Source organism: Lucilia cuprina, chromosome 4 (assembly GCF_022045245.1).
Source record: "Lucilia cuprina isolate Lc7/37 chromosome 4, ASM2204524v1, whole genome shotgun sequence".
Taxonomy (NCBI): Eukaryota; Metazoa; Arthropoda; class Insecta; order Diptera; family Calliphoridae; genus Lucilia; species Lucilia cuprina.
In genome coordinates this window covers 21,670,517-21,958,874 of record NC_060952.1, presented here as the reverse complement: position 1 = coordinate 21,958,874, position 288,358 = coordinate 21,670,517, and the positions used below count along the sequence as shown (strand labels likewise).

General features: G+C 26.5%; 2 protein-coding genes, 2 long non-coding RNA genes and 1 other non-coding gene across 5 annotated transcripts; 1 reads left to right on the top strand and 4 right to left on the bottom strand.

The window, feature by feature from the left end:
* Positions 1–21,590: 21,590 nt before the first annotated feature.
* Trnal-caa lies at positions 21,591–21,716 on the bottom strand. The gene is made up of 2 exons: positions 21,679–21,716; positions 21,591–21,635 (listed from the first exon to the last, which is right to left on the bottom strand). It is a non-coding gene; the product is annotated as a tRNA-Leu (tRNA).
* A 15,608-nt stretch (positions 21,717–37,324) lies between these two features.
* Positions 37,325–44,496, bottom strand: LOC111675786 (probable low-specificity L-threonine aldolase 2). Its single transcript, XM_023436627.2, has 6 exons — positions 44,395–44,496; positions 41,886–42,122; positions 40,663–40,737; positions 40,186–40,594; positions 38,875–39,011; positions 37,325–37,702 (listed from the first exon to the last, which is right to left on the bottom strand). Exons 2-6 carry the CDS (start codon positions 42,115–42,117, stop codon positions 37,383–37,385), a joined length of 1,173 nt encoding a protein of 390 aa, XP_023292395.2. The 5' UTR covers positions 42,118–42,122; positions 44,395–44,496; the 3' UTR covers positions 37,325–37,382.
* Positions 44,497–50,971: 6,475 nt separating this feature from the next.
* LOC111675808 (homeobox protein 2) lies at positions 50,972–213,356 on the bottom strand. Its single transcript, XM_046949238.1, has 15 exons — positions 213,305–213,356; positions 183,756–183,807; positions 157,079–157,120; positions 146,778–147,341; positions 140,101–142,205; positions 123,296–124,369; positions 114,372–114,683; positions 94,502–94,626; positions 89,087–89,165; positions 80,913–81,005; positions 76,017–76,260; positions 62,719–62,799; positions 61,859–61,971; positions 53,070–53,210; positions 50,972–52,383 (listed from the first exon to the last, which is right to left on the bottom strand). Exons 4-15 carry the CDS (start codon positions 146,820–146,822, stop codon positions 52,185–52,187), a joined length of 4,611 nt encoding a protein of 1,536 aa, XP_046805194.1. The 5' UTR covers positions 146,823–147,341; positions 157,079–157,120; positions 183,756–183,807; positions 213,305–213,356; the 3' UTR covers positions 50,972–52,184.
* On the top strand, positions 114,696–152,959 carry LOC124419494. The gene is made up of 3 exons (XR_006940647.1): positions 114,696–114,980; positions 152,092–152,322; positions 152,583–152,959. It is a non-coding gene; the product is annotated as an uncharacterized LOC124419494 (long non-coding RNA).
* Positions 213,357–247,976: 34,620 nt separating the features above from the next.
* Positions 247,977–280,054, bottom strand: LOC124419491. The gene is made up of 2 exons (XR_006940642.1): positions 279,993–280,054; positions 247,977–248,455 (listed from the first exon to the last, which is right to left on the bottom strand). It is a non-coding gene; the product is annotated as an uncharacterized LOC124419491 (long non-coding RNA).
* Between the last annotated feature and the right edge of the window lie 8,304 nt (positions 280,055–288,358).

Here is a 288,358-nt window from a genome sequence, read left to right as displayed (position 1 = left end):
TCTCTAGCAACCGCAATTTAAGTTACACGAAAATACAGTAAAAGCAAAGAAAACTTTAAATAAACAATCGAAAAGAAGAAACATACAAATAATAAAAATTCTTCTCCATTTTCTTCATTCCTCAATTTCGAACTACAAAATTAATCAATAAATAAAAATAAACAGTTTTTCATGGGAAATAAAAACTCTTTCTTTAAGTAATTTATTTATTAGTGTCAGGACATTATTTTTGGAAGCAATGAACAAAAGCAAGAAATTGATATACATATTTAGAATTTATGTAATAATTACACAGTGAGTAAACGAAAATATAAATACCTGCAAGTGATACTATTTTTCAGACACCATTATCGAGCACAATAATATTTTTTTTTTTTAAATCTTGAGAAACAATTGAAAAACCTTGAAGCCTTTTTAAATTCATAACCGATTTTATATTTATTTAGAAAAAACTGAAAACGAGTTTTAATTATCAAAATAATTGTATAAAGCAATTTTTGTACCTATAAGCAAAATGATGATATCAATTACCAAATTTGTAAAAAAATAAAAATATATATTTTTTCCAAGTAACGAATTAATCAGAACAGTTAATGTCAATAATTGAGACAAGATTTAAAATTGATTAATTCATTAATTGTATAAATTTAATATAATATTTATTAATTTATTAATCAAATAAATTAAACTGTTTGATAAAAAATTTTTTTAAAAATCAATTTAATTGTTTTAATCACCTTCTTAGATTAAAACAATAAAATTATTAACCGATTATACACAAAGTTAAAGGAATACAAGACCTTTAACAATGCGTTCAGCATTTAGAGAAATTATCACTTTATTGACACAATTTAACATATAAAGTGTTTCATAAATTGTAAAGAAACTTGAATATTAAGTATATGACTATTTATGAATTATAAATATTGCTTGTATAAAAATTCAAGATAAAATATTATAAATAAATCTAAAATAGAAAAGAAGGCCAGAAAATGTTTTTCAATCAATTAAAAAATTAATTGAATTTATTAAAATTTTAATCAAAATTTTACACTTTAGTTTCAAACAGTTTCAAAAAACGAAATAATTAAGACAATTAAAAATTTGTTTAAATAAAAAATAAAGAAAATTAAAACATGTTAATTAAAAATAAACTACCAATATTTTTTCTGTGAACAGATTTAAAAATAAAGAGCATTACAATGGCGTAAGTGATATTTACCCAGCGGTAGGAATCTAAAATTTACTTACACAGTAGCATTTGAAGTCATCATTTTAACATGATGGAGGTAAATAAAGGCAAGTAGTTACCACAATCGCTTGCAAAAAAAGTATACAGCTTCTATGTCTCCACCTTGACTAGAGAATAAGAAAGTATTTATATGAAACATTATTATTAAGACGCTATTAAAGTACTTCTTTGTAAACAGAACGATATGCAGTCATTGAAAAGATTTTTAATGTTAAGTGATTACAATTATAAGTCAATACTAAGTTTTTCCTGGATAAGTAGCCTGGAGAAATGTATGTGCATTACAAGTTTTTCAAGTTTGGAGATATTTTTATTTTATATAGAAACCGTAAATAGAGAAATAAACAGATTTTCTGAAAGATGCTTCAAAATATGTATAAGTAGAATACACTAAATTCATAAGAGAAATTATCGTCAAAACTGTAAATGGTGAACCAAAAAAACATATGTAAAGGGGGACACATTTTAAAAGTACTGAGAACTACTATATATACGTAACACCTTAGTTGTCCTCTTTAAAAGTCTTCGCAAGGACATGGTTTATGTTTATAACAATTAGGTGATAAACTCTAAGTTTTTGCATGCACTTTACAATATAACCCAAAATTACAATCCTATAGGAAAAAATAACTCAAATTAGATTTATATTCGTTAAGAACTGGTTAAGAAATCATATCCATCAGGCATTAAGGGGTTAACAACGGACTAAAATTTTGAATATTTGAAATTTTCCTTTATAAACTATTCTACAACAAATTAAAGGAATTTTTTTCCAAAACTTTTATATAATTATATCATAAATTATGTACATATGTTCATATATATATTTATAAATGAGCTTATTATTGTGCAACATATTAAAATTTACAAGGAACCCAGCAGTTTTACAAGTTCTTAATATATAGAAATAATTGTACCCAGATATCTAATTACTAGATATTCATGTTTTTAGGTTATTCATAAAGTAGTTGCATTAGAAGTAATATACAGCAGAAGAAATTGTCCGTTTGTAGTCGAAATGTGTATGGAGCATTTCACATACACATTTAACCAGTGACTATATTAAATAAAGACTAAAACAAGTTCAGAATCACTTCAAACAGCTGGGCTACTCATTAATATACAAATATACTAATAAACACAAAAAACATTAAAACAGCAGCAGTATATCGTCACTTAAACACAAAATATTATATCCAATACTTTTAAAATTTATTTTATATATAAAATTTAGTTTTAATCAATTTTTATTTTAATTTTTTTACATTATTTTGTATATAAATATTTTTTCTGAAATTATTCCGTTAATTTTTTTTCGTGGACATTTGTTCTAAATCAATTCACCAAAATCTATCAAAATGTTGATTTAATATTAAGTTAGGGCAGTTTGCACTTAAAGTAACGATGTATAATTAAAGCACACAAAGTAGGTATCAAACAGTTTTGACAAAACTGACAATTTTAATTACAGGTTAATTGGTTTGATATGAAACATTATATTATAAATAAATCTACATTCACTTAGATGGGGTAGATACATTAAAAAAAATTTATTATGGATTTTAAGAAATGGCTTTTAAAATAAAACTAGTTTGAGTACTGAATAAAGTAAAGTAGAGCATAAAAAATGTAATATATAATTGTTTACGCCTTCTTTATTTAATAAAATATTTCTATCGAATGCACGATATAAATGTACGTATATTATTGATCATACATTTATGAGTCTACAAATGTGTCGATCACTTTGTAATTTATTACCAACATTTACATTATACTCTAAATTAAATAATTATTTAAAAATTATTCTAGTTAATATTTACAAATTATTACATTTATATAAATAATGATTACAAATTAACAGTGTCAATTGTTTCAGTTAATCTTTATTCATACCAGGAATATGTAAATTACTATGGATTAAGTACCACAAACGACGAGTCAAATCATATGTAAGCTTCTTAAATATTCAAAATATTTTGTTAAAATGTTTGTAAACAACATGAGGTCGAAACAGAAGATAGGAAATAGGTATTTATTTAGTATAATGTTTTTTTTTCTATATACATATGTACAATTTCGTGTCAAATGACTCAACTCAAAAAATCGATTTTGACGAAATTTTCACTAAGATTAGTACTGCATAGTAGGCCAGACACAAATTTTAAGCTGTATCAATGCAAAATTCATCCAAATCAATTATTTGAATTGTGTCACTTGACGCGAAATTTTTTTTTATGTATGTGTATATTTTTTATTATTTTATATATTTATTATTTTATTCATAAAAACATATAAACATGTGTAAAAATGCATATACATATGTATTACTAAGGTGTAACGTTCGTAATATGCGAAAAATAACACATATTAAACGACTGTGTATTATAAATTGCAAATAAATTTCAAAAACCATAATTAATATAGTATTTATATCATACTTACCACGCCTAACAATTTCCTACTTAAGTGTTCATATGGATGTCAAAATTTCCTAAAAGATTCCCAGACAAACTTCTATATGTCATTCATTTGGGAGATACTACGCCCCTATTGCTATACAGAAATACAAACTATGGGATGTGCAATACCCCCACTAGTGCTAGGTATGTCATTATCCACCAAATTGTTCATATGGATTTTTGTGTTCCCCTTTCTCTAACTGCTATATTTTCCCAGATACACAAATTTTTTTTTCGCCCATTTTTATCTTAAACTATCTTAATTACAATTAAGTGCCTCCGTTAGGATAATAACTGTTATCTTTTCACACATATACTGATATAATATTTATTTTCTATAAGGAATACTGCACCCCCTTCAGGCAGTTCGACAACTTGAGGGCTTTAGCTATTGCAGTTTCTGAGACATGCTAGTTTTAATTCTGAGACATGCTAGTTTTAATATCTAATATCTATTTTGAATATTGACGTGGGACATCGTCTACTTGAAATATATTTATAGATTTTAACCTGTTTGGTGCAAACACTTTTTTACGACATCGAAAAGCTGATTTTTTTTGTAATGACCACTTGGCTAAGGCATGTAAAATTTATATAAAATATTTTCAAACAAAACAAAGCTACCTTAATGTTAATTTTTGGTGGAATCAATAGTACCATATTTTTTCACTATACTAACCTAAAGATCCTAATATACATACCACAAATATTTATATATAGTACATATAAATATAATAATTATATACACTTTATTTAGGAACACATACTGAGCCTATTAAATACTAATTGTATTTTACATATACACATTTTGTTACACCTACATTTAAAGAGTACATGTACTTGGAAAACATATACATATATGTAGACATATTAGGAGTATAACTTGTATATGTATATCTTTTAAATACCGTATCCTTCTTAAGACTGGCTGAAAAAATAAGAAAACAATTTTGGATAATTCCATATTACCTATAGAGCTTTTATTAAAGCTTTGCCTTAATTGTTTTAGTTTGTAAATCGTTTAGCCAGTTTTTTTTTTTTGGACTTAATCTCGGTTGTCCCCCTAATATTTATACAGCTTTGTGTGTGTGAATAGACATGTGAGATTTTTTTATAAAAATGATTATAGGAGGGTGATATGAAAAGTTATATTTAATAACTTACACTACTATAAGTAAAAGTGTTAGCATTTTTTATGTATTTTAAAGATATGTTCCTAAGTCAATAAAAATAATTTTTCATTGGGAAAATATCTTGAAGGAACGCATTCATTTATAATACTGACAAGCACTGTTTTAGACAACAATAGTAGAAGTTCGCAAATTTAATAATTATTTTGATTATTACTGTGTTTCTATATTTTTTGTTTATATTAAAATTTTTATGTGTAAAAATAAATCATCATTCAAAAAAGTTATATTACATATATTGTCACTAGATAACCCTCGCATTTTCCTCAAACAAATAATATACTTATGTACATACATTTATGTGTTATACAAATTTATTACATTATTCTTTTTATGTAAATGTCCCAAATTTATTCTCTTCCATTCATTTCTGATTTTTTTTTTTCAATTCCACTTGTTGTATGTTGTAGGTCATGAGAAACGACATTTTTTCCTAAATTTCTTTTTGTTTTACATTATTATTATTGTTATTCTTATAGTTGTTGCTGTTTGTGTTATTATTCTTACAAAATATATATTTTTTTTATTTTATTTAAATATCGCTTAATTGCTTGTATAATGTCTATGGATAACAACCACAACAACACAAGCAATAAGGATTTATATAATTAATTAATTGGTTGATTCTTTGGTTGGTTGGTTAGTTGTTTGGTTGGTTAACTGTAGTCTAACAATAGAGGTCATTTCTATATTGGCAACTAAAACTGATGGCAAGAAGGAGTTAAAAGGAACTTAACGTAATTTTTTCTTTTATTTTTGTGTTCAAATATGTTTCAAAGAAAACTAATTAAGGACAAAATTTCTACTAACAACATTAATTATATAAATACGATTATAATATGTTAAGCCTAAAATCATGTAATGAATGGAATTTACGCTTCTAGGAATTTATTATTATTAGGGAAATTTTAAAAGTATTTTATGAAATTCAAAATAAAACATAAAAGTTTATTTTGTAAATAGGTTGTAATATTAACAATTGCCATTATTAAAATGCGTAGGTATTAGTACCAGTATCAAAAGTAATTTTAATGTTTTTTTTTGTATTTTAATACAAAAATAACTAACATTTTAAATTCTATTTTTCATAGTTTGAAATTTTCTTACGATTTGTTTAAGTTTTTCGTTCTTGTACACAAAACAAGCAAGTTTTTTGATTTTTGAGTGGAAAATAGTAAAAACGAAATTTGTTTTATATTGATATGTTTAGAAAAAAAGACATACGGATTGTTTTTACATTTTCAAAATGACAAATTGTCCAGCTTAGTGGCTTAATCGTAATGTTAACTGTACTCCAATAGTAAATTTAAACATAAAGAAATTTAATGTACATAAGTCAATCGGGTGGCATAAGGTTCATTTTAACACACGATATTGTCCAGTTATCAAAAGAAGTCATAAAGTAGCAAAATCGGTATTCGGAATACCCCAGACTTTGAATACCACTTTTGAAATGTTTAGAGTTTTTTTTTGGATATGTCTTATTTTGTTCATAAGAACTTCAAGCATTTTTCAAAAATTGTAGCTCATCTAATAACACGAATACTTGCCGGAAATTAGTTTAAAGTTATTAAACAGTTCATGTATTTTCATTATCGGTTACGTAATTTAAATCAAAACTTTCTTCAAATAAATAATCATTTCGTTACATAAAAACATAAATTTAAAGGGTATATGATAACTAAAATTTATTTAGCCTGGCAACACTGACCATAATTTAAACCATATACCGGCGTATAGAGAGCAGATGAAAAAATCACCACTACACACCCACTATTAGATTTTTTCAATGAAATTGCACTGAAAAAATAATTGGCTATTTTAAATTTTGAACATTAAATTGCACTACTATAAATTGGGCATATTTATAAACAAAATATAATCAATGGACATAAGAGTGATAAATTCTTCACATAGAATGAACTTTTGAAATTAAAATGTACAAAAAAAGTTTAAAATAAAAATGATCTTATTTACTTTCATTATTATGCATTCTAGAAAATTATTTAGGGTGTATGTTGTTTTTGTAAATTATGCTCTTGTTTTTGAAGTTGTGTTTTTGTTTTTTCAAATTGCGTTTGCAATTTCTGAAACAAAGTGACATCAAACTACTTTGTTGAATGCTGCCAAGCAACTAAATAAAATATTTGTATTTTTGACGCTCTTCTTGAGAAGTTCGAATGCGATCGTGCTGTTTACATTTAAACTGCCGAAAATCTTCGTACTCAGAACAATACTAGCGCCGTCGTCTGATTTAAACTCGATAACTTTAGTTCAACTTTACGCATGATTGATAATTTTTAATTAAAAATTACTCATTCGTCACGTGGTAAAATTGCTGTTAATATGAACCCAGCAAAAAAATTGAAGTTGTTCAAGAAGAAGGGATATATTCATGATTTCTTTTGTACGTATTCTTGTTAATGCATGCTAAATACATGCCAAAATTCTTATAAATTGTCATAAGTGAAGTCATGAAAAATTACACACAATTCACTTATGTAAAATTCTGTTAATAGAATTGTTAAATTCATAATTTGGTATTCTCTTAGGATTCAAAAGAAACGTGCATTTCATATAATAAATATTAACAATACCATTAATTTTATTAGATTTTTGTATTTAATATTTGTTAAAATTGGTAATATTAAGTCCATTTTAAAATCTTAATTAATAAGAAAAGACAATGCCAAGTTGGCTGAATGCTTAACTGAGTTTAATGCATTTTAAAATAAATGTAGTGCACCAATGAAAATTTGCATGAGAATCATCGAATGTTCACTGGTTATAAGCACTCATTTTAGTGACGTGCTTTTATTCTAAATACAAGCCCGTGCTCGCCAATGACACGCTAATGTTAAAATCATGCATGTTTCCCCAAAATACCACTTTCTTTGCACGTCTTTTTTGCTGTGTAGATGCAAAATTTATTATACCCTACATCACTTTAGTAGGGTGGGTATATTGAGTTTATGCTGATGATTGTAACATACAAGAATATTCGTCCTATACCCACCTTAAAGTATACTAATCAGCTTAGAATCGTTTTCTGAGTCGAATTTTCAAGGTTAATTTCAATAGCATAATTGAGAAACTCGGTATAAAAAATACATTAATATAAAAAGGACTACCACTATTCTTGAAGTTTACTTTATATTTTCTATGAAATTAACCTTTCAACATCAAATTACCAACTCTTTCCCCCCCGGAGATCAGTGCCTGTACTAGTTTCATTTCTGCAGGTCATTATAAAGGTAAAATGTCAATTTAATTAAAAAATTCTTAAAAATTTCTTACTATATCCTAACGAGTAATTGCATGTGGTTCCAAGAATTTGTTCTGTTAATTGTAGAAAGATTTATAATAATCATTCAAAGTTAGTATTGCAGTAGTTAATGTGCCTTTTCAAATATGTACATATGTATGATTTAAAAATCAATGAACGTATAATATACTACATCAATGTAAAGTAAAATTTCAAAGTTATTATAATAATAAAATAATATTTTCATTTTTGTCAATTTATATATAAGGACTTATTCATAAACCAATTTTAATTTTTTAAACGGCTTATAAAGCAAATTTTGTATAGATGTTGTTTATAAATAAGAGGTATAATGTACATATATATCTACTTTTTTAAACTATGTATCAAAATTGAACTAATTCAAAAATGTGTATACATATTTATAATTAAGTTTTAAGTATGCTTTAAATATACAACTCAAATTAAGAGAAAAAAGAATTGGAAATCAATAACAATTTTGTACAAAAAAAATAAATAAATAAAAATAGAAATAATTAAGGCCATCAAAATAGAATATAATAAATATTTTGATGGCCTTAATTTTCTTGATGGTGGAAACGTATGATCAATTAAGAAATATGTTGAACTTTACAATTATGAAAATTTAAAATTTTAAATTAAAAGAATGGATCTATATGATATTAATTTCAGTAAATTTTAATGATCTTAAATAAATAAAATCTATTTTAAATTATCATACGCCAACGAATAACAGAGGTATATCAATTCAAATAATTGTTTTGCATATTATTAGTATACTCTACGTAATAATATGGCCCCATAACGGAAATATAATTACATATAAATAATATCATCCTATTTTGGAAGGATACTTCTAATACAATTTCTAAAAATTTTATTTTATACCAAAATCAATATACAATTAAGTTATGACAAATGTATATAAAAACTTTTCAAACTTCCCACCTTTAATACTTAACAGCCACAATTGCATATGTATTTATAAAATAACACAGATAGGTAACTATGTTTGTGGTAACTCGGTATGCATGTGCATATTTGACATTTATTTCTTTAATGATGTATTTACTTTGGCAAACTTCCTTACACAACATACAAAAACTAAATACAAGATTAAAAACAGAACGAAAGAATGAAAGAAATAGGAAGGAAAAAAGTAACAAAATAAAAAGACATAAAATATAAACTATACAAATATGAAGTGCTTTGAATAATGAATATGTGTTAGTACAAAGTATCCATATACCTATACATATGTACATATGTATTGTATGCATTATTCGTACAATGGAAACCTATATACACGGTTTCATATAAGTACATACATTATGGTTATAACTTTTATACAATTTTTGAAAATATAAAATCGGCAGTAGGTTTCCTTTTTAAACAGAGTATTAAAAAGTACTTTAAAATAGTAAATCACCTTTATCCGGGCGTTAAAAAATTTTCCACGGCAAGTGCTTTAAAGTTTTCGATATAAACTGTTAACAAAATTTTAAATTTATTAATAAAAATTTTTAATTTTTTGATATTATAAAGTGTCATTGTTTAACTGACAATATTTATACGGAAAAAAGCTAATAAAGATACAATGGTTTATTCGCTTTCTAAAATTAGTAGCCAAAATTCTAAAAATTACATGTAAATTTGTTTATGAAAAGTTTTAGAAAATCAATTTGCGGTAATATAACGTTATTAGGACATTACTTACTACCACGTAGGAATGGAGCCTAATTTTGGTTATAACCCTAATAAACATATTCATGTATATGAGTGCATTTAACTAGTAGACGGAGTACTTGTATATATTACATGTGTAAATGTATATTTTCATATTTGTATTTCCTGTTGCATTAATGCATATACGACTATTTGCTCTTTTCTGCATTTCTTTGCTCCTTTTTTGACATTAAGCAGTATATTTTCTCTTGAAAGTGGTAATTATAAATTTCATTGTGAAAAGTACTTAAAGAATTCATTCATTATTATAACTCATACGCCGTGGTGTACCAAACACACTCGTAAATTGTACTATGCATTTATCATACTGTGTTTATAATTCAGTGAAGTTTATGTAATGGTTTTTGCACGTTTTGTTTTTCTTGTAGGGCAACTGTACTTTACATGAATACTAGATTAAAAGGCATTTCAATAGTCAGCCATAAATAGGTTGAGAGAACGACAAACAAATGATTTTAGAAAAATGAAAGCTTACAAATTTAAATTCTAATTATGCATTAGTGGGAGTATTTCTTGTATTTATAATTTTATTATTTTTTTTATAAAAAAATGTTTTTCTTCAAAGCCTAATTTTCAATTGTTTTAGTATTTGTAATATATTTGTTTGTGTGTCAAATCATATACATATGTATAAAATTCCGCTTTTAAAGTATTTGCAGTTTTTCTTTATTTCCTCATTTACCCTGTTTTTTATGAAGTTTTTCATATGAAATTTATATATTACGAAATTCTGAAGCTACCCTTCAATCACCCTGATATTTATATTAATAATGAAATAAGAAAGAGGGCTGTGATCGGCTATGCCGAATCTTACCCACCACAAAACCAAATGCCGTAAATTGAATACTTCCTTATAAACGGTAGGTTAATGTAATATAACGTTATGGACCGTTTTTCATAAAATTTGGTAGTTATTTTTGCTCTTGAGAAACTTATTTCGAATTTTAGTGCTATAGTAGAATTTTGTAATTACAGTAGTTTTCCGATTTAACGACCATTCAATTCTACGAACATCGCATTTAACGAACAAGCTAATTTTTCTTATTGACTACCTTAAATAACGAACAAAGCTTGTTTTTTGTACTCTGTTTAACGAACTAATAAAAATATTATTATTTAAATTAAGATAAAATGACATTTATCAAAAATAACAAATAACCTAAGTTGTAGCAAGCGGTGCTTTTATACCCAAAACTGTAACTCATTCTGGGTTCTTATTAAATTTTAGTTCGATGTAGCTATGTCCGTCCGTCCTTCAGATAATGACTTTAACGCTCAATACTCGCTTAACAATACGAGTACGCCGAGTACTAACCGATATCTCTAACAAATTTTATGGGAATCGGTCCATAATTGACCTTACCCTCCATATCAGGCCCCCTTAAGAAAATTACATCAATGCTCATTACTCGCTTAAAAATACGAGTATAGCGATGAACTTCGAGAAATAACATTAAAGCTCATGACAGAATTAAAAATACAGCGATTAAATTCGACACAAATATGGTTTGAAGGTGGGTATATAAGATTCGGAATTTTGTGTTTTGTGCTATTTTTATAAAAAAAAAGAATTAATTTTTATAAAATACATTTAAAAAATAGTTTATGTACCTATTTTTAATTATTTTCCTACCAAAAAGCCACGTTTTACTTAGTACTGCATATAACGAACTTTTCAATTTTACGAACAGGCCTGACAACATATGGGTTCGTTAAATCGGAAAACTACTGTAGTAATAAGTGTTAAATTTATTTTCTGAGGGGGACTTTATGTGCGAAGGAGAGTTAATTATGAGCCGATTCTTTTAAAATTTTTTAAATTTTAGATTTTTGTAGAAATTTTGACCTTATATGGGGGCCAGGGTTAATTATGAACGAAATTTGTAATAAAACTTCTATATGTCAAGTTATGACTGTGAAAGCTGTTTATGGGGCCTATGGTCCTCTCTAGCACTTTCCGACTCTATCGTATATATATATATATATATATATATATATATATATATATATATATATATATATATATATATATATATATATAATATATATATATATATATATATATATATATATATATATATATATATTATATATATATATATATATATATATATATATATATATATATAATATATATATTATAATATATATATATATATATATATATATATATATATATATATATATATATATATAAATATATATATATATATATATATATATATATATATATACATTTGTGGGTCTATGACCAATATTATGTTACAAATGGAATAACAAAATTGTGATACTAGCTACATATATAAGCCAAACTTTTGTTTTTTATTTTTGTTTCTTTTTGTCAACAGTTCATTATAAACCATAAAATCTATTTTTTTTTATAAACATAATGACAAATATTTTATAATTAAAACATACATAGATATTTCAAATTGCAGTTTATGTTATAAATCCTTAACTCATATCAGTATGTTAAATACATAAAGTTTATTGGCTTATGTTCAAAAAAGTCATACCTACCGACACCCCTATTGCATTCAATAAGTATAAATTAAATTCTTTAAAAAGGGGTAAATAATACAATAATGTTTTTTATTTATACAATACACTTATGTGCTTTTAAGACCTGTAAAGTCTCAATTTACTTAATTCTTTTTACAGTTTTTGTACCAAATTGAAAATAACATACGAGTGCAAAATATTCCAACTCCTTGTAAAATATTTAATTATGTTATATACCTTATTGCTAAAGAGGGTGTGGTAGAAAATACATTTTAATTTTCCTCTTTTTCTTTTCGAACACATTAAAAACATACTTGATTGTAAATCTTTATATATTTATATACATATATGTGTGTATGTATGTACTTATATATGTATATTGTTTCGAAACTAGCATTACTTCTATAAAGTAAACTTAGAATACAAACAAAATGTATACAAAATAAATTTTAAGTGTATATTTATGTTCAAATGTATGTGCCGTTCAAATGCAATATCATATAAATTAGGGTATTTTTTAACGTAACAGAACTTGATAATATTGTTGCTGGTATTATAATTGTTGCATTAAAGGATATTTCATTTAGTTTTTTATCTGTAACTACACTATACTTTAAGACAAGTTAAAGACAAAATTGTATATTTTGCTTTTTTGCGCATATATATTTCCATTGAATTTTCTAATCATATTAACAAAATACAAAAAAAAACACCCTAATATAGATATGTGTATTTACATATGAAAGTATATTTAAATATTCACATACATACATAGTTAAATGAAACTACTTGGATAAAAGAAAACTTCTAAGAGGTATAAAGAAAACAAACAATTACTTTCATTTATTTATATTGTTAAATCTATTCCTTAAAGAAATCAGATTTCGATTATATATACTGTCTTTAAGTGGTCATAATTAGCTACACAAAAGAATGAACATTTTTTGAACTAATATTGAAAATATCTATTGGGTATTTTCTTAACAGTTGTATATTTGTACATACATAGGTGAACTGACTCATTTTGAACACATTTGTAACTATTTTGATTTAATTGTAAGATACGTTTACCGCCGCCTGTACTAAACAAAAACAACAACAGCAACAATAAAAGCATAACAAACAGCAGCAACTGAACTAACTAAACAAATGGCTACCATTTGCATATAAATATAAATTTTAGTTTTCACTGCCTTTGCTTTTATTTACTACAGATGATGTTATAGTTTTTATTTTGGGCATATAAGTATAATGAGTTTATCATTGTACGTGTAACATTTTAAAATATTCATCTGAGTTCTAACAAAATCTGGGTCCTTATAAAAATTGTCTCACTGTTCATTAGATGGATGTTCATCTGTAAGTGTAAACCTTTAAACAGAGTATTCTCTCTAATGTTCTGTACTATTTGGTATTGAATATGAGCGAAATCTCTACCAATTTAATTATTTTTTTACTCATTTTTATTCAGTCTATTCAAAATCTACTACTAAATCCATTTTTTATCCAGAAAAACTATATCATTTTTTTTTAAATCGGTTTATCTCATATAAAGTTGCATTCCAACATTCACATTTTCACAATTTTAAAAATCATACATTTTATTGAGAAACATTTCATAATGTTTCATAAATGTTTTTAAAAAAATCCACTTTAATTTATTTGGTAGAAGGTACATAGGAGTCGTCATTACCAAACATATAATTCTAAATAGTGTTTGTTTATTTGTTTTAGTAGTTTTGTGTAACTTTAAATGTTAAGCTACTGACTTTTTGACCTTTTGTCTATGCAGGAAGAGAATGTTTTGGTAGTTCGGTTGGTTGCTTGCTTCGTTGGTTGTTTAAATCCTTCAGAGTTTTCATTCTACTGCCTCCTCATTTTCAATGGAGTTTCGAACAATAAACAAGTGAACGAATGAATAATTTTTTTTTATTTCTTGAAAGACTTTAAGTTCTTTCTTTCAGTTTTATTATTGTTATAAGTTGGTGTTTTCATATTAAACTGAAAGAACCATAGAGTTTTTTGTATTTTTTTTTCTTTTGCATACAATAACAATTTAAATTTATTTTTAACATGCAAAGCCATGCAATGCCAGTAAACTTTAAGCCGTTAATATATACCTCTACATATATACTCATGTATTGTAGTTATAGTTTAAGTCCGTCAGTCATTTAGTCACTATGTAAATATTTGCATTAGTATTGTGTTTGTACTTGTACTTGCGTATATGTGTGTTAGTAGTACATGCTTTTGTATTTCTATATCTTTGCTGATTTTTTTGTTTTGCAAAAATATATAAAAATTCTAGACGTAGACTAATGTCTTTATTTTTAATAGGTTTCTATTTGTTTTTATTAGTATTTTCACGAGCTTTCTTCATTCATTCATTTACTTTTTTATTTTTGGGTCCTTCCGTATTTTGTTTTGTTTTCAGCTACAGCCATTTATTCGCTTTACTCTTTTAACCCTTTAAAAACTAAACTATTAACTAATTTACTAAAAGATTTTATATACAATAAGTAAAGTTAAAAGGTATTCCAGAAATATTTTTACCTATTTTTTTTGTCTTCGGTAAACATTAAAAAGATACGTTTATAATTAAATATTTTTAAAATATATCAATACAAAACTTTTGACGTTCATTAATACCATCAATGTCCCAATCATTACAATATTCGGCAATGTCATAAGACTTATATAAAATAAAATTTTGGCGATTTTTATTGACATACTGGAATATTTAACATAATTATGAGCTCACACGCCCTATTCAGGGGGAAAGCTTTTTTCAATAGCGTTCGTCCTTGGGTCGAAAGAAGAGTATGTGGCAAATTTCATGAAATTATATTAAAAACTGCGAAAGTGATTCTGAGCTACTTGATATACTTTAAGGTGGGTGTAGGAAAAAACGAAACTGAAATTTTAAATCATCCAAAGCATCTCTTTAGCACTTCCTATTTAATTTACACCAAATTTTATTTTTCAGATTACAGTCAATACAAATTCCATTTGATTTTAAAGAAAAACTTGCTCATATGTAATATTAAAACTAACACCCATAATAGGTTAACACATCATTGCAATATTGTATGAAACATTAGCTTAATTCATCCATCAGTCCATTCTTGTTTTTTTGCTTGAAATTACGATTATTTTTTAGAAATAAGAAAAATTACCTTTAAATATGCAACTGTGTTCTTAATGTGCCTCTTAATTATGTTGACTGTTAAAGTTGAAGTAAAGTTTTCTAAATAAAAATACTTTGTATGCACAATGTTAAATACAAGGATTAAAGGATTTTTCTTTATATAAAATATATGTATGTATATATACATATTTTATAAAATAATGTCTGGACAATAGAGAAACATATAAATAAATATGAATTAAATAAGAAACTATTAAAGTAGTTTGAAAATAAGACAATTAAGTATAGACCGGTATAGCCGACTAGATGATTATATGCACATTACAAAGTATATTTAAAATAAGATTATTTTGGTTTAATTATTTTTATATCTGATTTTTGTGGTACTGAGCTCGAAATCCTTTTAAGGAAATAATGATATACCAAATGACACAAAATCAGTAGTTCAAATTATCTACATAGTGTTGAAATGAACTTAGATTAGAAGGTAGAAATGGATATAGGTTAAGTCGAATTAGAAACTAATTAGGAACCTATGGTGTGTTGCTGGAATGATATTTATATGCGTTTCCAACATCACTACAAATCCTTCTTGCCTACTATAGAGGGGTATAAATAGTTTTACTTACATTTTGGAAAAAATCGTCTACTTAAAGTTTTAAATTAAATTTTTTTTAAATAATTTTAAAATGTTATAATAAAATGTAAATATATTAAATATATGAATGTAACTGTTATTGTATTGTATGTATGGTGTTTAAAAATATCAAGAATGTATTGCTTCTATAATTATGTTTATATCCCTCTGGAACCGACGTGGATTTTTTATAACTAATTTATGGACGTGGATACTGCCAGACACGATTTATTGAAAGCTTATATTTTATAAGATCTATTTTAAAAACTTTCTTACATTATTTCTATTTATAGTTCAAGGGTCTATGTTGTTATTTATTTACAATATTTTACAATTTTTTTTAAATTCGATACGACAATATAGTTGAACAGTGTTTATTGATAAGTTACAATTTTAAAAATCTATTCTTTATATCCGATATTTAGTGGAAATTAAATTTTGCATAAAAATAACAATAATAATTTTTTGACCTATAATTATTTTATACTTTAAAGGTCTAATTCATAAACTTTTATCAAAGGTTTCTAAATTAATTTTCATACAAAAGTTGTTCCACAAATCTTCGATCAATGTTTATGAATAAAGCTGTTCAACATACGTTTACATTCTAAAGTCAAATTGAGCTAATTTATTTTTAAGTTATTAAGTGAGAATATGTGTGGTATTTAGTTGACACAGATGAATTATTGCACAAACTAATAGTAGTAGTTATGTATAATAATGCAAAGTAATGTAAATCAAAACATATTACCTTAGTTGTTATTGAAAAGTAAGTAAATGAATACAATTATTATTGCCAAGATTTATGTGTTTATTGAAAAATGTATTTAAATTCGAAATAGCAAACTCTAACCCACTTATTATAATTAAATGTTTATTTAAATATGCAGTATTAATAAATTTTTTCATACATAAATAAGTATATTATTAAACAAAAGAGCTGACCATAATTCGAAAATATATAAACATAATTCTGTATTTAAATGTATTAATGTCTATATTAATAATAATAATAATAATAATAATAATAATATAAAATAATTAAGTGTTCATTGCATTTGGGCAATTTAAAACATTGATTTTATTATTTCGTTTTTAACACAATGGTATATTTGTCGTAGTTCCAAAAAAGTAAAAATTGTGGGTTCTTACTTAGTTCAAATACGATCTAGCCATGTCCGTCTGTATGTTGATACCAAAAGAGGGCTGAAATTTTGCTGTGGCTCCAGAACGCTCATAACGTAATCCAAAAAAGTACAACTTATGGGTTCATATTAAGCTCTAATACAATCTAGCCATGTCCGCCTATATTTTGATACCACAAGGGGGCTGAAATTTTGCCTAAATATATTTTTATTAAAAGGTTTCACGATTACACCCACCTCCGTACAATTTGCCCCAGATATATAGCATGGTCATAAAAAATTTAATAATACATTGTGATTGCAACTAGAAATTGAGTTCTAATGCATAACGGAGATCTTCTGTAGCGACAAAATTAGACAAAAAGGTACATACATAAACATACGTATAGGGATTAAATTTAACAGAAACTTTTTTGCAAATTTTTAATGCTTTTGTGAGATTTGCAAACCTCTTTATATGTATGTAAGTAAAACTTTGTAAAATATAAATGTGGACTTTTACACTTAATTAATTCAGGTTGTTAATTTATATGCGATCTATATTGATTTGTCATTACGTTTGTAACACATTCAAAATTTTTTTAATTTTTTACTATTTAAAATGATATCACAAATATTCATTATTTCACTCTAACTGATAACAAATACTTGATTTAACATACAGTGTAAATTGAGCTTAATTGTAATTTATCCTTCAATAACATGTCAAACAGTATTGTAAAATATAATACTTACAGAAACACTTCAAGTTTATGACAACAATAGAAGTAAAAAACAAAATTACACTATTGCATTATTTCCAGTATAATTATAGTTTTAAAAATTATGCCTCAAACCACTTTGAAAAATAAAATTATTTATATTGATTACAAAATACACGTAACATGAATCAATCCTCAAGCCTTTGACCTAATGTATGTGTATAAATTAGGCAGGTCCAGTATGTATATACCATAAATATATGGTCAGTTGGGTTAAAGGATAAAAAGTTTTTTCTCATGCTAAATCAATTCAGAAAAATATTCTGAGCTGATTGGTATATTATTGTGTGATACAACTATCATAATAAAGTACTAACTATATACAATTTAAAAATACTAACATTGGAAAATTATATGTATAAATTTTAAAACCAAAAAACTTTTCCGAAAAATTAAAAAAAAAATAAATTTTTATAATGATATGACATTGAAAGCATCTTTTGACGCTTTATCTTTGTAAGAAATATGGGAAAATAATATAGACTCTAGTTATTTCACGCGAAATTTTAAATAAAATTTTATTTACAGGTCTTTAGTTTTTTGAGTCCATGTGCCGTCTAATATACATTATAAATTACGCGATATCTCATAATTAGATGCAATTTTCATTCAAAAGAGTTGTTTACAAAAAAATTAAAATTTTAAAAATAATTCATCTTTTTAAATTATTTTCAATTTAAATTTGTCAAACAAAACATAAACATTTGGTTTTGTATACATATATAAGCGATAAAAAAACAACAAATTTTATTAAATCCCTAGGTTCATAACACTGATACATTTAAATTTTTTCAAATGAAATTTTTAAAGTTGATACACATTTTTCACGACTTCAAACAGAGTACAAGCTTTAAGAATAAACAGCATGTTTATTATCAGCGGGAATATGAACGGCATCCATTTTTGGGCTACCCTAATTTACAAACACATATTGATCTATGTTAATAATATTTATAAAGGTTATAACGAATAAGTATTTGTCACTGTAAGACGATTTTTGCTCTAGAAAACATTCTTAAAATTTTCACAAAGCGGCGCACAAAAAAGTCATGCTATTTAGTTGCGACAAGATAGTTTTCGGTCATGAAGAAAATTTAATGGGAGGTAAAAAGTTAACTGTTTCTTTTTCATTCTACAAGAAAACCAAACGACACGTCATGTGCTACAATTTTTCAGTATTTTTCTTTGGTGCGTGTTATTAATTAATTTAATTTTGTTTGACGTGCCTCTTCAATTTAGTAAACCAAAAATAAAAGCCAAATATTTATTTAATAATATTTTAAAAACATGCTACTTACAATTATTGGAAATCGTTAAATTTTATGTGAAAACATATATTTTTATGAGTACTAAATGTTTAATTTTGTTACACACTTTGGCTGTGAATTTGATTAGCTGTGGGTTGTCCAAAAGGTTGATTAATGACTGGGAGAATTGAAAGAAAAAGCCACTATAGATATTTATGTATCCGTAATTTACCATACCCCATATAAGGTCCGAATTGTGGACGATCCTCATAGAATTTGGTAGAGAGATTTTATAACTCTTTAAGACTTGCTTATGTCGAACGGGCATGGCTACATCATCTTAGAATTTCATAAGGACTCAGAATATTTATACTTATGTGGGTCAATGATCAATATTTGGATGTGTTACAAACGAAATGACAAACTCAAAATACCCCATAAAATACAGGAATGAATTTTTAACAGAAACTAGTTTTGAATAAACTATAATTTTCGGAATATAATTGAATGCTTTTAGATTAAAATAAAATCACAAAACTACTTTTTTTGAAGAATCATATTGATCAGTTACCAATTTTTTCATACGGAAATAATTGATTTTAGATGTTAAACAGCAGCAAATTATTTTAAAAACTACAGCTAGTATATAAAACCATTATTCTAAAATTTCCATTAAGTGATCTTTCAAACGCAACAAGCGATGCTACTATATTCCAATTAAAATAGCTGTCCAGAATTTTACATGCAGTAGGTTTCCTTGAATTAAATATATATGAAATTGTATTTTTCTTTTTTATAAATTTTTTAAAAGAATTAAAGGAATTCTTTTAAAAAATTTCACATCTTGAATTTTCAATGTTCAACTTTTGATACAACATATCAAGTTGTATGTATTTATAATGACTGCCATGTACATACATATATATGTATGTATTTTCAATATGTAACGAGTATATGAAAACCAAATTGTAATCAAATCAATCCATTCATTCATATGTTTGTACTACAAGACACATAAACTTTATCGAACTTAAATACATGTACATTTATATGTAGGTTGTACATTCAAATAAAGTGATCGTCAAAATTATAAGGTAACATAAATTATACTTAATTCTGAGTAAATGCATACTAAGGAAGTGCGAAATATTGTGTAAAAAAATTATTCTCTAAATTGTGTGAAAGCTCGTGAAAGCTTTGCTAAAATTATATCGTTTTCCCAAAAATGTTTTACTCAAAAACTTAAAAGGAAATGTCCACTCAGTAAATGACCTTATCGTTTTGACGAGCACTTTACTCCCGAACAACTATACCATCGATGTAACAACAAGCCAAAAACACGCACCCAACACAATACAGACACTCATCAAAATGTGCATAAATTTTTAACGAACATTGTCGATGTGGGTAAATTTTTCAAAGTTTTTTCCTATTTTTTTGGCACAAAAAAGAACATTCTTATATAAGTACTACAATACCATTTTAAAACTTGGCAAAAAAAACTTGATTCGGAATGTCCGTAGAAATATACATGTACGTAATATCAGTGTTTTCAATTGCCAAAGTTTTTGTTTTTGTGGAACTTTTTAAACAAGGAAGAGTTGTGTTGTATCATATATGCCCTCCACCGAAACTAAAATAACAACAGCATCAACTTACTAATATAATAATCCTTTACATAGATACATAAGCATTTTTGGACAGAGTTGTATCTGATTTATTGTATCTCCAATATAAGATACAATAAATCAGTGATTTCCAAAGATAATGAATCGAAATAGATTTAAAGAATACAAATTATCACAGAAATATATATTCTAAATATATTTTTAGCAGCTGAAACCGAATCTGTTATCTGTTTATTTTTATCACCCACTATTTCTCATAAAATTACAACAAATATTTTATTTATACATAAACTAACATTTATGTACAGAGAAATATATTTAATGTAATGACATGGTGTTATTATAATATTTTCCAAAATTAGTAAATTTTTTTTAAATATTTCTCATTTAAGAATTTTATGACATTAAATGATTGGCGAAATTTGGAATAACTGTTAAAATTTTTAACATACTTTTTTGGTTTATATAATATTAATTACATACTTGTTCCAATTATTTTCAGTTTAAACACTTTTGCAATAATCAATTTCATATATTTATTAAAAATAATAATAAACGTTTCTAAAATTAATTAAAAAAATATATTTGTCAGAAGTGGGATTCGAACCCACGCCCTCAGAGAGGACCAGAACGCTCCATTACAAACTCACTTTTACAGCAAGCAAGATTTAACTCTTGAGTCTGGCGCCTTAGACCGCTCGGCCATCCTGACAGTTAACAAAATAATCTTTTTAAAGCTTAAATATTGATCAGTGACAAGAAATCTAAAAATAGCAATTTGGAATTATACGCACATACATAATGAATTACTAGCAATTATAGACTTTTTAAGAGAGAAAGTTTAAATTATATTTAAGAGAATATTTTTATACTTTCTCTTTTTAATTATTAACATAAAATGTTCTTAATATTGGAAAAAGTAAATAATTTTTGGCATATTTTTAGGATGTAATATTTAATCTAAATATCGGCAATAAGTAATGTATAAAAAGTAAATATTTTAATAAAAACATACATTTAAAATCTTGCCTCTTTGGTGAGCATTACTGAAAAAGTTCCTGCTACAAACGGTCAATACTAAATGTATTTTACATGCATATGTATTTTAATGGTTTACTTTTAAATAGTACTTATTTAATATTTTCTCACTAAATAAATATATATAAATTCTTAATTTACTTATTTTACACTATTTACTGAATATGAACACTATTGTTATAAAATACATATACTATATAAAAAAATCTGTCAAAATGCTTTTATGTTCATTATTCAACCTGATTTTTCTAGCCTAATTCCTTATTTGATATGATGTATTTTCATTACAAATTATACTCAAAAAACTTGTGTTTGTATAATATTTTCCAACCCAAACTCTAAACTTCACAAATAATGAACATTTTAGCTTTTTTTTTAATTTTTTACCGTTTTTTGCATATTTGATGTATAATTTTGTAATACTGAATAATTGCTCTCTTAACGTTTACAAAGTTATAAAAAATATGTATATTTTTCTTTAATTTTGCTATTTTTTGATGTGCAAAAATATCTATGTAGGAAGTGTGTATGTACATGTGCTAAAAATGCAAATTCTTTAAGAAACTTTTTAGATTTTTCTTACATTTCGTTGGTGTTTGCATTTTAATAACACCTCAAATATTTAATACAAGTGTGGTTAGAAAATGTCCTAAAATAAAATTTAAAAAAAATTAAATCTGCATATCATTTTGTATGTTCTAAATTCCTTAGCTATATAATAATACAAAATTACATAAACATGTATACTACAAAATATTTCCAATATTTCCTACTCACAAATAATATTAAACACTAATTTTACCAGCATTTTTGCAATCCTTGTATCTTAGGTTTGCAGTTGCGTCAAATTCTAGACGCATTTAGCAAATTGAGTAGTGTATTTTTATCTTTTCACCCTCTCAGAAAAGATGCTTAAATCCAGTTTCAACATTATTTTACATTTCGTGTAGTATTTGGTAGTCATCTACAAATCATACATCCAAAATATTTTGTATTTTATCCTTTTTTGAATTTTATGTAAGTGTGCCAAAAAAAAAAAAAAAAACTAGAAAGGAAGAGAAAAAAATTATAAAACTTTAAATTTTTCCAACTTCGTCTTTCATCTGTTAGGTTGTTCTTGTTCATAGCCAGTTTTTGTTTCTTTTCTGGTTAAAAGTTGCAGCTTGATGACGGCTTGTTGGAGTTTTATGTAATTTTAAGTTTTCATGACTTTCACTTCATTTCTGTACAAAAGTTTCAGTTTAGAACAGAGTTTTAAAAGTGTAGGTTAGTTAAAATGTTTTTTAGGGTATTTGTATCATCGGACCTGCCATTTATTTAAAAAAAATATATATATAGTCTATTTTAAGTATATACTTTTTATCGGTAACCTTTAATATCTACATTTTAAAATCCTAAATTTATTTCAACGTTAATGTTTTATTGCAAATCAAAACTTATAAATATGCTTTTAAAAATTAATATAAAAATTCCTTAAATTGTCTACAATGTATGAATAACTAACAGATGTGTTCATTAGGGTCATAAATTATTTGAGGTAGCAAAATACCACCAAACTACCGTATAATAAAAATCTATTATAAATATATAATTTTTCGAGGTAATATAATACGTTTGTGCTGATGTTTGTAACACACAAAAATATTGATCCTACACTTTAAAGTATACCAATCGACTTAGAATCACTTTTTTAATCGATTAAGACAGAACCGTCCGTCTGTCCGGCCATGTGAACCTTATGCGCAAAGTGCAGGCCGCAATTTTTAAGATAATTTGATGAAATTTGGACCAAACCTGTTTTGCCACAGGGACGAAGCCCATTGAAAATGGTTGAAATCGGCCCATTATTTTACCTAGCCCTTATTCAACCCCACCTCCCTATTCGGGGTTTTATGCTATATTTACGTCAAATATATTCAAAAAGTGGCACAAATAAGTTTTATATAAGTATAAATAACACTTCAGAAACTTTACGTAACTAACTGTTATTTTGAAATATATCCTTTTCCCAAATTTATTGAGGATCGGCTCATGTTTGATCTATACTCCTATACAAAGCCTCATTTAGAAAATTTGTTTTTCAATTCAACATAAAAGTTTCTTTATTAAAAATAAATAAGTTTTAAAATATGGTTGTGGTCATGCCCGACTATTCTACTTGTTTTTAAGTCAGTTTGTTAAAGAAAAAACTGTATCGAATGCAATTTCTTATGTGGTAGAAAATTTTCTAAAATTATTTTAACTATTTTCATATAAATGTGTAATATTGTTTTAAATATGCAATATTTTTGAAAAATGTTGCCAAAGGATTTATTTTTATCATTTAAAAGTAATGTTTATACAAAGCTGGTGCGAGAACATTTTTCACCATAATCAAAAAATAATATCATATTCCTTAACATGTTTTCATATTATTAAAATTATTCTCTTAAATATCTGTCTGCTTTGATGTTTGAAAGTTAAGGTAGTTACTGGAACTCATGGAAATTTTCCTACAGAGGAAATATAAATCAGAAAGTATTGTTGTAGCTACTATGACTTATTTTTAATTGATTTAAAGACGAATGTATGTATATGGGGGATTTCAAATCAAATGACCCAATCAATATTTAGGTGCACACAACTCAAAAATTGGTAACCAAGAATTTGCTATTTAAAAGAGTTTTCCAATGGACGTTTTCATATTTTTTCAATTTTTTTTAATTTAATAATAGGTAATAATCTACATAAATTAGAGGAAATATACGTTAAAATTTTACAAACTAAGAGACTTTTGTGTCTCATTACTATCCAATAGGACTAACATTGCTTCAAATTTCATCTTGATCAGAAGACATCGTTTGAAATAAAATCCCCCATAATTCTAATTATTAAGATTTTTCAAAACTTTTTTAGAAATTGCTACTCTAGTGATACTAAATTTCAAAAATTTATTTTTATTTATAATTTAGCATTGTAATTATACTAATAATTCCGACATAAGTATAATATTACGTTTACTGATATGATATTGTTATGATTTCTCCAAATTTATAATAAAATATCCTGATACATATCTAAAAGTTACTTAAATTTCTTTGAAGTAGTATTAAAATCGCCATTTTTACATCCCTAATTTAAATAACTAACTAGATATAGTATATTTTACTGCAAAGGAATTTTTGTGTAATTAGCAAGGATTTTCATAAATTGAATTGGTTAAAGTTTAGAGTATATACATACATATATAATAAAACATTGCTAAGTTTTACAAACATGCAAATCTTCCTCTTTCACACTGTACTTGTGGTTTTTATGTTTCTTTAATAACTATTTTTATTGAGGTTTGAAAATATCTTATACTTTTTTTCCTTTTTTTCTAATTTTTACTTAAAGGATTACAAATGCTAAAAATCTTAAGTTTCTGTTTGTTTAAAAATGTATGAAAAGGGATGAATTAAAGCAAAGATTTTCTTTCAAAAAAAACCCAAAAAAAATAAGATTTTATTTTCTAGGAATATTTTAGACATGCAATAACCTATAGTGTTGTGAGATGTGGTGTTAAATAAGATTTATTGAATAGACATAAGCAAGACTTAGAAAGTTTGTATCTTTTATATATGTAGGTCTTAAAAGAATTTAAATTTATTACTTGAAATATTTATGCAATTGAGGCAATTATTTGCAAAACCTGCTTGACTTAACGATATTTTTTTAAATGATATACATATATAATTTTAAAGTAAAACATAATAAATACTTCTCGATTTATTAATAAGAATTTAATAGTGATTAGTAAAAATATGAAATAAAATCATGTTAAAACGATTTTTTTATTTTCGTTTTATTTATTTTTCATTAAATGTCCTTTTATTTAACAATAACACAAAAAAAAAAAAACTTATAAAGAATTGCACAACATTCGATTACAGTCCAATATTAAATGACTTTCATAATGGATTTAGAAATATAAAAGCAAATCGCATGAAACTCATTCATTTAATTAAACTTATCTAGGTTTTAATGCAATTAAATAAATTGATTTCAAATATCAACACGAAATAGATTTTTTGTTGTTTACTAAGCCTATTCTATAAAAGAATTTCTTTTGTTTGAAATGGAAAAATTGTCATTAGTACGACAATATTAATGTGAATATTGATATAGAATAAACATTTCTGAGAAGTGTGAAAAATTTAAATTTTTTATTAGTTTTGTTTTTTTTTTAATAAAGTTGGCAACATGTTTTTGGAGGACAATCACTGCAATATATGGGTAATTTCGTGTCGAGTGATCCAACTTAAAAAATACACTTTGATGAAATTTGTACCAATGTAAGTATTATTAGTAGTAGGCCAGACAAAATCACAGCGCTATAGGTCAAGAAGTATCGGAGCCGTTTCATACATGAGTATAAATTTTTATCAACTGGTCCTTGCAAAAATTAAACAATTTTTTTTAATTTAACTATTTTATTTCTTTAAAAATAGTTGAAATATTTTTTATAAATTTTTGCATATGACCATGCATCCCACTTCGGCAGTTCTTGAAAAATAGAGCTGAAAATTTGTGTCTGGCCTACTATACCTTTATGATTATATCATCCAAATCGATTTTTGAATTGGATAACATGCTCATATATGTATATTTACAGAGTCCACAGTAGATTTGGCTTAGATAAAGTTTTTGGCGTTCACTTGCCCATAAGAAAGATATCCAACAAAACTACAATAAGGCAAAAAAATAAAACTATTGGTTTTAAGCGAATGGAGCAACACGGCTAACATTTTCAATTACGGATAAGATTAATTTAACATTAAAAACTAGGTAATACAATTTAAAGATTTTACCTTGTAAAAATTTTCTTATTTTCTACATATTTACATTAGGGATATAATAGGCATAGCATAGTCGACTAGAGCAATACAAAACGTGAAAAATCATGGAATAATTTTGATAAAAAAGTCGACGCACTAAACGCAATAAGATTTTCATTACATATTTTCAAATGCATCTTATTCCATTGTTAAGTTGTTTTAATAATTAATATTAGCTGAGGCCATACTTAAAAATATAATTATTAATAAGGAAATATTCCTCACAATTGCAAACAAATTTGCAATTATTTATATAATGACATCGCCCAGACCAAGACGTTGAAGTTAAAATCATGCACTTCTGGTACAAAGTTTCTTTGGCATTGATTAGGTCCACTAGAAAAAAAATTTTGAAAATTCGAACGTTTAGGAAATAAAATAAGGCTAAAACAAATTGTATAATATCAATAAAAAACAAACAAAAAATTTAAAATATATTAAAAATGTGAAGGAAATGTGCATTAACAATTGAAAATTGCATAAAAAAATTGCACAAATAATATAATATTTTAGTGTAAACATTAAATGTATTTTTATACATACCATCAAAAAGATGAGGGTATATTGATTTTGTCATTCAGTTTGTAACACATCAAAATATTGTTTATAGTCCCACAATAGTGTACATTCTGGGTCCTTATTAAATTCTAAGGCATGTCTGTCAGTGTGTCTGTTGAAATCATGAAAGAGTCCGAGCTGAATGAGCTAGAGAGTTGAAACGAAGATCGGTCCATAATTGACCCTACCCCTTATCTATGGTGCCCTCCAAATAATGACTTTAACGCTCATTACTAACTTAAAAATACGAGTAAAGCGTTGAAATCCGACATACGTAATTTCTCTACCTAATTTTATTTGGTCCATAATTAACCCTTCCCCAACATAGGCCCCCCTTCAGAAAATGACTAAAACGCATATTACTGATTTACATAGAAGAAAGTTTCTTATAAGCCAAAGTCTCTCTAAAGAATCTTACAATTGACCATATCGCCCATATATGTATGTTCATAATTAAAAAGTTGGATAAAAATAATCATATTTGTTTGTCCACAATTGACTTAAGCCCTATTTAAAATATTAACCTAATGTTTTCCATTTACGCCATATGATTTGATGGTGGGTATATTAAATTCGTTATAGTCGAATATAACACTCTTACTTGTACGAATTGATTTTTTGAAAATTCGAATTATTTTCATAATATTTTTAAATAAAGTGTGTTAACAGTTGTAATTCAGGTCTAAGTTGGGGAACAACTCTCGTGTCATCGTTTTTATTTCTTAAGGACGGTTAGACTTGTGCTTGTTGCTGGGCTTTCGACAGAATTACTTCTCACCCCGCACTAATTTAATGCACTACTTCGTATAAATGTTCTAAGTTATGCGTTGTCTTCATTAAACGCGTGCTTTCGTTTTGCCTCAGAGTGAGGTTATATTTGAACTGGTGGAAACCATAAAATACTCACGATATAACCTGGAGACCATTCAAACTCAAATATATACCGGTGGAGACCATTAAAACTCAAAAACTTTTTCTGGTGGAGATTATTAATACTTTTGATGAAATTAAATCCGGATGCTCCAACTTCCTATATGAAGGTATAGGTCGTTTAGTGGGGTTTTCTCTGGACAAACGTGTGATAACCTGACAATATGAGTGCGTAATGCACCGCCATCCTAATTAAAACCCAAAAAAAGACAAGTGTGTTAATATTCAGTATTGAAGTCTGAAAATGCCTTTACTAATATCGAAAAATTTCATACACATCTTAAGACCGAAGGGTAGAAATCTTAAAATCTATCATTATTCTTTGAAAAAAGCGATTAGAAAAACATGTATACAAACATTTAACTTCTATTGTAGTTAATATCTGAACAAAAAATCTTCAAGCTTTGTAAAACATAGTAAATACAATCTATACTAAAAATGCCATTATATAAACGTAAAAAACACTATAAAAAGATGCGACGAATAGATAAAGATATTAAAAAAAACTTTACTGATAGAAGTACCTAGGCAACCTATAAATACAATACAGGACCATAAAGAAACACAACAAAAACTTGTAAAACATTGCAACATTGTAAATGTTTTATTTTCTCTTTAATTTTTAGTATTCCCCAATACTTTACAATACTTATGGGATGAAGAATATGAAGACAAATAATAAATACTATATCGTAATCATTTTAAGTGAAATACCATTAATTTAATAAAGAAAATCCTTAAAAAATAAAGAAATACATATCTATAATAATGGCTAAGAAAATAAAAAAAAACATCTTTCAATTTATCAGCAAAATTGAATTGAAATAAAAAAGGAGAAACAATGGCAAAAAATGTTATTACTGCAAAGAAATTAAATCAAAATTATTTCACTTTTTGTCATTAATAGTTGTCAAGTGAAGTAAAATGAAAAGAATGATTGCATATAGTTAAAAGAAGTATATTTTTTGTAACAATTTCCTTTCAAATTTTTCTTTATATATTTTGGCATCGTATGACAAAGAAAAACTGATAGAACAAAAAAATGCCAATAATTTTAAAATAATGATAATGTTATTACCAACATACTTTAAGAACTACTTTGTACTAGTGTTGTTAACTAACTACACTGTAGTAAGAGTGAGACATAGTATAAGAAAAAACAAAACAGTAGTTGGATGAAAATTAAGGTATGCTTTATTCTTTGTACACATCACCCAACAAAATATATCGTATACCGCATATGCGAAGTGTAAAAACAAATGCAGCAATCTCTATTTCTTTTATGATGTTACCTTAAAACATTGCATTTAATTTGCAAAAAAAAAACTTCTGAGTTAATTTCTTTTAAATATGCTTCTAATTCCATTTTATCTAGTGTGTAAAAGAACTGAAAAGTGATTCTTTAAATATCTGCGGAAATAAAAATGTTTCTTATCCAATTCGAAAAATACAGATATAAAGATCGCTGCTTTTATTTCTAAACCCCTCATATAATTTATTTATGTTTAAATATAATTTTCAAACTCTTTTACAGGTTGTAGAAGAGTATACTAAAATATATTGATCAGACTATAATTTTTACCATAATACTATAGTCCATTTAAAAAAGAATTCTATAGTCCACTTTATAGAGCAGACTATCGCGGGTAATTATTTTAAGAGAATTTAACTTAAAATGTAGATTGATAATTTATATCGCGGATTATAATCTAGAATTTATAAAAGATTTAAGACCAAACTATAGTCCAAATTATGGTTTGGTATATGAATGTCGTGCTCTTTGCTCAAGTACTTGAGATATACAATCTCTTGCCATAGTAGCCCAAAAAAACAGATGTCATGAGACAAGCTCGATTTAGACCCGACAAAGGTTAAAGCAGTAACTGGTAAGAGCCAATAGAAGGGGCGAACCAAACATCGGATAAAAACATCCTATTGATGCTATGAGGAATGCCACGTCCCTAAAAACATTCTGATCATCACGAAACGCATCACTCAAGTGCATTCCTGGAAATCTTAAACCCTCTACTAAGATGTCTTTTTTATTAATTTATATATTTGGTATGACAAATTCTCGGTTTTTTTGTGGGGGTGCGGGGAATTTTGCTTCCCCGTGGCTAGACTACATCATAATATAGTCAATATTGGTCTTAAAAATTCTGTAATGTTGAGCTGAATACGGCAAAAATAATTTTGAAATTTTTTGTAGAAAATTTTTGGTTCACAAAATGATTTTTAATGGGTTGGAGAGGAATATTATTGTAGTAATTTTTAGCTCACACATTAAAATATTTAAAAATATGTTTGGCATTTAGTTCAGTTCATTTAAAGATTTTTTTAGAATTTATGTGCTCTTTATAATACTTATAAAGTAGTTTTGCTGATCAGATAAACAATAACACAAATTTTAATTATTTTTTCGCGATAAGCTCGGAATTACGGGATTTTTGACACCCGATTCGAAAAAGATTGCAGAAAAATGCTTTTGAACATATTACACAGTGTTCAGGATTTTTAATCGCTGGTAGGGAACTAAGGATCTTTTCAAAAAAATAATAAAGTTTATAATTAATTTTACTTCTGTCAAAAAATTAAAGAATTTCATAATTATATAGGATTATCAAATTTTTTACATTTAATAGACAATAATTTCCATGTGTTCATATTATCTCTGCATCATACTGTTTTAACTTTATGTTCTAGTTAGTACTCAACCAAGAACATAATACTATTTGTAACTACATATTCTTACTAATAGCGTCTTGATTTGTATCCTTTTTCCTTATTCTTTGATTATTTTTTCTTTTCAATTCTACTTTGTTCTCATTCTTCTTTTCCTATTGAATGCATGCAACACTTTGTCATTATTTTACTCCAACAACTGACTGAATATTTTTCTTATTCGCCTCTTCAGAATACAGTCAAACTCCTTTATAACGAACGTGGTAAGAAAAGTATTATAAAGCTATTAATAAATTTAATTTCAACTATTTTTCATATCCTTCCTATTTTTTGGTAATTTTACTGAATTTTCCGTTTGGATAATTATTACTATTATCAAAATGTATGTGTCTCATGATTTTTTTTTTTTGTTCTAGATCGAACATTAACCAAAAACTTTTTTACGGATTAAAATGTCTGGTGATATATGAGCTTAGTAAAAACTATTTAACATAACCTGGTGAGCTTTAAAAATGTTTTAAAGAAATGCTTTAATCGTTGTTGCCTTTTTGTAAAGTTTACAATTTCTTGATATTCACTAACAGCGAAATTTACAATTTTTTTTACAAGCTTCGCTTATATTGAACCAATTTTACTGGTATAGTTCGTTATAACCAGGTGTGACTGAGGGCTTTTTTGTAGTAAATTTAATTTTGCTTGCATTCGTACATTTATTAAAAATGTTTCGAAGAATAACTCGGTTGGAATTTAAAAATTGACCAAGAAATAGAAGAATAGTAAAACGAAAAGAAATTTCGTTAGTAAAGCAATCAACTGTTAACATTTATAAAGTATTTTAATACACATAGTCAAGAACAATGTACACACATAAATAAGTTTATTAAATATTGATGACAATCATTGTGCATTTCCTTTTTGTCATGCCGTTGAGAGATAACTAATCAGTAAATGTTTATAAGATTGTTGCTTTTGAAATAAAAGACAATATAAGTAAAATCTATAAAAATTTTGAATAAATTACTGTAAAAGTAAAACTATTTTGATTTGATAAAGAATAAGTTATGGTTGTGGTTAATTCGTAAATAAAAGTTGCAAATTTTGTACATGAATAATGTTAAGGAATTGTGGACATTAGATGTTGGTTATAGCTTATGGAAAACAATTGAGAGACAGACCACTGTTTGTGTATTCCCTACATACCGATTGTAATTTTCCTTAAATCTTCAAAAATTGCATTAGACATGCTTTTGATAAGTTTTCTGGTAAAATAAGCAAAATTGTCCATAAATAACTGAGACGTGAGAAAATACCCGAAACAAGTGACCACTCTCTCGCTTACAAAGGGCACTAAAGTAAGGATTGTCTTCATTCTCCTTTACAAAGAGGTAGGTTAGTTCGGGACTAACCGACAGAGCTGCTGGGAAAAATTTGTATACATAAGTATGTGTCTGTTATTATACCCTTCACCTTCGTGAGAAGGGTATATATAAGTTTGTCATTCCGTTTGTAATTTCTATAATATAATTTTCCGACCCTATAAAGTATATATATTCTGGATCCTTATAGGTAGCGGAGATGATTAAGCCATGTCCGTCTGTCTGTCTGTCTGTATGTTTGTTGAAATCAGTTTTTAGAAGACCCCAGGTATCTGCGAGATCCGAATCTTCCATAATTCTATCAGACATACGACCGGCAAGAACGCTATTTAAAATCAGCAAAATCGGTCCATAAATAACGGAGATATGAGCAAAAAACCGAGACAACCTCTGAAAATTTCATATAAAATTTAGATTTTTTATTCATGCTCAGACAGAAACTGCAAAAAACAAAAACAAAATACATAACAATACGGTAAATATTGTTATTGTAATTTGTTTATAAAAGCAAAGCAGAGCAAGAGCAGCAGAGCAAGAGTAGCAGAGCGAGAGCAGCACTAATGTTTTGTTATTGGCTAGAAATATGAAATTAAGTATGTAGAGCCTGGATTAAGTGAGAACCTATAAAAGGGGACTTTCTGGTACTTTTTCGTTCTTCAAAAGGTATTTTTTGAAATTTCTATAATATTGAACCTAGAAACATGAAATTAAGTATGCATGGCCCGGATTAAGTGAGGACCCAAACAAGGGGAGTTTTTGGTACTTTTTCGTTTTTCAAAAGGTACTTTTTGCAATTTCTACAATATTAAACCTAGAAACATGTAATTAAGTATGTATGGCCCGGATTAAGTGAGGACCCATAAAAGGGGACTTTTTCGTTGTTCAAAAGGTACTTTTTGCAATTTCTACATTATTGAACCTAGAAACATTTAATTAAGTATGTATGGCCCGGATTAAGTGTGGACCCATAAAATTGGACTTTTTGGTACTTTTTCGTTCTTCAAAAGGTACTTTTTGCAATTTCTACAATATTGAACCTAGAAACATGTAATTAAGTATGTATGGCCCGGATAAAGTGAGGACCCATACAAGGGGACTTTTTGGTACTTTTTCGTTTTTCAAAAGGTACTTTTTGCAATTTCTACAATATTGAACCTAGAAACATGTAATTAAGTATGTATGGCCCGGATTAAGTGAGGACCCATAAAAGGGGACTTTTTGGTATTTTTTCGTTGTTCAAAAGGTACTTTTTGCAATTTCTACAATATTGAACCTAGAAACATGTAATTAAGTATGTATGGCCCGGATTAAGTGAGGACCCATAAAAGGGGACTTTTTGGTACTTTTTCGTTCTTCAAAAGGTACTTTTTGCAATTTCTACAATATTGAACCTAGGAACATGTAATTAAGTTTGTATGGCCCGGATTAACTGAGGACCCATAGATGGGGACTTTTTGTACTGTTTCGTTCTTCAAAAGGTACAAAAGGCTTTAAACACATCATGGTGAAGGGTATATAAGATTCGGCACAGCCGAATATAGAACTCTTACTTGTTTTTTTATATATTTGCAACATTTAGTAAGGGAAAAAATGAAAAAAAAAATAAGAAAATAATTAAAAAAAATTAAAAGAACACATTAACATACGATAACATTTGACTTAACCAAGTATAGCAGTCTTATTTGTTTATACTAATATTGTAATTTTTAATATATTCATTGGTAATTAACTGTCTTGGTGAAAGATCCAATTTTTTACCGCCCAAACATCATGAAATTTGGTAAATAAATTTTGTTTGTTGTAATCCTTCTTTTTACAGATTTTCACTGATATGCAATTATTTTAAATAGGACCTTATATAGAGGCTAAATTAAAATATGGAATGATGGTAATTTGACTTGGCAGTGTAATGTCAGAAAATTTCTGATTGGGTAAAATCGTGGACCGATTTTGCCCGATTTCATACCGAAAAACATAGTCTAACCTTCAGGCAGTGGACATCTGCCTGTCCACGTTTCTAATTTTTCAAAAAACAATCATTACAATATAAGAGTTAAAATGCAAAATTTTACTAATAATGGCATTTTAAGTCACTATTTTAACATGTCACTAGAAAAATCACTCAATATAAATGTTTTTAAAAAAACCTATATGGCTTCTATATTTTCATATACACAATCTTATATAGACAATCATTGAACCACTTCTATGTAAAGTTTTCACTGAAAAGATATAAAATAATTATATGCATACTATTTAATATGCGATTTTTTTAAATACTTATTTGTTCACAAAATTTTGTTTTATTACATTTATAAAATTCAAATATTCATATAATGACTAAAATATATTTTATTCATTTCTTTTTGTCTGACTGTCCAAATTCCATTTACCCGCCTCCACCTGTCCTTTTTAATATTTAACTAAAATGAAATAATTTCAAACACATTTTACTCTTCTGAAATTTAATAAATTTTCTCCTTTCATAACTCATGTCAGCATTTAAAATATAAAAGAAGACCTTTTTCTTGTTATTAAATTTGTAACATTCACAAATAATGTCTTGTTTTCTGCAAAAGAGAATTAAATAAAAAATAAAAAAACAAAAATATTTGTAAAATAATTTAATATGTTTGTGTTGCTGTCTTTTACTGTTGTAATTACAAACCATTAAGTGGTGGTAGTGTGAAACAAAGTCATTGTTAAAATTTACCATTAAAGCCTAAAGAGACAATGTCTGTTCACCTTTTAAATTATGAGCAGAATCTCCAACTCCTTGTCGCCAGCTTTTCAAATGTAAGTATTTTATTTATGTTAGTTACAAAAGATGTTGCGAGGTGTATGTATTTTCGTACCTCATACTAATCTGGTCTTATTTACACTGTAGTTTTTATACGCCATGACATTAAAATTTTGCATAAAATTGTACTTATAAATATTCCATTATATTGTCATGTCATTTTATATATTTTAAGTTTGTTTTATTTGTATTTTAAAAGTCATGTAAAATGTATGTTTTTATATTTGTATGTAAGAATGTTTATTTAGTATGCACACGTAGACATTTGGTATTAATGTGTGAATATGTTTTATGACTCTTTAAAAGGAATACAGTGTCTGATAACAATAATATGTTCAAAAGAAGTTTTAAAAACATCCTTTATAAACTTTTAATCAAATAATATATCAATCTTATAATTTATCAAATCAAAATTTACATTACATATTTTGTTCCTTTATTTTCTTATTGGTTTTTATTTTGCCCTTCATTGTTGTTTGCCTGTAATAGTTCGGGGTTTAGTTGGTTCATGGAGATTTTAATTTTTTATAGTTGAGATTTTGGAACACTTCTACTAGATAAACAAGTATGAATGTATAGTCGGGCGTAGCCGACCATATGATACCCTACACCAATCAGTATGTATGTTAAAAATTTGGATTAAAAAAATAAAGCATTTGGTTTATTTCGGAATATTTTTCTTTTCTTTTGGCAAAAAAAGAGATTTTTTTAAAAGGGCTTAAAGGGGAGTAGGGCAAAATATGGCCCTATCCTTAAAATGTTGGTAAGGGGAGTTAAGTCTTCTTCAATATTATTTATGTAGAATTTAAAAGTGTTATTAGTATTTTTAAGTGAATTTTGACCTTTAAGTCATTTTCTGAAGGGGAGTTTGTATGGAGGATAGGGTCAAATGAAGCCCGATCATTACAAAAATCGGTAGTGTCATTTAAAGTTCTATAAAACTAAGTTTTGTCGACTTTTGTTAACACAATGGATCATTTAAATTAATTATAAGCCAAAAGGCCATATTTGGGGGGTACGGTTGTATGGGGGCTAGTCGAAATAATGGACCGATTTTAACCATTTTCAATAGGCTTAGTCCTTGCCAAAAGAAGCGTGTGTGCCAAATTTCATCCAATTATCTTGAAAATTGCGGCCTGTACCTTGCGCACAAAGTTTACATGGACAGCCAGCCAGCCAACCAAACGGGCGGACGGCCGGACATAGCTTAATCGACTCAGAAAATGATTCTGAATCGATTGGTATTCTTTATGGTGGGTATAGGACGAATATGTTTGTATGTTACAAACATCAGCACATACCCAATATACCCTCCCCTCTAAAGTGGTGTAGGGTATAACAACGATAAATTTTGTTGACATTTAAATTGTACTGCCTTGGTTTGGGTTTTATTTCATATATTAGTAAAAAGTATCTCTTATTCAAATCTTAGTTAAAACCCTACAAATACTTTGATGATATTTTTTCATAAAATACTTTAATATAGAATAGAACTCCCATTTAGTTAACAATGTTTTTCACACAAGTATTTACTTGAAATTTTGCAACATATTTTTACTTTTAACTTTCTCCTTTGAAGTGTGATTAAAATATTTGTTTTGTATTAAATAAATTACTGCTTAGTTCTTAAACTGCCTTTTAACAAATTAATTATGGTCTTAAATCATAATAAGCCATCGTTTATAAATATTTAAATATGTTAATGTGCTTTTAGAAAATAAGAGTCAAACAAAGTACAAGTATAAATAAAACATTTTTTCTGAAATTTGAAACTTAAATTTACATCTTTTAATATTTATCACAAACTAACGAAGAGTTGCAAAAAATCGCTTAATTATAAAATTGTATTTTGGTGGGAATTATAAGAATTCGCTAGTGAGATATTTTTTTGGTGGAAATTAACAACTTAAATTTAGATATTTAAATATTTATCACAAATTAACAAAAAGTTGCGAAATCTTTTAAATAAAATTTTTTGAAGCAAAAACTAATCAATAATAAAAAAACCTATAACACCGATTGTGAATTGGGCAATTATTTTTGTTTTATAAATTTAAACATTTATTTCACAATTTATATATTAATATTTTGTATATTTATTATACAATACTACATACAAAAATATATACATATACAACTTATAACAAACCATCAAATTCTTTAACGACATACTCAAACTTTTTAATCACATAGTCAACATCCTTATCCGTTATCTGATGATACAATACAATGCGTGCATATGCCCAGTCACGGGCACTGACCTTCAATACAATACCCAGACTGCCATCGTCTGTTGTTGTCGTTAAACCATCTTGAAGTTCTTGAGATGTTACTTCACCCAAACGTTTAGCAAAGTCACTGGCAGTTATTTTTGGATTAACCATATGAATCAACAGTATATTAGAGTGAACATTTACTAGGTCAACACTAAAGTTGGGACTGCGTAGATTATGTAAAGCTTAACAAAAGAAGAAAATTAAAATGAACAGATGCATACAAGTATACTTCATAGATAGACATAAACTTAGACACACATATAGGTACACAGCATTATAAAGATGAAGTGAAAAGGAAATTGTTGGAAAAAAAACTGAAAACAAAACACACACAGCTCAATTGAAGTCAACATAACATATTGCAACTCAAGTGCAAAATGGCATCATTTACAATATCAAGACTTTATATTAGGTGGGTGCTGCATATTTATATTTTAAAAAGTATTCGATAAATAAAGTTTATTTTTTTAAAATTAGGAGGTTTGGCACCATTTTGTAAATACGATCGAAGTTGAGAGATATTGAAAAATTTTAGAACAGTTTTTTTTTTTTTTTAAAAAAAGTATAAATTTAAACCAATCTAGTAAAGTTTAATACACAACTAACCATAGTTTTAGTACAACTACAATTGGCTTTCCAGACGATCAGATAACTCGGTCAAATGTGATACAACTTCGAGCAAGATACGACGCTAAATTGAAATATTTATAATGTCGTTTCATAACTGAAGTTGAATATGCAGCAAAAGTTATACAACTTTATAAATGTTTTACGATTGGCTAACACAATATTTTTGATATTGAATCTTGTTGCTAAATTTGTTATAGATCAATAAAGATATGTGTTTTATACAGGTTTCATAACACCAATAATTATTTTTAAAATTTTGATTTGTTTCTATAAAAATTACTTAGAGTAGGTTAAAGGGATAGTCGGCAATACTCGACCATACTTTCTTGTTTAGACTTTTCCTTCCTTTATTTGTTCTTAAATACAGACGCTTATTACAAAGGAATTGAAGAGAACAGGAGAAGTGGATGTTGATTGTTTAGTGTAAAGTGTAATGGTAAAAGTGGTCCTTTAGGCCTGACTGTATGTGTAGCAGTATGGTATGTTTATGTTCATTTAAAACAAAATTACTGCATTGCCAAAAGGACATAAAGGACTATAGTAAGACAAAGTAAGCTGTATGTGTATACATACCGTCTGTAGACATTTGTCTATATGTTTCTCAAAATTTTAGTAAGTGAATGAATGAGTGAGTTTATGCATGAGTATTTTTCCATCCGAATGAATATACGTGTCTTTTTTGCTGTTGCTTGTGTTGTTTTTTTGTCTCCTTAATATAAATTACCTTTTGCGATACGTTTTGTTCTTTCATGATCCCCATTTAAGCGAGGTACTATTGTCTCAAGTGCCACTAAGCCGGCAGCAGCTAAAATACCACATTGACGCATACCACCACCTAAAACTTTACGTAAATGACGAGCTCTGAAAAAAACAAAAACATTTTATAGATAAAGAACGTAATAAACTGCTAGAATAGATGAATGTCGTCTGCCGACGTACACTCATATGTAAATAACTTAGGGAGACCCTAAAATGGAAGTTGCTGGATATAGAATACGAGATAGCATTTTTCGAATATATGTATAGCCAAGGGAAAATATGCCATAAATAAATGGACTTCGAAAGGCGCTTTCAAAATGTGTAAAAAATATTTATAATTTTCGAAAAAGTTTTGATTTTTAAATCAATTGTTATGCAAACATCAATCAGTAAGATACTGATATTTGCTTCATAAAAATGCGGCGTTCCTAATACATGTATATATGTTGAATAAAGAAACAAGTAAATAAATTTAATTACAGCGTCGAGAAAATTGTTAAGAGTGTCGGATTTTAAACTGTCAATTGTGTGTATACATACATATGTACATACATATTTTTAAAATTTCTTAAGAAAGTGTTGACGAATTCCCTCATATTATAAATATATATTGTATGCGCATGACATTTAGCTACATTTTGTGGCTTAAGCCTGAACATATATAGATATGGTAGATCAATACCATAACTGTCAAGGAGTTTAAATATATTACAATTGTTTAATACCGCTATAGAACTACGCAGCTTCAGTCACTACCCACTCCCGAACAATTATATTTTAAAAATTTGGTTGCCTATGTATTTCCTAGACATTAATTAGGATTAAGGGAGATTGCCGATAATTAGAAGTTTAATTTTGCTTGTAATCAAATGTTACTTAAACAATTTTGCTGAATTCCATTCAATATTTTAATGGAAGGATTTTACTTAATTGGCTCTGAAATCATATTTACGGTTATAAGCACCGAAAAAATTCATACCACAAATCGACTACGGAAATTAAGAATGAAAAGGAACGAAAAACTAGTATTTAAGATCGGAATGAACGCCAACACTGTAAATAATTGTATGGTATAAATAGTCTTACATAAACTCATAGTTTCACTATCATGTAATACTTAGCAAACCATTTCTGTTAAACCAATTTATTTTACCATTCATTACTTTATATGTATTATTTACAATATTCTTTTTTACAACAAAATTTATAGTTTGTTGTTATGTCAATGTGTACACAAATTTATGTGTAACTGAATGAATTTTAATGTTTTACTTACTCTCTAATAAAAGCTTTTGTTCCCACCAATACTGAACCGACTGGTGCCGATAGACCTTTACTCAAGCAAAAGCACACCGAATCGAAATCCTTTGTTATACGTGCCACAGGCACATTTAAATATGCCGCAGCATTAAATACCCGAGCACCATCCATGTGGAGGGCAATATTTTTGCCATTTGTCTTTGCGGGATTTTTACAAATGCCAGCCAGTTCATTCAACCATTCGAGGGGTAACACTTTGCCACCGCACATGTTGTGTGTATTTTCGACAATAACCAGCGCCGTAACGGGTTCATGGTTGTCATCGTAAAGTCTCATTTTATGTTGCATTTCGCGGAGACAAAATGTGCCGTCTGTTTTATTTTTAATTGTTGCTAATTGTACACCGGCAATTTGTGCTGCACCAGCTGTAAATATAAAGTTGTTCAAAGATTAAATGACTGGCAATGACTTGCTTGCTTATTCGCTTACTTACCCTGTTCATAGAGGAATGTATGGGATAGGTCACCAACAATAGCCTCGGTACCGCGTCTATGACAGTGAACCATTACTGTAGAAGACATAAAAAGAAAGGTTTGTGTACATTTAAATTTAAAAAGAATTTAATATGATGATAAAATTTTAAATTGAGGTGCAGATGTAGTCCTCTTATTAATTGAGGTACATATTAATAGGATGACTTAAGAAAAAAAATTTCTAAAATGTGGAAGTCTTTATGATTTAACAAATAAACAAAAATTTATTGAAAATGAATATTAAATGAATTTATTTCATGTAAGTAATGAGAAAAATCTGGCGAAGTAAGTGGTGATGAATGTTTTTTTTTTTTTTTTTTTTTTTGAAGTACATTCTTATTTAATTGTTGCTGGAAGTTAACACTAAACGATAGAAACTTTCTAGAATTAGGAAATAGTACATTTCATCTACAACACTAAAGTTTTGTAAAAAAATTATAAAACTTTTAAGGTTAAATTCAGCTTAAGAAAGTTTTCCATAAGGGGTAAAAACTTTTGTTGGAATGAAGATCTATCCAAACAAAGAATAAATAAGAAGTGAAACGCTGTCAAAAAGTACCTACGTCTACTTCAGTCGGTACCTAACTCTAAGAATGTATTAGTAGAATTCTCAAGACAACATAGTTGCAAAAAATCAGATTTAAAAATTTTGAAAAAAATTATTACATTTGAATTTATATTTAAAAGATTTCTTAAAATATTTTGCAACATAATTTATCTATAAATATTATATATGAACGTATCTTTGGTTTTTAATCTACAATTTTGAAATAATAATTAAGTTAGTTGAAATATTTTTTTTTTTCGTACCATACGAAATTTCAACCAAAAAAATTAAAGGTCAAAAAAATAAAAAATATTTTTTTCGTTTGTAAAAAATTAAATCTTTTCGGGCTATTAAATATATTTAAAGTGTGCAAAAAAATAATAAAATATAACGTTAAGTGATAAAAAATATTTTCAAGTTCTATAAGCCAAGAATTTTCGCGACTAAGTTTTGAAGTTTGGAGAGAGAGTAAGTTTCTTATTTATGTGTTGGAGTTACACAGAACTCGTCTGTGAGAAGAGCGTAACGTTGTTGTTGTAAAAAAATGACAGCGTTTCACTTCTTAGTGTTCAGTGTATCCAAATCTAGGCCATATATAAATTTTGCACAACTCTGGTAATTGGTGTTACTACTTACTTGCTAATAAATTTGCCATTGTCCCACTAGGTACTAACAGAGCAGCTTCCTTTTCAAATAACGAGGCACACTTTTTTTCCAATTCCAAAACTGTTGGATCTTCGCCATAAACATCATCGCCAACTTTTGCCTCGAACATAGCTTGACGCATTTCAATAGTGGGTAAACTTACCGTATCGGAACGTATGTCAACGGTATAATAAGAAGACGTTGATGATGGTGACGGTGACATGTTTACTTTAATTAAGAGAAGGACAAGATTAAAAAAAACTATAACGAAAGTCAATAAAACTTCTTATTTTAATTGGTTTCACTAATACGATGTATAAAAAATAGTTTGTAGGTCTTATTTTGTGTTTTTTTTATCGAATTTTGTATTTTAAATCAAATTAAACTATTATATCAAACTTCAAGTTAGCGTGCTATATAGTTTTTTTTTTTAATTTGAATATCGCTGTATATTTATCGCTGTATTATTAAATAAGTAAAACTGTAGAGACAGACCAAAATACGCTCTTATAAATGACATACAATTTTATTAACGGATGTCAAAAAATTCAAATACGGAGAAACAAAGAAATTTGTAAATGGGTTTAAGTTATAATTTTTTTATTTATTTTTAAATTCTAATAAAAAATTATTTTATTTTTTTTTTAATTTTTTAACTTGTTCTTTTATTTTTAATTTTCATTTAAAAATATATAAATTATCTGCTTAAGTGAAATCAAATGTTTAAAATTAATATTTTATTGATTCAATTAATTTCAATACCAAGTACACGCGAAGTGTTGTATTACTTTTGAATTACAATAACCAATTATCCCGTTTCCACGACACATTCGTAACTCGTAGTTTTTTCATTCATTATATTATTACTTTTTGTCATACATGTATGTATGATACATTATTTTAACAAATTAAGTTATATATTTTCTATTTTTTGTAATTTTATATCTTGTTTGTCTTTAATGAATGGAAACAAACAGCTGATTATGATAAAAATCCGATAAAAATTAGAGATAACACTCATTCATTTGTAATTCGTAGGTAATTGAATTACGTACAGCTTGTGTAATTCGAAGCTGAAATTTTGTATGACAAATCATGTAATTCACTTCGTAATTAGGAGTTAAATGTAGAATGAGAGAATGAATGACAAATAATTGCATTGTGTGTTTATTTGTTGTTTTTCTGAGGTATACGTGAAACCGGTGGCCCAAGATTTTTTGGAACGTTTTAAATTTCGAAAACAAAGTAAATTTCCCAGGAAAATTAGGAAACAAAGAGCAAACTTGTGAAGACTATTAAACAGGAACGAAGTTTAGAAGTTCCTGCTTTCTATACGAAGGTATAGATCGGATTGACAATTTCGGCTAAAAAATTCCTCATTAGTGGGGCCTACTTAAAATCAAAACTAAAGTTTTGTGGAAATATTACAATTACTATTTAAATTTAAGATATTGTATTATGTGCCATAGACAAATTTGTTATCGATTTTATATTAATCGAAAGCTCTGTTTCCAAAAAAATAAATTTTTTTAAACTCAAGAAAAAAATCGATAGTAGTATATCAGTTAAACACGCTTATGAAACCGTTTGAATTTAATTAATTAGATTCTAGAAGGAAAATCAAATAAGCAAATACAAAAGTAAACCATAAATGTGATAGCTTACTTTAAATAATATAATACAACACAAATATGGTTAAGTAAAAAAATTTATACAGCTGTTGTAATAAAATACCCTACACTGTAAAAAGGGGAATTACGTGTTTAATAAGTACGTTGTAATTTTGTATGCATAAAATGTCTTACAATCCTGTCAATTTGTTTTTTAACTACAGATTTTTATAAACCTTTAAATTAAGGTACATATATAGATTTGTATATTGAAACCTCGATAGGACACGAATACAAAAGAAGACTAAAATTTCCACAGATATTCTTTAACTTGGGTAGCATCTGATGGTATTTACCATATACAAGTTTTTTGTTTATAAAATGGTCATAAAACGTACTAAATATATTAATGTTAACAAGAGCTTATGATTTACACTATTTTCTCATTTCTAAATTTAATTGATGTTCAGTTCTCCACCATTCACTTTATACTTTTTATTATTAACAACCTGTAGTGTGTTACTAATTCGAATAATTTGTATACAATTGTTCTATTTGTCTTGGGTATATATACAATATTTATTTCAGCTCTTCGTTCAAAAGATTATTATGTAAGCTGATAAATGTGCATAAAAGTATGTATTATTTTATACTTGATAATTTTAATTAATTGATAACCACTTAATAATTTTCGCATCTTCGATTTTTTTGTCGCCAGTACTTAAACAAATTTAAAATTGATTGTTTGATAATATTTATGCAAATCACACTCTTATCACATACACAATTTTATTTAATTAAACTACTACAGATTGATTTGGTTTGGTTTGATGTTCTTTTTTTTCGTTTTTATTATTGTTGATGTTGTTTATAGTTAATATACAACAGACCTCTCGAAAAGATTACGACTGCTTAGCACGCTTATCCAGCAAATACTGTTTTCAGCTCTTTTCATGTTCATATATTTTATACTGCCGATATGAATGTGTTATTAATTTATTTAAAAACATATACATATTAATACATGTTCGATTAAATATACTAAACTTTACTAAGTAAAGTGAAAGAGTGAGAAAAAGAGAGAGGGAGTGCTTCATGATTCTCTTTAAAAACTACTTCTCTTAAAATATGATCATTAACCCACAAGTGGAAGTAGATAATTAAGAAGTACATATGTATGTCGTTCGATCTTATTTTGTGATTTTTATGTATTAAGATTATTTTATGAAAAATGTCGAAAACCAGCCAAACTTCTCTAAAGGGTTGAACTAAATCTTAATTCGTCATATGAATTTCAACATCACACAAGGTCTTTAAGAAAAACATACGCTTTTTTGCCAATTTAAAAACCTTATGACAGCGCGATGACATATGTATTTTTAAACAAGTATAATAGTACAATCAAGGATGGCCAACCATATGATACCCTATACCAATGAGATTTAAAAAAAAACTACATAGCTAAATATTTAAATCTTCTTTGTCTTTTAAATATTAAATTTAGAACTACTGCATATACATAACCGTATAAAAAATTATATTTAATCCAGAAAAATTATGATTTTGCTACGGAAATCCGATACATATTCCTTATCCATACTATTATTAATAAGATATGCAAAGTCACCAAAGTCATTTACGCTAAGTGAGACGGTCAAATGTCACAAAATGTTTTCTTACGAATATCACTCTTTTTACACATTTTGATGCTATTTTTATTTCTATAGAGAATTAAATTTCCTACATTTTACTTTAAGTCTCTTTTTGCACATTGTATGTAATCATAGCTAAAGATATATAATTAATTTATGTAATGTCTATCTGAAATTCTCGAATGCGTTCCAGGTCGTAATTATTAATATAATTTAAAAAATGTGAACATAATCTATAAAGTTATGGGAACATTTCCCTAAACTTCTACAATAATAAACTAGCTCTAACATTAGCAAACATGTTTCCAATTTAATCCAAAGTGTTTATACCCTACACCACTTAAGTGTGGAGGATATATTGGGTTTGTGCTGATGTTTGTTACGCACAATAATATTGGTCCTTTACCCACCTAAAAGTATACCAATCGGCTCAGAATAATTTTCTGAGCTCATAAACCTTGTAATCAAACTGCAGGTCGCTATTTTGGAGATAATTCAATGAAATTTGGCACGCGATCTTTTATGGTACTCTAGACGAAGGCTATTGAAAAAAGTTAATATCGGTCCATTATTTCACCTAGGCCTATAGAACTGAAATGGCAAGGTACAAATCTACTTAAATGCTATATTATGAAAACTAAATCACATTTTATTCGTATACAGGTGTAGGGTATTATATGGTCGGCCTCGCTCGATGGGTCATAAACACATTCTGAGGTAAATTATATATACAGGAACTATATATATCCTTTAGAACTATGTAGTATGGGCTTGTGTTACTGGTAACAATCAACAAAGGACAGAGGCAATAAAATATCCTCATGACTGAACAAACTTTGGCATTTTTTAAATATTATATTTCCTTAGGAATGCAAAAAGTATACATAAAGTTTGTACTATATTTTTTATATTTATTTGCATTTGCATTTTCATTTTTTTTTTTTTTTTTTTTTGGGTAAATATTTTTTTAACTAAAAGCATTTGTTCTTTCACTCCAAATTTAAGCATTCATAACAAATTTTTAAAAAAAATATTAAACTCTTTTTTTCAAGTTCAAAATGTGAAGGCGGTAAACCCTTTTTTATTTAAAGTTAATAAATCTTAAACACCTGCAAGTTGATGTCTACACCAGTACAAGCGGAAAACCTTTTGTGTAATTTAGTGAAAGAATTTTTTTCTATAGCTTTTTTACAAGTTTTTTGTTTGCAAATTGTTTGTGTTATGTCATATGCAGAAGAGTTTATTAGTAACTTTTTCTTTCGTTTATTGTTATATGAAGATACGTATGTATATGTGTGAAATTTTGAAGTGTTAAATTTCTGTTTCTGTTTTCTTATCATTAATATGACGTTGTGGAAAGAATTTTCTAGGGTCAGTAGTAAAGTTGATATTAAGCTGCTGTTAAAGTTTTGAAATGAAAACTAATCACAGATATTACTTTAAAAAGCATTTATTATGTTAATTTTTCTTAATTTCTTCATTACTTTACTTATAGCAAATTACTCATTTTACCAGTTAATTAACTAGTTTCGCTAAAAATATTTGTACAAAACAGAATAATCTTATGCTTTAAATTAATTTACTTAACTTGTACTTGCGACTTCATTACTAAAGAATGCATGAGTTTTTTGTTTTCTAGAATTATGTTATGCGGGTAAAAAGTTTTTAGTTTTTATCTGTTAAAAAAAAAACAACATCAAAAGTAATAAGTAAGAGTTTTGTATTCAGCAATGCCGAATCATATATACCCACCATCAAATCGTATTAATTCCTCCGAATTTAAAAAGAATATATATATATATGTATGTATATATATATATATATATATATATATATATATATATATATATATATATATATTATATATATTATATATATATATATATATATATATATATATATATATATATATTATATATATATATATATATATATATATATATATATATATATAATATATTATATATATATATATATATATATATATATATATATATATATATATTTTTTTTTTTTTTTTTCTTTTTTTTCGATGTGTTACAAACGAAATGACAACATCAATATACCCTCATCTCATTATAAGTACAAACAAATTTCACTGCAGACAGGTTATTAAAAACTTTTACCTTGATATTAAATAAAGTTATAATAAAATACAAAATTGAACAAATAATTGAGAAATATATATAAATATTTTTTGACCTAAAAGAATGAATTTAAACGACTTACAAACGATTTTTATACTTTTTAATATATGTACTTTTAATATATATGACTTTTATTTAAGGAAATATAATCGTACTTTTTCATAAAAATATATGCGTTTATGTAGATCACATATCACTTGAATCAGTTAAATAGCTTCTATGAAAGTTGGAGTCAAAATGGCTTAATTTTTACCTTATACAGAAATATATTGAACAAAACAATTTTGGTACATAAGTCGGCCAATATCCATGGTCCTAAAACGCACTAAATGTAGTTTTGTCCTCTGACGGACTTTTATGTTTTCACTCCTTTTTGTTTTAAGTTTTGCTATATTACTTATAATTTTCGAGAAAAACGGACTATAATTTCTATAATTTCATTCAAAATATCGGTTTTTGCTATGAACAAAACTGATCACAGATTTCGCTTGTTTTTGCTGTCTGTATCTCTTATAGTTTTCGAATGAAAGTGGATTTTTATGTTTTATACGTTTTTGGTACGAAATAAAAGTGATCGCAGATATTGCTTGTTTTTGCGGTATCTCTTATAGTTTAAAAAAATGATTTTAATGTTTTCACCTATACGTTAATACGAAATAAAAGTGATCTCATATTTCACTTGTTTCTTTCTGTAACTCTTATAGTTTTCGAGACAAACTTTTAGAAAAATATGTTTTTGCTATGAAAGAAAAGCGATCACAGATTGCGCTTGTTTTTGTTTTCAGTCAAAAATGTAATGTGAAAAAGATTCGAATTTTTAGAAACTACAAATTTAAAGACTAGATATAGAAGCATTTAAAATTGTTCTTGTATCACTAAGATTACGTTAAATATTTAAGAAAACCTGCTGAACCCGTTTATTCCCTTTTTACCCTTATATGTACAAATTTCTAAATATCCCTCCTTTGATTCCTTTACCGTAAAAAATTCATTATTCTAGGTTCACCTGTGCGATTTGTCATTAAAAGCATTAAATCATTTAGGAATTATTATAATCGCATATTTGTTTCAGCCTCAAGGTATGTGATATTTAATCTACGTTTTTTTATTGTTTTGTTAATTTGAATTGTAGTCACTAATAAATAAAACACTTAGCTGAAATTTCTGCGAGCCTGGTGTTAAGATTTCAAATTTCGATGAAATCGAAGTTGGCAAAATTTGCAATCATTTTTTTGATGACGTAGTAAGTAGAAAGAATAATGTCAAAAAGGTACACACATACATACTGATTACATTCGTCCATGTTCAAGAAATCTGAAACGTAAAATAAAAATTGGAAAACAATACTGGAATATTATTAATCTAGTCCAGATATATTTACAAGAACTAGCTGCTCTTATAATAGGTCAAATCTTACAAAACATGACCAGTTGAATTGAATTCTTTAAAGCAACATTTATTTTCTTTCTACTTTTATACTCATACCGAATAATCAATTGGTTCGTGTTTTTCATACAAAAACCCAAGGGAAACTTACGCAGGTTTCCGTTAACCATCCTTGAGAGATTATAATATTCTCTTCTTTTGAGATTATAGCGGGTTTAAGGAATTTTTACAAAAACAAAGCGATCGCAGTTTAAAATTTTTGTATGCCCTACACCACCATAGTGTGAAGTGTTTTATGCATTTGTGCTGATGTTTTTAACACAGAAATATATTTAATATTTAACTAAGTATGTTCGTCTGTGTGTCCATGTAAAGCTTGTGCGCATTTACAGATTGCAATTTTTAAGAATATATGATGAAATTTGGAATGTACTTTTTTCTTGGCCTAAGGAACGCTATTAAAAACGCTAGCCACCATACAATCGTACTCTCCAAATTAGGCTTTTGGAGTCATAATTATGATAAATGTTCTATTATGCCAACAAAAATCTAAAAAAATGTTATTATCGAAGTTTAAAGGACACTGCTGATTTTTGTAATATGACTCTACCCCCATACAAACTCCCCTTCATAAAACAATTTATTTATGTGTAAAAATTCACTTGTAAACACTAATAACACAACGTAAATTCCTCTACCTAAATTTATAGGTATAGGCCCGTATTTATTCTTATACTTGCTTCTCAATTGGAACATATTTAAGATTGATCTACAGATAATATTTTCAAGAAGATATCAATAGATCGTATTGAAAAGATATTTAGGATTGGAAACATTTTCTGACAAGACATCAAGAGATCGCAGTGGTTAATAAGCACTCAACAGGATCGATAGAGGCCCAGGTGTATTTCTTCAATGTATATCCATATTCAAATTAACTTACTAAGTGATCATATTGAACGATTTTAATTATATAATTATATATTTTATGAAAAAGCGAACATTAAAAAAAGATATTTGTTTAGAGACAAATAAATGTCCTTTTAGCTTAAAACTTATAACGTTGTCCCATTTTTTTAAATATGCTCTTTTTTATGTGTAGGTATAAAAAAATTTTTAATACTTTACCTAAAAATGATGATACGAATGTTTTCAATTTTCGCTAACATTTGCCACTTATTTACATAACTTGAATGAAAGAAAGTCCGTCTTCATAATTGTTTAACAGTCAAATATTTTTATTTATTCCAATATTTTACTTTTTTTCGTTGATATATTTTATATATATTTTTTTTGTTTGTTTTATTTTTAATTAATTAATTTATTTTTACAATAGTGCTAATTTGTCTAATTAAAAATATACATATAAATGATTGTATCAGATTAATAGTCATTACTAATTAATTACAATTAAATAACATCGACAATAAGTTTAAACCTTTTTAGTTTCTTCTAATGTTTTTTTTCATAATATTCAAATTTAAAAATATAACATATATAAAAAATAGAACAAATTAAACACAAACTTAATTAAACAAATTGTCTTTAATAGTCATTATTACACAAAATGTACATATGTATGTATGTTTATAATTGTTAATTATAAATATAGAATTTAAAAAAATAACATCTATTACTAAAGGTATTCAAGAGAGGTGGTAAAATAACACATATTGAATGCATTTGAATTTAAAGTAGTTAATGAAATATGTAAATAATATAAGATGGTATAAAATAAGCATAAAATATTTATTGAATACCCTTAATATTCGCATACATAAATTGTATTCATTAAATTGTGTTCTTTTAATCTTTAATATATCATTAATATATTTTTTTTTTCATTTCAAACAACAAACATACACATAAGGTACTTTCGTTATAAATAAACTTTATTTCTTTCTTATTCATATTTTTTTCTTCTAACTTTTTTCCCGATTTCGATTTTTAGTTCATTAGAAATGTGGAAAAAATTAACATTAGAAACATAAAAATGCACAAGATTTACTGATAATATATGTTTTTTTTTATGTATGTGTTTTTTTCTTTTTGATATCATTAGTGTATATGTATGTATTGGTATGAATGTATGTATGTGTTATTTCAACGTAATTTAAGTAAAAGATATTATTAAAAATGAAATTTCAAAAAAGATTGATATTTCTTTGGTATATTCTAATAATGCTAAGAGGAAAAATATAAGAAAAAAAGGAAAAGAGAAATATTAAATAAAGTTTTTTTTTGGATTAAACTTTATGACATATTTCTTATTTAGTATAAAAATTAAAGATATAACATTAAAAAAAGGATAATAAGTGCTGCCAAATGATTTGGTAGAAATATTTTCTATGCTAGTTATCTACAGCTGTAGCATGTAGCTTCTACAATGGTGTTGTTTGGTGATGAAAATTACAATTTTGGGAAAGGGACTAATTTTTACATAAAACTTGCCAGTGTCACAAAGAAAAGGAAGAGACATTTTCATAACTACTTATATGATTTTTAACTGATTAACTTAATTTATGTTCTTTTTATTCAGCTTTAAATTTCTATGATCGGTATATACATTTGGCAACACTTCAAGTGATAAATAATATTAAATATAATATATTTTGTTATAGTAGTAGTACTTAGTTAAATATTAGTTTTAATATGATATAGTCTTTTTTGTTTTTGTATTTTTCTTTTAAATAAAGTTAGTTGGTATTCTTTTGTTATACTTTAAAGCTTGTAACACCTTGTGTTATAAAGCATAAAAATAAATAATTTTTATATATTTCTGTGTTTTTTTTTACAGTTTTTGCCCTTAGTTTCTTAAAAACAACGTCTAAAAAATATATAGCTGCCAGTATATAAGATCTTGATGCTTGTTATGACTTTCTAGTGTCCTCATAAAATAGATATTAAAGTAACAAGACGTTGTTGATAAACAAAAAAGAACTGTAGATATTGAAATAAACAGATGCTTAAAAAATACTTTTTTAAGTTTTTGTTAAACAAATTAATATTGTTTTTTTTTTTAACTTTTCGTTCAAATAAATAACAACTTGTTTTTTAAATGGATGAATTTGTTTGTTTTTTTTTTTAGAAATTTATCACTTTTAAAGCTTAAATGTTTGTTATTATTGTTGGTATTATTTAATCTATATAAAACTAATTGTAACGAGAGCTTTTGAGAACTAATTAATGAAATTTGTTTTTTTTTTCGTTTTGTAATTAAATTTTTTTTTAATAGAGAGCATTAGCCAAGAGAGCTTTTTTAAAAAGCTCTTTTAGCGCTCATTTTTAGTTTGTAGGATTTAGTTTTTTTTAACTATTTTTCATGCTAGTTTTAATTAAATATTTTAACAAAAAATTATATTATATAAATGTTATATAAACAAAAACAATTAATTACTTATTTTCCTTTTTGTATAATTTTTGTTGTTTCCTTGGTTAATTTTAAGCTTAAACTAATTGTTTTAAGTTTGGTTTGAGTTTCTTTAAACTATAGCGCTATGATGATACATTATCTTCTGACACATCAAATTCTTCTGGTGGATTTTTCTTAACACAATCTCTTACACCTTGTAATATGATAACAATTCTGCGATCTAAAGCTTCCAAATGTGGTTCCCATAGTACCGGACTCACAGGATCAGCACTCATTGATTCACGCATTACTTGTGATAATGGCTTAGGTCCATTGTGATATCTATTGAGAAAAATAAGTTAAAATTAAAAAAATTACAATGTTATATATAGTGTAAAACCTTGTGCGCGCTGTACAAGTCGGAATTTTTGAAATAATTTGATGAAATCTACCACAACAATTTATCTTAGTCCAAGGATAAGGAACTATATTACAAATGGTTTAAATCGGTCAAATAATTCACCTAGCTCACATAAAACCGGACCCGTCTAATAAATTTTCTAGCGTTTCTACAAACAATTGTCAAAACTAAACTTTATATAAGCCTAAATAATACTGCCGAATTTTGTAATAATGCGGCTTAATTTGACCTTAAACAAAGTTACATTTAAAAAATGACATAAATCTCCAATTCCCTAATAAACACAAGTATTATGACACAAATAATTTTTATATAAAGATAAAGTTCCATCAATAAATTCAATACAACTGGACCTTTCGATTTGAACTTCTTTGCTCATAACTACGTGATTCGTTCAGTATCACATTCTGATTTGATTAAGCTATGTTCGTCTGTATGTCTGCTCGGTTCATGATAATATTCGTTATTGCTTTAGGGTATCATATAGTTGGTACAACTATAGTTTCTTATTTGATTATAAACATATTATTGGCTGGCTAAAAATAGCTCTTAATAGATTTCAGCTTTTGCATCATTAACTAAAAATAAAAGTCAAACATCAACTTACTCTAATAATTTTTTAACGGTGGATTTTCTTAACATACAACACTGCAACATGGGTGCCAAAATGGTTAAGTCATCATGAAAAGCCTTTCCAAAGCCCCGACCATGATCCAAGTGCAAAGTAAATGTATCATTGCCATAAATTCTGCAATAAAACAATTTTATAAGTAAATAAAAAGATTTATCAATAAAAGTAAATTTTTAAGATAACAGTTTCAACATATAATACGTATACATATTTTGCATATAAAAAATCTAAACAAGTTTGAAAGAAAAAATAAAATGATTTTATATTTAAAACTTTTTTATGAGACATATCATTTTAAGACTTTTTTACTTATTTATATTTAAATAACTTTTTACATTAAAAGCCTCTTATTGGATTTTAAACATTATGTAAAAATGTAAATATTTAACATTTTATGTAGAAGTTTTCTTTTTTTAAAACAAACATTTTAATTAATGTTTTTCCATAGTTTGAGTAGAAGGTCATTATTACAAAAAACCATATACTCTTTTATGCAATTGTTTTGTAAGATATTTTTTTCATTCCAGAGCCCTTTAAAAAATCTATTATAGATTACATTTTTTGATTAGACTTTTTTGATTTCGTTTCATGTAGTTATTGTTTATTTAAGGATTTATTTTTGTTGTTTGTCCTCGCTATTGTTGATACTTATTGTTAAGTGCTTAATGGAGTTGAATTTTGTTTTGTTCCTGTGGCTGTTATATGGAAAATATATTTGTTTTTATTTTATTTTTCTTTTTTTTTTGAGGGGGTCAAAAAGTTAAACCGTCCAATGTTAAATAAAGGCTAACAAGCAACATTTGAAAAAATATAATACTAAAAATTAATTTCATTGATAATAGACATCGTTATTAAATCGTATTGAAATTGAAAAAGTTTCAAGTTAATAGTCTAAAATGGTCATTAAGAGAAAAGTTTTTCTTTTTTTTAAACATTTACAATTAGAAAATTGAATTCAATACAGAGTAGATTAAATTTTTTGTAATGGGTGAATAGGTGGACATTTTTTCCAATGATTTTGTTATTGAGTCTGTAGTGGCTCATGCTAAATAAACACAATAAATTCAAAAACCTTTTAATTTTATTTTAAATATGTTAGAAGTTTGCTCGTAAATAAATGATACAAATATATTGAATAGATATACACATAATTGAATTCCAATTCCTAGATTATAGATTGCAAAAATTAATTGCAATAAATTTAACATTGAAATGAAGATAAGGCTACAGCCTAATTTTTTTTTTTTTAATTGCAAAAAGTTGTTTTTTGATTAAAAAAAATCACTAAAATTAAAAATTATTACATACTTAGAATATTGGAAGTAATATGTTAAAAATCGTATTTGTTAGTCCACTATTGTACTCAGTTAACCTAAAAAAAGTCAGTTAAAGTCAGTTAAAAAGCTAAGTATCTACAAATAGGAAATTAAAAAGTTGTTTCGTTTTACTTAACAATTGATCACATAGAATACGAACTTGGACCTTCTGTTCGTTAATTCACTGTCGTTCTCACAACATTTAGCATTTTAACTTATTACACAAACATAGTGATGATATTGGATCCAAGTACTTCCACGCTCGCTTACCTATTTGTATTTAAGTTAATTAAGTACTTGCAATTTCGGTGTGCTATAAAAATAATATAGCAAAAAATAATGTACCTACTAAGCAAAAACTTTCATTATTTTGAAAGGGCTTAAAATGCAAAAATTTTATTACAAACTTATAATGCAATTTTTTCCACAAACGCTTTCAAGTGACTAGAAAAAGTAGTCATAGATTAGACCTTAAGTGTCATATTATATGTAGGTTATTAAAAGAATACTAAGACAAGTGAAAAAGGCAATTTAGAAGTATGTACCGATTACACAATGAATTTCTCATATAAACAATATATTATTTTTGTTTGCTTATATATCGGTTTCTATGTAAGTTATTACTAGAAAACAAAGTACCACACGTTTGTTGATATTACCGATATTTCAACTTGGACATTGTCCTTATGAAGCTTTGTATTTCCGCCCAAACTCAGCCGGTTGCACCGAAATAAATTTAAAAGGGTAATAATGTAATACCACTTAAAACATATACATCGTTAATTTATTTATTGGTATGTGAATATCTAATTAACACATATATTAAAAATAATATAAACGAATTATAAAATATTTCATAATTGCTTACAGAACTTCAAAAAAATATATATTCTTACACAATCTTCATACAATAAGTGTAATTTTATCAAATTTGCTCTTCATTTTACAAATAAAACGTTTCAAATATGTTTGGAAAAAATAGTAGAAAAAAAGAAATCACCATATAAAATACCACAATTATAATAACAATAAAACCTTAAGTGTCCTTTAACACCCCCTAATGCATTTGTACATAATTGCCACTTAAAGACACTTTAAATGCAAACATTCACATTTATGTGCAGAATACATAACATACATACGTACTTACTTACATATATGCATAATGCATATGCATGTATAAATTTGTATGAATGTAACTTTATGCAAATATATTTATATGCATGTAAAATAAGTATGAAAGAATAGATAGGCTTAGACGACCATATGATATTCTATACCAGTTTTAAGTAATTCGTAAAGAAAAGCCAATATTCCAAAAATTTTATTGTATTAAAATTAATTTGAATATGTTAATAGCGCAATTATTTTTATTTTCAAGGTTTAAGTGGTTTTAGGGCTATGTTCAAAAAAAGTTCGATTATTAGGGCACAACGGAATATAAGGGGGACGATTGAATGGAGGCTCAACTAAATTGACTACAACCAAAATCGTATTTACATACATAATGTAATCGATTCAGAAAATTATTCTCAGCCGATGTGTGGGAGAAAATTTTTTATGCGTTACGAACATATACTCTAACGGATAATACTTGTATCCCTCATAGTAGTGACATATAGAAATATGCATTTATATGTATGAACATAGTAGCAGTAGTAGTATTACTAACGGTAATAGCAAACGACATCAGTTGAATATCTACATCTCTTTACATATGTAGATATAACCATACACAACCAAGAATAAGTAAGCACTTGTATTCATACAAACATTTTCATATGCCTCAATAAACATTCAAAATCAATTTAGCATAACAAAACCCATTTTCATAACAAAATAAAGTTTGAATTTAATGCACCGCGTTCGTTCGAATTGGTAAATGTTAGACAACAAAATGCCTTAAATATACATGGACACATGCAAATACAAAAACGCAGGCACATTTTCATATGTATGTCTATGTATACACATGCTAAAAGGATATTCGAGCACAGATGAAAGGCAAATACATACAAGCATACTAGACAGACATCTGTATGTATTAGTGTATGTACAGTATCTAGCGTTAAGCTGGATGCACACATTGATTTCTTATTTTTTCTAGTATAACACCTTAAAGGAGGAAAAATATTGAAATCTCATATTATGTCATCTTACACTGTGGGTCAGAATAAATATTTTTGAAAATAAATTTCCCATATATAAACTGCTACTTCGATTGGAATACTATTTAATATGGAAGATTTGAAGATCCTACCCGATTTGAAAAATCTTTATATATTTGGAATGTAATCGCAGAGTTTGATTAAATATATGTTCTTAAGGAAAGTTTTTTGTATAAGAAGTTACCAGAAGCTTCAAAAATAAATCAGACATTAGAAAAGGCCAGAAAATGCTGAAAAATAACGCTAAAAGTTTGTATCTTAAAAATCTGTATTAAAGCAGGTGACAAATAATAGTAGTATATTCCAGATTATAAACCAATGATTTTCGAAAGGGCTAGAATGGTACTATAACCAAAATGACCAAATCTCACTGAATTTTAAAGGATTTGTCATCGACATAGAATCACTTTCTAAGCCGATTAAGTCTTAATTTTCGGCTTATAGGCTGGATGGCCATAAAAAGCTTGACAAAACCTGTGGAATAGCTAAAAATCGTTCTATGATTACAAGCCGAACACATATAACTGAACCGGTATCTCATATAAAGCGCAACATAATTTTATAGTTTTTTACGTCCATACATACATCTGTCCGGCTAGCTGGGGACGAAGCCTATTGTGTAAGGTTTTCGTAATAATCGGCCATTATTTGACCCTAGCCCCATATAAACTCCCTACAAGAAATATCTTAAGCTTCCAAAATTCTAACATAACTGACTGTTAATTAAAAAATATATCATTTTCCCAAATTTAATGAGGGTCGACACATGTTTGACCTATACTCCTATATAAAGCCTCATTTACAAAATATGGTTTTCATCAATAAATTGCTTAAATACCTTCGAATTATAGTAAATTTCAATATTAAAGTTTGTTTATGAAAAATAAATAATTTTTAAAATATGCTCATGGCGTAGGGTACTATATGGTCGGCCATGTCAATATTGGAAAATTGTTATTTACGGATTAAACATTTTATCTACAGTTGTTTATCATACTCGTAATATAAATGACTAGAAAATATGTTCTGAAATAATTATTTACACTTCACAAAAGGACATATTCTACAAAAAATTAAACCCCTTTTAATTCTTAACAATTTTAACCGTACAAATATCTAAGACAAAATATAGATTTGTAAACCAAACATTGGACAACATTACTGCGATATTCTCATAAGCTTGTAACTACTTTACAACAGCCCCATATATAAAGGCGATGCGAAATATCGTTTAAATATGTTAGTGAACATAAAACCAATTGATATGACTTTGTGCAGTTATAGCTTTGAAAAATCCATTTGATATTAATGCATGGCAGCATAGCAAGTGTATATATATACATACGTAAATATAAAAACATACAGAATACACATTTGTATTATTTTAGATTACTGTTAAAATCGGAAAATAAAGGTTTGTAGGATAACTCTTTATATTCTATGTTACTGAGATTTTCGCATGTATTTATTACAGTGCTTATATATGCAACTATATCTGTGATCTTTTGACAAAATAAATTTCTCGAAAAAAGTAAATTTTGCTTTTGTAACATGACAAAAAAACTTAAAAATCTCGAATTACTTTGATTTGATCGGTGTCATATAGAAGGCATATACATTATTAGGCGAAAATTGTCGTTAATCGAGATAAGTGCTTTTGCCAAACGTTCACAGATATAAATGTACTAATACTTATGTGCAAAGTTTTAAAGATATTAAATTAAAACCCTATTCCATGTATAAAAACTATGGCATTCATTCTTCTTTATTTCTAGCAGGTGGTTTTTGAACTGAATGTAATTGAAAATAACTTTTAATTTTGTATATATAAATTTTATTATTTTCACAGAATCTATTTTTACTCTGTGATGTCAATTTGTTGTTGCAAATGTTAAAACAAGATTAAATATATTAAAATCTACTATCAAAAACAGTTTACAATTTTTTCAAGATGTAGTAAAATGTTAAAAAAACTGAATTTTTTGATGTTATGCCAGTTTTACAATAAATTAAATATACGCTAGAATGTTACTTTTAAGAATATACCTATTAGACATCTGCACGAGTGCGTTAAAAATGATTTACAAGTCACTCGATTATTTTATGAATACTGTCTGTAGTGCCGCCGAAGTTCAAAAAGCAGTTGATCATCTACACATAAAAATACATGTGTTAAAGCAAACATATACAAAAGAAACAGAGACAATAGAGTTAAGAGTGAAAAACAAATCGGAATAATATATGATCTGTTTCGAAATGTTTTGAGACAACTTATGAGTGATTTTATAGAATTTTTGTTAATTTAAACAAAACGCATTAAATGCTTTGAAGCAACTAAATAAATTTTTAGTATTTTTTACGCCCTTGTTAGGAGGATCGTTTACGATCGTGCTGTGTACATGAAAATTGCCGAAAATCTTCGCATTCAAAACAATACTAGAGCCGTACTATGGTTACATAGCATAAAGGCTGCTTGTACGTTACAGTTCAAACTGATCACTCTTAGATTTCGAGATGTTTTTTCTATCATTAAGACGTTTTTGCCTAATTATATCAAACACTACACAACTCTCAACGAGCGAGACGAGTAATATTCCGTTTCAAAAATTAAGCAAGTTGTGTGTGATTATAACTCATTTTTTCGAACCTACACATCCTGCACATACTTGTTTTATATTTTCACAATAGTGTACGTGTAGTTTCGTACTATGCAGTACTGTGAATTTAAGAACAATTATACCCATGCAGATGTTTACTACCTATTCAAACATAAAACTACTACAAAATCATGAACATTGGGAATCAGTGTTGTTATTACAGGCGTTTTATTAGTACGAAATACTTAGATGGATACAAATATAACCATAACTTGTATAAACTGCAACAACTGTAATACTTATGTATGTATAATTATATATGTACATATATACTAAACCCGGTATTCATAAATGCTTAATAAAGTTATTGATGGCCTAATGAAGGATTTCTGTATGGAAAACCTTTTAATAAACCAAAAATAAACGTCTAATATCTTTATTAATTCGAAGGTGATACTATAACAAGTTGTTTTATAGAACACACTTTTCATATAAGTAAAAAAGCATGCAATTCAATGAACAGACGACTGAACATAGCAAAACTTTTGAACGTTGATAAAATGCAAATGCATATAAACTGCTTTTAAATGAAAATAATCTAATCGTATTATAAGTTTGAATACTACTGACAACAAACCTATACATAGTATACTATTTTATAAAGTTCACAGACATATGCAACAACACTACATATTAAGACAAAACACAAAGCAGTGATGCTTTTATCTCAAGTGGTCAAACAAAATTTCGAAGAAATTGTTCTATGAGAGCAAAAAGTGAAATAAAAACTGGAGGACGAAAAATCAAAAGTGACGTAGAAATTTGATTTACAATAGCTATTATTGCCATAAAGTGCTTACATATGCCATTTGTGGGAAAATGTGAAAATTTATATGTATGTATAATGCTGCTTCAAACCTAGAGAAATTCAATATTCTAGACATCATACATTTATAACTAAATTTATGTATTGGTTTTTCCTAAAATTTAAAATAAAAAATTTTAAACTTTAAAATCAAAGCAAATATGTTATACATAAGTATAAGGTTAATGTTTGAAGCAATTCAAAGTTTTATAAAACCACCAGCGTTTATGCTACTGTTTGCTACAACCAAAAATTTTGCTGCTTCATTTCACCTCAAGTATACCAATTGGCTTAAATAACTTTCTGAGTCGATTTAGCTCTCAAGAAATTTAAGTTCCCAAATTAATTTTTTCGGAATTGGTCTCTTACGAATTTCCTAACTTTTGTTTTGAAATTTCTGAAAAAAGTGTGTTATAAAAAAAAAACTTTTGTGAATTATGTTCCGTATGAAAAAGATAGTTTATCAAAGTGTACCCTTTAATTAAGGAATTTTTATTTGACAATCTTTTGATTTAAATTTTTATTTCTGCACCATATAAATTACATTTTTACGATAGGACCAAAATAAAAGAAATTGAAAAAAAACTTAAACAGATTATTCATTTTCCATTTTTCCTTATTGGTAAATTTTGAAATTTTATAGAGATTTTTCTATTTTACTGAAAAAAGTTACTTTGTCAATCCTTTGAAATCTTAAAAGTTTTTGTTTGTATTAATAAATGTAAGTGCAAAATTCAAATAAAAGTAAAAATTAAAAAAAAAAAAAATAATACAACTGGAATGTGTGCGGAGAAATTTTTAATAGAATTTATACTCTATCCACAATTTAGAATTTAGTAAATTTCTCATTCCCAACTGACCATTCGATGACGTTTTAAAAACAGCATTTTATAAAATTATTTTTAGTCCACAGATAAAAACAACTTAAGGTGGTATAGAAGTATTTTAATATCTATCATTTGCAATTTTTTTTATACTATAAACTATTATTTCATTATTGTTCTTAAAAATGATTCTTTTCTAGGCTATAAGTAGAAAGCCTATTTTTAAGTTGTATATATGTATGTACTAGTATCCAGCAATTTATATAGAGCAACAAAATATTTTAAGTAATGCTTGTAGATGAAAAATGTTGGTTTTTAAATGTAAAATATTTTTTGTTCCTAATTACAATTCTTTGCTCTTGCAGGCAGACAAATTAAAAATAATTACATTTTATTCTGGTTACTCGTAAGTTGCAAGAAAAAATGTATTTCACTTGTAGTACAGACACATTTTTAGAGACGTTACCAATGAGTTTACTATTATATTGAATTAATAAATATGAATTTTTCCAGTTACATATTTGTATAAATATGATAATGCATTTATCATGTAAATCTACTGGAATCTAGAGGAATCACATACCCAGCAAAAAATCTTTGTAAGGGAAATTACAAGTACTTTTTTAACTCTCTATTTATAAGGGAGCTTAGAAGTATTTGCTCCAAATGTCATCACCGTGTTAAAATACTAATTAAGAAGTAATGAAAAGAGGTGTTATCAGCATTTTTACTCATTTCTTTCCAATGAATGTTTTTTGCTGGGTAGCTATCTGTTGCAAGCATAATAGGCCACAAATATTACATAAAATGAGCTTATGCTTATAATTGAAAAATTGTTTCTAGTTGCTTTTTAAAACTATAAGTTAGTTTAATAGGAGGATCAAATGCGAAGATCAGGCTGAAGATCGGGACTGTTGTGTGTTCCTTATTTAAATAATAAAATTTTAATATATTACAATTTTTTTTTTTTTTTTTTTTTGATGAAACTAACTTACTTAAATGTTTCATAATGATGACGATCCATGTTGCCGGTAAGAAAATCAAATACAGACATATCCATTAAATCCAATAAACGACGTCCTTCATCATAAGGTGGGATATCACGAACCTATATAAAAATAAAAACAAATCAAAAAAGTTAACAAACAATCAATTAGTTTTTCTTAATTAAACATTTTTAATTAAATTGTTTACTACTTTTACAACCTTTTTGTTTTTTTTTTTTTTTGCTGTCAGAGAATATAAAAAATAAAACTGTGTAAACATCTTATGTAGACTACATTTTAATTACGATATTTTAAAAAGCCATTAAGTTTGATTTAAATTTAATTTATCCCAAAGGTAGTGAAAGAAACCCATAATAATTTTGTGTACATTTTCTTTTATGGCGTTTTTATGAATGCAAATTATTTTTTACATTCTTCCTGCGTTTTCGCTGCAGTTTTTGTTTTGCTGTAAAAAGCAAAATTTCATTAAAGAATTTTTCTTTTAGTTTTTCTTGCATTTATGCAACATTATAAGTGGCATATTAAATTTTAATACTCGAAAGCAGTTTGCTTTTATGTTTATATAACACACATTCCCCAAACCCTGCTCGAACAGCTTTTTATTTGTTTTTAAATTAATGGAAATTAGCAAAAAAACGCAAAGAAAATGGCAATAAAGTGAAAACCTAAAGAAAATAGTCGGAAAATCTAAAATAATATTAAAAAGAAAAAAGCCGGTATGGTAGTAAAATAAAACTGACTGAAAATTTCCAAAGAATATGTAACAACCGGATTTCAAGAGAAAACAAACAGATGAAAGAAAATATAAAACTAAAATTAATATTTAAAAATAAAAAAAAAAAACTTACCATGGAACAATAGTTGGCATCAGTTTCCCATTGAGCCTTTCTGCGTTTGTGGTATGAACGACGCCAAGGATGACGCCAAACCTACAATGAAAATGGTGAGAAATGAAAAAAAGAAATAAAATTATTACCAAGTGTAATTAAAAAGAAGTTTCTTCAGAGGAGTTAAATACAAGTATTACTTGTCTATTATAATTTTATGTTGAAAAAATTATTTTAATTTTATTATAAATTCAAATTATAAACGTATGCTTTGACATTTCTATCTATTGGTTTTAGTGTTGAAAGTAGTTTTATTCAAGATGTTTAAAATGTTTTAATAAAATTTATTTAAATTATTATAAGATTTAGACTAAAGTTGTATAATTAAGCTTAATGTAAAGCCCAAAAACTACTTTCGGCCATATGACAGTGCTTTTCCTAGAAACTATTTTATATTGAGAATGTTTGAAGAAGATTCCGTACGGAAAATTTTATTTTGAAGAACAGTATTGTTAAATTGATAAAAAGACATAATAGTTAAAATTCAAAAGTTATCTAAATCGTTTACAATATTATAAATTTTTTTTTTTGTATTTTAATTACTTGTTTTTAACAAAATTTTAGTTTTTCCAACTAAATTTCAAAAGTAATAAAAATATCAATTGTAATATACAGCTTAACTAATTGCACCCAAAACTAAGACAAAAAATGTTTTTTTTTATTTATAAAATATTTACTACAAATTAACAAAAAAACCTTTATAAAGCAACCACAACTCTGTTTAATGTTTTAATAAAAATTCTCTCAATATTTTTTTTTTCAAAAGTTATTTTATTTATTTCTCTACAATAATTCTGAAAATTCTATTCCATTTTATTACATAAAGCTACTTGTGGGTCGTTTAGTTGCGAAATATGAATGGTTTAATATTTGTTAAGAAAAAAAGGTGTAGTTTTTTCTTTTTTATAAACATAAAATATTTTTTGTGTTTTGTCTGCAAAGTGATTTTTTTTCGTACATTTTAATGGTAAAAAAATTGCTATCAAAAACTAAACCTTTGTGTGTGCTACTATAAATAGTATTTTCGGAGCTTTCTTAGTCAAGTAAATAGCGAATGCAGCAGCACCTGCTTTTCATCTTCACTAGTTTTATATTTCGTTTTTTGCTTTCTTTTATTTTGTGATCCGAAAAATTTTTCGCAGCATTGAAGCACCGGATGTTGAATGTTGTAAAAATTGTAAACCACAAGATTTTTTTCTCCATTTTTTATGTGTGAAAGAAGAAGTGCTTCCGTTTTTTAGACTATTGCACTATTTTTTTTTTGTGTGTAATGACCGGGAGAATTATAGCATGCCTTACAGTATAAAAGTTAAAAAATAAAGAGTTTTTTTAGATTTTTTTTGGCAAGGGAAAATATTAAATTGCTTAAAAAATTAAGAAAAATAAATAGAAAACCAAAAAAAAAAAAAAGAATTAGTAAAAAGAAAAATATGAACCGGAATTGGCCAACATTGACAGGAACAATTTCGTTAAAGAAATTATTTAGTAGTCAAATAAACCAAACAACGAACTAACTAACAAGTTCAATAACTAACTAACTAACTAATTCATTAACTAACTATTTAAGTAACTAACCAAATAATGATGACATTGGAGGCAAGCAAATACTAAACTCGCTTACAAAAAAGATGTTCACACAGAATACGAAACCGCTCTTCTTGTTCATTAATTCGCTGTTCTAGTTACAACAACACTGCTTAGTTATTATACTCTACATCACTATATTAAGTAGGATATAATGACGTTTATGCTGATGTTCATATCGCACAAAAATAACAAGTTATTTTAAAGTACTTTTTAGAACAGATTTTGTATAAAAGTATAAATAGACGTTTTTTAACTGATACTACCTGTTTTATTGTGCGTTGAGTAATGACTTTCACATTCAAAAACTATTGACTTTCTGTGTGTGTGTAAAAACAGTTGCTAGCTCAAGTCATTATAAGAGTATTTAAAAGTAATAATGTAGACAGTATTTAGAAGCCATTGAAAAGTAAGAGATTTTGCTAGGTGCCACGGGTCACCTCTTCCTGAATTGCAACAAACCACACTAACCTCAAAAGCAAAGGAAAAAAGTATTTGAGAAATAAAATAATAATAATAAAAAAATAAGTTTACCTTAATTGAAAAATTGTTTGGCATAAAAACATTCATTGTCTGTATATGCATCGGACGGGCTATACAATACATGTGTAAAATGTGTATATGTTTGGGTGTATATAGATATTAAAATATATATATGCATTCATATAAGTTAAATGTATGAGCATGAGTTACTAGTAACTACTTAAATGTAGAGAAAAAGGACTTTTCGTGAACAGATCCTTTACCGCATAGGTTGTGGTTTTTTTTACCCCAACTGCAAATAAATCACTTATATATTTGTATGTATAGATAAATAACACATATATTTAGACTTTTTTATTTCATTCACTCTAACACCGTTCAATATTTACAAGCATATGTGTTTGTGTGTACGTATATACATATGTACATAGTTATCCTCAAATGTTTCTTTGTTGAATATTATACTAGTTCAATATTTATCTTTAGTAGTGTGTACATATGTGCAATCTGTAATTGTGTACATTAGAGTGCTACAAAGAGATACGTTTTAGCTTAAAGTGTATCGAATAGCTGAGGACTGTTACAGATTTTAAATTTATGAAGACCTAAACGTTTAGGTGGACATCATACATATAATAAAATACTGTTATTGATAGAATTTTTAGTGAACGAACAATATGTGGCGTACTAATACTCGGGATATTATTTTTTATCCACATAATATAGTAGCACTTTAATGTGTTAATATATTTGTTAGCAAATGTGGAAAAAATAACCTATCGAAATAGTGTTACATTCTAGAGCACAAGAAGAACTTATCAAATATTTATTTAAAACTTTGCAGATACATATTCATGCCCATATAGTTGCTAGTTTATGTGTTTATTGCAAAAAACTAGACATCTGGTTGGTTTGCAGAAAATAAAGGAAAGAAAATAAAACTTTAAAGGACTTCTTTTGTTTGACCACATTAAGGTTATTGATATTTTACATTTTCCTTTTTTGTTTATTTCATTTGCAGTTGCATGCAGAGACATTTCTATCATTTCGATAAAAATTTTTCCAGACAAATAAAGCACATTTATTTATTGAACATCTATGAATTATAAAGCTATCCACAATAAAGTTCTAACATCCTTGTATTATTAATGTTTCTAGAAATTCAATTATTAAAAACCAACAAATTTAATTTGATTTAAAAATTCTAAAGTAACTTCATAGATTAATATTTTATATGGAAATTAGTTAGCAGAAAATGAAACAAATAGTTGACTTTACAGAATTTAAAAATATTTAAAAAAGTACCAGAAATGTTTAGTATAATATTGTAAGGATTTGAAGAAAAGTATTGATTAAATAAGCTAAATAAAATTATTTCGATGGTACTAGTATACTTTTCGAAGTTTTTTTTATCAATATATATCAGAGTTCAAGTCATTTATTTTTATAGCATTTTTTCTTATGATACTGATAGTAAAATTTCTTAAGAAGCCAACATTCTACCAAAAAAAAAAAAAAATTGGGAAGTAAAATTGAGAAAATTCGCTTTTAAGTAAGTAACGGTATGATATGTTGTGGAATGGGGGCTAGGCAAATTTACTTCATGGAAGTACTGAAGAAGTTAATTAATTTAAGTCAATTAAAGGATGCAATTTTTATGTTCTTTTTTGGAAGATTTTAGGAAGTGAAATTTTAGTATTATACAATATAACCAAAGCTTGGAAAGAATGAATTCTATTTGGAATTAATTCCCTTATATTTTTAATTCGGCTTTAAATTTTTGAATGTATCTTTCTTTAAAATCATTCTTTGAATTTAAATTCTAAAACTGAATTCCTAGGTTTTATATTCTATTGAATTAATTTAGTAAGAGAATTCATTCTTTATAGGAATGAAAGAAAAAAATTTAATTCAATTTTTAATATACAGAATGCTTTTGAATTATAAAACAAAACTTTCATTCAATCTATTTCAATTTGAAATTTTCAAATTGAATGGTTGAAAAATTTTTAAATTCAATTTGTAACAGATTGAATTCAAACAAAATTTATATTTTCAGAAGGAATTTAAAAATCAATAGGAATTGTTGAAATTAATTTTAATTCAATTTGTTACAGATTGAATACAAACAAAATTAATTCATTTAGAAGGAATTTAAAATTTAACATTCTATAGGAATTAATTCATTAGAGAATTAATTCAACTACATCGAAAGCTTTAAGAATTAATTCTAGGAATTAAATCAAAGGGAATGAGTTTGAAGAATTGTTATTTCTTTAAAATATAACTCAATTTCAAATAAAGAATTAAGGAATGAATTCTTTCAGAGCTTTGAATATAACATATTAATAATATTAATCAATTAAATCCAAAATAAAATTATTTTAATTCAAAAAATTCCAGTTCAAAAAATATACCTTCAAAAATTTATTATTTTCGCTTCTTTGACTTAGTGGTACTTTTAAAGCGGTAATAAATGTTTTTTTTTTTTTTTTTGGAAGTACTTCGTTTTATTTGGGGTGAGTCAAATTATCTTGAAAATTGCGATATGTAGCGTGTGATCTAGGTTTACATAGATAGACACACAGACAAACGAACGGGCGGACGGATAGACGTATGTTGACACCTATAACATCTATTTACACTGAGTACAGAGTGGACCATCCTTAGTGTTAATACCTAATACATGCATTATTTTAAAATGTGAAAAAACTAACGAAAAGGTTTATGTCAATGTCTCATTTTTTATCATCATTTTTATTCATGTTCTTGTTTCATCTGTACATAAATCTGCAGACACTTGTGTTGATTTCTTTTGTTTATTTATATTATTTCTAAATTTATTATGTTCCAAAAGCAGTTCATACTTTCTTCATTTATAATTTATGCCAAAAATACTAATAAAATTTTTATTAAAGTTGTGTTAGTGAATGCGTGTATATTTAATAAAAAAATACTTTATAAGGATTACAAATGTAAGACTCGGTATGCGTAGAAGTGTTTTAGTATAATCCTTATTTATTTTAACCCTACAAATGTCAACAAAATATATTTAGAGAATTTCAGTGATTAATGGAAATTTAATAAGGTTAAAAAACGGATTGTGTTAGTCATGAATGTTAAACAAAATATGAGAGACATATTTATAATAAAGCGGTAGAAACAAAAATAATCTTAATACAAAACGGCAAAGGTAATGCAAATGTAGAATTTTAAAGAAATATTAATACCCAGCAAAAACTTCAATACCAAAAATTGAAACTCTCTTTGTAAAATAAAATTCAAAAGCAACAAAAATGAAATGTCAATAAATTAATAAAAAATTGTGTTTCCAGTTCATGAAAATTAAACAAAATTCTAAATTAAAAGTGATTTAAAACTATTTTAAAGAATTGCAGTTTTTTGTGGATAACTACAATTTCGCGTACGGTCCTTAAAAGTGACCAAAAAAAATCTACGGCACTAGTAGATGTGAAAGAGTAATTTCCTATATGTGAGAGTTGGACTACTTGTTATACTTTGCATAGGGATATAATATTATAACTCTCGTATGTGTTATAAACAAAGTTCGAAAACAACATGTTAAGGCCAAAAAGCAAGTACTATTATATTATATAAGTAATTACTAAACGCACTCTGAATAATCCAGACGGTAGAAGTCTTTAAAAAGTTGATGAATAAGTATAAATAATTACCGTTTTTGCTGGGTATTTTTGTAGTTACTTAGGTTTTGCCTGCATTTAAAAACATTAATATCCTATATTTATTTATTTCTACGAAGTTTTGTTCGCCCTTTAGAATAAAAACAATTTAATGTGAAAAAATATTTATAAACAAAAAATTTTTAATAATTTTACTCTTAATAATACACATTTTTACTAAAAGATTTTTAAGTATTGTTGAGTGATTTTTAGGAATAAGCGCAATCAAAATATTTACATCATTTTGGAAATTCATCAGGTTTCAGCACAATATCATATAAGTATTAGTGAAATCAAAAATGCTAATTTAATTTAAGATTGAAATTTTTGAAAAGATTTACCATTTATTCATATCATGAAACGTATGATTTATAAATAATTTTGTCATAATAAACATACGCCATAGGGCATTTAAGAATAAGAATCCAAAGTAAACTTTTTCTTATAATTTTTCTTTTGAAAAACATAGTTGAATTATACTCAGGTGGTAGAGAAATAAAATTATATATTTTATTTTTGACCAGCATGAGCGAAAACAGCAACAAAATAAACGTTCAAAGGTTAAAAGAAGACATTAAATGCACACATGTATATATTTATATACAAAAAGGTAAAAGATTTATACACACTCTAACATATATGTATAAATACATGTTGGTCATACTAAATTATGTAATATGTAAGTATCTCCCAAAAAACAACATAAGAATAAAAGGGATTTTTTTCGCATATATATTTTTCTGTATAGAAGAACTAGTGGTTGCTTAAGTTTAACCTTTTTTGTTATAATTTAGTTGTTTTGTTATTTTTTATTTTTAGTTTAGTTTGCTTTTTTGTTTTGATATGTTAAATAATGCTTCTAAGCTGCTTATGATAATGCAAACGGTGTTGTAAAACTTCTGAAAGGAAACCGGATAAACTAAAATAAAATACAGTGACAAAGTAAAGAGCAGCAGAGTATTAAAATAATAAAAAAGGAGGTAAAAAAATAAACAACAGTAAAATAAACACTAAAATAAAAATATACTTATATGGATGAAAAAAGTACTAAAAGCTACATTTAAAGGGTGTTTTTAAGTGGAAACTATAAACATTTTTGTGAGAAATATTTTTTGTACTTTTGTATACAAATAGAAAAAAGACAGTATTTTTCTTCATACAGTTCCCGTACCCGTTTCGCCTCAAATTTGACTTTAATTAAATTTAAATATATGTTATGTCCGTCCGTTCATGTAAATGTCGTTATTAAAGTACCTGTCGAAATTATTAATTAAAACTTGACACAAATATTTCCTGTATATGAATTATTAAATTGTATAACATTCTTCAGAGATATCTTTTACTCAAGGAACTTTTTAAATTAGTAAAAAATATAATCTATCTTTACAAGAGTAAGGAAGACAACCAATCCAAATCGGAAAAGTAGTTTAGAAATATGATTTTCAACTTTATGAACTTTTAGAAGAAACTTTTTACAAAAGTAACTTCTTAACCGAAGGCAATCGGAACATTTCGGAAAACTTTCTCGAATTTCATAGAAATCATAGAGGATTATGTTCAAAATTGCACTTTTTTATTCAAATACAATTGCCCCATATGAATTGAAATAAAACCTGATCAATGAAAAATGTAGCAAAAAAACTTTTTAAATGAACTCATAAATTATGTAGAGTATCATACTTCCAGACAAAATCGACCCCACTTTCATAACATTATCGAAGTGACTATAGAACTAATGACAAATTACAAAACTTGATGTGTATTTTCTAGATTTTAACACGCTTGATTATAAAAAAAAATATTAAAGGCATTTTGCTTAACAAATCACCCTGTTTGTAACAATTTAAACTAAATACATGAAAAGGATTTTTAAAGCAACGGCAGCTACCAACCAAACCAGCATACAATCTTATTGTGTTATTCGGGGTTTTTTATAAGTATATTTTGTTTTTATCACATCCCTACTTTATAAGACTGCCACCAAAAGTAAAGTAAAATTATAGTTTGTGTATGGTCAAATGCAAAGTAACTCATATTAATGGTATGATAATGATAGAGTTTTAAATACCCTTTTAAATAAATAGAATTATCACAAGAGATCAATTATCACAAGGTTTATAACAGGCTAAGGTTAAAAGGAAATAAAATTTCCTAACGATTTGTCATTTAGTGATCATACAGCTCTCTGAAATTCTTAGAAAACGAACGTTTAAAGATTTATATACAAAACAACTATTCAATTAACTTATTCTTGAGTGAATCAATATACTAGAAAATACTCCTGTCCATATTCTTATTAAGTATATATGTATTAATTATTATACCTTATAGATTTATAAACAGTGGACCTTTCTATGCTCAAGTCTATAGGTGCATAGAAAGATCCACAGATGAGTCAATAGACTAGACCGCAGACTAATCAAAATTTTAGTGTATAAACCAGTTCATATACAATTTAAATATAACTCCTAGACAAGTCCACAGGTTAGCTTATAGTCTAGCCCGTGGACTTGTTCATATACAAGACTATTAAATACCAGTTTAGTAAAATTTTGGTGGACGGATTTACGTCTACATTAATTGATAATAATTTCATTGTGATATTAGTGTTTATAAGTGAAATTTGATCTTCTGAAGGCGACTTCCAATGATCATTACACACATCTTTGAATGGGTTAAAAGGAGTCCTAAACAAAATAATGGACCAATTTGAATAATTTTCAATAGGCATTGGTTACAGACTGTCGATAGTTTAACGTGAGCACCTGCCGTGTCGGCCTATCTCACGGTGGTCTTTTTCATCCACTGGGTAGACTTGAGAACGGTCTACCATCGCCCCTTTGTCTTCAATGAAGACGCAGGTGGCAATTTTTGCACATTGGCTATGACCGGTACCATGCGCAAGTACTTTGCTGGAGTATTCGAGCTATCTAATCTCTTGCCAAAGTAGTCACGTTGTAAGACAACCACACTACTATGGCAACAGCACCTAGAGACGTAACCGGTGGACCGAAGCACGATCCATCAATAAGCCGTAGACATAGTTCTTACTCACAGTGACACGCTGTGGCAAGTCGAATATGAACAGAGTAAACTCTGAACATATCTGGACAAGGAAGGAAACTTAATCGGTATCTCTTGTATATGATATCTTTCATTCATAATCATTCAACCCAGCACACTTCTCATTCATACGACACATTCATAGAGAAAAACATACGACACATTCATTTAGGTATACGGGTGGATGAGTCCCGCATACCTCTACATTCATTCTTTATCATATACAATTGATACCAACTCATTTCCAACGCTTAGTCCCACAGTCACTCCTCTGTGGGGTATCTGTTGATTTTCGGCAACAGCACCGAACCTTATCCCGAAATATTGACTATTATCATGCATCAGTCTTTTAACCGCCACTTATTCTCTTCCCGCGAATTTGGGTTCAACCAACAGCCACTACGTGGATCCCGAAGGAACCTCAACCAACTGACCAGCCAGGACATAGTCCTGCGGGCAACTGGCCACCCGTAGTACCAGATTGTGCGGTGCTCTGGTCAGACCTCTGGCAATCTATGCAAGGACTAAGCCAAGCAGTAGACTGAAATCACCAATTTTTCAATCCCGGTCAGATTGGAGGTATTGGGCCCTCATTTATACCCCGGGAATGCAATAACACCAAGGCGGAGGTCTTCGCCAAGGTAACATGCCCCCGGGGGGAAGGCATTGGTTACAATTAAAGTATATGTCATCAAATTATCCTGAAAACAGCGACCTGCAATAGAGCAAAATGTTAACAAAGACAGATGGAAGGACATAGCTAAATTAATTAAGAAACTGATCAAGAACTGGTATACTTTCAGGTAGATTAAGGAACAATGTTACAAATATCAGCTTAAACGCACAATACTCTTCACACTATAGTGTAGGGTATAAAGACAAACTATTCGGAGTTCTCTCATTTGTCACTCGATACCGAAGCCTACTTCTAAATAAAATGACATATAAAAATTGTAAATTTATAAATATTTATATTAATTCCAATTTTTTAATAACATACTATGAAATTACTATTTGTTTTCGTTTTCGTGCTGTGTTTCTAAATTAAACTTTAAAATGCTACATCACAGGAGTCTTTTATATTTTTGTTTGTACATGGTAAGTACAAACAAAAAAATTATATTCTCTTTCTTTGGTTTTTACTTTTCTTTTTTAATTTCATAAAATAATAAAAATATTTTAAATGCCACAAAATAATCTCATGTAAAATACACACTTGGGTATAATTCTCCAAAAAAACTTTTGTTAGAGTTTTCCAAGTGTTTGTTTATTTTTGTTTATCCTTACTTAAGAATTTCTTTAAAATATTTTTGTTTTTCATAAGATGTGACTGAATGTTAAAGTAATGCTGAACTAAAGTCTTTAGTATAAAAAACATTTTTATCCAAATTAGAGATGTTTGTATTTATGTATGTATGAATAATAAGTTAGTGGGTTTATTAAAACCTCATCAAAGTCATAATTATGTTTTAATTTTTAATATTAAAATAGTATATAATAATTTTAAATTATATTTATGTCTATAAAAAATCTAACAGAAGTAATAAATACTTGTCTGTTCAATAACTAAAAGTTGTTACTAGTTTTGTAAATTTGTTATGTGGAACGTTTTGATCTAAAGAATATATATTTCCCTGAAATAAATGACATGATACATACTAGTACCCAGCAAAAATAAAACTAAGTACTTTTAAAAGAATAACATTTATCACCACTTCAAAAGAAGCACTAAGTGGATTTGTTTACCTTCTATGAATGTGTGTTTATTGACTTCCAAAGAAGCGAAAACAATTCAATTGTGTTTGAAATTGAAGGTACATTTTTTGTATTAAAATCATTATATTTTGGAGCTGTTTGTTAAATGAGTGTAACTTATTTATTTATATTGATATTATTTAAGTCAAATTAGTTGTATTTAAAAAAATACAAATTCAATACCTTATAACTTCTAAATGAAGAACATAATAATTACTTCCTGAGAATGACATCAAATGTATTGAATTTTGACTGTGTTGAAAGCTTCACTTCTTCAGATCATTTTCCATTTCCCTTCTTTGGAAGTTCTTTCTTTGCCGGGTAGTTAAATTAAGGAAAAAACAATTAAAAAATATAATTATTTTATATTTTTTTATATATTTTTAAATATATTAAGACCACATTTCCATTCAAAGAACTCTAGCTATCAAAATCATGTCTTAAATTGAAGGGAGCAAAAAGTGTTTCTGTAGACCAGTAAAATTATTGGTCCTACCCCCTCCTTAAAATCATTTTCCGAGAATTTCCAGGATATTATAATAAACAATGGCAAGGAAAAGTTCAAAAATTATGACTATCAAATCGAATGCATTTTTTTACTTAGCTCTCATACAACCGTACTTCTCGAATATAACTCTTGAACTCATAATTATGTAAAGCGTTCTAATATCTCTACAATCAGCACTCACTCAGTATTGTATAAGTCTAAATAATACTGCAAATTTTTTCATGATCGGGCGTTATTTGACCCAAGCCTCCATACAAAGTTCCTTGCAGAATGACTTTAAGACCATTATACCTACATAAGGATTCAGCTGAGCTTTAGAGTCTCACGGTTTTGTCTTTTGCATGTTTGGTCAACAAATTATAATTTTGTTATACTATTATAAAAATTTCTAACAAATGGCGATATAATTTAAAATTTTAAGTAAAAGCAGTTTTAAGTAAAAATTACAAACGGAATGATAAACTATGACACTAATTAGTGTCAAAGATAAATCGGTTAATTGAAATTTTTAATTTGAAGTTTTGTAATTCGCCATTTATTGACCGATTAACCGAAGGACAATTACCTGATTAATAGCAATATAAATAAATTATTGATAAAAAATATTTACATATTTCAGCTTTTTTATGTTTAATACGCCAGGGGGTTTTTACTACATATTAATTAATCGTTCTTTATTAACCGGTTAACCGAATGGCAATTAATCGATTAAAAGCAACATAAAATATTGATTTGAAACAATTACATATTTCGCCTTTCTTCTGTTGACAGCAACGTATGATTTTCATTTAATTAAAAGAACATTTTATAACTTATACGCCAGAGGGTTTTTACTACATACGACTAAAAACATGCACTTTGATTACATGTACTGACAGGATTATATTATATGTCATATATATTTAAAATATTATTTTAAATTTCAATATTTATGAGAAATTCACTAAAAACAATTTATTATCAATCAATATTAAAATACCTAAAATATTCTTGTTCTGATAACACTTTATTTTTCTTCAACACACACACTCCTACACAACACCTGTTTTAAATCATAACATTTTTATGACCTAATTTTATGACTTCCCAAATAAATATGCACAATGAATTGAAAACCTATAAAAATCTATTTAATAGCCTATATAAAAATAAGATTGAAAAGAAATGTTTTAAAACAAGCAGGTGTAAAATTTTACTTCTGCCCGAAAATTAAACTGATTATTTTACAGCTTTAAGGGGAAATTTTTCATACACATTTTAAAGAAACTCACTCAAGTGTTAAAAAAGAAAACTTATTAAATTATACACATTACTTTACAACAATAACACCGACAACCTCATTGATTGATGTACGGAAAATACTTAATATTTTGTTGGTTTCTTGGAAACATAAAGGTCAGTAAAATATCCTTGTATAATTTTTGTAAGTTTGCAAGTGCAAAACAAATTTAACAATATATTAAATCTTAAAGAAAAACTATTTCTTTACCATTTCATCGTGGTAAAATTTACATATATAAGAACAGGATTTATTTCTTCTTATTTTAGGTAATATTCAACGTTCGATTTATTATTGTACCAAGCCTCTGTAAAACACCTTCATATATTTATACTCACATTTCCAAAATATATTTTAGAATTTAAAGTATTGCAGGGCATTAAACTAAAAACGTTACTATAATCCCTGAAACATAATTTTTAAATAGCCAGGAGTTGAACATATAAAATTATAAATATACAAACTATTGTGGCTGTGTTTACAAACAGAAACAAGGAACACAATTTCTAACAGAAACCTAAAAAAACATTAATATTTTTTTTAAGAAAAAAAAATGAAATATTTTGTTTGTAAGGTCTTAAAATACAGAAAATATAAAAATTAGACCCAAATGTCATCATTAATCATAAAGAAAAAAATATATATTTATGTATATACAAATAATCTATATATATGACATAAATACAACACAATAGTATCAAAAGTGGGACGAGAAAAATTCTTTAAATGTTAAACAAAAATATTTTTTGCACAATTTTATTTCAACGAATGTTATTTCTTTAAGGGCCAAAGCATATTTGAAGAAAAAATTTTAGTTTTAAAAATTTTTATTTTTATATTAAAAATTAAATACATATTTATACATTCGTACTTTTGTTTAACTTACCTTTCTGCCAGCCTGTTCATAGGAGGGTAAAAATGCAGCAAAAGAACCTTCTAACATATCGGGATTACCGCAAATCGCATGCGATGTGTCACAGTAGTATGAACATTTACCATGAAAACATAAATTCGAAGAAGGTGAAACAAAGAAAGTTTTTAATAAATTATCATCGGCCACTTGATAAATTTCCGTGGTGATATTTAACAAACGACCAGTCACTGGCATGGCGCGACGAAAACCTAAAATTCTATAAGAGGAAAAGAAAAATAGAAATGATTTATTTAGTTTTTTTTTCATATACATATGATGTTTGTATTTTAATGTGTATGTATGTGTAAATGAACGAGACTACCTTTTGTATGGAAGTAAAATATAGTGTCAAATAATTGTGGTGGATTGAAGAAATATGTATGTATCTTAAACTATTAGTTGAAGACTATCTTGAAAATATATACAGACAAAAGATTTTCTAGGATTCTTATGATAATTTTTGCCATCAAATCGTTTTATATAAATATTAAAGAATATTGTTTATCTTAATTTTCAAAAATTTCAAAATGTTAGATAACATAAACGTTACAAATATAATCCCATCTAAGAAATATAAGTTTATATACCATTTTAGCCAACACTTTGGTCGACTACTAATAAGTATTTAATTTTTAGAATTTATAACGTTTTTATTGTCTCCTTTGAAATTTTCCAATTAGTTTATACTGAATTTTAAAATTGATAAAACAACATTTGGATCACAAAGCCTCAGATGTTTCCTTAAAATGAATAAGTCTGAGTTTGTATAAAATTAAACACAATTATTAAATATTTTTAATGTAATAGTATTTGTAAATTTCTTATTATTTACAATGACATCACCATAACATGCAATATTAACAAATTAAAGAATTATCTCTTATTCATATATCGGGCAGACCAAACAATTCTAACAATTATTGAATTAACAGGTTGTAGTATACATGTTTCAGTGCTGAGATGGCTGTCAGCATGTCATGCAAAATCTGTATGGTATATTTCTTTTTAATTTAACAAAAATTCTTTAGTTATCCCAATGAAAAGACACAAAATTCTAAAGAAATTGTAAACAAACTAAAAAAAGAACTAGAACAAAAAGAAGACAACAGCAATATTTCTGAAGTAGAAAATTACATTACGACCATCGAGAGTATTTACACATTTTGCAAGACAAAACATAAACAATAGATAAAAAATAAGACAAATATTTAACGAGAAGAATAATAAAAATAAAGAAAAAACACAAAATATTGTATAATAAAAATAAAAATATGTTTTTCATCTTAACAGGAACAAAAGACCAGAAGACATATTTTTGTTTAGGTTAGAGCAACAGAAAAAAAACTAAATAAAATATAAAAAAATCAAGACAAACAAATGAAAATAAAAAAGGACACTGCTCGGTGCGAGCGCACCAACACACATCAGACACCATTATTTATTTCATGGGTTTTTTTTAGGAAAACAAGCAAACCAACACCACAAAATAAAAAGAAAAAAATTGTGATTATAAGGGCGTTAGACAAAAGAAATATATTTCCTTGTACTATGACCACTCCAAAGACGCTAGTTTCAAGTGGGACTTAAATAATAACATAACATTCTCCTTACTACTGCAAATTATAGGGATAAAAAAGAGTACAGAGAGTAAAGCCATTTTCTTAAATTCAGAATCATTTTAGAATTACTAAATATAAGAAAAAAATAACTAAAGGAAAAAATATTGCTTATGACCCCAGAATTAAAATTTTAGTAAGTCATGTTTAAATAGTACCATATAGAGGTTTTCCCCATTTCTGAAACTGTGAACTACTACTATATAATATTCGTTACAGACTCCCTCTTTGTTTTATTTTGGATTTGGCGAGAGATGCTGGTGATGATAATGCAATAAACTAAATGTCTTAATACATAAATTTTTTGTTGTACATTGTATTTCATTATTTACCGGCATTGTATAAAAAGCCAATGTATACTCTTTAGCCAATGATTTCCCGAAAGAAAGTAGTTACATTCTTTACTACAACTAAAGTAGTCAAAAGTAGATTAAATTTATTCCATTTCGTTTTAAAAGCGATCTGTATTTTTAAAATTATTTATATATTTCTAAATGATAAGCAAATTATATAAGGCAGACACTTTGTATTGCAAGGTTGTGTCTATTTTAAGATGTGTGTTGTACATCCATATATATGTGTATGTAGAAGCAAATGTGGCTGTATTGTTTTACTTAATGTTTTTATATACAGACATAAATATTATCCTGTTGTTGTTTTTATTATTGTTTTATTATATTATTTTGTGGTTTTGTTATTGTTTTGGTAAACTTATGAACGTGTAATGTAGATTTTCTTACTACTTTGAACTTTTTGCTCGGATACAGTATGCGAAATAATAATTAAAACAGATTTGGGAATACTAAATTCGAATTTTAATTTTGTTAAAAAATGTATAAATTATTTTATTCAATTAAATATGTTTTTACTTTTGAGTTAATTTTTTTGTTGATTGTGTCTCTGACGATAGTGCAGGAATAGTTTAAATATTTTACCAATATAATTTAGTGGCGTGTCATAATGTCCATGTATTACTTTAAAAACGGTAATATATATTGTACAAATTGTTTAGAATTTAGGAAGGAGAAAAAATAATCCCATAAAGAATTTCTGTTAAAATTTCATTTTGGATTTTTTTAAAAAGCGTTTTTATGAGGATGCCTTTGGCTGGCCGCAGGGGTTTCAAATTAGAGATCAATTCTTATATAATTTAACTATATTTGGAAATTTCAGTAAGCACAAAAGTATGAGTTATAAACAATTGTTGGAATTAAATATAAATCATACGTCACCTAGATGACAAGAAATTTACTAAATATAGCCACTATGACATATAATAATAAACAATTTTAGAAATTTTAAACTGATTGAAACTCTATTTTCCATTATCTCAATAGATGTTTTCTACAGCCTTTTTTACCTTTCATTAAGTTGGGTTATTAATTTCTTAGTAAATTCGCGTTTGCTTTATTTATGAAAAACTTCGTGAATTATTCTTATTTTTATGAAGTTCGTTGATTGGTGATGATCAACGAATCAGATTTTGATGTTTTAACCTAATTTTTAGAATTTCAGTTTAATATTGTAGTAATTTACACATATTTTACTTGTATTATATTATCTACATAAATTTATTACTCATCACTCTGTAAATGTAAGTTTTATGTTTATGAGTATTTATTATGATTTTTTCTTGGTACATTTTCTACACAGTTTTGTGTGTTGGCATCTCAGCAATGAATGGTTTGGGTTATAACAAAGTTTAAGTTATAATTCGTATAAGTACCCACAAGTTATTATACAAATACAAACACTAAACATACATATATTATCCATACATACAAAAATAAAAATTAAAAGAACTATTTCTATATTCGGCTATGTCGAATTTTTTATACCCTATTGCAAAGTTTGTCTAAAAATTAAATACCTATTTATATTTTTTCAATGAGTTTCAATTCTGACCTCAGTACAATTTAAAAAATTATCTCCAATCTTTTAAAAATATGTCTTATTTATTTTGAATAGAATAAAACAAATTTTTAAACATATTGCAGTGAGATAAAAATTTTTAATCGCATGTGAGGAACTTAGGACTCTTTCAAAAAATATTTTGTTTTTTTATTTGTCTAGTGTTTATTATATTAAAAAGCATCAGTTGAGAAACTTAAAATTTTAGTTCCTCGGAACACTTTAATATACACTATAGAATATATATATATAGGTGTAATAATTTATTAACTTAAATTTGGGTCGTGGATTTGTTTATGCATTACAAACTACAGCAAAAACGCATAACACCTTCCCTTAAGTATTGTAGGGCTTAAAAACAGACTAGAACTGTAGTAAAAAACTTAAATAAGAATTCTCGTATGGTTATAAACTTTGTCTTGTAGTTTCCTGTATTTTATATTTTCTTTCAATCCTGCTGTTTTAGTCAACTTTTTTCCCTTCTCTGGTGTCAAGTATACAAAAATAAACTTTATTTTGAAGTTTTATCTTTCCAAAAAAATCTTTTCAATGTTTCATATTTCTTTTAATTTTTCTTTCCTTCGTTCCTTTTTTTCTCTACACATCTAAATGCTTTATTTCTATTTTTTATGCAATCTATTTTTTATGAAAAATAAAATGTTTAAATACTATGAATACAAAATTACAAAAAAATATATATACATATATATAATATATATTTTGGTTAAGAATTTGATTTTTTCTTTATCTTTTTCTTCCTTTGCCAATTGTGGTCAATAAAAGAAATGCAAATTATTTTTATTATAATTTTAAAGTTGTCCGTTGTGTATTAAATTTTGTGTTTTTATTTTATATAAGTCTTTCATTTCTCTCTTAAGCATAAGAATTTAGTACGTTTTGAATTTGTAGAAATAGTAAACGAAAAAAATAAGTTTTAGTTATAAAATTTTAGGAGTTAGTATTAAGTGGCTTTTATAAATTGCTATTTGTAATTCTAATGAGAATTCTGGATATTTTTCAAAATATTTAAATAAGTAGATTAAATGATTTTGACTACTTATTTTCTAGGCGATTTGAAAATTATTTTAAACTGGTAAGATGCTATGGATTCTGTTGTTGTATATAAATAAAACTTTTTAATTTTGTTTAAATTAAATTTAAAGCCATACTTCAAGCCAAACGGCAATATTTTTTTGTTTAATAAATCCATTTTGTTTGTTTAAGTTGTTTTTTAAAGGAAATGTTGTAACAACATATTATTTCAGATTTGTGCATTTGTGAGTTTTGGACCAACAAAGAAGAGTGCATGTAAGAAGATTTTTTATTATACAACTCGTCTTACCTGTCCAAATGAAATGCAGCGATCTCAGCATTATGTCTCTCATAGTCAGTAAAGTAAAAATGATTGGGCAAAGTTTGTTGGTCCCTTGGAAATCTGTAATTAAAAAGAACAAAAAATATATATTATAAATCTAAATATGTAAATTAAAAATATATATGAATGTATGATGACAACTGTATATCTGATTTATATAAATACTAAGAAAGTGTTGTGTAAGTAAATAAATTGAAAAGAAAAATTCTTAGTAGTAATACAATCAATTTATAAAAAGAATTCGCACTAAAAGTTATATTTGTTTCAGGAATATTTTAATTAAAACCATATTCATAAGAATAACATAATTTTTGTAAGTATTTGTAATAATAAAACTTATTGCTGCTGTTCCTTACTAACTTACAAACTTACTAACTTACTAACTTACTAACTTACTAACTTACTAACTTACTAACTTACTAACTTACTAACTTACTAACTTACTAACTTACTAACTTACTAACTTACTAACTTACTAACTTACTAACTTACTAACTTACTAACTTACTAACTTACTAACTTACTAACTTACTAACTTACTAACTTACTAACTTACTAACTTACTAACTTACTAACTTACTAACTTACTAACTTACTAACTTACGTTGGACGTTGTGGTCATGCAGGGTTTCATTAAAATAAATGTAACTAAAAGGTCACTTGATACGAAATTTCCCATATAAATAACAAGAAAATTATAACAGAAAATAAATAAGTTTGAATGATTATTTTCTGTAGAAAAAACTTTCATTAAACTTGGATACATATATTGCTTTCCACAGAACAAAGAATTGCATATTTTCATTTATTTATTATAGAAATTGTGAAATATGTAACAGCATACAAAATGTCATATTTTCTTCAGCAATTAAATTCATTTTTTTTTTTTTGACCATATACAACCACAATTAATTATAATAGAGAGAAAGGATTGTTTGTGAAAATATACATTAATTTATGTCCAAAAAGAAACCACAGGGATTAGTAAATGTTTTAATTCCTTCTCTTGAGCTTTATTTTTCTCATTATATTATTGCTACTTTTGTTGTAAATAAAACATGAACATTCCTTCATTAAAGGATACACATTTTCACACTACTCATACTACTTAAAAAAACAACTTCTTATAACGAAGTCAATCTTAAAAGTTAATATGAATACGAACACAGCTAAAATATTGAAAAAGTGATAGATTAACATGCTTTATAAAGTTTATAACACTGAACATCAAGAAGTGAAACGCTGTCAAAAAGTACCTAAGTCTACTGTCAGTCGGTACCTAACTCTATGAATGTATTAGTAAAATTCTCAAGTCATCATAGTAGCAAAAAGTCGAATTAAAAAATATTTAAAAAATGATTACATTTACATTTTTATTTTAAACGATTTCTGTAAATATTTTGCAACATAATTTATCTATAAAATTTTAGAAGAATGTATATTGGCAATATTGAAAAAATAAATAATTTATTTGAAATATTTTTTTTTCTTGTACCATACGAAAATTTACAACATTGTCTTTTTTCAGTTTTAATTTCAACAACAAAACTTTAATATCAAAAAAACATTTTTTTTTCGTTTGTAAATAATAGATTCTTTTCGGGGTATTAAATGTTTTTAAAAAATAATAAAATATAACTTTAAATGACAAAAAATACTTTAAAGTGCTATTAGCCACGAAATTTTCGCGACGAAGTTGTGAAGTTTTGAGAGAGAGAGTGACATATTTACATGGTTGTTGGAGTTACACAGAACTCGTCAGTGAGAAGAGCGTAACGTTATTGTTGTAAAAAAAACTTCACGGTATCATTTCTTGTTGTTCAGTGGTTTGTAAACTAAACTTTATAAAGCTACGCATTTAAATAAGTTATTTTAAAGTAATTTTCGAATCACATTCGTTTATATACAGTACATTCTTATGTATGTTCGTTTGTATGTCCTTCGTAATTACAAAATAACTCATTTTATTTCGTGTGTGTGTAATTTTTTATCTTATTTTATCTTATTTCATATCTACTTAAAAGAAGATAAATGACATTCAATTTATAGTTCAAAAGGAGCACAATGTTGTACGAAATAAATTTAATGTATTTTCATACAAACTTTCATAAATAAACACATTCTCATTCATGCGTTGGTTTATATAGGGATTTACGAATGAATTGTCGAAATTACAAAAAAGGATTGGTTTAAATAGAGACAAGTAAAAAAGCAACAACATAGTATAAACAACAATGACAAATTAATAATTAAATGATTTTAAATTTATACCAATTAACAGAAAATGAAATACTTTTAATCAGTTTTTAATGGAAAAAAGTGAGTTTTAAATGAAGACATTTGTAATATATTTTATGAGATTATAAACATAATCAAAAAATTATCTACCGCAATCGAGCGTTTCTTAAAATATCTTTATAACATTTAAATCCAAGCCGATGTCTATGATCTAAATAATAAGAAATTAAACACAAAGATCTATGCAACTGTTTATCATCATAACTGGTATTACAATCCGAGCATGAAAAGGACTTCCAATAAAACTTCCTATGAAGAAAAAAGAAGTAGAATTCACTACATTTTAATACAGGGATGTCATTTTTATTTGACATATTAAGTCATTCTCAGAAAGTTATCAGGAAGTGAAATTGTATTATTATAGAATACTACTAATTTGACTCAAATAATATTAATATAAACGAATAACTTCCACAGAATGTAATAAAATTCACTTAGTGCTACTTTTGAAGTGGTGATAAATGTTATTTTTTGTAACTACATTTTATTTTTGCTGGGAATATAACAAAAAAACTTTTATACATATTACTTATTAAAAAGCTATATTAACAAATATAAACCCAAGCATCTACACAGAATTTTTCAGGTAGCAAAGAATTTATTTTATTTACATATACCGCAATTTTTATAAATTCATAGATTAAATAATTTCAACATCAATTTAATTGTATTGAATTGGCTTATATCCGCACATCAGTATAAATTGCTTTTTGCTTATAACTTACAATACCATAAACTTGTAAATATTATATGTTTATGATAGAGTTTGTAACAATGAAAACTAACGTAAGTTGGTGAAATCATTTCTCTCTTAATTACTGATTACTGTGTAATTTTAGATAGCTAAATAAAAAACTCATAGCTGCTTCTTAACATTATTTTAAGTCGTGTGTGCTAATAAGCATGGTATCGGCTGTCAGAGAAATCCTCCAGATATAGGATGAAGTAGTTTCGAGCTATAATGAATTATTTTTTCATTGCAATATTTTTAAATCTTAATATTATTATATGTGATACAGATTAGCTAATGATACATCATTAATTTATGTTAAATCTCTACACAATATCACACTTTGGCCATGGTGTAATGTCCGTCTATCCGAAATTTTCGATCACAGTTCATAATTTATATAATTTGAAAAAAAGTGAACATAATCAAGAAAGTCAGTAAAATATTTCCATTAAATTTCGTTGAAATCTCACTACGACTTCAAATACCTCCAATATAGACCATCCGGCTCTATTAATATTGATGTGTTAATGGCTGTGTAAAATAGTTTAATAAAATTTTGCAAAAATATTACTTTTAATATCGTCAATCTAACATAATAATTATTAAAATTTACGGGAGAAACAATTAACTATTTAAATTAAAAAGTTTGTTCTATCAACGCAAATTATTTGTGGTAAATAAATATTTTGTTTAAAAGTGAAATATACCAGTTGTTATGATAGTTGAGAATGGAGTATATACGAATAGATAAATTTGAATTTTTGTCTTTAATATTTAAATGTTTTTGTAGATAGGCCCATATATTTTTTGTCAATAAAACCATTAATTTTGGTGTAGATACTTATTTTGATGCAATATAAACATAAAATCGAATTAGAATTTTTGATTAGTTAGGGCCGTTTGCGTTTAAGATATGTGGATTGTGACGAACAATTTTTTTTTTTAATTCTCATCTTATAAATTTAGGATAGACAGACATTGCACTATTGGTTATAGAGTGATTCTGAGACTACATGTACAACAGTGTATAAGCATATATTAACAGCTTATAAATAATGTAAATATATATAACAAATTTGTTATCGGTCCATAGTCTATATAAAGATCTGAAAATATTAGTGCAATGAAAAACTAATGAACTATAGCTCGAAGAGCAACGATGTGCAAAAATATTCTTCAACTAAAATGTAAGAAATTAAATTCTCTATAAAAATTACGTATGTGAAAACACGTACGATACAAAATAAGATAGGTATTCGCTAAAAACTGATTTTCAATGCCTTAATTCCTTACTATATATGTGGCTAAGAAAAAGCTATGTGCAATTTTCATTAAGCTACCAAAAAAATTCTCAGATTGCTAATTTTTTTCTAATTTTTCTAGGGTAACATATACAAATTTTACTGCGAACAAATTTACTGGCAAAATAAATTAATTCTATCAATTACTGCAGTATTGCCAAACATTTTACTTATACTATTAAGAAATACTTTTTGAATTATTTTAAATAGCCGAATATTTCATGTAGAATATTATTATTTGGTTGTCTTTCAATGATTGGCAACTTCTACAGTTTGTGTATTTTCCCTTTTGCTTTTAATATATTCCAAAAAATATTTTTATGTCGTTGTAAAGGAAGAGACATACGTTTATAGATGCTGACCATGCAACAAAGTTGGATTGGTTGCTTGAATATATAAAATACATTAATACATTTAGTACTGTATTCGGCAACACTGAATTTCATAACTCCTTCACGATATTAAGAAATAAAATACAATTTTCAAATTAAATTTAAATAAACATACGGTAGAGGGACTTAAATGAACTTGGCTCTACAAAAAATTCATAATTTATAGAAATTATATGTGAAGGAACAGGCTTTCCACAAGGGTAAGGAATATAAAAAATATAATGACATTTACTCTAAAGTTATTAATGGAAACGAAAACAAAAAATATCAATTGTTTTCAAGTGTTGATTTTCGCAAAGCATTTTGTATAAGTTTAAAGTTTTAAATGTGTTGGTATGGTTGGCTGAATTGATATAAAATATATTTGCGTAATCCCAGCAAACATTTTTATTTGAAAATTATAAGTATTTTTATTTGTTATATTGTTATGTATAAAAATGATGATTTAGCAGCAACACTGGTTGATTTTGAAACAAATACAACTTTTTATAAGCTTTAACTGAGAGGACAGTCTACAGGACAGGGCGTTTGTAACGCCCAAAAATATAGTTTAATAACTTAAAATATACCAATCGACTTAGAATCACTTTCTTGGCCATGTTCGACTAAACATTCATATTTGTTATAAATTGATTTCGATTGCTCTTCGGATGTAAATATCTGTTTAAATTTCAATGTTTGTTGGTGGTAAATTTGCAGGAAAATGGAGACAATATTATACCATTGATTACATTTCATCTGACAGTTAAATTATTTCTTTTTATTATTTTCCATATTAACAATCCTTATGACGGATTTCATGTCATTTCTATCTTTAAAATGTGGTCGTAAGTATTTTTTTAATACATATATTTATATGTATGTGTGTCATTAATACTATTTTCTTTCTGTTTTACTTTTAAATATTTGCAGTAATTAAAAAACATTAATGTGATCCATTTGCTAATAACACAGGAAAACAACATTAAATTTTTTTTGAAACCAATACCAATATTTTTAGGTGCTAAAATCGAATCTGATATTGGTTTTACTTTGTTATTTTTTTGAAATTGGGTATTGAATATTTATTTCATATATGTATTACGGACCTTTTTATTTTATTCCTATCTTAATTGTTCATAAGTCACATTGAATAACTTTACAATATTTGAACGATTTTTGCTGTTAAAATTCAAAACTATAAATAAACTGGTAAAAGTTAACAAAAATCATTTTCCCATTCGGAGCTGGAAATTTTTAGAATGCACTTTTATAAAATGAGATGGAAAATATTTGAATCTTTTGTAAAATTAAATAACTTAATATTTGAGACACAGAGATCAAATATTAAAATGTGTAAAATTGAAGGGGGTTCTTGTCATTTTCAGAAAATTATTTAAAAAGTTTTTTTCATCGTTAGTCTGAATAATTACAATAGTATGAATTTGTACACAGTACTAAATCTAAATAATTTTTTATGATCAAACTTGAAAGATATTTTGAAGAAAATATTTTTTTTTACAAAATCTTGATTTCTATAATTAATTTCCACATATTTGTTTGATATTTCCTGCAAAGTTTAAATGTATTTCATCATCCTTCGTCTCAAGATTTTCTTTTGTATTGTAGATGTATGTACATGAATATGTGTGAGTGTGTCTGAAGTATTTTATTAAGTACACATATAAAATGACGTTTTCAATAGTAAGTAAATATTCCCTCTTTTACATACCCTACAGTATGGGGTTTCCAGTTTCACCTATCACTTCAAGGAACTATTTTATATACTTAAATGATATTTTATTTTAAGATACATATGTGTATAATATAATTTGACAAATGGACGATTGGGTTTATTATATACTTCCATATACACAAAGAATATGAAAGAAGTTTATATAAGTATGAATATTTAATTATATATTTCCGTTTTTTAATATTTTGCTTTCGTTTTTTTTTTACTTTTTTGATAACAAGCCAATTTCACTAGTAAAACTTTTTGTATGTTAAGGGAATTTAATTAACAATATAAATTTTTATTTAATGCAATAAACTCGTATATTTTTGTAAAGAGAGGAAAATATGGAATTATGATTTGTAATATACTGCAGCTGCTGACTGCTGCAGTAATTGTATTGAATATTTAAATATCAATTCTTACGTTTACTAAATAATTTGACAATATTCATAAATTTTATGAGGACACTGAGAGTAAATATAAAGCAGTAGTAGTTAAAATTATTAAAAGCATAGTTGAGTTGAAAAAACCAAGAATAAATATTATATTACTCTTCCAATAATGTTTGATTATCACATGACTACATATAGCTCTTTTATATTTTTAATAATTAATTATTTATTTACTACTAATATTTGTTTTCTTTAATTGACCCAATAAATATGAAATAAAGACAAATGTATAATGGATTTTTTTAATAAAAGATAAAACCAGAGAAATAATCGCATAGTAATTTCATTGTAGAATAATTTCTTAAAATATTGATAAATTAGAATCGGATTGGAAAATTGAATTAAAGAAAAGTTTTTTTTTTAATTTTAAATAAAAGTTAAAAAATTTTATATAAAATCTGTGTACAATAATATTTATGTATTATATACGTTTAATCCATCAGTCAAAGGTCCTCCTTCATTAACAAACGATTATTTTTTAAAAAATTTTAAAATAAAATTTCGTATGGAAAATTTGTTTATAAATCTTTTCTAAAAGAAAATGTTGTTTATAAAAAAAATGGTAATCAAATACATGAATTGAAAAACTACATTTCAATACTTAAGTTTTGTAAGTATAATTTTAAAATTCCTTACTATTTTTATAATTGTAAGAAATTTTGAAAGAATGTATGTAAAAAAAAAAATTACTAAATTTTGTTTTAAGAGTTTCAGTTTCTTCTTACGATTTGTTTTATTTATTAATTTCATTAATTTCTTTAAAGAGCAATATTTTTTTGACCTAATTTTGGAATCGAATTTTATGGACAAAAATACACTCGGCACTAACTCTTTCCCACACTAATACATACAATGTATATAAGGGGAACTTTATGCCAGCGCTGAAAATGGCCTAATCTTGGTGGAAATTTCATTCAAATCGGAAGACATCATTTTTTAAGTTGGTCACTTGATACGAAATTCCCAATAAATATTATTAAATTTTATTTTTTGTCGGAATTTTAATAAAGATTAATTTATAATGAACAATGAATTTAAGGAAAAGGAAATAATAATTGGATTATACATACATATATGTATGTACATCATTATGTAAAGAAAGTTTAAAGTAAAAGAGTTATACAATAAGTATAATAGTATTGTAATTATGTTTTAATTATAAGAAAAAATAAGTTTATTTTAAAGCAAATATGTTTTATAGCAAGTCATATATTTAAATTAATAGAAATGTAAATTGAAAAAACTTACCGCATTGGTTTCATTAATGCTTTAACCTCATTTTGATATTCAATCATTAGTTTGAGTTGTGTGCCGCCTTCCTTTTGTACTAAAAATATATAAAAAATAAATAGTAAATTAATTAAATATAATGATTATTATAAACAAGTTTTTATTAGGAAAGTTATATAAGGGACATAATAACTAAAATCACTAAAGCACAATTTCATCACAATTTTTAGTGTGAACTAATACGGAGATAATCGATACTGAATATATTTTAAACTTAGATTTTTTTAATACTACAACAAGGTTTTAAGATCATTGCTCTGTTTCTTAGGTATTTCTAATAAGTTCTTCAGCAATAATTATATTAGATCATTGAATCGTATGAATTGTGAAACATTATTATTGTTTAGAAAAGGAACCACGAATAAGTAAAAATTCCTTTTTTGATAGAATTCACAAAATTCTTTATTTCCAAATTTATTGAAGTTTTATTTCCAAATTTATTGAAGTAGGAACAAAAATAAAATTAAAAATTGAATATATAAAATATTTCAAATTATATGGTGAAAATCTGCGCCTTTAGTTTATTTAGTGGTCCTTTTTAAAGGACTTCAAAAATTAAAATAAGTACATTTTTCAAAAAATATTTGAATATAATTTTACTGATCAAGCGACCATAAATTTAATGTCAAAAAACCAGAAGAGTTGGGAAAAATTGTTAAAAATGCGTATTAAGTTTTCTAAAGGACTTCTAAGTTTAAAAAAAAATATTTTATCAAAAAAAACAACTCTAAGCTAAATGTCATAAAAGCGTACAAACGTCTTCATATTTAATATTGTATTTATGAACAATTGACCTCGAGCTCGATAAATAGGTTTTATTGATTGTTAGAAATTCTGAATTTTTTTCATTCTATTTTTAATTTGTAAAGAGTAAATGCGCAGTATTTTAGTCTGAAAATATCTTAAATAAAACATAAATTTTATTAAACATTTAATAAAATATGAAATTTAATTATATCTAAATAAATACTAAAAAAGAAAGAATTAAAATTATGCACATGTTTTAATAAAGAGTACTTATTTATAATTTAAGGTTTTTGCTTAAATGTTGGCTTTCTAAGGAATATGCATATGTATGTATTCATTGAAATTATGTTTATTAAAATTCCTTTTTTTTCCTTTGAATGCTTATGAATTCATTTAAATGTTAAAAGAATTAACATTACTACAAAAAAGGAAAACGTATATGGCTTAAGTCTATTACCATGGTACTGTATATAATGAAAACCTTTGATTGAATAAATAATTTTATAATTAAAAAAAAAACAAATAAGTTTTCGTTATACGCGTACTTCAAATTGTGCATATAAATAAATAAAATGTAAATCGGACATCACCAAGCATATAAATTTATACTCTATTTTTCATTTATACTCTATGAAATACATATGCAAATTCTCCAGAGAAGTTCCATAGATATGTATATTTAGTAGCTTTTGTTTTAATAAAAACAAACCCATAATAGTTATAATAACAATTATTATAGTAATAAAAAATTTACCAAGAATTATAGTAAAAGTTTGTCATTTGAAAAGTTTTGCAAAATATTTACACTTGAATGTGATAGTGGAAGTGTGCATATCCTTGTCATAGTTGTATATTAAAAAATTTCTTACTATATGTATTTTATATTTTTATCTCACAAAATTAAAGTACACATTAAAATATCTCAATTTTTTTAATAAGTTAAAAAAAATTAAAATACTAATTTTTAGATTTTATATTAAAATTAAACACCTCGAAAAACAAGTAAAAGAATTACCTAAAATATTCCCTGTTAGGGACTCATGTTTCTATTTTTTTTTTTTTCAAAAACCTTGGATTAAAAGGAACGTGCATGCCAAATTTTATAAAATTTCCTTTACAAATTTCAAGGTTTACATAAACGGACAGACGAACATAGGTAAATCGTTTCAGAAAATGATCCAATTGGTATATTTATATTTTTTTAATAATATTTTACTAATACTTAAAAAAATGAAGCAACTTCCTAAAAATTTGTTTAGAATGCAAAAGCAACGAAATTTAGAGATTTAAAATGCTTTTTGGGGCATTTATAACATTTAAAATGGGTTGTTATTTCAATATGAAATAATTCGTCAAAATTCAAAAATGAAATAAATCTCTATTTTTGGAGGAGTTACTTATTTTTTTAATTTTATTTTTATAAATAAATATATATGTTTGTTGCAAAGCCTTCAAAAATGTTGGACATATCATATAGAGGCAAATCCGTTCTTATTTGGGAAATAATAATGGATTGATCTTAACAATTTTCAATAAGCTTCGTCCCTGTGACAATAGAAGGTCATATACCAAATTTCATTAAATTATCTTCAAAATTGCGACCTGTAGTTTGATTAAAAGTTTACATGGACGGACGGACGGACATAGCTAAATCGATTCAGAAAATGATTCAGAGCCCACTAAAGTGGTGAAGGGTATAATAAATAAAAATTTATCCAAATAGAGCAATTTGTATATGCAAAAAATAAATAATCTTAAAACAACACTTAAATTCAGAAAATCATACAATATTTATAAACGACATTAAAATTGCCAAAAAAAAAACAAAAATATTTATTTATTTAAACTAAAAAAATATAAAAACAAACCAAATTCATTAACTTAAAACAAATATTTATATATGAAATAGTTTTTTTTGTTTTGTTAAAAGTAAATATTATTCAACTTAGCAAAAATAAATTTCTATATGTGACTACCCAACAAAATTATTATCATTATATCATAAAATACTTCATATTGGAATTGAAGTCATTTTCATCCCACTGAAGGCAAATACATACTTTCTACATAATAAAAGCATTCTCAGCAACACAAACACTACTTATAAATTTAGTATAAGTATATTAAGTGAAAATAATTAGTTTGTTGAATGTCTTAAAAACTCTTGTTCGCTGGGTATATTGTATATTTAAAAACTGTGGTAAAGTTGTATTAGTTTCTAACAGCATATCAACTTTCAGGACGAAGTTATATCAAACTGGTTTAGTATGTTTTATAGCACAAAACTTTTTTTACATCCTACAGAAGTATAGTGGGGAAGCTATTATAAGCTTGTGGCAATGTTTAAAATGCATGAAAATTATAATCCTATCCACCTTGAAATACATTAATCGATTTAGAAAAATTATTTAAAAAAAATGGCAATATTTATTATTTTTTTGGAGAGATTTATTAAAAATGATTAAAATGGGTTAACTTTGTAACTATGTCCCATACCGAATAGGGGTTTTAATTGCTCATAATTATATTAAATATACAAAAATAATTTTAAAATAATATTTTGCAGCGAAATAATGTTGTAGTAATAAGAATAAAAAATTTGGAATTTTACTTAGAAAAAAATTGTTATCGCTTATAAGTTTCGTTCTCTGACTCCAGAAGGAAGAGATTTCTTTTAAGTAATACGAATTTGTTTCATATTCGTATCATATTCCTTGCTTGTAGGGATTAATAAATAAGGTTAAATTTACTACTTATACTTAGTTGCAACAATAAAATTTGTACAATCTAATTGTACAATACATATGTACATATCACATACACAAGTTACTGTATGAGTTGACAATAGGCCAGTCCTTCAAAAATATTAAAAATTACTAAATATAGATCTTATTTAAAATAAAATTGAAAAAAAAAAACAATTTTCTACCTATTTATTTAAACATTATCTAATTCATTTTTATACATATATATGAACATGTATATGTAACTGAATAACATTCTGAGACCCATCCGATACCAGTTTATTTTATAAGAACAAGTCTAGTTCACATTAATAAATGTGTTAGCAAAGAAAAACTATATTTATATATAAATACACTTCCAGAAATGTATACATGTATATATTCATGTTCATAACAAAAAAATTTTTTAACGCATACATACACATATATATGTGAATCCTACACAATTATGAAGAGAAAAGTGGCATTTGCAAAGTACAGTGTTTACCTTCTAATGCGCGACTGAATATTTAAAAATTTAAACCTTAATGCCTTTCTTTTATCCTTTCGGGACCCAACTCAAAATATATAGTAGGCCTGAGACAAATTAAAAGGCCAGATGAATGAGTGTAACTTTTCACCTATTGGTCCTAGCAAAAATTGTCCAAAGGAGTACAGAAAGATATTTCTATAAAAAATAAATTTTTTTAATATTTTAATCATATTAGGCTATCGACTATTGGTCATTAAAAATTATCTTGTTTGGTAAGCAATTATAGTTGAAAGCTAGTTTAAGCTCCTTTAAGAAGCTATTGCATTGTTCTTTTTGAATAATATTACCAATATATGGCTTCATATATTGGTAACATAAAAATCACTTAAGAATTCCTTATCATACGTTAGCTCTAAACTACTGGCATTAAATTCTATTAAAAAAATAATAATTAAAATAATGGCATTATATTCTATTAAAAAATAATAATAATAATTAATGTTATTGATATCGACCACTCATTATTAAGTAATGTATGAAATAACTACACTATCTACATTACATTTTATCAAAATTTTAAAATTCCACTTGTAAGATAACATTTAGTCGGACATGCTCTGTTACAACTTTTTAGTTATTACATTTTTGTTGTTATTAGTTTTTATATATAATTTTTCCTGTGTATGAAAAATTATGCATGTAAATCAAAACTTTACAAAACATAAACAAGTAAATAAACCAACAAAAAATATGAATACATAAATATAAATATGTATGTATGAATAAAAATAAAAGTTATAAGTATAAACATAAAAATATACTTAAAAAGATTTGTTTCGTTGTTGGTGGAATATGGAAAGTTTTTTTTATTTCAACATACATACATACTACTATACATCTACATTAAAATGTGTACTTTAAGTTTGGTTAAGTTATTATTTAAATGATAGTTTTTGTTTGTATTTGTGAGTGAATTTTACCTTCAGTTCTGGTTTTATTTGTGTATTCTTATAAGTAAACTACATATGTATATATGTATGTGAGCAAAGAAATTTAATTGAATATAAGTCTTTGCATCAAAGAAATTACAAACTAGTTAAGATATTTCAAAACTTTTAAATTCAAATGAAAATTTAAAAAAAAAGATGTATAATACATACATATGTGTCTCTTTTTTAAACTGCTGGGTTTTTGTATACAAATGTTTTTGCGTATATTTATTTGTTTTATATTTTGTTTATTTTAGCAAGGCTTTTGGTAGAAAAAACATATCTATCATTTTAGGATAATATTTTTATTACGATTTTTTAATATTTTTAATAACAATAATAATTTTGTGAAATCAAAAAAAAAAAATAATTTTTAAATAGAAAAAAGCCAATAAAAATATATTTTGAAATATTCACTTACCAACATGTTTGATGGGTAATTTATGCATATCTTCGAGTAAAGCATCGACCAATGTATCATTTTCACTATACAATTCGTGTTTTGAGATTCTTAATTGGAATTTTTCTAAGTTTGTTGCATTTTTGCTGTAACAAAAAATATATATATTTGTAATTTGTTTAGAAAATATATTATATGTGTGATAATTCAAACTTAATTTAATAAAATATTTTATACAATTTGCTTAATGTAATATTTATTAAATTTGTGTACAAATTCATTATTTGGCATAATAATAATCTTTATGGCGTATAATTAATATTTAATACTGTGTCTAGAGTTAATCTTAATAATACGTTCATAAAATACAAAACTTCACTTTTATACGTAGAACTGATATATTCTCATCAAAAAATAAAATTCAGTTTATTATAATGTAATATTTCTTTAATTTGTTTTCATGGAGTTAATATTTGTTGAGCTGCGTAAAGTGACGAAATTTTCTGTTTAAGGTTTAAATTAAATTTTTTTAAAAGTGAACAGAATTAATTAATTTTAATGTTTTTTTTTTATCCGATTTAACAGAAAAACTAATTCCAGTATTTCAAGACTTTACTGTTTTATATTAACGATATTTATATAAGTAACATATAGCTTTATTACACAAAAAAAACATCATAAAATGTACAAAATAATAAATAGTACACGTACGTTGTTTTCTATATAAACGTATGGGTAATATTTAATAAATGGTTCTCATACTCTATGCGTAAGGATATTTTTAAGTAATTTTCTTACAGTATATAAAAAACTTATTTTTATGAAAAATAAAGTTATATTATTAAAAATGGTTTATTTTTTCAAATTGAAATTAATTAAAAGTTTCTTTTGGTTATAAATTATTTATAGAATTACGCACAAAAAAAAGATAAATATAACTGTAACACAGTTTTACATGAAATTATATATAATAATAGAACAATCGGCATTGATGATTAGAACGACAAAGCTAGTTAATTTTTGAGTTAAAAAAATTTAATACAAAATATTTTAAATGTTTTTGTTTTCGTGTCTCTTCCGAAAACAAATTTATCAGTCGAGGAAAAATATAAAGTTTTAATTTATGAAATTAATTTGTATGTTGGACTTAAAATTCCTAAAGGTTTAAATTTTATATATTTTATTTTAAAATTACAATCTAAATAGACTGTTTAAAATTCGTTTTTCGCCAACAATTTAATTGAAGCCATTAAATTTTGTCTAGCCAAAAGTCAACATTTAAACACACTGCTAAATGGAAATAAAAATATATTTTTTTCTTTGCATCCTTCATAGAGCCTTGTTTTGTGTTTTTGCATGACATTTTTCATCACGATAATGCAGTAAAACAAAAAGAAAAACTTTATACTTTTTTTAATTTTTTCTATTTTTTGCTCCTAATGTTTTTAGCATTTCTTTTGACACTGACATAAAACAGTTTATTTTAAATTAAGAGAACATTTATATCAGCGCCCCAGTGTACGGTTATAGTTTCATAGAATCGTAGAGCTTTTGTTTAACTCATAAAGCTTGTATTCAATTCTGTTGATTTTTTTAAAGAATTTTTTATATATATTTATTTTTTTTTTTTTGCATTTAGTCGTTCATTTATTCACTGACTCTGGTTTATATTGTCAATGACTGGCAAACATTTGTAAGTTATAATATAGAAATGAAACAAATTTCAAATAAAATGATTTTATTTACTTGGTCTGAGCACAGACTTCCCTCTCACTCTTCTCATTCCTCATGTACATGTTTTTTTTAGGGTTTATCCCATTTTGAAAAGAAATATGAAACCATCACCAAGTATAAAGCGACATGAGTATTTATGATTACAATGGTCCTGGAATTTAAAATGAAGTTGAACACAAGAAACAAAAGAAAAGCGACAAAAAATAACAATGAAGAAAAACAGCAACGATGACAACTTCCTGCAGTAAAGTTGGCAGTGGAGTCAAAGAAATATATTAAAAAAGGTTGTTAGTAACATTTATACAAAAAAATTTTGCAGACTACATAAAATTACTTCTACTTTTTGATACCTTAAGAAGAATTTTAAATTTATCAATACATTTGCGTAAACCAAGTAAACACTTCAATCATATATATTTAATAAAAATTGTTCATGACTTTATACTATTAATTAGATTTTAAGACGTTAGACGTTAAAGAAAACTAACACGTAACCATTTCGACTGGGTTTTATAACCATGAAACTAGACAAAATCATGAGTTCACATCGAGCATCAATAAAACATTTTCCTTTATTTAAAAATCCTTGTTAATACATACAATTTTAGATTACCTTTAGGGCGCTTCAAATTCACCTACTAAGGAACCAAAATATTTAACTTTTTCAACATTTTGCCTCATGCGTGACAGTATATATTTTATGTTTAGGAAATGATGATTTTCATCATTTTTGTTCGTTTCTTTATTTTTATACTACACAGTCTTTACAACTAACTCCTTTTGCTCTTTTACTGTAAAAATAAACAAAATATAAAAGAAATATAAATAGACTATGTAAAAAGTGTCATACATATTACATTAGGGTGGCAACGTATTTTTTTGCTAAAAATAATATTAAAAATAACGTTAACTTTTTGTGGTAAAAGTAGTATTTTACTTGTTTTCTATAAATGTTGTCACCCTAATAAACATACATATAAAATACTAAATAATATGATGAAATATGTTAAACAATGCAGAAGAATAAAAAAATCTACAGAAAAAAAACGAAAACAAAAAATTAAGACAATGCGAATAAAAATAAGTTACAGGAATCCTGTAAAAAGGCAAAGGAAGTAAATAGTCTCCTGCATAGTAATAAGTCATGTCCTTATTATACTCTATTGTGTCTTAAGAAGAAAGAAGAAAAAAATCGGAAAAAATACTTACATACTTACATACAACAATTAAATATACGTTTTATGTTGTTGCGAGTAAAAGAGCATGTTGGCGACAACAAAATTTAGAGGAAATGTGGTACAACAAAGGAGCCGGAAGTAAAATCTGAGCCAAATTATTTTATAACTACAATAACTTTATGTTAATTTTATCTAAATACAAAGGGAATTTACGAAAAAAAAATTGAAGATTTTTACTTTTAGTAAAGTAACAAAATAGTGCTTAGAATAATAATCAGTATGTACATTTTATGAGAACATTTGCAATATAATAGAAACTTTTTAAAGCTTTGGTACAATTCACGAATTTGGTAAATATTCGCGATGGGAATCTGGAAACACCTGATAAGCTTTAAACTTGTGTGCCTGGCTATAAAATTATTCAATTTTAAAACTTCAAACATTTATTTTAATTTAAATAGCTGCCGCTTGAGTACACAAACTTTGTTCTTCAGTTCTTTGGTACACTCTCTCAACCCGGTGTCATTTTACCATGATGGGAGACATAATGTTAATGTAATTGCAATATCGGTGCTACCAGCACATCTAGTCTGCCAGGAATATAAAATGGTGATCATCAAATATTACCTCGGCGTCTTCATGGAATGATTTGACTTGGGGTCGAAGAAGAGAACCACATAATCTGGTACCACAGCAACCGGTAGCCTTTTGGGTTAGACGTTGTGACTATGGTTTAAGGCTAAACTTGCGGGAAGAGAATGTCGTTTAAAAGAAAGAGACACGGACAAATCTATAAATCGGGATAAGTTTTGTACTGTTGCTGAGCTGCATTGAATGGTGGTGGATGCAAGGTATCTTATACAAGTGATACAATTATATTTTCTTTTCTTGCCCAGCTATGTTTATGGAAACTCGTTATATCAGATTTGCACAGTATGTTCTCTGTGATTAAGATAAAAAGAGACTAAAAAAATAATATTTTCGCTAAAATATTTTGAAATTTAGTACAAATTAATTTAAATTAAACCGAATTCTCAAAGTCGATTTAAAAATTAGGTTCATCGTGGATCAGTACTGAATCAGGTATTTTGAAATTGCTTTCTTGTGAAACCACTCTAAATTGATTTGACTATTTTTTTTTTTTGCTAAAATGATAAATCAATCGCATTATGGGATTGAATAAATTATTTATATTATTTTACTAATTCAACATTATCTGAAACCAACAATACATTTTAGCTTAAATTAAACCGAATTTTTAAAATAAGTCGATTTAAAAATTAGGTTTATCGTTCTTAATGGATCCGTACTTGAATCAAGATTGATTAAATGAAACCCGTACCACCCCAGAAACAAATAATTTATGTCATACTTTAAAAACGACGTCTTAACCACATCTAAAAATGCGATTATATATTTTTCGCTTTTATTAATCAAATATTTCCTTAAAAATGAAAGAGATGTATAACAGTCACTAGAAATAACATATTCGTACTTCAAACTTTGGTGAAAAACCAATGAAATTAACATAAGGATGTCATTGAACATATTCGTTTTATTTTTGACATCCAAATATCGGATTTTTATTGCATTTATGAATAATATTAGATGTAGTTCATAGTTGTCAAAAATGAACAACATTCCTTAAATGACACGCTAATGTAAAATTCAAAGGTTTTTCACCAAAATTGAAAGTACCTCATTTATGTTATTTGTGACGAAAGTTCTACTTCATTTCGTCACTTAAGTCAATCTTAAATTGATTGACTTGGTTTTTCTAAGAAAACTTTAAAAAAATGGTTTCAAGAGGTATTTTTTTTCAAATACTTCTCAAGGAAAAGAAGAAATAAAACCAGAAAAACAATTTTTTTAATACATACCAAAAAAATATTTTTTATGAAACTTACTTCCTAAGAAGTTAGAAAATATATCACAGCACAATCTAAGATGGTTTTTTTCATATCGTATTCCTAAAGGGATGAATTGGAGACCATTAACGCATGATATGTTTTAAACTAAATTGGTATCTAATAATTAATAAAATTATTCATCAAAAAAATTGCCGAGAATTCAACATAATCTGTATAACCTAAAGGCTGCATTGCGAAATTACACATCCATCATTTTTGTTTTGTGTTCAACAAATCACAAATAAAACATTTCGAAAATGATCATATTATATATGAACATTTTGAGTGAGTGTTTTTGTAGCTATAGTAAAAAATTGTGGTATATGTTTAAAATTTAATACTTCCGCACTCAACATCAGTTTTGAAACTAGTAGCAACCATCATTATGGACACTTTTGCAAAATAACAACAATGATTACTAGAAAAGGATTGTATAACTAGCAAACTAATATTAACAGAAACTATAACAACATCATTATTATGATACTCATGTTGAATGTTACTAACACTATTAAACATTAGGCCAAGGATAACAAAACTATTAGGTTTATATTTACATACATAGCGGAAAAATTAAAGGGACGTTAAGGGGCTAAAATGAGAAGTAAAAGAGAAAAAACACTAAAATGTTATAAATTATAGTGTTTAGCATTTTAAACGTTTTGAACGACCTATTTTTCATGTTTTAAAATTGCCTCAAGGCCAAGTCTTAACATGCCACAAAAGTTTGTATTACAGCTGCTCCCTGACTGCTGCCATTGCTATTGCTGATGTTGCTTGGTTGTCTCTCACTCTCGCCCCTTTCTTTGCTTCTTAGCTGGTTTTATGTTTAAGCATCAATGTCTTCTTCTACTCGTTTTTTTTACCCTTCGTTTGGTTGTAAACGTTTAGTTTTTTCTTCAGTTTGCCTCTATTGCCCCTGAAGCTGAATATTTTTGTTTTCACCACCATTACTTTGGGGCATAGAATTACACACACACACACAAAGGAGTATACAAATGTTTGTTTCAGTTACAGTAAGACAGTGTCTTTAAAATGATCATGATGTATGTGTGTAGGCATTTAGTTTTATACCCTACACCACTACAGTGTAATGATGTCTGTAACACTCAAAAATATTCGTCGTTTAAAATATGTCCGTATGTGTGACTACGTATACCTTATGCGCACTCTACACGTTGTAATTTTTAAGATAATTTTGATGAATTTTAGCAGGACAAAGCCTACCATAAATGGTGGAAATCGGACCTACAACTTTTACATGTTGTATAAATCTATATATTACTAATCGAGCCTGATTTCACCCTAGACCCCATACAAAGTCTCCTTCAGAAAAGGACTTGAAAATATTAGTATTACGAAAAATAACTTTAATATAAATTTCTCCATGTCTCCGCCATGTCACATACATATGTATGGTGAATAGTAACCACATTGAATTAAAAAATCCAATAAATATCTTATAACTCCCATATAAAGTTTTTTTTTTTCAAATATTATTTTATATCTGAATAGAGTATCACATAGTCAAACTTGACCCAATATACTTTTTTAGCTGCTTTACGTTGGTAGTTGCGTTGTCGTGACAAGTTTTTTCTATTTATTTTTTGCAGCAAAAAGGCTTAAGCTAAGAGGCAACAAAAAGTGAAAAATTCTACATTCAAATGCTGCATTTGGTGGGATGTGGCTGTTTAAGTAGAGGGGAGGATTTGATTCTTCCTGCAGTTTTTTACTAACTCTGCTACTATAAAGAGAACTACCTAAAAGTTGTTAATAAAATTCAACAAGCCGATATCAAATATTGAGTGTAGAAAGTTGTTTCTAAGCTCATCCTCGTAGAACTTTTACTGTCACTGTCAATGTGGTTGTTATATTTATGTGTGTATATTTATTTAAATGTGTTTGTGTTTATGTGCATGAAGGACTATTTGTTTAAATTTGTACGTGTGTTTTTTTATGAAATAGTGCTACTTTTTAAGCAATTGCCTGTAAACAAACTCCCTGCTTTCCACTCTCCAAATCACGTCTTAGTATTCCATTTGTCAATTTTACTTGGCTGACTCTTATTTTCATGTTTCTTTTTATGGTTTTAGTGGTTTTAAAAACTAATTTTTTATGCATTCCTTCGAACAGTTTTTTGTGACTAGCATTCAGTTTCTGTCAGCTTTTGAGGTTTTCTCTAGCTATTCATCATAAAACCACAGTTAATACTTAATTATATGCGCAAACACAAAAAGACATAAAACAACAAATGAAATGTTTGAAAAATAACAACAGAAAACAAGTAAACGTTATGTTTCATTTCATTAGATCATTAGATTATAAGGTTATTTTCCATTTGTGAGTAAAAATACGGCTTGTCATAGGTGGAATGTTTTTTAAACTTCAAATTCACTACATCTAAAGTCATTCTCAGGAAGTAAATTTTATGTTCGTTTTTTTTGGAAGTTATTAGAAAGTGTAGTTTTATAGAGAGCAAATAATTTGACACAAATAATATAAACATAAATAAATAAATAAATAAATTACGCATATATATATATATATATATATATATATATATATATATATATATATATATATATATATAATATATATATATATAATATATATATATATATATATATATATATATATATATATATATATATATAATATATTATATATAATATATATATATATATATATATATATATAATATATATATATATATATATAATATATATATATATATATATCAATTTAAAATAAAATTGGTTTAATTAAAAAGACAATACAAAAAGTATACCTTCAGTTTAAACAAAAAATTGGATGATTTTCGCTCCTTTGGAAGTTTATAAATATCACTTCCATAGAAGGTAAAAAAGTTCACTTAGTGCTACTTTTGAAGTGGTAATAAATGTTATTTTTTGGAAGTACTTTGTTTCGTTTTTAATGGGTTTCTCTTTAGAAAATCATACGATTATAGCGATAAAATTTGGCTTAAATGCAAAACAATTCAAAACTTTTTTTCAAGAGTTATACGAATCGGACCATAATTGATCCTCGCTTCATATACTCATCTTGCAGAAAAACTGGATTTTTTTAGGTTTATACGGTTTGGCATAACCAAATATGTCACTATTATGTAATACTCATAAAATCTATTTGAATTTTAACATTGTAAAATTATAAAGGATTAAAATTAAAAAAAAATATTAAAAAATAGAGTTTTAAATTAAAACAAATACTATCAAACACATATAAAACATATTACAAAAACGCGAAAAACATTTACTAAACAAAGCTTTTCAATAGTGACAAAAATACTATAAAAATTATAATTTTTATGTATTTAGCCTGCTTTAATTCCATAGAAAAAACGCAGTTTTTTATTATCATTACAACGATGACATTTTTAAAATATTATACAACACGTCACCTTGTTTAAAACAATTCATTATTTAAAAATATGTATGTGTATAAATTATGATTGTAAAAAAGGATAATCTTCATGCTACTTAAAAATGATTTTACTAAAAAAAGACAAAGCTGAATAATCAGCAAATTTTAATAAGCCTGTCATAATTTTGTTAAGAGCGATGAAAAAATGAATAATAATCTTTACTAGTGTAAAATGTATTAAATTTTATAACGGGTGTGTGATAATCAACAGCATAAAGTTGAGCATAATCCTGTATGTACATGTTGCTTATTTACCTTAAGATTGTCATAACTCATAAAATTATGTTTTAGGATAAATTACTTTGTTTTTTTAGTAATTTTATACCTTTTTAGTGGCGTATTTTGTAATATTGCTAAAAAAAGTGCAAATTTTATGTTAGTAGATTCTCAGAGTAAACATGTTAAATTTATATAAATCGTATATGTACAGACATGCATACTTTTACCTACACTTTAATGTATGTAAATAAAATAAAAAGGACACAAAGTCTAACTGCTATGACTTTGATACTTACCCAACGCATTAAAAGAATAAAGATAAGATAACAAACATGAATTATATGATATAGGTAGTGTGTTAGTCCATCAGTCTGTTGGTTCTGGGTTCTATTCCTGATTGTTACATTTTCAAAGTAAAAAAAGTGGACCGATAGAACATAGTAATTTCACCTTGATAAAAATTCCAATTCGTAGTTGGGTCACTTGTAAAAATCCTTATCTAAATACGTAATAAAATTCTTTAATGTTCCCCTGTTTTGTTTATTCAAATTTATAAAATTTACTCTAACAATTGGCAGTTTCTAAACAGTTTTTTATTTGTAATATGTACAATTTTAGTCAACTTTTTTTCGTTACCATTTTGTTATTGATTTTAATTGATACAATTAAAGTTTTAATTGACCTTTCTCTTCGTTTTTAGTTTACGTTTCTTTCCCTTATTTATTTAAATGTGGCTATAAATTTATATTTTTTGTAAGTACTCAACGTATTGCCGAAAGTAATAGAGTAATCCTTTAAATTAAACTATTTTGCTTCATTGAATACTTGATTCTTGTACCTATATATCTTACAATTTACTTAATTTAATAAAAACGTGATATGGTCACATTATGATTTACAGAAAATCATTCCTTAATTTAAAAACTTAGAGTATAAATATAACCGCGTTGTCAGGGCTAGAAAAAAATATACCGAAATTGCAAAAAACTTGCAAATAAGAAATGCACACAAAAAATTTTAACTTACTGACACACACCCATAAAAAAGAAGATAAGAACCCCACTGCAGAAGTAAATTTTTTTGCATAATTTTTTATAGAGTATAGAAAAAAAATTATACAGAATGCAAAAAACGAAAAGAGAAAAGTAAAAGGACATACACTTTGCATTATTATTTTACCAAGAAATTCCATAATAAAAAGAATACAACAAAAATACATAGACATATACACGTATGTACGTTAGAGTGTCCCTAAAACAATTTTTTGTAGAAACACGTTTTGCTAACGTTTAAAGACAATTTATAAATTAAAATTTATAAACGTTAGGAGTTAACTTGTAAAATTAATTAATATTAACGTCGATAAAAGTGTTACCAGTTCAAATAATAAAAAATATATTAAAATTAAATTTAAATTGAAGAAAATTTCCAAACAAAAAAATTTTCGAGGAAATCTAATTAATTTCAAGATTTTGCAGATTTCTTCTTTGGTAATGTTCCTTTTTGTTGCTAATTTTGAGCGTTGACTCTCATTATAACATATAATCATAGTAACAAAAGAGTACTTTTGTAATATGAAAAAAATTAGATAAAGTTTCCAAATGTTCATAATATTAAATTTATTACGACCAAAATATTGACAAACTTGGTTGGCGTTTTGTTTGATCCTTTAAGAACTTTTTAAATCATATGAACAAGTACTTAAAAAATTTATGAATGTTTTTCCTGTATTTTGCACTAACACTTAAGAAACTTTTTTTTAACAGATAAGGATTTTTATAGCCTTTGGGGAACTGAGTATCGGTAAAAAATTTTTTATTAAATATGTATCATTAAAAATTATGTTTCTCGGGAAGCTCTAATATAAAACAGCCTCTAATACTAACGAAACCCATTATAAATATATATCTAGCGGAAAAATTGCTAGGACTTAGATTTTTAGGCCATTTTAGAGACATATTTTTACATTATAAAACAATTCTCATTCCCAATTGTCTTCTCATAGAAGATGTTTCTCAAGCACTTTTGAAGTATTCATGTATATTGAATTTCAAAAGAAAGACAAACAGACAATGATCCAAATGCAAACCAATCCCTTAATTTTAATGTATGAAAATTCTTTGCAGACATTCTACAATGCCTTCGACAGAAGGTCTTACGTTATAAACCTTCAGCGAAAGATCTTCCAATAGGACTTCAAGGGTAGACTTATCCACAAATCCAGCACTCTATCAGAAGAGAGAAGGCACACACTTGGCTGCCAATAACAAGCCATGTAAGATTTAAATTATTCTGCAATGTAGAAGAATTATGCCTTTATGAGGGCCTCTTTTTACCGCTGATTAGTATATAATGTGTATGTGTGTGTATGTCCTTAAAAGAAGATCAGAGTGTAAATAGAATAGAAGCCATGGCATTATAATGACGCCGGCTGATTATTATTAATAAAAGTGATAATAACGTTGTCATGTTTTCGGGGTTATGGGTGCTAAACTTTGCATATTTTAGGGGTTTTATATTTTATTAACATGTATGTCATACTTTAAGGAGCTGGATTAATTTCAAAGACATTTTTCTTTCATTTTACTGATGAAAAGAAAGAAAAAAAATACTGTGTAAAAAGGAAAACATGAAATTAATAATAATCTACAAATTGTTAAAAGAACGCAAGGAATTTTTTTTACATATTCAAAAATGATGAATGAGTTTGCTAATTTATATAAAAGAATGAAAGGAATTTAAAATAAAATAAATATTTATTTTTTTATTTACGAAAGAAAATTATTGTTAAGGAAATTGTTTAAGTAACATATTTGCCAAGCATGTTTAAACAGCCCAAAAAGTATGCTATAAATTAAACAAAATTAAAAAAAAGAAATCTGATGAAGTGTTCATAATAACCTCCATTTTTACAACCTCCAGTAATCGTTTAACTGTTAGTTATTCTTTAGGTTAGGACAATTTGTGAAAAGAATATAATTTAATATTTTAAGAACCCAGTTAAGATTACAATTATTCTTTTAGGAAATCAGCTGAAAGATGCAAACGTTTTATTATTCATTATATGTTGGAATTTTCAGAATCTACTTTTAGAAACTAAATAAAAGTTCTGCAAAAAAGTTCCTCTTGAACACATGACGACGGCTGCATAAAATTTCCTAAAGAGATTTTTTTCCACAAATCCTGAAATAAATTTATCGCCAACATTCAGAAACTTATTATGACATCATAAAATGATAAATGTTTAGAAAATAGAAACATAATTTTTAACACTCTAAAGCAACTAACAACAGCTACTCGAAAAGAAGTTTTTAATGTCTTTTTGTTGAAAAACTTGTTAACATATTACAGCTTGTTGTAGCAGTCAGCGACTACTACTACTACTACTGCTGCTGCGTCCTCCAACACAATTCATTTTAACAAACAATTTTAATGTTTTCTAACACTTGAACAGATGATGTCCCTGCGTATACATATTGTGGTTGCAACACGAACGAACAAAGACATAATTACAGTTTATGTTTTTATAATGATAAAACTAGTGCGAAGTACGTTACTTTGTAAAGAGGAAAAAGACTTTAATTTAATTTTAAGAGAAAAACACTAAAGAAATATAAACAATTGGTGTGGAGAAGAAAATTCTAATTATTTTATTTTAATTTAAAGATAACAATTATGGTTTTATTTAGTTTGCCTAAGTTTTTAATAATAGGTAAATTTGATGACAGCTACAAACAATTACAAATACATACACCGTTCTAAACATGCTGTACTTAAGTAAATATTAAAATTATGCTAGTTAATTCGATTTTATTACATTTAGAACATACACTTGTATTTCACGTTTCAAAAATCTGTGTAATTTTATAAACATAAATTATTCATCGATTTTAATGTAAAACGAACATTCAAGAAAAAAAATTATATTTTATACAATTAGATACTAAAAAATTAAACCATTAAAATTAATTCATTTTTTCTTCTTAATAAAAACGTGTTATAATGTAATTTGCTACAATTATACAGTAAAAAAGAAAAAAAAATATGTTGAAAAATAGCATAAAAATTAAAATCAACTCACCTACTTACACAAAAAAATGCCTGTCATTGAATTTTAAAAAGATGCGTTGTTATACTCTATATCTACTTTTTTATATTTATTCCATTTTTGTTAGACTAACATGTCTAAATCTACTGTATACACGCTGGATTAATGTTACTTACATCCCAACAGTTTTGCAATGAACCTGTGCATCCTTTTATGATAAAAATGCAAAATGCTTGTTTTACTACAGGTTTAAGGGAAAATATGTACATAATGTATATGATGATTAGATTCAATTTATTTCTAATTGTAATTGAAGTTTATCTCATTCCATTTACGTGTAAAGTGTAAAATTTTCAAAAAGAGTTATAAGTAATTGTAATTGTTAAACTTTACATAACAGTAATTGGATGTTCCTTAGTTGCACATTACTAGTAATTGGCAGTGAAACTTCAATTACAAAATAATTTTTGTTCATATCATTATGGGAATAATGATTACATTTTCTATACATTTTCATTTGAAGTAATTGTTATTGAATATTTACAAATTTCAATTATTTTTAATGTGCAATTGAGGTATAACCAATTCAATATCAAATAAGAATTACTTTTTCTTTAAATTTCATGCAAATGTAATTAGTAACTACTATTGATTAATTTCAATTACAAGTAATTTCAGTTGGAAAAACTTTAATAACCGTTACAAGTAATTATAGTTGGTAAAACTGCATTTACAAATATTTATAGCTGGTGAAATAATTATAATTAAATATGTAGTAAATTACATTATGTAATCATTACCGCCCAGGTAAAGTTTTAATTAGAATTACATCAAATGTAATCTTAATTGAAAATGTAATCATTACCAACAAGCCTGACTTAGTTAGTTGACACTTAAGTGTTCTCAAGTTATGTATTTAGACAAAATCCTTTTGTTATTTTTATATCTCTATACAGTAAGGGGAGAAGCCACTTCAAAATTTTCTTATCCATAATGTTAAAACAAATTATATAACATGAAAATTCTACTTCAGGACACATATCATGAGCTACAGGGGTATATGCACACACACACACTTTCTCATACAATTATTCAGCTATTTTTTTTTTTTTATCAAATTTCCATTGCAAAATATTGGAACTATGGGAGAGATGATGAGAAACAGAAGTACAGACTAAAAAGAATTAAAACGTAAAATACGAAATCCTTTTGTAATTGAGTCACGTAAATTAAGATGTGAACACCATAGATTTTATACCTATGTACATACATACAATGTATTAAATGCGAAATCTGATATTTTTTTTTTGTACACCATCATCAGCATCAACATTTGTTCTACAGCCTCTAACTTTTAAAAATTCAAATCTCGTTAAGATAAAAAGATAAAAAAACGCAAACTGAAGTAAACTGCAGGAGGTGTAGTAAATATTAAAGCAACGAAAACAATGTTGGAGAAGAGAAAGATAGAGAGAGAGTGTGACAGAAAAAATATACAACAGAGAATAAATTAATGCAAGTATCACTTTGTTGCTAATCCATGTTGTTTGTTCTTGTTATAGTAATTGTTTTCATCAGTCTTAAAACTAAAACAATAAAAACATCTCAACAAACATGCAAAAACACGATTACTTGGCAATGGAAAACCAATTGCACTGTATGTGGTAAAGGGGAAAATATTACAAAAAAATAAATGTAATAAAAGCAACAAGTAAGAGTGCTAAACTGGGCTATATTGAATTTTACAAATATTTTACCATAGTCATTCTAAAAATACTTATATATTTTTAGAAATAAATTTTTTATTTAAAATTTCCATCCCTGATTTTAGTTATTTACTTTTATATAATAAAATATTTTTGGTAATATATTTTCTCAAAGTTTTTAATAATTTTGTGAAGGAGAATTTGTGTAGAGTCTAAAGTCTAATATGATCCGAATTTAGTCCTAAGGCCAGAAAAGATGAGTATGACAAATTTTTTTTCTTGCGCACAATGTTATGAATAATCGAGAATATTTCTGCGCTGATTAATATCCCAGAAAAATATTTACTTACCCGGTAAGTAGGCGATTAATATTAGTGCAAAGTTTAAGTATTTACTTTTTGGGTGAATAGCTTCTTTGTTTTTGTTCGACGATGACCAAAAAATAATTGGTTGCAAATATGCTTCCCGAATTTTCCGGATTTAAAACCCACTTTACAGTAATTTTCTATGTTTATAAGTACATTCTTTTACTCCATTAACTTGTTATTTTAGCAAGCTTTCTGGGATGTTTTTTTATAGAAATAAATCAATATTTTTTTGAAAAACTTGTAATATCAACTACGATCTGAACCACTAACTAATTCTTAAAAAAAATTAACTAATGTTATTGATAACGACCACTCATTATCATGTAATGTATGAAATAATTACATTACCTGTAATACCTACTCATTACCAAAATTTTTAAATATTTTACTAGGATACTTTAAGTATGTTACAACATTACAAACATTAGCCCAAAAACATTAAAATTTATTATAAGAAATGATTTGTAAAAAACTTAAAAAATTTGCGTGAAATTAAATGAAAATATTAAATGTTCGTAAACATTAAATTTTAAAAGTATAATATAATCTATTAACGAAAGTAAACTAAAGAGCAATTTATAAAGAAAAATACTTAACAATATAAGGAATAGAAAAAGAATGTACATGACAAATTGAAAGTACTTATAGACAATTTCCACTTAATATCAAAAAATTTTAAAGGAAACAGCAAGAAAATTTAAAAACAAAGTAAACAAATGATGAAATCTTAAAGAAGAAAAATATTTAAGAGGAAATTATATTTCAGCCTTAAACAAATTATAAAAATTTACTAAGCTCTGTCATTAATACAGTTAAAAAGCCAGGAAATTAAATTGATTTTAATACTTGATTTTCGCTATATTTTGTTTCTATTCACATCTTTATATTCTGGCTAAAACACATTAATTTTTAAAATAACATCATCTTTGGCTGCTACAACATTTCGAAAATTTTCAAGCATTACTGACTTAGAAATCATAAAATACGTGATGCCATTTTTAAAAGGAAATTATTAGTTTCTTTATTTTCGCTTTTTTACTTATTTTTTTTTTTTTTTTTTTTTTTTTTTTTTTACACTAGATAATAGATAGTGTTAGCAGTAATGAAAATTCCACAAAAAATAATGAATTGATGATAATAGAATTTCTATGAGCAGATATTACTTAGGAATTTTCTGTCAGCTATAATAATGTAATGAATTAGAGCGAACATTAAACTAATTGGGCCATTTGACTTTTTAATGGAGAATAAATTAAATTAATACTACTACATACTTATTAGAAATACATAAGTATGTAAGCAAAAACAATATGTAACTGGAGACGTAATTTAGTCAAATAAATCATGTTTATTATTAAAATTAAAGCGTAAAGAAATGAAAAATTTGCTAATAATGAAATCTATTCAGAGATAAATTAATATAATTTATCTTTAAATTACATTATTTGATTTTTTTTTGTAATAACTATAAGTATGAATAATCGTTATATGAGAGCTTTACTAAAAAATTATTTTTATATATTTTATAGTATTTTTAGCTGCTAAATCTGAATCTGAAAGCAAAGTGGCATTAAATATTTAATTTTCGAAATTATAAAAAAATATTTATGTTTAACTCCACCTTCGGTTATCGTTTAACCTATAGATATTCTGTACAAAAATTTTCGATTTAACTTTAAGATAAAATTTAAACAGACATTGAGATATTGGAAAAATAAACACTTATTATCAAAAATATTAGCAAAAAAAAATAGTTTTACTCTGAAATCCTCAAAATTTAAATTACTAGTATGTACCGCTAATCTGTGGGAGATATCGGCCTAGTTTCTTTACTATATTATTCCCCTCTTTGGTGTCCATAAGATACGCGCAATATTTCTCAAAAATTTTAAATTTCCTTGACTAAGTTGTCAAATGCTAGAAATTGGAATTTTCTTTTTATGATTATATTATTTCGGGATCAGTGCACCAAATAATTTAAAATGCTGTTCATTCTTGGCCTGTTATTAATTTAAATTATTTAATAAGCTATATTTGTTTTTTTTTATTTTTTTATTTATTTATTAGTAGTACAACAAAGCGTATACATCATACTAATTTATTCACTTGCAAGAAATATTACGTATACGCATAGTATCATATAAAGTGACCAACTGTTTTAACGAAATTTACACCAAGGTTAGTACTATTAGATTTTATATTTTTAGTGCTATCGGCCTAGAACCTATATATTTTGGTCATACAGGGTTCTATTGAACTAGCCTCATAATGTAATGGGAGTGGGATTTATATAAAAAATATATTTTTTTACTTATTTTTTCGCCTATTTTTTTCAAAATGGACGTTTTTGTTGTATGTTAAAAATCATTATGATTTTAGTCATATACTAAATACATTATTTCGGAGAAAATTACACAATGCACAAAAAAACATATAACCATGTAGGGATATCGCTTGTAATAAAAGTCAATAGAAAAATCTATGCCTCTTAGTTAGACAAAAGGCAAAAAAGTGATAATTTTTTCGGGCTCACATCCTGCAAAATCAGAATTTTGATTTAATCCGAGAAGCAAAGTTTTAGCTCTTGTCATAAAATTGATTTATTTTATTTGTTTACAATTTGTGTTCCTTATTTCATTGTATTGTATTATTTCTATGTATTTAACCTAATATGCAATTTATCCAGAGCAATTTTTACGGATGTTTTTACAGTGTATATATGCATGTAAATGTTTGCATGCAAGGAAATCTGTACATGTTTGATGGTATCATAATAAAATTGCTGTAGTACTCTGTACTTCAGGGGGCACCCTTAAACTAGGTACATAATTTACATGTCAATTGACTTATTCAAGTTTTTAACGTCCCTTCATCTGTCTACTGGCCTACGGTAGGTTTGTGTTTAGTATTCTAGTCTGATAGACCCGAGTTAAGGAGTGCACAACAGATCCGTTAGAGGCTTTGGTGTATTTTTTTGGATCTAATGTATATATGTACATCCTCCTTTCAAACTAACTAACTTCTTCTGTCTACTTAGATAACACAAAATAATAACAGTATCGTTGTAATGGTTACACTAGAAGCAAGCACACATTTGCATATTATATTTTTATTTAAATTCTCATATACATATGTATGTATATAAGTAAAATCTATGTATTCAATTTTCTACAAAACGTCACAAGGATAATATTTTTGGCCTGCAGCTGAACTGATGGTGATGTTGTTATTATTAAATTTAATGGTTTACATCTAAAATAGATAACATAGACAGAGTTATATGCATATATAGAATGTATTTTCAGACACATGGTAGATATATAAAGGATTATGACAGCGATGGGCAACATCAATTGAAGCAGTAAATTTGAGCTGGATGACATTTATTCAACAAGTTCAGCAGCTGATTATAATTGCTCCAATGATATGGTAAAAACTAATACACGTCGTGCCTTAAGATACGTTCACATCTAACAAATGTTTGAGGAAAATTAAGTTTAAAATATATTTATATAAATTATGTTTTTGTTTTAGTTTTTTCATCAAATATTTGGTAGTTATGCACCAAAAACATAAAATTTGTTAAATTTATTTTTCATACCAGTGCTTGCTAAAATACCTGTGTAATGTTTAAGTATTTGTGTATAACTATATTCTGCTAAAAACAAAACGGTTTAAGATATGATATAGTTAAGATAGTATATAGTATTTGGTAAATTGAATAAAGCTAATCATTTTAATCGTTATTTGAAATACGGAAATATCCAAACAATCAAACATTATTCGACCGAAATTAAACTGTTAAACGATCAACAGTTTAAAACGATCGATTGAATATCTCAAATATTTTCTTTATCTTTTAGAAGATTACATTACATACAAACATACTTCTTTAGAATAGTTAAAGAACATAAAAAAAATTGTGCAAATACACAACTAGAACTCATCTCAGATGGAGTGCAGCAAACATTTCAAATGAAATTTGTTTAAATCTTTTTTAATGCTTTATTGAAATTTACGCTCAATTGACGTGTCATACAAATTGTGTTTATATAAAATCCTACATTTTTCATGAGTAAAAGAAATAATGTTGGCACACACCCTCACATATAGATACATACATACGCATGTAAGCACAAAATAAGAGCTTATGTAAGCTTGAGTATGTTTGAAAGTGCAAATATAAATACAATTTCAATACAAATATAAGGGCATACTGTTAGGCTATAATCCCATTTTTTTATACTACAATGTTTTTCTATATATGTATGTATATTTGTATATAACTGATACAGATATCAGTGTAGGTATGTACACGGATATACTTGCACAATAGGATAGCCCCAAATGGAAGTTTCAAATGTTTCCACCTTAAATAAAAATGTGGTTTATTCTTAGATACCATAACACAATATTTTTTCGATTCCTCGTTATTTAGTCAAAATATAAAAATGTAACTAAACATCTGTATGTATTTGTCTCAGTTTTATAAGTACCTACAAATTTTTATAACACATCATTGAATATGTATTAGTATTATAGCATCTCAACATTCATTTTTATGTACACAGTTACATCAATGTGTGTATGCATACATCGGGATATATTTATGTACATACATATGTATGTTTTCAATACTACATTTATCTGTTATTGTCTGTTTTAAGTATATCTCTCTCTATCTTGAATGTCATCTGAGTTGTCTTTGCTAAGTGCACTAAACATGTCGTCGTTGTTATAAGTAGAATGCAGATTTTGTTTCCATTTCTAACGAAACACATTCAATATAAAATGACATTATGCTCAATTTCCATTTTTAGAGATTTTTCGTCTTTTTTTAGATTTTCATTTCAATTTGCTATTTTGTATTTCATTTAAATTGTATTTTGAGACAAACTTTTCAATAAATAAAACCTTTAATGAAAAACGACTTTTATTATACTCTTTAAACAAAAGAAATTTTGAGAAATGTCAACAAAATGATTGGAACCAGGTCATAGTATTATGAATAAAATATGTTTTTACTGCCTAGAACAATGTAAGACATTTATATTTTTATGCATGGATTTTTCTGTTTAAACCCATTCTTTTATCTAGACTTTTGACTAGAGTTAGTTGCATTTATATTTTTATTTTATATTTTATGTCTTCAAAAGCCGGACAAGAAATCTCTTAAAAAAATTATTTCATTATTTTTCAATATCTAACGTAAAATGTATGTTTTAATTCAGTATGTACGAAAAAATAAATTTTGCATAAAATTTTATGTAAACGTTGAACATACCTTGGTTTCATTTTCAGAATTTCACCTAACGTGGGATTACTGCCGCCTTCATCGTCACTATCAACAATTACATGACCATACTGCAAATTGCCCGGACTATCAGAAACAATTTTCACCAAATCGTCAAAACGATCATGTGGTATTGGTTTCTTTGTCGTTAGCAACGGTTGTCGCACTTCATTTGCATTTGAATCTTGAAAACCGGTAGCAATCATGCCTGCACTTTGACTACCGGCACTGCCACCAGCTGCACTGCCAGGTCGCGGTTGTGTTGTTTGAGGCGTTGATGTTTCTTTTGAACCAGAGTAATTACTAAAAACAGAAAATAAAAATATAGAGAAAAATGATAAAAATTAATAAAACTTTTAAACTTCTGTTCGTCTGAGTATTTACAAAAGGAAAATTTAGTCTTCATTATTTTGCCTGTGCGTTCGAATGAAATTAAATTAGTTTGAGTAGTTAAATTATACGCCAGAGATATAAAAAAAAACTAAAAATTTTGTGTAGAAGTAAATAAAACTCTTGTTAAGGGAAAATATTAATTTTAACTTTATTGCAACTTTGGCTCTACGGAAAAAGATTTTTGTTTAAGTGAATAAAAGTGTTTGGGTAAGAACGAATTAAAAAACATAATAAAAATTGGAAACTGTTAAATACTACTAAAAAAGAGATGAATAAAACCGTTGATATATAAAAAAATGTTTTATCTAAGCACTAATAACAAACTTATTTTAACAATTTATGCATGATTTTGTGTCAGTATTTAATTTAAAATTTGTAATACAAATACCTATACCACTAAATAGGGCAGGTGTTTTGCATAAAAATAGTGGTTCTTCACTCAATTAATGTATACCAGTCAACTCAAAATCCTGTAGTCTATAGTCTAGTCTATAGTCTAGTCTATAGTCTGGTCTATAGTCTAGTCTATAGTCTAGTCTATAGTTTAGTCTATAGTCAAGTCTATAGTCTAGTCTATAGTCTAGTCTATAGTCTAGTCTATGGTCTAGTCTATAGTCTAGTCTATAGTCTAGTCTATAGTCTATTCTATAGTCTAGTCTATAATCTAGTCTATAGTCTAGTCTATAGTCTATTCTATAGTCTAGTCTATAGTCTAGTCTATAGTCTAGTCTATAGTCTAGTCTATAGTCTAGTCTATAGTCTAGTCTATAGTCTAGTCTATAGTCTAGTCTATAGTCTAGTCTATAGTCTAGTCTATAGTCTAGTCTATAGTCTAGTCTATAGTCTAGTCTATAGTCTAGTCTATAGTCTAGTCTATAGTCTAGTCTATATAAATTATCACACAGTTTATCAAAAATCGTTGAAGTACTGCAGACGTATAATAAATTTTTAATTGACCAATTTTCACACACATCGTAAAATTCATACTGATTTCAAAATTATTGATAGAAATTGTTTATTTATATTCTTTTCTAAATTTTCTATTATTATAAATGATCGCTAAATTTTGCAATTAGAAAATGCCAGATAATTTTTTCAGAAATACTATACTTTACCAAGAACTTATTAAATTTTTTGCGAAAATTCCATTACTAAATTTAAGACTTTTTTACCAAATTACATTTTTGACAATAAAGCGTTTATTTACCCCAAATGAAATATAATTTCAAATATTCACCTTATTACTGTGTTTCTTATTACCCAACGTCTATAAACTTTTTACAGTTTATGCCTTTTTTATTTTCTATATCTTGGCATTGCGATACATTGCAATTTACTGACACTTCTTTTGCTGCCTTCTGTCACTACAACAAATAAACACACAAAAAAAGTAGAGTTCAACAAACATCTTTATTAACTGCAACGGAAAATTGCTTCAAACTGGGTTTGTTAGTCATTGGTTTGTTATTTCTTTTAAGTTTTAGTTTTTTTTTACATTTTCCCCCAACTTATTTTTAATATTTATATCAAGACGTTTGAGCTGCTTGTTCAGTTAGTTAGTTCTATTTTTATTTTACTACGAAAAGTCTACGGCTCGAGGTTATATAGTGTTGTCTGGTTTTGTTGTTGTTGACGGTCAATAAAATAAATTTCTATTAAATCCCTGAAGTAAAACAGAAAGAGAGCGAAAAAAAGAAACAGATATAAATTCAACTGATATAAAGTAAATGTAGCAAAAGCGATAAGGAGAAGGACAGACACAAATATTATACAATGCAATGATATACGAAGTGTATATTTCAAGTTCGAGGTAAGATTAAAAATAAAGACTGGGTAAAAAAATAAATTTTTAGTATTGATCAACAACAATATTACAACAAATTTTCTATTAAGAGAAAAATTTCTTTAAAAACAAATTTGACCGAAAGGAATTTTTCAAAAATTTAAGATAACATATTTGTTTATATAGTTTTTTATAATTAATTTGTTAATTTTGCAAAATTTTTAAGACATTATCTTTTTATTTTTTTTTTAATATAAAATATTTTATCATAATTTCATTAATTTTGCAAAAATCAATTGTTAAAACCAAAAAAAAAAAAAAAAAGAAAAAAATGTAAAATAAAAATTTTGTTCAAACAGAAAATTTTTTGAAGAACTATCCATTTTGATTTTTTTAAGAAAAATGTTTGGCAAATTGAAGATTTGCTTCTTTATATTTTGGTCAAATATTCTTTAAATAGAAATATACGAAACAAAATTCTGTAAATATTTTGTAAATTTGTTTTAAATCGAAATTCATAAAACTTGTGATTAAACTACAGGTCGCAATTTTGAAGATAATTCAATGATATTTGTCATAATTATGTTTAATATGCTCACATCTCTACAAAAAGCTGCAAAAACAAGTTCTATATTATCCCTGATGACTCTCATGAATTTTGTTATTAAAGCGCCCCATTTGACTCTAGCCCCTATATAAAGCCCTCTTCAAAATATGACTTAAATGATCATAGTTGTATTCAAAAATAAATGACTTTAATTTATCTCAGGCAAGGTACAATTCGACTTAAATGCAGTATTATGAAAACTATATCACATTATATTTTTTATAACAGGAGTAGGGTGTTATATGATCGGCTATAATTTCTTACATGTTTTTTACTTTATAAAATCCGAAGTCACCATATTTAATTTTTCTTTGACTTACAACTACCCTCGTTGCATTATTTGTTTCTTTCTTTATTATTATAGTCCATATTGCATTCTTTATGCTACTGCTGCTGTTACTTTTATATTTCTTATTTATTCCTTCCTCAATATGCGGCACAAACAAGTTGTAATTCAATTTAGAAAAAGAAAATTTCAAAGAATACACACAAAAAACACACATTCATTATTGAAATACTAACGAAAAATGAAAAGCAACAACAAAAAATTAACTTCACATTTGTAGCATGCATAATGTAGCATGTGGTAACTGTATATAATACTCCTGGCAGGGAGTCACAATTACCTTTTTAAAAGAAATAACAAAAAAAGGAGAAAAACATAATTGTATTGAATGTACAATAAAACTGGAAACAGAGCCAACAAAATGAACAACAATTCAAAAGGCAACCAAACGGTCTGTTTTAATAAAATTGAAACATAACTAATGTTGCCTGTTTTTCCTTAAATGTTCAGTAGTTGTTGCTGTTGTGCATTTTTTCCTCATAAATTTTATACTAGAACTTCAAGATCGCCCCAATATACATAGGTAAATACATATATATGTAGTTATGTATGTGTGTATATGAAACAGTTATTTTCACTACAGTACACAATTCAAAAATCTATTTACATTTTGCTACTACAATGTACGTATGCATGTATGTATGGATGTATATGAAACGGATATGAAAGTGTGTTTGTTTGTTTGCCAAACATATTTCCATAAACACCTTTATGGCATATATATGCATGCATACTTATGTATGTTCGTAGATGCATTTGTATGCCAGTATAGAAAACAGTTTGTTTGACTATTGCATAGTTTGTTGGCTGGCAGAATGACTGCCTGTTTAGTTAGTTAGTTGGTTGGTTGAATATCTTGCTGCTTGTTGTGTGTTGTTTGCAGCACAACTACAACAAACACTACACAACTTATGAATTATGATTATCCTTATTTCCGGTGCCTGTAGATAGTAGTAGCATTAGTAGTGCTTAATGCATAGAGGTTATAATTAATTCCTCATTGGGTCAAGGGCCGGTTGCTTGAAGAGGGCAAGGCTTTTGAAGAGTAAATAATGTTGAAAGTTTTCAAAAGCAGAAGTATTTAAAATATCAAGATAATCTAAAAACAATCATATAGAATCTGAGGAAGAATGATTATTGCCCTTACCATTAAAACAAAATGAGCCAATACTGATCTACTGATTAGTCTTGATAAAAGATAAACCGACTGCTGTAAAATAACAAATCGTGACAGATAAAATTTTTACAGAAGCTATACTTCTTTCTTATATGTGTTCTAAATTGGAAATACAATTCTATGGGTTACTTCTGATATCTAATTCGTTACTGGTTTGGAAATAAAAACAAAAAACAATTTTATAGAACATTATAAGATTTAGGAGCTCGCACTATAATATTTCTTGTTTTTAATAGACTTAGAATTGGCTCATAATAGATTCAAAAGTACTTATGTATGAGTCGAAATATAATGCCAAATGATTCCCAAATACTCGTAAAAGTTGAGTGAAAATTTATCAGAAAAGGGGCTCATAAAGGCGCTTTTAAAAGAATTGTGATGAATAATTTCAAAATGTTGACTGGTATTGATTCAGTGTTTTAAATTTCAAATAAAATCAGTTATGCCCTTAAAAAATTCTTTTAATGTTTTCTGTTTCTGTTTTAATAAAGAGCCTTTAAAATTTACCCGTAAATCCTTCCCTACTATTGTTTAACTGCAATCGAGCCAACAACTAAGGAACGTCTTAAAGCAATTGTTATTTAAAAATCAGGACTAAAATAAAAAGTCATGTACAATGTTTGCATGTGTGTGTATGTGTGTAAATCAAAGACAGCAGCAGGAAATTTGTATTGGCAGCACGTTATACTTTACAACCATGAAGAGTGGAGCAGCAACAACCTATAAACTACGTGTGCAATAACAAAACTGTCTTAAACTTTTTTCGCATTTTATATTCAACTCGTTCTACTTCACTTCATATGTTAAATTTTTCTTACGTATTTCATTTTTTCTTTTTTCTAAAAATTACTTAAACGTTTGTGATGCCTCCTCTGGTTTGTTGGTGTCTTTCATGCGGTTACGGAAGTTGTGTTATAAAACATCAAAATGGCGTAAACAGCAAAAGTATTTAAGTAAAAAAACAACAAAATTAAAAATAAAGTGCGAAAGAACAAAAAAATACTAAAGAATAGGAAGTCATATAAATCGTTAGACAGACTGCCATTTAAAATGGCCGCGTTTTTTTTACATTTACTCAACAAGAAATATTATATGAAATTGTATTATGCCATATTTTATCATGATTGTTAGTATTTATGTAATCGAGCAAGTATTTCATATTTTCGTGAAATATTTTGTATTTCAGTAGTAGAAAGAAAAAATATGTTGTACAAAATGCTTTTTTGTTAAGGAATATTTAAATATTTAATTAAATACATATAATGGGTTGTATAATAATAGTATAACTTATATATTAGGGTTATAACAAATATTAAAAAGATTTTTTCTTAATGAGCAAAATATAATAAAAATATCAATTAAAAACATTTTAGTTTATATATTTAATGTAAACGTAAATCAAGGTATAAGGCTTATAACCCTACTTTTAGAAAATATTTTTTTATTTCATATGGTCAGACATGCCAGACTATAACATCTTATAAGACGTTATTAATAGGTATGTGATTACAATTGAAAGACAATACCAAGTTTTTGTTGGGCTGTTTGTGGCCATATTCGACCCCTTTTAAAGCGAGAAAACAGTTTTATTTATAAAATTCCTTGTGTGGCCCATAAGTCCTATCTGTCGACTTTAAAAAGAACAACAAACATGTTTGATATAGAATAAAGGCCCAAACACATACATACTTTGCGTCGAACTGCAACTGACAGATCGTGTTTACTGTATGTGTTTAAATAAGAGCGGTCGCAGTCAAAACATTAAACTTATGCACGTTGTACAAAAGTTAAAAAAATCATCTTTGGCGTACGAAACATAAGTTTTGTCCTTTTTAATTTAAATTTAATTTTTAAATTAAATATTTCTTATATTAAATATTGAATTTTTTTATATGACGTTACGTAGCTGTCAGTCGCAGTTCGACGCAAAGAATTGTATATGTTTGGGTGTTAAATGTCCCAGGAAAGACTTTACATACCCTTTAATCAGGCAAGTAATATTGGAGCAATATGGAAGTACTTACTTTTGGGGTGAATAACTGATTATTTTTGTTAGAGAAGAATTAACTAGTTACAAATGTGCTTACCCGACATTCCCGGGCTTTAACCTGGCTCTACAGTTATTTTTTGTATTTATTAGTCTTTCTGCTTACTCAGTGCTCCATTAACATGTTATATTATAATACTTTTTTAAAAAGTTTTCAAATCAAAATGAAGTTTAAGGTAAATTTTTATATATTTTAAGAGCTTATTTTTGGTTGCCCTGAAACATCCTTTTTGTGTCTATAGTCGCCATTAAATAGTTTATAATATTTATTTTGAAATGTAAACCTTTTCAAATTAATCAAAATATTCCTACTCTATCTGAATTGATTCCAAACTAGTGGGGAAAAAACTGTTTTTGTAAATAATACAAAGCGGTTATAGTTTGGTTATAACCCTAATGTATGAACACATAAATATTTATATCAGAAACAGTGGAGTTCATAAAGAAAAATTATATGCTAATTACTTAAATACATCATATTACATAAAAGTAATATATTTTTTGTTATTAAATTAAAATTGCTACTTCTGAACGTGCTTGAGGTTAAAAGACTCTTAATTGTGCATAAATTTGAATTAATGAATAATAAGTGAAGAGTTCCTCGTATAATCGTTATAAGCACTGCTCAGGGTTTCTTTAACAGGAAAACTCAAGTGAATTAGAAATCTACAAATTTGTTAAAAAAATGCCTTATTTTTTATAAAACAATTTAGAAAAGCTTCTTTCATAAGAATAAATTGAAAATTTTATTTTGTATTATTTCCTTAAATATGTAAAAAATTTTAAACTTTCGTAGAATATTTGATAAATTCTAATAACTTTAGATCATTTTTATTTCAGAAGAAGTTTTCTAATTAAGAATTTTTTTTGGATAAATAAAATAAATATATTTTAAATAAATTCTTTCGTAAAATAAAATGTATAAAAAATTCCCCACTTTCTAAAATAAGATACGAGTTTAACAAAAGTAAATAATAGTTCACTTTGGGAATTTCTTAAACTAGGATTTAAAAAATCTAAACACAAAAAACCCTTACCAACTGCATTTTATATTGGAAACCATTAGCAGAAACTTAGCATTGTGTCAATATGTATTTTCTTCATATTATAACCAAATGCAAGTTATTAAAACAGAAAACTTATCCATTCTACCCACATAAAAAACAATAAAAATTATTATTAATACTTTTGCTATTGTTAACTTAACTACATTCGTTTCAAAAAAAAAAGGGATTTTCTGTTAAACAAAAACAGAAAAAAACCAAGCAAATAACAGCATTTAATTTAAGTCACAAGAATTGTTTTTCTTGCAAACGTTTTAAACTACTTAGTAGAACACTTCCGTATTGACAACTTTAAGTAAATCTTTTTACAAACTTTTTTCTATTTGTGAAAAAGAAAAAAAAACACAAATGTTGAAAGCAAGGATGATAATAAAAATATTTCTTTGACTTTAATGGGGGAAGTTGCAGGAATATTGTAAAAATGAAAGAAAAAAAAAACAATAGAAAGTAACAAGTGTTTTTAAGAAGAAAAATATTATTAATATTTAAGTTAATTTTATAATTATCAAACAAATTAAAACAAAAGATTATTCTTGGCTAATAAAATGACAATTAGAAGGGATAATGAAATGTTCTTGTGGAAATTTTTTGCCACTTTTTAATGAGCTTGGGTATTAATAATTACATTGTTGTTTTAATTATAATGAAAAGACTAAGAAAATTTATATTTTAAATTAACGATATTATTAGAAAAGTTTAATAAAGGAATGAGCCACAAAGTATACTATAGAAAATTTGATTATACACCACAGTGCATAATAAGAAACATTTCATCACATCAAAACCTTTTTTATAGTTTACAATATATACCGAACGAGGTTTTGGTAATTTACATACCGTCGAATAGGTTAATTTCTCTAGTTTCTTATAGTATATATTTTATGGGTTTAAGCATAATTTAAAAACAAATAGCAAACATATAAAAAAACTTAATAATTTTCTTAAAAAAAATCAAATTTTGAGCCACTTGAAATTTTATCTATACTACTGTCTAATTTAATCATTTGATCGGAAGACATCGGTTTATAAGATTGTAAAAAAACTCCGAATTCAATAGAATATTTTAGGAGTCTTGCTTAAACTTCCCATTACAGTAAAGAAGGTTTTACTACATACTTTTTCGGAAAAAGTTTTTCCATATGAAAACAGTTTTTAACAACCGTTATTAACTTAATAGTCGTTTTTGCATAACTCTATGTGAAAATTGTAATTTTTTTGCAATAATACCAAACAAAAGCATTTCAGAAATTGCATTCGGTGCGGGAAGTTTCTTCACCAAATTTTCTTAAAAAAAAGGTATTTATGAATCCAAGGTAGTGCTATGGTATTATACACAATAATTCACAATAATTCCCTGAGAGCATATTCTCTTTTGCATGTGTATAGGTGCGGCAACATACTCCTCGGGAACTTATTTTTCAAAAGATCTTATTTTGATCAAAATCTGGTAGCAAAGACATATTAACTAATTACAGCAAAACAAATAATTACAACTCACCTCTTCTGCAGGAACTTTCGTTTAAAATCTCTTAGTACCCCTGTGCCGCCATCATCGTCTACGAAACGAAAACGCTGATGTTGAATCGCATCGTGTTGAGATGGCAACAAATGACGATTTGTAACACCAAAATCCATTTGTACATCAACCACCAACAGAAGGGTGAGTAATATTAATGTGGCGCCCAGACTTATCGCCAGGCGCTCTTTCAATTTCATAGTCCTCAACATGCCCATGATGAAGCCGTCTCTAGTTGTTCTGCTCTCGCTTGCTAAATTTGGAATGTTCGAAGTGTTTGGTGTTTGTAAAGTTTTAGCTAACTTTGCATTTTCGACGTTGAGGGTGTCTTTGTTTTTGTGATTATTGAATTTATTCAAATAGTTATCTAACCACAAAGTTTTTTGGCGGGTTGCTAGTTTTTTTACCGTTGTTTCTGGTAACTCCGATTTAACGTCGTCGTCGAAATCTCTTGATTTGGATTTGCGTATGATGCGTTTGCGAACAACTACACGTTTTACTTTCGTTGTTTTTGGTACAGGCGTTAGATCGGTTTCATTAACAACGTTTTCAACGTCTTGTGGCTGTAGGAACTCTGTTTGATGTTGATATTCTATACAATTTCTATTACTGGAGGGATTATTTGATAATTTTTCTTCTATCACTTTATGTTCAGCTATACTCTCATCAATATTTGCAGTACAATAATTAATAAGATTTTTGTTGTAGCAGTTGTTGTTTTGAAGTATTTGTTCAGCTGATAAATTGCGCTCTAATAATGACCCTGACTGTTCGAATTGCTGATTACGTTGCTGTGTTGAGTCTTCGTTCGAATCACTTTTATTACTGCCATAAACTGATGACGAAAAATTATTGTATGATAAGCTTTCATCAAGCTCTGGGTATTGCTGTAGTTGTTGAGATTCTTGCTCGAATTGCTGAAACTGCTGCTGTTTGTGTCGGAATTTTTCTAAACGTTCAGCTAATGTTGGTGATTGTGTTTTGAATGCATTCGTATTTTTATTAGCAAATTGATTATGGGCATTATAATTTGTTATCTCAGTTTTATAGCTAATGCTGCAAAAAAAAGAATAAATTCAAAGAAGAGAATAAAAAAATATTTATGAGAAATTTATTGATGAAAAGTTATAATAGAAAATATTTTTATTATAATATACAAAAAATTCCCTTTTATTTATTTATTGAATTAAATCCAAAACAAATACTAAATTATTTATAAAAGAAAAGCTTTCATAAAATATTAAAGCTAATATTTTATAAAAAAACAACAAAAGATTATTAAAAAATTTTTTAAACATTCATATGTACATTTGTATATGGGCAATTTCGTGTCAAGTGACCATACTTAAAACATTTGCACAAAGTACTATTGGATAGTATGCCAGATGCAAATGTTCAGTTTTATCGGCCAAGAACTGTCGGACTAAAAAGGGATCAATGCTGTCCTACAGGGTTTTATTCAAATGAGTGTAAGTTGACACCTTTTGTTCATATAAAATATTTTGGAGAAGAGTTCAAAAATTTTATATATTTATTCTTTATTTTCTTAAGCCTTCTTTTTTGCCTAGAAGAAAGCTTATACAATTTCCTTTAAGTACTACATAGTCCCGCTAGCTATACCCAGTATACAATTTTTTACATATGTCCGGTGACCCCCTCCCCCCAAACAAAGTAGTTATTTAAACTAATCTTGTAGGATGATATGTCACATTAAATATTGAATATTTCATTACATTTTCGGCCTGGTTGAGCATTTCAATTTTAAAAAATTATTTTCAGAGTATATATTTTAAAAATTTTGAGCCCCTTTTTTGAGTTTTTATTGCATATTTTTAGCGCTTAAAACACTTTTTTTAGAGCATATTAGCGGTTTCCCTGATGATCCCACTGTTGTAAATTCTTTTCACATTGATCAAAAATTTCCAAACTAATTCGAAAATTTAAGCTTTTTAGTATAATTTTGCGCATTTTAGTTTTTTGTATAGTGTCCTTTAACCTGTAATCGTGTTTGATTAATGGTGTAAAATTGAAATTTTTTTGACAGTTTCTTAGAGTTTTTTTTTTGCTGTATACACAATAGCAAATATTTTCTAACTAGCCCAGTTCGTGTATCTACTACACTATGTATACATTTTGGCATACATGCCTATATTGCTATAGATATGTCAGAGTATAAAAGGAGTGAAATTCCTTAAACTAATAAAGAGATTTCAACTTAATATTAAGTCTTTGTAACGGTTACTTAAAAAAGCAAATTTTTAAAAATTTAGCATTGATATCATACCTTTAGATTCTGTCATTTTCTATACCTATACTAAAAACATTCATACATATTTGTTTATTTGCTTTTTTTGCATGTATGCATTGTGTTAGAATGAGTGTCATATCGTTGTTGGATGTCCTGTAGATTCATGTTTAAAGCTGTGATACATCACATAATGGTTTGTTAGGGACATGTGTCAAAGAGGGACTACTGCTGTTTGTTCTATTTGTTCTTTAGTAGCTAGTTTTTTGTTTTTATTCATACTATCTTGCTCTTTTTCAAAATGTTTTTTATACCCACCAGCAAGAAAAATGGAGGTATATTGCTTTTATCATTACATTTGTAACACACTTAAAAAAGTATTTATTCTGGGCCCTTATTAGATTCGAATGTGATTGTCTGCCATGTCTATTAAAAGCAAGACAGCTTAAAATGTCCACAAATGTTCCTTATAGGTTAAGTTTGTCTGGTATTGCAAATGGACTATAGCAAGAATATATTTTACCAACTTAATTTTATAATAGACCTTTCTTCTTAATTGTATAAAGATCGATCTATTACTTGCTCTACTCCAATTTTTCAAAAAAAAGCATGGATAAATTTTTGTTAAATTTTCGATCGATGATATGATGGTGAGCATATAAGATTCGACACAACCGAATAAAGCTCTCTAACATGTTTTTTATCAGTTGGTTCTGTTTGAAATTCAGAGTCAGATGTTAGGATTTTTATTAGGTGTTGTTTATTTACGAGGTTTATATGTTGACATTTTTGTGCTTCCTAAAGACTTTTTTGTTCCATTTTGTTTTCTGTTTTTTATATTGATTTTAGTTGAATATAAACGATATGGATAAATAAATTTTCGTATTAACAAAGAAAAAATATGTTTGGGTATCATAGAAAAATCAGAAAAGCAATTACTTGTATGTATTAAATATTTGGCAGAGGAAATCAAATTTAAAAATACTGTAAGTAAAAGGAAATGTGAAAAAAATTGCATTAGGTAAATTCTCAAAAACTATATTGAAAATTTCTTTACCAAGTTTAATAGGTTAAATGTAACACTTTATTCTTGTGTGTGTAACTGAAAATAACAACTAAACTGGAAAAACTACAAACTTTTTTTAATATTTATATTTGACCTTAATTAATTCCTTTAGTAAAAACCTCAAAATATCTTTAAACTTAACATTATAATATTGTATTATAAATATAAAAGTACTTAAGATTAACTAAGTTCAAGAGATAATGATGCTATTGTTTTTAATTTATAAACGAAAAGAAAAAGAAAACTAAACAAAAGAAAAGAACATGACATTAATTTATATTCAAACATTTTACGTTTTATTAACTTCTATTCTAATTAAGTTTTCCGACCAACAACATGATGTCTGTTTATAGTAAAAACAACTGAAACTATATTTTACAATGTAAGAAATTTACAACATCATCAAGAGGAGCGTGTGCAAGTGAACAGCAGCAGCAGCAGTAGCAGTAACAAAAAAACAACAGAAATAATAATGACGACAAGCAAAAAGGGACCATTTAACATATGTTCTATTATAAAATACTAACACACATGTATGTATATAAAGGACACTCAACACACACATATGTATATGTTAAAATAACTAATATTCATAGACTTAAACTACCACTGCAACAACCGCAAACTGTTGGTGTCACTGTACAGCTCATTTATAAGATCTTTTATAATACTAGTATATACACACAGTGTATACATATATATAAATATACGTATATTATAATACATATAAACTACACTTTATATCGTTTGAATCAAGTAGTTTCATGAATAGACAATTTTATATTAATTTTTTTCTGTAAAAATAATTTTTTTTTTTCAAAAATTTTATATTAAAAAATAATTTAAAAGGTTTATTAATAAGCTTAAATATGTTGAAAATTTCTTTTAATTAAATGTATTAAAAGTGTTTTACAAATAAAACATTTGTTAACAATAAAAAAAAATTATTAAAAATTTTCTATAAAAAGCAAATTTATCAAAAGTATTTTATTAAAAAAAATAATCTTAATTGTTTTATAGAATGATAATTGATAGACTATCTTTTATACACATAAAAAGAAAATTTATTTAAAATGTTCTATAAATATAACAAAAAGAAAATGCCCAACAAAAAAGCAATTTAAGGAAATTGTTATCTAACAAGAAATTTTTTGTAAAAAAAGGAAATTCATCAATAATATTAAAATAAGGAAAATAGCAAATGTTTCATAAGTGAATATAATCTAAAATTTTTTAAAAAAGAAATGGAAAATTAAAAGAAAAATTATCGAAATTATTTTTACTTTAAATATTCACTAGTTCTGTATTAATTTCATCTACACAATATGGAAAATATTAAATTTAAATGTCGCCATATTCTAAGGTTTCACAGTGTTTTATCCTAAAGTGAACTTTAACTAATATAAACTATAATTATAAACGATTTTGTGCGAGTATGTTCGCACATGAATGGGTATGTGAAAATGTAAATGTCAATAAATTTTACTTAAAGTATTCTTGTTTCACTAAAAATTGTCCTTTTTGTTTATGATATGCGTATGTGTATGTGAGTGTGTGTAAAATATTGTTACGAAAACCAATAACAAGGAAAATGAATCACTTGAACCTTCATCACTATAATTACGTTACAAACACAAACTTTCCCACTTACACACACACATACATTTTTAGGTTACCATAGATTTATCCACAACATAATTTATTTTAGTCCTTTTTATATATATTTAAATAAAAAGGAAAAAGGAAGTGAAACTAAAATAAAAACATTCCTCAGAAAAACAACAAGAAATAAAATATTTTCATATTCATTATAAAGGTTGTTTTATGGCTAATTTCAGTGGAGAGTAAACGAAATTAAAATGTTAGACTTTTATTGCTAAAAATAGACATTTTAAAATGTTTAATTAAATATTAAAATTTTGTGGTTGGTATTTTAATACAAATACAAACATTTATAGATTAAATCGATTTTATAAGTATTAAAGCTTGTGTTAATGCTTTATATTCCTAACATTCTTATAAGTAGCAGTAATATGTGTGTTTATTGTACCAAATATTAATTTAAAAAACAGTTTCAGTTCAAGATCTTTGTCCTCAAACCTACAAGAGAGCTAAGAGATAAGTAAAATATAAATTTCTGACTTAGATGACACAAAATCTACATGAAATCTTTGACATAATCTATGACATTATTTTCTGGTATGTCAATAAAACCTCAAATAAACTGAATTGTATTCATGTACAATTGACACTCAATATAAGATAAATGAAGAAGGGAGTGTACTTATACGTAGCGTACACGTATATGTATATGTATATAAAGCTGCTTAGTCAAGATATTCTTAGTATTTTGTGGTTTTGTTTTATCCACATCTACATAACTCGACATATGTGTTCATACTCATATCTTTAAACGAATATGTTCGTATTGAATCCATTGCATTGGCTACAGGCATCATGTAGTAGATAGACAATTATTGAAAGATATTTCTTCATCAGTTCTACATACTCCATTTATAAATGTATAGTTAAGTGTAAGAAAATTTGAAACAATTGTCAAAGATATTTGTCAAACATTTAAGTTCGATAAAGCTAAATCAGCAAAAATTAACAAGAATTTTGGTATAAGTTTATTTTTATTTTTTAGATGCTGTGTTGTTCGGTGCGTATACGTAATGAAAATTTTATTTTTATTTTATGAGTTAAATACATACATGTCAACATTCCAACGACACACATATGCATACCTTTTCTTTGCACACGTTATTTAAATTATAATGTATTTTTATTACGAATATATCTAGAAACAAAGGAATAAGTATGTATACAGTATCTGAAAAAAGTAATCATGGAAAAAACTAAGAATAAAATAAATTTATGTTACAAATTTTGAAACGACATCATAATATTTTTAAATATATAAAACTTCTCAAGATCATAGAATATATATTGTTCTTGACAAATATACAAACGGACATAACATAATCTACTCCGCTGTCTATATGTTCTGAAAATTATATTGCATCAATTTATGAACAATTTTATACACCGCAAAGATACATTAATACATATGTACATACATACATTAAAGTGTCCCAAGCCTTTTTAAGAATTTCATGAATGAATACCTCTAATCGTTGCGTATTAATTTACTGAACATGGAAAAATAAATCTCAGATCCCTACCAGCGATTGAAAATCTGTATAATTTGTGTAATTTGTGAAAAATAAACGATCTTCGATAATTTAAAAATGGGTTTAAAAATTTCAGAGACATTCTATTTTTCGCTTTGTCATAAATTTTATTTTATACAGAAAAATGTAAAAAAATAATTTGACGTTTGGTTTAGCTCATTTTTAGATTTGAATACATTTATAGTACACTGAAAGTCGTTTTGCGATCAATGTTTTCAATCGCTGATAGGGTACTGACGGCCTTTATTTTTTTTACATTTTTCTCGTATTAAATACATAAATACGCTTCATGAGAGATATTATCCAAAAAAGTGCTCAACGGGACATCCTAACAAATATATGTATGTGCACAAATATCTACACATGTACATATGTATATTATGTTTCGCATACTTTAATTATACTTCAAAATTTTGTCAGATAAATGTATTTGGTTTCAAACATCCTTATTATTACTATTGCTACAGTTTCACTTTATTATAATGTATTTCGTTGTTATTTTTAGCATTATTGTCATTGATGTTTGTGTTGGCATTTGTATTCTCGTATTATTGGTGATATTGTGGCTTTTAACTTGATTCACAATTCCGTTTATATTGTTATTTTTTCACACATACTGTTTGACTATTTTAATCATCGTTTCATGTCTGTGTCACATTATGTGTTGCCTGTATATTATTGCTGCCGTTGCTCTCCTTTTAATGTTAATGATGATGTTGATTTTGAACTTATATGACAATCTTCAATAACGTTAGTTACGCGTCATTAATTTTATTTTATTTTTTTCTATCTTTTACTATTGTGTTTTCGAGAAAGAGAGTGAGTATTGTGAGTGTAAAAGTGTTTGTTTCGTTTTTTTTTTTTTGTTCTTTCAGTCTATTGATGTTTGTATGTATTGGCCAACAATCCCGATTATGGATTGTTATTGATGAAATTACTATTGATGTTGCTGCTTGATTGGGTCATTGTTAGTCATTTGACAGTAACATATCAATATCAAATAAATGTCAATATGACACTTTATACTTGAATTATTTTCTCTATGTCCGTCTGTCTGTGTCTGCTATTTTCATACATAATATTTTTTTGTACTTGTTGGTTGGTGTTTTTATGGCTTTTATTCTTTAAACGTATTAAGTTTGTCATTTGACTTTTGTTGCCAGCTTTTGTTATTGATGTGGTTGTTGTTCTCATTGTTCGAGTATCATTCGCTGGTATCTGTTTACATACAGCTTAAAAAATAGTGTCGATTATAATCATTTAGCAGAACAACATCACATTTTTAACAAAAGTGCTGAATGAATGAACGTATGTGTTAAATTAATTAGCCACTGTTTTTTTGCTATTGTAATTAAATAACAAAATACTTCAATAAAAAGTGTCATTTTTTATTTAAATAAATTAAAATTTTAATTACAGGCGAAATGTTAAAAAACCAAAGCAGAGATTCATTTAAAACGTTCACACAGACTTGAATAAAAATCCATTAATATTAAAATTTATTTTGATTTGGGGACTATTAACTATGTATTGATATATTTGAATTTCTCTCCTCAGGCATATTATTTTATGCAAATTTCATTAATTTTAAAGTTTCTTAATTAATTTTTAAGGCTCATTAAATTACTAAAACAAGTCATCTATCATAGAAAACTCAGAATTTTGAGTTTATTGTATAGTTGATAATGCAGTTGGTCGGCTATAAAGTGCTGACAAATGATAAAAAGGATTAATTTTATAAATTTCCTGCTAGTTGTTAATTTTAAAATCTTTAACGATAAATCATTAAACTTTAAACATATCGTTGTCTACTAAAAGTCTAATCAGCCAAAATAACTTATTTTTCGAAATATGTATATTTTTTAAAAAGGACATTCTAAGTAAATTGGCTGTATATGTATGTTCCTGGAGTATTTTAATCTAATTAATAAAAAAAATACACTTCCTAATTCTCAATATTATAAAAACTTTAAAAAATGTCAGTATATTTTCAAACTTTTCCCTAAAAACCTAACATTCTATTAAAACCCTGTTGGTGTTTTTCTAAACAATTAAGTTCTTAAAATATAATAAAAAGTATATAAATGGAAAAGTTTAATACGCAAGACAGACATAATGTTAACTAGTTTTAAATAAAAATAAAAAGGAATAACACAAATATAAATACAAGCGTCCATGTAAACAAAATAAAATCTTATTGAAGATTACAATATAAAACCACAAACTTCCGGAAAGCCAATTAAAACTTTCTTTGTTTTTGTTGATAACTAAAGTATTAGCAACATAAATACATACATTTAGACATTTACACAGTTATTGAGATACTCACACAGAGACATATATATAATGTAAAACCTCATGTTTATATCATTATTGTGATATTTATACGGCAGTAGAATCAAAAGAGATTTAAAAAAATTATTTCTTTTTAGTTTACGAAATGATTTTGAAAACATCCCACGTTTTTATGATAAATATCATTTGAAGAAGTAGGAGTTCTATATTCGGCTATATTCTAATAAATTTGTTCACGTTTTGGATCACAAAATTATCGGGGGTTTTAGAAAACTGTATTCAACAAACAGACGAATATAGCATATTCTGTAAGGACTCGGAATATATTTACATTTACATACTTTATCGGGACAGAAAATTATATTATAATAAAAGGAATTTACAAACGGAATGGCAAGCTAAAATTTATCCTTTATCACGAAGGTAAAGGAAATAAAAATGATGATATAAATACATGCATAATCTAAAGCTAACAATAAACTAAAATTACTGACCAAAAACACATTGTATTGTAGATACGCATATATATGTACATACATATAAATAGAAAAAACAACAATAGAAATCTGTTAAAAAGGAAGAAAATTAAGTAACAAGTTACTGTTGACATAAAAGTGATTTAAACCCAACAATTTTCGAAACTAAACTTTATAATGTTTGTCTGTGTGCCTTTACTAAATCTATGTAAGGGTAAAGTACAAAAATATACACATAATAAACAACATCAACAGAAATTTATATATAAAATATACATATGTACGCACGAAAGTATGCTATACATATAAGCAACAGAATATATAAAGTTTAAATATACACTCAACACTCATACAGGCTTGTTTATGTTACTATATGAAAAAAGGACATTTTACAACTTTTCCATTAGCTATAACTAAACAGAGTGTGACTATGTCCATGAGGATATAACATTTCCACTTTCCTTTACTGAGTATATGTGTGAAAGCGTAAAAAATATGTGGGAGTTTGAGGGTTTTGTATATCTATGTATATATGACCGTAAGTGAGTGTGTATTAGTTAAAATCATTTACATTAAGCTTAAAAGCTTAGTTTCTAAAGACCAAATAATGAATTTCTGTTAAATTGAACCAAAAGTAGTAAAAGTTTTGTTAAATTTTTCAATAAATGTAATGTCAAATTAGAAAACACATGCACATCTATTAAAATGTTAGAAGAGAAAACGATTAAAAGGGATTATTTTAGACTGAAAATAATTTAATATAACCAGTAATACCGCTAAATTTATCAAAGTCGAATCTTTTGACTTAAATTATTATTATTATTGGCTTCAAATAAAGTAAAAGGTAAAATCTGTGATAATGATTTACATCAAAAATGATTTTCTAGATGAAAACCCAAAACCCCAAGGATGAAGCCTATCGGCCAATTAGGTAAAATCGATCCATTATTTCGCCTAGTCAAAATAATGGAGCTTATAACTATGTTAAATGTTTTCAACAAAAATCAGCAAAAGGGATCAAAATGGCACTGCCGATTTCCTTGATGATAGGTCGTAATTTGAAAATAGCCTCCGTTCCCGACTTTATTATTATCTTATTAATATAAATATTTCGATATTTTTTAAAACATAGCTTTTTAATGAGTTTTTATTGTATTTAGTTTTTCACAAACAACAATATAAATAAATATGAGAACATAAATTAATATGAGCTCTTTGTTCTTTTACAACACTTTTTTCGGTTTTAGTGGTATTCAAGTGCAAAAATATCTTGATATTATTTGATTTCAACAAGTTCTTTTAATTATTATTATTTTATTTTTATACTCACATCTATAATCACTAGATAACATTGAGACTTTAAAACATTACAGTTACTGGGTTTAATATTACAAGGTGTCAAGGTGAAAACGTGTCTAAACCAACTAAGTACTTGGTAAAAATATACTTTTTTATTACTTCTGTTTAACTTGTTCTGCTTACGCTTGCTTTGTTCCCTTAATTAGTATTTAATTGTTTAAATGAACTAATCTAGTCAGTTATAGTTTAAAGTTTCATTTGACTAAGGCGGGTTAATATAGTTAATAAAAATAAATTTATCTACCTATTTTCTTTGAAATCTTTACATGAAATTAATAATTTAAAATAATTAAAACAAATTAATTATTATCCTTGGTATTAATAGAGTTATCCAAACAAAATTTATTTTTTAAACCTTTGATACATTTTGTAATCTATAACAAGTTTTTTTTTTTAAATTTATAATTCAAATATCCTGATATGAAATCCAAAAAAGCTTAAGTTTAAAAAAATCAATATCTTTAATTTTTTATATATTTTATATTTTTTTATATATCACACTGTAAAAAATACAAATACAATTGAAATTCTAAAAGATTTTTTTTTCAAAATTAATTTAAAATTTAAAAATTTAATGTATATACAGTTCCTAATTGTTACACCGTGGAACAGTAATTTTTACACATAAAAAAATCTATGTGTACAGGAAACTGTTATGCTCCTTTAAGAGGACTTTAAATTTTAAACTGCTTAATATTAATTAATATAAATTGAATATAATTGAATTGAACCTCTACTTCAAAATAATATGATTTATTTCAACTCATCAGGTTTAAAAAAGGAAATCTTAAAGAAAATTTTTCACAAAAAATTAGTTAAAAGTTTTTATATCGAAAATGAGACCTTTTTAAATTTAATTTCTTTTTCGTTTTTTACTCTAAGTGAGTCAAGTATATAATATAGATAGAATGTACAGATTCCCATCTTTCATTTGATACCAATTGAAATTGTAAGTCTTTTAAACTTCGAAGTCCTTTTATAAGGACATAAGAGCTGATTATAAAAATCGGAGTAATCGCAAAATTGCTATAAGTGGAATCTATTTTTACATGCATTTCAACTTTTCCATATGTGAAAATTGTTTTCAAAATTGTAACAGGCTGTTATATTTAGCGAAGTCGCTTGTTTGTTAAAATAAATTTTCTGAAGACCCAAGTTATCTTTGGGAACCAAATCTTTAACACTTTAGTGAAGTTTTCTATTTAAAATCGTCAAAATCGATTCATAAATAACGAAAATATTAGTAAAAACGAGACATCCTCCGAAAATTTCATAAAAAACCAAAAACAAGTATAAATGTATACTCGGGCATGTGATACCCTATACCAGTCAGTATGTTTAAAATGTGGATTATTTTTTAAATAATAAATATTTTTACTCTTTATTTTCGAAAAAAATATTTTTTACAAGAGACTCACATGTTGTTTCTAAAATATGTTGTTTCGAAGTAAGTTCTATAAAACTAAGATTTGCCGATTTTTGTTGACATAATAAAGCACTTAACGTAATTATGAGCCCCTAGACGATATAATGGACCGATTTTAACCATCTTTATTGACATTCGTCCTTGGGCCAAAAGCAATATTCTACCAAATTATCTTTAAAAAATTCTGTCAGAAAATGATGTTATGCCCTCTTTTCCTAGCAAATTCAAAAATTTTTTATTTTTTTCCAATTTACCTTGAATTTCACAAACTACTTTTCATTTCAAAAACCACTGTTTGAAAATTCAGTTACAGAATTTGAACCAACTACCAAAGAAGGTTAAATAACAGCTTTTAAAAAAATTCGTTCTATGACTATTATATTTTGGTTTTTATGCACACATGTAAAGTGTATATAAGATACGACATATATTTGATCTATAAATATTTTTTTAATTTAATTCGTTTATACAGTAATTTAATTCGTATGTACATTAGAATGTCCCGAGGATTACTTTTAAGGTAAACCTCACAAACGATGCTTCTAAAGAAAGTCCTTGTAAAAAACATATTTGATCATTAACGCCACAATCAAAGTAAAAACGTATCCAATTTCAATACATTTGACATCTAACATTTACAAATTTACTTACATACGTATGTGCATATTATCAGCAATACTCAAGTAAATTTTTTTATTTCTTAAATTTTTCTTTTTTGCTAAATTTGCTTCTTGTTTACAAGTCATTAAATATAAAAATAGTGATTATTGTTGAAAAATAAAAATTCACTGGATTAAACATACAACAGAAAACATAAATACAATGAGCCACACATTCTTAAGTTCCACTGAAGCAGAACAACATCATTATAAACATTATAGTTATTGTCATACAACAATAACAATACAAATACTAATTTTAACAACAAGAAACAAACAAAAAAGAAAATGTATCATTACAATCTAACAACCACAAGATGCTCTAAAAATATTTATTTACAATCGATACAATGAATTTTTCTTTACAATTGATTCCCAATATGTTGATGTACTTACACATTTTTTTAAAATTTTACTTATTTTCTTTACATTATTGTCTCTCTTATATGATATAATATTTACGATCGTTTGTCGGTTTATTAGAGTTAGAGTCAGTCAATCATTATGTGGATGTATTTGTCCAATAAAAAGTGAAAAAAATAAACTAAATGAAAACAAATGTATTTGTTGCATTTACTATGTTGTTGCAACATTTACCCGTGCAATTGTTAGCTGAACATTTATATTGTTGTTTAGTTTATGTAAGTCAAACATTTTGTTGCAACTTTTATATCATTTGCTAATAATAATTTGTTGTTGCTTTTATTAAGTTAGAGTATGACAATGCCACAATAAATGAAATAAAATTCATATTTTTTTGTGGATTTCTTTCTTTATTCATTCATCTTCATTTGTTATACAACAAAAAAATCAATAAAATGCATTCATGTGCAGTGATTGAATCAAGTTGATTTATTTCTTGGGAAGAAGCTGAAAAAAAACGTACGAGGGAATGTAATAGAAGTTTTTTGTAAATAATACACTCGCACATTCACAAAAATTATTTAAATTACTAATACACTTCACTTGCCGAAAATTTTCTTTGATGCTCATTATATAAACTATGAGGGGATACAAATTCTAAAATAATAAAAAACTAAATGGAGCCACACTATTTATACCCTACACCACTATAGTGGGGAGGGTATTATACGTTTGTGCTGATGTTTGTAACATACAAAAATATTGGTCTAATACCCACCTTAAAATATACCGATCGTTTCAGAATCATTTTTTGAGTCGATTAAGACATGTCCGTCCGTCTGTCCGTCTGTCCGGCTGGCTGGCTGTCCATGTAAACCTTGTGCGCAAGGTACAGGCCGCAATTTGAAAATGGTTGAAATCGGTCCATTATTTCACCTAGCTCCCATACAACCGTAAATCCCGATTTAAACTTTTTATGCCATAATTACGTCAAATTTTCTATTATCACTTGGCACAAATAAGTTTTACATAAGTATAAATGACACTGCAGATTTTCGTAAGGATTGGCCCTTATTTGACCCAAGCCCCCATACAAACCCCCTTCAAAAAATGTCTTAAACGTCTAAAATTAACTTGTAACCATTTGTGTCGTAATTAAACTCAAGAAAACTAACTTTTATTTAAAAATATATCCTTTTCCCAAATTTCCCGAGGATGGGCCCATATTTGATCTATATGAAGCCTCATTTAGAAATTTTAGTTTTTTTTTTTATCAATAAATTGTTTAAATATTTTGGAATAATATTCCAAATAAAAGTTTCTTTATAAAAAGTAAAAATTTTAAAAATATACTCATGTTGTAGGGTATTAAATGGTCGGGCATGCCCGACTATACTTTACTATTTGTTTTTAATATATATATATTATATATATATATATATATATATATATATATATATATATATATATATTATTTATTTTATATTATATATATATATATTATATTATATATATATATATTTATATATATATATTTTATTATATATTATTTATTATATATATATATATTATATATATATATATTATATATATATATATATATATACTCTATAACTGTTTTACATTTTGTATTGTAATCAATTTTCAAATCAAATTTTCTAAGTCGACCTGATATTTGTCGATAATTTGGAATCACAATATACAGGTCACAACTTTCAAAATAATCTGATAAAATTTGACACATATGCTTTTTTTAAACAATGGTCCAATATTTCACCCTAGCAGCATACCAGAACAAAAAAAAATTAAAAAAAATAAAACATATCGAAAATTTGCAAAATTTTTTTATTTATACATACATATGTATGTAATTCTGTCAATAAATTGACACCCATTTGTTGTATTTAAATTTTTTTTACACAGGTCTACAAAAAAATAAATACTTATGTATGTTTATACATACATAAGAGTGTTCATAGAAAGAGTATTTTCATGAATTGCATGTACGAATACGACTCAATCGATGCGTTTTAATGTACTGCACAGGAGAAAAATAATAATAGGAAGGGTTCTCGTTTTTTACCAGTGATTTTTTTTTTTTTTTTTTTTTTTTGAAAATGGATACAGAAATAGGACCATTTGGATAAGATTACATAAATTTTTTTGATCATATTGTACTGAGATCAAGATTTTCTATCGCAGAAACTGAGAACATTTAAAAAAAATATATATATACCCTACACTACTTTAGTGGGAAGGGTATAATGCGTTTGTGCTGATGTTTGTAACACTCAAAAATAAATGGTCATATACCCACATTAAAGCATTCCAATCTGAACGATTAAGCTATGTCTGCTCGACTCTCCGTCTATCAAAATAATTTTAAAAAATATGGCACATATTGTTACTTTTGACCAAAGGACGTTGCGTATTGAAAATGGTAAAATAATTATGTTAAATGTTGTAGTATGACAAGAAAGACATAGTTTTATAAAAGTCATTAACACTGCCAATTTTCGAAAATTTCGGGAGAATTACATGAGAATCAAAATTCAATAATAAACACTAACATCATGATGAAATTCTGCATTAACAACTTAATGAAGACGTAAATTTCTCTAGTAAAATTTAATAGGATAGGCCCATAAAAAATGTTACGGAATTAAGGTAAAACCAAATTAAATGCTTTGATGTTTAAACAATTATCCACATTTTTAATATACTCACGTGGTCAGTAATGCTCTTATATTCATATTTGTTTATTTTTTTCGTACTTAGTTCATTTAAACGCATCGTTTGAGAGGTATTCCCCAAAAAAAAATGGACGAAGGGACATCCTAATATATATCTATATATTAATTGTAAGAGTTTAAAATCATTTTAAAAACTATAACAGCAATACTTAACACCTGTCATTTAGTATTTAAATTAAAATGTCTACAGAAAATGGAAATTTAAATAAGAGTCGTAACATGACATAAATAAACATGTTATTTATATCAGAAAATTGATACATACAAAAAATTTAAAAAATGTGGAACAATGTTTTATTGGATAGTAGTTAATATAAAATCTTTCAATAAGATCGATAAAAATTATTTAAGTTACATTGAGTAAAATTGTGACATTTTTGACAAATCTTAAATATGAATGTTAAATTATTTTCCCGATCGGAACAGCAGTTTCGACATACCAGAACGTATCCTGAAAAATATTGTACACATCACTGCGAAGTCACATGAAAAAAGTAACATTATTCTTATACAATCGGAAAGTTAAATTTGTCTTGGTTTTCACTTGACATGAAATCACCCAATGTTTTAAATGGAATTTCATAGCTAGGTGACCTTAAATGGAGGATATGGATAAGTATGTCTCGAATAGAAAATGTAATCAAATAAGAAGCCTTAAAAATATTTTTAATGGCTGCCTTTTAAATTTAGTATTTAATTTATTCTACGGTATAAACTGGAAATAAAAATCTTCTACTTAAATATTTCACATTCTATCATACATGCTGAAAAGAAACTGATAAATACAAAATATAAATTTTGAAAATCCTTAAAGTATCATCACAAGTAATGAATATAATAATTAAGTATAAATAAAATGAAAAGGAAAAAACCTCAGGTTAAAAAGCTTTTAGTAACCTTACTTATCCATCCCCGAGCCATTGGATGACAAAGTTGTTCTTAAACATTTACCTGTCATTTAAGAAAGGACTCTGGTTGTTGCTGCTGATGTTGTATTCATTAACAGCTGTAACCGCAACCTTACTTGATGATGGCAAATATTGTTGATGTTGTGGCATAAAATGAGGCTTGTGTTGTTGTAGCTGTTGTTGTCGAATATTACCAGCATCATCTAAATCTTGAATGACATTAAGAGAACACGTTGTTGTTGGAGGTGCGCAAAGAGATGTTGACGACGATAGCGACATTGTAGTTGAGTTATTGTCAATATATTCGAATGATGTTGTTGCTGATGTTGGTAGGGATGTGAATGTCGTCTTCCTTAGCTGCTGCTCATCCTCTGGCTTTGCATTATATGTATTATTGTAAAATGTTTTTCCTACGAAGCTAGTTGCATTTCTAATATGTGTTGTTGGTGATAAATTTTGTTGGTTACTTATTTCTTGAGTTTTCGATTGTAAACGTATTTTCATAAGTTCGGCTAATGCAGGGGATGATGTTCCTGACTGTTGGTTAGTAGCATATTTACTATTGTTGTTGCTTCTGCTAATGTTGTGGTTTTCCTTATATTCTTTGCACATCACTGCTTGGCCTAAAGGTATTTTTGTGCTGTAAGTATTATCCTCAACCGCATCAACATTTTCATGCTCATCATTGTTGCTTTTGTTCCATTGCATGTCCTTAGAAATGTTGTAAGAATGTTTGTCCTTGTCAGATGAATGTTCAAATTCATTATAGAATATTTCAGTTGTATTGTTAATGTTATTGTTGTTGTTGCTATCAGCCAAGTTGTAATGATCATTGTAGTTAAGCTCATAATCATCAAAGTCATTTAAATTATTGTTGGAATATTCATTAGTTACATTTTGTTGCAATGTAATACAATTGCTGCTGCCTGTTCTTGTGCAACCGTTATTATTATTATTGTTGTAGATAATATAATTTTCCGCTTGATTGCTGCTGTTCGTTTCTATTGACCAACAATGGTCGTTAACATTTTTATTAGTTGTAGCATCGCTGTTAGTAGGGCTATAAATTGGCTGGGCATCGCTTTGTTGCTTGCTCAAGAATTCCATGCGAAATTGATTCGTAAGAAATGTTTGTAGGCCATCGTTAACACTGCCATAACTGCCGGCAGCATTAGCAGAAATACCGACAATATCGTCATCATCCTGGGATAACCAATTCTTTCTTTTGAACAATTGCTTAGATGGTCTACGTGCTTTTGGTGTGGTAATCGAAGCTGTGGCTGCTGGGCATGATACTCTATAATTATTGTTGTTTAATAATGACGTAAAGACATGAGAACTATTGCTGTCTACCCTTACATTATCATTTTCAGCAACAGTAGGATAATCAACAACATCATCATCAGTATAGTCATTATCACTATACTCATAGTAGTCAGTAGCACTATTTGCATTATGTTCCTGCTGCTGTTGAAACTGATGATGACGATTAGTAGTGTTTAAGAAGCTTGTAGAGCCACCAACTAATTGATTGTGTTGCTTTGTTAAGGCGACCATTGATGTTGTTACCATTGCTACTGCTGTTTCGTTTTCTGTTGCTTTTGTTGCCAATTGATTTGGTCCCAAAAGGCTTTTAGCCAATTTCATATCTTTTGTTACATCATTTCCTTTATGGCCAACATGCCAACGTTTTATTTTTGTGGATGGTGTAGAAGATGTAGAACTATTACGTCTACCATCAAGATTTCTATTGCTGCCATAATCAAAAATTTTCTGTTCTCTATGTTGCTGTTGTTGCTTTTGATCATTTTCTACATCTTGTAGTTGTTTGGCAATTTGCCCATTACTTTGGCTTAAAGCCCATGAACCTTTTAGCTTGTATGTTGTTATATTATCGTTGTAGTTGTTGTTGATGTTGCTTTTAGTTGCATTTTCTAAATTTGTATATGAAATGCTTCTAGGACATGTCGTATTATTCCTTGATGTCACATCTTGTGTTTTTGTTATATTTTTCTTCGTTTCAAATAATTTCCGTATGTTTTCGTTGCGTTGTTGGTCATGTTGCTGTTGTTGTTGTTGATATTTTGTGGCCATATTATTCGAGCAATTTGTGTCATTTCCGCGTGTTTGTTTAACATTACGGTCGACCTAAATTGTTTAATGTTTTCTTTTTTTATATATTTTAGCAATTTATTTTTCAAAAAGGTTTTCTCACAATTGTCGTTCTTTTTTGGAGAAATTTTTTTCGGTTGCAACATGAATTGTTAGTGTTTAGTTTTTAGTATGAACATCATCACCATGCCATTGTTAGTTTTTCATTAGCTGGGGCATTTTTTTAGTTTCAGTTTTTATTACGCTAGTTTGCAACAAAAGTTTGTCAAAAAATAACAGCAGCAACAATAAAACAGCATTAAAATAGTCTTTCTTTCGTCAAAATTTAATCATGCGTTAGGAATTATTCATTTGTTAATTTGACGGAAAAATAGTGAATATCAGTAACAAAAAAAGTATATAAATCAACAACAACTACAACTAGAAGTAATAAAGCGTTTTTTAGCTCAAATTTTACCTGTGAAAATTCATTTCTAGTATTTTAAAAATATTTTTTTTACGAAAGTATAGCACAAGTTAAAATAATTTGAGCAATTTTACCAAGCAGTTATTTTATTTCAAAATTCTATAATTATTGAATGAATCTAGATTTTTAAAGAATTTTTCCGAATTAGGAAGATGTTCAGAACAATTTTGAAGGTTCCATTGAAAATCCTTACGGATTCATTGAAATGATATTGAAATTTGAATACAAAAATCCTAAAATTTAGTATGGATTTTCGTTTTATAAACCGTTTATAAAATAAAATGTTGTTTGTGAAAAAGGGGGTAAAAGTTTTCCGATGACATAAAAATCTTAATTAATAAGTTTAGTTTGTAGAAGTGTATATATTTTGAAAGATGTATTATGTACGATTCCAACTATATTATAAAACCTTTTTTTAAACTTCAGTGGCAAAATAATTCAACTTATCCTTCTCGAAATATCAAAAAAAACTATTATTTAGTTGTTTTATCCAAATCCTTAGCGAATCATTTTCAATTTATCTCATTATCTTCAAAGCACGCCACAACACATTCAATTCAAGAGATTTTTGAATTGAAAAAAAAAAATACATTGCTTTTTTTAAACTTTCATTTATTCATATGAAGTTTGCACTTATGTAGTTTTTATAAACTAAAACCCTTAGGATTCGTGTATCTTATTGTAAGATTATGTTTACTCGTTTGCAATACGATAATAAAATTTATAATACACAATGCTAACATTAGCAAAAAAACAAGCACTTAATGCAATATTTAGTAAGGGTATTTAGGAGAAGAGGAAACTAATTTTTCAAGGTAACATATTCATACAAGAATTATAAAAATATAGATTACGCATTGCGCAGGTTTTTTTTGGTTTAAATCAACAGGTGTTCGATGTGCTACGTCACATCAGCAAATAAAGTGATTGACGTCTAAAAAAAAAATTTAAAAAAATTTTAAAAACGTCAAAAAATTTTGTAAAAATTTAAAAAAAATTAAATACTTTAAATATGAAATGCGCTGTGAAAAATTGCAAAAGCACCAACAACTCCAAGGCGTGCGAAATTAGTTTTTTTTTATTTGTATTATGTATTTTATTTGTATTGAAATATTTTTTTTTTTCCAAAAATGTCACTTTGTTTATGTTTTGCTTTTATTTTTCTCAAGTTCTAGGCTGATATGACGTACATGCGCAGAACGAACATTTTTTTACATACTGAATGCGCAATCTATGTTTCTATAATTCTTGATATTCATAGGTATTTTCAACTTTTAAATGCTACATTTTCTTTAATATTGCTCTTTAGAATGATTATGAATTTATGTGGAAATAGTAACATATGAAGAGTAAAACTTTAAATACCACTTAGTAATATTTAGGGTATAAGCACACAAGAGCAAAAATAGAATTAAAAAAATAGTAAAAAAAAAATCAAGCGAGGAAACAACTCAAGTTAATGGATTAGAAAATCAATCAAATATAAATCATATGAACTTAAACAACAACAAAAAAACACATAGCATTTATTTTATTGAATCAGAAAATCTTTACAAACTGTATACAAAATATAAACGAGTAAAAAAACATATAAAAAATTACATTAAAAAATATAAATCAGAATGCAACAAGAAAAAGCTTAAAATAAAATAAACAAGTAAATCGTAAAAAATAAACATGGCAGAATATTTAAAAAGAAAAAAATAACATTTAAAAAAAAACAGTATCATAAAAATTTAGTAAAGAATTTCTTCTTTACTTAATTTTTATGGTCCTGTTCTAAAAACATACCCTCGAAAAATAGAAAGTAATTCAATTGCAGTAAAAAATCAAAACAAACTTTAAAAGACGTTTTTTTAAGTGTGGCGTTTTTAAAAGTTTTATCTCATACACCCAAGGATAAAATTTAAACAATTGAAAACACTTATCTATTATCATAACTTTCAATCGTTCTGATTACATAGAAGTACTTTAATAAAATATTAAAGCTGTATACGTTTTTTTCACACGATTAACATTGATTGAATTTTCTAATTACTTGTAAGCGGTTGTGGTAACCACTTGGCTTCAATAAAATCTCCATATCAAAATATTGACTTAAAATACAGGTAATGAAAGTTTTTGCTGGGTATGTTAGGCATAACAAATCAACATATTTTAAACAAAATTAGAAAGTGAATGTGTATCAACATTTCGTTTTATAAGAATCACTAACCAGTTTTCTCTTAGTGTATCTAAATCTCTTTACAAAACATCTAGTATTGAACCTGCTGCAATTTTATTCTTTTTGTCTAAAAATTAAAATCCTCTTAAGCAATTGTAAGCAAAGTGCTGCTTAAACGAATTATACGCTCAACTAAAGTAGAAGAGAATTAGAAATAACGATAAACACATGATATTTTTCAAAGTTGTCCTCTAATAAAAAAAATGTAAGATTGTAATATGTATTCGACTAAGCCGAATCATGTATACCTACTATCAAAGCATGTTTATTAAATGAGAATTTATTTTTGTAAGAAGGCCCAGTGCATTAGGGCTGTAGGCATTAACCCTGTACATTAGTAGTGTTCTAACAACAGGTCATTTTAGTGCAAAATCTTCCTCGATTTTCTAAAACCATCAATTTCACATAAATTTTTAATAGGTCAAGCGATGACTCCTGTTTATATCGTAAAAATTTCCGATTTTAAATTAATATAGTTAAAAATTTCAAATTTAAAATAGTGCTAACAGTATGAAAACATTTTAAAATTTGAATAATTATATACGGATAACCATCCTACTTATTCGGGTTTCATTACTTAGCAAATTGTAATGAATTTTATGTCCCCGCTACAGGTCGTCATCAGCAATCTTTTCTGATGATGAATGTCATATTTAAATATCATCTATTTAACTAATTATTATTGAGAAATTAATTCTGGTAATTGCAAGCGCAGATCTCATGGTATATTTCTTGCAATGTTTGCGTTAGATGAAATTTACTTATGTTTGTAATGTAATATTCTTAATATTACATAGACCGGTTGACTACGGCAGAAGAAAATCAAAAGTTCGAAATAAAAATCCAAATTTCCTAATTTAAACTTAATTTAAAAAAGGGGCGGAATTTAAATAGTAGGCGTAGCACTTTCTACAGAAAACAATAATTACACTGGCGGCAAAATTTAAAAATACGAGAAACGCTAAGACCACAATAGGTGTTTCTAAAGCACCGAGTTTCTTTATCACATTTGGAGTTTGAAAAAGCGACAAGTTTGGCCCTTTTTGACACGTTATAACAGCGCTATTAAAACTTTATTAATAAAATGCAGCATGCCATGTGACATATAGCTTTACAAATGCTTTTCAATAGAAGATAGGTACTTCCTATAGTAAATTTCTATTGAAGAAGTTTAACTTAGTGGCCGAAGTTGTTTTTTTTCAATAAATATGAACCTTTTTCCACGCAAACAAATTTTAATTCAAACCAATATATATATATATATTTTTTTGTGATATTCTTAGGTTGGCGGTGAAACCAATATATAAAAAAAGTTTTTTAAATTTGGAAATATTAGCTTGAATAAAATGTCATAAATTTCTTTTAATTTACTTTTTTTACTGCTAATAGGCTATGCGAAAGTTAAAGCTAAATTGAAAACGTCAATTTAATCAATGAAATGTCGATAATCTGTAAGATAAAAAACATTTAGCGATTTGAACATTTGAATTTAATGACGACAGATCATTAAAACATTTTGACCATTATGACTGCTAATATGCAGTCCAATATATTGCGGACCATACGAAATGTTTACCTGCTTGCTTTTAAAAGAATTACAAATTGTAAATATTCAATCAATTTTTCGAAATTAAACTTATTAATTATTAATACTTTGATTTACATTTCTATAATCTTATATAGCGCTTATAGAAGTCTTCCTTACTTGCAGTACAGTTCAAAAATGTTCCCTAAAATATTATGTGTTTATGCCCAAAAAAAAACAACTTAAAAAAAAAAGCAAGCAAAAAGCAGTAACAACAAGCAGCGCAAACAAAACAATCGAACAAAAAAAGTAAACAAACAAACAAAAATCTAAATGTAAAAAAAAAACAACAAAATTGTTTTACAAGCCAGAAGCGGAAATAAAACTACTTACATCAGGACCACTGCTATAGCTCAATAGCCTTGCAGTTAAAGGCATTTAAGGATACTTGTTTTTTTTTTAGTTTTTGTTTACAGGTATGTGTGTGTATGAGAGCTACAAAAGAGCGCTATAGTTTCTATAACAAAACTAAAATTATAAGAGCTGAGCAGGGTTGGCGTTGTAATAGTAGTTGCAGTGGCAGTAGTTAAGTTGAATATTGTTTGCCTGGGTTGATGGTTGGTTGGTTGTATGAACGTTTTTAGGTTGATGTCTGTAAGTTTGCTTATTCCCTTACAAGCTCACTGACTGACAGACAGACTAACTGAATTACTCAATAGTTGCTGGGAAGGTTTTGCAGTTCACAAACAACAACAAGAACAAAAATTATTCCAAAATTGTTGAAGTTCTTTTTATTATACATATATACATATATTTTTTTGTATTTTGTAAGCAAACAATAATAAAAGCTGTTTTATTTATATATTTTTGTTTTGTTTTTTTTTTTTTTTTATCAAACAATCTATAGTTGGTGTACTTTTTTTGTAAAAAAGTTTGGGAGAGTTGCAAGTAAGAGGACTATAAATAAATAAGAAAAAAAAAACAAAATAAAGTATAAAATATAATAATTTAGTTTTTATTAAAGTAAGGTTTAATAATAATAATATATATATATTAATAAAAATACTTTAAACTAACACAAAAAGACACATTCTCGGAAACGGAAATGCATTAAGCTAAAGTTTTTTTTATTTTCTAAATAATACAAAAAAATACGTTTTTAAGGTCATAACAAAAACATTAACATGTTTTGTTGCATTCATTAAAACATGTTGCAATACATGCTGTATGTTTTATTTTATTTAATTTTTTTCCACAACCCAATAAATATTTTATATTAATAAAAGTTATTTTATTAAAAAATCGAAATAGTATATACTCAGCACACAATTTTGAATTATTTTCGTTACAAATTTAAAACATTTAATTTTTTTCACATAAAACCTTCTTTGTATAAATTTTGTTTAATGGGACATTAATTTCAACACTTTCAAGTATGTAGATTTAAAACATTATGTAAATTTCTTGTCATTTTTTTCGTCAACTTCTTGTAAGAACGAGTACTTCAGTGGCATGAGTAGAAATCTGGCAGCAGTAACTGCAGTTGCATTTTATTGCGCCAGCATATTTTATTTTTAAGTTTAAATACATAAAACAAATCATTTCTTCTGTTCTTTTGTTAGAATGCACAAATTTTTCTAACAAAATGTCTACAGAATATTTCTTTTTATTAATGCTTTTTTTCATTTTATGCATTTTTTCTTTCTTTTTCAAGAAAAATAACTGCAACAAAAGAAAAAAGTTTTCTTTGGTAAATGCTGATGTTGACGATTAGGATGAGAATGTATACAGTGGTTCGAATAATAATAATAATAATAATATAATTATTTTAATTTTTACCTTCCCCAGCAAAAATAAAATGAAGTACTTCCACAAAAGTAACATTTATCACCAAAAAGAATTTAGATATTTATTTTTTTTTATTAAACTATATTTTTTGTACTGAAATCTTTTGAATTAAAACAATTTTATTTTGGAGTTAATTTATATATGCATGTAATTTATTTATTTATGTGAATATTATTTGAGTCAAATTAGTTGTATTCTATAATAATACAAATTCACTTCCTAACAACTTAAAAAAAGAACACAAAAATTATTTCCTGGGAACGATTTTAGATGTAGTGAATGTAGTGTCAAATAAAAAAACATCCCTCCTATAATAAGCCTGTGTTAAAATTATCACTTCTTCAGGTCTTTTTAAGTACTTCCATTATAAAAACTCTACTTCTTTTTGGCTTTTTTGGAAGCTCTTTTTGTGCTGGGTTATTTTAAAGATATTTAAAATTTTTTTACCAATTGGTTTTTCCTAAAATAGGGGTTATTTGGGACAAGTTCCAATTCTTATTCATTTAGATACAAGGGTTTACATACATCTACATTAAAGTTATTCATGCATGCAGTGATTTTCTGAAGCGGACTTTGTATGTGGAATAGGGCCAATAAGGTCCGATTATAACCATTTTTAATTTCATACTTTGTTCAAAAGAAATATATTCAAAATTTCATCAGAATATATATTGCAGCTTTACATGGATACACAGATTGAAAAAGTGATTTCAATCCGATCGCTGAAACAAAGTTAATAAACTCAAATTTCATAAATAAAGAAAAATACACAAAAATTTCACATAAGTTTTAAATATAGAATTTAAAATACTTTTTACTATTATAAACCATTGTGCACTGAAGATTAAGATGTATTCGTGCGTGTGTAAGCTTTCATACACTCAAATACAAATGTAATAGTTGCTGTAGTTGTTGAAGCTGTTATTTTTGCAGTTTGCAGTTGCATAAATATAAAATGCATTTTAAGCAATTTCCTTTTACATTTCGTTTTTAAAACTTAACACAATTGTAAAACATATACATACATACACTGAAAAAGAAACTTATTTTTTCATTTTTATAATATTTGTATTTACAATTGTACACATTTGTGTATACAACATTCTCAGCTATTATACATTTGTATGTAATTGTAAGTATTTTACAATAAAAAAACCTATAGATCACAGTGACATGTCCCAAATAATGATTTTAGACACCACGCGAAAGCCAATTTACTTTTTTTACAACCATACTTTAATGAAATATTTTTGATATGTGATATAAAAAACAAAACTTTAAACTCACTTCCAACTAGATTACATAGAGACACTTAAGTGGCTACCTCTCTGTATTACAAAGATTACAAATTTGTCAGAAGTATTAAAAATACTTTAATTTGAGTTAAATTAATACCAGATATCTTGGGAAAAGTACTACCATTAAAAAAACCCAACTGGGCCTTTCTCACAACTACACATACCAACTTTTAAACATGTCAACATTATTCCCTTGAAATATGAAAATGTTGTAAATTTCTATATTTTTTTCGGAGGGTTTCTTCGTGAGTGAAAATGTTTAAAATACATATAAAACGCCGCAAATAAACAAAAAGCATTTTAAGTAATTTCAAGATTTTTATGTAAAAACTACAACTAGAGAAAAATATCTTTCAAGGATACAAGAACAGAATAAAAGTGACAGACATTTTTTGTAAGATTTTTTTGTCTGGGTTTTTTTTACTTTGTTTTAGCGGTAGAAGGTCAGTTTATCAGAACGGAAATAGGATGGTGTTGTTTAATGTGCAACAAATGTAAATGTACTTGTAAAGGAAAACATATTCTTAAATTTTTTCTTTAATACGACAAGTTTTATGAAATAAAGATTTAACTAGAAGTATTTATTTATAAAATAAGTATAATTATTTATTATATGCCCCATATAATACCCTACACCAGTGATTATGTTAAAACTGTGGATTTTTTTAAATAATAAAGTAATTAATTAATATTTTACCTTATTTAAAACATTGAGATCTGTTGCGTGGGAACAAGTTTTACATGGCCACAAAGAAAACAGTCGGACTGACGAATGGGAAGATTGACTCAGATAATGATTCTGAGCTGATTGGTATACATTAATAATATGTTTAAGTGATACAAATATCAGAGCCCATTAAAAATACACCCAGCAAAATTTTAATTTTTGTAGAGATAGAAGAACATTAAACAGAAATATGAGCTCAAAAGTACCTTATTCGAAGGATACTGTTGTATGGAGGCTAGGTGAAATCATGAACTGATTTTAACTATTTTCCATAAGATTCGGTCTTAAAAAAGTGTAAAATTGCGACCTGTAGCGCGTGCAGAAGGTTGCCATGAACACACAGACTGACATAGCGTAATCGTCTCATAGAGCCAATTAGTTTACTTAAGATGAGTATAGGACCAATATTTCTGGGTATTACAATCATCAGCACAAACGCATAATATCCTCTCCACTATTGTGTTGTATTCTACATAAAATTGCATGCGAATTCAAAATTTTGAATTGATAACCCAATATTAAATTTCTTGCTGAAAGCAACAACAAAAACAGCTAAACTTTTTTCACCCATAATTTATAATTTAATAAATAAATTTAAATTAAATCTTAAAACCGCGAATTTCGCCTCTAACGGAGGATTTAATAAAGCTTTACGTCTGCATAAGCTAAAAACTTAAATAAATAAAATGTTTATCACAAAGTTCAATAGAATTTTAAATTATTTTCGCTAAATTTAATTTACTAAACTGTCACTATTATTACACGAACTAACAATATAAACAATAAGCCTATGACCTGTGGTGATAATATGCCAATAATAAAACTAAATTTAATAATACAAGAAAAAAACTAAAACAACGTTAAATTCCATTTATGGTATTACAGCGATAACAGTTACATATTTATATGTATTTTGTATGTGTCTTTGATTTAATTCGACTTTAATATGTATATGTGTATGTTTAATTAGCTACACACACAAATTTACCTTTGGGAAATATTTACATATATTCATATTAATAAATGAAAAAAAAACTGATAAAACACAAACATTTGCAAAACAGCTGCAGTAGATTCATATTTATATCTGATAAAATCCTGCAAACTAGTTGCAATCTACAAATTCATAAAATAACTAATTTGTGATATCTACAAACAAGAAAATTTGTAAACAGAAAAAAATATATTTTATTTTTTTATAATACATACAAAGTTCAATCTAATTTACAGTTTAAACAAAATAAATAAGTTTTTGTAAGGCCTGAGGTATTTGTCGTTTAAAAAAAATTAAAAATAAAGTCTGTATTACTGTTAAACTTTACATATTTATATTTACACCTGTTCAATCACATGACCATTAAATTAAAATATAAAATATAACATTATAAAAAAATATAATTTAGCTTTTAGCTGCAATTTAGATATTTAAAATCTCTATATTATTAAAAATTAAAAATGTTGAATTTTTTGCCCTAAAAGATTACGGCAAATTTTTCTCTATATAATTTTTTCATTAAATTCAATTTGAATATTTTGGCCTAAAAGATTATAGTAAATATTTTTATATACTTTTTCCATTGATTTCAATTTAAATATTATAATGCTTTTCAAAAATTCACATTTTTATAGCTGCATTCAATAAATATTTAGCATTTCATTTTAAGCACTCACTATACAATTCTTTCGTTTTTGTTTTATTTAAATACAAAATACTTTGACTCATTAAATATACATAAACCGTAGTTTGGGAGGGCAAAAAATATTTATTCATTCATTCATCGCTGCACATTTTTGTTCAGTTTGTATTTTTCAAATACGTACGTTGTTTTTTCAGCACGTTTGGTTCAATGTATCAGTTGTTTAGTTTACTAAACAAAAACGTTTTGGATACACGAGCACGAAAAGTTTGTATAGCAAAACGTTATTTGTGTCTGTCAGTCATGAAGTCAGGCTCAAAATGAGCAGCAGAAGCAAATAACACAACAGCAAATTACAAAATAATCCTTAAATCCACACACACACACACAAACACTACTAAAACATGCAAGGATATGTTGTTATGCATGTAAGTATAATGTTTAATCCACTGTCATCACATCATTCTCATCCTAATTCTGTAAATAGTCAAAATCATCATTATTATCATGATTATTATAGCTGGATTTTAATTCAATTATCCATTGGTTTATAAAATTTCAACAACAAAAAAAATTTAATATTCTAAAAACACATCATCTCAACAAATTGCGATGTCTTGCATACAAAATTATTTGTAATTGAAAAAATATATATATAATATTTTTTTTTTTTTCATTTTTGTTTTAGAAAACTGCCAGCAATAATTATTGGAATTCATTGCAGTTATTAGTTTTTTTTTTTAAGTCAATTGAATTATTTTTAAGGAAATGATGCTGACTGCAAACTTATTTTAAACTTTAATGTTTTATTTTTTTATATTATTTATAAAAATGATAAAAATGTGAGATTGTACTTTGTAATATCCTACAGTAATTAATTTGTATTTTAACTTAATTCTGAAATATTTTAACAATGTGTTGACAAAAAACTGGATTTTCTAAAACTATAATAGAGGGACTTACGTCTTCATTTATATTATTCATGTATTTTAGTATTTTATCGTAATATTAGAGTTTATAAGTAAAATAAAATTTTTAGATCATTGCGAAAACTGGGAGTATCATTCAGACCTCTTTTCCGATTTTTTTGATATTAGAATATTTAGCATAACAAGAGATACGTTTGTATGGGGGCTAGGCGAAATAATTGACAGCCCCCAGTAATAACCATATTCAATAGGCGTCGTCCTTGGTTTAAAAGAAATGTATGTTAAAAATTTCAACAAATTTTGTTGCAAATTGCGCACATGACCACATTTAGACGGAGAGACAGACAAACAGTAGGACATAGTTATATCGACTCAGAAAGTGATTTTGTGCCGATTGGTTTATTTTAAGCGTGTATGACAGGCTCGAATACTCGAAGGAGTAAAATAAGTTTCCTGTATGAATGTGTGAGTGTGTGATACGAAAACTTAATTTTCGTCCTGGAGTAAAAGTACTAAGTGTACTAAATTTAAGTAAAATATCTCTAAATGGTGACTTGTAATTTTATTACAAAGTCTTCATAGACAGACAAGCAGACTCGATTCTGAGCCGATTGACATACTTTAAGATGTAGGACCATTATTTTTATGTAGCTTCCACATTATGGTAAAGGGTAAGAAATATTAAAGAAATGTTACTTTAAAAAAAAACGATTCCTGAAAAAATGTTAACTAATTTAATGGAAAATATACAAAAGTTTCTTAACGAAAATTAGCACACACACTTTCATTTAGTACGAAAAACATCGATTCCCTATACAATTTTAGTATAAAAATATAGTTATATAAAAAAGGATCATAAATGACACATTCGTCGGGAAAAATGGTACCCTAACCGCTACTCTTCTAAAAGAGTCTTTAATGAGCCCCACTTCTGACCAATTTAGACTCATTTTTGTATCTAATACAATAACACAGGAAACAGTTCTACAAAGTAAATAAATAAACAATCATATTTCGAACATCCGGATGATCTATTTATGATAGCTGTACAAACACCAGGATGATCTATTTATGATAGCTGTGCAAACATCAGGATGATCAATTAATGATTGCTATAAATTTTGTTATTTATTTTAAATATAATCAGTTTTCAATCATATATCACGGTCATCTTTGAAACATCAATCAAAAGATTCAGTTTTCTGATAAATCATCCAACAATCTTCCAAATGCTAGCTGTCCTTATATATTTATTTTTATTTAATAAATGTTCACTGTATTCCATAATTTAATTATACATTTCAGTTAAATTTTGCAACCATTAATAAATATTGACTTAATATATTAAAATATAAAGTAGTTAACGGAATTTATTTGCATATTTTCAATTATTTAATATTTATTAAAAAAATTAAATAAATCAAATAATTTAAGGACAAAATATAAATTATTTACAATAGTTTATGGTTTCCGTTACAAGTTAAAATAAAAAAATTGTATTTTGTAAAAAAAATATTTATACAATTCCCAATAAAATTATATGTTCATTTCAGAATTTGTTAAATATTTGTTAAATATTGTCTACAGTTGTAAAATATTATCGAAACAGGAAAAAGGTTTCAAAAATTATTTGTAGAAATAACAAACGGCATGACAAAAATATACATACAAATGTATGTAGCAGATCAGCCTAAAAAATTCGGATACGATTTTTTTTTTAAAATGACAAAAATTAGCTCCAAATATTTGTTAAATTAAAACAAATCAAAAAATATATATTTATAAACATATATTTTAGCCATAAATATGTATAAACATGATATAGGTATGTCTGCATATTTATACCACAAATGTATCGTTAGCTAAAACACCAAACACTTCCATATTTATTATTTTCGTTAACTTTATACGTATACATACATGTATATGTGTATGTGTTTATATTTATGTTTACATTCCTATAAAATTTTATGCATATTTTTGTTTACAGTAAACTATTTATAATCTGCATAAAAATGATTGCCTTTATTTGTTGATAGATTTTGACATTTTAACCACAAACATTATAAATTTAACGCTATTCTAATTTAATTAAAATTAATATTCAAATATGGAAATGTGTTTAGTTTTATTACAAAATACTAAATACATACAAACTTCCTATTACTATTTAAATATTTACTTAATAAATTTTAATAAATTATTTATTTTAATTATATAAATATTTTGTAATGTATATAGAAGGATTACGAATGATATTTATTAAATAATTTAATTAAAGTAATTAAACAAATAAAACATTTTTTTATAAATTATATATTTACACCTATTCTAATTGAAAAATGCTTAATAGAGATTTTGATGGTTTATTGTTTGCTATGAAAAAGTGCGTTTTAAACCTTAAATAAAGTATTTATAAATCCAGGGAGTATGGTTGGACTATGTGGTACCTTATACCCGTTATCAGGATATTTAAATTGTGATTTATTTTTTATAAAAAAAAATAAAGTGAAAAAAGATTATATAAGACTAACAAATTTAGTGAAGGTTTATTGAATGAATCTAGAGTTTCTAATTTTCCAGACTTTTTCCAATTCCGGGAATATATTTTATAAAATTTTCATTTCAGGGAAATTGAAAAATTAAAGATACGTTTACTTTTTAATAAGTTTTGGTGATTTATGTATCATTAGAATGTGATAAAAATTATATTTAATTTTTATGAAATAATATAATTTAAAATAATTATATATTAACAAAATTAATCGTATTTTCAAGAAACTATAAGAAAAAATATCGGAATTCACTACGGACTACAAACAATATTGATTGCTCTTTTTGATTTGTAAAGTTAGTCTCGTGGTAATATTTCCCACATTTTTGTTTCATAGTGTCAATATATAATAATTTTTACATAATATTTTCTAGTAAGTAAAAAAATCGTCATTATATTCATGAAAGAGTTTCCTTAATGTAATTGTAATTAGTAATCCTTTTTTACGAATATAAATAACAATAAAAGGCAAATCTCGAAGATATTACGTAATTAAGTAATTGGTTATTGGTTAACACACTGATTATATTTAATTATAACTGTCAAAACTTTAATAACAAATAATTCTAAATGATTTCACATTACAAATAATTGTAATTACTTTATGTTATAATTAGGGTAAAATGGAGATCTGCCAAACCCAAGGTACTCGATTTTATAACATTATACAATTTTGTTTGCATTTATCAATTATCTATCATTCCTGAAAGTTTGAAAAAATTGAACCCCCGAAATGCCCATGGGAACATTCGCCAAATACTAGGAATTCCTTGGATAATCAATCGCAAATTGTTTTAAGATTTTTTGTAAAGTCATGTGAATTAAACAATAAATATGGAATTTATTATATTTAAAACGGATAAAACTAAAGCCAACATATCTAAGATTACGAATCAAGAAACAAATTGAGAATATGTGTTTTAATTCGAGAACGTCTCAAAAAATGTGACGTATGGTCCCCTTTTACCCTACCACCAAGCCTGTTACAAACAGAGCCAAGATTTAAAAAAATTTTGTTTTGACAATTTTCAATTAACATAGTCTAATATAAAATGAAGTCAGATTTCTATATTCGGCTGCGCCGAATCTTATATACCCTTCACCAAGTATGTTTTAAAATACAGTTTATTTTTATCTCTGCACACACGTCACACATAACATACACACAAACAAATATAAAATGTAGCAGAAATAAATATTAACCGTCATACTATACTACCACCGTTAAACTGTATTAACACCCTCAAACAAATATGAGCTGTATTACCAACATTTTACTGCTTTATCTCCTTGTTGTTATTTTTATGCACTTATTTATAATTTGTTGAGGACATTATCAGAGGTAGTCTCAGATTTCTAACCATATCTCAGTTATTTATGGACCGATTTTCGGATTTTCAATAGGAAACTTCTCGAAAGTATGTCTTGAAGAATTATTGAAGATTTGGATCTCGAAGATATCTGAAGTCCTCAAAAAATTGATTTCAACAGACAGACAGTCAGACGGACAGACAGACAGGCGGGCATGGTTTAATCGACTCCGCTATCTATAATGATCCAGAATATATATACTTTATAGGTTGGGAAAATTATATTATAGAAATTACAAACGGAATGACAAACTTATATGTACCCTTCTCACAAAGGTGAAGGGTATAAAAACAAAATTCAAAAGTTATTAAAAATTAAATTAAAACTTACCACTATTATTCTCGTAATATGAGATCAACTTTTAAAAGATTTCTGAAAAAAGAAATAAAACGTTTTATTAATAATATTCAAAGTACAAATAAACAAGACATTTTAAAATTATAAAAAATAACCTATTCAACAGAAATTGTTCTATGAATGATTTATTAGAGTTGGGATTGCAAATAAAAAAAGAAAAAATAATTACTTTTATAAAAATTTTTAACTTCCAAAAGTTACCAACGAAAAATTTTCCACTAAATAAACAAAACATTTAATTTTCAGCTCATCAAGAAATTGCATGAATTTATAAACTGTAAATCTAACAATATTTAATGTGTTGCAAATTATATACATGAATAATAATGTATGTAAATTAATCTGAAATTAAAGGTGATTTAAACAAACGGACGGATGTAATTGAAGGTATGTGTTGATGTTATACACCAACACATACAAAACATTATCAAAATGGTTCAATAACATTGTACACAAATTACTGCTGCTACTGCTATCACATCTAAATATTATTATACTTAATAACTGCTAATGCAATGTACTTTTAATGAATGAATGAATTGTTGTTTGAAATTTATACATAAGTAGCAAGATGTAAATTGAACAAAAAATATAAAATAAAGAAAGAAATAATGTGCAAATTGTTAAATGAGTCGAAAAATAATTTATTAAATATGTATGTACATGTATTTGCAAATATGCTTTCCATACCAAAACAGTTTTTGCAGCATCATGTACGACCGAAAAGAGTAAGTAGAAGTGCTTAAAAGAATATTGTTCAAAAACATGAAATTTTCATTAAATATCACGTCTTAATAATCTTATTTGCCAACAGCACTTTTCATTCACCATTTCATCATCAAAACACAAAAAGAACAAATGGATGTATACTCCGTATATCATCATAAAATTGTGAGAAAATATTTCGAAATAGTTTTTTATTTTTTTATTTTTTTTTTTGCTACCTTAAGATGGTTGTGATGTTTCCACTTTCTGGTAGATATTGCTAAAGTAAAATGTTGCATGTACAGATTTTCTAGAATGCAGCTGCATCTTCAACACACACAATAATCATAATACAAATAAATAATTCAAAAATATTATAGATGTTTACGTATAACCGCCATCTATAAATTTTTATTACGGTTATAAACAAATAAAAATTGTTTGTTTGTTTTTTTTTATGGCATTTCATTTGTTGCAAAGACGTGCAAATATGGCAAGCGGAAAATTAAATCTTACAAATAAGTGGAGCTATATGCGGCTATACCGCATCTTGTTTACCCTTCTCCATAGTATAATTTAAAAATATCAAAATTATTTCTATACTTGATTTTTAGCTAAAAACTTTAACAAATCTTCTGTCTGCCTATTTAAACAACCCCTGGGGGCATGTTACCTTGGCAAGACCTCCGCCTTGGTGTTATTGCAATCCCGGTGTATAAAGAGGTGGCCAATAGCTCCAGTCTGACCGGGACTGAAAAATAGGTTACAGTCTACTGCTTGGCTTAGTCCTTGCATATATTGCCAGAGGTCAGACCAGAGTACCGTATAATCTAGTACTACGGGTGGCCAGTTGCCCGCAGAACTATGTCCTGGCTGGTCAGTTGGTTGAGGTTCCTTCGGAATCCACGTAGTGGCTGTGTTTAAACCCAAATTCGGGGGAGAGTAAGTAACGGTTAAAAGACTGATGCATGATAAAAGTCAATATTTCGGGATAAGTTCGGTACTGTTGCCGAAAACAACAGATATCCCACAGAGGTGTGACTGTGGGACTAAGCCTTGGAAATGAGTTGGTATTAATTATATATGGTACGGAATGAATGTGTCGTATATTTTTCTCTTATGAATGTGTCTTATGAATGAAGTGTGTGGTGGGTTGAATGATGATGGATGAAAGGTATCATATACATATAATACCATTGAATTTTCCTTTCTTATCCAGATATGTTAAGAGTATCGTACTTCGGTCCACCGGTTACGTCTCTAGGTGCTGTTGCCGAATCAACAGAGGCCATCCAATGGTCAAAGACTAGATAGCTCGAGTACTCTAGCAAAGTACTTGTTCATGGACCGGTCAGAGCCAATGTACAAAAATTGCCATCTGAGTTCTTCATTGAAGAACAAAGGGGTGTCTACCATCGCCATCAAGTCTTCCCAGTAGATGAAAAAGATCACCGTGAGTAAGGCCTTCAAGGCAGGTGCTCAAGTTAAAACTCTTGACAGTCATGTCCCTATAAATATTGTAATCAAACAACCGGTCGCAATTTTAAAGATAATCTATTGTCCCAAGGACGGAGCCTATTATAAAATGGTCGGTGAAACCTATACATATACTATATAAACCTATAAAAAGCCCCTTCCAAAATTTAACTAAATGTCCACAATTTTATTCAACAATAAATGGCTTAAATATATCTGAGGCAAGGTACAACAATTCAACTTAAATGCTTTATTCATTGTCACCAGCACGAATTTTATTTGATGTTTTCGTTTGGAACAATGCGAGTTTCATATATGGGCCATTTTGTGTCAAGTTGGCCCTAGCTTAGAGCTTTTCAGATGTAAAAATATATGTATATATTTTTTTAAATTTTCGGACTATGAAAAATATTGACAAATCCACTGAAGTTTACGAGTTTTGAAGAATAACGTTTAAACTTATCTAAACAGAAACTGTTGTCTATTGTAACAAAGTAAAAAATCAATTTACTACTGCTTTCAAATTAATTTCAAAATTAATCCCTAAATCCTCAGAACCTTCGAGTTTTTTTTTTTTTTTTTTTGGCTATATTCGATTTCCGCTTTAAATCTAAGTAAATCAATACAAAATTTAATTTATACTTGTAAATCAAATTCAAAATAAAATGCAAATCCAAATTGAAAAGTTGTTTAAACAAAATTTTCTCTACTCAAGCATTTTTCAAATGAAAATGTGATTGCAAAAATTACTTGTACAAATACGGAAAAACATTCATCAAATTAATTGCCAATATTGAATGGGGGTATGAAAAAAATTAAAAAGGATGTGTCAATAGGTATATTTGTGCATGTGTGTGTGTCTAATGCTAGGAACATGAAATTTCAAATACGCACTAAAAAGCCAGCTGCTAGAGTATATGTTGCATACATGTTTAGAAAATTGCTACTTTTAGATTTTTGTAATTTTAGCACTTAACAATTTTCATTACATTTTCTTTTCGTTTTTTTTTTCATATAGCCTGTTTTTCGTTTGTTTTAAGTTGCTCTCTTATTTGGAGGAAGAGTAAAACCACCAATAAAATGGCTTTTAACGGAAATCTTTGAATCAATAGAATGTGTGTATGGAAAAAAGGAAATTTATACGTATGGCATTTTGTAGCTTAAATGAAAATAAGTTTGAAAACAGCACTTGTGCATAGTTGGTAATCGAAATTAGTAGGTTTTTATTTAATAACATTACTTGCACACATTAAAAAGTAAAATATTTTCATTGCCTGTATTTTTCATTCAAGCATGTTAGTTGAACATAAACATAAATATACTAATACAAAAATTATTTGATAATTACACAATTCTAATGAATCTATAACAGAATTTTCCTTTATTAAGTACTTACATAAAGTAATTTCATTTATAATTAAATTGTTAGGTTTTCTAAAATGTTCAAACTTTGCTAAGAACGTCTCAAAATGTTTATTCAATTATGAATGTTTAAATAATTTATGGAAGATATTTTAAAAGAGAAACATTTTTGTTGATTAATCGAAAAACATCATAAAATATTGTTAGATTATAATATAAATATCTGTACTCTACACCACCGCAGTCCATTTCTACTGCTGTTTAGGTAGGGCTGGCTGTCTGTCCATTAATGAGTCCCGTGTACCAGAGGTTCTCAGACTTCAATATGTTAAAAAATACAAGTCCAATATGTTTAAATAATACTTATGCAATCTTTTCGAAATGGGTCTATAAAATTTAAAATATTTTTTTGTTTATCGCGGAAACAAATAAATAGAATATTAAGGGCATTTCTTGTCCGCCAAACGACTTTAAGTGCATTGCAAGACGGATATAGATTTCAAAGAATTTGGAAACGGACCAAACGAAATGTCAAGCTTTTTTGACACCTATTTCGATAAAAAGTCTATGAAACATAAATAATCTAAAACCAAGTAAGAAATTGTAGTCGAGCGAGGTCGACCATATAATACCTTACACATTATTATACCACAAGAATCTCTGCAGGTGGCTCTAAGATGATGGCAAGGAATTGAGGACCATTAGAAAAAAATAGTGTTTATTTTTCTCTTGCTGAGTACATAAATTGAGAAGTATTCCTACATCGAATTCTTCAAAAGGCTGTTCATCGGAACACACTACTGTCCATTTGATAAATCAAAAAATTTTAGTACATCATTAAGAACTTATTAGCTTCAATTATCACAAAACACCTCACTATAGTGGTGTAGGGTAAAAAAATTGTATGGTCGTGAGCAGACAGTCAACATATGACCATTAGTGAAACTTGATTATAATAAACAAAATTTCGTCTGAAAATATATACATATCTTTTAAGGTTGCTACGTTCAATTCTGTTTGCTTTATTTCTTACTAATAAAACCATACTATTTCTAAATATATATGACATTTACTGACTGCAATTTGTTTTTTTATATATTTTTTTATTTTTATAAAAAATTTAATTTGTCTTTTTTGCCAAAATTCTTTTCATGTTTCCATTTTTTCAAGTTCATAAAAATTAAAAGTTTTTTTTTATTATTTTCTTTTATACCAGAAAGTATATTTTTATTTTTCAATAAAACTTTAGTTTTTGAAGCCAAAAGCATGTCAATAGAATTGTGTATGAAACCAGAAACCAGTAAAGAATGAAAAAACATTATGTCTCCATTTGTTAACAAGTGAAAACGAAAAGAAAAACTTTTTCAAAAAGTAAAAATTTATTTGCCATTGTTTGCTTTTAATATTGAAATGTTAACAATTTACTTAAAGCTTTAGGAAATATTTTTTTCAAACAATGCTATGTGATCAAAAGAAAATAAATATGTATGTGGAATGAATAGTGTTTTTTAATTTGATTTTATAAAAAAAATAATAATTTATTTTTCAGGTAAAATGTTAAAAAAATGCAAAAAAAAATATTTTTTAGGTAAAATGTCAAATAAATCTTGTAATGATTTAGTTGTTAGATATATTGTAAATGTTTTTTTAACACGAAATAAGTTAAAATATAACAAGAAAAAAATCCAAACCATCTTTTCTATCCATCAGAGGACTTAGATCTTTAATAGCTAAAATTTTCTATTTTTTTATTTCCGGAAGAATGTTTATTTTCTGAAGAATTATTAAAAAAAAACATTACAAACAAATTTAGGGTCTTGAGTCATGAATCATTCATAAGATTTTACTAGAAGATTTTGATTTCTATAAAACTTGTTAATGTTTTATTGAGGCTCTATGTTAGGGACAGGGTCAATTATGGACCCATCTCATAAAGTTTGTAAATAAGATTTTTGTTGCTATAAAACTTGTATAAGTCGAATTTCATTGCAATATTTTATAAAGTTTTAAAAAATTGGATTACTAGACATGAAATCCCCTATATACATATATAAATATGTAATATATTTATGTATTTCATTATTTATTCAGGAATTAAAAAATAATTATAAAAATTTCCTCTTACTTTTGTTTGAAAATTTACCAAAGTGTCCTTAATTGTGCACTTCTGATATTTTAGTAAGCAAAAACTTCAATCACCACTTCAACAAACACTCACAATATTAAGCTATTGTTTTAACAACAATATTCCTTTTTTTTAATTTAATATGCATGTTTATGACATTAAAAATTTATTTTATTGGTCATGTTGGATTTGAATTTAATAATTCTGTATGTTCTCTTTTGGCCAAAAATGTCAAATGAAAAAAATTATTTTGTTTTTTTAGTTTTATAAAAATTATTCAACCATTACAATTTTAAGCAATAATTTATAAATCAAATTTGTTTTTTGTATTTTTTAAAATTCTCTTAATTTGCCAAATATTATGTCATTTTAAATAGAATATGATTGTTTCTTTGAAATTGAATTTTTTTATTAATGGAATTGGAAAAAAATTGTTATTGTTTTTATATTAGATTTAAATACTAAAACACATTCACAAAACCAGCAAAAAAATGCTAATGACTTGTACTTACTAAACAACTTTTTTCAGTGACAACTACAGCTGTCTACATTACTTAGAATAAGTTAAGTTATAATTTAAAATTAATATAATAATTAAGTTTTTTTCTACTTACAATAAATGATGTGGATATTTCCTAGTATCTCACAAAAACTAAGCAAAATACCTTTTTTGGTAGCGATCATGGTAAGTATTTACCTAACTCCAAATTTGTAAGCGAGCGAGGTAAGTACGTGTCTGCAATGTAATTGTCATGAAGACTTATAATGCTTTTATTTAAGTTACTGTTTAATGAAAGTTTTTACTGTGATGTTAGGTTAGATTAGGTTGATAGGAGAACGTATACAACATCAAATCCGAAGAAATACATCTAGGCCAAAATCGGGCCTGTTGTGCGCTCCTTATCATGAGAAAAAAGGAACTAAATAAATAACATCACTTCCAAAATACTTGGATCTAGCTTCGACTGAAAGCTAGATCCTGAGGAAATTGCTAATCGACTCAGAAATTGATTATGAGCCGACTGATATAATTTAAGGTATAGGACCCATATTTCTGGATGTTACAATCATCAGCACAAACACATGATACCCTCTCCACTATAAAAAAACGAGAAAACAAAAAAAAATTAAATATCGACAAAATTTGAATAAATTGAAAAACTTGAATGAAATTAACTTTCCCACTATGGTGGTGTAGGGTATTAAAATACGACGATGTACAAAAAAACAAGAAAATAAAAAAATTTAAATGGCGACAAAATTTGAATGAAAAGTTAATTTTAAATAAAAAGTAATGTTATTTTTAAATATCTATTTTTTATTATAAATTAAATTATAGTAAATATCCAATTTATCCTTCTTATATTAAATACAACTTCAAGAAATATAAGAAAAAATTATATTAATATTAGTTCTTAATTAATAAAAAAAATGGAATATGAAACTAGCATTTAAATCGTTATACATAAATATTTGTTTTAATAAAATATCATGTTATTTTACATTATCTAATAATTTAATTATATACATATTTACACATTTGATATTAATTTATTGGTATGAATATTATTAAGAGTGGCAGTTAAAAATCACAAATAATGGTGATTTTTGAGTGTTTGTTATTTTTTTAATCACAACTTCGTTATTTCTGGTCTGATTTTAAATAGAAAACTTGTCTGATAAAATTATTGAAATTTATATACCAAAAATATCCCAAGCCTCTGGCACCGGTATGGATCTTTTATAACTATTTTGGTGTCTGTCTGCTCTTGTTTTAAAACCTACTTAAACCATTTCTGTTTGATGCTTAAGGGTCTAGGTTCCAGTCCCAGAGGGTTAAGTCTTAAAAAAATTGATTCCTAGACCAACTGACGGCCAGACAGACAGATACGACCTAATAGACTACGATATATATAACGATCCAGATTATAGATTTATTTTAAGATCACAATATTAAATTGTAAACTTTACAAATGAAAAACTGCTTTCGAAAGTAAATGGTAAAAAAATGGTTATAGAATTTGTTTAATTATGATTCCTTTAAATATATGTTTGTATGAGAACCCAACATTTTCCATAGTAGAAAATATACCTATTATCTGCACATGTAAATAAAAATAACATTTTATTATATTATTTAACCAAAAATATTCTATTCATATTTAAACTTAAACGTATTTAAAAAAGTATTCTAATCTAATATAATTTACATTAAATTGCCATCACTATAGAGCAAATAAAATTTCAATAATTGCTAATAATTGAACGTTGTTAAATTTAACAGCTCGTTTAGTTTTAAATATAAAGCAAATGAATGGAATGCATCATACTACCGTTAAATTTATATTTAATGTATTTTTATTAAAAACATTTTAATATTATTTAGTATACATTTAGTGATGTACAATTCAATCAAAGCAAAAAAAATAATATTTCAAAAATTGTTTATATTATTATCTTTATTTGTGTGTTATTGTTATTCAGTACTCCCAAAGATACACAACATTAATATTTATTATTTCCTGCAGTGATGAATATGATAATGATGATGGGAGATGTGAATGTTTGTGTCAGTCCGGGTATACAAATAGATTTATTTAATAGCAACAGTTTGTTGTAAAATTATAGCAGATAACTAGTTAGTTTTATCTACTTTTAATACAGAAAATAAAAATGAAATGTTTTAATTTATATACAAAAGTTTCGTATACATATTTTCAAAATATATTTATAAAGTTGATAAAATTTTTGCCACAACTGCTATAAAACATTGCTATACTATTAAATATATCAACAGCTACCAGCATCATCCCGTAATAATAATGATAAAAAAATAAAACAAAACTACCAGACTGATTCAAATACTAGCAGACAAATACAAATAGATAAATATATACACAGACTGACAGACAAACAAACCATTGCACAGTTTAGATGCTAAGTAACACTAACAACGCATCACATGTACGAAAAAAAAAACTTATTATATGTTTCTAATATGACTACAAAATACATTTTCCACGCTTAGTTGCTTCCATTATAGTCATATTAAAGAAGAATTTTCACACATACACACACAAAAATCTCACAGAGATGATTGGCAAAATTAAAATAATCGTAACGAATGGTTGATTGTTGTCGAATTTTTAAATTTTAGGTGGGAAATTGTTGGTATTAAAACAGAAAATAGCATTAGACTATATATATTATTTAAGTACAACTTACTAATCAAGGCAGTTAGTTAGTAACTAAATATTTAATACTAAATACGTAAAGAAAATTCGAACAAATCTTATGATCTTTCTTAATATAATTAACATATTTACCAACAACTAGAGGGTAATATGCTCCATATAAGTTGATAAGGTTAAATCATTTAACTGAATACTATATTAGTGGTAAACGTATATAGGTATTAGACCAATCGGTAGTAGTCACAAATAAAAGCAAATAAATTGAAATATGGACGAAAGTGTCGCACAAGGCCACTTGGAATAATGAAACGGTGCATTGAACCAACAAGATCCCATGGGTTGGTGCTAACGAGAGCAGGATATGAAAATTCTTTACAACAAATTATTAAAGATTTTCCAAAATTTCTCTTTTATTATAGAATACTTTTGAATATTTATTTAACATTATACTCCGTAAACATAAAATCAAAAAAAAAATAAAATTTATATTTTTATTTTATTTATTTATAAAATATTTAAAATTTTTATAGAAACTTGCATTTCTCACAGAAAATTTGCAAAAATTTTACTTATTTAATATTTCAAAAATTGTTTATATTATTATCTTTATTTGTGTGTTATTGTTATTCAGTACTCCTAGAGAATCACAACGAGAGCAGGACATGAAAACTCTTTACCAAAAATAATTAAAGAATTTCCAAAATTTTTCTTTTATTATAGACACTTTTGAATATTTCTTTCACATAATACTCCATCGATATAAAATAAAAAAAAATAAAATTTACATTTTTATTTTTTTTATTTATAAAATTGGAATTTTATTTTTTTTATAAAAAATTTGCTACATTTATAGAAAATTTTAAATTTTTTTAAAAAATTTTTATAGAAAATTTCTATTTATTTAAATTTCATATAAAATCTTTTTAAATTTTCTGTTCGTATGCCATATTTTCAAATTTTTGCAACATATCTTACATTAAAATATTAAAAAATTGCACCACTATACGTATGAATAACTAATATTTTTACACATTTATTATACGCTACCAAACTACATTTTCTTGCAATATTAAATTCAACAAAAATTACATTCTGCATAAACATTTTGTATCATCTGTAAAAGCGTTTCTAAATAGCACATTTAAAAGTACACAAACACCGTAATAATTAGATGTTTTGATTTTACAGAAAATAAGTAATCCCATAAAATGAAATTATTTCCGGTTGTCATTAAAACCAAATTAACTTTTTCTCTTTCCCTATTACATAGTTACTTTTTTTTCAAAGATCTTAATACAAAACAACCAACAGACCGAATTACCTTAATTTTGCAACTATTTTGAGTATTTTCTTTTCTCACTTTCTTTGCTTTTTAAATATTTTAAGAAGGCAATACCATTAACATTTTGGCTAAGAAATGGAAAAAAATCTCGTTTCTTTTTTATTTACATTTTTTTTTGTTCAGTTTTGTATATTTTAATGTAACTGCCACTAGTTGTTGCTGTTGTGGCAGATAGCTTTAACCTTCACCTGTTTAAACATGTAAAAGGCGGTACTTGCAGTGTATTTGGTTACAGCCAAGTCAGTCATGAGTTGAGGATGTAGAGGACTGGAACTGGTATTTTTAGAAATAAGGTTTTATTTGTACAAGGTGCAATAAAATGCGGAAAAGGGACGAGCAAATAAAAATCTACTGTAGATGAAAATTTCTCAATTATTTGGTGCTTCTGATGTCATTTTTACGTTCTTTTTTTGCTCTTGTTGTTCGTATACTGCGAATCCTAATTGTTTCCTGGTTAACGTTTATTTTTTTCAACCATTTGTGTACTTATGTCAGTGTTCTAGTCTTATTTTGTCAAAATTTCCTTAGTTCTTTTTTATTTTTTGCTTTCTTTCGTTTAAAATAAAAAAGATACCGGATCTATAAATCTGTACATTTCAATTGTTGTTATTATTGTCGCTTTAGTTTAAGAATTTTCTTTTGGGTTTCTTATTATTCGTATTATTATTATTATTTTTTTTTTGAGATTTACTTTTGATGTTAGTAAAATGATAGCTTCACATTTGTTACCAGTGGGTTTCCTTTTTATCCTTTGTTATTTTCTTTATTTTAAGGGGCAAATTAAATTCTATAACAAGTTAAAATGTTATATTCGACTACGCAGAACTTTAAATACCCACAATCATATCCTTGCCTACATCAATAATCATTTGAACATTTCCCCTTTGAGAGAGTGATTAATTTCCAATAACAAATGTTTTTTGTCAAACTTCTTTGATTTTTAAATGATTTATCGATAATAAAGTGATCAATTATTAAGCAATTCCTCAAAAATTTATACTTTGTGTCAAATGTTTAAGCTTATTATCAACATTAAAGTAATCACATTGCCCATCCAAATTATGTTGTTCATTTAAAAATATATGTGTGTGTAAAATGTTTACTCTCTGGTTCAATCTATACAGGTCCTAATGGCTTTTTTTTAACAAACAGACAAACGAACGGATATACAAACATGACTGAAATCCAGTAGGGCCCTGTACTTATATAACAAACAAACTAAGAACAGTGGGGCAAAATTTTAGCTCCCTAAACTCAAACAGATATCAAACATCGTCTTAAAATGTAGTAAGAGTTGAAAATATATGTATATACCTTTATAGGTATTAGACCAATACTTCAATGTGTTACAAACGGAATGACAAAATTGTTATACCGCTCAACATCTTTATGGTGAGTATAAAAAGAATGAATAAAACATGTAGTCTTACAGGAAGTATAAAAATGCTTAATGATTTCCGCTCTGTCATGAAAAACTGTTAACAAGTGTTCGATTTTTATTTAAGATTAAATTCAAGTACATAAAAAATAGAGAGCGTGTTTTAGGTTATATTAAACAGGTAAGTTAATTAAAAAGAACCGAATATAATTTAGAGTTTTTATCTTTTACATTTTGCATTTTTTAGACCAAAGGTTTTATTAGTATTCCTATATTTTTTACAGGGTAACGTATAAGTAATATTTGAAAATCACAATTAATGTATACGCACAGAAGTACAACCAAAAAAAATTATTATGTAAATAATTATTACACATATGGGTAATTTTACGAAAAAATAGATACATAAACTCCTTTGGACAAATTACTACGACCAATAAGTGAAAAGTCACACTCCTTTGAATAATACTCAGAATGAGCAAAATGTCCAACTTTGTCCCCCTCTAAGTCCGGAAGATTTTACCGAAAGAGTAGTACAATTCACTAGTACTAACCTTGGTAAAAATTTCAAATCATTCAAATCGATTTTTTGATTTGGGTTACTTAACACGAAATTGACCACATTTAAATCTAAATATAAAGTTATTTTAATAAAAATACATAATTTACGTAATATGTCAATTCAGCTAGATTTTAAAGAAGCACTTAAAAAAGTATTTTCATTATAACCTTAAACATAAATGTCCTTTATTTTTTTTTGAAATGTCAAAATAATGTTATTTTTTCTTATTATAATTGAATATATTATATAAGTTCCCCCACAAAAAACTGAAAATTTCTATAAGCATGGCTAGTGCATATTTAAATTGTAAATATATCTGGCGGTAATGGCTAGCACTTAAAAATAATACTGTCAATTGACTTATCAACGAAGAGCATTAATTAAAATACCAACATAAATTTATTCAGTCCTACCTTCCTTCCTCTGCCCCATTCATACATTCATTCATTTATTCAATTACTCATCCACCAATCTTTTTATTCTTAAACATTTTATCATCTTTTTGCTAGATACATTAAAATGAATGGAATTGTGTTCACTGCCATGCAGGTGAAACTGATGATGACAATTATTTGGTTTTACATAAGCCATACATATTAAGGAAAAATGTTTCAAACAAAGGCCATTCAACCAAAAACCAACAACAACCCTAACTAGGGTTTACCTTTGGACAGAAATGGTTGATGATAAGTACAGATTTAAAAAAATAAAAATAAAAGGAAGTACCAACCAACTGCAAACAGCAAAATATGATGACACATACATAAGTTTATTACAACAATAAAAAATAATGGTAAGAGTGTGGTTAAAATTTGAAAATTAAAAAAAGAAAATAATACTCACGCATACATATGTACAACCGTTATTATAAAATGCTTAAAAAATACAGACACACACATACATATGTACATGGGTTTTAATTTATGTAGTATTCACTAGCTACATTGGAAGGACAGTTTTTTTCTCCAAAAGCCCTCTTTTTTTAAAAAATGAACTCATTTATATATTTCTGTTGCCTGTGTTTGCACATATTTTTATGAACTGTTCTCGAGTACAAAGAGAATATTAAAACATTGTGCCCATATCTCTAGTGGTAAATGAAGAATATCGTTGGTCAAAGAAATTAACCAGTCAGCTATTTAACAATAACAACAAAGGGGAGAATAAAAAAAGAAAAGCATTATCACCATAAACCAAAAAATAATGGAATGATAGCAGTGTTGAAAAAAAACATTACCACGTTATTGAGAGCCTAAGAGAGTCTTTGTGTGCGTGTGTCTGTATTAAGAGTGGTATGGAATTTTATTTATATAAATAATAAACAAATAGACTAGTACATATGTATGCAACAATACCAGGATATAAAGGAACAAACCAAAGAAAATATATATACGGTACAATAGGATGTCCCGTGTAGTACTTTTTTAAAGTTATAAGGGGTATATAATATAAATGCAGAACTATTTTTTTAACATTTTGTATTAACTAATAATGTTAACCATATTTCGATAAAAACGAAAATAAATTTCCTATCCAACCCACAAAAAATTATTTTGTGGAACAGAAATACTCTACAAAAATATTTTTCCCTAAATCAGAATTTTTGAGACTCATTTCAAAATAATCAAATATATTTTATTATTTTCAAATTTCAATCGCTGGTAGGGAACTGAGGACAATTCGGAAAAAAATATTCTTTATTTTTCTTATGTTTAGTAAATTAATACGCATCGATTTACAGGTATTTCTACATGAAATTCTTAAAAAGGCTATACATCGGGACACTCTACTGTACAATAGTGTATTTAAACAATTTTATTTTTTTCCGCCTTATTCATAACAATTTATCAAAGGTTTATAAAACAAATTTTGTACGAAAATTTGTCTTATAATCCTTTGATAAATTATTATGAATAAGGCTTTTTGCGTTATAATAAATTGACATTTTTTAAATTTTTTAATATATATTTTTTAATTTTTTTTTGTGTACTATTTATAGATGATTTTGAAGAATAATTATAAAGAAAATATTTCGAAATTTTTCATGTAATAGACAATTTTTGAGAAATTTTTATAAAACTTTTTATTTTATGGATAATCTTTATATTATTTTTAAGAAAAATTTCAAAAGTTTTACATTTTCAAATTTTTATCCTTTTGCATTTCCACTGTCCTCTCATACTAAAGCATTAACATTTCTAAATAGTGGGACTGCAACAGAAGTTGTCCAGCAGGGCCCTCCATACGAGAATCTATACTCGAGAATAATTAGGGAAATAAAATATATTGGCTAGCGAAAAATATGACCGATCGTCATAAAATTTGGTGCATGTACAAGATAAATTTATTCATTTCAGTATTAGCCTTTATAAGCAAATTGTAGACATTTAACAGCACAAAAGCCCTATTCAGAGAGAGTCAGTTCCATGGGTGCTAGATTTAAAAACATAAGATTTGTTGTTGTTCCTGGTACAATGGTATCTCATGAATAATATTTTAACGATTTATCTTAAAAATTGCAAATGATTACAAACTTTACAAGGACGGACATATGGAACACTTACAGTGAATTAAAAAAATATATTATTGTACGTAACAAATATCAATGCAAACCCAACAAGTGTTCTGAAATGGTGTAGAGCATAAATACTTTACTATTTCTTTTTTTCATTTTTTTAACGTTTATTTTACGACAACCAGCTTCCAGCTTCTTTTACCAAATGCCATTTAAATGAATTCTCTTTTTTTATTTTTTTAACATAACACAATTTTTGAACGTATTTAATCTGGTTAAATGTAGTTTATTTTTATTTGTGAGACCATTTCATCTGCCACAAAAATGGGAAGAAACAATCTTCAAAAAAGAAGGAAATAAAACTGCTGGAAAGTATCAGTATTTACACAGGAATTGCATTGTTTGGCAACATAATGAATATTTAAGGTTTTTATCACAATTCCTTTTGATTTTTCCATGCTTATTTTTAATCAATTAAAAAAAAATATGTACATTAGGATCGCACTAAAATACAATTTTCTGATCTTGTAGAGTATATTTAGTAACTATATATGGGAGTTGTTATGCTCTTAAATTTAAATAAAATCTTATTTTACTTTGAAACGTAAGAAATATATTTGGAACAAACCTAATGTACATAAGAAAATATAGCAAACATTTGTCACCTACCTTAAGATTTGTACATTTTAAAAGTTTCAATAACAGATTTTGACTATTAATTTACAGTACTATTTTATATAAAAATCTAATGATTTTTAAAATACATTGTATAGACCAACAGATCTTAATTTTCAAACCAAGACCAATAAAATATAAACTTATTTTGAGATGGTATAAAGGAAATAAGAAAATATTATACTGCTCATTTTAATTGATGGAGGGAAAAGCAAAAATTATTTTCACACATAGTACATGCAGTTTGTTAAAAAAAAGTTAAGCCGATTACATTACGTTTTTATGGTATCAATTAAATTTCATTTTTAAATTAAAAAAAATAGTCCACTTTCAACATTTATTTTATGCTTTTTTGTTAAAAAAAATTATAATTATACCCTACACCACCATAATGGGAAGGGTATATGCGTTTTGGCTGCTATTTGTAACATCCAATAATGTTGGCCCCACTTTAAATTATACCAATTGGCTAAGACTAACTTTCTGAGTGCGCACGCTACACTACAGATCACAATTCAAGATAAATTTATGAAATTTGAAACATACTGAAACTTTCGAAATTTGACAAAGTCTACTGAAAACTGATCTTCATCTTATTTGAAGGTCTAAGTTTACTAACACTAACTAACGCGACGAAATACTGAAAGACATTGGTACTACACCTATCAATTGGCTGAGAATATCTTTCTGAGTCGATTTAGCGTTGCGTACGCCACAGGCCGCAATTTAAGATGATATATGATGGTGTTGTGTAACATATGCCATGGCTAGCCAACCTAGCTAGTATTGTAGCAATTTCTTAATAATAATAAAATTTCGATATAAATCCTTTGAACAATTTTTGCAAAGAACAAGTTACGCTCATTAAAAAAAACAAATACGACCATTTTTTTCTTGGACAAATAGGTCAAAATAACCCTGTATGATCAACTTCGGACCAGTCTAACTCAGGCAGTTCTTGACCGTTAAAGTTAGAAACTTATGTCTATTAAATAGTACTAATCTGGTGACCATAAATGTAGTACACTTTTCACATAACAATGTGTTAGAACCAGAACTGTTAATTACCATAGAACCCAACTTATTCTCTCTGGTTAATCATTGCAACATTTAAATTATGTACATACATATATGTACATATTTTAAATTAACTTATTTAAAAGTTTGTTTTTATAAATATTAATGTATTTAAAACAAGATTGGCAACCGTTATCGATAAGTTATCGTTACCGCTGAAATACCTTAACGATAACGCTAAAATAGCAATACCGAAATAAGTCTAAATACCGATAAATCTAAAATGTCGATACCAAAATAACTTAAAATACCAATAACGCTATCGTTATCCTAGTTGAAAAATTAAATATATAATAAAATTTAGACTACACTATTGAATATACTATACATTTTAGTAAAAGTTCATTGCTAGTCTAAAAAACCATATTCCAAAAATTACCATGAAGTTTATTAGATTAATTGTCAAAGCCATATGTAGGGCTACTTACAAAATTAACTTTTTTTAATTCCAGTAGTGGTCCTATATATTGCCGCTAAAATATAATTGTAGTACACTAACGTTATCGCTAAAATAGCGATACCGAAATATGTAGAAATACCTATAACGCTAAAATACCAATACCGAAATAAGTCAAAATATCCATAACGCTTAAATATCGTTACCGAATTAAGTCAAAATACAGATAGCGCTAAAATACAAATACCGAAATAAGTCAAAATACCGATACCGATACCGCTACTTCATCAACGTTTCGAAACGGTTGCCAAACTTGATTTAAATTTTTTTATGAACAACTCTGTGGTTAGAACTATAGTTAAATGAAAAACATTTGTGAAACGTTTAATTAGACTTTTTTTCATATCCGTCCCACATAAGTGATTAATAAAACAAATATAAAATTGAAATACATTTTTTCAATATCCTAGAATTTATAATTTTTGTTTAAAAAAAATTAATTTAACCAACATTTTTTATTAGAAGTCTGCTTTAATTCATATTGAAAAAAAGAAGAAAAAAATATTTCAATAAATAATTAAAAAAGTATTGGTTTAATTAAGTTTTGTTATTTTTGCTCCACCCCTTCTTTTGTCCAAAAGGAGATGTTTTCAATAGCATTGCATGCTTACATACATTTATTTATATAGAAAAAAAGAAATTTTATGTATTTCAATGTACTTGCAACAAGGGGCAATGTAAAACTATCTCAACTTTAACAATATTTCATAGCAAGAAGTGGCCATAAGTTACAACATTGATGCAATCAACCAAAATGTGAAATAATAAAAAACAAAAAAATTTTTTTTTTTTATACAAATTCTGCAGGCTATTTAGCATGAATGAAAATCATCACGTAGTTTGTTTCAGAAAAAAAATACATATAAAGCAGCAACAAATTGCAATGTACTGCTGCTGTTGTATTTTATATAGTCATAATTTAAGTTTAAGTATAATTTAAAAATAAACTACAAAAAGTACATATATATTTTTTCTTTCTTTTCCAGGCCATTTCAACTAAATGACGGGAGTTGTCTACAATATGATAATCAAGGCTGAAGGGTATGTAATAAATAATTTTTTTGAAATAATAAATAAATTCTTAATTGAGAAATTCATTGGTAAGAGTGCAAAGGAAGTTGGATTGTCTAGTTGTATTACAGTTTAAATTTTAAATTCTTAAACTTCTATCTACTGTAAAAAATATTATATTAAAAGAAATTTAATTTTGTAGAAAATGTTTTTATTTTTAAAAATTTTCTAGAATGTTTATTCACAACAATAGAGGGGGGATATTATGCATTCGTAATGATGTTTGTAACACCCAAAAATATTGAGTGTTACAAACATCATTTTGCGATGAAATTCTAAAATGTTTAAAAAATGTCCACAGAAAAAAAATATTTTTTAAAACTTTTGCTCTATAAAAAAATGTTTGAGAATTTTTACAATTAATAAAATTTTTTAAATTTTTTATGTTAAAACAATTTTATTTCTTGGAGTTTTTTTATAGAGAAAATATTAAAATTGATGTTTTAAACAAAATCTATTTCTTATTTCTTTCAAAACTCCTTTCTTAGTAAAAATTTCAACAACCTCGCCTTAAACTTCAACAATAAATAAAACCCACTATTATAAAGAAATACTCTATCATACAATTAAATATAAATTTTTGCTGCTACACTAAACAATCAACTACTTAAAATTTAAATAAAAATCCTCTTTTTATACAAACCAAACACTTTTTGTATAAACAATAATAAGCAACATATTTTGAAAATCTTTAAGCACTTGCAGCATCAATAAGCTGCAACATGCTGCATATTAATTTAAAATAACAAATACAACTATCACATAATTACTATGTGTGTGGTTTATAATGTTATAGATCTTTCACTCGACTTAGACAGACTGTAAGTAAGCCTCTTGGGTTTTGTGGCAAAAATTGTTTAAACTCATCACGATTTGTTTAACAACTTTAAACAATCAACTTAAAATTATGATTTTCGAAATTTTCACAAAACAAGTATGAACAAATATACTGAAAAGTGTTCAAAAAGAAGAGTAAAAAAAGAAAATCGCTTAAAAAATTAATAAACGCTATAATTTGATTACATAAAAACGTGAATACGTGAGTTTTGTGCTTATTTGTTGGTCTCATTAAATTGTTACATTGACTTTTGATTTCGTTGCTTAGCAGACAGACCTTCGAAGAATGATGCATTTATATGTGAGGTGTAAAATGATGAATAGATTATTTGTAAATATGATGTAATTGTTTTATATATGATGTAGAAAATTAAATTAACTTATCGAGAAATATATTTAGAGAAAATCAGGAAATTTATTAGAAATTTTTAGAAAGGGAGAAGAAATTTATTATACATTTCCGAGAAAGATATTGTTTTTTTTTTCAAAATGTCCTCTAAAAATTTAAATTAAATTTAATTAAAAATTTAATTAAATAAAATTAAAAAATCTTATATAAAAAATTACCAATAAAGAGATTTTTTGAAAATTTTCTTTAAAGAGACAATTTAGGATAATTTTCTATTAAGAAAAAATTCTCAAGAATTATGAGATAAAAGTAGAGAATTCTGGTTAGTTTTCTTAAACGAAATTTTCGAAAACTTCCTTAAAATTTTTAATAGAAAGAAAAATTCTTTAAATTTTTCAATAAAAATAAAATTTCTTTGATATATCAATTAAAAGATAAAAATTTTTAGAAAATTTTTCTATGAAAAAAAATCTTAAAATTTTTCAATAAAAATAAAATTTCTTTGAAATATCAATTAAAAGATAAAAATTAAAAAAAAATTTCTATAAAAAATTCTTTAAATTTTTTAATAAAAATAAAATTTCTTTGAAATATCAATTAAAAGATAAAAATTTCCAAAAAAAAAAATCTAAAAAAAAATTCTATAAAAAAAGTTCTACAAAATGTTCAATAAAAATTCTGGTCAATTTTCTTAAACAAAATTTTTAAAATTTGTATATATAAAAACAATTACTTTAAATTTTCAATAAAAATAATTAATAAGTGTTTACTTTCTATAAAAAAAAAAAAACATTTTTTTTTGAAAATTTTCTATAATTTTTTTTTTTAACGCACTTTACGTTGCGTTATTTTCATAAAAATTTTTGAAAATACAAAAATAATTTATATGAAAAATCAAGTGAAGTGATAGATTTACAAAATAACCTCCTTAATAAAAAAATTTCAATAAAATTAAAATTTCTCTAAAATATTTAACAAAAAGAAAATATTTTTTATTTCCTGCATAGAGAAAAATTTAAAAAAATTCTCTATAAAGATAAAAATAAAGCATTTTTTAGAAATATTTCTTTAATACAGAAATAGAAAATTTAACGGAATGTTTTCATTGAACATATTTTCTATGAAAATAATATTTTTATAAAAGATGTCTTAATTTTTTTTTAAGAATGAAATATCTCGTTTTTATAAAAAGAAAATTTGTCAAAAGTTTTCTATGTAAAAAATTTTAAAAATCAAAAAATACAATTTTTTCGGTTATTTTATATAACGAAAAAGTTTTTACAAAGAAAAAAAAATGTTCCGACACTTTTCTATAGAACAAAAATACTGAAAATTTTCTACAAAAATCAAATTGTTCAAAAGAAAAAACTAATTTCAATTGTCCTTGATTAATTTCAAACAAAAAATGCAAAAGAAATAGTTATATACAAATAAACTTACTTATGTATGCATCTATGTACAATATAATCTATAATAAGCTGTAATCTAGTGTTTATGAGATACGATAATACTATGTACTTAAGCACTTAATTGGTAATCAATGGCTGCAGTTTCTGTATCTGCAATTGAAATTGCTTTCACAACAGTAGCAAAATTATTTAATATTTTTATGATTACTTTACAATGTAATAAAACAGCTACAAGAAAATTCAAAATTTTATTAACTTTTTTTTTACAATTCAAATAGCTAAAGATAATGAATAACTTAACTGTATAATCAAAATGAAGATTTGCAAATAGAATGTGGCTATCTGTTTTTATTATTTCAATATAAGTGTGTATGAGTATGCCTAACATCTGATCATGAATTGCAGCAGTTAGAAAACATTAGCTTCAACATTTGAATTCAAGCAAATTCATGGCTATGTGTGCGTAATTTGATTTTTATTACAGGTTGTTAATTTAAATGAATCTTGCAACAAATATGCAAGTGCAGTTACTGGCTCACTAGTGTTTGCGTTTGATTAGGGTGTGGCAGAGTAGATTGGAAAATTATGTGAAAATTTGTATGTGAGAAATTTTATGTTGTTTTTTCAGAGTTTAAGGCCATAACGAAAATTAAATTTGCAAAAAGTTAATTTAGTCTTTGACTAAAAACTATAGCAACATTTTATAGGTATATTATTAAAAGGAAAAATTGTTAAAAATTGGAAAAATTGTTCAATAATGGAAAAAGGATTCTTTAAAGTTAAAGTTGCCTTTTTGAAAAAACAGATATGACAAATGAAAAAAATATTCTTTACGTAGCTTTGCTTTCTAATAAACTGAAATTTTTCAAGTATGAAGGAAAGCATTGTGTATCACATTAAGTACTGTATAACAATTGCTCTAAAGACAGGAATTTTTTGTAATCCATTTGCATAAATTTCAATTTATACCTACAGAAACAATTGTAAATAAGTAAGAAGTAATAGTAATGCAGGAATATCAAAAGACATTTAACATTTGTTCTGAATATCATTTCCGTTTTTCAAGATAGATTTTTTGTCTCTCGGTCGGCTAACGACATTCGACTTTTCAGCTTTCGTCGGCTAACTATTACTAGCTAAAAAATACAACGATCAACTATCGATAATATAATACAACTATGGATACAATCCAATGAGATGAATTTTTCAGCTCACCATCGGTTTATTAGGGTTTATTAGTTGCAACTAACTACGAACTATAATTCGTCTCTCGGTCGATAAACGACTGGGTTCGGGTTCTAGTTAAGTTTTTTTGCCTGAGAACAAATTGTAACATACACGGTACTTCGGTTCGTGATTGATTTATTCAAAAATTATTTGATTTCTCATACAAAAGTTGACAAAAACCACTTGGTAGTTACAACACTTTAGGTAACTGCACGTTACATCATTACTACCCGTAACGACTTATTTAAATACTTATTTGTAAGCGATTTAATGACATCGTCAATGAATAAGTAGTTTAATAGTAAGTTTTTATTAAACTGCTTACATGTAATGCAGAATTTAAGATGATGAGTAAGTACAAGCCATTACTAGGTTTTTCTGAAATTATATATTGTATTGTGTGAGCAAAACGAACTGTTTGAATTAGGACCACCTGTTTGGCTCTTATTCATTGTATTGAGCCCTTTCGAATATCTTTCTATCACTTTGCAATCTATGTAGTAACGACTGATCTCCAGGTTGTTTAGTGGTTTTCAAGTCATGGCTTAAATAGGTAATTTGAAATTGTCCCACCGAACTGCAGGGTATATATATCTGTGTATGCACTATGTGTCTTTTACAAATAAAAAATACAAATTTCTATCTAAATTCCTGTATGCAGATTTTTCAGATTGTTATGCTACTAGTTTTGCTATGGTACTTTTTTTGACTCTTATTACTTCTTTGTTTTCATTTCTTTAAAAATTTTCAAAGCAACAACTCTTTAGGGTCTGCTACTTGTTTTTTTTTTTGTAAATATACTTGAGGTTTTCTTCTTTCTTTTACATTTCATAGTTTTTGCGTAGATGTCATTTTTATGCAGTTAAATGCAATAAACTTTTATGTTGCTGTTTTTGTTACAAAACTTTTTACCCAATACAGTTTGTTAGGTAAATGGGAAAAATTTCCTAATAATTATTTTATTTTCATAATTTTGTTGTTACCTTTACAGAAAACTTATACACTACAACCTACACTTTTATTTATTTTCTATTTGTGAGTTGCAAAAAGTATGAATAAATAGTAGTTTAGTTGCATACATATAATAATGAAATGCTATCACAGAGGGCATTGCAACAACCTGTGATTTTAGAAAATCAAAACATAATACTGTAGTACAACGTATGTATAAGTGTTTATGAGAGCCATAGATAAAAGCAGTGTTTTTCATAGTACTTGTTGTATTAAAGCTTTGCTGTTGTAGCTTCTAAAGAGTACCAGCAAAACTTCAAATAACTATAAAAAGCCCCTTTGTTTTAACTTTAAAATGTCACTCTGTTTTTTTTTCCTTTTGTAGTTTTATTGTTAGTTAGTGCATTGTTTAAATTTGGTAAAGAAGAACAAGTGTAAGTCTTTATTATTTCACAGAAAATACTTATATCTTTAATTTAATTTTTCAGTCAGCCTTTAGTTTTTATTTATTATTTACCTAAACAACTTTTGATTGTTAGGTTTTTCTCCAAAATATTTTTTTATTAAAGTTTTTTGTTATTTTTTCATTCTGTTTCATTTGACTTAAAATTAGTTTTCTGATCAATTTAAAGTTACTTATTTATTACGAAAGTTTTTGTTTGCCAACAGCAGAAATGGACAGGTACCATTTGTTGTTTTATTGAAAATAAATCTATAGTTACCAAACAAGTGATGATTAAAAATGTAGATCTGTTATGTAAACTTAAAGAGACATCTGTTATTAAAAATTCAACAAAAATATTGTACGTCTAGTAATGGGTGATGTGTCATAATGTCCAGTGACATAATGTCCATGGACTTTATGACACACCAAAAGGTTTTATAGTGTACATGGATGTTATGACAATTCTAAAAAGTGTTAAAATGGCCATGGACATTGTGGCACTTTAAAATAAGAAATGTATTAGAAAATTTGTTAAGAATTTAGGGAAATAATACTTTTATTCCCGGTGCAGGATTTTGGGGAATTTTCAATATCGGCTTTGCTAAATTAAACCTTTTTTCATTAAAAGGCACTTTTAAATCCATGAATTTTAAGTAATTTTGCTCTTAGACAATAAACAATTAAGTGTGCCATAAAGTACGTGCCTCCATGAGAGGTTTTTGCTGAGTAACTAATATATATACTTGTCAAATATTTTATACATACTAGTAATGACTTATTTAAGTCATTACTAGTATGTTTTTTTAATTCAAGATTTTTAAAATACGTTTTTGCAACGATAGTGTAAAGAAAATCTAATAAATTACATTTATTTATTAACATTAACTATTAACTATTTCTAATTTTTTCTGTGATTACGTTTGTTTAATGCAAGAAGTATCTATCATTTTATCTTCTTAAAGAGCTATTGCAAGAAGTGGTATTATTATTTGCTTATGCTGTTAGCAGTGTTGTCAACGTTAGTACTTTTAAAACTGTACACCACCATAGTAGGGATGAGATTGTGCGTTTTTGATGATGTTTGTAACGCACAAAAATGTTGGCCCTTAAACTAAGTAGTATTGCGATAAAATTCAACATATTTCGCAATATTTTTAGGAGCGGCAATTTGATCCTAAGTCCCATATAATTATATATAAAAGTTCCTTTATGTATAATTAATAATTTTAAAATATACTCAGGATGTAAAGTATTATATGGTCGGCCATGTCTAAATATACTTTTCAACTTGTTTGTTTTATTATTGCCATAGCAGTTTTATTAAGTTCCTGTTGTTTAATTGTTTAGTTGGTTGGATGGTTGGCTGACTACTTGACTTGTAATACGAATTTCAGTTGGTCTTACTTAAATTGCAATTGTTTGCTGATGCTGTTGATTGTTGTTGCTATTGTTGGCCATTTCTAAATGATACTACTGCTGCAGTTTCTGTCAAAAAGTGAAATTATGTGAAAGTACCAGTTTCAGTTTTGGATTTATTTTTTGTTCATTTCTTTTTGTGTGTACTTTTTGCTTGAAGGGCTCAGATTGTATTACTAGAGTTGTATTGTTTTTCTCTAGTTATATTTTATATAATTTTCCTTTTTTTCTAGTCTTGTTAGTTGGTCATTATATTTTCTCAAACAACAAAGAAAAAAGAGAGAAATTTTCCAAAGTTTCAGTTTTCATTTAAAGCTGATTATATTGTCAACAGGTTTGTTTGTTAAATTTTCATTTTAGTTTTTCTTATATTTGTTTATTTTTTTCATTGCAATTGCAAAATAAAGTAAATAATTTGTGATGAAAAAAAACGAAATACTGATGTTGACAAGAATTATGAAATGGCAAATACAGCTTACGGGAAAGAAAATTTTGCATAAAATATTTTGTTAAGAAAATATTTTGATTTGTGGTTAAAAATTCAGATGAGACAAAAAATTATTTTCTGTTTTTTTTTCAAATAATTTGGTAAGATTATTAAATTAAAAATTATTTTCTGTTTTTTTTTCAAATAATTTGGTAGGATTAAAATTTCTATAAAATATTGCTAGAAAATATTACAACTAAAAATAAAACATATAAGAAGATTATTGATAAATAATTCAGAGACTTTTTACAACTTCTCAGTTTTTGTTTATAGAAAGTTACTCGTCAAAGAAAACAAACTTAATTTATATAAAAGGAAAGCTTACAGAAAATTTCGTTTAAAAAGAAAATTTATAGAATTTTTTTGTAAAAAAAAGAATTTTTTGTAAAAATTCTATAAAAAGAAATTTTTCTATTTTAAGAAAATTTTTAAAAAATTTTTATATAAAGAAATTTAATAATGAAATCAAAATGAATTCCGATTATTACGACAATTCACAGTATCAGACACAGGAGAGACACAAGAACATTTGACATACTTATGAGCTGAAAAGCCCCAACCGGTGGAGGCAAGGCAAAATAATGGACGGATTTCAAACAATGTCAATATTCATCCTCTTTGCGTCAAAAGAAGGTATGTGTCATATAATAATTACATAAAATTATTTTGAAAAGTGCATCATATATGAACACACAGACATTCAGAAAGACAGACGGACGGACAGACCGACATAGCTAAATGGATTTAGAATGTAATTCTGAGGCGAAATGGGAGTTACAAACATTTGCACAGTCGTCATTATAGTGATGTAGGGTATAAAGAAGTACAAACACTTACATATAATATTTTTAAACAGTTTACTTTAGTACCTCATTTATTACATAATATTTCTAGGAAATCATGTTTAACTTTAAACCACTTTAATAAATAGTAGTAGTAAACTCACAAAATATTTAAATACAGTTTCTTTTCAAAAAAAAAATAGACAATGTACAAATTACAAAGTTCAAAAAGTTCAAATGTTGTGTAAACATAATTGTCATTGTAAGAGACCGACAACAGCGTCATCAGTGCAGCCCCCTTTTTTAAGATGTAAGTAACAACGAAATAAATTTGCATTTTGTTTTAAAACAAATTGTTTGGTATGGGAAGTTAAGAAAACATACAAAATTAAATGAAAAAGTAACCAAAAGAAAAAACAACATCAAAGGTTTTGACATGTAAACCACAACGCAAATATTTTATTTTTGTGTTTTTTTTTTTTTTTGCACTAAAAGTTATTTGGAATAAATAGATATTTGAACAGCTACTGACAACCCCAGAATTATATGGTTATATGGTATTTATTTACGAACACTAAAGTCAAGAGTATTAGTAATTGTATGGTTTTGGTTAATAAATGAATACCTGTCATTGTCATTTATTGTAACAGCAGCTATAATATACTTCATCTTCCCCTACATAATCAAATTGTGTATTTTTGAATGGAGTGAGAAAAAAACCACATTATTAATTTTTAGTAAATGGTACTCTATTTAGTTTTGCTCTTCTTTTAAATATTTATTTCAAAAAACGTTTTCAATTACTTACCAATTTAAATTAGATTTCGCAGCCAAGAAAATGACAAATTTTCGAGAACTTGCTGGAAATAAAAAGAAAAATCTAAATTAAATTAGAGCATTTATTAAGAAATAAGTAAATTTTTAATATAAAAAGTACTAAAGTTTTCTTTGATATGTTAGGTTTATAAATATTTAAATTTTTTTGTTGATAGAGTTATTTAAAGCTGTTTGAATAGTATCCCAGCAAAATCTAGGAAAAAATATTCTGCTAAAATAATTATTTGACATTGAAAAGCACAACAACACTGAAAATGTAATAAAATATTCAGTATTTAATGTCATAAATCATCCTACAAGATTTTAATAATTGATAGTTTAAATTGAGTTATTTAAAACTTTTGAATACAACAATAAAACTGTTGCCTTAAAATCTATAAATGGTTATCATTAATTTTCTAATTAAATGAAAATAACTTAAAAATAAACCACATTATCGGCAATCATTCTAAAAAATAAAAACTTACCAAAAAGAGTTAAATAACAAATTCTAAACCATTGTATAATGAGATTAATTTTATTGTTATAATTAATTAAACAAAATTTGCTATTAAATCACAAACATTATGAAAACAGTACTACTGTTTTTTTCTAAATCACATTTAATTAATCAAAATCTCAACTAACAGTTTATATTCTTATAATGTCCGTCGTTATTGCCAAGCGTACATACATACATCTATTTTAAGTCACAGGCTTCTTCTCAGTATTTTGCCTTTAGGCAGAACAAATTGGTAAAGTAAAGGAAGCTGAAAGAAAAAAATTATGCCTGAAACAATAACCCATCACCAACAGCAACAGCTATGGCAGGAGCAGAAACATCAGTATCATATTTAAAAAGAGCTGTACAACAGCAATAGCAACGACCGCTTTGGCAACAAAAAATATTATTTTAAATCATTTAGTGCTAAGAAAAAATTATTTCAAGTAATATTGTACTTCATTTATTTGCCATAAACAACAGCATAAGGATAGTATTTAGTATGTGAGAGGGGAAAGATAAAAATGTTGGTACTATTTTGACTAAACAATGATTAGCATTTTTGTTCATTTAGTACATAAACAGTACCTTTTTTTTAAAAAAATTCCCTTTTTACAATTTAAAATATTTACCATGCATCTCTTTATAAAGAAAAACATGCAAAAAAGACGATAGTGAGGTATGGGTCTAAAGAGAACCGGAAACAGTGGTAGAATAATGGCAAACAGAGAGAAAAATTAAATCTTAATTATTATGAAATCCTAAAGGCTCACTTGAATTAATGATTGTTATACATACTACTTGTGGTTTTCTATTTGTTTTATTATTTTTTGTATATATGTATTATATTGTACTTGTTGTATTTTATTTCAAATGCTGAGATTTTCTAATATACAAACAACTAAACAAGAAAATACAAACATACATATTAACTAATATTTCATACTGCAATATACCCAACAATTCTAACGACTAGTCCCCCTTGTGATAATTTCAGTTCAACTGATTAAATACATTAACGATATGGTCAATAATAAATTTTCAAATTTGTATTGAAATTTTTATTTTGTCGACCTTTTTGTTTAACATTTTCAAAAATTCTATTAGTTTTAAATATTTTGTTACAACAACGGATTTAATCTTCGCATAATATAACCTACAGGATATTTGAGTGGGTTGTTTTTTACTTCAGTCAGTTTGTATTACGCCTGCCTGATTGTTTGTACGCCTGCCTGATTGTTTTGATAGTGAATGAAATTTTTTTACAAGGGAAGGGGGGCGCATACTTTGTGAAATAATTTTGAAATAATTGTTATAGACTAAAGAATATGTACCACATAAATCAATTTAATTGAAATTAATGATCAACATTACTGTATTTTTTGTTGAACAGCAATGAAATCCTTATAATTGTAAACATGTATAGAGACGAACTAAAAATTTTATTTAAACAAAAGAGGAAAAGAAAACTAGAATATGCAAAAATATAGCACTACACTTCTATAGTAACTCCTTAGAACAAGTGTCTGTCTGGCTGATTTTTCATAGTAATTAGGCCTCAAAAAAAGTTGATATAGTCTCCTATTAACCTACTTATTACAATTATTTACAACTAATTAGAAAAATCAGTCAATGTAAATCGTGTAAAAAACTTATACAGCTTCCACAGCTTTACGCAGAAAATGAATAATGAATTTGAAAGTATTTATATAACACATTAGTAATAAGATGTTATAAAAGTACTTCTATGTAATAAGAACAATATGAAGTTGTTATTGACAAATATGATAAGTATATAAAACTATATATGAAATTGTTTAACAAATATGCTTTGAAAAATATTTATGCTATTATTTGACACACAATTGTCCATAACTCATTGTGTTTATTTGTTTCTAAAGAACTTGAATTTAATTAAACAAATGTTTTCATTTTCTGGGTTTTTCAACAGATTTCAACAAAAACAATATACAAGCACACACTTAATCGTAGAAGAATAATTTCAAATAAATTATATTAAGGACATACATAGTTGGTAAAATGCACAAAGTAAGACAAATAATAAATAATAAATAACATACGGCAAATACAAATAAACAGTTTTAATTTATATTAAATTTTGTTAAATAGTATTCATTGCAAAAAGTATTTACTGTTTTTCTAAAATTCTTTTATTTGTTAATATATGTACATACGTACATGCTTTATTATATTTAAAATGAATAAATAAATAAATATTTGTTTATTTCTAAGCATAAGTGTTAGAGTGTACCGAGGAACAGCGTTTTAAAGAATTTATGTAGAAATACTTCTGAATAGGATATGGGACTGAATAATTGCGCAATTTTGAGCTGATTATGGAAAAAACAATCTTAAAATTTCACTGAATAATTGCGCAATTTTGAGCTGATTATGGAAAAAACAATTTTTAAATTTCTGTAAAGTGTTTTTGGTCCACAAAATGATTTTTTTGGAATTTAGTCCATCTCAGAATTTTATAGAATTGTCTGAAATTTGTAATACACTAAAAATCGTCTTTCGTAACAGAGAAACACTAACAAAAGTTTTAATTATTTTTCCCACGAGAATCACAAAATTACGAAATTGTTGCTTGAACATGTTGTACTGAGATCAATTAATTAATTTTTCTCGTATTTAGTTAATTAACCTCAAAAAAATGAAATACGGGACACCCTAATAAAAATGTTTCTTAGGGTTTAGACTTTATACAAAAATAATTTTCCTTAATATTTGAACATTTCTCCTTAACTCGAAACTCATAGTACAGTTAGTCATAATTTTTACTAGAAAGGTAAATATTTTTTAACAAATTAAATCATGTAACTTCTCGCAAATCATTTTTTATTTTACTAAAATAAACATTTGTTTTATTATTTAATGTTTTTAAAAAAGAATAGTACATTGTAATTAATTTTCTTTTATTATTTGTATTATTTCCACATACAAACGTATGTATGTACGTTAGAAAGATAACAAAAATTTCAATACATATTTAGTTCTTTTTTTAAAACTACATTTAACGCATGACTTATTGCAGAAAATAAGATACAACATTTCAAAAGAATTTCAATTTTGATTATTTTTGGAAATACAACAGCCCTGTAGGTTTTTATAAAATTAACAAAAAAATATTTTCCAAAATTTTCATCAAGACTTTTGAGGAATCTCATTTAAATTTGATAGATTATAGTCAACGATTCGAACAAAATTATGTGTATGGAAAGGTTCATGATATGATTAATTATATATTTTCATTGAAATTTTAAAAGTTATTGCAACCTTATAGCTTTTGAAAATTTAAGCACATGACATAAAAAGTGCCATAACAATTTTACGTACCAATCACTATGGTTCAGACGAGCACTTTCTGTTGCCAAAACTATTTATTTTGATGTCAACATTAAATTCAATAACTCTTTAATTGCAACCCACTGAAGTTGATTTGATACAGATTAGATCTTTTTTATAACTTAAACAAAAAAACAAATGAAAAAATTGATTTTCGAAATGAAAGATAAATGAAAGGCCTATAATAATTATCATAAAAAGATGACCCAAAACAATGGGAGAAACATGGATGTTTGACATAACTTCTTAAATCTTCACAATCATCAACTTAATAAAAGCTTTTAAACAAAGTCTGATCTTTTCCCAGTATGAAACTTTAAGAAGCTTTTAAACGGAAATAGTTCCAAGTGGTTATTTTCTGGACATTTTTCGATTTTCGGAAAAACTTACTTTTTGTTATAAACCGTATTTACTTTAATTATTCAAAATTTTTGCAAATATGGTTAAATATTTGAGAATAAAAATTTAATGTTTTAATAATAAAAGTTTTGGGTGCTTGCACCTGTTTTGGAGACCTAACAATCAACTCAGAAAAAAAATCAATTATATAAAATTAACCCACTCTTTATCAGATTTTTTTATTTTTGGCCCTATTTTTTGATAATTTTTTTTAATTAAAAAAAAAATAAATTACAAAAAATTGTTAACGTTTTATTCCTGAATTACAAACTTACGGATCTGATCATAGTTCATTTCTTACATGCCCATTCATAATTTTTTGGAAAACACTTGGAAGTGTGAGTGATAAAAATGACATTTATTTACCAAAATTTAAAATTATTACAACGTAATTTTTAATATTTTTGTGACAGAAATCCATTGTTAGAGAGTTGTGAGGAAGACCAGTAAAATTTTTTGTATAAAAAACTAATATATTTATTTTTTTTTCCTCATAATTTAACCCTTTTTAACATTTGACGTCCTAGTTTTTTTTTAAATATTTTTTCTAGACTTAGACGGCCAAAATAAAGAAATCCATATAGGTTTTCTATCATGAGCAAAATCGTTGTAAACTAATGTAATCATTTATAACTTTTTAATTGCTTTATTAAATCAATAACTCAATTTTAATGTTTTCAATCAATTTGAAATATATCTAGAGGTTTATAATAATGATACAAATTCTGCAAATGCAACAGATCTTAAAAGATTTGGAAGAATGCTGAAAAAATTAACTTTCTGATGGCCTATAACATTACATATTTTTTAAACTTATAATTTTAATAATTCAGGACACGATATCTCAAATCCCACATGAGAAATTTGTCGGTCTATGTAATTAAAATTTCGTTTTCCTTGAAAAGTGTCTTAGATGACTACCTAACTAAAAATTTTGATACAGGATAAAATGTTAGCATTTTATGTAATTATATAAGATATAAAATGTATCTACTACTAGTAGATCAGTGAATGCTTTTACAAAATTTATTTTTAATATATTATCTAATTATTAAAATTATGTTTTGAATAGTACAAATTATTTCAATGAATAACATTTTTTTTTAATTTCAATAAAATATTTAACACAAACAAAAACAAATAATAACAAAAACTCAAACGTATCTAAAACCATTAAAATACATTAATTAAAATAAATATTTAAACAATTTGAATTTAAGCAAAAAAGAAAAATGAAAAAAGTTAAAAATCAGCCTTGATTTAAAAACGCTCTTGTTCTAAAAGCACTAGTGGAAAACTATAAAAATATTAAATAAAGTATAAAAATAAAACTTTTTGTAGAAAATAAAAAAACGCATTCAAGTAACAATTAAATACACACTTGCACTTGGAATATGAGGCTTAATTAAAAAGCAATTGCTTCTATAATACTCATACGTATACGAATACACATAAAAATAAGTAAAAATATTAAATTCGGTCATGCTGAATTTTGTATACCCTTTATTGTCTTTGTTTTTATAAACTTTTTTTTTTTTTGAGAAGAAAAAATAAAATATATCAAGGTAATAAATGGACTTGATCTGGATAACACAGCAGTAGTCTAATAAGATATTAATAATGTGTTATATTAAAAATTTCTCTTGTCTGTGAAACTATAAATGCTGTATACTTTTTCTGATTACTTGTTAGCGTTTGTGGTAAAAACATGCCTCTAATGCAATCACCGTGTTAAAATAATGACATATAAAATGATATTGTGTAAGTACTTTTTGCATTTTAACTCCTTACATGGTAATGAAAGTTTTTACAGGAGAGTTTTTTTATGTGGTAAAAAATCAAGTTTCATTCATAAATTGTTTCTATCCCTAGTATCTGAAACGAACTCTTCCAAATATTTTGTTATGATTTTCAACTGTAAAACAAGGAATAGTTTACTGCTGCTATGGGTTTTCTTGTGTTTTGCTATATATAATGTTGTATTTTTGATAATATTTTCATGAGTTGTTTTGGAAATTTATTCGTTATTTATGGGATCTACAAAAAAAATGAATTTAACAAACATACAGAGTGATCAGTAGAATCACTAAATCTGTAGGGGTAAACTAAATTTTAAGTTTTGTTAGTATACGTATATGTTTAGTGGTAAATGTATGTATGAATGTATATGAAAGTTTGTGGTAGACTTTAAGCCATGTGTTGAGAAAACACACTGCTGCCATTTATAAACAGTAATGGGTTTGTGCAAAAAAAATACTCATATAGCAAACAACACACAAGAAGCGAAAAAAAAACGTATAATATTATTATAAAACTAACTGGCCACCACAAAGTCATTGCCACTAACGGTTTTTTTTCTAATCTAAAATAAACGAACATACAAAACGGTCGCAAACCCACGTTCAGTCAAGTGCAAAAATTGTCAAGTGTGATAAAGCATGGAAAAAAACCCAAACCAACACAATTGTTGTTGAAGATTACAAAAACAAAAAGGTCATTACAGTCATCATACCCATGCGTTCGGGGACACCAACAAACTCACAGTCACTGAAAGAATATCCATTCTCATACTTTGTGATATATTGTCATTTAAATGGTTATTATTTAAGGTGACCTTAGTGATTTTGAAGCCTACAGCAATAATCGAAATAATTTTGGGCGCTACACCTCTTACAAAAATAAACTAAAAATAAAAAAGTAATAACGGTCAACAAAATTAAAAAAAATCTAAACCTAAAAAATAATTGAATCTGACCTCACATCTTGGTTTTGAAATTTCGTGTCCAGAAATTTTAAAAAATGCAATTTTTTGCCTTTTTTAGATTTCAGGCAATTATTGCTTGCAAAACGGTTAAGTTTTCAAGTTGTCATAATAAAACGAAAAACTTTTCTAATAATTCTATTATTTTCCTCCAACTGCAATAATAAGTAATAATAAGTGGTAACAAAGAGTTTTGGTCACCTTAATCATAAAAATTAAATAACTAACAAAATGTGCAAATTATGTGCATTTCTAAGCAGATTTTTTTTATTATTATTCTTTTTAACTCACATACCGAAACAAAAAGTAAACTAAAACAACAGCAACAAAAAGAAACATTTAAATAAATCGAATCATTTTGTATTCCAAGTCATGAACATTGATAGCTTCTTCTACTGCTATTGTTTGTGATGATGTAACAACACTTATGTTGTTGTTGGCGATAAGAGACACCATTAACAGCAAAAATAACAACAACAGTAGCAATAGAAACAACAACTAAGTAGCAGTTACAAACGCCATAATAAGAAACAAAAAGAACAACGCCTTCTACTTGTCGCTCAAGTGCTTGATTGTGTAAAGTACACAAAAACACACACTAACAGCGCATTCAAATAACTAGAAAAGCCCAAATATTTTCTAATGTGTTAGAGAGTGTGTGTAGTACGGAAAAACGTACGTGTAAATTAGTATGTGTATGAATGTATGTACGTAAACGTTGTTAAGTTGTAGTGTGTTTTGATTGTTAAGATAGAATGTTGTCGAACAAATGGCTGTCAAACTTCTGAAACATAAGGGGTTGTTGTAGAGAAGAAGTATTTTTTCAAGTGCCTGTACAAGTCAATAAAATCATGTTAATTTCTTTAACATTTTCCGACACACATGCAGACATTTATACAATTCCATTATAAAACAAGAGGAGAGAAAGGAAGAAAAATAAATGTCTACAACAGTAGCTGATTGTTGTCAAAGTTGTTGACAACCATCACTGGCTGTCATTAACGCTTTAAACAGAAACTAAGGAAGAAAATATATTAAATTAGTCTGAGGTAGGATTGTATTTAAAAAAAATAATATTTAAAATTTAAAAAACTCTTCAATTCTTGTTAAGATACTTTCATACTCAATTTAAAAAAAGATTTAAATGATCTCAGTCCATGACCAAATCAACTAGAAAAATTTTATAACAAATGAGATTTATAATTATCATTATTTATATTATTATTTTATGGCACTTTAAGACAAGTTTTCTTATGACTTGAGGCTAAATGTGTATTTGTGTTTTATTTTACAATTTTTCTAACAAATGTTAACACTTTAATGGCATTTTAGAATAAATATTTAATAAAATATTATATGTTTACTATTAATGGAATTGTTTATTATTTATGTAATTGGTTTGATTAATTTTATGTTATGACAATCCAGAAGCCCCTTAATTTTATAGATTAGTTTTTAAAATATGCATACATATAAAGTATTTAACAGATAAAACAATATACATAAATGAGAGATTTCTCAATAATTTCAATAAAAGTCCAATACACATAACTGTGTACGGTCAATTTGTTAAAACCAACGAAATGATCCTTGTAATGTACAAGGATAAATAAACAAATGTTTACGAACATACTAAATCCACGTACAAACTCACAAAAAAGAAACACACACACAGACAACATAATAAATATTACAAATGAAAATAAAACTCATTAGTAATTCATTCATTTTGATAATGATAGTGTGATAATTACAGTCATCTAATGATGACAATAAATACTAATGGACAAACGTTAATACGTATTTAATGTTATTTTCAACCAAAATGGCCACAAAGCAACAACATACTCCTATTTTAACCCGCACAGAAAAATAAAAACCTGGATCTCATTGTTTTCATTTCAAGCACCTCACGCTGCCTTGTCAACATGGAAGGCGCACAGATTAGCGGTAACATTTGTTGAAATAAAACTATAGCGCACAGTTTGTTTGGGGGAGGAGAAAAGCATTGTAATAATTACCCGTACATAAAAATTAAAACAATTGAAATTGATGAACATAAAATGTCACCAACAGAGCGTTAATAAATTGCCTATACAAAAGCAAAAAAGGAAAATGTTAAAATAAAAATAGTACTAGTATGTAAAAAATCATTTTTAGACTGTCATTAACAAAATTGTTTATAAGTACCATTTATTTAGAAACCATTTGTGATGTTGTATTTTATGTTTAAGTGATTTTTATTATGTTTTAACTCCAGCTTTAAAAGACAAAGAAATGTATTAAATCCCATAAAATTTGCGCAAACACATTAAAGTTTAGTTCTAGTTCAGTTCTAGTTCAGTTCTAGTTCAGTTCTAGTTCAGTTCTAGTTCAGTTCTAGTTCAGTTCTAGTTCAGTTCTAGTTCAGTTCTAGTTCAAGTTCTAGTTCAGTTCTAGTTCAGTTCTAGTTCAGTTCTAGTTCAGTTCTAGTTCAGTTCTAGTTCAGTTCTAGTTCAGTTCTAGTTCAGTTCTAGTTCAGTTCTAGTTCAGTTCTAGTTCAGTTCTAGTTCAGTTCTAGTTCAGTTCTAGTTCAGTTCTAGTTCAGTTTTAGTTCAGTTCTAGTTCAGTTCTAGTTCAGTTCTAGTTCAGTTCTAGTTCAGTTCTAGTTCAGTTCTAGTTCAGTTCTAGTTCAGTTCTAGTTCAGTTCTAGTTCAGTTCTAGTTCAATTCCAGTTCAGTTCTAGTTCAGTTCTAGTTCAGTTCTAGTTCAGTTCTAGTTCAGTTCTAGTTCTGTTCTAGTTCTGTTCTAGTTCTGTTCTAGTTCTGTTCTAGTTCTGTTCTAGTTCTGTTCTAGTTCTGTTCTAGTTCTGTTCTAGTTCTGTTCTAGTTCTGTTCTAGTTCTGTTCTAGTTCTGTTCTATTTCTGTTCTAGTTCTGTTCTAGTTCTGTTCTAGTTCTGTTCTAGTTCTGTTCTAGTTCTGTTCTAGTTCTGTTCTAGTTCTGTTCTAGTTCTGTTCTAGTTCTGTTTTCGTTATATTCTAGTTCTGTTTTAGTTCTATTCTAGTTCTGTTCTAGTTCTGTTCTAGTTCTGTTCTAGTTCTGTTCTAGTTCTGTTCTAGTTCTGTTCTAGTTCTGTTCTAGTTCTGTTCTAGTTCTGTTCTAGTTCTGTTCTAGTTCTGTTCTAGTTCTGTTCTAGTTCTGTTCTATTTCTGTTCTAGTTCTGTTCTAGTTCTGTTCTAGTTCTGTTCTAGTTCTGTTCTAGTTCTGTTCTAGTTCTGTTCTAGTTCTGTTCTATTTCTGTTCTAGTTCTGTTCTAGTTCTGTTCTAGTTCTGTTCTAGTTCTGTTCTAGTTCTGTTCTAGTTCTGTTCTAGTTCTGTTCTAGTTCTGTTCTAGTTCTGTTCTAGTTCTGTTCTAGTTCTGTTCTAGTTCTGTTCTAGTTCTGTTCTAGTTCTGTTCTAGTTCTGTTCTAGTTCTGTTCTAGTTCTGTTCTAGTTCTGTTCTAGTTCTGTTCTAGTTCTGTTCTAGTTCTGTTCTAGTTCTGTTCTGTTCTAGTTCTGTTCTAGTTCTGTTCTAGTTCTGTTCTAGTTCTGTTCTAGTTCTGTTCTAGTTCTGTTCTAGTTCTGTTCTAGTTCTGTTCTAGTTCTGTTTCTAGTTCTGTTCTAGTTCTGTTCTAGTTCTGTTCTAGTTCTGTTCTAGTTCTGTTCTAGTTCTGTTCTAGTTCTGTTCTAGTTCTGTTCTAGTTCTGTTCTAGTTCTGTTCTAGTTCTGTTCTAGTTCTGTTCTAGTTCTGTTCTAGTTCTGTTCTAGTTCTGTTCTAGTTCTGTTCTAGTTCTGTTCTAGTTCTGTTCTAGTTCTGTTCTAGTTCTGTTCTAGTTCTGTTTTCTGTTCTAGTTCTGTTCTAGTTCTGTTCTAGTTCTATTCTAGTTCTGTTCTAGTTCTGTTCTAGTTCTGTTCTAGTTCTGTTCTAGTTCTGTTCTAGTTCTGTTCTAGTTCTGTTCTAGTACTGTTCTAGTACTGTTCTAGTTCTGTTCTAGTTCTGTTCTAGTTCTGTTCTAGTTCTGTTCTAGTTCTGTTCTATTTCTGTTCTAGTTCTGTTCTAGTTCTGTTCTAGTTCTGTTCTAGTTCTGTTCTAGTTCTGTTCTAGTTCTGTTCTAGTTCTGTTCTAGTTCTGTTCCAGTTCTGTTCTAGTTCTGTTCTAGTTCTGTTCTAGTTCTGTTCTAGTTCTGTTCTAGTTCTATTCTAGTTCTGTCCTAGTTATGTTCTAGTTCTGTTCTATTTCTCTTCTAGTTCTGTTCTTGTTGGGAATACTTCTCCATTTTTTTGTGCTACTTTATTTATACACATTCAACTAGCGAACAGAAATTTAAATATTTGCACTGTTTCATATAAAACATCAACTAAACATAAGGAACTGAGGAAATAGAGGAGAGACAAATACTTAGTTAAACATAAAAAAGGATATAACGGAAAATATATGTGTATATCCTTTTTAACCATTATGTTGTTAACAAACATATGTAGATAATGATAGTTGTTAAAGTGTATGACCCTTATTCTATGGAAATATTTAACACCCATACAAGTGGATGCAAGTATATTGAGTTAACTTCCACTCTTCAGCCATTCGATTTTTTATTTCAATTTCATTTTGTATAATGGCGTGCCTTTTTTACAAAGGGTACGGTATATATAAATGAAGCTGTGTATATGTGTGTGTAAATATCCTTGGACCTTCAATACAAAATGTTTATGTACAAAATAAAAGTGTTAATAATGTGGCTTGACATGGTTCTTTCTTTATTTCATTCTTTCTTTCGTTTTATTTTTGATTTCTTTTGCTGAAAATCTTAAAGATTTTAAATGTTAACATATTCCCATTCCCAGGATTACTGCCTCTTACTGTTCCATGCTTAAATTTTATTTGATTTTGTTGGATTTTTTCAACTGTTGTCATTTATTGTTATTGTTGCTGTTGTTGTTATGTTATTTATTTTTGTGTACTTTTTAAAAGGATTTCAAAATAAATGTCTAAATGTGGGCTGATGCTTATAACTGGGTGTTGTAAGTCGAACGAAGTAAATATTTTATGGATTACGTGGTCACTTAAAAATTCTGCTTTTCTTCATTTCATTCCATTTAAACTCATCTCTAAAAATAACTAAATTATATTAAGTTTGTTTTTTATTTTTATTTATTTTTCAACATCATTGTCACATCAAATCTAGCATTTTATGTATAGTTGTGTTTGGTAAAAAGCAAACCCTTGTTTTTAAAATATTGAATTATCTTGTTTTTTGTTGTACTTTTTATATATTTTTAGTACTTTTCATACTTTTACTGTAACTTTATCTCTTGTTTCCCATATTTTTGTTCATATATTTATTGTGGCTTAAAAATATATACTTTTTTGTCTGACTTTGGCCTTGAATTACTTGTCGAAATATGACTTCTGTGTAAAAAAAAAAAAACATATTTATTTCAGTTGTAGATTTATTTATATTAAAATTTCATAGAAACATATTTTAAATTGTTATTGCTATTGTTGTTATTCATTAAATATTATTAAATAAGAAGGCTTTGCCCAAAAGAAATTGATAAATTTATAAAAGTTTTCGGAGATTTTGTATTAAGGAATAAAATTTTTGAATATTTTAGGGGAACAATGTTTTAAAGTTTCGTATAATAATTGCGTAGGAGTTGACCAAAAAGATATAATGGGGTTTTATTTAAATGTGAAAAGCTTGCTTTTTATTGTGAAGAATTTTAAATGTGATGTAGGAGTAAATTATAAGGTTCGTATTCATAAACATTTAACAAATTCTAAATGATTTTTTTTTAATAAGGCAGAATATAGTATAGAAAAATGTTAAAGGAAAGAAAGACATACATTCATATGTTTCATTTCTACAACTGAGTGAAAATACAAGTAAAACTGTTCTAGAAATGAACTATAAATGAACTAGTAGAACTGACCTAGAACTGAACTAGGACTGAACTAAAAATAAACTAAAACATAAGCTTATTCGCACAAATTTTTTTCAAATAAAAATGCCTTTCACACCAAGAAATTATGATAAGAATATTGTGATATAATTACATAGTATAATTTTCTATCCTATAATAACTATAAACAGTAAAAAATATTTATTTCAGAACAATATGAAGGAAAACCAAATAAAATTTTAACTTAAAATCATTAAGGGAAAATCTGAAAAAAACACAAACTCAACAATAACCAACAATTTGTTTTCCTTATAAAATTAAAAACAACAAATTAAACAGATTTTAATGCAAATTATGTAAAAATGTATTTTGCAAACAACAATCAAGATAATTATTATAGACCCACATGGTTTAAAGAACATTCAAAGATACGAACGGCAGCTGAAATATGAATTAGTCTGAATATTAAAACAAAAAATATTTAAACTTTTTTTTATTTTGTGGTAATTTGTATCCCAACTTTTTAGTAAAAAAAAATAATATGAAAGAAAAACAAATTATGTGAGAATAAAAAATTTGAATTATTATTTTGGGTTTAATATAAGAGGAAAAATGTGACAATAAAAAATGTATAAAAACAGTAGATGAAAATTATCTCATTTGTGTGAAGCAAATGGAAATCAACAAAGCAAAATATTGTTTTGAAAGGAGAAGTTAGCTAAAAAAAGGATAAATATATAATTTTAAAGCATTTGAAATCAAAAAGGAGATTCAAGACTTTAAGTTCACAAGGAATAAAAAAAACATAAAATAAAGTAAACTGATAAGTGTGGTTCTAGGCGAAAATGTTGTATTTCAATCTTTTAGAAGTAAGACTTAAGACTTATTATTGCGACACATTTTGCGTAGGAACATTGTATATAAATACCAAAAATTTTATTTTTAAAACTCTATTTCAAAAGGCATTGAAATTTGATTATACAAACAATTCCACCTTATACAACCTTCTCCTGACAAGTGACATATTGTGGTTTATGGCGGAACTGATGATAAAAGATGAAAATTTCAAGATTAAATAACAAAAAATAACAAGCAACTACAAAAAAACATTTTAAATACACACAAACACTTTTATTTCTACAAAAAGATGACAGCACATGTGACATTAAGGTTAAAGTTTATATTTTAATACTTTTTTACTAAACACACACACATATTTTGACACAATATAAACATAATAATATAAAATAAAATAATACTTATAATGACATATAAAAAAGGGGTTATTTACTTCTGTTTGCTTTTTTTCGTTTTTTAACCCACACTCATGTATTTGGGTTAACACTCTTGTTAGAAAAAAGGAAAAAAAACTTTTCTTTTAAATTTTTCTTTTTTTGGTTTTGGTTGGGGAATTGCAAACAAAATTCAAAAGAAAGTTGTCATTTGATAACACATATAGACAAATTTACACAAACAAACATAATTTATTTCCCAGTAGTTCGGAAAGTCTATTCAAAGCTAGTTATTTTGCCGTCAATTTCTGAAATTGTTGTCGCCTTTTTTTTGACAATAAACTTATTTAATACAAAATTAATGTTATCATGTTATGATCCTTTCGATTAATATTATGGATAATAGACCAGTATTTTGGATTGTTAATAACACTTATTAGCTGCCTCTTCCTCTAAATGCAAACGAACATTTTATATTAAAAAAATAACAATTTTTCGAATTTATTTGTTATTTTCAATTTAAAGCTAGAAAATACTTGTTCGTTCGCATTTAGTGGAACAGGCCCTAAATGTGAATAAACCATTAGGGTCATGTTGTTTTAAAGAAAACTGCTGGGTTATTTTTGGTTACTAAATTTTATTTGAAAACCATTAAAAATTTAAGTATAATTGAAGGGTTTTATAATGTTTGTGAAAAACAAATAAAGAAGCCAAAAATAAAAATATATCTAAATATTTGACAAATGAAATTGTTGTTAGTATAACGTTGCAAATTTTTATGGAGGCTTTATACATTAAGTAGATGCAAAATTATATGAAAAAAAAATTTTTTTTTAAATTTCCAAAATTTTTTTAACATCAATAAAAATTTATTTTTATAAACAACCAAATAAACATTATTTTAAAATAAAAAATCATAAAAGATGTAATATAAATTAATTGAAGGCTACAATACGTATGATTGATTTTATTTTATTTAATATTACGTATTCGTGAGTTTTGAATATTTTTCTTTCTCAAAAAATGGAAAATTATTAAAACGGATGGTAATTATTGACCGATCCACATGTAATTAAGTGAAGAAATTTTTGTATGTATACATATTGAAAGAAATTATAACACTGCATTTTTTTACTAAAATAAAATCACGGACCGATTTTTAAGAATTCTAATAGTCCGTCCAACAAATGAAAACAATTTCAAAAAAGAAAATCGTAAAAGAAAAAATATAGATTAATAGAAGGCTACACTACGTATAATTGATTTTATTTTATTTAATATTACGTATTCGTGAACGTTGAGTATTTTTCTATCGCATGAAACGGATAATTATTAAAACGAGTGGATCGGTCATTAATTAACTGATCCACATGTAATTTAGTGTAGAGATTTTGGTATGTATACATAATTAAAGAAGTTATAATAGTGCAGTTTTTCACAAAAATAAAATTACGGACCGATTTTAAATAATTTTAAAAGTACGATAGAGTCCGAACGGATAAAACTAGATAGTTAAAATTTTTGTTTTGGTATTGAAAATGTGCAATATCGTTTCACGTTTTCTCATAGTCTCCAAACAAATGGTCACACTAAAAACAGATTAACTGTTTTAATAATGAGGGTATAGGGATGAAATTTTGTTTTATATACCCACAATCACAAAGTGAGGGTGTATATTGATTTTGTCATTCCGTTTGTAACACATCGAAATATTGACCAGAGACCCACAAAAGTATACATATTCTAGGTACTTATTAAATTTCAAAACGATGTAACCATATCTGTACGTCTGTCTATCTGTTGAAAGCAAGATAAAAACCGAACGACAGAACTAGAGGGTTGAAATTTTCAACAAATATTTATTATAGGTAAAGTTTGTTTGGGCAACTGTCCACATTTTCGTATAGCCTCACAAAGGGCCCCTTCAGAAAACTAATTTAAAGCACATTACTGTGCCTTTATAGGGAAGCATTCCATTTAAGGCATTCGTCATAGTCGAAAATAATACTCTTACTTATTTTTTTATTTTGCTATTGAAAAATATAGATATGGTAAAAGCCAACGCATGAGCAATTTTTTATTATAATATCAATCATACGTTATATTTATATTGCAATTTATTTTATTTCAAAAAACTAATTGTTTTAAGAGTAAAGTTTTCAACTTTACAACCTTCAATCAATAAAAAAAAGCAAGAAAAAACTTTGGAAATGTATAAAAGTTTTATAAAATACATTTTTATTTTATTGAATTAATTACAATGCTGTTGAATAAAGAATAAATATTTTAATTTATTTTTCTCTAAAGGTCTTTAATTTTTAGACATTTGAAAATTGAGATATTGCAACAATAGTCATACTTTCAAAATTATTGTCGTATCTTGTAAAAATCAAAAGAAAAGCAAAAGCTGTTAATTTTAATTTGAGAAAAAATCATAAAATTTTAAATAAAATATATTACAAAAGTTTCTTACTGTTTTGTTTAAAACTCACCGTATTTTTAAATGCTATTTAATTTATGTTTAGATTTTTTTCATAAATTAACAAATTTTCTAAATTCAATTTAAATCATGTTTATTTTATATCATTTTGTTTTCCACAATTTTATACGAAATTAAATTTAAACTACTATGTTTGTAAATATGTAATAAATAAATATACATATTTTAAATAATAATATATTTATATTTAGATTTTATTTAATTAAAATTTTTAAATTAAATTGTTTTTATTTGTTTAAAACAGGCAACCGCAGCTAAACACCAGAGTTTTGAGTAAAAAAATAAAACTAAACTGAATTAACACTAATTAAAATCATTTTAATGCTGACACACAGACAGTAGAGACGGAAAAATAATTAGATATTTAAAAGCAGAAAGTATATTTGAAAATAAAAAATAAATAATATGAAATATTAATAAACTAACAAAAGTGAGAGTAGAGTTAAACATTTTAAGTTTACTTAAAATTTAGGTAAAAGAACACATAAGAAATAAAACGACTGAATAAATAGTTGTGTTTTTAATCTCGTGATAGTTGATACACTATTGCACGGTGAGAGTAGTTGTTATTTTATCTATATATAATGAATAGCCCCAAAACTATTTCACTTTGCATAAAACGATGTTTTTGTAAAGCAAATTAAAATTTGTGAATTTTTTCCAGTTTTATTTTAACATATTTTTTAGTAAAGTGTAATTTTACTGATCAAATTATGACAACATTCAATTATACTATAATCATGTATAACTATATAATGATAAATAAAAAAATAATATATAATATAATATTTTATATAATATTTTATAATTGTTACAGTAACCATAATATGTTTAGACTACAATCATAATTTTAACATAATATATTGCTCCTAGAAGATAATTACCATAACCATATTTTTTCTCTGCGTGTACGCTTAGATAGAGATCTATACAAGTTTGGTATTCCGCTTGTAACACATATGTTTCTGATCGTAAAAAATATACCTATTTTGTATCTCAATAGATGATGACAGATAGCAATAATATATTGTACGAGTATCAAGCCTCCGTGCAACTCATCCCCTGAATAGGACAACTAAGTTTTTTACTTACCTTGATGAACCTGATGCATTTTAAAATGATCGGACTATAAAATTTGGCATACATTTATGTAATCGAAAATCCTGCCCACTAAAATTTCATTAGAATAAGCCCACATTTCTCTCAAGCCTTCTCCAAAGCCTTTTTAAATATCAATTGCGTTAAAATCGGAAGTAAAAAACAATTCAACATAAACGCTTTTTTCTAAAAAGTAAATCATACTATATTCCTACAACTAACTGGTGTAGGGTATTTCTTTCTAGTGTTCCCTATACTGTTTTCAAAATAAGAAATTATTTTAATATTTCGCAAAGTTGAGTTACTCGTTTACAAATTAAACCACACAAATGTTGATTTTTATTATTTCCTATATTTCATTTTATTATTGGGTTTGCATTTTTCCGCAACTTTCTATTTTCATCGTAAAGTTTTTTTTTAAGTTTTTTTTTCGTTTGTTGTTTGTCTTTTATATTAAAAGTAATTTGAAAATCCACAATTCAATATTGCACGTTTCTGGAACCATTTTTTTCTTTCTCGATTTCAATATCTTGAAAAAATCTTGTTATTGTAAAAGTTTGTGTTTTTTTATTTTTGGTTGTTTTGCAACAAATTACAAACAATACTATTACAACTACTGATGCTATGCTAAAGTAGAGAAAACAAAAATAAATATAAAAAGTTCGACAGAAATCGAAAGAAAGCAAAAACGGAGGATAAACTATTGTTCGAAAAGAAAATATAAAAAAACCGAATTCTATTTACGTGATACAAATATTTTGTAAGCAAAAGAACGAGATACACAATTAGAGATAGACAGAGAGAGAGAGAAACTTTCATTTTAGCAACAGCTGAGTACAGTCTTAAAGGATTAATAGTCAAATATATACAACAATATACCGACACACATACACAAATATACATATTTTGTTTGTATAAGAAAGTAACGTTGTTTAAAACTGTATGTAACAGAAACGGAAATTGAATAGTTTGAATGTGTTTGTGTGTAATGGCATTGTACGTGAATAACTGCGGCATTGTAAGACAATCTTTGATGTCAGCATTTAATACAATCGTATTGTTCAAAATGTTGTAAAAATTTATTACATCTCAAACGAGATGAACTCGAAAAAATACATACTTAGAAAACAAATCAATAAAAAAAAATAAATAAATACATTTTAACACACACATATTCTCAATAAGCAGATTATTAAGTCATGGGTGTAGGTTGCAAAAGAAAAACCCTTTTAATGGTCTTTGAATATTTAATATTGTAACTTGTTTTTTTTTTTTATTATGTCACAAAGTCAATTGAAGAGGACTCAATTTTATTTGTTTAAATGTTTTTAGTTTAAATATTATATAACATATTAACTTAAGTGCTTTCAATTTAATTTTCTCTGCATAAAGTTTGTAATTTGATAGATGTTATTCATTTGTAAAATTAAATTTTTAATGAAAAATTTTAGTTTAAATTGGGTTACATTTCGTGTTTGTAATTTTTTTATTATTTTTTTAATTTAGTCTAGCATGTGAAGGATTTTTCAAAAAACGTGCAGCCAAAACAGAGTTATTAATTTTGAGTCTTTTTATTTGACAAGTTTAAAATGATAAGGATTAGATAGGCAAATGAAATTTTTCAACACGTGTAAATTATATAAAATATTAAAAAAATACCTCATTTTTTGGAAAAATTTTATATGTAGAAACGACTAAAATAGTCGAGCATGGCCGAGCATATGATATCCTACGCCATGATTATATTATTTTTTACTTTATGTTGAATTTTAAATTTAATCCAATGTTTTTAATTTGATAAAATGTTTTATTTGATAAAAAAAATATTTATTAGAATTATTATTTATATGGGAATTAAGATCAAATTTGGAGCAGGGATTTATTGTTATATGCATGGTAGATTTCGCAGTGATACTAATGGTTATAAGTCAATTTTAGACGCTTAAGAAACATTTTTAAAGGAGGTTTCTATGGATCAAATAAGCACCGATCGTTATAAAAATCGACAATGTTATTTATCTATATGTGTGTTTATTTGTTTGTGGGTTTGTTTGTTTCAAGTCTATAGTCCGCTAAACAGCTGGACCAAATTTATTGAGAGAGTTCTTAAATTTTGCACGAACAACTTTGACATCCATAAGAATATTTTTTTGGCAAAATGGGCGCAATGACTATAGTGGGCGTAGAAACTTCTATATTAATGTCATAGTGGGCGTGGCAACTTCCATATTAAGAAAATATTAAATCAGTATATCTCGTAAAATGTAATAGTTAGAGCCTTCAAATTTGGTCGGAGCCACATAAGTCTCAATGTGATTAGTTAGGATAAAAAGTGGGCGGACTAGCAGCAGGGGCGTGGTACCTCCTTAATTGAATACACAAATTAGTTTATCTTGGAAACTATTAAAGTTATAAGCTTCTAATTTTGCAAGAAGAACTTTTGCATCCATGGAAATATTTTGGATAATAAATTGGCGGACTAACAATGGGTGGAGTGGCACCTCCCATATGAATTAAATATAACAAAATATTTTATCTAAGAAACGAATATAACTAGATTCCTAAAATGTTGCAACAAGGAATTTCATATTCATCTGAACATTTTGGGGAAAAAACGGACTTTCATCAGGGGGTGGCTTGGAACCCCCATATGATTTATATAGAAAAATTTGTTATCTGAGATACTGTAGAAGCTAGAGTCTTCAAATTTTACATGAAGAACTTTGACATTCATGTGAACATTTAGAGAAAAATTGACGAACTTTCAATGGGGGGATTGGCCCCTCACATATTAATTAAATTCGGATAAATTGGCGAACTCGTAATAATTTGAGTGGCATCTCCAATGTGTAAGTGGGATTTTTTTTTTTTTTGCTTTTATTGTAACAAAGCACACTGGGTATAGCTAGTGCTTATATAAAACCTTGTTGTGCCGATGGGAGAAAGTAGTACATTTAACTCCATTATGAGCTAAAAAGCTTAACTTGGTAAATCCAATTATGTGGACTAGATAAAAAATGGGCAGATTTTCTATGTGCCAGAAAACACTTCACACAAACAAGACAGAAAAACAGGTATTAATCGACTTAGGAAGTGATTCTGAAGGTGGCTTTGGTAACTAACTAAGTAAGTAAGTAAATATGTAAGTAAGTAACTAACTAAGTAACTAAGCATTTAATTGTTATACAGTTTAATTGTCATTTAACTTAATACCATCATTTCCTGTGGCCAAAAAATATAATTTGATACTTTAAACTTATTACCATATTCACTATCATCTAGTTTCTATTTAAGTTTTATCATTACTTACTAAATTTCATTTTTTTTTCTTCGATAAAAAGATACAGGAATGCACTTAATCAGTGTTGATAATACTAACATTCAAACCTAAAATCATTTATATAGTTTAAGGCAGATACGATAAACATTATCATCAACGCTTGTCATTTTCTGTATATATTTCGCATTATGAATAGTAATATTTCTACAGTGGGCTAGAGAAATTCAATATTTTAGCATATTTATTTTAAGTCGTAGATTATATAATATTTAATGTTGTGTATATTGAATTTTTAACATGTAATTAAAAAATATAAGTGTTTATGCTAAAAAATTTATTAAAAAAACCTTAAATATTTAGAAATTTTCGAATCCTCACAGCAAAATTTAAATTTAATTTATATTTTTATCCAACTTTTATAGAACTCTTACCCACAGTCCTAAAAATTTAGCTCCCAGTTATTGTAATATTTAGATTGGACATAATGAGAAAACTATAAAACTAATCATAAGGTCAAAAAAAACTTAAATAGAAAACATTTGTTCAAGCCTTGTAGCAAAATTAATTATCACACGAAAACAATAAACGTAACAACAAACAAAAGGACAACACAAAAAGGCAGCATCAGTAAAATGCCAATGAAAGTGGAAAAATAAGTGACAGGAAAATGAAACACATTTTCTTTTGCTTCTTAATAAATATGTATTCCAGTATAAACGTATTATTTATTCCTGCCTTAGGTTAAGTAAGAAGAAGTAAAGACAAGAAATAAAAATTTCCTATTAAATCAAATATACAAATAAATAAAATACAATATATTTAACTAGCAAAGTTATTATATGAATAATAGAAGATTCCGACAGACAGACAAAATTAAAGATTTTCTACAGTTAGTAGAAGAAGCAGTAGAAACTTTTAATGTATTTACACACGCATCCATCAAATCAAATCCAAATGAAAATGAGACAATTACAATCACAATCGTAGTAAAACTGAAAATGTATTTATCATAAAATTGTGAAAAGATGATAATACATACTTCATAATCACGACAAAGATGTTGTTAATCTGGCGGTGATGGTGAGATGCTGCTGCTGATGATGATGAAGAGCAGCATGATGATGATAAATACAACACAATGATATTTATGAAATGTTCAGACTTAAATTCACTGACACTGTTGGCATTACGAATGACTCTCTGGCAATGATGTTGATGCTTTGGCATGACTGACAATAATACCGAAGATGTTGTAGAGGAGGTGGTGAAATTGCCGTTAGAGGAGTACAAGTGCGAGTGTATTTGTATTCAAATAGTGTTGATATAGTACTACAGTTTGATGATTGTATTGAAGATAAAAATAAATGTTGATATAAAATTTCATTATAAGTAAGTTTTGTGTGTATATTTAATATTCTTCTGTATATTTTGTTTACATTTTTTGCTTGAATCTAAAGTAGAATGCAGGTTAAAATGAAATATATTTTAATTGCGCATCACCAAAGTAAAATTTTAAGCAACAAAAAAATATTTTTATATATTTTTAAAGTAGACAAGTGGAAAAATCGCCTACACCGAAAATAATCTATGCCTAATTTAAACGAAAACTTCCGTACATTTATTATTATATCCAAAACGTACGTAAATATTACGACAAAATTGTTTTCGTAAATTTAGGCTTGAATTATTTTCAGTGCAATTACACATAAATCATATCGAAACTTTTAAGAATTCAATTAATAATAATGTGTTTTGTCATTAGACTTGCCCATGAACTAGTCATAGATGTAGCCTGAGATCAGACAATAGACTATAAAACTTAATAGTCCTTACACTGGTCAATAGACTACCAAATAGACTAACTAGCCTCTACATGAAAAAGTCTACATTCCAGCCTATTGACTAAATTGTGAAACATTACTACAAGCATAGTTTCTGGATTTGTAAATAGACTAGTCGCTTAGTCTGTCTCTAAATTTAATAGTACTGACTGACTAGACTAGTTGCTAATATATAGGCTTGTCAATAGACCAGTCTATTAAACAGGATATGGACTAGACTATTGATTCAGGCTATTGGATGGTCAAAAGAATAACCTAAGAACTAGACTTAATCTAGACTCATCAATAGACTAGTTCAAAGATTAGTACGTAAACTAATCTATAGATTAGTCCTTAGGCTTAATTATAGATTAGTTAATAGAATAGTCTTCATACTATTTCATTGACACGTTATAGTCTAGACTTTAAACTAGTCTAAATAACATTCTATAGACTGCTACATAGAATTATCTATTCTAGAGTCATTAGACCAATTTATGAGCTACAATAAAAATAATACATGCTTAACTCTACAAAAAATTGTAACTGAATTTTTTCGTAATATTTACACAAATTTCGTGTTTAATATGAAATATAATTTAATTAAAACCTTTTTTTATTTTAATTTGACGAATGTACGAAAACCTGTCATTTTCGTATATATAAGGGCATGGTTTGTTTTTAGTATTCTCTACAGAGGGAAAGATACGTTTAAAACTATACACGGCATGTACCAATTTGACACCAAAGAATTAGTAATTTTTTAATAACATCAGTTGTACGCATAGTATGTACGCATAGTTGTCAAATCGAGAACAAAAATATAAAAAATTCATGATGTTATCAAATTAGCAAAAAAAGTGTGTTACCAAAAAGTTGTCAACATGAGAACATATTGTTGTCGAAATCATAGCGATGCATTGCCGAAATTACACAAAATGAATTCAAGTGCGTCGTTGTCAAAATTACAACGGTGATTGTCAAAATGTTAACAAAAGTCTTAAGCACACTTTTAACAATGGATTGTATAAGTTTCGCTACTTTTTTACCGATTTTTGCCCTCTATTAATTTACTATACTAGTTTATTATAGACCAACCACTAGTCTATTTAATAAGCTGGTTAACAGTGCATTATTCCATTAACTACTTAATAGACAAAACATGTACTAGTAAATGAATTATTTAATATACAAAACTATAAATAAGTAAACTACTTAATGGTGCATAGGCTAGTCGGATAAAATTTTAAATTAAAAAAATACACTATTCCCGAAAGACATGCTTCTCTTATTTGTTCTCCCAAGATTTTTATGTGAATTTAACTTTTGTGTCAATAGCAAAATCTCTTCACATTTCATATTTCCTTCGAAAAATTGTTTCTATTTTTCATTCACAACACTAACTATTTGTTAAATGTGTCTCTCGCATTCTCTCTGACAACGATTAATTATATTTTATTATACATTACTTTGATACGCATTTATAATAAAACAAACAATAATATTGTATATGATATTCAACGGAAAAATCCACAAAGATTCCCTCGTACTAAGAAGGACACATTTCAAACATTTATCATGAACAGAAATATTGACAGGTAAATATTAAATAATTTAAACATAAACTTAAAATAATCTACTTATTTAAATTGTTATGTATTTTTGGAGAAATAATTGAGTTATAATATCGTAACATTTGACTTAAATATTAACAAATTATAGTTAAATATAAAAAATATACATATATATTTTTTATTTTCTGTCTCATTTAAATATGTAGGTAAATACAGCTGTGAATCAATGTAATACTTTGGATGGTAGTTCTTTGGGTTGATAAACATTTTCAATAACTTTTTTTTATCAAGAAAGAGAACTTGAATAAATATTTAATTAAAAAATACTTTTTATTTGCTACACATAAAATAAAAGTCAAATAAATAGTATTTTTTATAGAAACATTTGAATGAAAAATAAATATAAATAAATTTAATTTACACAAAAATATACATACATGCATACTAACAAAACACAAATACACACATACAGTATATTGCACATATAAACATATTTACATATTCACATGCAATACACAATATTTTATATTTAAATATAAAAACAACAAACTAAATAATAAATTAACACATTTTTTGATTATGAATACAAACTTTAGAATCAAAAAATAACCATAATAGTAGTAGCAGCAGCAAAAAAAACATAAATTTCTATTGATATTTGTTTATAAATAAATATATAAATAACACAAAATTAACATCATGTTTTTTGTATTTGTTGCAATAAAATATTTATAGTGTATGTTTATCAAATTAAAGAATTAGTTGAAGGGAATGAGGGAACAAATAAGATTAAAAAAAAAAAACGAGAAAAAAACTATATGATAAAAATTTTAAAGTTTGATTACTAAATATTAGCCACAAACGAATTTCATATATGGACGTCAACTTAATTTTTAAGACGGATGTTTTTTCTTATCTATGAAACTGATTACCTATTGTTTGTATGAAAAATTGTTGTAAATAGTTTAGATACCTCCCAGGAAAAACTTTATTGTCCGGTAAGCAGGCAAGTAATATTGAAGCAATGTGTAAGTACTTACTTTTGTGGTGATTAGCTAATCATTTTTGTTCGAAGAGGTTCAAAAAATAAAAATAGTTTAGATACCTCCCAGGAAAAACTTTACTTGCCCGGTAAGCAGGCAAGCAATATTGAAGCAATGTGTAAGTACTTACTTTTGTGGTGGTTAGCTAATCATTTTTGTTCGAAGAGGTTCAAAAAATAATTGGTTACAAGTGTGCTTACCCGACTTTCCCGGGCTTAAACCTGACTCTACAGTTACTTTTTGTATTTATCAGCCTTTATGCTTACTTTGTGCTCCATTATCAAGTTATGTTGTAAGTAGTACCTTTTTGAATAGTTTTTAAATAAAAGTATAAATCGATGTACATAAAAAATACTGATATCAACTATGATTAGAACCACAAATGTTGGATAGAAGCTTTAGATAAAAATACTGATATCAACTATGATTAGAACCACAAATGTTGGATAGAAGCTTTAGATAATTGGACTAATTCTCTAGATAATTGGCTACAAATCCCAATCAAAACAAAATAAATAATGTCATTGATAACTACCACTCATTACCAGGTAATGTATTAAATAACTACATTATCTAGATTACTAATTACCAAAATTTTAAAATTTTATGCTGGACTATTTCTTAAATAATTAAAACAATATTTAAACAATTTTTAAAAATGTGTGACAAAATGATTAAATTCAAATTTTTAATTGGCTATAACTTGAAAATATATGAGATAAGTATTAAACTGAAAACAAAATTATTAAAAAATAATTAAAAATGTATTTTTTAATAATTTTTAAAGTTCACTGCGAAATCACATTAAAAAATGATTTTATTTTTAAGGTCAACATATTCTAGGTATTATATCGATATGAGATTTTTGTGTGGCATCTCACACTCATCTCTTTTGAGTCAAAAACAAAAAAATTAAAAGTTATAATTTTGGAAAAATGTAAAACAAAAATAATTTTGCAAAAAAAGGAAAAGTCCAAACTTAATTATAATTATATTTTTCATAATTTTTTTCAAAATGCAATGTGTAATTTGATAACAAAATTTAACATAGACGGACAGACAAAACGACGGACATAAAATACTATCTACTAGGATTGGTTCAGATATGTAAAAAAATACATAATTTGATAATGCCTGAAAACTTAATTAAATAATTCCTAGTTTAGCACACTTAACAAATTTACAAACAATTTAATTGTTTCTCTTTTTGATTTTATCATAAAGATAATTCGGCTACTGATTTCATGATTCCGTTTGTTACACATAGAATATTAGTAGTAGAACCAAAAAATATATGTAAATTCTTAATTTATGAAGAAATTAATTTACAGTTGATAACTTCATTTCAAATAAGAGTAGAGTGGGGAAAATTAAGGTTTAATGTTTTTTTTTACCAAAACCTTTCTACAAAATTTCATAAGTATCAGTCATTATTTGATAATTTATCAAAAATTTATCATTATAAATGTATGAAAATCTAAATATGACCACAAAACCAGCAAAGGCGCTCTTTTGAAACTGAAAAAAACTGAACTTTTACTAATGGGTATAAAATATTCGGTGTAATCAAATATAATATTCCTATTTTTCTATTATTAATATTTAATTACAATAGTTTAAAATAATAAACAATTATACATATATTAAGTGCGAAAATTAGTGAAAGCATTTGTGGTTAATACTATTTAAGCATTTGTGTATTTTTCTATTATTTCAAAATAATTTACATTGTTGAAATATTTTGTTTGAATTTACTGTTGTTGAATATACGTTTAAATAAAGGTACATGAACTTTTGTACTCGCCAATCTGCCTTTAGCCATACTATATACCTGAACTAAAAAGTCCTCGTCTATAGAAAAAACACATATTTATTCTTACTTTCATTATAACCAGTTACCGATTCTGCAGCTAATTTTTGGTGTTGTATGCTAGAATTTAGCTAACTAGTTTAAAGAAATGGTATTTAAATATAAAATGATTTCATTGTAAACCCAGAAACTTTTCAAGCTTTATTTATTACACACATTACAATATAAACATTAACAAAAAAAAGCATATAATAGGCAGCAAATTATTTTAAATAAGTACATACTACTGATTTTAGATTTATACACATATTTATGTATTTATACACATATTTCTGCACGCCAGAGATCATTACAAAAGTGAATATTTGCATTAGTAAAATTTACTAATTAAATTCTAATTATAATTAGTTTATTTAAGAGTTATATATTGTTAAGCAATTTTAACAGATATTTTAAAATTAACTGTAAATTTTGTTCCGTGATAATTTTTTTTATTTAGGGAATAAAAGGTACTTCAAATACAGAAATTTTGTATATCAAACACTAGTTTTAATAATTGCAAACATTGACACAATTTTTTTATTAAATTTTTAGATTCATAATTCATAGCTTATTTTTTTGTAAAACTTTTACTTTCCTTTATGGTACATTGTTTATAGATATTATTAATATACAATCCAATTCAAACTATGCATTTAACTACGACCACATCAATTGTTACAGTGAAGTCAGGCGGAACAATAAGAGCTGCAGTTTAATATGAAAATATTAGTAATGCATATATTCCTATCCATTTCCCAAGAATACAAAGAATAAGCAAAAACCGCCGTTATTGTGCTATACATACAGACTATAGACAAGACTATAGACTAAACTATAGACTAGACTATAGACTAGACTATAGACTAGACTATAGACTAGACTATAGACTAGACTATAGACTAGACTATAGACTAGACTATAGACTAGACTATAGACTAGACTATAGACTAGACTATAGACTAGACTATAGACTAGACTATAGACTAGACTATAGACTAGACTATAGACAAGACTATAGACTAGACTATAGACTAGACTATAGACTAGACTATAGACTAGACTATAGACTAGACTATAGACTAGACTATAGACTAGACTATAGACTAGACTATAGACTAGACTATAGACTAGACTACAGACTAGACTATAGACTAGACTACAGACTAGACTATAGACTAGACTACAGACTAGACTATAGACTAGACTATAGGCTAGTCTGTGGACTAGACTATAGAGTAGACTAAAGACTAGACTATAGACTAGACTATAGATTAGACTATAGGCTAGACTGTAGACTAGACTATAGAGTAGACTACAGACTAGACTATAGGCTAGACTGTAGACTAGACTATAGGCTATACTGTAGACTAGACTATACAGTAGACTATAGACTAGACTATATGCTAAACTATAGACTAGACTGTAGACTAGACTTTAGTCTATGGCAAAAACTGGAAACTAGACATGATATTGACCAATCTCACAAATTTTCTATACCAAACAACTTGCATCAAAAAAACATATATTGGAAAATTGCACTCCACAAACCCTTCCCGTTCGGATGTAATTATGTTATCTATAGAAGAACGGTTATATCGTCTGAAAATTTAATAATTTGGATATATTGCAAACTTATTTGCGAAATCAGTTTACAACCCCACATCTTTTTAGTAATAGATATAAAAAATTAAGTACCTACTTTTTAAATTATATATAATAAAAATACATACCTCAATCAATTATCAAAATACATAAATGGACAAATTCTGTTTATGGTTGATTTAACAAAGGTTGGCTCATTTTCACAAAATAACACAAACGCTTACATATACATATGTATGTGTACTCATACATACATATCTATATGTTTTTGGGTTTATTCTAAAGTAAATAGGGAGGAAGTATTTTTTGTTTTTTTTTTTTTTAATGTGTTAAATTTTTGAGTTTTCTTTTAACTTAAGTTAAGTAAAACAGTTATTTTTATCACAATTTAAATTTGAGCAATAAGTAATTATTTAGCAGGACCCATTTAGTAAAACTAAATAATTCTCAAAGATCAAAGTTTTGGAAAAAACTGACTCATCGGATTGTTATGAAATTTCGTAGAATTTTGGTCTACTCTAGTTCTAAATTAGGTGTTCATTATTATTTTAAATGATTATATGTCTAAAAATTTAAGATCACTTACCGATTATTAACAATTTTCATTAATATTCTCCTGAACATATAACTGTAAAAAAAAAACAAAATAAATTATATAATTAAAATAACATGATTTTTATTATGTTAAGCAAGAAAAGTAAAAGTAAAATACGTATTTCTAAGGGAGATGAATGTATATTTATATATAAGACCTTTATTAATAAAAGTGTTAAAATTAATAAACAACTACCAACAGACAGCTGGTCACTTTCATACATAAAATTTTATCAGCCCAGAAGGCAAACAGTTGTTTAATAAAATATCTTCCAGCAATATTGGAAGGAACCATAAAAATGTTAATTCAATTTTATTTTGTTTAAAAATAAAAACTCTTTGTTAATGATCTAAAGATTTTTATGATAAAATTTATCTGATAGAGGTATTGATGATAATGATGATGAGGTAGTTTTTGTTTAATAAATAATTTTTTTTTAAGGTTGTTCAAAATTGTTAAACAATTTGTAGTACTTGATAAATATGTTGCTATGAAATAACTAAATTATTAATAAACAAATAAAGATGAATTTTAACTAGTTATAGCGCTATGTCGAATTTTTAATACCCTTCGTAAGTAAGCTAATTTACAAAATCGTAATCTTGACTCTCTGTAAGTGAATAACAATTAAAAAGAAATAAAGTGTTTTAAATTACTAACTTGAATGAAATCATAGTTGACATTAGATATGTCTAGTTTCACTTTAAATATCATAAAATTGTTCATAAAAATTAGCACAAAACCTATAAAAAAATATATTTAAATTTTTTTTTATTTTCTCGTATTCAGGTTATGCGAACAAAAATCTTTAACACTAAAAAATATATGAAAAAAAATTTTTAAATGATAAAACAGTAGCACAATTTTAAAAATGACTTGTATAAAAAAACTGCAAACAAGTTTGATGGTCAATAGCAATCAGCATTAAAAAACGAAATTGAAAAAAAAAATACTTGACAACTTAATTTCATTTCACTAACGAAATTAATGTGAAAAGACTAACCAGAATAATTGAGGTAAAGATATTGATCTCGAGATTCTAGATAAAAATAAAAAACAATAAATTACAATTTCACAGAAGAAATTTAAGTAAAAACAAGTAAGAGTGCCAATCAAGGCAACGAAACCAATAGACATCCAAATATACAAAACGAAATACGTAGAAAATAAAAACAAAGTACACTACGCAATGAAACCAACAGATGAAACGAAATACACAATAAAAAATACACTGAAAATAGCTCATGCCTAATATACACTAGACTATAGTCTAGTCTATAGTCTAGTCTATAGTCTAGTCTATAGTCTAGTCTATAGTCTAGTCTATAGTCTAGTCTATAGTCTAGTCTATAGTCTAGTCTATAGTCTAGTCTATAGTCTAGTCTATAGTCTAGTCTATAGTCTATAGTCTAGTCTATAGTCTAGTCTATAGTCTAGTCTATAGTCTAGTCTATAGTCTAGTCTATAGTCTAGTCTATAGTCTAGTCTATAGTCTAGTCTATAGTCTAGTCTATAGTCTAGTCTATAGTCTAGTCTATAGTCTAGTCTATAGTCTATATACTAGTCGAAATAGTAGAAAATATAGTCATAGTACACTAGTCAATAGTCTAACAGATGAGTCTAAGTCTACAATAAAAAAATAGTCTGAAATAGTCTATTGTCTAGTTATAGTCTAGTCTATAGTCTAGTCTATAGTCTAGTCTATAGTCTAGTCTATAGTCTAGTCTATAGTCTAGTCTATAGTCTAGTCTATAGTCTAGTCTATAGTCTAGTCTATAGTCTAGTCTATAGTCTAGTCTATAGTCTAGTCTATAGTCTAGTCTATAGTCTAGTCTATAGTCTAGTCTATAGTCTAGTCTATAGTCTAGTCTATAGTCTAGTCTATAGTCTAGTCTATAGTCTAGTCTATAGTCTAGTCTATAGTCTAGTCTATAGTCTAGTCTATAGTCTAGTCTATAGTCTAGTCTATAGTCTAGTCTATAGTCTAGTCTATAGTCTAGTCTATAGTCTAGTCTATAGTCTAGTCTATAGTCTAGTCTATAGTCTAGTCTATAGTCTAGTCTATAGTCTAGTCTATAGTCTAGTCTATAGTCTAGTCTATAGTCTAGTCTATAGTCTAGTCTATAGTCTAGTCTATAGTCTAGTCTATAGTCTAGTCTATAGTCTAGTCTATAGTCTAGTCTATAGTCTAGTCTATAGTCTAGTCTATAGTCTAGTCTATAGTCTAGTCTATAGTCTAGTCTATAGTCTAGTCTATAGTCTAGTCTATAGTCTAGTCTATAGTCTAGTCTATAGTCTAGTCTATAGTCTAGTCTATAGTCTAGTCTATAGTCTAGTCTATAGTCTAGTCTATAGTCTAGTCTATAGTCTAGTCTATAGTCTAGTCTATAGTCTAGTCTATAGTCTAGTCTATAGTCTAGTCTATAGTCTAGTCTATAGTCTAGTCTATAGTCTAGTCTATAGTCTAGTCTATAGTCTAGTCTATAGTTCTAGTCTATAGTCTAGTCTATAGTCTAGTCTATAGTCTAGTCTATAGTCTAGTCTATAGTCTAGTCTATAGTCTAGTCTATAGTCTAGTCTATAGTCTAGTCTCTAGTCTATAGTCTAGTCTATAGTCTAGTCTATAGTCTAGTCTATAGTCTAGTCTATAGTCTAGTCTATAGTCTAGTCTATAGTCTAGTCTATAGTCTAGTCTATAGTCTAGTCTATAGTCTAGTCTATAGTCTAGTCTATAGTCTAGTCTATAGTCTAGTCTATAGTCTAGTCTATAGTCTAGTCTATAGCCTAGTCTATAGTCTAGTCTATAGTCTAGTCTATAGTCTAGTCTATAGTCTAGTCTATAGTCTAGTCTATAGTCTAGTCTATTGTCTAGTCTATAGTCTAGTCTTTAGTCTAGTCTGCAGTCTATTCTTTAGCCTAATCATTAACCTATTCTATAGCCTAGTGTTAAGTAAAATCTATAATCTTTTAACAGTCAGATCTATATATTACTTAGCGCACCTTTGGATCCAACAAAAATTGTAAAATCATTTTAAGATGCATCATTAAAATATATAATAAATGTTTGTATAATATTAATTATAACACCTCATTATTTAAAAAACAATAATAATAAAGCTAATTAATTTAAAATATTTTTCTTTTCATTCTTTCAACTGCTATTGATGAAACATACAATAAAATTAAAAAAAAAAAAAAAAAATAATAAATAAAACTAGTTACAATAACCATTTTTTAATTTTAAATTTCAATTTCGAAATCATAAATTTAATTATTGACATTAATATCCTTATAAAAGTCTTTTTAATTATATGATTTTACAAAAATATAGTAATATGCGAAATAAATTATAAAAAAATAATAAAAATAATTGTTGTAATTATTAACGCCTGATGTGCCATTACAAAAAAATGGCAATAAAAACAAAGAAACATTTAAATACATGAATGAATAAAGGAAAACAATGAATGAATGAATAAAGAAATAAAAGATTGTATAAATGTTTAAATGTGTTGGGACAAACATATAATTGTTTGTATTTACAATCAACCAACCACTACTTGGTAGTATTTCGTTTAAATGTATAAACTACAACTATTTGTTTTTCATACAATATAAAATTTTCCTATTTATATTAAAATGTATCTCGTTATCAACAACACCCCCTCCCAGTGCTTTGTTTAATGTATGAAAAACATATTGCCCGTAATTAAAAAATATACATATTAAATACGATATAAAAAATATGATAATAATTTGTATCACATATAGACAAGTCTGTTGGTTTGTAAGCCTATATAGTTTGTATATACGTACGGTAGATTTGTGTTTTTAAAAATATTTGTTTGAAATTCATTCATATAAATAGTTTTGTATGGCAGACAATTATTGTCTATCATTAGGGATACATACATATATACATACATACTATTTAAACTGACAATTTCTATCATTATATTATAGTCTCATATTTTAATCAGTTAAAAGTTAGACCCGTCTGATTTAGTGTTAACATTTTAACACAAAAACGTGTAAAAAAATGTAATTTAATTTTGCAAAATTGTTTACAATAAGTAAATGTCACCCTAATTATCCCACTTAGCGCAATTATCAGCTAAAGGCAGAGTGTTAAGGAAATAACTTCTTGTGCAAATGAAATAAACTGAAATAGTTTAAAAAATTGTGAGCTTTAAACTTATTTTTTTAAAACTGTTAATAACTAAAAATTTATATAAAGAAATTTACTATAATTTTCTATAAATTACAAATTTATTACAAGAAAATTTGTAAATTAAAAATGTATGAACCATTATTTTATTAATAGATTATTATTGTAACTGTAATTAAAGTTTAGCCAATTACAATTACTAATAATTATTTTAATTGTAATCTAGGTGTTATTGATTATAAATTATTGAAAATTTCGCTATTACAAATTATTTAAATTCATTATACTATTATTTCCTGTAATTAAGTTTAACACTAAAATAATCCGTTTAATTTTTATTTCACGATTCTTTCAAAGCTCTGACGCTCATCAGCAATTGCAATAATGTTCGTTTATTCATTGTGGCAATACACAATAATGTTACACTCAAGAGGTGCAAAGTGTTAAGTGGCGTTACTTGTACAAAACAGATCCATATGTCTTTATGTATGTATGTTTCCTCTTACAATTGCAAGTGTATATTTATTTTTTTTCGTTAGAATTCATATTTAATTTTAATTTTATTTTCTTCAAATTGATAAATTTTCTTTTATTGTTGTCGAATTGCCTTTGTTATAAATTAACCTAATTAAATTAAATGGTCAAAGGTTTTCCATTCATTACTAAAAGTATAGTAAAGAGAAAACTGTAATTAAGACATAGTCAATAATTTGTATGGGCCATGTATTGTATTCAATACAATTCCGCAATACAATTCGTGTGAAAGGTGGGTGAGTATGGAGGAGTGTGGTGGGAAGAAAAATGTGATTTTTAATTTGTGCAGCTATATTTGTAACATGGACAAGTTGCATGCGCTGCATTGTAGCCGCATGTACAAGTGTAAAACACATGTTGTGGTTCATGTATTTTTTTCAGATTGCTACTAACTCTGTTTACGAAGTAGTTGCACAATAAAACCTACTATATATTAGATTAAAAAGAAGATGCTCCGGCTGTATTTGTAAATAGCGAAAAAAAATCGATGTACTTCCAAAATAATTACTTTTATCACCACCGGAGGTTGAGATAACGGGTCCAAGTGAAATTCATTTAGCAACTATGGAAGTGATGTTTATTGACTTCTAAAGAAGCGAAAATAATTATTTTTTTTTAACTGAAGCTTTTTTGTACATTTTTTTATTTATGCAAAATGCAAAAATTTACACAATAACATTTAAAGTCATTACTTTAACACGGTGATGTCATTGGAGGGAAGTACTTACAACAAACGATTACAAGTAATTAGAAAATGTATACAGCTGTATGTTGTTAGGTAAGTAATGACAGTTGAAAATCATTATCTAGTTTATGCTGAGTTATTTTCAATTACTATATTCTATTATATTCTAAATAAATTAACCAAAAAATAACATAAAAATTATATCTTGGGAATAACTGCAGAATTAGTGAATTTAAAATATAATAAATAGGACTTCCCTTCGATGACAAGCTTGTGATAAATTCATCACATCTTTAGGTCACTTAAAGTACTTTAATGGTGTAAATTCTACTTCTTTTTCGCCTCTTTAAAAGTTCTTTTATGTTGAGTAATTTTAGATATACTATGTATGTACATACATATTTTCCATAAGCTCGATATAAAGTGATGTAGGGTACAGAAAACAAATTTATTCGCTCTAGTCACAATGAATTGTCTTTTTCTTAATTTCATATTAATTATATTGATACTATAGCTTTCTTGACATTGTAAGTACTAAGTAGATGTATAAGATTGTGCTACACGACTGAAAGAGCTACACGAAACATCAACTCATGCAACATTAAAATTTATGTTGATATTTTGCATTATTCATTATTGTGTCATATTTGTGGAAGTTAAACTTAAAAAATCTAAACTTTACGAAAAAATTACGTAACTACTTTTTTCAAAATATTAACGAAAATTTCGTTTATAGTACGAAATGTTATTTAATCATGCCTTTTTCCAATTTTATAAAAAATACGAATACCTTTTTTCGTTTATGAAATTCTAGAAAAATTTTTGCTCTCACATGTAAAAAGATTTAGGGTAATTATTTTTTTGAGTTTTCCAATACTCTATTATTTAAAGTTCGTATAAATCATTGACAAAGATGCGACCCCGCCCATTAAATGAACGATATGCCACATAGCTAATGCAAAAGAGATCTTTGCCTATATACGGTCTTACTAGAGAATACAGAAATATTTTTTCTAAAAAGAAATCTAAAAAGGTTTCAAATTTGATTGTCAGGGATGTGTCAAGTAACTTTTGTGTCGACCAAAGAAATGGGATATATTGCATCTAACAAAACTGCGGTTTTTCGAATGTTTACATTTTCACATGTAGATTTTAATGCATTTCATGAAAACGCATTGCAGTTGTAGTGAATATATGTATATGTACATAATCATAAACGTTCTTTTGTATTCGGCACGATATTGTCAATTAAACATTTAACCATTGAAAATAGTTTAAGAAGCTGGCTCAAAGCGTGAAGATTTCAGTTTTATGTTAATAATATAATGTAAAGTCGAAATAAAATTTGACATTTAGCTTAAATAGAGTGCAAGTTTCAATAGTAAAACTCTAGAAATCACGTACAATTTATAACCGCATAATTGATATCCTTATAAGTTATATGTATACATACATATGTATCAGCCACGGATCCAGCTCGAGTATTTGGCGGGGGGAGAAACTTTTGTTTTTTCACTTCTTTTCTTTTTTCCTCATTTTTATATTTTGTATGAAAAATTTGGGGAATCGCATGTACGAATTTAAGAACTTCATTGCACTTGTTACTAAAATTACTACAAGTAAGTACCCAAAAAGATACAACCATTACATGAAATAACAGTTTTATCTATTGATTTATTTTATAAAATAGTTTAATAAAGTTTTACAATAATTTCCTTGTTTTTTTTTCTACCACCTTCCCTCTCTGTCTCCTGGCCACCATGATAGTTGTCATAGTTAAATCCGCAAACTTCCGTGGTATCAGTTGGTTACAATAGTTGTAATTTTCTGTTGATGTTGCTGCTTCCTTTTTACTCCACATTTGCTTGTGCGTGCAAGCGTGTTGGTCTTTACTGGCAACCCAAAAAATAGATTTTTTTTTTGAAACATGTGTGTCATTGTGTTAAAAATTGCAAATTTTTCATTGTAGATGAGTGTGTATGCATTTATGCGGGTATATTCATGTCAATTTCCAATTTTCAATGCAACAGAAATAAACAATTTGTGTGTGCATTTTTTTGAAAATCGGAAAGAGCATTTATTGGAGAGTATTCATTTAATATTCAAATGTTGGTTATAAAAAGACAAAAAAAATAACTTGTATGCACCCTATAGTTTAACTTTAAGTATTATCCTACCCTACATTCATATAACTTTGCCACAAATTAAACACACATCCCTATTTAGTTCCCGCTATATTCGTTGCAAACCAAAAAAAAAAATTCTGTTCACTAAGTCAATAACAGAACGCGAATAAAAACTTTAATTTTTCCAATAATAAAATAAAAAACAAGTTTTATATCAATATTAAAAAAAATACAATAAATTTTTTTATACACAATATTTTTTCTTCTCATTTGTATGCATTTACAATTGTATGCAAATTCAACCCTTTTAAATAGAATGGAAATGTGTTTAAACAAATCAAATGAAGTTTTTAAAAAAAAATATGAATAAAATACGAAATAAAAATATTATAGCAAAATTGTGTAGTATTGAAATACATATTAAAGCACTGAATACAAAATAAGAGGCTTCAGAATAAAATCTTCAATATTTTTGAAGTAGACCAGCTTAAGCATAAAATTTTTTTAATTATACCCTACACCACTATAGTGGGATGGGTATTATACGTTTTTTTTTTTTTTTAATTTGTATTTTTATTATTATTATTATTTTGCTGATGTTTGAAACAAACAAAAATATTGGTCCAATACCCACCTTAAAGTATACCGATCGATTCAGAATCTTTTTTTGAGTCGATTAACACATGCCCGTCCGTCTGTCCGTCTGTCCGGCTGGCTGGCTGGCTGACCGGTACAGGCCGCAATATTCAAGACAATTTGATGAAATTTGGACCAAGCATGTTTTTTGGCACAAGAACGAAGGACAAGGCCTATTGAAAATGGTTGAAATCGGTCATTATTTCACTCAGCCCCCATACATCCGTAACTCCCGATTTGAACTTTTTATGCCATAATTAAGTCTACTATCTCTCTAAAAATTGGCACAAATAAGTTTTATATAAGTATAAATGACACTGCAGATTTTCGTAAGGATAGGCCTTTATTTGACCCTAGCCCCCATACAAACCCCCCTTCAAAAAAATGTCTTAAACGTCTAAAATTAACTTGTAACTATTTGTTTCGCAATGAAAACAAACAAAACTAACTGTTATTTAAAAATATATCCTTTTCCCATATTTACCGAGGACTGGCCCATATTTGATAAAGCCTCATTTAAAATTTTTATTTTTTTTATCAATAAATTGCTTAAATATTGTGGAATTATGGAAATATTCAACATAAAAGTGTCTTTATAAAAAATAAAAATTTTAAAAATATACTCATGGTGTAGGGTATCATATGGTCGGCCATGCACGACTATACTTTCCTACTTGTTTTTAAAATAAAAATATTGCATAAGTTGTCCTAACAAAATATTGTGATTAAGCACAACTTATATAAGTTATATTGGAGCAAAGTGTAAGTACTTACTTTTTGAGTGAATAAGTAATTACTTGTTTTTTTGCAAACCCGACTTTTTCGAAACTGAAACCGGTTTTACTGCTTATTAGTTTTATATTTTACTAAATTGGATTAGAAGATTAGAATCACTAATTGGCTTCAAATTCTTACAAAAAATAATAATAAAGATTATTGATAAAATCCACTCATAAAAACTGCATTACCTTCAACAATCGTTACCAAAATTTGAAAATGTTTTGCTGGCTATATATTATCGATAATAAACATTTCGATTTCTAGTCATGTTTAGTTGTCCCCAACAACATAAATATTAATTTTTAAAATTGTTTTTTATAATTTTTAAATTGTTAATTATATTCATGAAATTCATTCATTTAAATCGTACTTCTGTATGTCATTTTGCCTGTTGCATTATTGCTTATTTTTTGTAACATAAGTTTTTAATTTGTGAAACTTTTTCAACATACTCCTTATTTTAATATGAGAGCACAAAGAATTAAACAAATATGTGTTATAATTTTATTAAAGGGCTTTCAGCAAACTATCTTAATTACCTTACAAAATAACACCATTCGCCCTCAAAAAAGTTAACATAATTAGGAATTTTTTATTTTTTAGAATTTATTTATTTTTAATATTAAAAAAATTTTCCCATCCCTGCACACTTTCTGAAATACAATATATCATCATTAGCTTAATCAAATTTATGGTTTATAAGAGTCCAGAATATTTTTATATATCTTAGGGTGTCCCATGGACCATTTATTTGTATGAATACCTCTAAAACGATTCCAGTACTAATTACGAGAAAAATAAAAAAATATTTTTTTTTTTGTTTTAAAAAGGGCCCCTACCAGCGATTAAAAATCTTGATCTGTTCTGCAATCTTTTCGAAATAGGTCTTAAAAATTTCTTGTAAGTTTCACTTACCTGAAAAGAAAAAGAAAACAATTTTTAATTATTTTTTGATAGAAGACTATTGATTAAAAAAAATCTTAAAAAAATTTGTTCAATTTTAAATATCTTTGTTTTAAAATAACTTATGTTTTATAATTATCCCTTTAATGTTAAACATTTTACGTTTATTTTAACTGAATTCTGTCTAAGTAAATAAAATACATAGGTATCAATGGCTTAATAAATCACTTGCAACACCCGCAAAATCCTTTTAAATAACATGAAATTTTAAATAAAAGGCCAAAATAACCCAGCAAAGTATAGAATGTGTACAGACACTTTAACAACAATTTGTTTACAGTCATTAACAATAATTCAATTTATTGTGCAAAAAAATTATAAGCCATTTATTTTTTTAACAAGAGAATCATTGGAGTTTTAACTGTTGCTGTTGGTTTTAATTAAAATCTACTTTAATGTTTATAATCCTTTTAAAATATATTTTGTAAAATATTTATTAATTCAAGGCACACAAAAAAAGAAATGCGTGTAAAAGCGCATTATCAAATGCATATAGTGCATTTGTTGCAACACTGACATAATTAAAAATTTACATATTTATTTTTGGATTAAACTTGTATTTTTTTTTGAAAAGGCCATACTTAAAAAATATTTTTTTCAGCCACATGATTTGCTAAAATGTAAAGTGTCATAAAACATTTTAAATCATTTTGCTCTAAACTTAATTTTTTAGCTATGTCATTTTTGTAGTAAATGAGGCAAATCTACCATTTAAAATGTATTTGAGAAAAAAAACACAGCGCAGTAGAAAGAGAAACAGTTTTAGACACAGTTAAATTATAAAAATTTATGAATGCTTGCCCCATGTGGAATATAAATTTTGCATTAAGTCTATTTATATACATATATATTTTTTACATGCATAAATAAATTTAATTAAATTATAATTGATATTCAATCAATTTTAATTTATTTTTGCGCAAACATGTTAATGCATGTCCATTTAATTTTATTAATGAAAACATCATAAAGATTTACACTTTTTTTTGCACAGATACTCACTCACTTTCTCTCCTTCACCCCGAATGTGTTACTCTGACACACACATACACACAATTTTATTAATCCCAAAAAGATTTTATATCACTTACTCATACACACACTCTTATATATGTGAGTCATTTCGTATCAAGTGACCAATCTTTAAAAAATCGATGTCTTCGGATTTTAACGAAATTTTGCACTAAGGAAATTAGCTTTGGACCGTAGGCGCTATCTATATGAACTCTGTACGATTTTTTCTAGGACCAATAGGTTAAAAGTTACGCTCCAAAATGTTTAACTTTGACCCCCTCTAAGACCGGCAGTTCTGGACCGATGGCGATGTACATTTGTGTCCGGCCTACCATCCAATAGTACTAACCTTGTTATGAATTTCGTCAATATCCATTTTTTTATTTGGATCACTTGTTATGAAATTGCCCACGTATGTAAATGCATTTCATGCATAGTAACATACATGTTTGTCGAAGTTAATGGGTCAATCAATAATTGTACAATAAGTTAATTCCTTTGAATGTTTGTGTGTTTTCTGTTGCCACATCGTTAAAATTGTGTTTTTGATGTTTTAATCCGAAAGCGTTTTTAAAGCCCTTTTAATGTGGTGGCAACTAAATGTGAGTAATTTACCCAAAGTCCCAATGGACATACAGGCAATATATACTGACTTTTACTGATATATATTTAATAAAGCAAATAGTGTGAAATTGCCTATAAAAAATCAATTTATATATAATATTTTATTATTTGTTTAATAAATCCCAGGGATTTGAATGACAAATTCAACAGGGACAAAAGTTGAAAAAATTTTTTCTATTAAATTTAAATTTTATTTAATTTTTAACCTACTATCAAAAAATTTTTAAAAGAGTTAAAAATTTTTTCTTCTAGTTTTATAAAAAGTTGCCACCCTAATAAAATTCAAAATATGAATTTAATTTACAATGAAAAAACTTAACATTTGAATTGTTGTACTTATTATTTACATAAATATTTATTTATGTTTACATTGTTAAATATTTTTGTAAACATTTAATTACACAATGTTTTAACTATAATACGTATTAAAAATTTAAATAAATTTAAAATGCATTTTAGAAAAAAAATTAATAAATAAATGACAGAAAAAATATACAATAGAAAATAAATTAATTAATTTTTACACTTAGATTGATTCAACAACTACATATTTTAGAAATTTAATAACTGAGTTTATTATTATCAAACTGGTTATACCGCCCACTATATGAAGAGAAAAATGGGCGACATCGTTAAGCTTTACTCATTTATGAAGAAGACTTTGTATGGGACCTAAGGTCAAAAGATACCCGATCTTTATGAAGTTTGGCAAAATCATCTAGGCTTATATAAAACTTAACTGTGCCGCTGGAATATTTAGTATATTGAGATACAATTATATTTAAAATAATTATGAGCTCAAAACCTGTTTTCGGGGTATTCTATTGTATAATGTACCGATTTAAACAATTTTCAATATGCTTAGTGTTTTGGGTAAAAAATTCATCCAATCATCTTGAAAATTTATCTACCTTGCGCACGAGCTTTACTTGTGCAGCCAGCCAGACAGACAAAGCCAAGGAAATAAACACAAAACCAAAATACAACCCCCACTAAAGTAGGTGGTGTAGGGTATAAAAACGATTTTATTATTCAAAACAATTACTGTTAAAACAATTACACAATCAGATTTTCTACTTAATTCAATTTTTGAAATCGTTCACATCCTAACATATAATTCTCATTTAGATAAGAATAGTTTTGAAATAAGTTGTTAAGATTTAAGTGGAATTAGAAAGTGATTTTGATTCGATTGAAATTCGTGTTCGTTATAAACAGTATTTATAAAGCTAAAACCACACTATAGGGTGTTCAGGTTATAAAAATCATGAAAATAATCAAGTACAAAGAGGGAAAAATATACACGCCTGGTACCAAATTAACACCAAAGTATTACAAATTTTTTAATAACATTTGTTGTCGATTTTTAATAGGACCTTTTAAAGTTTAATTTTTTTTTAATTTTCATTTATGTATTTAAATCCAAACATTTAAGGTGGGCATAGGAACAATATTATTGTGCGTTACAAACATCAGCACAAACCCAACATACCCTGCCCACTAAAGTGGTGTGGGGTATAAACATCACTGAATGTGAATAATTTCAAATAGCAAAATGAAACTAAATTCGAGTCAAATTATTTGACACATTTATACATTTACATTACATATGTAGGTATGTGGTTTATTTCATACCTCAGAAATTTTACTTTTAAGTAATACATACACATATATAATCAATATCGATAGACCACAATATTTCGACTCTCTAATTTAATACCCCACACAAAACAATAACACGACAGCACTCGCACCCCTTTATCGTTTATTTAATTAATTTGATTTATGACAATCATTTAGAAAAATCAACAAACATTAACTAAAAGTCACTACACTCCTCCATAACCACTTATAAATGCAAAACAATTAAAATTGATAAGCTAATTAAGACTATTAACCAGTAAATAGATAATTCACAAAATAAAAGTATTTTCTAAAAAAAACAACACACTTACAATTAGAAAAAAATTAGGCAGTCAAAAAAACCGATATTTATTTGATAAATAAGATGCTGAAAGAAAAAAATGTTGGGAGAATTTAATTAATAATTTAAAGCTAAATAATTTAAAAGCTTTTAACCCAATTATATTTTGTTTGCAGACATTGAGGAAACAAAATAAAAATTAAAACAAATCAATACGAGAAAAAGACGAAACAATTACTCTTAAAAGATTAAAATTTTTAGCAAAAAAACTAAAACACTAAAGGAAATAAAATGCAGTATTTCAACTACTTATAGTAGAAAAGAAAATAATCCAATAAGTAGTAGGTGGGTGAATGGCTAGAGGAGTCAGTGGTACATAAGCGCTTAAAGGCATAAGTAGGAAAAAAATAATAATGCTTTGATGTATACAGTATAAAATGATTATCGTATAGCATATGGGAAATTTCGTGTTAAGAGACTCAACTTAAAAAAATCGCCTTGGATGTAAGGTTAAAACTATTAAATAGTGTGTTAGACACATATTTTCAGTTTTATCGGTCAAAAACTGTTAGAGCTGTAAGAATATCTCAAAGTTCGACATTTTGGTCAAAGAGGATTTTTTAAACCTAAAGAATTCTACCTAAAGGGCTTTGGACAATTTTTGCTAGGACTAATTGGTAAAAGTTACACTAATTTGAAATAAACCTCTGTATGACCAACTTTTATAAAAAGGAAGTCATTACTACAGTACTTCTAAGTAATGCATGTGGTAAGTAGTTGTTATTGAAAAAAATATTGTTGAGTAAGTGCAATTCATTACCAGATTTTTCTGGGTATGTGCATATAATATCAATATTTATTAAAATGATGATAAATTTGATAATAAATAGAAGAATTAAAATAGAATTCGTATTTTGTCCTACAACAGCTTTTTATGTGGTTAAACACTGCAGGACATTTTTATTCTACTGTCATTGCTGTTTCTGGCAATTTCATACCAATATTCAATTTGATATAACCACAGCTTTATAATTCTCAAACTCTATATTTAATGTTTAAATAAATGACCCTAAAGTCAAACCGCAGCATATACATATATATTTATTTTACACATTTTCAGTGTAATCAAAAATGTTACTTATTATATGTAGGTATGTGTAAAATGTAAATGAAAATGACATATTCTTATATACCGCCAGTTTTGAAAATAGCATGTGGCTTTATCAACTAAAAAGTCAAAGTAAACCTTAAATGAATGCTGAGGAGATATAAATGATAAAAAAGTAGGTGGATGGTCAAAATCTACTCAATTTCAGAGTATAGTTATCTAAACACTGCGGGACACATGCATGTGTTTATATAAACACCCAATACATACATACATTTATATGTATCTTTTGGTATGTGTTCATTGACACCAAAATTCAACATTTCAGCACTTACATACTTACATACTCCTGTTCATACATACATAACTTCAAGGAAAAGATATTAAATTCAAATTTCTGAAGAAGAATATTTGTATCACCACAAAATTTTGCATTTGATGCAGGTGCGATTATGTTGCTAATATTGAAGCAGATACCGATGTTATTTGTCTTTATCGTGAACGATATTGAAAATGCTACTTCCTTCTAGAGTATGGACTAGATATAAAATAGACTATAAACTAGACTATGGACGGCTGTGGGCCAGACTATAAACTAGATTATAAACTTGACTATAGACTAGACTATAGACTAGCCTATAGACTAGAATATAGACTAGACTATAGACTAGACTATAGATTAGACTATAGACTTGACTACAGATTAGACTATAGACTAAACTATAGACTAGACTATAGACTAAACTATAGACTAAACTATAAACTGGACTATAGACTACACTATAAACTGTAAACTAGACTATAGACTAGACTATAGACTAGACTATAGACTAGACTATAGACTAGACTATAGACTAGACTATAGACTAGACTATAGACTAGACTATAGACTAGACTATAGACTAGACTATAGACTAGACTATAGACTAGACTATAGACTAGACTATAGACTAGACTATAGACTAGACTATAGACTAGACTATAGACTAGACTATAGACTAGACTATAGACTAGACTATAGACTAGATTATTAGCTTGAAGAGTTACACCGGAAAAAAATTGAAACATATCAGATACCAAATTAATACTTAATGTTGCTCAATCATTTAGAATATAACTTTTGTATCTGGGTTAAAGATTGTTTATACTTTATTAGTAAACCTAGAAAACATTGAAAAAAGTCTAATTATTTTAGCAAAAATTTTTAATTGTACTAAGCATTATCTAAACTTAAAATTTTCCATATGTAAAATAAAACGTTATGAAGAGTAACACTCACACGTGTATTCCCCCTCTAATGTATTAGATATATTTAATATACACAAAAACATATATGTATGTACTCACAGGCAAATACTTGTTTAAGACTTGCCCGGCTGTTCTTGTTGATTGTACCATGCTACTTTTTTCCTTAATATAAATTTCTCTTATATTTATTTATGCAAATATATATTAAAATAAGCCAAACTTAAGGATATCATTTAAGATGACTACACACAACTGTGGAAACTAATAATGAATATTGACCTTGCTCATTACCAATGACATGTAGGTGATTAAAATTGCTACACTATTTTCGTCAAAATAACTGCTGGGTTATCACTTACTTAATAACGTTTATATTTTTGAGGATTTTTAGCAAAATAATAATAAATATAATTTTGGTATTTTGTTGTATGTTTCTAAAATGAATATTGCCCATAAAGACACAAAATATACAATATTTTATACTGTTGGGATTTTAAAAAATCTCATTGGCATTTTTTTATATTTTGGTGCCATAATAAATAGGAATAAAGACATGGTCCAATGTAAGGGAATAAATATACATAAAAATTTTAAGTATAAACATTTGGAAAAGTGTTACAAAATATTTTATAGTTATTTATTTAAGTTTTTGCATATAAATATTTATACTTTGCTCATACATAAGTATAAATGCATGTAACACAGACGGACTTTCAGTAATCGAAAAAATATGTATATTTATATATTTAAAAGTTCACTTTAATTTTAACCAAAAAAAAATGTAACATGAAAAATGTTTAATATGGATTTTTGTGGATATGGAAACGGAAACAAATCATATGAATTTGGTAGATAGATTTTTTTTTGGTCTTATTTTTTTTTCGAACTTTATATTCAATATATGCAATTGCATTTTGGGTCATTATGACTGATCAAAATGAGAAAATAAATACAGGAAATATTTGTAACAGCAATATTATACACACATATGAGTATATATTTTTTTAAAAACATTATTTATTATTTGGCAGAAAATTAAATTTAGCAGCACATTTAAAGGAACATAGATAAACTTTATATTTCCAACATTTCCTAAAGATGATTATAAAGACTTAATTTTTTTTATTTATGACGAAAGAAAAAATATTTAATTTTCATTTACAAAAAAATCGTTTAAGTTACTTCAAAAATATGCTGTAGAATGTTTTGAATCCTTTCTCTAAATAAATAGTGGCGTTACTAATAATTTCCTAAGGTATATATAGGCAAGTATTTGAATAAAGTTTTTGCTTGGAATTTGTTGTAACTATTTAAATAATTGATAGATCAAGTCAAACACACTGTAATAAAAAAATAATAATTTCAATTTTCAACAACCTCACCACTACAAACGTATTTGGAATGCTAAATACTTATTAAGGAGGTAACAAAATTTCGAGCTGGCTGCGATTAATTTAAAATATTTTAATGTTTCAGAACCTTTATTTAATACTTTTAAAAATTTTCAAAATTTATATCAATCTGTTTCATTGTAAAAGTTTTGGAGGCATATTTCACAAAGATTATTGTCAAATAATTCTTACTCAAATCAAAGTAAATTGATCTCTAAAAAGATCTAATCAAATGAATATTAAATTAAAGGAGAACTAAGATCGATTTAAAAATTAAAAATATTGAATTAATCCCGGAATGGGCTTAATCGTTATGTCAATTAATTAATCGCGGAATGGGCTTAATCGTTATGTCAATACCCACATACCCGGTTATATTTTTAATTTTTAAAGTGATATATATCAAGATCTATATATTGTATCGGCATGAAATTTGGACTATGTTGTAATGTTTTCTATATATACTTTTTTATAAATCGATTTATAACCGATTTTCTATATTAACCTCGTGTATCAATACCCAACATACCCTGGTATATATTATAATTATATGTCATTTATCGGACGAAAATAAAGTTTCATTATTCTTTGTATAATTTTTGTATCTTATGAAAAGAATGTTAAATATTTGTGGACCCCGTAAAAATAACAAATATTGGCAGATTTTGGTGATTTTTTTTTATATGACTTAGTAAAGTAAAATTATGCTGATTATAATAATTATATTCTCATATAAACAAAAATATTTAAGCTTATATTTTAAAATTTTAATTTTTGATCATGACTTGGAAAAAAATTCCCAACTTGCGAAAGCAAATTCAATTTCTTTAATACTAATCGAACTTAATAAATAATATATAAAAAGTTTTCTTTAATTTTCTTTTCCCGGTCACTGAGGAATAACTTCTTTAAGTCAAAATTTTACAAAGTCAAATTCTACATATAGGAATTTGACGATTCCTTTTTATCAAATTAAAACACTTTAAATGTTTAAATTAAATCCATTTTATTTAATATTTTATGGCTTAGGCGTAAAAATAAGTAAAACTTATTCTCTCCTATAGATAAACTGGTGTTCGTTCGACTTTTTGCTATTATCTATTAACCCTTGTCTGTCTGTCTGTCTTGTCCTTAACTGTCCCAATCCTACATACATAATGTACAGTATACGTTATGAAAGCGTTTTCTTTATGTTTTTTTCCACATAAATTTATTGATATGGAGTCAAAATTGTACTAATCCTCATAAAGTTTATGAGGATCTAAATTTTGTAATTATTGCTTATAATTGAGTTACGTACGAGGTGTAAAAACAGACCGGCGAGGTGTAAAAACAGACCGATTTCAAAAATTTTAGTATTTGGTGCTACAAAAGACCATATCCCAAATAAATTCTAGTCAAAAATGCAAAAGTTTTAAGAATTTTATTTTTTCACTCATTTTACATTTTAATGGAATTGCCCATATATAGAGCTTATGAGAAATTTTAACATCAACACAACCTTACACATACATATATAAATATAAACTATATACACAAAAAAGATTTTTTTTATTGTGACAACATTAATTCGATTTCATTTCATTAAATGCAAAAATAAAATTTATGTCCATTGGTTGTTTGGTCTATTTTAATACATTTGGGTTCAATAAGAGCTGGAAAACTGAAAATGACAAAAACTATTGGAATACCAAAACAAATATCTACTCTTACAAATACATATTTAAATTAAAATGTGTCTGCATTTGTAGGGAGATTTATTTAAAAATGTATAACCCAGCAAAGTTTGTATGAAATACTTAAAAAAAAATGAAAAAAAAATAATTTGAAAAAGAATAAATTTCTAATAATGTTAAAATATAGAATAGTAAAAAAATGTCATTCTAGAATATTTAGTTTTGTATACAAAAATGAGATAAAAACTACTTCTTATTGATTCTCATTAACTAAAATTATTTCAAATCACTAATATCATTTATGGATGATATTGTACGCTTACGTATGTATATTAAAGTTACAAAATTCTCCACATATTTTTAAATGTTTATATGTTTCATCATTTGTATTCTTCCTAACAGCTCCAAAAATATATGGGGCGTAAACTCTGTATAAAATACATAAAACAATTTTTCATTAAATTTGTTGATTTGACCATTCAAAGAGGATTATAATTGTTTGTTATTGTCGTTTTAGTTGTTGCCAAATTATTTATTAACATTATTTTTGTTTTGTCCATATATTCTTATTTCTGTTACTCATTATTGGCAAAAACAATAAACGGATTTATTTCATTTTATTTAATATTATGATTTCGTAAATAAGTAGATACATAAAATATTACATTTCAATTGGAATTTTAAATGATTTTTTTTTCTGCGAAAATTTCAATTTATTATAATAAAGTAATTGAAATAAATTTGAGTGGAAAAAAACTGCAGTACAAAATATGTACATTAGTGAAAAACTTTATTTTCTGCTGATTTACACAAGATTAATGTATTACAAAAATATATTAAATAAAGTAAGGTTATTATATTCTGTATGTCTGTCTGGCTGTCCGTTTCCAATACCTATGTTATAGCGCGGTCAAAAACTCTAAAAACTCGCAATATTATACTAAAAAAATGTAAAATTTATCACAGTTTTAATTTAGGATAATACAACATCAAATACAAATGTTATCAATGTAATATTTATTACAACAATATTTATCTATATCATTTTTAATCCGTTTAAATATAGTAACAATCTTTTCAAGAAAATTTTCTAAAACACATAGAATAAAATTAAAAGTAAATAAAAATGTTTCAATTTTTTCTTTTTGTAAACATAGAAGATTTTTTTTAATTTTTATATTTTCTTTAAGTCATAAATACATTAGATACAAATTATAATATACAACAATCAGCAACACTAGTAAATTTATAGAATTTGTTCTCTAGAAATACTAATCCAATAAAATTGTATAAATTTTTTTCTCTTATTTAATATTTGATTTTTTTAGCATATTGTAGAAATTTCGAATTTTCTTGAAGATAGTTTAGATTATATTTGCTTGGGCATTAAGCCAAAAAATGCATAAGAAAAATAAAAAAAATATTTTTTTTTTTAATCTCAAATGTTTACAAAATTATTTATAAAATGCATCAATATCAATGTCTCTAAAAATTTATATTTTCATAATAAAATTTTTTAGATATAATGGATAATTTGTAATAAAAATAAAAGTCATTTTCTTTTCTAAAAAGTAAATAAATTTCTTTCAACAATGTATTACTTAAATTGGTTGTGAATTAAATATTAAAAACAGTTTTTATATGATTTTTTATCATATATATTTTTTCCTTTACTTAACCTTTAGTAAATTATTTGAAAATATTAAAAAAATATACAAAATTTTTTATTTACAATATTTATGTTTTAGCACAGCATTTCTAAAAATCATTAGTTACAAACACATAATTTATAGACTTTGATTTTTGCTAGAGTATACTATACGTTACACTTATGGATACTTTTGCAGCATTTTAAACTATTTGAAATGAAATATTTTCTTAGTATTGTTATTCTTCATTTAAATATTTTTTTAGCATAAAACCTAAATATATAGATTTATATAGAATTATCTATAATATCATAATTTCCATTTATATTGTATTTTTAGTATTTTTATAATACTTATGTATATTTGAAGTGCAGATATTCATTAAACATTTCTGGTTCAAGTGAAGGCCAAAATGTAACTAACGCACTACTAACTTGTAGAAAAGTTAGTAAAAACAAAATTCAAACTAATACAAGACTATTTCTATCAGAAAACAATTGAATATTATTGCAAATCAAAGTTGATTTTAAGTTAACAGAAATAAGTATTAATATTTTTAACAAACAATAAAAGCATTTAACATCAAGTATTTTAAGTAAAAAATAACTAGAACTAGAACTGAACTAGAACTGAACTAGAACTGAACTAGAACTGAACTAGAACTGAACTAGAACTGAACTAGAACTGAACTAGAACTGAACTGAACTAGAACTGAACTAGAACTGAACTAGATCTGAACTAGAACTGAACTAGAACTGAACTAGAACTAGAACTAGAACTGAACTAGAACTGAACTAGAACTGAACTAGAACTGAACTAGAACTGAACTAGAACTGAACTAGAACTGAACTAGAACTGAACTAGAACCGAACTAGAACCGAACTAAAACTGAACTAGAACTGAACTAGAACAGAAATCAACTAGAACTGTACAAGAACTGAACTAGAATTGAACAAGAACTTAACTAAAACTTAAGTAGAACTGAACTAGAACCGAACTGGAAAAAAACTTAATACAAAGTAAGAAATCATAAAAAAGATTTCTTACAAAAAATATTTAAAATACAATTTTAAAGAAAAAGGAAAATTACTTTCATATTGTTATAATTTTCACCAACTTTCCTTATTAAAATGTTTTGCAAGTTCAAGTATATGAGATTCAAAGTGAAAATGATCTTAAAATAATTTCATTACTTTCTACTTAGACATTCTCACTTTTTAATATTATGATTCTACATATTCTAATACAATTTTTTTATTATTTTAATAAAACCAACCACATAAAATGATTTCACTTGAAGCTGGCTTGGCAGTACCAAAAGCGAAAAAACACCGCCAAATGAACATCATGCAACACAGAATTTACTATAAAAACAACAAACGTACGAGAATGGGAAATGTACATACATATAACCCCACAGTGGTAAAAAAGATGGAAAACCAAACATGATAGAGATTTTGCCATGGCAACTTTAAAGTAATAATTATGAGTGAAAAAAACGAAAAGAAAAATTGAATGCATGTATTACTGCAACAAGTGGCAAAAAAAAATCAGTTTATATTCTTTTTGTTTTTCTATTTTTGCTTACTACAGGTGTTGCAATTACAATTTGTAACACGCTGTAGCACAAACAATGAAACACATCTATATATTCATACTTAGAGTCACACGTACATTTGTTCATTCATTCATTTATGAGGTTTAAATTTTTTTCAGATTTTTTTTGTTTCACTTGCAACAAGATTGAAGGGAATTTAATTGTGTTTTTGTTTTTCCTACATTTTTTATATTATTGCCACCAACACCAGCCAATAATGGAAAATATTTTTTCTATTTTGGTTTTTCTAACTTGGCTGGGAGATGCGGTTGATTGAATAGTCAGCCACATTGTTGGTGATTTTTTTTATATATTTTTATATTTTATGTTTCTTTTTATTTGTTCGCGGTTTGAGGTTTTTTTCTATATACATACATACTTACATACATTTTTATGTATGATTGGAGAGCATATCACGCAAAAAAGGTTTTGGTGGAATATAACTAAAGTATAATTTTGTCTAAGGATTCATTTTATAGATTCATTTTTATCTAGTAATTTCTAATTTTGCCATTGCTAAAAAATAATTTTTTGGTCTGTTGTCTATTCTAAAAAAGTGTTAACTAGAAATAAACTAGAACTGAACTATAATTGAACTATAACTGAAATAGAACTGAATTAGAACTGAACTAGAACTGAACTAGAACTGAACTAGAACTGAACTAGAACTGAACTAGAACTGAACTAGAACTGAACTAGAACTGAACTAGAACTGAACTAGAACTGAACTAGAACTGAACTAGAACTGAACTAGAACTGAACTAGAACTGAACTAGAACTGAACTAGAACTGAACTAGAACTGAACTAGAACTGAACTAGAACTGAACTAAAACTGAACTAGAACTAAACTAGTACTTTAACTGAACTAGAACTGAACTAAAATTGAACTGAACATTAATGATATAAATTAAAACTTACAATAATTCCTGAAGATCTTAACAACAGGGTCTTAACTGTAAAGAGAAAGCAATAAAAATATCTAATTTTGTTCGCTCAAAAAAATGTATCGTTATTTGTGAATTAAAAACATGTAGTAAAAAAGACATGTTTTAATTCAGAAATAATTTTAATTAATTCTAATATTTTCATAATATTTCTATTCTTAGAAAATTATAGTTTCCTCAAAAAGGAAACTGTTTTTGAGTCGTTTTACAGAGTATTTGACAATCGAAAACTAAAACATTTCTAGTAATTTTAACACATACTCATTTCTAAAACATTTTGCAAAATAGCAATTTTATTTGTTATTTTCTCTTCATCACAATTCACTTAAAAAGAAAATAATTATATTATTTTATTATTCTGACCATCAAAGTTGATGTTATTGTAACTTTTCATGTGTTGTTTTTATTTTATTCTTTTTATTATATTTACATTTGCCTTGAGACTATTTCAGAAATTAAATTAGTTCCGTTTCGTTTTATTTTTGTGTCGCACTTATTTTTGTTTACTGCGGATTATTCAATAAATATTTATTTTAGTTTTAGTTTTTGTTCTTCTCTTAATGCCAATAGATTTGAGGTAAGGTGTTGTTGGTGTCAAAAGCCACAACAATTCCAACAATATCTAAAGAGAATATTATTTATAACAACTGTGGATGAGATAAGGAAGCTGTAGCTGATAGGAAAGTATTTCTAACAACATATTTGAAATAGAATTGCTGTTCAGCATTGACATGTTGTTGCTGCTACTTGTGTATGCTGGTTATTTGTTTGTGCAACCAATGTTTTTATTTATCTACTGAGGTAAATAATAACAATAATAATGAAAACTTTTTTTCACATTAAATTCAGAGGTGTTAGGGTATTAGAAGTAGAAGTGGAAGAAAAAACAAAAATAATTTTTTATATACATACATTGTTCAACAAACAAAATTATTTTTATATTACGAAATTGTAAGGAAAGTCTTTAACAAATGTTGGTTAAACTGAAATTTAATTTAATATTTGTTTAAAAATTTGTCAAATTTTGAAAAGCAAAAATACATTCTTATTACGAACTATTTTTTATTTTTCAATTCTTTTACATCATGCAAACAGCAATTAAAACTAAAAGTGTAGAATTAACCTATTCTGCTGTCTAAATATTGCACCGCCACTGCTATTCAAACACATCTCAAGAAGAGACAAGTTAACACAGGAAAGTTATACAGTCATAATTACAACACAAGAAAATATAAAGCAAACATACAAACAAATAGATAAATATATACATAAACGTAATAATTATCACCACACAGTGTTTGTTAGTTTTTAGATGGTGTGAATTTAACCACAAAAGTATTTAAATACGCAGATATGTATAAACAAACAAACAAGCGTACCTGGAAACACATTAAAATAGCAACACGAACAAATATTGTTACTACTAGAATTATTTAATGCACACAAACATAATTGCATGGATAGGTTAGATACATATACGTTAGGGTGGTTTCGTTTGTATGGTGGAAAAATAAGGCGTCAATGTCCCGAACTAAAATTTAAGTTTAGTCGATCGCAAAAGTCAGGACAAACAGTTTCTTAATTCAACAATTTTACTTCCAACAAGTCAGATTTCTATATTCGACTGTGCCGAATCTTATATACCCTTCACCAAGTATGTTTTAAAATACAGTTTTAATTTATCTGCACACATGTCACACATAACATACACACAAACAAATATAAAATGTAGAATAAAGAAATATTAACCGCTGTACTGTACTACTACCATTAAACTGTATTACTACCCTCAAACAAATATGAGCTGTATTACCAACATATTACTGCTTTATCTCCTTGTTGTTTTTATGCTTTTATTAATAATTTGTTGAGGAAATTTTCAGAGGTAGTCTCACATTTTTACCCATATCTCAGTTATTTATGGACCGATTTTGCTGATTTTCAATAGGAAACTTCTCGAAAGCATGTCTGACAGAATTATTGAAGATTTGGATCTTGAAGATCTGGAGTCTTCAGAAAATTGATTTCAACAGACAGACAGACGGACATGGCTTAATCGACTCACCTATCTATAAGGATCCAGAATATATATACATTATAGGGTCGGAAAATTATAGAAATTACAAACGGAATGACAAACTTATATATACCCTTCTCACGAAGGTGAAGGGTATAAAAATATAACATAAAAATGGCATCTTTAGAATGACTTTAGAAGTAGTGAATTTGAAATTAGATAAAATAAGACAAGCCTGTACTAAAATTATCAGGTATTTTTCAATACTTTCATTAAGTAAATTCTACATATTTTTCGTTTCTTTAGAAGTTCTTTTCTTTGCTGTGAAATAATACAATTTTGACTCATTATTTTCACTCCATATACATACAAACATAATTATGAATGTGTAGTATTTAATTTAGATATTATAATAATATTGATAAGCGACATACAACAACTAACTGCCATTAGAAGTTTTTATTTATAAAGATCACCAACCCCTTGCCAAAAGGCAAACAATTAAAAGATGGTAATAAAATAGTAGAGAATAAAAACATGATAACAGAAATTTCTAAAGCAGCGTGTAAAATGTGTTTATGAGCAGTTTAATTTCATTTTAATTACAAACATAAATTTCCCATTATAATTATATATCTTTCAATATGTTGTTGTTTTACTTGTTCGCTGGTTTGTATGCGAGAAACGATTAAAATGTCAGAACAATAAGATTTACTGCTGGGCAAGTAACAATTTTAAATTATAAATTGTTATTCCATATTGTAGTGAAAATTTAATATTTAATTTAATTAGTTCTATTAAAACCAATATATACATATGTATGTTATGTTGCAAAAAAAAATATTCAAATTAATTAAATTGTTTTTAAATTTATCAAAAAAAAGAAAACTATGCATTAAAAAAATTAGCAAAAGTTTTTGCTTTAAGTAATTTTTATGTTAATTATAATTAACTAGGTAATTTCAAAAACATATGTCAATTTAAAATGTAATATTTTAATATTATTTTTGTTTTAGAATATATAATAGAACTTCTTTTGTATTTTACTTTCGTACCCTGAGTGCTTCGCTACCCAATCAAAAGTTTTTTCTGTAGAAAAATTTCATTTGTTAAATGTTTTTTCTTTGTTTCTGTTTTTATGGTTTTCTTTTAATTTTTTTTAAGAAAATTCATGTGTTTTGATTTTATGGACAATTTCAAAATTGCCACTTCAAGAATGAAAATGTACCATAAATAACCTCTTATGGATTCTCATTCAATCAAAAATTACATATTTCTATGTTTAATATTATAGAAAATATAATTTAAAGAATGAAAAAGTTTCTTCTTGTAGATTTTAGTTAATTATAGGAAATAATAAAAAAATCAAAAAGTATCAGAAAATATTGTTTAAAGAACGGAAAAGTTTTTTCTTGTAGATTTTATTTAATTATAGAAAATTATAAAAAAAAATCAAAAAGTACCCAAATTCTCGTTTAAAGAATGGGTGAAATATAGAAAGTTAAACAAATAAGAATCTAAACCAATGAATAATATTTATAAAATATAGATTCTTTTAATTAATAAAGTTATTAAGCTTTTTTTCCAATTCCTACTTGTGTTTTTATTTTTTTTTTATATTTTTTTTAAGGTGACTTTATATGGGATCTAAGGTCAAATGAAGTCCGATTAATAGTCAAATCCAAAATATTTATGTCAAATTATGTTGATAATTGGGACCTGTAGTTTGATTACATAGGCGGATTCTGAGTCGATTATTATACTCAAAGGTATAATTTCAATGCGATACATACATCAACACAAACCCAATACACCCTATCCAGTAAAGTGGTGTAGAGTACGAAAAATACCGATAATTTCCCTCTATATATGTACATTTTCGCATGTTTTATGTGTTTATGTCCCCCACTATAGAAGATCAAATGGTACCATTTGAAGAATGAAAAAGTACCAAATTTTACATTTTTTCAGGCGGAACGCTGCATGTTAAACTTTCTGTTTTTAGGTTAAATAATATAATATCATCAGAATAAGAACCTGTTTTTGAAATTTTGACAATCGTTTTCAAAATCTTTAAAGTCAAAAAGTCGATTCTCATAAAATGTAGCCGTTTTTGAGATGTTATTTTTCATTTTTTTCTTAGTTTTTATACCCTACACGACTTAAGTGGGGAGGGTATATTGGGTTTGTGCTGATGTTTGTAACTCACAATAATATTGGTGCTGTACCCACCTTAAAGTATACCAATCGGCTCAGAATAATTTTCTGAGTCGATTTAGTTATGTCCGTCAGTCCGTCCATGAAGACGATGAAGATAATTCAATGAAATTTGGTACATGATCTTGTATTGTCCCAGGGACGAAGCCTATAGAAAATGCTTAAGATCGGTCCATTATTTCACCTAGCCCCTATACAACGGAAAACTCCCCAATAGGACATGTAAACCTTGTAATCAAACTACAGGTCGCAATTTTGGAGATAATTCAATGAAATCTGGCACTTAATCTTTTATGGTACTATAGACGAAGCCTGTTGAAATTTCTTAATTTTTTACTTGTTACAATCTGAAATACTATAGTGTGAAGAGTATTATGCTTTGTAAATACTGTTTATAACGAACAAAAATATCGAATCCACACCTACTTGACGATGTTCCAGTCGACACAAAATAATTTTCTGCTCCGACTTAAGGATGTCTGTCCGTACGTCCGTCTCGTAAAATATAACAAATTTTAAAGCATTTCAAAAGATATTTTAATAGGAATTTTTTTTTTTTTTTAAATTAAATGTATAACTTTTAGTTTAGAACTGATAGAATGGTGATATTCGACGTTTTATAACAGTCTTCGAACAGTTATAATATCTCAAAAAAAATTGCGTCTGTTTTAATTCTGGTCATGATATTTCGGAATCGGATTCAGTAGTACTCAGTCCATTAAAAAAATATACTTTGGTCTCTGTGTTAAAAACTTTTCGGTCTTTGCAATACAACAAAAAACAATAAAAACTAATTATTTTTACCAGAGTCTTTTGAAAACTATCAATTCTTGCTTAAAAAGTTTCTCATTTCACTTTTCCGATTATAAGTAAAATAAATTCTTTTTTGTCTTGTCAGCAACATTTATTACAGTTGTTTTTGGTTGGTTTCTTTTAATGGGTCATACCATGATCATAGTCATCATTATCAACGTCATCATCAACCCACCACAGACACCGCATGGCAATGATGACAACCAAAAACCTAATAAAAGGGACAGACAAACGAATAGCGAGGGAATCTGCTAAAATAGAAACAATCAATGAGCTTACTTAGTGGCTGCCTCGTTGAAAATTAAAATGTTAAAAAAACTATAGTTGTAATAGAACCCTCTGAAAAAAAATACATAATAATGCATCCGTTTAGTTTTATTATCTATTTTTTGTTACTGGCCAAGCCTTGTTTAAATGATTTTTTAGAAACCCAGCAGGAAATTTAACTAAATTTTTGTAGGAATGGAATCAAATTAAAAATAATAACACAATAATTAAAAAATAGATCTAGCTATGTCAAAAAATTTTGCGATAAATCTATTTCTATTAAACATTCGAATATTCTATATATAAAGTTGTTTCAATAATATAAACTTAAACTTGAAGTAAATTTTTAATTTATAAATAACTGCATTTAAACTCAACATAATAAACATTTCAATTAATTTACTTTACGCAATACTCATTCCAATTGGGTTAAAAGCAAGAACCTAATAAATTTTAAGGTTGGGCTCCGCTCTTTACTCTCATCACCAGCGTCATTATTACGTGCTCTGCCTTCATTAAAACAATCATTGTGATGGAGGCCAATAAGGCAAGCGACGCAAACAGCGTTTATACATATTTTCCTAATGTAGGCTTTACAAAAAATTCTTGTTTCATCGTTTTCTGTCTGTACGAAAAAAATTTATAAACGGTATTATAAACCATTGATTTTAACATTTACACCAACAGCAAATAATGTACTAGAAGAATTTTTGTTTAATCTTTTGTGTAGATTTTTTATATAATTGTACCCATTTTAAATTAGACCAAGCGTAACGAATTTTCCAAAATCAGGAAGAAAAACCTAAAGCGAAAAAAAACTAAGTAAGAAATTATAGTCGGTGTTAGCTGACCTGTTATACTCTACACGAGTAGACGTATTTATTTAAAATATGATACCGATTTATTGATTTTATCATTCCTTTTGTAAAACATCAAAATATTGAACGCACTAAAAATACACTTTGCTTAACTAAAATATATTACCTACTTTTTTCGTAATATTGAGGAAAATGTCGTGTTTAATATGAAATATTTTTTAATCAAATATTGAAATCGATTTATTTAATTTTAAAAATATTCCGTAAACTAAACGAATTTTTTTATAGTATGCACTATACTTAAATATTTTGTACAATTTCGTATATACTACGAAACAATTTTTTGATGCATTTCTTTTTCATTGTAGAACTTTTTTCATATGTATTTGGCAGAGATTGTTTTCAGTTGTTCTTCTGGGTCATTATTAAAATCTATGTTTATCTAGTCATGTCCTTCTGTCTTATGAAAGAATGTTAAAGTTCGAACGGAAAGAATTCATTTCTTAAATTTTCTCTATTGATAGAATTTATTTGATATTGATACAAACAAGTTTTACACGAACCAAAATCTTTCCAACAAATTTTATTAAAATCGATACACAAAAGGAAAAAAACCGACATAAAAGTACCGACATTGATAAAATCCGTTGTCAAAAGTGAGCTTAAAATGGTTGTTAACTTTAGATAACACCCAGTTATCATTTTGAAAGCCACAGCCTTTTTTTTATTTCGACAACGCAACGTTATATTTGACAGCGTTGTCACTTTTGCAACACATCGTTTTTACTAAGAAAAGTTGTCCTCCATATCAATAAATAAATTTTATGAAAAATATTCATATGTATAATTTGTTTGTGTTGATTTGATAACGTCGTGTAATTGTGTTGTTGATTTGACAACTATCCGTTTATACGTTGGCAACGAATGTTATTAAAAAAATTATAAACAATTTAGTGTCAATTTGGTACCAAGCGTCTTTTTTCCCTCAGTGTACAGATTTGATCAATACAAATGCACTTAACGTAATTTTTAGTCAGAAAAACTCTTAACAGAAATTTTAATAGTTTTTCGCTCGATACTACTTCTTTACTAGCATTTTAACTCATTACTTTAACACGCGACATTGGAACTAAGTCTACACTCGCTTACGAATAGGAAGTTACCGAGGGACTTGCAATTTCGCTTACAAATTATTAATAAAAAAGAGACAGTAGGAATACGAACCTTCGATTTGTTAGTCATTAAAAAGTAAGTGGTCATGGAGGTACAACCTATTACCGAATTTTTGCTGGGAAGGTATAGACACATTTTGTGCAACAGTCCAAAAATAATATTTCTAAAATTTAAGAACAAAAATATATATCTTCAGCATTGAGAAAATAGAATTGTTTTCGCTTCTTTGGAAGTGATTAAACGTTACTTCAACATAAGTTAATTAATTTACTTAGTGCTACTTTTAAAGAGGTGATAAATGTTATTATTTTTGAAGTACATACTTCGTTTTATTTTTGTTGAATGGATATTGGCTGCTAAACTGTATAAATAATTTTACTACTTTAACTTATCTATTTCGTAATTTAATGTCGAATAAAATTATGTTTATCTGTTTACTCATTTTATTTGTAAAATAATCGACTATTTCAGATCATCATACATCAGATTCGAAGGAAAACAACTAGGTTATTATTGATTGTTTTAAAAATGTGTCCGCCCATTAGTAATAGTAACCAACAATTCAAAAAATACAATATACATACCAACCAAAATTCTTAAAAAAATGTTGTCTAGTTAAATATTTATATGTATATATGTAACGTTATTTTGATGTCGTTATATACCTTAAAATTAAGCTGTAAATTTTGCATAGAATTGTATTTAAAACTAGTATTTATTTCGGTTATTTTTCATTTTGTTTTGTTGTTTTTTCTGCTTCTCAAAAGAGTAAGTATAACTTTTTAATTTTCCTATAGATCTTGTTACCAGAGAAAAAACCAAAAAAAAGGGTTTAATTATATGTAAATATACAGTTTGTATAGAATTTTTTCTTCTGCAGCGTTACGTAATGTATCTTTAAAGTAGAATGTTTTTTTAAAATGATTCTATTAAGTTGAGGTTTTTTTTTGCCAGTTTCTGGCTGCTGTTTGCATTAGTTTACCTCATTACTTTGTAAATTTAAACTCATTTTTCTACATTTCATTTAGTCGATTCTTATTTTTAGCAATCTTCTTTCCGTTTATCTGAGTTTAAACTGTATTTGCAACATTTTGACATACATTTTAATTTTAGTATTTTATTTTGCAACTGAGTTGTGGCAAAAAAAATGTTGCTAATATTTTTTTCGCTTTATTTTCATTTAAAAGATCATATCATTATATTGTTTACTTTTTGTTGTTGCCTTTAAAAAAAGATTTCATTACACCCAAATCAACTTAAGCAAAAAAGAAATTTAAATAATTACTTTTTCCCGTTTTTGTAACATTTTTCAAACGATAAAAAATAAAACAAACTGAAATTAAACAATTTTTTATATTCTATTTTTATATGTCAATGTTTAAAATGTGAATTAAAAAAAATCTGTATTTACTTGAGATAAAATATATATATATTTTTTATATAAAGTATACGAAAATAATTATTTTTACCCTAATTGACAAAAAAATGCACCACAAATAATTATGTCCCTTTTTTTAAATAAATGTGGAAAATGTTATTCGAGGAACTCTTTATTGGAAATGTATTTTTTTCTAAGTACATAGATTTAATTAAATAATCAAATAGCTTATTTCTTTTTTACAGAGATCACACACATTATTTAATTTGTAATCCATTTATATGTACATGAGGGTGTCCTGTGGATCACTTTTTAGGAGGCAAACCTCTAAAACGATGAATACCTCTAAAATTTTCTGCAATCCTTTTATTAGTGTATTAATGATCCGCAGACGACTTTTATTGTATTATTAGAGGCACACAACATACCAAAAATACTAATAAATTCTGAAATGGTCTATTAACACTCATTTCGATAAAAAGCGAAAATAATATTCCGCTCCAACTTACTAAGAATCATTTTGTGAACCATAAATATTATATAAAAATTAGTTTTCTCGTAATTAGCTCAATAATACGGAATTTTTAAGACCCTTTTCGAAAAAATTGGATTTTCAATTGATATATGAAATTCTTAAAAAGGCTGTTCCTCGGGACCCTCTAATGTACATACATATGTATATTTATAATATAAATGCCAATATCGCTGAAATTATATGAATTTATACATGTTAAAATAGTGAATTTATATTGATCATTATCATGCAACTCGGATTTGGGAGGTATGCCAATTAAAACTAATTTATATAAAAAGGTTATATATAAAACGTAGCTACTTTGGATCCTCAAAAGTAGTTATAACCGTTTATCTGTTCGTACGTCTATCTATCGGTTGGAAACACGATAGGACTCAAAAATGTTAACTAATTCTCCTTTTATTGATGCAGACTTTTATGTTTTTGTCATTCCGTTTGTAACACATTGAAATATTTATCTAAGACCAATAAAAATATATATATTCTGGCTCCTTATTAAATTCCAAGACGTTGTAGTCATTCGTATGTCTGTTGAAAGCATAATAGAGTCCAAATGGAAGTAGCTAGTGAACTGAAATTTTGCACAAATACTTTGAGTTGATGCACGGTCCACGATTTCGCCTCGCCCTCTTTAGAAAATGACTATATTGCTCATTACTGGTGCAACATAAAAAAGCGTCTATAGCGGTGAAATTCAGCACAAACATGCTTCATAGGAACCTAAATTTCTTTGTTAAATTTTATAACGATAGGACCATTATTGAACCTACCCCATATAAAGTCCCCTTCTGAAAACGACTTTAATGCTCCTAACTATCTGAAAGAAACATCTATAGCGGTGAAATTCCACAGGAGCATATTTTACAGATACCTAAATATTTTCGTAAAATTTTATAGAGATCGATCTATAATTGGCCCTACCCTCCACTTCAGAAAAAGACCTTAATGCTATTAACTGACTTTAAGAAGCATAAGTATATAACAATAAAATTCGACTTATAGTTTTATAGGAACTAGAAACATTTTCTTAAATTTTAGTAGAATTTGTCCATAATTTGTCCCCATATAATGACTTTAATGCTCATTAATGATTCAAAAATTAGATTAAATCTGTAAAATTCTATATAAACAAGATTTGTGCGAACCAAAAGGTCTATATCTCATTTTATACCAATCAGTACCCAATTGACCCTATGCCTCATATATGGTCCCCTTCAAAAATTCGTAGAAATGACACCTTATTGACATGAAATTCAAAATGACGTAACAATAAATTAGTGTTGTTATCCTTAACTTTCATTAACATTGCATTAGATACGGTAAAAATCAGAACGACTTTTCAACTTTCTATTTGTAAGTACTTATTTAAGTTGTTCCTTGTAAACCAAAGTGCATGCAATGTCACAATATTAATTAAATACTTGATTACTTGAATTCATACCATTTTTTAACACCATAAAAGAAAATCGTGTCCAGTTTTTCCATTAGGAAAATATTCTTCAAATAAAAAAAAATTAGAATATTTTGATTTATTTGTTAAATTTATCCCTTATGTACTCAAGAGAATACATATTATATTTATTTTTCAAATAAATATTATTATTTATTCTTGAAGAGAAGTCTGAATGTTAAATTTTTTAATATTATTAAAATTTATATGGATTTATGTTTCAAGACGTAGAGAAAGTTTTAAACAAAGTTTGCTAGCAAATTGTTGCCTACTCCTGGCTGCGGCCTAGCAAAAACAAAGTACTTACGTATCTAACAATATGTAAGCGATTATAAAAGTACTTAAAAGTTGTGCACACGGTTCACAACGGTTAGTAGTAGTCATTGAAAAGTAAGGTGTTCTCATTTAATGTTTAATGCATTACCCAAATGTATGGCATGTTAAAGTTGAATTAAGGTGAGGAGCATTTTAGATTCAACAAAGCTGTCCCAACAGACAACATTCATATGATTTGCAGTTTAAATTTAATTTACCAAAACTTTAAATTAATTATTGCTGATATTATTTCTATAGCAAATATGTTTAAATAGATAACCTCTAAGGTTACAGAGAAAACATCAAATCTTAAACTCAATTTAACGACAAACAGTGCCAAGTGACACGCAAACCTTATAAATGTTAATATTTATAATATTTTTTTGTTGTTGTTTGTTAGCTCCGTTAGTCATATAGGTAATTTTGTTTAACTTTCATTTAGACATGTTTGTTATTATAATATATTGCTGCTACAGCAATAGTAATGATTATAAAAAATAACTACAACAATTTGAAAAGATTTTGTATTTAAATAAATGTTTAAACAAATTAGAACAAGATGTAATGAATACAAAAAGATAAATGTTTGTTCTAAATTGTATCTAATTATTGTTTTTTGCAGTTTTTCTTTATTTACCATTTAATTTAGAGAAAACATAATTGTCAACATAAAATAATAATTATAATTGTTATACGTTATTATGATCATCTTAAACTAATGTCTAATGTTTTCTATTCTTCATTAATAGTACATCATATAGAAATTTTATTTATTTATTTTATTTTTTTTTTTTGTTCAGAGTATTATTATTTGTTTCTATGGCTTCTTTTAGTATTTTATGTAATTTTTAAAACAAAAAATCTAGAATAAAAAATCATAATTCCTTTTCATGCTGTTCTAAATACCATTATAATTACCTTGTTTCTTGTACATATGTGTCTTTTTGCTTTATTTTATAGAAATATTTTAATAAAGTTGTATGTTGTATATGATGTGAGCATGTTTGTATCTCTATCTGTCGTATGTAAATCTTTTCAAAACATTTTAACAATATGCAACAGTGTTAACATACTTTTTGCCAGATAATTACCTGAAAGTATATGGAAGAGAAAATAAAGAGAGAGAAAATATTATTAAATGTCATTAAGAAAAAGAATAATTAATGTTTGAAATAAAAAAACAACTAAATGACAGTAAATAATTACAAAAATCTGTGTAGTCGTAACAAGTATTTTGAACTAAAGAGCGATAAACTTAAACTAAAATGTAATTAAACAAAAATCAAGATTATCTTCAAAGATATCTGGAGTGAAATCTTTATAAACCTTTCCCTCCATTTGCCAGTCTATTTCGAGCACAATGGAGCATAAAGAGCACAACCTTTAGTTTTATTACATATATATGTAAGTTTATATTAAAATTCAGTTTACAAAGGCTCTTTATACTTTACAGATCTTTTTATTTTATTTTTTCTGTGAAATTTTTAACAAAATGGCCAATTATTGTTCTATTCATAATTTAACTAAAAAACAAGTAGGAAAATATAGTCGGGCATGGCCGACCATATAATACCCTACACCATGAGCATATTTTTTAAAAATTTTAATTTTTTATAAAGAATCTTTTATGTTGAATATTACCATAATTCCAAAATATTTAAGCAAATATTAAGCAAAAATTTATAAATGAGTCTTTATATAGGTCAAATATGGGCCAATCCTCGGTAAATTTGGGAAAAGGATATATTTTTAAATAACAGTTAATTTTGTTGAGTTTCATTGCGATACAAATGGTTACAAGTCAATTTTAGACGTTTAAGACATTTTTTGAAGGGGGGTTTGTATGGGGGCTAGGGTCAAATAAGGGCCGATCCTTACGAAAATCTGCAGTGTCATTTATACTTATATAAAACTTTTTTGTGCCAATTTTTAGAGAGATAATAGAATATTTTACGTAATTATGGCATAAAAACCGGGAGGTACGGTTGTATGGGGGCTAGGTGAAATAATGGACCTATTTCAACCATTTTCAATAGGCTTCGTCCCTGTGCCAAAAAAATGCTTGGTCCAAATTTCATCAAATTATCTTGAAAATTGCGGCCTGTACCTTGCGCACAAGGTTTACATGGACAGCCAGCTGGACAGGCGGACGGACGGACATGTCTTTAACGGATCAAAAAATGATTCTGAATCGATCGGTATACTTTAAGGTGGGTATTGGACTAATATTTTTGTATGTCACAAACATCAGCACCACTATAGTGGTGTAGGGTATAACAACATTCTTATTAAATAATTTTTTTTAATAATTTATTGTTAAATGTTAAATTCTCTTCTACACAAATTTATTAATCTTTTAATAATAATCTAACAAAAAAATGTTTATTATATATTAAATAACTTTTTCTTTTATTTCTGTAAATCCAAAAAGCCATGTTTCAGCACAACCGTTATATTTAAATTATCTTCTTGTTTTTGATATTAATTTATAGTTATTTTTGTATTTAACTTTTTTTGTCATCATTGACATCATCGTAAACAATACAAGAATATTATTTATTCTTATAATTTTTTTTCTTTTGTCGTTGTTTCTGGTTTTCATTCCAACATTTCTCGGAGATATATAAATTTTACTATGCGCTTTTAATAACATGTAATAACTGTTTTTTTTTCTATTAAATGTTTAAATATCTTTTAGAAGATTGACTACTGACTGTGACTGTATAGAAGTAAAATTTAATAACATAAGTTATCTTTACAGTATTTGAATTCTTTAAGATGATGAATGTTTAAAAATATCTAAGGAAGACAACCATAAATTAAATATATTTGGATTTTTTTTAAAATTGATAACTATAACAAGTTACTCAGCTAAATATAGTTAAATAGTTATGACTTTAACAATGACTACATATATCCAAGAATCTAGACTGCGAGCAAATCTATTTTAAAGACTAAAACCAATCTGCACTACATCCAAGCGTATAATCCAGGAAGAAACTAAAACTGTAGTGCGTAGTTCAGACTACAACCAAAAATGATTCAGAACCGATCGGCACTAACATCAACACATACGTATAATACTGTAGTGATGTAGGGTATGATGACGTTCATTATACCACAATGCACCATGATATTGTTTTAATTGTTATAAATCTATTTCATATTCTTATTCATATTTCTTATTATGCACGAAATATTCGTACATATTACGAAAAAAAGTAATTTCGAGATTTTTTTCACAAAGTTAAGTACGGATTTTTTTGTAGTGTATGATCTGGCCTACAACAAACACTATAGTTGTGACTGTAGTTATTATTATAGTCTAGAGTTTAGTTATTACCATAGTGTGGATATTAAAGCCAAGTACATAATCTACCCTACATCCAAGTGTATAATTCAGGAAGAAACTAAAATTGTAGTGTGTAGTCCGGACTATAACCAAAAATGATTCTGAATCGATCGGTACAAACATCAAAACATATGTATAATACTGTAGGTATGCACCACGATATTGTTGTATTGATTAGATATTTCTTAATATGCACGAAATATTCGTACATATTACGAATAAAAGTAATTTCGAGATTTTTTCACTAAGTTTTGTACGGATTATATTTTGTAGTGTATGGTCTGGACTTTAGTTAATACCATAGTGTGATAATAGTATAATACTTTTATCTGGACTAGATTCAGATCAGTTGTGCAGAATATAGTGAAGACTAGAGCCAAAACTATAATCTATACTATCGTGAACAATATAGCCTATGCTCTGAACTATAGTATGGACTATCGTACAGAATATAACCATAGTTCATATTATAACCAAGACTATTATAGTCTACAAAGTAGCCTTAACTACAGCCAAGTCTGTACGAACAATAAGATTTCAGTCTTGACTATTGTGAAGACTATGATATGGACTGTGTAAATACTAAAGCAAAGACTATATCCAATACTATGGTCTCAACTATGGCGACGACTATAGCGAAAACTATAATCTGGATTATAACCAAGAACTTTAGTCTTGATTATAGCGAAGACTTTAGCTAAAACTATAGTCCGTATTTTAACCAAGTCTATAGTCTGGACTAGATTTTAGTATAAACTATAGCCAAGTACTTAAACTATAGTCTAAACTATAGTGAACTAAACCATAAACCGGAAGTCTATGAAAATTTATTCTTTCAAAATTTGTTTCTCGTAATTACGACTGATTTTCATGTATTACATATTACAGTTTTTGCTTATATTATTACAATTTAAAAATCATAATATTTTAAAATTGCACTAACTATTAACTTTTAAATAAAAACTGCCTCTTCATCATTATAAAAAATACTATTTTTTTAACAAACAATCCAAACAAAATTATAAATAAAATAAAATCGATTTTGAAAAATAAGACACCCGATTAAAATTATATAAAATGCTACAACAATTTTTGTTATTGTCAACTCACTAAAAATGCATTTATAATTTTGCACTTGTTTTCTTAATAAGTTTTATTTCGTATACAAACGATTTGAACTAAAATAAAATACATTTTAAAAACGTGTATAAAGACATATAAAATACTGCTGACTGACCATCGCACCACACACAGGGGTCATTGACCAATTATACGGACAAATACATACACATTTTATAATATGTATTGAGTTCCAGTGTGTCGGTTTAGCTGTCTGTTTATAGTAGTGACTTCGCCACAATAAACACAATAAAAGCTGCACGCTGCTTAACTAACCACACGCTCACTAAGAAATATTTTTCTTGAATTTTTCTATAATCTTTTATAAAAGTAAATAAGTATTTAGAAAATTATTACTTTTTTTCTTTTTTGTTGTTATATTATTATGTTGCTGCTGCTGTTTTTAGCTTTAAGTTTAAGTGTATTTGGTCAGGTAGTTTAAGTATAAATATTTAAAAAATAAAGTGTAAAAGAAAATTATAGTAAAATAAAAAACAGACACCATAAAGAAGACATTTAACATTTTTTTCTATAGAAAAAAGTCTACATATAAAATGTTTTGTTGTTTGTGTGTTTGTAGTTGTTATACCCTACACCACTATAGTGGGGAGGGTATTATACGTTTGTGCTGATGTTTGTAACATACAAAAATATTGGTCCAATACCCACCTTAAAGTATACCGATCGATTCAGAATCATTTTTTGAGTCGATTAAGACATGTCCGTCCGTCCGTCCGTCTGTCCGGCTGGCTGGCTGTCCATGTAAACCTTGTGCGCAAGATACAGGCCGCAATTTTCAAGATAATTTGATGAAATTTGGACCAAGCATGTTTTTTGGCACAAGGACGAAGCCTATTGAAAATGGTTGAAATCGGTCCATTATTTCACCTAGCCCCCATACAACCGTACCTCCCGATTTGAACTTTTTATGCTATAATTACGTCAAATATTCTGCTATCTCTCTAAAAATTGGCACAAATAAGTTTTATATAAGTATAAATGATACTGCAGATTTTCGTAAGGATCGGCCTATATTTGACCCTAGCCCCCATACAAACCCCCCTTCAAAAAATGTCTTAAACGTCTAAAATTGACTTGTAACCATTTGTATCGCAATGAAACTCAACAAAACTAACTGTTATTTAGAAATATATCCTTTTCCCAAATTTACCGAGGATCGGCCCATATTTGACCTATATAAAGCCTGATTTAGAAATTTTAGTTTTTTATCAATAAATGGCTTAAATATTTTGGAATTATGGTAATATTCAACATAAAAGTTTCTTTACAAAAAATAAAAATTTTATAAAAGTAAAAATTGTAAAAATATACTCATGGTGTAGGGTATCATATGGTCGGCCATGCCCGACTATACTTTCCTACTTGTTTTAATTACATTTGAGTGTTGATACGTTTAGTCAGCATTTCCATTTGCGTTTTTTTTTTTTTTTTTGTTTTTATATGACTTAGGCAGGTTGTTTAAAATTCTTGATTTTTTATTACTTTTTTTTAAATTCTATGAGAAAATAATCAGCAGTTTTTTTGCTTGATTAAAATTTTATTTTTTTACTGTCAGTTATTTTGCATATGTTCTTGTCATTTTGACATAACTTGTCAAAATATAGAAAAATTGCCTAAGATTTTAGGAAGAGAGAGAGTTTACGGTGTTATATAGAAAGAGATAGAGTATGATTGATTTTATAATTAAATACAACACAAAAGTTTAAACAAAATTCGGAGCCGTTGAAATAGCTTCCCTTTCTAATTTTTTACCTGTGTGCATATTACAATTACTGATATAATTTAGTTTTATAGATAACCAGTGCGCTTTGATACCCTAAAAGCAATATAAATAAAAAAGCTGCCATTCTCCCAATTGAAACTACGCCAATGTTCCTTTAAATGTTCATATTAATGTCAATTTTTTTATGTAAAATTTGAAAATTCTTGCTCAATAGTTTCTTAGAATTTTTCTACTTAATTCATATGGGTAATGTAAATCTGCTCCTGATGAAAGTCCGCCTTTTTTCTCACAAATGTTCAGATCAATGTTAAAGTTCTTCGTGCAAAATTTTAAAAATTTAATTCATACGGATATATGTTACCACGCCCGCTTTAGCCATTCCGCCCATTTTTTTAAAAATATTTTTATGGGTATCAAAGTTACAGTTGCCAAAATCCGTCTTTTTTTCTCCAAAACGTTCAGATAAATATTAAAGTTTTTGGTGGAAAAATTTAAAAATCTAGTTCTATTAGTTTTCTAGATTAAATTTTTGTATTTAATTCATATGGTTCTAAGTTGCCACGCCCGCTATTGCCATTCCGCCCATTTTTTCCAAATATATTTTTATAGGTGACGAAGTTACAATTTCCGAGATATGCGTTAAAAATATTGGTAGAGGAATTTGCGTCTACTTCAAAGTTATTTATGAAGAATTTAATCGTGTTTTAAGAGTGAATTTTGATCTTCAAGTCATATTCTGTAGGGGAATTTGTATGGGAGTCAAATGAGGCCGGATCATTACAAAAATCTGTAGTATCATTTAAAGTTTTATAAAACTATGTTTTGCCATAATAGAACATTTAAAGTACATAATTATAAGCTCAAAGGCCCTATTCGGTGATACGGTTGTATGGGGGTTAGGCGAAATAATGGACCGATTTCAACCATTTTCAATACTGTTTGTTCTTGGATCAAAATAAGAGTAAGTGAAAAGTTTACATCTTCTAACAGATAGACGACTCAGAAACTGATTCTGACCCGACAATAAACCATTCTTTTTAATCATGCTGAATTTCATCATTTGTCATATACTATCTGTTTTTTTCGAGTGTATTTAATTTGGTGATTTCCGTTAAATTTATGATACTAGTTCTAAATGTAGATATATATATTTTTTTTAATTTAATGATGCGTTTGTTTTCGCTTCTATCAATTCAGCTATCTAGACAGTCTATCGATAGTATAATTTTGCTAAAATAATGAATTAGAAATATTCAAACAAAAAAACTAAACTAAAGAAGGCCATAGTACCAAACCTAAAAATGCAAAAAAAAGAAGCGTTAATAGAGTGGCAGCGGTATTAAGACATAAAAACACCGAAAGATGAGGTGAAAAAAACAAAAATAAATAAATGGAACACAAAAATTCATCATTTTAATTAATGATGAATCATAGAGAAAAATATTTTTATACTTTGCCACAAAAACCTTTAAAACAAGAAAATATTGTAATATTTTTTTACTAAATAAGAGTAACAAATAAAAACAAAATTTTTGGTATTTAACTGTTCAGCGAAATGGAAACTAAATGCAGAGTAGTAAAAAACGAAGCCGAAACATATAGAACAATTCTTAAATAGTTGTTTGCCAGAAAAGAAAAAAAAGAAATGAAAAAAGTAAATAAAAAAACACGAAAAAACCTGTAACATTAAAACAAAAGCTAAACCATCAAAGTATTTTAAGTACGAGCATAGATACAAAGATATGTATGTTTCTCACTCGTATATGCTAGAATAACCTTTATAATGAGATTCATAAGATACTTACTGAAGATAGACATACTTTAAGTGTATTGGTATGAAGTGTATTAGTATGAATGAATGTGTTTTTTTTTTAACTGAACTATTGTCACTTTGACACTGAGCGTTTTAGTATTTACGCTTGTCTGCGGTGAGGTCTTTAAGTGCAAAACAATTTTCTTTAAAGTTCTTTAACATTTTCTGAACTACATTGTAAGATAAGGAACATTAAAATGGTATAAGAAGGTAGTGTAAAAAAAGTATAACAATTTTCTCAGTTTTAAATAAGTAATTTTTAACGATTGAATGAATGAGGGAATGGGGTAAACTGTTAAACTATTTTTTTGTTATTTTAATTTTATTTAAGAATAAAAAAATACAAAATGAGATAGTTAATTAGTTAGTTAGTTAGTTAGTTAGTTAGTTAGTTAGTTAGTTAGTTAGTTAGTTAGTTAGTTACTTAGTTAGTTAGTTAGTTAGTTAGTTAGTTAGTTAGTTAGTTAGTTAGTTAGTTAGTTAGTTAGCTAGTTAGTTAGTTCGTTAGTTCGTTAGTTCGTTAGTTAGTTAGTTAGTTAGTTAGTTAGTTAGTTAGTTAGTTAGTTAGTTAGTTAGTTAGTTAGTTAGTTAGTTAGTTAGTTAGTTCGTTAGTTCGTTAGATAGGTAGATATTTAGGTAGGTAGTTGATTAGTTAGTTGGTTATTTAGTTAGTAATCGATTTAAGTCTGAAATTAGGCATGTTTAACCCGGATTTCGTAAGAACCTATAAAAGTGGACTTTATGGTACTTTTTATTAATTTTTCAAAAGGTACTTTTTTATGAACAAACGCGTTCTTTGTGGTACTTTTTCCTTTTAGACTGGTATGTTTTTTTTAATATTTTCTAATAGAATTTGTATTTACTGTTTTTTAACATAATAGTCGACTTTTTCCGACTTTTTTCGTCTTTTCGACTATTTTCGACTTTTAGACTTTTTCGCATTTTCGACTATTTTTGTCTTTTTTCGACTTTATGACTATTTTAGACTTTTTGACTATTTCAGACTTGTCGACGATTTTCGACTTTTTTCGATTTTCAACTATTTCACAGACAGATAGTCGAGTTATCGACTTTTTTGGAACAAAATAGTTGACTTCGACTTTTTTCGACAAAAAGTCGATTGTTCGAAAGTCGATTTATAGAACCCTAATTCGAATATAGAACCTTACTTGTTTTAGTTCCATTAAATTTCTTTACCTAAACTTGAACCATTCCTTACATCAGAGACAGATAAAAGAGTTAAGAATATACACATATTGGCGAAAATATAATGCTAAACAAATGCATCTAATTTAAATTTCATTATTTAAAAAAAGTATTCAAAATATTTACACAGTACAAAACACAAATAAAAAACTTAATTACCTGCTTTATGGACAAAAATCGAATTATTTTTTGCTAAAATTTTCTTACGGATGTTGTTTTTATATTTTTACTATTTTTAGTAACTTATTAGAATTGGGTCATATAACACTTAAGTGTATTGCAAATTCTTTACCTAAAAGAATTAAAAAAAAATATTATAATAGTGAAAAATAATTATTAAAGCGAAATAACAACCACTATTGAAAAACAAAACCAGGTTATAATAGTATGTTTGAAATCGTAGTTTTCAATTTGTTCAAGTGTTTCTTTCATTCTTTTAGCCAAAACAAAAACGTATTTATAAGTTTTTGTTTTGTTTATTTTATTATTTAACAAATACATAAATAATTATGCGAATTATGATGAAAAAAAAAACAATTAAAAACCTGTGAAATTCAATAATTTCGCTTGACTCTTTTATAAAATAATTAATCATTTCTTTTATAGTTTTTACTTTTATTATTTTTTTGCTTCGTTCTTTGTCTTTGGCGATGCGGATATTTTAATTATTTTTTTTTTTTTGCAATTTTAACAAGTTCTTTGATTAACACTGGGTAACATTATTTTATATTTATATATGCATATAGAAAAATTCTGTTAAACAAAAATGTTTTTGGAAATGTATTCCCAGTCAGGCTATTGCATTTAACAGTAAACAATAAATTAAATTATTTTAAATTGAACAAAATCAGTTAATTTTCGTTCAACAAATAATTATTGCTTTTTATTGTTATGCATCTGAATAAATTTACAATTATTTAGCATTCAGACATGCCGATTAAAACTTGTAACTGTCACCTTGGGGAACGTATGTTTAAATTTTAATAGCCGGAAGTAACTCACAGCTTATTAAATGATGAGTAGTTGCAATTATTGCAAATATTTGCTTAATCTTTTGTACCCATCAAAATGACTGACAACAATCGTTATTACCGTCATCACTCTTCAAAAGAATGACAAGAGCCAGCGCGCAGAAGAAATATACGTAATCTCATTAAGAATTCCAAAATTTTAATTTCTGAAGCAAAAAAAAAATGAGGAGTTAAAGAATAATGTCATAACACAAGAAATTAAATAGAAAGCAGCTAAAGCTAAAACATTTTAAGAGAAGAAGATTTGATTTTAAGAATAGAAGATTTCATTTTAACTAACCAATTAATTAACTAACTAACCAACTAACTATAGTTAAATTACTTTGGCCTCCGAATTGCAATAATCAATTAACCCGTTTATACGACACATTCGTAATATATATGTTACATTTGTCCAATTCACAATCGATGTCGTATCGTTGTGTGTCATAAAAATTTTTCAAATTAAATTTTTTTCACAGTTTGTGAATTTGACAATTATTTACAAATTTATACAAATTAAGTAATTTATTTTTTATTTATTTGTATCTCTTTCAGAAACAGCTGATTATAATAAATACACAAATAAAAAATTAGAGATGACATGTATAATTCAAACTGAATTACATACAGCTTGTGTAATTCGCATTTTAATTTCTGTATGGCCAATCATGTAATTAAGTAATGACGAAAAGGAACGTGAATGACGAAAATTGTATCTTATGAAAGGGTTATAAATTTGATAACCTCATATCTCCTAAATTAAAAATGGTACAAAACCTGCTTAAAGCTTAAAGTGCTTCAAAATGTATATTTTACTTTTTATACCCACCATCAAAAAAAGATGGGGGTATATTGATTTTGTCATTCCGTTTATAACACATCGAAATATTGGTCATAGGCCCACAAAAGTATGTATATTCTGGGTCCTCATTCAATTCAAAGACGATCTAGCCATGTCTGTCCGTCTGTCTGTTGAAAGCACGATAGAGTCCGAATGAAAAGAACTAAAGTGTTGAAATTTTTCACAAATATTTCTCATAGGTTTGTTTGGTATTAAAAATGGGCAATATCGGTCCCCCATACAAGTGGCCCCTCGAAAAGCAGCTTAAACAGTCATAACTTGTATAAAGATACGAATATAGCGATGAAATTCTAGATAAGTAAGTTTCTTTTATGAGGATCGGTCCATAATTGCAGCAGAGAAGCAGTTTAGGGATTAAACTGTGTATGTCCCGGATATTCACCATGTACATAGGTCTCAGAGTAAATGAGAACCAAAAAATTGGCATTTTTTAGTACTTTTTCGGGTTGAATAAGGTAACTTTTGAATTTTCTATAGAATTGAACCTAGAAATAGGAAATAAGGACTGTAGAGCCCGGATTATGTAAGGAGGACTTTTTGGTACTCTTTTGTTCTTCAAAAGGTACTTTACGAATTTAATATAATAAACTTAGAAAAAAGAAATGAATTTTTGGATTTTCTTTAAGACTGAACCTTAAAACATGAAATAAAGGATGTCAAATGGGATGGGGGGGGGGGCTTTTTTATAATATCGAATATCGAAGAAAGGTACAATTAAACATTGAGAGTAATTAGTTAATGAAAATTTGTAGGACCCTACCCCCATATAAGTTCCCCTTAAGAAAATCACTTTAACACTCATTACTGGCTTAAAAATACTAGTATATAGATGAAATTCGACATAAGTAAGTTTCATACGAGTCTAAATATATCTTTTTTTTTAGGAGGATCGGTCCATGATTAACCCTACCCCCCATATAAGGTCCCTTTCAGAAAATACGAGTATATAGATGAAATTCGACATAAGTAAGTTTCATTCGAGTCAAACGAGGTTTGATGGTCGGTATATAAGATTCGGCATAGCCGAATATAACACTCATACTTGTTCAATTTTGTACTTTTTTGTAAATTCGGCCCCATAAGGGGATAAACGGCTAAAAACTGTATTTGTTGCACTCCATGTATCTTTTAGGAATATATATTTTTGTTCCTTTAATGAGAAGGAAAAAAAGTACCAAAAGTTTGTTTTTTTTTTTTTTTTTTTTTTTTTGTTATTCACTAGTCTGTTTGCTACGAATTTCAGGTTGAAAATTAAACATGCATTATCCTGATTAAAAGAAACTATCATAGCTTTTTGATATTGAATCTAGAACCAAGATAAAAATCTCTAAAAGGGGATAAGGGTAGCGAAGCACACAGCTTTTAAAAATTTTAAATTTTATCAATAACTTTCTCAACGTGATTTAATATAGTTTCTAAAATAATTATAACTTAAGAAAAAACTTACTATGAATTTTGATCTTCTAAAATTATATCAATTTACCTGCAAAAAAAAAGAAATTACATATAACATTAATAAAAAGTTAAAATTAAATTAATTTATATTTTAAAATAATGAAATTTTAACAAAAAAACTATTATATCAAATGATATTCAATTTAAACTTCAGGTGAATTTTATTGAAATTTTAAATATAAATCAATCAGATACAAATACTAAAAGTAATTTGATACCATTAAAATTGCTAATTTAATTTTAATTAACGGGTTAATGGAATTACTTCTATATTTGATGGCAATTAACTATATTTATTGTCAGTAATAAATAATTATTAGTGGAAATGACGTTATAAACAGAATCAAATAGTTAATAGCATGACTATTGTAATTTTTCACGATAATTTTAGATTGAAAAGGTACAAGCTGGAAAGAAATTATTTAGTAGATTTCTATAATAGCTGCTAAACAGAAATATTATAAAAATTAATTAGTTAAATAACAATAAATTTAAATTGAAAAATTAAAAAAAAAATAAAAAAAAAAACATTTTTTAAATCTACATTATTTATTGAAATTTTCAAAAAAAGATTTTTTTCAATTAAAAAATGCCCTTACTCTAATGAAAGGAATGAAAGATTTGGTATAGTATTTACAATATAGCACTGCACTTGTTTATACGCAACAGGTTGTAGATGTAGTTAGTGTAGTTTTTGTCGAAGCTTTTTATAATTTTATTTTGTACCCTCAAAAAAAGCTTTATCCTTAAATTCTATAAAAAAAGCTTTTCTTTTACATTGCTGATGTGCCTCCAGACAGTTCTTAGTTTAAAATTGTTTAAGTTGTTGGGTAGTTTTAGGGATTAAATGTACATGCGTATATACTATGTGTTCTTAGTAACGTATTTTTCTATAAATTATAAAAAAAACTTTTTATGCTCATTAGCGACATCTAAAGGAAAAATTTGAAAACCATTTTTGGAAGGTAACTAAAAAAGAGCTTTATTTTTTGTGATACAAAAACTTAACTAAAATACTAGGGAGGTTTCAACGAAAGAAAATATAAGAAAGATATAAGTCCCTATTAAAGGACCAATACCGAAAATCACATTTTTTTCATTCTTTAATTTTATTTTCCGATTCTATAAAGCCTATAGATATCGGATTCGATTTAACCATGTCCGTCTGTCTGTATGTGTATACAGTAAATTTTGTTATTGTACTTGTTTTTTTTTTAACAGAGCAACAGTTTAGGGATTAAACTGTGTATGTCCCGGATATTCACCATGTACATAGGTCTCAGAGTAAATGAGAACCAAAAAAATTGGCATTTTTTAGTACTTTTTCGGGTTGAATAAGGTACCTTTTGAATTTTCTATAGAATTGAACCTAGAAATAGGAAATAAGGACTGTAGAGCCCGGATTATGTAAGGAGGACTTTTTGGTACTCTTTTGTTCTTCAAAAGGTACTTTACGAATTTAATATAATAAACTTAGAAAAAAGAAATGAATTTTTGGATTTTCTTTAAGACTGAACCTTAAAACATGAAATAAAGGATGTCAAATGGGATGGGGGGGGCTTTTTTATAATATCGAATATCGAAGAAAGGTACAATTAAACATTGAGAGTAATTAGTTAATGAAAATTTGTAGGAAAGGATATTTTGTAGTTTTTCTTTCTATGGACTGCTACTACATATTTGGATTTTCTGTTAGTTCGAATCTCACCTAAAGCGCTGGTATGCTATAGCATAAGGTTCGGTGCAGGTTTGTATTTCTTTCAAACTACATATTCAAAAATAAAATAAGATGTGAAAGATTTTGCCTGTCTCCTTCTGAAATTTTTCTTTAAATTTTGCGCACTCTTATAAACAATTAGCAGACATCATCATTTAACACATGGCAACACTGACCTATACCAACTAAAAACAATTTATATTTCATTGTGATACAAATGGATTTAAAAAATCCTCAATTTTGCCCCTCAAAAACTACATAAAATTATATTATCTGGGGTAAGAGAGTACAAGTGTATAACAAATGTTTGGTAATTTTTATTACCAAAAAAAATAACAAAAAACACACATGAAAAGAAAAACTTTAAGGCACGCAAACCACTAGATATTAAAAATACACATATACATATAACAATTTAAGTGATAAGTTAATGGAGGGGATCAAATTTAAAAACTTTTTTAAATTTTAAATAAAAAACTGGTCGCATTATATAGAATCAGTTTTATAAGCGATGGTGAAATATTTCAGAGTTTTTTAAATATAATATTTAAATAAAATATTACAGAGTTTTTAAAATTTTTGGAATTTGAACATAATTTGAAAGGTTCAGTACTACTAAATATCCGTTTAAAATTGATTTCGACATAACTACAGAAAAAAATTTATTCTGAATTTAAAAAAATTAATTTTTAAAAAAGTATTTCCAATAATGTTTAATACAACTAATTAAATTTGATTTTTAAAAATTATATATTATACTTTATACACAAAAACTGCAGCAACATTTCTCTAAAAAATAAACTAATTTTTACATTCACTTTAAAATAATAAAAACGAACTATTTAAAACATTAAATAAACCATATTTACATCCCATGTTTAAGCAAATAAAAAAAGGAAGCCACAAAAAAGTAAAAGTGTTTTTATAATAAATTTAATTTCATACCCAAAAGCCCTATAAATTAATTTAAAAAAGCGAGCAGACGTGTAGCAGCACCAGCACCTTCATTAAAGTCACAACAGACAAATTTTATATACAACTTCAACATTATTTTATTTGACTTTTGGTGCGTGATCATCATAAATATAACACTGATTAAAAAGAATGAAAACTAAAAAAATGCCAAATTCAACTTAAATAAGTGACTTGAATAAATCTTCATTTTACAACAAATCACTCAAAGAAAAAAACCCAAAAAGTAAAAAAAAAATAAAAAAACAACTTTAAAATATTTATCTATTCAAGTTGAAGTACATATTAAATTACCGTTAGAAGTTTAGCACTATTGTCTAAAGACTTTTTTCCCTTTAATGTAAAACATTAAAAACACACGAAATCACGATCCATTAAATTGGCTCTTGATGAAAAATAATCATTGGGGGGCGTTTAGAAAAAAAATGGAATAAACAAAAAGTATTTAAACACCCAAAAAGAATATTACAGAAAAAAATTTAAAATATTTACTGTTATGAAAGGTGTTTAGTTAAACTATATTTCTATGGACCATGAGTGCTTTAATGGTAAAATATTTAAAAATGCCTATAGTCTAGTCTATAGTCTAGTCTATAGTCTAGTCTATAATCTAGTCTATAGTCTAGTCTATAGTCTAGTCTATAGTCTAGTCTATAGTCTAGTCTAGAGTCTAGTCTATAGTATAAACTATAGTCTAGTCTATAATTTAGAGTCTCTATTTAATATTTCTCTAATTCGCTGTAATAAAAAATGTATTTAAATGTAATTGTTTTTAACAAACTTTTGAAGAGGAAACCCCCAACGATAAATAAAATATAATTTAATATCAATAAATTCAAGGGCACACATTATACACAAAAAATTAAAAATTTTAAAAATATTTTTTTGCATAATCAAATAGCGAAAAAAAAACTTAAATTGAAATAAAAAATGATTTGAATAATTTATTAAACATTAACATTGTACATAGTATATATAACGCCGCAATACTGCCGACATGCGATCTTTAAGCCTAAAACTATTTCATTTTAGAAATAAAATTTTAAACCGGCATAAACAAATTACTATAGAGTCACACTATTTATTTAGTGGTAATATTTAGTTTAACAAAAACACAGAAAGAAACGTGTATAGACATTTAAATTTGAATAAAATAAAAAAATAAAACTATTGTATTAGAAAGCTTTTTAAAATATATTCTATAATATGGTTTTTATTTATTTTGTTTTCAACATTTACCGTTCATACTATTTCCATTTCTATACAGGGAAAAACTAAAGAGAGGAATCTGCGGGTTTGTTTGAATTTTTGAATATTTAAAAGTGAATATTTAAAATATTTTTATATATGTACGTAGTATGTATGTATGTGAGTGACGTATCGATAGTTTGGACAGTTTATATAGAAAATTTAACGTCAAACATGATTGTACAAAACGACTGATAGTTAGACAACGGATAAAGTACATTTAAAATATAAATACAAAATACATTTATATCCATAGAACAAGTATTATAGAATAATTGTGATTTGTATCTAAAATAAGGCATAGTAAACATTTATTTAAATTAGAATTATTTATACGTCATACATACATATAATATGATTATTTTTGTATATGTATCTATAAATGATTGTTATTTTTTTCTATATATTGGGCATAGTTTTCAAACATGAAAGGAAATGGAATTTAAATTAGGGAATGTATATACGTATGAATGTACTGACTGATATACACACCCTCATATGATTATAATAAAAATTTAAAAATTTACATTTACAATTATATCAATTGAAAAATAAATTGGACTAAACAATATTGAATTTTTATTCTAAAATATTCATCAATATTATTAAATCAGTAAAGGTATTAGCGGTACCTTATATAAATCTATAGAAAAAGAAAAATATGGATTTAATAGTTAATACAATTAAAGAAATATTAATATGAATAGGAAATCTTTATCGTAGATAAATATTATTATAACACTTGGTTGATTGGAAGAGAAATACGGAAGGAAGTGAACATTGTTTACCATTATACTTATTAAAGTATGATTAATTTTACCATTTCCATTTCTCAAATCATATTAAATTTCAGTAATTAATCCATAACAACATTTTTAGTTTGAACATTTTTCATCAATAAGTCAAGTTGCTATAAACTATTAAAGACATTTTCTTGAGACGGCATCTTTAACGTTACGTTAAAGATGCCAGAATATAAAATAACTTTCTATAAGAAAATTGTTACAAATCTAAGAATTTGCACAAGTTTTCTACAAAAAACTAATTTAGAATCTGGGCAAATTTTCTATAAGTAAAATCATATTTTCTTAGGAAAATTTTTGAGAATTTAAGCGAATTTTCGTTATGACAGATTTTCAGAAAATTTTCCAAAAGAAATTTGAAAAAATTTTTTTTAAGAAAATTGTTTGAAATAAAATGTATAAAATTGTTTCTATAAGAAATTATTCAGAATTTAATAAAATTTTCTATAAGAAAAATTTTTAGAAACTGTATAAATCTTCTATAAGAAAATAGTTTAGAATTAGGGAATACTTATATAAAGAAATTGTTTGGAATCTGAAAAAATATCTGTAAGAAATTTTTCTGAAGTTTTACAGAATCCCAAAAAAAATCTATAATAAAATTGTTAAGAAATTTTCTAAAAAAAATCTGAAAAAATTTTCTAAAACAAAATTGTTCGGAATCTGAGCTATTTTCTAATATAAAATTGTTTAGAATTTGTGCAAATTTTCTATATGAAAATTGTTCAGGGGTAAATTCGACAAGGGGATTGACATTAGTAAAAAACACAAAAAAAAAATAAAACATATATAATATATTTAAACTTATTTTTTTGATTTATAATTTAATCGATTACTCGGTTTTCTAGTTATTCGAATTTGGCAGATGTACCCATGTGGTAAATGATCCCCTACTCCATACTTTTTATAAGAAAATTATTTAGAAATATGTAAATGTTATATATGAAAATTATTCAGAATCTGAGCAAAATTGATCAAAATCTGAGCAAATTCTCTATAAGAAAATTGTTTATTAAATATTTAAATACTATAACAATATTCAGATTTAATAAAATGTTAACTTTCGAATCATAAACGCTGCTGAAATTTTCAAGAAAACAAACCTTGAACTCCATTTTTTAATTTAAACGTCCTTCCCACATATGATGGTATGTCTAGGACATAAACATGCAAACAAAAAGACGTTTAATAAATCTAAGAATAAATCTTAAATGTCAAAAATGTTCATATTAATAGTTCTCATACTTCGAAAAAATATATAAAATTTGAGGTCTCTATAAAAGTTCAAATGTCAGTGTACAATATACGTAGTAGAGTTGAATGTCAAAAAAAATTAAGAGGAAGGACAAAAAGATAAACCAAATAAACTTGCCAAGGAAATCTCACACGAAAAGCTTTAAGAGCTTTTTTTTTTGCAAATAACTAAGAATAGAAAAATCAAAACAAAACCTAAACAAAAATAAAACTAAATAAAAAAAATATGATAAGAATAGAGGGATAAAAACAAAAAACAAAAGTCCTTGTTAAAAAGGCAAAACGCATGACTGTTAAATGTCAAATAAGAAAATTTTTGCAAATGGAGAGTAAAAATAAACAAAAATTAAAAAGAGATAGAAAAATAAAGGAAAACTGTCAAATTGGAAAATGTTTGCCAAAGGCAAATAAGTAATTATGTAAACAATGTAAGATAATAGAGAAAGTAAGTATGAAGGAGAGTGGGCTAGAAAAAATGAGAGCATTAAAGAAATTGTTTAAGTATTTTCTACTTTTAGGGAAATATTATATTAAAAGTTTTAAAGAATGAGTCTGTGGAAATTTAGGGTTTTTCCACTATAAATAATGAGGAACAAGCAAGTTGCACTTGTTACGTATACATAGGTACATAGTTTTATAAAGTATGACGTCCATGCTATTTTTTTGTATTTTGTTTTACTTTTCCCACTTTTTTGTAAAATTTCATTTAAAAAGTTTAATTTATTTTCACACAATATCAACTACAAAACAACAAAACAAAAAACACCCACACTCTAAAGCTCTTATTCTCACCCTCTTACCGGCCAACCCTCTCTTTACCATTCAAATAAAGTTAAGTTTATAATGCCGTTGATTTTCATGAAAATCATACTGAGTTTATGAGCAACACTGTCATTGTTAGTGCAACTTTTTGCACACAACTATATATGGAAATAAATTATATACAGCAAATTGCTGCTGCAACAATAAGAGAAACAACAAACAATAGTACTCAAAGAGCAGCAACAAAAAAAATAAAAAATAATAAATGAGAATGATGAAAAAAAAACGATGATGATGACAAAACAATATTAAGTGGTTGGATAAGCTCTTAGCACTATTATACTATTCACCCCTCTACTCCTTTGTCATCACTATGTATAATTTAACTGTCACATGCCCAGTGGGAGGTGAGTGTTGTATGGACTATAACTGTATTTTATACGTTATTTATACCTTCCTTTAGAAAACTATGTAAATTGTAGTAACAACAACAACAGCGTTACAACGTTGTTATTTGTTAAACTAATGGCATGACTGTGATACATAATCGAAAATGACATTTAGGAAATTTCTAAAAAGCGGTACCGGAAAACCTCAAAGATTAACTTCTTTTATGAAAGATTGAAGTTCAAGTATTTAAGTCCATGATATTTATAATTTTTTTTCGTGACAAACAGGTTTCATATGACCATAGTTAGATCAAATAGAAAGGCATATATATCTCTTTTCTGGTTGGGTAAGGGAGGGTTATAGGGGTCAACTTTGCTATGATACCTTTATGGTTCATTGATAATCCCTTAGGTGAAAAGATATAGGTCCCGTTAACCCCTATTAGACTCCATATAGTCGCCCTTATCTTAGTCAAAATCGGTCCAAAAACGTTGCCTTTTGATTGTAATATATATCGATAACAGTCTGACTCTGAAATTCTCTTTATAATTTGGAGAAATATCATTCAGTTTTAAAAGATTTTCCCATAATCACCAATTTTATTTTCTATTGAAGAATCTAAGACCGCCTTGTTTAATCAGAGCCTCATTAGTTAACCTAAAATATTACGTTCTAAAGCAACAGCTAAAATCGATTCAGTATTGTTTTGCATCTGATCCAACACAGCTGATGGTGGATGTAAGAATACCTGATCTACGTTTTAAATTAGAGGCGTAAACCGTAAAGAAATAACCAATATAAGAATGCTCTGATAACCTCTACCTATTTAATATTTCTGCATTTTATTTAATATTTTTATTTGTTGTTTTTTTATTTAGTTTAATATTTTTTCCAACCTTCACCTACTTATTTAAGCACAAAAAAAAGGTTTAAAAAAATAAAACTGTCTTCCTTCGTCCTTTCATCTACATATATTTTATTTTCCTACAGGGAATTGCAAAAAGTAATAGTGACACGAATGAATGACAATCAAGAGAGAAATGAGAGAAGAAGGAAAATTTAACTGGCCGTTTATAGACACCAATACATACAGACAAAAAAATTTCTCGATGCTTTATATAAAAAGACATTACGAGTAATGGATTTTTTATACATACTTTACAAGTATTCTACCAACAACAATAACAACAACAACTAACAAACTTCTACACTTGTTATGCATTCAATTTAACAAGTGGCCTAACGAGTAAAACTTTTCTTATCCAACACCAAACTAGTAGATAGTATATTGATTTTGTCATTCCATATGTAACATATATAAATATTGATCAAAAATTATTTAATTCTTGTGAAATTCTAGGACGATTTGTTTAAGTTTAAAGTGTATGAACTAAAAATCTACCAAATCGGTAAAACCTTCTAATAACAAATACAGGAATCTTAAATTTGATCACTGTTCCTAATATATTTAGTCCAAAGTCCAAGAAATCAAAGTAGATTAAGTATCTAAGAATGTTGGATAAATATTGGAATGATTTTTTTTTTCAAAATATTTTATGCTGATTAGAAATATTTGGTATGCAAAGCCATCCAAATTGATCAAACCATAAAAACCAATTAACATTAGTATCTAGAAATCCGAAATGTGGTCAGAACATAACAAAATAAACTAAATAACTAAAAACGTAAGAAACAGAATATATGAAAATCCTTTATTCCTTCAAGTTTTTGGTGGTGAGTAAATAAGATTCGTCACAGTCTTACTTCTTTTATTGTTTTTACTATCATTGCTGTTAGAGGAGTTGTTTTCGTTGCTGTAGTTTCTATTTTTCACCAACGTCAACAGAACATGTTGAAGGCCAATTCATTTGTAAACACTGTCGGTTTGGAGGGCGTTTATTTGTTATTATTCTTTTCATGTTATTTTTGCTTTTTATAAAAGTTTAAATTTGTTTTTATTTAACTTTAAATGCAAAGAAGTTCAGTATTTAGTTTAACTTAAAGTTTAAATAAATAATTGTTGCTTGAACACTGTCCGGGCTAAATTATAGACCCTTAGTTAATAATAAATTATTTTAAGGAAATATTTAAGTTTTCACCAGTTTGTTTGAAATTTGATAAAGGGCCGACCAAGTTTAAGATGTAGCAAAGGTGAAAGACAATTTAAATTGTCATTAAAAAGTGTAGTTATGGTAACATAACATTTACAAAAAAATGTATTTTAAATGTCATTAACAATTCTTAACAAAACAAAAGACAGATATGTCAAAATAAAAAACACCTAAATGTCGACAAGCAAAAGTTTCAAGTTTCATAAACAAGTTAATTTAAATATACCTAGTATTCGTACGTTTTATTTATTTTCCTTTTATTTTGTTTTTCGTATCTAACTGTATAATTGTTGTGTATTTTAGTAAGCGTAACAATGTTGATGTTCATATACTAATTAGAAACCAATTAGGGGAGTTTCTTTTACCGTTTAAGGTCATTTAAATTGTAAAATGAGATTTTTAGTAAGTGATAAAAATTAAATGACAAAATTGTATTTGTGTGTTTGTATCTGCACGTTTATTTATTATTCAAGTTTGGTAAAGTTTTTTGACCTAAAATTAATTAAAAACTTGTTTATAGAATTCACACGCCTACACCCGATTTTAATCGCTGTAGCTATACACAAATTTTATTTTTAAAGTCGGTCTTAACTTTTTGAAAAACACACATATGTATGTGTTTTGCATATATGTAATAGGGTATTTAATAATAACGTTGTTTCTTTTAAAAAGTAACCAGACCAGACATTGTCTATAGTATAGACCAGTCTATAGTATAGACCAGTCTATAGTATAGACCAGTCTATAGTATAGACCAGTCTATAGTATAGACCAGTCTATAGTATAGACCAGTCTATAGTATAGACCAGTCTATAGTATAGACCAGTCTATAGTATAGACCAGTCTATAGTATAGACCAGTCTATAGTATAGACCAGTCTATAGTATAGACCAGTCTATAGTATAGACCAGTCTATAGTATAGACCAGTCTAGACTATATCGGTCTATAACTGATTGACTGATCAATAGTATTGTTTTAAAGTTAAAACGGATATAAAGACTGGTCTATAGTGAAAACTATAGTCTAAAGATTTTACATCAAAGCCTTAAAAAAATACAAATTAGTTTTAAATATTATATTATTCCTAAATATCTAACTTTTTCTGTTTTTCTTCCTGAAAATCAATTGTGTAAAAGAAAGTTTTAAATTTCCATAAATTTTCTCCGAACAAAAAAAATGAAAAATTTATCTCTGTAATTTCTTTCGTATTCACAATGCAGGAATTATACAAGTAAGACAATAACTTATGGCCAGAAAGGCAAAAACAATTTAAAAACTTTTGTAATAAAACTATAACCATATAAATTCATAAAACACTTAAATATCCAAACAAGGTTCTCTTTGCTTTTCTAATTACACAAAACACTTTATTACAACTACCTTACAATTTCTATTTCCAAAACTATACTTATGCTAAATCCCATATTAAAATTTAAATAAAATACACAAATAAATATTTGGAAATCATAAATTGCACCACAATTATTTATACACATGTCTGCATTTTGCAATAGGAAAGACAAAAACGAATAAAATAAAACAATTGTGGGTAAAGTTGGTATTTTTAGTTGCAACGAATTTTAAAGTCAGTATAATAAGAATAAATTAAACTTTTCATTGAATATGAGAATCATTTTTTCAAATATAATTCCTCTAATCTTTAAAAAAATTTAATTTTTACGATAATAACTGTAAACTAGAAATTAAATCTAACACTTTCTGTTTAAATTACTCGTAATAGTTCATATTTCAGTTAATCACTTCAAACATGAACTATGTGAGAAATACTTGTGTACGTGTCTCGTTTATTCTTAATAACAAACACCTTATTACTGCCCCCTCTATTATAACAATTTATAAAATGTAGGGTGTGAATAAACGTTTTAAATAAATATGAACATTTAATTGCAACGTTTATGAAAATGACAAAGAAAACACATAGCAAAAGTCATAAACTTAAACCTAAATTGGCACGAATACTGATGATAAGAAAATAAGTATTATTAGATACATTTAATTGTTTCTTTTCAAAAAAAAATGGTAATAATAAACACCTAACAGAAATGTGTCGAAAATAAAATGATATTCAACATTTGTAAAATGTTTTTTTTTTAATGTCAAAATTTAGATATTAGATAGATGTATCAGTGTTCGATAGCAGATATTTAAAATATTTTAAACATTATTCTCTATATTAATGAAATTGGAAATGGTGTATTTTCTATATAAAACAAATTAAACCCTTCACTCGGTTGTGTATTCGGCGAATCCTATATATCCACTATCGAATCATATGATGAGATTAAAAGTAATTTTCTAAAGGGGATCTTGTATCCTCACAAAATCTTCCTTCGAACTTAAAAATATACTTTTTACTGCAAGCATCTCCACTACATTCTTAAAGACTTTTTGTGCATAAATAAAACTGATTAATATAAATCTTGGTTGCACGTTAATTGATAGATTTCAAGGTAATTTAATGAAATTTGGTCCAGTACAAAGCCTGTTAAAACCGGCCCATTATTTAACCAACCGTACCCCAAAAAGGGAATTTTAGGCTCACAATAATCTCTAAAAATTTCGCAATAACCTTAGTTCTATATAAGTCTAAATAATACTGTCGATTTTATAAATGTTCGGACCTCACTTTACCGTAGCTGCTATACAACGTCTCCTTCAGTATTTAAGGTGAATAATTTACTTATAGACACAAGTACCCAGCAAAAAAAAGCACTTCCAAAGAAGTGAAAAAGAAGTAAAATTTACTCCATGGGAGTGCTGACCTAAAAAGATATGATTTTAACACAGACTTGTCATAGGAGGCATGTCCATTATATTAAGCTATTAAAATTCTGTAAGAAAAAAACATTTTTAAATTAGTTTATAGAATACATTACATGACATATCTGTATTGTATGAAAAAGTTGTTTAGATAAAATAAAATTTAAATAATTTCAAATGCAATTTCCCTCGACACCCATCACTATGTCAAATTTAATTTAGTAAATAAATTTTGTATACAATTTTTTTTTATATTTCTCCCTTGTATAAAACAAAATTAAATAATGTATGAAATGAATGTGTTTCTCATGCATGTGAAAATATATTATCATTATTACTATTAATATTATCATTGTTTTATTACTGTGGGAGAGTGACAGAGGTAAAGATAGAGAGAGAAGAAGATAGATATATAAGGGTTACCAAGGCAATTTTGAAAATGTATTAAGAGTCAAAAATTATTAATATAAATAACTGTCATAAGATAACAAGAGAAATTAAGCAGTTTTTTTCCAAATACATATTTTGCTGTCCGACATCAAAAACTTTTAACTGTGTACTTTAATTGCCACATAGTATTTATATCAACACCATCTTCATTTGAAATTTACTTTTTAGAAATTTTATTACATTTGCCAAAACTTTGGTCACTCTTTACGTATTTTGCATATAATTTAGTGGATTTTTTTTAAATAAAATAAAATCTGTACTTAAACAAAGTTTTAAATTTGTCTGTTACTTGCGTAAAAGTTATTGTTGTATAATAAAAATAAATATAGTAAGTCATGATCGACTATAAGGTATCCTATACCAGTTATGATTATATTGAAAATGAAAAAAAAAATGGTAGAGGGATTTACATTTATACAGAGTTATAATGATAAAATTTCATCATGGTTTATATAAAACATTGAACTCAAACTATACTCAAAAAGAAAGATTTGTGAAATCCGTATTAAAGAACGGGGTTTTTTAAAAGAAGTACAACATACATATTAGTTTGAAGTGAGGATCGGGGAGAATGCAATTGATATGCATATTTAATTCGAGATAAAAATTTATGTATCCGCCAAAAAAAGAACTTCCAAAGAAGCCAAAAAGAAGTGGAACTTACTCCATGGAATTACTGAAAAAGATCTTAAGAAGTTATGATTTTTTCGCAGGCTTGTCATAGAAGGGATGTCCTTTTTATTAAATTGCAAATTTATTACATCTGAAGTCATTCTCAGGAAATAATGTTAAATGTATTTATCAATTAAATTTAACATAAAATTGGGTTAATTCAAAAAATTTCAGTACAAACAATTTTACCTTCAATTTAAAAAAAAAATTGATTATTATTGCTTCTATGGAAGTCAATAAACATCACTTACTAGAAGCTACTATTGAATTGGTGATAAATGTTATTGAATGATTGTATTTATCCCAAAATTGGCTGGATTTGAGCTCGAATCGTACTTGAATTTAGAATATTTCCTACTGTAGTGTAGGGTATAAGTAACAATAAACGACGACGTCAGCGTAGAGTGAGTGCAATTTGTTTTGATTATACTTAACTTGTATTATAAATTAAAACAGGGTGATTTATATGATGACATTTAAATAAATACGTTGTATTTATATCTCAGCGTTTAAAAATTGTCTGGCACTAAAGATGTTGATAACATTTTAGAGAATTTGTAGCATTTGGAAAATCTAATAAAAAAATATACTCTTTGTTATATTTTTAATTTTTATAACAAAAATTATAAATGGTGGAACACTAGGACCATTGTTACAAAGTATATTAAGGTGTCAATTTGCCATAGAATTATTGCCATTTATGAATCTTGTTTCAATTTGCAGAAATTAATTTTACTCTCTATCACAAGCAGCTACACCCTATAGTTTGCATGTATATACAATATCATAGGGGGAAGTACGGACAATATTTAATTTATTTGCATGATAATAATTTTTCATTAGCAACCGAATAATAATTTATGGTGTAAATAAACGGTCAATAGAAACTAAAGTAGTCCAACAATTGTAATAATAATTTTAGTTTGAAATCAAATTTTATATTTCGTTTTTATTTATAATTTTATAAAACATTATTCAATTGTGTGATGTATTCATTTTTTTCTTTTTGCAAAATCACATTTAATTAACAAATTGGCAAATTGTGTTTTAAGATTAAAGCAAAACTTAAAGATGAAAAACAAAAGCAACAATGAATTATGCAATAAAAAACTAAAAATAATGTAAGCAAAAAAAGTAAACTGAAAAACAAATAATAAAATTAAATAAAATTAATGCAGAAACATTGCCCCGGTCTGACATTTTTGCTTGTAAATTGTAAATTTTGAAATTGTTTAACATTTTATGAGCGATGATGGGCATAAGTTGTGTGTTATTGTTTTTATGAATTTTATGACTTTTTGTTTCAGTTAATTTTATGACATTTAGTTCATTAGTGTAAAATATCAAGAATAACATTACACACACAAAAAAAAACAAGTGTAGAAAGAACATTGCTCATTAAAAATTCCATGGGGAGACTGAGCTAATGAGTATATGCTTTTAACATACTGGCAAACAAAAAATAAAAAAATTGGTTCACAGCATATAGATGCAGTCATAATGGTGCTGTCGAACTTCTATAAAAGTTTAATTTGTAAAATTACACAAAAACTCAGGCAAAACAGATGTTTCAGATGACATACTTTGAAGGCTTATTTTTGGGAACATTTATTTAATTTAAAAATAGTTTTATACATGGTATAAATATATTAGAAGGTAGTTTCAATTTGCCTTAATGTCAGTCTGATTAACCATCTGACAAGAAAGGCGATTTGAAGTTTATGTATAAAATAAAGCTACCATATTCATGAATATTAATCCCACATTTCAATTTCAAATATTTTAATTCAAATAAAAAAAATTTTAACACAACAAAAAAATATTTTTATAAAAATGAGCTGTCTTTTTCCGAAATGCGAAAGCAAGAAACACCATTCAAGCGTTTCAAATATACATTTCTTTAAAATACCTACTATACCGTATATACGCAAAGAATGGCTAAAGGTACGTATGTTAGATTTTTGGTTGAAGTTCATTCGTAATATTTCCATTTGAAAGGTGAGCAATATCGATGAAGACGATTTGCCAGGTGAACCTTTAGTATGTTCCCTACATTTTTCCAGACAAGATTTAAAAAATAATGAGAAAAATGTTCGCGTCAATAGAAACGCTATTCCAATGTGCCCAAGGTAATTATTTTTTTGTGTTTTTTAAACAAATGATTTTTATTTTAAAAGGTCTAACGGAAGGAACTAAGGTCCCTAATTAATCCTTAAAATTAAAAAAAGACATATACATTGATTTAAAAAGAACGCATTGCAAATAAGATTCAAATTCAACAGCCACTTATATATATCGTTGTACATCATTTATGAATTACACATATGTGTTTAAAAATTTCTCAATGTATTTTACACTTTTTCTTAATATGGCAACGCTCTTTTGAATATTTACACAAATAATAAACTTCAAACATCTCCTTTCTTGTCAACAAATTCATATTGAAACAACCTTCTATATTTTTAAATCATGGTTTTATAAATAAACCAAATAATAAATTAAAGTCGGGCGGGAACGACCATATAATACCCTACACCTGTTACATTTTGAAGGGCGCTTTTTATTGGGGCTCGAATGAATTATGAATGAATTATGAATGAATGAATGATCTTAACCATTTTGGCTTAGTCTTCGGTACAATAGAATATCATGTGCCAAATTTCATTAAATTATTTTTAAAATTACGACCTGTAGTTTGATTACAAGGTTTACATAGACGGAAGGACATAGCTAAAGCGACTCAGAAAATAATTCTATGCCAATTGATATACTTAGGACCAATATTATTGTGCGTTACATTGTGCAATCAAATCAAAACGCAAATTCTCAAAAACAGTATATTAAAAGCAGGGATGGAAAAAGAGGTTTTGTTTCAGTATCAAAAAATATTTCAGAGAGTATTTTTTTGGATCTCAAAGTACTTAAGTTAGGTTAGGTTAGGTTAATAGGAGGATGTGTACAACATCAAATCCGAAGAAATTCACCTAGGCCACAATCGGGCCTGTTGTACGATCTTTATCGTGAAAAAAAAGGAACTGAATAAATTATTTTTCAGTGTTCAGAAACTCAGTTCTTTGAACGTAATTCCTAAGAATCTTCCAATCAGTGTTAATCAGGAATGTTATTTCCGGAATAACATCACTTCCAAGATACTTTGATCTAACTTTGACGAATGCCTGGCAGTGACAAAGAAAGTGCTCCAGAGTTTCACTGTCCTCACCACATGCTGTACATACGTTTGAATCCGAACGTCCAATTTTGAATAAATGTGCTGAGTGTGTCCACTCAGAATATTTACTATCATACTAACTTCAGACTTGCTCATTTTGAGGAGATTTTTCGTCTTGCTCTCATCAGGGCCCCCCATAAGATTTTCGCGGTTCTACACACTATATGATGTTATAAAGTTATAAGTCTCGAAAAGGGACAAAAATTGCGAATTCCTAAAACTAAGGACATAATAACTCAGATTCCAGATGTGATGAAGAAAATATGAAGTAATATTCGAACTCAGCGAATAATCTTATAGAAGCGTCTAACATAGTCAAAAGGGTTTCAACAATTTTAGCATTTTGTCTAATAATATTGAAGAGAAACAGCTACTAAAGTTATAGAGTACTTTAGTAGCTGTTTCCTACAACTTTTATTCGATGCATTTTCGAGAATAAGTGCCAAAAAAAAATTAAAAACTATTTTAAATTTTAAAGAAACTGTCATCCCCATATTCTAATTCTCTTGTTTTTCAAAACGATTTATTGAAAGTTCCCATACAAAAAAAAATATTTTAACATACAGCCTACCGGTTAAACGATAATCGGATATTGAGATTGTAGCCCTGAAAGTATCAAATAAGACTGGGGAGTATCACGGTACTTTTGCACATCAAATAGTATCAAAAAAAGTACCATCGTACCAATTTTGCCATCCCTGATTAAAAGATCAAAACTTTATTTGATTACGAATTACTCAATTATTATATTGAGTAAAGCAAGCTCTTTAAAAATAGTTGAATCTCGACAAGGAATAGAATTTCAATAGGATGGCGGACGTCTGACTTAAGTACTTTGTTAGATCTTATTTACATCTATCCTAACCTTCCTGTACAAATAAAATGGCGACGGGTTCTGATTAAACTCAAGGTAGTGTGTTGAAAGTAAAAAAATATCTAAACATACGTAAAAGATAGAGTCGGAATTAAAAGTTCGTTAGCGGAATATGGGAATATAAGAAATACAGTAAAATACTAGAGCACTATATGTGCTGATCTTTTTAAGTTCAAACTTTAGATAATCAATCTTAAACATTTTACAAAATGAATAAAACAATTCATAATTTTGTTCACCTTAGGCCGGTAACTTGTCTTTTTACTAAGAAATCTATTAAATCATAATGGTTCTTTTGAAATCATAAACCTCTTTTATGACTTTTAAATCAAGAACTAAAGTACAAAAAAGACAGCGACTAAAAAACTTAAACTAAACAATAAAATGATAAGAACAAAAAAACTTAAAAAAGAGGAAACTTCAGAAAAAACATTAAAATTTTAATTCTTGAGACTTCTCTCGACAAAAACACGAATAAAACACACGTTTGGGACTACCATCATCAGCAATAAATACAACAACAACAATAGTAACTATCATACACACTTTAAAAAACCTCTAGTATAAACATAAACAGAGGGGTATCACCTCTTATAATCTTCAGTGATAAGAACTAACCTGGCAAATGGGAAAACAAGAGAGGGAAATATGGTGTGCGAGTAAATTTAAAATTTTTGTAGAATAAAATGAGCAGTGACAAGAGAGGAAGAGAGTCAAGAAAAACAAATAAACAAGCAAAAGTGTGTGACGTGAATTTTATTTTGTCATGAAAAATCTTAATTTTCTGCTTGTTATTGTTGTTGAATATAAATAAAATAAATACAATACAGTTAAATAAAATATAAACACATGCACGAAATTGATAAGAATATACTAATGAAAAGAAAAAAATACAAATAACTAAAGATGATTTAAATTGAAATCCGGTCTCGTATAAATTTTGCTAGAGTCGGGTATTTTTATAGAAAAGTTAAACAACCCTTTGTACTAAAAGTTCATATTTGCCTTAAGTACACTTTTACACAATTGTTTATTTGTATTGGTTCCGTGATAACCTTGCACGCAAAGTGCAAGTCTGTGAAAACCAACAAGAACAAAATAAGTAAATAATTAATTGGTCAAGGCCAATGTCAGCTAATGAAAGTCTTATACATAGTTCAAATTCAATACAGATTATTTTAGAATTAAATGAAATTACATACTAAATAGAGATTAAGTGTTTTGATGCAGACATTCAGTATTGATAATATTATATTAATTATTAATAGCTGTAGTATTTAGTCATAACTATTTAAAAATAATAATATAATAACAAACCATGTGAAACGATCTTCGTTCAGTTTACCAGATCACCTTGTGACCATTTATAATAATCCAACGTATTCTGACAAAAATAATGCATGGATAGTTTTCTTATAGAACATGACGTGTTAGCTTGGTGATTGTGATCTTTATTAAAATTTCTCTCTCTTACTATTTGATAGATCTTCTTGTAAGTGGGTATTATATACAATCTGATTTGTGCCCAAGCATGCAGTGTAAGTATCCATATAAGAAGCCTTATCTAATTTTAACTAAGGTCAATGAGAGTCATTTGCTTTGAATACTACTGCCAGGAGAATACAAAAAAAATCTATAAATTTACAATTCCCTTGGCTATCAAATTTTCCCGAATGTCTCTAACACATATCAATTCAATATACCATCGTCCAAGTTGGGACAGGAAGTGAATACAATTGAAAATACTTTTCAACCTTATCTCGAGATTTAGTTGACTGATATTTCTCTCTAACAAGGCATCTGATAGTGATCGTTCACTGTGATCGTTAATTAGTTTACCGGTTTTACGCGAGTATCTTAAAATAAGTAGTATAATAACGCTGTTTGGAGATGAAGAAGCTACATGGGTCTAAAAATATGCAATCAATTGGATTATCGATATAAACTCGTAATATGGGTTATTACCAATCGAGAATACATTTCAATCTTATGAAGTTCTAGATATGTAAAATTGTTTATGTAGATGTTAATGGTAGACGTCTTGAGATTTAGTTCTCTGATGTTTCTCGCAGAAGAGGAATCTGATCGTAAAAGTGTTTGAACTTCACTGCGATCATTCATTAGTTTACCAGTTTTAGAAGAATATACCAAAATAAGAAGTATAACAACAGTGTTTGGAGATGAAAAAAGAAATATTTAATCAATTTGAACTTCGAAAAAAATTGTAATTACTTGATGAATTTTATCGTATAACATCCAATTGGACAAGATTAATACACTCATACCACAACATATTACTCCAATTGGAAACATATTCTATCAAAAAATCATTTCTTTGTCCCATTACAGAAGGATTATATAGAATAGGATATATAGGTAACATATCCTCTGTAACTATTATTTTTCGTATTTCACAATTTCCGATATTTTATGTCGCCCATTTGTTGATCGTGTTTGATACAACAGCTAGGGAAACATGAAAAGAATTTGAGACTTAATTTTATATTCGAATACCGAACAGGGTCGGAATGCAATTGAGAATACATTTCAACCTTATTATGTGGGAGGTGGAAACTTTGCGATGTTAACTTACATGTAGTAGGATTTTAGTAGGTACTCTGATATATTTTCGCGAAAGTATCTGGAAGCTCTTGAATATAAAGTGTTATGCACTAATTATTTTTACCAAATTGTTTCACTTAGTATAAAGATAACGCATTTAAAATTTCAACAACAAATCGATAACCACAATTTAATTTAAATCATTGTCATTGATAATTAATTCCTAATTAAAACTTACCTTTAAAAATTCTTGTATCCGCAATGTTTAAAGAAATTATGAAATTTAAATACTACTTATAACAAACATTTAAAACCTTTTTTAATCTTTACACTTTAAGTAAAATATTTGTTAAGTATTTTCTAAAATAAATTTATTTAAATCAAAACTGTAGACACAAAAATTTGTATTTGATTTTAAAATTTTCTTGATTTGGTTGATTTTTTTTATTTTCTTTTATATTTTACTATTTCTTAACATTTTGTGAACACTTTTCTCTTATTTTGTTAAACATTCTTTTGGATTTTATTTTTTTTTTTTTTATTTTTCTTTGACGTTTATTTTTTTAGTGAAAAACGAATTTTTTAATGGAAAGTTGTTTTGTTGTTTTCTTACACGTTGTTTTTGTATTTTTTTCTTATTTCTGGGTAGATTTTAGAATTGACATGCAGAGCTATTTTCTTGTTTTTGTTTTTGTTATTGTTGTTGTTGAACTCATTTACTTTATGCAAGTATTCGGAAAACTTTTCTTTTTTTTGGGGGGTTATTGATGTTTTTGCTTTCAAAATAGAAAATACGCGCAATCGAACTACTGCGGGTTTCTGCTGAAAATGTTGTTGTTTTCCTTCAACATAGATGTCAAAAACGTAAACGAGCGAAACGACTCAAAAAAGCAAAATGAAAATTCTTTTAAATAGAACGTTTAATTTTTTATTATGTGTTTTGATTTGTTTTATTTGAACATATAATGTAAAAATGCAAAAACCAAAAATAAATATTTTTATACACTCACAAAAATAAATCAATGTTAAGGCAGATCTTACTATTTTTGGTTTTTTTGTTTATTTATTAGATAGATAGATGTTTAAGGTGTTGTTGTAAGAATACACTTGAAAAAATATACACTAGTTCTTCACCGAAACAATTTTTATTTAAATATTTCGTGCGAGTGAATAATCATTTAAGCACAAATTTTATTAAATGGGAAAAAACACAATTTACCGCCGCGACAGCCGCAGTTGTACACTTCAGCCTACAAAGTTTCGTTATGAACTGTTTGTACCTCAAACGATTGGTTGGTCAAAAAGCAAGCACAGACAAATTCAAAAAAAAGCAAAACAAAACAACAAAAAACAGTAGTTTTGTTTAGTTGTTTGTTGTTATTGAATGGATGAGTTTAGTTTTGTTATTGTTTTTGTCTACACGTTGTGATTTTTTTATTGCTACTGCTGCTTCTTCTTCATTATTTTCTACTACATAGTACTTCTCTTCCATTGACTTAAGTTTCTAAATAATTGTTTATTTGTTTTTGTATGTATGTAAACAAGACAAACTACAACAACAAGAACAACTACTTGACAAGATATCAACTATTTTTACAAGTTTTAATGTAAATGTTGTTGCTGTATAAGCCGCTTAAAGATTTTTCCAGCAAAAAAATAAATTTAAAAAGAAACTGCTAAAAATTTAATTTAACATAAAATACTCACACCACATTTATTTTATTTAATAATTTACTCTCTTTAATCCAATACGAAGAAAAATAAAAACAAAAACACAAATAATTATATGCAGTTTTGTTTGTGCTGTTATCTAAAATATACACAAAATACACTCTCTGTTGTGATAAGAAAACACCCTCTCTACAGTTTGTTCTCTCACTCTCTCTCACCTAAACAGTGGTTAAAAAGAAAACAAATTTCTCTGTTTTGTTTGGTTCTCTCTAAAAGCCATATTTTTGTATTTTTTACGTTTCTTGTTTTAACCTGTCAAAAGACCCAAATTATCATATATTTGTATTTGATTCTTTTCTTCTTTAAATATTTTGTTATTGTTGTTATTAATACATATGTATTTTCATTTAATGTTTGTAGAAGCAGCAGCACAAGAAAAAGCTTTTTTCTTTTAATAACAATATTCTTTTATTGTTTAACGGTTTGTTGTTGTTGGTTATGTATTTATTTATAACCTCTTTTGACAAGTGGTTTTTATTAGTAATTTTTGGCAATACGCTTTTGTTGTTACTTTTCCCCATGTACGTATGACGTATGTATATTAACTAACACACACACTATACGTATTGGGTGTATGGAGGAACACTTGTGTGTACAAATATTTCTGGTTACAAAAGTTTTGTGTGTTAATGGGTAAAAAGTCTTCTTCATTATTTTTATTTTTTTGACAAACCTGTACTAAAATATCAAAGAAATTAATGGATTTTTTCATCATTACATTATTTTTGTTTTTTTTTTTAATGAGGAAGTTAAAGAATGGAATATTAATGATGTTTTCATAACGTTTTTAAATACTGATTCAAAATTTAATATTTTTATTTAATTGGAATTTTTCTTTAAAGCGTTATTAATGAAATATTTTATTATTGAAAATTTTCTATAGAAAGATATTTAAAAAAAATTTCTATAGAAAAAAAATATAGAACAAATTTTTCTATAAAAAATTTTCTTCATAAAAAGAATTTATCGAAAATTTTCTATAAGGAAAAAATTCTATAGATAAACAGTTATGGAATTTTTTTATAGAAAGAAAAATTATGAATATTTTTTTATAAAAATTCGTCGAAAATTTTCTATGAAGAGAAAAATTAACAAAAATTTTATATGAAAAGAAAATTTATCGCAAATTTATAGAAAATGATGTATAAAATTTTTTTAAGAAATAAAATTTTTCTATAAAAATAAATCAAAATATTTTCTATTTTTTTTATAAATAAAGAATTTTTACAAAATTTTCCGTAAAAAAAATGAATTTTTTATAAAATAATTTATCGAAAATTTTCTATAAAAAGAGAATTTATCTACATTTTCTATAAAAAGAGAATTTATCTACATTTTCTATAAAAAGAGAATTTTTCGTAAATTTTCTACAAAAAGAGAATTTATCGAAAATTTTCTACAAAAAGAGAATTTATCGAAAATTTTCTATAAAAAAATAATTTATCGAAAATTTTCTATAAAATGAGAATTTATCGAAAATTTTCTATAAAATGAGAATTTATCGAAAATTTTCTATAAAATGAGAATTTATCGAAAATTTTCTATAAAATGAGAATTTATCGGAAATTTTCTATAAAAAAGAAGTTATCGAAAATTTTCTAAAAAAAGAGAATTTGTTAAACATTTTCTATAAAAAGAAAATTTGTCGAAAATTTCCTACATAAAGAAAATTTATTGAAAATTCTCTTTTTAAAAGGGAATTTACCGAAAATTTTGTATAAAAAGAGAATTTATAGAAAATTTTCTATAAAAAGAGAATTTATAGAAAATTTTCTATAAAAAGAGAATTTATAGAAAATTTTCTATAAAAAGAGAATTTATAGAAAATTTTCTATAAAAAGAGAATTTATCGAAAATTTTCTATAAAAAGAGAATTTATCGAAAATTTTCTATAAAAAGAGAATTTATCGAAAATTTTCTATAAAAAGAGAATTTATCGAAAGTTTTCTATAAAAAGAGAATTTATCGAAAATTTTCTATAAAAAGAAAATTTATCGGAAATTTTCTATAAAATAAGAATTTGTCGAAAATTTTCCATAAAAAGAGAAATTATCGAAAATTTTCTATAAGAAGAGAATTTATCAACAATTTTCTATAAGAAGAGAATTTATAGAAAATTTTCTAAAAAAATAAAATTATTAAAAATTTTATAGAAAGAAAAAATTAACGAAAAATTTCTATGAAATTTATCAAAATTTTTCTAAAAAAGGAAATTTATAAACATTTTGTTCTAAAAAATTTTTAAAAATTGTTTAACTCTTCCTTTTAGAACCAGATAAAACAAAACGATAAAAGTAATACGCCTAAAAACAAAAAGTGCACTTTCAAAACAGCTGATTTACAATTGGAAATATCTACCTATTTGAATGAAAAAACAAATACAAGTTGTTGTTGTTGTACAACCTCAATACTTACATATAGCGAACAAAACAAACACAATAAATTCCAACAGATACAAAAGTCAAAACAACCAAGATTAAGTAAATTACACACAGATACTCTTTTTCTACTAACAAATGAATGATAACGAGAGAATAACAGACAAATAGAAAATCAGTGGAATTTTTAAGCAATGAAGAACTTTAAATACCCTTCATTTACTTTCGTAACTTTAAATATAAATAAATATAAATAATGTTATCTATCTATTGGAGTAAAGAAGTATGTAAGTACGTACATACAAACCTAAATAAAAGCCCAAATTACTTAAAACTCTTTTGTAGGGTACAACATAAGACCAACAAAAGCAGTCTGAGAGAGAGAGGCCAAGTGATAACAATCATTTAGACAACCTGTTTTAGGCAACATGTTGCTAACATTATACATGCCTTGAAATTTAAATGTTTATATACATAAGAAATGCATTAAACATTCTAAATACATTTGTTGATGTTGTGAATGAAAGTAAGAAGAAACTAGTTGAATGCAACATTCAAGCAACAACAATGTAAAGAATTCGTATGTTTTCTTTTCTCTCATCATATTGTTGATCTTTTTTTCTTTATATAGTGAGTGTGTGTGTATGTTTTTGTTTAAACACTGATATCAATTGAATGACATTTGATACTATGGTGTTATTTTCAACAATAATTGTTAAACATTATGAATTAGTCATTGTCTATTTAGATGAGGATGATTATGATAATGATGATGATTATCATTGGGTATGAAAATTGAATGAACATTAATTTGTGAATAATGAATATTGTTATCACAGCTATTAAATAAACAATTTTGTATTTATTTTATTCGATAAGATAGACGCAATTTGTAAACAATTAGTGCAAATGTTTTGCAAAATTTCTATATGGTGGAGAACACTTTAATCAGAAATATGTATGTAAATCAGATCAACAATAAGGGACTAAAAACTTTATCCTACAATGTGGTTATGGCACCAGTACTCATACAAAGTTTTTGTTCCTTTTGAATTTGATTAATAACTCTTTTACTCAGAAAACTGAGCATTTCAGACACACTTTCAGGAATAAGGTATATGAAAAATAGTACTAGAAAATACATTTCTAGGAAACTGAAGACCTTTAGAGAGATGTTTTTTAAATCGAGGCATACTGACCCAATAAAATATTTCAAAATTATGGTAATGAGTATTGTAGGTAATGTAGTTATTTCATGCATTACTTGGAAATGAGTGGTCGTTATCAATAACATTATTTACATCTAATCGGTAATTAGGTAGTGGTTATAATCCTAGTAGATTTATTTGATTTATACAGTTGTGTAAAAACAATTCCAGATAGAATTATAAAATAACTTAAAAATTTACTGTAAAGTCGTTTTTGAATCCGAGTAAGCACATTTGCAACCAGTTGTTTTTGGCTTATTGATGAACACTACCTGTCTGCACAGAGGAAAAAAAAATACATTATAAAATTAAACACGCCAACCTTATGTAAATTGATTACAAAAAAATAAAATTCCAACAAAGAATGGGTGGCATATATTTTTTTATCCTTTTTATTTATAAGCAGTAAATTTTATTAATACGTATATTTTTGTTGTTGTGTTTTTGCTGTTATACAGTAAACAAAAACAACTTTATCATCATAAACATCATAAATTCACCATAAATTTTATGAACATTTAAGCTTTTTCACATGCTACATTTCACAAAATCTAGCGTTACGAGACAATCATATAACATTCAGTGATAACCGTCTGTTTAATTTAGATAAAATAATTGGTGTAAATATAAACATCCACTGAGAATGATTTGAAATGAGTAATAAGTATGAGAATTTATAAGGGACTTATATTAAAGTTCATAAACAAATAAATAGGGACAATTAAAGGGGAACCTATATTATGGATTCTTTTTTGAAACAACTACTATTTGTGATTTTAATGAAATTACACACTTTGGAAAAAGAGATTTAAAACCCGAATATTAATACAAAGTTGTATTATAGAAGAGATATGTAGAATATTACCTTTTTGCAAATATTTAAAATAGTTTCTTTGAAAGATGTTAACGAAACTTTGAATATGTCACTATCCCACGTTAATTAATTGAAACAAAGTATACTTGCTTTAAGCAATAGCTAATTTGTTACAAATTCATAATGAGCAAATAATAAAATTACAATTAAATACAAATAAATTCCTTCACGTACAATTATTGTTTGTTTATTTATCTCATGTAAGTCTAGTCATTCGTTCCTACAAGCTTTGCAACTTTAAGTACATTGCATTTTTTTTTAAATTTAAAATTAAATTGAAATTTTTCAAAACACTATTTGCAAAAAAAAATAAAGTAAATCTTTTTAAACTGGTTTTCTGGTGTCTTCAAATGTTAAAGGGCATTATCGTTTTATTTTTACTTATATTTTAGTCTTTATTTTTTTCTCTCTATATAAACAAGCCATGCAACGAGATGCAACATTATACATATTACAGTATTTACATACAAAATGAAAACGTGTGAAAAATCAATAGCTGTATTTAAATTTAATTTTGTTTTATAGCAAATAATATATTTACATCGTTTTAATTTGAGAGTAATTTTATTTTATTGAGAATTGTATTTTAATAATTAAATAAATTGTAATTATTTGCTAAAAAATAAAAAAAAAAATTAGATTATTATTTACAAGCGTATTAAAAAGACTTTATTATCTTTTAACAAATTTGTATAAAAATTTATATTCTTTTGAATATAAATCATTTTAAAATTGCTACACTTATCAGCAGAGATGAGCTTTGAGCAAAAGAAAACAACCGACCAATGGTTACTACTTAGGCAGACACAATTAATAAGATCAATCACACAATTAATAATATCTGTCAAAATTTTATTAAAAAAAAACCGATCAGATCGTCTAAACGAAATCTATATAATTAATAGGCAAGACGATTTTTGTGACAATTTTATCTCTTACAGTATACTTCCAATCTTGGCCAAAGGTATATTTTTTTAAAGGTATTTGTTCGCAAATGGGCACTGAACCTCCAAGTAGGGCTTGTAAACCTTGTAATATAACTACAGGTCTCAATTTTGAAGATAATTTAATAGCGGTACGTAGACGGCCCCCATAGAACTGAACTCGACGAATATTGCTTTTAAGTTCATAATTATGTTTAATATACTCGCATCTACTCGTTCTATACTAACCTTGCTGATCCTCATGAACTAGCCCCTATAAAAAGCCACCTTCAAAATTTAACTAAAATATTCACAATTGTTTTTGAACAATAAATGGTCTAAGTAAATCTGAGACAAGGTACAATTCAACTTAAATTCTTAATTATTAAACCAAATCATATTTTATTCTACGGTCGGCCTTGCCGACTATAACTTCTTACTTGTTTGTCATACAAATTTAATCTAATTTTACTTTTTTGTTAGACTTTATATAAGTAAAGTGTGTTCGTGTAAAGGGCACCTTAACTGATATTTAAAATAGTTGTCTCTATCGTTTGATCTGAAGCACATAATGTTAAAGGTTTGTGTACTCTGATGTCAGATTATACAACTTTGGAAGATCTGGCAATGTACTGACAATGAAAAATTTTAATTTAAATTGTAAGAAAACCTTACAATTTTATTGCTAGACAATTTTCAGACAATAAATTTATCTGCCAACAAATATTATCAGTTCACACTGTTGTCAGATTGTTGTATGGCAAAAGTTGCCCTACAAAAAATGTTTTTTAAATGCATCGTGTTGCCAATGGAATACATTTATCTGGCAATGATTTTATTGTTATATGCATAAATTTTGAGAATACATTTTTGTCAGACAATTTTTTTGGCAATGTCAACGTAATCTGTTTACATTGTAGTTAGATGTCTCACAATATTAACATCTTACAATACACTGACAATATTTTTTTTAACAACGTTGACCTGGTTCACACTAGGAAATTTTTTTGGGAATCTTTGATTTTTCTGTGTGAGAGAAAGAGAAGGAAATATCAACCATATCTTTCTCTCACACACAAAAGATTCTCAACAAAAGTTTCCCAGTGTGAACCAGGTCGTTGCAAGACAAAAATTTTAACACAGTTTATACACATTTTCTAAACATTTTTCTGCCAACGTTTAAACAACCGTGTAGCTTAACACATACAAACATTTGCAGTAAGTTCGTTATCTATTGACAATAACGATCTTTTAAGAAGATACACCTCTGTTAAACAAACAAAAAACAGAGCTTTTTAAGAACTTTTGTATGATATTGCTAGGTGATCATTTTATAAGTTAAAGTTGTCTCGAAAAAATGACTGTCATAAAGAAAATATCAATCTTCTTATTTAAGCTTAGAACAATTTTCCGTTCTTCTTGTTAAAAATAAAATAATTATTTATAACATAACAACATCAATAATCCTATTATTTATTCCCTTTGTAAGC

What these genes read in the sequence shown, in the direction of transcription:
- LOC111675808 (XM_046949238.1), bottom strand. Translation starts at nt 146,822, where the DNA reads ATGCCTTTAACTGCAAGGCTATTGAGCTATAGCAGTGGTCCTGAT. An exon ending in GCATTAATGAAACCAATGCG is followed by an intron (nt 81,006 to 89,086) that starts GTAAGTTTTTTC and finishes TTTTAATTACAG; the next exon opens with ATTTCCAAGGGACCAACAAA. An exon ending in CATCATTATGAAACATTTAA is followed by an intron (nt 53,211 to 61,858) that starts GTAAGTTAGTTT and finishes GTTTTATTGCAG; the next exon opens with AATTTATGGCAATGATACAT.
- LOC111675786 (XM_023436627.2), bottom strand. Translation starts at nt 42,117, where the DNA reads ATGTCACCGTCACCATCATCAACGTCTTCTTATTATACCGTTGACATA. An exon ending in AATGGCAAATTTATTAGCAA is followed by an intron (nt 40,738 to 41,885) that starts GTAAGTAGTAAC and finishes TGTCTTCTACAG; the next exon opens with TAATGGTTCACTGTCATAGA. An exon ending in TACATTCCTCTATGAACAGG is followed by an intron (nt 40,595 to 40,662) that starts GTAAGTAAGCGA and finishes TTATATTTACAG; the next exon opens with CTGGTGCAGCACAAATTGCC.